The sequence below is a fragment of the Pinus tabuliformis genome, chromosome 4_1, assembly GCF_031772625.1.
Source record: "Pinus tabuliformis cultivar Carrire ecotype Pingquan chromosome 4_1, CPIR1, whole genome shotgun sequence".
Taxonomy (NCBI): domain Eukaryota; kingdom Viridiplantae; phylum Streptophyta; class Pinopsida; order Pinales; family Pinaceae; genus Pinus; species Pinus tabuliformis.
The window spans coordinates 187,265,277-187,553,634 of NC_142303.1; the positions used below are offsets into that span (position 1 = coordinate 187,265,277).

Consider the following 288,358-nt stretch of genomic DNA (forward strand, 5'->3'; position numbering starts at 1 on the left):
CCAAGGGGAAATCTTTGTGACAATGGGTTGTTCTCATCACATAGACATGTTTCACACTCATTTCACACACTCTTGTACAAGTGCCACCTTTATCCTCCCAAAGTCTATCATTGGAGCCACACTTGTCATAAGCTACCACAAAGGTTGTTGAATTAAGCAATGTATGTTTTTATATGTTCTATATGGTCTATGGTGTACCATTAAGTGTTTAAGTGTGTGACCGTAGTCAAGTTATATCACTATTCACATTGGTTCCACTAATCCCACACTTAACCAAATTTAAGAGTTTCCCTAGAAACCTAGCCTCATCCAACTTCTCTGAACTGCGCACTTTGCATCTGCAACCCTCAAACTTTTCCCTTTCCTATTGGAACTATGCAACATGTAGAAATACTAGCCTCCCTTGGCATCCAAAACTACACAGTGGTTTCCTCCAGTGTCCTTCACTTAGCCGGAACCCACTATCACTAGAAACTGTGCAGTTTTGTCTGTCAAGCATCTCAGCTACACAATTCACCTTGCCTCCTTAAATTGCACAAATGTGTCCTCCCAAGGCCTCATCTCACAACAGTCACTGACTACTTAAACTACGCAATTTTTGTCTCTCAATGGCCACAAATATGGATGACATGCTAGATGAATCTCAACGAGCTGAGGAGAAAAGATAAGGAGACCAAGGAACCTAGGGTATGATAGAATATCGAGACCACATGAAGACTCCATCTAATGCATTACCCTTTGGATGGTAGGTATGGAAAACAAAGTACATCTTTGGAAATACAGCTCTTAGTGTAGCTTGAAGGACCGCTTATCATTGTCATATCATTATGTCTTCAATGACATGCATGGTTGCAAGTGCTGAAAGTCATTCCATCTGTTTCCTCTAAATGTCTTGCTCCCTTTCACTTGTTGGATCAATTGTCATCTTTTGGGATGCTTGGTTGTCATGGAATGTTTTCGAGCCTTTCGGATGACCTTGAAGGTTGGTGTTTGTGAATACAAGTTTTCCTAGCCATGTAAAAACATGTCGCACTCTTACACAATGTTTAAAGCATTGTCATACAAGTGTCATCATGGTTGTCCTAAGTTTATCTCAAGTGTCGCACTTGTTGCTTTTGGTTTTAGGATAGTTTCACAGAGGGTAATTCTTTGTCTTGTTGTTTCGGTGGTCTGTGTTGTTGTTTCGTCAAAGTATGCTAAGTGTGTGACCACAATTTCCAGTTCCTCACAAGTTAAACTTCCTCTCACACTTAGCCATTTTTCTAAAAATCCTCCTGACTGGGCAACTCACTTTCACTAGACCCCGACTGAACTTCACACTGCGCAGTCTCAACCCTCACTAATGCAACCCTATTTCTTGGAATTTTGTAGTGCACAATCATTATCCCCCAGGGCAGTTGTACTGTGTAATTCCAGAGCTGAGCAGAATGCCTTCGTCCCCATAATTGTGAAGTAGCTTCTCCTAGCCTGACCTAAACTGTGCATTTCGCAACATCAATCATCAAGCTTGCTCCCTGCCTACTGGAACCCCACAATACATAGAGAACCAAGCCTTACTTGATTCCCAAAAATATTTTTATGTGTCTCTGAGTGTCCTCTCTCAGATGGGACTCATTGACCTCAAGAACTATGAAGATCTATCCTCCTAGGCCCCTCTATTATCCAGTCCTTCCTGCCTCTAAAAATTAGCAGACCTACCTCCCAGGGTCGCATCTTGTGGCAACCACTGATGATCCCAACTGCGCAATCTTGTCTCCTAGTGTCCTCTGCATAATTTTCCACGGTACGAAACACAATTCTCAAGAGTTCCTTGGCCAAGCTTGAGTTGTGCTCTGCGCAATCTCAGTGACCAGTCGCCATCCCTATCACCTGGAACTGTGCAATGTACAATTACTAGGCCTTCTTTACCAACATGTCACATGTCTTAGGCTTAGTCCATGGATAACAATGCATCATCTTAGACTAGGGAGATTTTGGATCTAATGTCATCTCATCATGAGTGAATTGTAGGAACAAGTACACTGCTAGATCATGATGAGATGATGAAGAAGGATGAGGAGGAGTGAACATGCCAGAAGACTCATTTACAGATGAATGGACAAAGAAGCTTTTCAGGGATAAGAAAAGGAAACTCATGCATAAAACCACCTCTCAAGACAAAAGATAATTAAAGACCCTGCATCATCAAGTTATTCGAAACACATCCATCACTCAGCAACAACAATGGCTTGACATTGCCACCTCAGCAAGCTAGTCCATGTCAGTAGTGTCATTTCAAGTCGTGTCATGAGTTTTCAAAGGCCACATCACTATTATTGGCCATGTCTAATGTAAATTGAATGTAATGTAAAGTCAAAGTCCAATGGATGCACATGAATACAAAAAGTCATAGGAAGTTGGTCAATCATGAGGGTAGTCAAAGAGTCACAAGGGTCAAGTATCACCCCTTGGTTATATATACCCCCTCATTGTATGATCAAGGGACTTTTCAGGTTGGCTCCTCCCACAAATCATAGAGAGGTTCAATCAGTTCTTTGAGGAGCAAGGAGTGGCTCCAATGTCCCACTACTGGTGCTAGTGATGTATGATGTAAATATGTGTCTTGGAATGTTTTCTTTATACAGAAGCATGTTCAAGCCAACATGTTTCCATACATGCCTTATGGATGTTTGTAAGACTATTATTTGATCATTTGTAATTCATGTTTGTTTCACATGTACTAGTATAGTTGAACTATTTCAATTGTTTTAGTGCTTACCTTGTTGGGAACGTGTTGTATTGGCTATCATTGTTGTCTCATCCTTGTGGACTACTACGCAGGATACTAGATGGACCTTTCTCACTCATTGGTTATAATGACCATCACATTCGTTATGGACTATTCTGATGGATGGTGGACGAATCTTTCCTGATACTTTTGTTTTAACCATTGCCCCACCCATTGTGGACTATTGTGTTGGATGTTGGACAAACCTTCCTGGTTCATGTGTGTCTCTTCCTAGGTGGTACTACTACCTCTCACTTAAAGGCTCACTTTTCTTCCCCTTTTTGCAGTAAGAGAACCTTGACATTAGTCCTGTTGCACACTCACCAGGCACACTTACCTTGTTGTTTGAATATCCCATTACGTCACTCTCCCGTGCTAACAGCTAGAGCCAAGGAAGATCTTTGAGGATTCAGCAATCGGGCCTTTATACTAAATGGGACTCCTACAACAAATGGTATTAGGTCTAGTTGGGACTTCATATTGGGGATATCCCCTTGATTTATGGATTTCCAGTACCATCAATAGAGCCACTATCAAACAATGTATCTATCTTGGTATGTTTTGAAATGACTCTAATGTGGAAAATCTCTATTTTTTCCTTTTCATGTTGAGTTTCAATAAGGTTACGGCTTTAAGAACTAGTACTTGCAATAGAGTCCTTGCCTTTGAATCCGATGGTTGTGATCTTTGTTTCATCCCCAAAGTAAAATCCTAAATCATGTTGTGTAGTTGAAATAGTCTTTTGTTTCCCTTTGTTGTTAAACTTTTTGGGTCTCATTTTAGGATGATGTTTCCAACATTTGCCTTCATCATGTCCTTCTTCTAAACAATGTTTACAGGTGAGATTTTCTCCCTCTTTCTTGAATAAAGAATTTTTCTTACCTTTTCCTTTGAATTTCCCCTTTCCTTTCTCACCAGTCTTAAATGGATTTTAGCTTCCCTCTTGAGGAACATTCTTCCCCCTTGCTTCTAAATGATTTTCTTGTACACAAACTTCATCTAGTTTTGTAGGGTTAAGCATGAGAATTGTGTCTTAAATAACTATGAAATCCTCCAATATATTGGAGAAAAGTATATTGTGAAGAGAAATCTATGCCCAAAATCAAATATCTTTTCCTAAATTCTTGAGTATAGATTTGAAAATTTTTCCCCTTAACTTGCCTAAAGTTTTTGCAATCCATAATAGCTTTTTGCACGTATGCTAATGGTTAAAGTTGCCTTCTTATTGCAACAACAAAATCATTCCAAGAGGATAAAACCTTACTGCGTTTCTTCATGTCCTCTTGAGTTTTGTCTTCCCACTAAATTAGTGATACACCTTCCAATCTAAGAGAAGCAAGCTAAATCTCAGTTTCATCATCTTTGATTCTTTGGATCCTACAATACACTTCAATATGATGAATCCAATTGTCTAATCTTTCTACATTTACCTTTCCATTGTACATAGGAATTCAAACTTAATATGAAGCTTAAGAAAAGGATTTTTATCATGAACCCTTGAGGAATTTGGAGGTGTTTGTGAAAGGGTAGAAGAAGTTGAAGATGAGGATGAAGATGAGGATGAGGATGGAGGTGAGGGTGGTGGCTTATCACCATTTTCTCCATTCCCTTTTGGAGGTTTGTAACCTTTTCCTCTCCTCATACAGAACCTTAACCATCTCAAACATCTCAAACAATTATTTTCTTAAAGTTCTCTCATCTTTAGACATCCAATTAGGACCTTCTTCATGTGCCATGACTACTGAAGCTTGAGGTGTGTTTGTTCTCCTTGAAAAAATTTGAGATCTTGGCTCCAAAATTTATCCTTCTCCTCTTTTAAGATTCAACCTTGTAAGCACCAGAAAAACACTTATAAACAATAAAATCTTCACAATAGCCTAGGATCTAATACCAAAATGATATGAATGTATAAACTTGAAGAGTTTTTTTAAACAATTTTGCAAGTGTAAATTTTATGTGTTTTGGGTAGAGGATCAATTTACTAAACACATAAAGATTTTTTTTATCTCAGTTTTGCATAAAATAAAGAAGACATCAGTACCATAACAACATACACAAGACATCAAATGATAAAGGAGTTCACCCCTCCTGGGCTACATCTCCTGGTTCAGCTTCAAATGTTGGGCCTCTTTCATTATGCTCAAAAATATGTGTTTACATCAAGTTAGAGTGATTAGAATGCTAAAACAATGTCTCCAATAGATTCAGAATAGTAAAACAACCCCATTTTGGTTCTTTATGCACCTCATTTGGCCAAAAACTCAGAAACTTATGCTTGTTTCCTCCTTTTTCCAAAATTTTCTAACTAGTGATCCTACAATTCACCCAAAACCTAGCTTGAGTGCCCCAAATGTGGAAACGGCACGCAAACCTGGCCTACATTCCCACTCAATGGGTGAAATTGTAGGATGCGTAACTTTTCCATTAAGCCCCCAGTTCCAAAAAATTAGACCTCATGGGGGCCACGTGCCCAGGGGTCAGGGCTAACTTCCCACCCCGGCTAGCTGGGCCCCCACCCGCTTGATACATGAACATATCGCTCTAGAAAACTTGGGGCTTAGCGCTTAAATTCCGCACTGAGGACTGTGCTCTCCATCCACTAGAGTGAGGTCATGTGGTGGCCATATGGCCCGAGGTTGGACCTCGCTGCAAGTTCCTAGAAGTTATCTCCTCCCACTCTTCCATCGGTGGTCATATGGCTTCGGTATGGCCTTGGGCTGGACCCCACCTAACATCTTCGCCCGTAGTTTCTAGGGTTTGCTGCCGTGTATGGTTTGTGGTGGGCATCATGACCATGGGGTTGGGGCTAAGCCCTCACCCATGGTCCCACCCCTTGGTCCTCCTGGGCATGATGACCAGGGTTGGGGCTTAGCCCTAGCCCTACCCCCAACCATGCCAACAATAAATATTAAATACATCCACACTTATTTATATGTCAAGTAACATTATAGCAGAGTTGGCGGAGGTCTTGCTTAGTCTATGTGAGGTCTGGTGTTTGATTCCCCATGGGGTTTTTTAGCCTCCATACAAATTTTGATCGGCCATGAGGAGGCCATGTAGAAGTTTTTGGTTGGCCCATGTGGCACTCCCTCATTAAGCCACCACAACAAACATTCAACCAATAAAAGTAAACCATGCCTCAACCAATCACCTCATGCCAAGTGTCGACCAACCATTGGCCTATAAAGGACCTAACCATCTTGCCAAGTCATGTCCTAGTTAACATATGGACTACTGACTGGGCATCCCTGTAAACCATTTTTCAAATTTTTAGTTGTTTCCCAAATCAATCAAAACACAATATTAGGAGCATCCGATATCGAATTTTAGTTAAATGAGTTGCATTGGATTAAGATCATTGAGATCTATACAATTGTATAGGTTTCAATCTTTGTCACACACTTTCAATTTTGAAAAAAAAAAATTATCACTTGGATCACAAAGAGACTCCCTTTGCTATGTGAAAGACACTCACTGAGCTATTTGAAAATGGTATTGATTCTAGGAAATTGGAATTGAGGTACAATTACCCACCATTTTGTAGGTGATAAACCTAGGAGAATTTTTTTCCGAGATGGTTCTCAACTGGAAACCATCAACCCCTTGTAGCCATCAACTATCTTGTTGTGCCATTTCTTCAGCAGCTAAGCCAGCCACGTGGTCCCTCAACCATCTGTCATGATCGTATGTTTGAAGGTGGGAATCATGAACTTAAAGGCATGCCTTGTCATTTGGTAATTGAGTATTGTAGTTTCCTTATCGTGTATACTTTTTGGCGTGGATTAATGGGGGAATTCGAGGGAACGAGTGGGCTCAATTTTTGCTCTTATCTCCTACACCTCTTTTGGATTTTAACCTTTGACCCTAGTCCCATGGGATCTCTTTTACTAACCTTTGGGCTTCAGGAATGGTACTACATGGGAAAACTTTATTTTTGTTGTGTGGTCTTGCTCCCTCATCCACATATATCACTCCCCTTTTGTTCATTATAACGCCATTCATAATTTCTCCCACTTGGGTCCACATTCCTCAACTAGGTCCACATAAGGTTAGCCTTCCCCCTCCCCTTGCCCACACCTTGGGTCGGGCTTGGAATGATGCCCCGAAGGTTGATGCAGCTAAAAATAAAAGCAAAAAAATAATTGGCCACATTCAACAAGAAAATGTCCCACAAAATGTAAAATATGGTCGGGAAAAACACATTTAGCATGTGGGAAAAATCCAATACATGAGATCTACCCCATTATGATGGCCATCGCCTTGATTCCTATAAGCCATAAATGAGCCTCCTTTATCAGGAACCCATGATTGTCCCAACCCCTGGTAGGCAATCAACCGTCCAACCTAAAAGGGGGTATCTACTGCTACACCTTACACATCATGCTATTATCCCTTGAGCCCTGAGTATTTAATCAAAGAAAAATCATAAGGCAAAAAGCATATAAAGAAGGGTGGAAAAATCACAGCTAGTGCAACTCATGTACCACGATTCCTCGCTCCTTTACCTTATATACCCAAGTGTGGGTTTCTCTTTTTACTAGCTACCATTGTACCCCAACATGTGGCACAGGGTTGCCCCTTTCACTCCCTACTCCATTCATCTCTTTGTCAAATGAAACCACCCTTTGAAGGATCTACCTTACACATAAGATCCCCTTTAAAGGTAGAAACCACCTAATAGGGTACTTGGTTAACCCCATTTGACACTTGGAGACATAAGCACATGCCAAAGCCCACTATAGAAGGGCATGCCATTATTACGTACCCACCTATTGTCTGTTGTTTGTAAGCTCTTTAACTATTGCCCATTGTTTGTAAGTTGTTTTCTATGATTTGAAAGAAATTTCTAGATAGTAATGCTTCATGTATGGGCCATGTATTATTAATGAATGTTCCTATAGATTCTTCTTCATTGAAATTAATCTTGATAAGTGATTAATCTTTCAAAATTAAGTGTTGTCACTCATTGCATTGTGGGTTTCAATTGGTCAAGTTTTCCCAAGAGAATTGAAGTTAATATCCTTTTTCCCAGGGTATAGAAGCTATCAGAGCCAAACCACACCCTCTCCATTCCATAATACTCAAAAAGAGCTTTCCAACGGTATATGGAAGTCTAAAAATGGATTACTCAGGAGCAGAAGTTAGGGCATTTTGAAGTTTACCCAGGAAAAGGCCTAGCAAACCAAGAAAATGACTAAGTGTGAAGGAAAAATGTAATCGAAGGATTGGGGGGCTGATCACAATCGTAAATTGGCCATTGGCGGTGGTCAGAGGGCAACGAACAATGGCGGAATGAAAAGCAGCGATCGCCGATAGCCAATATCACATATTGGTAGTTGGCGGGTCCAGGCACACCTTTTATCACATATCGGCACATCGCGTTCCCGAAATTCCCATAATCCCCCATCAAAGTGACCCTGTAGTTCCCGCAATCCCGCAGTTCCCATATTTCCATAGGTTCCCACTTGCAGATCAGTGGGTTCTAAAATTAAAATACCATGTGGGAGCTGATATTGTGATATTATGTTGCACCGTCGGGAAGGGGCTATGTCAACAAAGAAAATAATGGGAAAAAATGGGTCGGACCTCCCCTTTTCTCTCTCCTCTACATCGTGCAATCCTACATCCCAGCAACCCTGCATCATAGCATTCCTACAGTTCAGCATATTGGCAGGTTCTAAAACTTTAAAGCCCTGTAAACAGCTGATTTAATATTTTTTTGTAAAATTGTCGGGGGGGCGAGAAAATAGTTTACAGAGGAAATGCATGCAAAACAGGGTTGGGCATGCCTTTTTCTCTCTCCTCCAGGGGGAAACATGGCGGAATGTGATTGGTCTTTAGAGTTGATAGGGCAGCTGACATCATACAGTGACATGGTAGTATAGTGAATAGCGTGGCAGAGGACACATGTCACCCAGTTTGAGTGTTTTCGAGGGTGATATGGGACCATTTTTTAGTGCCACGTGTCACCACTCATAGGGTGACACGCGGAAAAAAATGACATCACCTCGCAGATTGGTGATCGTAGTAGTTGAGGAGAAAAGCTAAAGATGAGGGAGTGAGCGACTGTGATATGCAGGAAACCCCACAGATGTGATAAAATATTATGTTGTGGTTTATAAGGATCTCACGTCTGGACTATCGGCTCGCTCCAAAGAAAAAGGAAAAGAGTCCCCCCCTCTTCGTAGTTTCGATTGCAATATTGTTTGGTGGGCCCAATCCCGCATATTGGTGATCACAGTTGTCGAGGGCGGAAGCTTAACGAAAAGTGCATTCAACACCGATATGTGGGAGAAATCAATAACAAAGGAAAAGGCCTCTAGACACGAGTCCAAAGGCCTTAGCGCCTAAGGGCTCAGCCCCTGGTCCCAGCCCTCGGTCATATGAGGAAAGCCAAACAAAGGGCTATGATAAGGGGGCCTAAAGGGAAATTAAAAAAATTATTGTTTTCACCTATTTCAAGAAACAAACCCGCACCTGCGTGACTGTGTTGTTTCCATGGAATGCATCTCACCTACCACATCAATGCACTGAAAGCGCAGTATAGAGTTTTAATGGGCAGATAAGCCAGCAGTTAAGGACTTTAATGGAGCATGGCGAAGCAATAGAGAGGTACCCGAGACTCAGGAAGGTTAATGGCTTAGTATGGAGCCTCGTCCCTCTACACAAGATAGGACTGCAACAGCAAGCACTTGTTGGTGACCCAACCCCCCATTTCACAAAACAATGCACACTCGTAGTAAAAGTAGAAGTGATGGGAGCCAATCGAGCCGCATGAAAGGTTATATCGAAATCCAACTGCAATCTATAATAGTGGTTATGACTGGGATGGGTACAAAGGAAATTAATGTTCTCTTTGAGTGATATTCATTCTTTTGTCCTGCAAAATGCCTTCCTTCAAATGAGGCATTTATTTTGGTAATATCTTTTTGGACCAAGGAGCCATTCATGACTAATATATCTACTCTACCTGGCAGATTGGTCTAGAGGTAGATATTTTGTTGTAATGTATCTTCTTTCTCCCCTCTCTAGATAAATAGGGGAAAACAAGACTTAGTTGTGGTTCAGAAGTTCTAAGGAAAATATTGCATGTTATAATTTCAGACCACATTTCCTTTGCAATACAAATATTTTCAGATAATCAAGGAAATATTCATGATTCCATCTTCAAAGGATTACAATATTTGTTCCCCTTTGTCTAACTCATTTTATGTTCATGCTTCTTCCCCAAATTCATGTAATTATTGTTGCTAGATGTGTTTCAAGCTCCCTCACAGATTCATTAATATCTATATGTTAATGCAAATGCATGTAGTTGTTTCACAGATTCATTTGTCTGAACATTGTTTATGTATATGCCTGTGAGGACTATTGAGATTAGATCTTTAAATCTGCAGCACATGAATCATAGCTTTCAGTTCTCCCTTCATTCATTATTTCTGCTTGTAACCCAAATAAGCATAGAAATCCTTACTGCCCCAAGCTCTGTGTGTTGAATATAGAAGTCTTGAAGCATTATGCTCTATGTGATGGGTTACTCTTCTCCCTTATCCTCTCTCACCCACTCTGCAAAATATTATTAAGCTGTAAGACCTTGAAGCTCTTGGCCTCCACTATTTTTATGCTTATTTTTGAGATCTAAACTAGTGAAGAAGTATCACAAATCTATGTTTTGTTTCTTTGGATTAGTGAACCAACCTATTTCCTATGTACATATGTATCCATATATCATAAGTGTTGTCTCCAATTTCCTGTAAATCATTTGAGACACACCATTTTAGATGTACCCAAGCACTGGTCTTGAAGCAATCCAAGGCTATCTCTGGGAGATACAACACTAAGTATAAAGTTCTTGAAGCTAATTTTTTTGCTAGCCTAATGTTATGAAAAAATGTATTTGAGGCATCCTTGATATAGAATATTTAATGTCCATAGTCATAATTACTCTTGACTCCAAATATTCCCAAAGGATTAGATACTAGTCCACCATAAGGTGACCAACTTAAACCTATTTTCCTTCTCCCTTCTCCTCTTCTTTAGGTCTAGTCCTCTAGGTCACCTAGGGCATCAATTATCTCATAATCTAGCCATCCAAATACTTCGATTTTTGGTCCACAACTTCAATGGTGTGTCCTGAAGGAGCCCTCCAATTTTCATGAGATACCGACAGTGGGATATTGAGATATCACAAGCCCTAGCACGAAGACCAATTCTTTCCCTTGGTTTCCCTTTGGCTAGAAACCTCATTAAGATCCTTGAATTACTTTTTATTGAAAATTTATTCCTTGATACTTTTCCCCTCCCTAATTAGGTCAAGCATATCATTGATTGATAAATCATATTCCCTTGACCTAACCATGGGTCCACTTGGTCCTGTGTGGTCCCGTGCACTATGAATGTTAGTTCTTCAAAGATCACCTTGAACCCAAGTTTACAAAGAATTCTAGGGGTTAGAGATCTCCTTAATAAGACACATACTAAAAACATAACCTTTGAAATTCTCCCAAAACCCTTTCTTGAGAGCCTTCCATATTGTCTTCCAACCCAAGCAAACCACATATTTGAGCCTCTCTTTTGAACAGGCTTCTAGGATCACCCCTCGCCCTATCATTGGTCCATCCATTTCGTGATCCTTATCATAACGAGTCTCCTCCCGTAGGTGAAATTTTGTAAAGAGTAAGGAGACTTAGCCAAGGTGACAATGGGATATCAATCCATTGTTTCCCTTAGCCTAGTAGTATCCCTTCAAGGATCCCCTTTTAGGACCCCTATTAGTTTGAGCGATAACATTTTTGGCATCATTGTCAGGGACAAAAGACGTGTGTTTTGTTCCCCATACGACATATTGACATATCATTATTGGTGACTCCATTGGAAGAACAAAGCCCTATTTCTTCATTGAACTTCAAATTTAATGCTTGCAGTGTGAAGAAAACATCTATTAATGCATCTACGTTCACCCTCGCGACTCCATTTTAATCCTAATGTGTAAAATCATAATAAATGGACTATCTCGAGTAGCATGGTTTCCTTCCCTATCCCTATAATGTTCTTGGTCTTGAGGAAGTTCTAGAGCACCCAAAAATCAAGGCATGGATGAGAAGTGCGATATCTCAGTTCAAAGTAAGTCCTAAGCAAGATCCCAATGTCCATTTTAACAACTTCTTTTGGGCCTTAGCCCTAGTGATAATTAACAATGATGACGAAATTATGAGGTTGTTGGCTTTATCACTTGAGTATCAAGTTAAATATTGATATAATAACCTCCCTCATGATATGTCCATTGATTATGATAGTTTTGAAGGTATTTTCTTAGAAACATGGGGTGGCATCCCTCATGAAGAATGGGAGGTTCTCAGATACTCCTCTATACAGAAGCTAGTTAAAGAGGTGGGGGATAACCTTGCGAATTTGAGTGATAAGCAAAAAGATGAGTCATCATTGGTTCCACACAATGAAAACAATGACTCTAACAACATGTGTGTAGTGAAGAAGGAGCCTATAGAAAGGGAAGTTGAGACTAACCTTACCTTTCTCAAGGATAGTTCTCCCGATGATTCTCCTTTTGAGAACCTTGAGGAAGGTGATCTCATTAGCCCCTTGGAAGATGACATTGGAGATTATTTCAATATTGAAAAAGGGAAATGGGAAATTATCGTCCTCAATTTGATTTTTCTCCCATTTATGACACCAGCAAGGAGGATGAGGTTAAGAGTGGTCCTCCCTTTCTCTAGGGAATTTTTTATGATGACATATCCATCACTACCCTTGTGAAGGAGAATTGTCATTTTCCCTTGCATGAAAAGGAGAAATTGGAGACGATTGATTCTCCTTTTCGGGAATATCATTAGGGGATTTTTGAGGTCTAAAATTGGCCTCCTAAGAAAAATGTACAACCAAAATAAACTTTATAAGAACAAATAGGATTCAGGATGATGATGTCAACCATGGGGGACGGTTCGCCATTTTTGGAATAAAAAGTAAAAATATTAAAAAATAATAAAATAATAAAACAACTTTTTCAACTCATATTTTAAACCCTATGGTTTTACTTAAATTCTGAGTGGGGGTACTCTAAAATTTAATTCCTCATCCAAGGATTACCCATGTTGCATACTTTTGATGGACCCTTTTTTTGGAGAATTTGGTATCTATGGATAAATACTAATTCCCTAGATAAGTAGCCATATCTAGAACAACAGTTTAAAGTATTTTAGTCTTTCCCTATAAGCAATAGATAAGATGAGAAGATGAGAAGACCTACTTGTAGTTCCGCTTTCCTCTCGTCTCCTTTGTATTGATCCTGTCACTCCTTCCCATACTTAATATGCTTGAGAAGTACCTATAAACACAACAGAAAACAAAGAATCGATCAAAGAAAAATATCTATTGAATATAAGTGAATGGAATTAGATACATTTCACACATATAAGCATTATAAAACAATACAAACATATGGGAGAAAGGTTCAAACACTTTATTGAATAGAAGAAGGAATTACAACCATTTTTTTCTGATTCAAAGTCATTCCTCAAGCTTGGATCCCATCCACATCACATCAAAAGCATGATAAACTTGTAGCATTACAATACTTGATTCAAAGCCAAGTATCACACTAGCATTATCTCCTTACAATTCAACATAATCCGGCCCCTGATCACTTAGATGAGTGGTCAATTTATAGGGAGATGAAGGAGGTTTTGTCATAAATGGTGGCATTGAATGGCCGTCCATACTTAGAATTAGCTCCATGGAGGAAGGGAAGAGAGGATAGGATGCATCTTAACTCATTCCTCATCCATTTTCAAGCTCATAGGAGTTGATAAGTGAGGGAACCTTCTAGATGACTCCAAAAGATAAGAATATTCCCCAAACCCTATGTGAATTTTGCTCAAACGTGCCCAATGTAGGTGAAAGGAAGCCTAAGTGCTCTGCAAAGCACCTTGGCATGGACTTAACTACTCTACAGCGCACCCTTACATGGGCCTACCTGCATTGGTCCCTCTAGGGGCCATTTCTGGATGTCTTCAAGTCATGAAATTGTCTGGGAAGGAAGCATTCAAAGGGGTAAATTTTTTAGGGAATGTGGTAAATTAATTTAGGGTTTTATGAGCCCTAAAACACTAATATGGATGATGGGATTGATGTGCCCAAATGGATCTGTAACAACCTTGCTACACGAAAAATGAGAAATACATGAGAAAACGTGATTGTTTTTCATGTATTTCTCATTTTTCGTGTAGCTAGGTCCATCGAAAGTATGCAACATGGGTACTATTGGATGAGGAATCAAATTATGCATCCAATGATTGTTGTCTCTCGAAATTTGAGTAAACCAATAGGGAAATAAGTTGAAAATACGAGTTGAAAAAAAATAGTTTTTTCTTTTTTCCCTCTAAAATTTGATGATGTAATCAAATCTTATTTTATTATTTCCATTTTTATTTTATAATTTCCTTAGGATGCCCATTTTAGACCTCAAAATTCCCCTAATTCCTATATTTGATGCCAACAATGGTAAGATTGATAAGGCCCTTTCTCATATCTACCTTCCTTATGATTCTTGGAGTATATTCAAATCACTTGAGCCTCTAGAGTTGGATTTTTAGGAAAAGGATCTCATTGAGACTTCACCATACCCTTTGCCCTTTTCTATTGTTCATCATATTAAGTATTCATCAAGTGATTCCCTCATCCCTGGTCATAGGATCTCAAGTGACTGTGAGCCTTTTCCCACTTCCGAGTATAGTTTCAAGGAAAAGCCCTTCATTGATTATACTTTACTTGCTTGGATGCACCCTCAGGGTTTTGATCACTCCATGGATTCCCCTCTCCAATGTAACCATCACCTTGAGAAACCTATTTGTTGCACTCTTTCATTCCCTCACCCTTTGTCTCCCTCTCATCAGAACCTTGTGTCACCTACAAAGCACAATATTATGAGCAATAATTGTGATAAGAAGTTCTTAAGGACAATCATTCATTCCACCATTGTGTATTTAGAGGGAAGGCTCCATATTTCTATATTGACTCGTGTTCCTTATCTCAAGGGTTCCTCTTACCTCAGAGAGAAATCATGGTTTCCCACCCCCACCCATAGCATCCTCCATGTGTTTGGGTTTGCATTCGCTTTCAGATTTGTTGCATGAGTAATCATATAGGAAGGCATGTTTATATTTATTTGGTGATCTGTTGGTTGCATTGGCTTTATGATTACACTTAATATTAGCTTCATCGTATGGATGTTAGGATAGGATGCATTGCATGCTCATTTCGCATTAGAAATGATGTCATATGATATTTCTCATGATAGATTAGCTACATTTAGTTTAAAATTTACATATTTTATGTTGATTTTATGGCATAACATTAAGCATAGGCGATCATGAGACGTCTCGAAAGCATGTTTCCCTATGTTTTTCATCTATTATATGTATAGGTACTAGGTCTACAGTAACCAGGATATTATTGGAGTTCTCGTGAACTTCCATTTGAGTAGCTTCGTTCACTTTTTCGAGAGATCACGTCCCAATTGGAGCCAGATGTTACCCACCATTTTGTGGGTGATATCCCTAAGACCAAAAAAATTACAAGCTAGTCCTCAGTTAGCAACCAACAGCCACCAGCTAGCATATTGTGATATTTCTCTACCACATGAGCCAACCATGTGGTCCCTCACCCATCTTTCATGAATGTATGTTTTAGGGTGGGCCTCCCAAACCTACAAGTAACTATTGGAATTGACCCGTGGTATTGTAACTGAAAAATACTATAAGTAACAAGTCGCATTTTGTAAAAGGACAGATTGTCCACCACAATGTAGTCCTTGCAATTATTATTTGTTTTAATAAAAAAATTCTTTGTGGTTTTGTTTGTTTGGCATTCTACTATTTTTCTTCTGGCAATTTTTTAGATCTTAGGGGTTGCCCCCCCAAGATCCATTTCAATGTTTTAGATCTTGGGGGCCTCCCCCCAAGATCCAGATCAATGGTATCAGAGTAGGTTTTGAATCCATGGGAATGAGGGTTTTATGCATTTTTCAGTTTGAAATTTTCCATAAATATTCAACAAACTTTAGGCACACATTGCAACCTCCACATAGTGCTTTCTTGGGCCAAGCAGGAAGATTTTTTTTTTTTTTTTCATTTTTTTGCAGGAATTGTTTTTTGGGTGGCAAGTTTGCAGATCAAATATAAAAAATTTGGTGCAATATTTACAAAAACAAATAACATATCTGGATTCCTTGTGAAAAAATGCCAAAATTCAAAAAAAAAAAAATCAGCCGAATCAGAGTCTTAGTGAGGGAGATATCGCTGATTTAAAATCAGCTATGTTGTAGAATTTTTTTTCTGACGACAACTGGTGGATGGCGACTCTCCTATCATTTTTTTTAAGTTTTTGTATAGAATTTCAGAAAAATGATTGTAGATATGAGCTCCTCTTGAAAAATCACCCAATTTCAAAAAAAAGATGCATCGAATTGGAGTTCAAATGTGGGAGATATTGTTGATTTAAAATCAACCATTTTTTCAGAACTTTTGTGATGGTGGAAACATTGCAAGGCGAATCTGAGATTCTAGATTGTCTAGATAAGGATTTCCAACACATGGAAAGATGAAAAATGGTCATTCTACTTCCAAAAACAGGTTATAATAAATATTCTGAGTTATATTGACCGAGTTATGTCCATTTTAATTCTGGAACAGCATTTAGAGTGGGTTCCTGTTGGAGACATGCCCTCCCAGCCCACTTTAGTAGGCACCTGCTTCACATTCATCAGTTTTAGCATAACAGCATTCAACTTAGGTTATTTGGAGACATGCCCTCCCACCCCAGGCTATGTAGGCTCCTGCTACTTCATCAACAACCAACATCATGGTTATGCGTCTTCCACAAACCCACACTTCATCAAAGTCCATTTGCTAGGCCGCACACTGTCAATATCACAGTTGGTCACAAGCATTACAGGGTATCTATATCCTTGGATATTCATTTATCATGGTTATGGGTCTGTTGGCATTATGGCTAAAGTGTTGTCCTTGATGGCAACCCATTCAGGTGATAGATCACAGTACTTCAAGTCAGCAGCAGAAATTGATGATCAGTTATCAAATATTGAAGAAAATAAGGGGTACGCAGGTACACCTTACATAAGGTGCATACACGCAGGCCGGTGTTACATAAAGTGCGTACATACCCGCAGGTCAGCCGTTCAGGAGGTGCGTACCCCCAGTGCACACATTTCAAGGTAAAGAAATTCACACGTGGGGTTTCTTATGTTTAACCTTTGGTATTTAGCCGACGTTTTTGTGTTATTATGGTGTCGGCCCGTGGTATTAATCCATGATTTAAGGAAGAGCTTTCCTATATAAAGCAAAGGAGATCATTTGGCTTGAGTATGTTTTGTGTTGAATATCTTATGAGGGCTAGATCTGAAATATTATGATCTCTTGGAAGTAATGTCTAGATCGAAATAAGGCGAATCTATTGATGGATCGAGATCTCTTCGGCGCATGATCAGATCTGTAGATCTGACTGTCTGGGTTATTCTTGAAGTCTTGAAATCATCTATGCCCGATGGTACGCAGGTACAGTGAAAGAAAAGTGCGTACATACGCAGGAACGAAGCGTTTCAGGTGCGTACATACGCAGGCACAGAAGGGTTTCAGGTGCGTACATACGCAGGCACAGAAGGGTTTCAGGTGCGTACATACGCAGGCACAGAAGGGTTTCAGGTGCGTACATATGCAAGCACAGAAGGGTTGCAGGTGCGTACATACGCAGGCACAGAAGGGTTGCAGGTGCGGAGGTCCGCAGGCAGTGCAATGGACTCAGAGCGAGGTACGCAGGCGAGCAGTTGAGCAGGGTGCGTACGTAAGCAGGTGAGTAGTTGAGCAGGGTGCGTACTGTAAGCAGGCAAGCAGTTGAGCAGGGTGTGTACTGTAAGTAGGCAAGCAGTTGAGCAGGGTGCTTGCGTAAGCAGGCGAGCAGTTGAGCAGGGTGCTTACTTCTCTTAAAATCTTTGTTTATCATTGCTGTGTTCTGGGTTTGGTCCTATTATTGCTGATTTGGTTACTACAGTTGATTGGGTGATTCTCCTATACTTGATGAACATTTGATGCTTATGGATCCAGTTTGAAAATCTATGAAAAGTGGTCCTTGTAAGAAAAGAAGTAGGGGGTTGTAGCTCCCTTCCAGGAGAGACTGGAAAACGAGAGAGAGTTGTAGCTCTCTGCAGGTTGCAGCCTGCGTACTGGTAAAGGAATGCACCAGTACAAAATCATTGTAAAAGGAGTTTCTAATTTGAAAGAAGATAGAGACATATTGCAGCAGGTGGTTTTCACCCACATTGGGTTTCCACCTTACATCTTGTGTTCTTTGGTGTGACTATCTGTTTTCTTTGTTCATGCTCATTATTTTATGGTACTGACATGAAAAAATAATTCAAAGATCAAATAAGGAAGATTTATTAAAAGAATTAGATAATATTGATTCACCCCCCCTCTCAGTATTATTTCCAACAGGGTCATCCACAAACCCACACTTCATCGAAATCCATTTGCTAGGCCGCAAACTATCAGTATCATAGTTGGTCACAAGCATTACAAGGTATCTCTATCCTCGGATCTTCGTTCATCATGGTTATGGGTTAACCACATAAAACCCTTCTCTTCAGTGGCTCTTCATATTCAATGAAGGCTTTGCAAGAGGGAACTTCACGCAATGGGGACCATTGCTTCTTAAGGAGGGAGGAATGATCTGAATGGAAAATGGCTTCAACCCATGGTATTCATCCACCCAGGGAATTTACCATGGTATTGTAAGTGGTATCAACTCTTGGTATTTATCCACCCATGGTATTGTAAGTGGCATCCACTCATGGTATTTATCCACCCATGGTATTGTAAGTGACATCCACCCATGGTATTCATTCACCCATGGTATTTCCCCATGGTATTGTGACATCCACCCATGGTATTCATTCACCCATGGAATTGACCCGTGGTATTGTGACATCCACCCATGGTATTTTCCCATGGTATTGTGACATCCACCCATGGTATTCATTCACCCATGGAATTGACTCGTGGTATTGTGACATCCACCCATGGTATTCATACACCCATGGAATTGACCCGTGGTATTGTGACATCCACCCATGATATTCATTCACCCGTTGAATTGACCCGTGGTATTGTGACATGCACCCATGGTATTCATTCACCCATGGAATTGACCCATGGTATTGTAACTGAAAAATACTATAAGTAAGAAGTCGCATTTTCTAAAAGGATAGATTGTCCACCAAAATGTAGTCCTTACAATTATTATCTATTTTAATAAAAAAATTATTTGTGGTTTTGTTTATTGGGCATTTTACTCTTTTTCTTCTGGCAATTTTTTAGATCTTGGGGGCCTCCCTGCCCGAAGATCCATTTCAATGTTTTAGACCTTGGGGGCCTCCCCCCAATATCTGTATTAGAGGTATCTTCATTCATCATGGTTATGGGTCATCCACAAACCCACACTTCATCGAAGTCCATTTGCTAGGTCGCACACTGCCAGTATCACAGTTGGTCACAAGCATTACAGGGTATCTCTATCCTTGGATCTTCATCCATCATGGTTATGGGTTAACCACATAAAACCCTCCTCTTTAGTGGGTCTTCATATTCAACAAAGACTTCGTAGGAGGGAACTTCACACAATGGGGACCATTACTTCTTAAGGAGGGAGGAATGGTTCTAATGGAAAATGGAATCAACCCATGGTATTCATCCACCCATGTTATTCATCCATGCATGGAATTTATCGATGGTATTGTAAGTGGCATCCACCCATGGTATTGTAAGTGGCATCCACCCATGGTATTGTAAGTGACATCCACCCATGGTATTCATTCACCCATAGTATTTCCCCATGGTATTGTGACATCCACCCATGGTATTCATTCACCCATGGAATTGACCCATGGTATTGTGACATCCACCCATGGTATTGATTCACCCATGTAATTGACCCATGGTATTGTGACATCCACCTATGGTATTCATTCACCCATGCAATTAACCCATTGTATTGTGACATCCACCCATGGTATTCATTCACCCATGGAATTGACCCATGGTATTGTGGCATCCACCCATGGTATTCATTCACCCATGGAATTGACCCATGGTATTGTAACTGAAAAATACTATAAGTAACAAGTCGCATTTTGTAAAAGGACAGATTGTCCACCACAATGTAGTCCTTACAGTTATTATCTGTTTTAATCAAAAAAATCTTTGTGGTTTTGTTTATTGGGCATCTACACTTTTTCTTTTGGCAATTTTCCAGATCTTGGGGGCCTCCCCCCAAGATCCGGATCACTAAAGATATGCCTTGTCCTTTGGTAATTGAGTATTGTAGTTTTCTTATCGTGGATACTTATAGGCATGGATTAATGGGGGGATTCAAAGGAAGAATGGGATAGGTTTTTGTTCTTTTTCCCCTAGACATATTTTGGATGTTAACCTTGGACGCTAGTCCCGTGGGATCTCTTTTACCAACATTTGGGCTTTAGGGAAGGTACTATATGGGAGATTCGATTTTCGTTGCGTGGTCCAACTCCCTCATCCACATATATCACTCCCCTTCTACTCATTATAACCCCATTCATCATTTCTCCCACCTAGGTCCACATAGGGTTAGCCTTCTCCCTGCCCTTTCCTGCACCTTGGGTTGGCCTTGGAATGATGCCCTGGAGGATGATGTAGCTGAAAAGAAAAGTAGAATAATAATTGGCGACATTCAATAGGAAAATGTACCACAAAATTCAAAATATGGTCAATTCAAACACATTTAGCACGTAAGGAAAATCCAATACATGAGCTCTACCCCATTATCATGGTCATCACCCTGGTTCCTATAGGCCCTAGATGAGCCTCCTTTATTAGGAACCCATGATTGTCCAAACCTCTAGTGGGAAATGAACCACCCAACCTTAAAGTGGGTCTCCACTACTACAGCTTAGACATCATGCTCTTATCCCTTGAGTCATGAGTAGTTAATCAAATAAAAATCATGAAAGTCAAAAGGAATATAAATAAGGGTGTAATAATCAAGGTTGGGGCACCTTGTGTACCACAATTGCTCCCTCCTATACATTATATACCCAAGTGTGGGCTTCCATTTTTACTATATACCCTTTTACCCCAACATGTAGCCTAGGGCTGCCCCTTTCACTCCCTATGCATTCATCTCTTTATCACATGTCACCACTCTTTGAAGGATGTACCTTAGACATATTATCCCCATTAAATGTAGAAACCACCTAATATGGTAACTGGTTAACCCCATTTGGATATTCCAGACATTACCACATGCCAATTCCCACCTATTGTCCATGGTTTGTAAGCTCTTTAACTCGATTTTCTTAAAATGACTCGTTGTACTAGAATTCTAGGGGGCACATTGGACATTATGCAAATTTGCACATGGTCTCCATTTTGGGTTTGGTCACCCTATGCAGGGTCCTAACCCTCTAGAGTGCTACATTGGCACATGCAAGATGTGTGTCAAGAGAAATGGGCCTCCAAAGTGTTAGTTTATGTTAGTCCTACTAATCACCAGTGATCAAATGTACTCTTTCAAAGTTTTTGTTAGGCTCCAAGGTCAAATTTTTATAGTTTAAAATAAGTTTTCAAATAAAAATTTGATCATTGGTTGGTATGTCTAGGTATATTACTACTCCCATCATTTTCAAGGTAAGAAATGCCATCTTGGTCATGTCATCACTTAGGTGAGGGGTGAACATGAAGTGTCTTGGTCTTCATTATGGTCATGATTTCATGGTCATTCATACTGTGAAGGTCTAAAGGTCTAAATCATGGTCTTAGATGTCCATTTGGTGTCATTATTAGGTCAAGACATCAAAAAGTCATGAAGAGTCATGTCACCACCTAGGTCACCATCATGGGAGTTAGCAGTTAGGGAAAAATTGTTCTAAATTATGTCTAAGGTACATTCCACTCCTTATGAAGATCTAACTTGTGATAAAGTTATTGTACATTGTCATATCATTCAGTTTTCCAAAAGGACAAGTGATGCCACTTCATGACCCAAGAAAAAAAAATCATTTCAACCTATAAGAATACCAACAAAGCATATCAATTTCTCATTTCACATTTACGAAACCTCCTTCCATCATCAAGTCACATTCTATCCATCAGGGGATCAAAATTTTTCCTCCAAGTCAGCCATTTCACCTCCTCGCTGCACTTCTGGCAACCTTGTTGCGCCTCTGTAAGAGGCAAAAAATCATCCATTGCAGAGGTTTTCTTCATCAAATTACAGGTCCATCACATCATTAGCAAGTAAGTGAATTTCATTCACCCCTACTTCATCCTTCCTTCCATCCGTTTTCTCAACAAGAGTTCATGAATCACCCTCTCCTAGGGTTTTCTTGTGTTTTTGGTCTCTTAGTCATTTTTCTTCATTTGTTGTGGTAAAAACCTAATTTTTATGCTCAAAACCCCTCCCTTAGCCTCCATATACCTTCTTTGACCTTTCTACATGCCCATTCCCCTAATTTATGTTATGATATTGACCTACACAGAATAAAATGATAGAAACAACAAGTACTTTATTATTCAAAGATAAAAGCAATGTTCACTTGCCTGTCCGAGAGGGCAACCTCTAGCAGAGCAGAGCTCGATTACAAAATAAGACTCGATGATCTTTCCCTTCTAACTATGACTATTTATAGCTAAATGGCCTTCAACAACCTAACAACTAGGGGTCCTTTGTATAACAAGAGTTAACCACTTTATTTATTAATTATGGCCCGTTGCAACTAACTGTGGTCCCTTTCTTAAATGTGGGTCAACCACTTACAATTATTAATACGGCCTTTATTGACTCCTTAACTAACTATGACTATGACTCGACCCTATTGGGTTTATTACATAAATAAAGGGGTTAGGGTTGGACCTTAACATGCCCTCCCCCATCAAAAGAAGCCTTGTCCTCAAGGCTAAAGATGGATGAAATTGTTGACGAATAGTGGTTGGTTCCCAGGTCACATCTTCTAGAGAGGTGTCTTTCCACTTGACGAGGAATTTCTTGATCGTGCAGCCATGTTGATGTCATTCTCAAGTATCAAGGACCTGTTCAGATTGGAGACATAGTTAACCCTCTTCATCCAATTCAGGTAGACTGGTTTGAATTCTTCAATTGTTCCCCACCATTATCTTAAGGCATGATACATGGAAGACTAGATGGAATTTTGAAGTTGGTGGCAAGGCTAGCTTGTAGGCTACTGCTCCAATCCGCTGAAGTATTTGATAAGGTCCGTAGAATTTTGGAGTTAATTTTTGGCAGCCCTTTTCTTTGAACGATGCTTTCTTATATGGTTGCAGCCGCAGGAATACCTGATCCCCTTCTTGAAATGTGTGCTCTGAATGATGTTAGTCTGCCTGTTGATTCATTCGATTCTGAACTTGATGGAGATTATCTTTGAGATGAGCTAGCATGGATGAATAGTTCTATAGGAGTTCATCAACAACTTTCACCTTAGAGCATCCAGGGATATAACAAATAGGTGAAGGTGTGAGTTGGCCATATACTGCTTCATATGGAGTAATCTTGGTGGCTTCGTGATAGTTAGTATTATACCACCATTCAGCTAAAGGTAGCCACTATACCCATTGATGTTTCTTTTCTGAAGTGAAGCACCTTAGGTATGTCCCCAAACATTTGTCGAGTACTTCAGTTTGACCATCGGGTTGGGGATGATAGGAAGTACTTAGTTGGAGTTAGGTGCCTTGTAGCTTGAAAAGTTCTTGCCAAAAGTTACTGGTGAAAGTTGGGTCACGATCAGACACAATGGAAGTGGCCATGCCATGCAGTTTGAAGATCTGGTCCATGAAAGCTTGAGCCACCACAGTGGGGGTAAATGGGTGGGGTCGAGCACAAAAATGAGCATATTTAGAAAGTTTGTCCACAACCACCATAATGACTAATTTGTTTCCTGACTTAGAGAGACCAGTAATGAAATCCATAAACACATTTGTCCAGATGGAGGCATGGATTGGAAATGGTTGTAAGGTTCCTGGTAACTTGAATTTTTCTCCTTTGTGGTGTTGAAACACATCACATTCAACTAAAAAAGTAAGAATGTCAGTTTTCATGCCTGTCCAAAAGAAAGAATGACGAGTGCGAGCATAAGTCTTCTGAAAGCCTGCATGGCCTGCAGTGGGAGATGAGTGCAACTCTGCCAAAATGCACATTGTGAGGGTGGATGTCGGCGATATAACTACTCGATCCTTGTAGTGAAAAATCACATCCTTCCAAGAGTAGCCAACTGAGGAATTAGGATTTGTTCTCAAGTTATTAATGAGTTGGGAGAGAGAGGGATGTGAAAACCATTCCTTGTGGGTTTCTTCAATCCAATCTTGTATGGGAAGACAGATTGATAGGAGGGGGCTTTCATCCTCAAATTAGTGTGATAAAGCATCCGCTACTACATTTTCACACTCTTTCTTGTAAGTTATCTCATAATCATATCCCAACATTTTTGCCAGACAATTATTCTGTTGTGGCGAGGATAAACGTTGCTCCAAAAAATATTTGAGGCTTTCATGGTCTGTGTGGATTTGGAAAAATCGCCCCAATAAGTATGGTCATCAGGTATCTACTTCATGTAATATGGCCATCATCTCTTTCTCATAGGTAGATCATCCCAGATGTTTCCCAATCATTTGTTGGCTCGTGAAAGCCAAGGGTCGACCTTCCTGCATTAAGACAACGTCAATATGATTACCTGAAGCATCACATTCAATCACAAAAGATTTGGTGAAGCCGGGTAGTGCCAATACTGGAGTGGAACACATGGCCTGTTTGAGAGCCATAAATGCCTGTTGTGCTACATCAGTCTAGAGGAATCATTTTTTCTTGAGAAGGTTAGTGAGGGGTCTAGCAATTTGACCATAATTGTGTAGAAATTTGCGATAGTAGCCAGTGAGACCAAATAATCCCCTCAAACTCTTAAAGGTTTTTGGTTGGGACCAATATTGCATTTCCTGTATCTTTTTTGGATCAACCCTGACACCTTCATGGCCCACAATGTGTCCCAAATACTCCACTTCTTCCATGCCAAAAGAGCACTTGGACAATTTGACAAATAATTTGTGTTTCAGGAGCAGTTGCAAGATGAGGTCTACATGTTGAATATGTTTTCCCCAAGTTAGGTTGTAGATGAGAATGTCAACAAATAAAATGAGGACAAATTTTCAGAGATATGGTTTCAGCAAGTGATTCATGAGGCTTTGAAAAGTCGATGGGGCATTATAGATACCAAATGGCATGACCAAGAATTCATAATGGCCTTCATGAGTTCGGAAAGCGGTCTTGGGAATTTCTACTTCTTTCATGTGTATTTGGTGATAGCCATAGCAAAGATCTAGCTTAGTAAAGAATTGAGCACCATGTAGTTCATTGAGAATATCATCAACAACCGGGATAGGGAATTTGTCTTTGACAGTGAGCTTGTTGAGGGCTAGAAATTTTGGACACGTGCACCATTCCGCATCTTTCTTGAGCACCATGACCACTGGTGATGAATAAGGATTGATGCTAGGACAAATAAAACCGACTTCAAGGAGTTCCTTGATTATTTTTTCAATTTCATTCTTTTGGGAAAAAAGATATCAATATGGGTGCACAATCGATGGTTGTGCCCCTGCGACAAAAGTGATGCTATGATCATGTTCCCCTCTAGAGGGTGGAAGCTCTTTATGTTTGTCAAATACCTTGTTGGGCTAATTTATGTTCCAAAATTAACACAATATTTACTTATCAATCCGGGTTTGTAAAACTTGGAGGCAAATCACTATTTGTGAAGATCTAATATAATCAATTCTTGAAAGATAAATGATTAAAACTAAGAGGAAATATATCTTAAAACTCTTGATTCAATCAGCTTAAAAGAGGAAACATTGAAAGAGTTCTTGACTCAAGAAATCTACTTCCACCTCAAGTATTACTTCATGAATTAGAGATTATAATCAAAAACTCAAGATGCATAAATCATACATGAAAAAGGCTCTTAACTTAAGAGACACTTAAAGCTTTCCATAATAACTCATTCATCTCAAGATATAAATCTAAATGGAAACAAACCATTTGCATGTAAACAAAAGAGACTAATTCTAATTCACCATTTCATAGAGAGAATGCCCAACTTGAACATTTGTTTCCCAACTCAATTAGATGATGAATAAACCATTAACAAATGAAATCAATCACTATTCATAACCATGATACAATCTGAAATAAGACTTTGAAAAAACTAAAGCTATCATCAACCAGATCTGCAATGAAATAAAACTAGTCTAACTTGGAAGTGTACTTAGCTTGGAGTGGGGGCCCTCCACCCTTGCCTTGCACACTTATGAAAATGATATCAGAAGCTTTAAATCAGCAAAACATCCATATATTGATCAGCAAAATGAAAGTAACATGAGTCTCCAACTCAAGTCTTCAAACCAAAAATATTACAGCATAATAGTATCATATGTCAAGTGTGTTGAGCCATCAAAGTGTGGCTCTTAAATAAGGAATTCATGAAACCAAATGATCTAAAATCACTCTAACAAACATATCTACTCTAAGCCACCTATTCAAGTCGAATCCACCTTCCTCATCCCAAGAAATATGACTAATATCTTGGAATCCCAAAACAGCCCTATTTAGATGGGATTTCTGGATGACTAGTCATTATTGACTAGCTCCAAAAAGGCATAAGAAAACTCGTTCTGTTGGAACCAAGCATAGGTGGCTTGGTCCTAGTTCCCAAGCTTCCTATTCATGCATCCCATTCGTGCTGAAGTGGCCTGCATCCATATCCAACATGAAGTGATTACAGGAATTTCTGAAATTGCCAAAATTGCACTTAAAATCAAACTTTAATAAAAACTTTAGAAATTGATAAATTAAAGCTAAATACCTGATTAGACATCAAATATTCATTAAAATGAGATGGATGAAGTGAAAATGAGGGATAAATGGATAACTAGATAAGTTTATCAAAGCAAAATGAGATCAAAACTGAAGCCCAACATCTCTCCCATGCTTATGATCAAGCATGTCCCCATGCTTGCTTGCTCCTTTTGGAACTCCTGCCCTCTGAAGTTGATGTTGTACCTGTAGCTGCACCTCTGTTCACACAATCAAAATCTGTTCCCTTCTCAACCTTTAACATTGCTATTTTTACCTTCTGTTTTTCATATTTGGCTTTCCACATATTTTTGTCTTTCAACCAATTGAATGCCTGTTTAGAAAGTAATTCATTTCTTCTTTTCAACCTGCTTATTTCTTCTTGCAACTTTTCATTTGTTTTGACCAACTGAGCATGGTCCTTTTTATGTGCCTTATTCTTTGTTTAGATTCCCTGTGTAAGGCAAACAATCAGCTGAATATGCTTTACTAACACATTATCCTCTGTTTTGTTTTTGAAGAAAATATATATATCTTAAGTAATAATCATGTTTCCTTGAATCAATTAACATGTATTACAAAAAAAAAATTTGCTCTCTGCCTCTCAACAAATCTTCAAAAACATATCTCTGCTCTCTGCCTCTCAACAATTTTCCAAAAACATATGGACAAATGACTGTATATAATATACAAATTTCTCTCGGCCTCTCATGAAAATTTGATTATATCACAGCAAAGTGTTCTGGCCTCTCACTGATTCCTCAAAAAATAATGACTGTATGCAAGCAAATAGCTCTCGGCCTCACCAAATTCTCAAAATGATGACTGTATAAAAACAAACAAATAGCTCTCGGCCTTGTAAATTCTTCAAAAACGATGACTGTATACACAATATACTCTCGGCCTCAAACGAATTCTCAAAAGAATGATGACTCTATAAACAACTAATTGTTCTCGGCCTTGTGAATTTCCATCGTTTTTGTCAAACAAGATCACTGTGTAAACAAAAATGCTTGCGGCCTCAACAAATTCTCATTGTTTTTCAAACAAATTTACTGTGTAAATGCAGGGTTATAACCTAGAGGTCTCATCACAATCGCTCACCTCTTTTCCTCACTGTTTATACCACACAAATTCTCAAACAAATAAAACACAGAGTCCATAAATCCTCGGTCTCAAGTGACAAACAATGCAAAGTCGGCTTTTAACTAGGATTTGCAGTCAATACAACACGTTTGCAGACAATCCTGGCATTTCAATGGCACAAATATATGTATATATAGGTGCACAGTGAAGCATGAATGCGTTCGACTCTTTGACATCCACCCTACAGCATTCCTTTGTTTTGTTGACAGTCCTCACGGCATATCTTAATGCACTCTGTTTATAACTCACACATATAAACAATCAACACTTCGAAATCTAATGCAACCACAACACTCTGTTCTGTGCAACTATGTATTCGTGTGCGCATATATGACAACCATGACCTCAGCGTTTTCTGTGACTGCCACTATGATCTATGCATACCAAACAATTGCATTTATGCCGACGGCTAAAACCTAGCGCGCAGGTCGACAAGTGTAAATGCAACGAGTGCAAATGGCGGTTTCAACTAGCAACGGGTATGGCACTCTTTATTGCACTCGGCGTTCAACAACCTCCGCACTATATGCATCGAATCACTGGACTGCCACCGTGTTATGCATGCATATTAACCTTTTTAAATGCCGGTGATTTTTACCATAAATTCACACCATAATCTACGCATTACAAACTGGTCAATCCATCCATACACGCAGTAGACTTGGGGTTATCCCGGATTTAGAGTTACCTGGCTGTCACTGGCCGCGTGGGATGCAAACAAACACTCAAATCCCTCCTTCCTCGGTCAGTCGAACTGGTGTGATTCCAAAACTCGGCTTCCTCTGCTCATTTGACTCGGATTTCTTCTTTAAAATCGCCTCAATACACTCTTTTTCCTTTGGCTATGCTGCGGCTTCAAACACGATTTTCTGAGCTATGGCAATGAGGATTTGTGATTTGAACAGCGCATGGAAGGTTGATTTATGACCGTTTCACTACTGTACCCTGCGTTGCATTCATTAGTGTTGTTATGGGTTATCGTTTTGTTTATTGTTGCGTCCTTCGTTGATTATGGCCACCATCGTGCGTCTTCATTGCAATGACATTTGCATATAATCTCATTACTTGGCCGCAACACTGCTGTTTGATTATTATCATATGGCTGATTGCAATAATGTGCCAAATACATCCCTTGTATTCCATATGATATGCGCCCAAATTTGCACTTTGAATATCATAGGTTTGCATTGGAAATTTATATGCCATGATGTTTGTTTAAATACCATGTTTCTCCGCTATCATTCTCTAATGCATACGGCCTTCACCTTATATCATTCCTTTGCAACGCATATTCTTTGCTATGATAACCCTCGGCCCTTTGTAATGTTACATGAATTTTAATATGCGCATTTGATTTGTATATTCATACCTTATACCTCATGTTATATGCGCATTTGATTTATAATGTTATATGCACATTTGATTTGTACATATACCTTACACCGTGTAGCGTATGCGCATTTGATATATATATATATGTGATATTCCCTTTATAACATATATACCTTATACCATTAGTTCCTTTTTGATATGCGCATTTTATATTCCTTTTTTTTAACATATATGTTAATGATATATGCGTATGTTACATTCCCTTTTGTAACATATATTCCCTTTGTAACATTATTAGGTTATGTTCATTTGAAATAACTTTAGCACATTCTTTTTATAACATAGCTTTTATAATTTTAAAAATGACCATTGGGGTCATGTTTTAAAATTATAACCATTCTAATGCTCTGAGTTCATGTGCAGGTGAGAAAAATGGTCCCAGTTTGATCTTTTTGCATTTAAGGAAAATATCTAGGGAAATTTTTATGTGAATGAAATGAAATGGAATATGAATAGGGAATGTAGGGTATATACTGGGAATGAATATCAATGAATATTTGCAGATACTAACTTCAATTAAATCAAAACTAGAAGTTTCTAAAAAAAAAATTGAATTTCGAGCACAAAATGGCTATGAATATACTCCCTTGAATGCTGTTTGTACAGGTGGAATGTTGAATGTTGTTTGTTCAGGTGGAATGGAATCCAAAATGTTGTGGATAGTAGACTTTTATTACTGCTCCTTGTTCACTATGCTCTGCTTCTTGAATTGTTCAGGTCCCTTTGAATAATGTTTTCATTTCAGGTCCCTCTGCAATGCTTCTGGTATATTGTGTCGGTTCTGTTCTAGTTCTGCTGCAACAAGTTTGCTTCAGGTCCCACTGCAATATTATTTTATCTCAGGTCCCTCTGCAAATGCTTCTGGAATAATTTGATCTGCTGCAACTAAGTTTGCTTCAGGTCCCACTGAATAATGTTTCAACTCAGGTCCCTTCAGGTTCTGCTGCAACAAATTTGCTTCAGGTCCAAAGTGATCAACATAATACCTTAGCTGTGACAGCTAAAAGCTTGCTACAAGACTCTCCCTTGTTGAATGTTTGACTTGTCCTCAAGTCAATTGTGGAAAGGTCCTGCATTGAAATGATGTGAGAATAGTAAAACAAGAATAGTGAATTCATAGAGTCCAGGTTTCCCTGGTTTTCCCCTATGAATTCAAGTTTGCATGGTGCCAGTTGCCTGGTTTTCACCAGCAAACAATTTATTTATTTTTTTTGTTTTTGTTTTTTTTATTATTTTTTTTATTTTTTTGTTGTTTTTTTTTTTTTTTTCTATATATATTTTTTATTCTTTTTCTGAACTGGAAGATGGTTGAGCCATAACTTCCAGTCCTGATTCTTCTACCAGTTGTTTCATGAATGTCTCTTTACTAATAGGCTGATGATAAACTTTCAGCCTTTGACCATTTACAACAAATGAGGTGGGGTGTAATGGAGTTGGGAAGTATGAAAAGCTTATGGAAATAGGTTATATTGAAGTCATGATGTAGTAGTAAGGTTGGACTTCAACATGCTTGGTCATGGAGCTTAACATACAATATGGATGATGAACAAATCATGAACAATATGAATTCAATATGAAAGGCTTCTTTGGAGATTGATGTGACTTGACATGGTACTAAACTTGACTGCTTCTTCTAATGATTGTCTTCATGTCTTTTGCTTTGATCTCGATCATGTTGTAGGGTTTGTGAATGTTGTTGGTCAACATTGAAGAGCAAGCTTCAAGAGTTTGAGTTTCATTGAATGAAATCAACATCAGGTGTATCTTCACTTTTCTTTGACTTGAACATTTGTATTCATATTCTGGAATATGAATTTGACTTTGAAAATTACTTCATCCATGGAGTTCACTCCTTCATTCTTCCTATGACCTGCAAAACATAGCTCTTGCCTGCAATTCAACATTAGATGATGGAGGAAGAGAGGTGTACAGTCTCTCTTCTTCCAATAAACATGTAAATCATTACAAGCATTGCTTAGAAAACAAGTCCAAATATGATAGACAAACATAATGCATTTATTTACCCCTTTGAGGAATGGTGGCCAGCCTAGACCTCCTAGTGGTATTTTGTTTACAAAATATTCGTTTGATATCCTATTAGAGTGATTCCAAAGCCAAGCTAAAGTGAATTCAGATGGCTACCTCCTGTATAAACAGGTTTTCAAAATGATATCAAATGATATGGTAAAAATTATAAGGAGTGCCATGTTTGATAGAGCTTCTTGTTAATTTTTAACTAGACCAACAGTCACTATTTGAAGCGTAACTTCTTTGATAAAGATCAGATCAATGTGATTCCACTTGGAGATTAATTTAAATTCATTTTTGTATTTCCAGTAGAAACAGATTTTAAAAATTCTTAGGCTTGATATCACAAAATTGGTGATGAACAGGCCTAGGAGGCAGAGTTTTATTATGCTGGTTTGAAGACATACAGTCACTAAATGTGGCATAACTTTTTCATTTCACCTCCAAATGGGATGATTCAAATTGTGTCTTAAACTAGACTTGAAGATATATCTCCCATATAAATAGGTTTTGAAAAGAAGATGATTTGGTATGTCAAATATGCCAATGAACAGTCAAGACCTAGAATTGTCACCATGCAGATTTTTCGACAAGCAGTTAGTATTTCAAGAATAAATTTTTCATATGATACCTGATTGAAGTGAGTCAAATTGATTTGGAAACTAGATTCAAAGGGCTATCTTCCCTATGAATTTCAGATAAAAATGTTTCCATTAGACACTTCAAATATAGGCTGTACTAACTCTGTTTTCAACATTTCACTTGAGACCTAGTTTTGATTTTGATCACATTTTTATTTGTGATATGAATTGAGAACTTCAAAATGGATTTCAAAACTATATTTCAAGAGATATGTAAATAAACCATGATTTCAAAATGATCCTATATGGTTACCCAAAATAGGCTTGGTCTTACTGCATTTTACCATGTAGTCCTTTCAAATGAATATTGATCAATGATTTGAAGAAATTGTTTGAAACAAATTTATTATGGAAGTTTTATTGTGAATTCATTCTACTTGTTTATTTATTCTATTCTATCCTATTCTATTTTAGAAAAATAATTCATTCTCTCAAGTATAAGAGAATTTCCAGTGCATCCATTTTCGTAACAAGATCATAACTAAACTCATATCCAAATTTGAAAAGTATACTTTAATGAAATTTTGGACATGAAAATTTATTTGATCATAAAGATTTGATGAGAAAGAATGTTCAAGAATGGAGTAGTGTTGTAGCCTATTCTTTAACATCATCTTTTAGATCTTGTTGTTGAAAATGGATTTTGTAGTTTTTTTTTTTTTTTTTGATTTTATGTTTTTGTTGGGGGGTTTTGTTTTGGAAACCTAATTCTAGGATCTCTATTTCTAGGCATAAAGAAACATAATTAAAGAAATGAAATGTAACTAATGTTTTTGTTTATTTTGGATTTTATCTCTCTATTGACTATGCCGATATTTGCCTCCCCGGCAACGGCGCCAAAATGTTGGGCTAATTTATGTTCCAAAATTAACACAATATTTACTTATCAATCCGGGTTTGTAAAACTTGGAGGCAAATCACTATTTGTGAAGATCTAATATAATCAATTCTTGAAAGATAAATGATTAAAACTAAGAGGAAATATATCTTAAAACTCTTGATTCAATCAGCTTAAAAGAGGAAACATTGAAAGAGTTCTTGACTCAAGAAATCTACTTCCACCTCAAGTATTACTTCATGAATTAGAGATTATAATCAAAAACTCAAGATGCATAAATCATACATGAAAAAGGCTCTTAACTTAAGAGACACTTAAAGCTTTCCATAATAACTCATTCATCTCAAGATATAAATCTAAATGGAAACAAACCATTTGCATGTAAACAAAAGAGACTAATTCTAATTCACCATTTCATAGAGAGAATGCCCAACTTGAACATTTGTTTCCCAACTCAATTAGATGATGAATAAACCATTAACAAATGAAATCAATCACTATTCATAACCATGATACAATCTGAAATAAGACTTTGAAAAAACTAAAGCTATCATCAACCAGATCTGCAATGAAATAAAACTAGTCTAACTTGGAAGTGTACTTAGCTTGGAGTGGGGGCCCTCCACCCTTGCCTTGCACACTTATGAAAATGATATCAGAAGCTTTAAATCAGCAAAACATCCATATATTGATCAGCAAAATGAAAGTAACATGAGTCTCCAACTCAAGTCTTCAAACCAAAAATTTTACAGCATAATAGTATCATATGTCAAGTGTGTTGAGCCATCAAAGTGTGGCTCTTAAATAAGGAATTCATGAAACCAAATGATCTAAAATCACTCTAACAAACATATCTACTCTAAGCCACCTATTCAAGTCGAATCCACCTTCCTCATCCCAAGAAATATGACTAATATCTTGGAATCCCAAAATAGCCCTATTTAGATGGGATTTCTGGATGACTAGTCATTATTGACTAGCTCCAAAAAGGCATAAGAAAACTCGTTCTGTTGGAACCAAGCATAGGTGGCTTGGTCCTAGTTCCCAAGCTTCCTATTCATGCATCCCATTCGTGCTGAAGTGGCCTGCATCCATATCCAACATGAAGTGATTACAGGAATTTCTGAAATTGCCAAAATTGCACTTAAAATCAAACTTTAATAAAAACTTTAGAAATTGATAAATTAAAGCTAAATACCTGATTAGACATCAAATATTCATTAAAATGAGATGGATGAAGTGAAAATGAGGGATAAATGGATAACTAGATAAGTTTATCAAAGCAAAATGAGATCAAAACTGAAGCCCAACATACCTACTGATGGCAGTTTAAGACTTGTTTCATCTCGTAATGAATCTGAAGAGTAGTGGGTTCTATGGCCTAGATAACTCCATGATGGCCCTATTTCAACAACTTTTCCATTCAATGTGAGTTGTTGATAGGAGCACCTCCCTAGAGTCCATGGAGTGTATGCATGTGGCCATTTTGCTTAAAGTTCATATATAGCTCCTGGAAATCCATTGTGATTAGGCCTAGTGTGTGAAGCCATTCAGCACCCAAGAAAATGTCACAACCACCCATGTTAATCGCAAGCATGTGGGTCTTTAGGTGGTAGTATCCCATCTAAAGTTTAATATTTTCATAGCGGCCTTCACATTTCATTGTCACCCAATCAATAATAAGGACCTGGAAATTAGAGATCGCCCTTACAAAATAATGAATAGCTTCGGTGACTCATTGATGGATAAAGTTATGAATGTTGCCACTATCAATCAATATATACTACTACAGGGCGATGTTTAATAAAGCCTCTAACTTTCAGAGTTTGGGGCGCAGAAATGCCCGCCAAAGCATGTAGCGAGATAACGGGTTCCTCTAGTGTAGATGTAAGCTCATTTTCTTGCTAGGTTTCCTCAACTTCATCCTCTATTCCCCCAAGGGGTGGGGCTTCCTCTGATGAGCTGTGATCAGTAACATCAATTTGAAAGAATTTTTGTTCCTTACATTTATGACCTGGGGAGTATTTGTCATCACAGTAGTAGCACAATCCTTATTTTCTTCTTTCAACCATTTCTGCTGGGGACACCTTTTGAACCTTAAGTGTTTGGGTAGGGCCCTGAGCCTAGGTGGGCCATCCCTTGGCTATGAAATTTGGACGAGTAGACTGGGCAACTAAAGCACGTTCCACTTTCACAGCCATTGTGCAAGCGTCTACCCATGTAGGTGGGTGGTGCATCTAAACATGTGCCTGGATGGCTTCTTTTAGACCAATTATAAAACATTCCAAGTAGAATTCATCTCCTAGACCTTCTATTCAGATGGCCAATGTCTCAAAGGTTGTAATGTAGTTAGTGTGCGTGTCTATTGAAGATTAGTAAGATGACCCAAAAAATTAGATTCTCTGTCAAAGCAGTTACAAAGGGATTTTGAGAACACCTGCCAGGTTATGTTCCCGGGATAGCATTTCCGATGCCACTGCCACCATTTCCATCTCTCTTAGTCCAAGTAAAGGGCTCCCACATTTAGTTTAGTTGGATCATCGTGGATATCTTTCATAATGAAATATTATTCCATTTGTGCTACCCATATTGTCAGAATAGAGACATCAAATTTATATGTGTCCAACTTGGGTGGATGAGGGTGGGAATGTTGGTGATTTCTATGGAAGTGAATATGATGGCTAGATTCTCCTTCAAGGTGTTCATCAATACCATGTGCCTTCGGATGCAACCCCGACGTGCTCATATTGAATTGTTCATTGAATTGTGCAATTTTTTGCATCTCTTCCTGGAAAGAATCTAACTTTTTTTCAAGACGCTTGATCTTCTCGTTGGCCATGACTTGAACCATGGTTTTGACCATACATAGATCTCAGTCACTTGACGTCACTTTGAAAAATATTGGGACCGCCAGAAAATTGAAGCTGACCAGTGAATGGTACCACTGTGATCACCTCATCGTCTTGAATCTTATGGGCTAGGTCTCTCGAGAGACCCTAACGACTGAATGTGAGTTGGACTGCGGCAAAAGAACCCCAATTGGTGGATATGATTGGTGTGGTGGCAACATAATCCCAACTACTAGATCTAAATGGTACTGTAGCGGTAGAACCCCAACTAGTGGATCTAATTGTGGCAGCGGTGACAGAACCCCAACTGCTACATTTGAATCGTACTGCGGCGGTATAACCCCAACTCGTGGATCTCATCTTTCAAATCAGATAATGGGCGATCTTCAGATATTTGAGGGAACTATGGTCAAAAAGGAGTCAGGTGCTACAAATCGCAATATACATAAGTTTCCAACAATAGTACTCAATCCAATATTTCAGTTTGCTAACTAAGGAGGATCAACAGTACCCTTAGCCATACTACCCAACAACCCTATCGTACGCGTGAGTAATCTCCCTAAGTGCTATTCTCAGTGTACTGTAGCAACAAGATGGCCGACGGCTTATCTAAGATGAGGTTTCAGGTGAGCTTAGGGGGCTTCCAATATACCCAGAGGGTACGTGGAAGGAAATCCATGCATGGTTTTGTCTAATCTACTGCTACTCGAAGGGGCACCCACAGGGGCTACAAGGGAGTCCAACAAGAATGAACACCTCTTGTATTTCCTACATGCATGCCTCCCAAAATCTGTAGGTTTATTCATTGAACGATAGATCCTGTGGTTTAAAGATGCCAGAACACATCTCTAGCCTAAAAAAAACGTTATGCCAAAAATGGAGGTACCACTGGCCTAGAAAGTGCTCCGATACCAATTGCTATGCTCTTGACCTACAATGTTCACTTACCTCTTCGAGGGGGCAACCTCCTGCAAAGAAGAGCTTGATTACAAAATAATACTCAATGATATTTCCCTTCTAACTATGACTATTTATAGCTAAATGATCTTCAACAACCTAACGACTGGTGGTCTTTTGCATAACAAGGGTTAACCACTTTATTTATTAATTATGGCCCATTGCAACTAACTGTGGTCCCTTTCTTAAATGCAGGTCAACCACTTACAATTATTAATACGGGCTTTATTGACTCCTTAACTAACTATGACAATGACTCGACCCTACTAGGTTTATTACATAAATAAAGGGGATAGATTTGGAACCTAACAATTTCCCTCACTTCCCCACAAACCCTAGCATATTGCTACACTTTTGACACTTTTTTAGGTTAGGACTGTGTTTTGGTAATTTTCATATCTTCCCCTCACTTTTTCAATAATTTCCACTTCCCTACACTCCCTGACATCTATCCCTACCACCCAAAATTTCCCAATAATTTAGACACTTTCAAACCCCTTCATCTCCCTCCATTCACAAAACTGCACCAAATCCCCTACTTTCCTAACACTAAACCCTAATTCCCCTTCTAGTGAGCTAGGGTTTCACAATGGATCATGAGACCAAAACCACTGGTCAGAGGAATCATAAAGGATGTAATATTATCAGGTAAGAACCCACCAAAGTATAGGAAATCATTGCTTCACCATTTCTCAAGAAGTCATCCCAAGATGCGCATTACCTTGTTTTTTGTCAAAAGATTCAATAAATAGGTTTTAATAACAAATTGAAAAGCACCTTCTCCACCAGTCTTAGGAGGGATAAGGAAACAATAGCAGGGATAGACTTCATGGTATCAGCAGAGGTTATCAGGATCATTTTTAGAGTTTTGTGATCATTTGCTAGGGTTTACATTACACACATGGACAGTTCTACTTAAAAATTAATTTCTAGAGTAAGGAAGATGAATTTGACAAAAGTGAAAGAGGTTTTGGTCAATAATCGACCAAGGAAAAAAAACCATCTTCCGTTTATATGCATGTGTTATTATTTTGGAGAAATACCCAAAATACAATTTCTATAGCAGAGTTGCTGCACTTCTGGAGTAGTCTTGGGAGATTGAATTTTTAGGTGTCTTGGACAAGGTGTTTACAGTTCTTAATGACTCTATTTTGTATTATACATTATAACATTTCCAACCATACCTTTTCAAGATGCTAAATCATCCAGGAATGCCTACAAATCACTCTCCAAACCACAGGTTGCGCTTCTACAATTTTTCGTTGTGTTTTTAGGCACAAATGTCAAACTTCGATTCTGAACAAATGGGAAATTATTTTTGAAAAGTGGAGGAGGTTGTTTTTAATAACATAAAAAAGAACACAAAATTTTCTCATTTTTATAAAAAAAAAAAAAAATTTTTAGAGAGATATGGCTCCATATTTTATCCCTATTTTTGCAAAAAACCCAGAATGTTTGGAAATTTCATTGTGCCAAAAGCACAACGCCCTAGCTCTGCGCTTTTCCCTGAGGCCTCCAAATCACAAAATTTTTATATTCTTGGATATATTATGATATGCACGTATCTTCCATGTATTTTTTGTGCCATTTCATCCTTCTGGTTGGAAGAAAATGCCAAAAAACATGCCAAAACACCACTTTCTGCCACTGTTTTCACCTTGGCACTGCGCTTTTAGAGTGACCTTGGGAGAATCCATTTTTTCTCAGCCTTGGAGAGGAAATTTTGCATGATTAAGGAATATATGGAAAAATAGACGTCCTAATATTTCCAGTTATGACTTCAAATCATAATTTGGAGCACTAGAAGTCACTCAAAACTGTCCTCCAAGTCGTTGCGATTTTCCCACATGGCACTATGGTTTTCCCAGGAAGATATGAATTCAGATTTTCTCTAGTTAAAGTCAAAGATATTGGTCGAATTAATCCTCCAAGGTAATCATGTGATGTAATTAAATTTAAATGATGTGGAAAATGTAAATTTCATGTAGATTCATGCTTACTTATGTTTGTAAAGTCAAAATGAATCAGTTGGTCTAATTAGGGAGTTTGTTTTTAACTTCTCTAGGTTTAAATTTGGTTAGAGATAATCATGTAAACTATTCCTATCATGAGGGATTCGAACCCTAAGAGGGGGAAAGAGTTTTTTTGGTTTATATCTATCCAAATCAAAGTCAAGGGAAGGGTGGGACATCAGAGAGTGAAAGGCTTGGAGCTTGTAGTCATCATCTTTTTAGAGGAAATTAATAGGCTGGTTGCATCTATTAATTAGGAATTATTGTGGTATGATTTGGTGACATTGTTTTTCTTCTGTAAATCACTTAAATTAATGATTAGTTATCCTTGCTTCCATATATTTTCTTTCAGTGATCTTCCTATGAGTTTTTAAACAAAATTCTTAAGCTTAAGCTCTGTTTTGTTAGGAATTTCATGTTTATGTTATATATCTTCTGATAAATGAATTCATGATATTCATGATCATTTTGAACATTTTCCTTTTCAACCCTACACTACATTGACAAACCTTAAGTGCCACTAAAACATACCTACCCTGCTCCTTTATCTTCCTTGCAACTGAATCTTTTGAAACTTGACCTAGTTCCCTAACCTCTACCCCTGATCCACAAAACCCTAAATTTGAAAACCCTAGAGCTGAACATACCTAGCCTAAACTCTTTCCTCCTCCAATCATTCATTGGTTGTGACTTCATAAAGTGAGCCCTCTTTGGTTTGGTAGGGACAGCTACCAAATAAAAGGCTAGTTTGAGGTTACCTCCGTCGATCTCCTTTCTTAGCCTTGGTATTTTGTGGAGGCTAACACGCAGTAGTAGACAACACTCCACGGATCCCCATAGATGTTCAAATATTGTTATAGAGTCACCTATTGGATGTGGAAGATGCACCTGGTTCACGATACCCAGTCAGCCCCACAGTTGTACCATGCACTTTGCAGGTGACCTGGGACTTTGATGCTAATGTGGTATCACTTACACCATCATATGATCCCTTACAGATGGTCTACAGGCATCTTTGATCAATTTGGAGACCCATGAGGTTACTTGTATGCACTCACACCCATTAGGAGCACCACGGGATTATTATTTGGAGAACAAGGAGAAAACCCCTTATCCACTACTTTTCAGAATCCTATTCATCATTGTGGCACTTATGAACTTCATCGAACTTATTAGAAGGCCCAATGACCTTTATTATTGATCATTCGACCTCTCGATAGGATTTTTTTTCATGAGCTAGTTTAGTGGGCTTGTCACCAAAACATTAGTTGTTTTGCACATTATTTTATTTTAGGGGCTAACCTAGGCCCAAGTAGCTAAATTAGAATCATTATAAGTGTATAAATATAAGTGATGAGGATTTGTTTTAGCATCATCACTTGAATTGGACTTATATCTCTCTTGAGAATTCATTATCCTTCTTGGAGGAGGAATTTTGGAGCATGGAATGAATTTTTAAGTTTGGATTATTTTCTCTTCTCTTGGAGCTTCTTGATTGGAAAATCATTGATGGTTGGATATAATCTTAATACATGTATGTACAATTTAATGCTATTTTATTTTTTGTTCTTATCACATACATTGTTGGGATTTCGCTATACTAGGGCTAGTTTACTGCATCCATTTATGCAAAGTTGTGGAAATTAGGTTTCTAGATAGTGATGCTTCATGTATGGGCCATGTATTATGAATGAATTTTCCTAGAGACGCTTCTTCATTGAAATTCATATTGATAAGCCATAAATCTTGCAAAACGCAATATAAATTTCTTGAAGTTTATTTTGTTGTTTCCCTAATGTTATGCGAACTTGTCTTTGAGGCCTATTTGACATAGAAAATTCAATATCGATAGTCATAATTACTCTTGACTCCAAATCTCCCCAAAGGATTAGGCATTGGTCCTATTAGTGTCTATCAGTCCTTCCAGTCACCAGTGATGACATGTACTCTTTCAAAGTTTTTGATAGAGTTATTAGGTCAAATTATTATATTTTCAAATCAAATTTGATTATTGATCAGTTCTAGGTCATTGCTACTCACTCCATTCTCAAGGTCAATAAATTATGTCATGGTCTTATCATCACCCCTTGTCAGTAAAGAGTGTCTTGGTCATATCATCAATGATTCATAGGGGTCATGTCATCACCTTATGTCATCATCATAGGAGTAGTAATAGGGAAAAATGTTCAAGGATATTTCAACTTGTTTCAACATCCCCATTCATATTTCATATAACTCCCTCAACCTTCCCTCAGAAATCCCCTCATTCCATCCAAAACCCCTATTTCTTGAGAAAATTCTTAAATCCTAAGTCAAAACCCATTTTCCCTTGGAAAAACTCATACTCCATATTAAAATTCCCAAAACTCTAGCCTTATCCCAAAGTCCCTTTGTATATCCCTTTAGCCACATTTTCATTTGTCCATACATTGAAACTCTAGTCGAAGTCATCTCTTTAATAAAAGTCTGAACTCTAGCCATTTTTCCATTTTCCTTAAAAATATTTCAAAACATTTATAAATCATGTTATAGTCCCGACCCCTAGCCTCCAATTGCAATAACAGTCATGCATCCCCCAATAAGTCCTGCTCACCACTGAAGTTCCTGTCAGTTGTCCCTGCAATCAGCGATCACTCTAATGTTAAGTCCCTCCCCCCACATGGTCCTTCTCTTTGTTGTGATTATGGTACACAGCCCCCTATCCAGAACCGCTAGGATTATTAATTGGATTTTGAAAAGCTTTGGGTCCAAGTCTATGGTAAACACTTCGGCCGGATGTGATATATTATATAACGGATTTAAAGGGTTTTTCAAATCCATTTAATTGAAAATCACCATGTAATAAGGATTCTTCCCCTTTTGTGTTGCGATTGCGATATATAATAGGCCCGGATCAGCAACTCAGATCTAATTGGCCTAGATCAGACAACTTGGATTGACAACTCATATCTCTTCCTGATGGTCAATATTAGTTTAGTTTTTCACGCCCTCGACCGCAATTTCTCTTTGTATTTCATGTAATTTTTCAACTTAAAAACCACAGCGTCCATTCACAAAGCACCAAATCACTCATTTTGTCACCGCTCGAAGGACAATGAAGACATTTTTAGCATGTTTTAAGTAGCAAATGGAGCTAGCATTGCACATTCAATACAATAGTTTGCATAAAAGAATGCAGAAATATGGAACAACAACGCAATTCAGCAGTCAACAGGACTAACATAACTGTCTATTTGATGCCTTAGTTACACCAGAATGCCCAGAACAACACAAGAGCTCAACCAAATGATATTTTTAGTAGTTTTGATCTATTTTTATCAATTTTTGTAACAAATCTTGAATTCTATTTTAAGATATTTTTCTATAAATAATTGTATAAATACTTCAGATTTCAAAGTATTGTAAGGTTGGACATAAGAGAATGAAACGCTTGGAGCTTGTATTCAATTATCTTCTTACAATAAATCAAAGGATAGTTGCAGCTATTGTTCAGGAATTTTTTTTGTTGTGAGTTTGTGATATTTGTTTCTCTTTGTTATAGTTTTATATGAATGATATACAAGTCTCTTTTCCATATCTTCCTTCTTCAGTGATTTTCCTAAAAGATTTTAAGCAGAATTCTTTAAATTAAGATTTGTTTTGGTTAGGAATATCATTTTCTGTAATTAGTCTTCTGATAAATGAATTCATGCTTGCCATGCTAATTTTTATTCTGTGCTTTTCCACCCTACACTACATCGACCAACTCTTAAATTATCACAAAATCATACCTACCCTACTCCTTTTTATCCCTTGCAACTGAACCCTTGAAACTTGACCTAGTGTCCTAATTTTTAGTCCTGATCCAGCAAAACCATAAAATATTTAAACCCTAGAGCTGAACATACCTAGCCTAATATATTTTTACCACTCCAGTCATATTTGGATGTGAGCTTTATAGAGAGAGCCCTCTATGGTTTAGCGGGGCTAGTAGATGAGCCCTAAGTGGTTTGAGCTTACCTTTGTCGATCTCATTTCTCGGCAGTGGGACATTATGGAGGATACCAGGTCCCCAATAAGGTGATCACCTTAAACCCATTCTCCTTATCCCTTATTCTCTTATCTAGGTGTAGTCCTCTAAGTCATCTATGGCATAAATTATCTCACAATATATCCATCCAAATATGTTGTTTTTTGGTCCATACATGCACTAGTGTGTATTCAAGAAGGCCTCCAAATTTCATGAGATTCCGAGGTGGGATCTTGATATATCACAAGCCCTAAATCGAAGACCAATTCTTGCCCTCGGTTTCCCTTAGGCTAGAATCCTCACTGGGATCCTTGCATTACTTTTCATTTAAAATTCATTCCTTGATCCTTTCCCCTCCCTAATTAGGTTATGCATATCATTGGTTGCTAAATCTTATCCCCTTGACCTAACCTCAGGTCAGCTTGGTCCCATGTGGTCCCATGTACTATCAAGGTTAATTCTTCAAAGATCACCTAGAACCCCAATTTCCAAAGAAACTATAGGGTTTAGGGACCTCCTTAATAAGACATGCTCAAAACCTAACCCTTGAAATTCTCTGCAAGCCCTTCCTTGAGAGCCTTCCTTCTTGTCTTCAAAGATAAGAAAGCCACATATTTGAGCCTCTCTTGTGAATAGGCTTCTAGGATCACCCCTCGCCCTATCAATGGTACATCCATTTCTTGATCCTTATCATAATAGGTCTCCTCCCATCAGTGAAAGTCTATAGAGAATAGGGAGACTTAGTCGAGGTGATAGTGGGTTATCACTCCATTATTTCCCTTAGCTTAGTAGTAGCCCTTCAAGGATACCCTTTTAGGACCCCTAATAGTTTGAGTAGTAACAGGGAGAAGCTCATAAATATCTACATGCAGAAAGGAGAAACCAATCCACATTACCTCTCTATGTTCACTCAGTGTCGAGATGAGCTTGGAGGAGTTGGAGAAAATATTCCCTCTTTAGAATTAGAGAGCTTATCTCTCCTAGGCCTTCCAAAATCTTGGCACAACTACCAAGACTTTGTAAATGGAAGGGACAAATTACCAAATTGGGAGAGACTTTGGTCTGATCTAGTGTAGCAATAAATTCGGTGGAACACTACAGATGGAGTAACATCAAAATTTGAGGAGGAAGAGAATTTTTCTTTGGTTGGGAAGGGAAAGAAAGGGAAGGGAAGGAAGGCCGAAAGCTAGCCACATTCCAGCCAAAAAAATGGAAAGAAGAATGACCTAAGAAATTTAAAATGTTTTCACAACCATGAATTCGTGCACTATGCAACAAAGTGGTTGCACAAGAAGTATAACAAGAAGCCTTCAAGAGGACTGGGAAGTGAAGCACTTTCATCACAATTCAAAAATAGACTTCACCCTGATCACATGCATTATAACCTTTGTAATGGGGAGTTGTGGTATCTAGATTCAGGTGACTCATTCCATATGACAAGATGCAAAGAATTCTTCAGTAGCCTAGAGGTGAAGGATCTCCATATGCACATAGAACTTGCAGATGATGGGCAGTACAGTGCCAAATTAATTGGTATCATAACCTTTAGAGGGCATCGGGCTCCCACCTTCATCTAAAATATTTTATGTATGTACCTAAGTTGAAGAAGAACCTGATATCTATAGGTGTAATGGAGGACCGTGGCTATGATTTTGTTTTCAGTAAGGGGAAAGCCTTTCTTAGACATGTAGCTACCGGGAAGGTGAAAGAAATTGAAGTTCAAGTGAATAATCTCAAAAAACTTGAGGTGGAAGCTTGTACTGCACTGAGTAGTAGGGAAGGAGAAGTGCAAAGTCAAGATGTTGGATAAATTTAGCATAGGCACATGGGACACTACTTATGGGCTGAAATGTACCACCAAAAACTCAGGAGGTCTCCTTGGTGTGAAGTCCTAATTAGACCTCACACTATTTGGGATAGGAGTCCCATCGGGTATGTGGGCACGACTGCTACCATGAATGTTTCCTCTCTTGGTTATCAAATGAGAAAGTGTTAGAGTGGGGACAATAATGAAATGCTTAGGAAATGAAACAAAATCAGCCCAAGATTGACCAATTGTAGATAGAGATACAAACAAGTCTCAACAACAATAAGAATGAATATGCCACAAGAGGGATCAGTGAGCTAAAACCCAATGAGACATACACTAAACAGGAACATGCCAGAGATTAATTGAAAAGTAGTTCACAATAAGTCACTGACATGGCAAGGAACAAATAAACACAGATTCGAAAGTGGAGCATACATGCAACCACTATGTACTAGTCCATAACATATTGTGTGTATGAAAGCACACATAGAAATATAGTGAAGTATCAGACAACCTATACAAAAACCATAAGTATGGGAATCTGTTCCAAAGATAAAGACCATCTTATTAATGTCTTTGCAAATTCAAATACATATCATGTAATTAGTAAAAACCCAGTGGTGGAACATGGGCTTCTCATACCATTGCCGAATGCCAAAAACCTAACCCCTTTGCCAATCCACTCTACTAGCTGCCAAGAGATGAGTGGCTCTATCTCTCAAGCATAAATCAGCTATCTATTCCTAGCCTCGACTCAAGTGCTAAATTCCATTTATAATGAGGCCTAAAGGAACATTTATAGCGATGGGGTGATTGTTCACCTACCGTGACCCTTGGCCTTCCCTCATGCCCCTTTAGCTACCATCATGATTCTTGAGATTACCTGCTTCTTTCTCAAGCCAAAAAAATGATTGTTACATGCCCACATCAGTCCTAACATTGTGGATGATATAATGGTGGGCGATATTTACATTATGATGAAGGACATAGAGAGAAGGATGTAGAGGGTTATTGGAAACCCTAGAATTCTTGTTGCCCATATGTCGCAATGATGCAGATTCTTGGTCCTCGAACCAACCTTTTTTATTTCCACTATTCTTCTCTCACATTCATCCATATTAGGGTGATGCACCTTCGAGTTTACCAAAAAGTTCTTGGAAATTGGAAGGGACCAACTGGCTTGCTGAAGGAAACCCTAGTTATGCATGCTCCATGAGAAACCCTAATCCCTTTGGGTAGACCAACATCTTGCTACCTTCCTTCTACCTTGGAGCTAGCTTGACTTTAACATATGCTGTTGACCAGGAACATGCATTTCCAGAACATTGATCCATTGGGTCATTTTAGCAACCTATTTGGCTTAAGTGTCTACATAAATGGTTGGGATATGCCTTCGCAACTTCATTCCTACACATGTACACAATCATCCATTAAGCATCGAGACAAATGTGTTCTGATTAAATATAAGAAATAAATATCATAATTAATAATGAGAAAGAATACTTTTCCTTGAAATTGCTTGTAATTTCATGGTCACAAATTCGTGCATTGTTATGCTCCATTCCTTGGCATCAAGGTCACACCTATTGTTGCTTTCCCTGATTGGTCAGATTATTGTTGTTATACCATATTTCACGCTCCTTTCAATCCTCATCACACATGTTGGGTATTGTTGCATTGCGTGTTTTTAAAAATTTGCAAATGTTTTAAGTAAAATTCCTTGGCCATTGCCATTGAACAACACAACCCTTTACAACCTTTGAACCTTGCGTTACCTGAAAGGTATTTTTGGATGCACAACGTATCAATGAAACTCGGGGTTAGCACGCTTTCTTCTTGAGCCTACACCGATCATCAACACTCACAATTATGCTTCTCATGCCATGTTTTTGGAGGTGAGCATATTCTTTTATTTTCGTTGTAGTCATGAACCATCCCAAATTCCTCCTTCAATACACATCCTTTGTTCTTTTATCCAAACAATTATGGGCTTGGTGTTGTAGTGGAAAAAAGGACCTCTCAAAGAAATGTTTTTTTTACTAACGATATATGGTAGTATTTCGTGATTGTTCATGGGCACCGATGTTTCTTTGTCACTTGATGAATTATTTCATGCTCCTGCGGAAAAGGACGCTTGACAAAATGCTTTCAAAGCAGAGATTTCACCCGAATTGAGTCAGCATGTCCTTATACTCTTTTCATTCCATGTACTTCCATAAATTAATTAAGTATGTTGCATTAAGTTTTGGAGAATGTTTTAGTGCGTTGATCCCTCGTTATATTTTTCCTTCTGTAAGTGACATTGGCAAGGGGATATTGTGTGTCCACATAGTCACTGAAGGGGATGGGTCACACCAATTATTAGCTCCTTCAGGCACAGTTTACTTAAAACAAATACACAGACAAACACATGGACAGAAAACCAGCAAAAGTGAGACAAGGCTCACACACAACTTCATTAACGTATTTGCTCAGTTACATCACACTTATATAGGAAATATCTGCAACCAATTCCTAACCACACAAACTAATTCTGATCAACTGCTCATAACTAATTCTGTTCAACTGCTTCATAACTAAATCTATTTCTACATTATTTTCACATCCTCCCTTAATGGAGAAATGGATTCTCTACAATACCTAACTGACTTCTAAAAACTTCAAATTTGATTTTACCAAGGGGCTTAGTAAATATATCAGCCACATTATCCTTGGTATTACAAAATATCAACCCAATTTCTTTGGACTCAATTTTCTCACGTACAAAGTGGTACTGTAACTCAACGTGTTTTGTTCTAGCATGGTAAACTGGATTATGTGCTAATTTGATAGCACTCTGATTATCACAATTGATACATGTTGCACCACTTTGCGCTTCTTCAAGATCTGCAAGAACTCTTCGCAACCAAATGGCTTCACAGGTGGCATTGGTCAAAGCTTTGTACTCAGATTCTGTTGAAGATAAAGAAACAGTTGGCTGTTTCTTACTACTCCAAGATACGACCCCTGATCCAATATGAAATGCATAGCCAGAGGTAGATCGTCTGTCATCTGGATTTCCTGCCCAATCTGAATCAGAAAAACCTGTCAGTACAACATCAGATACATCAGTATACATAATACCAAGATTCACTGTTCCCTTTAGGTATCGGAGAACTTTCTTTGCAGCATTCCAGTGATTTCCTGAAGGCTTAGCCATGAACTGACTAAGGATACTGACTGAGTATGCAATGTCTGGTCTGGTAGTGGTGAGATAGTTCAAACTTCCCACTAACTGACGATATAATGTTCCATCTGCCTCTTTCGAACCATCTTCTTTGTACAACTTTGCATTCTGTTCTAAGGGAGTTGACATAGCTTTACAATCTGTCATATTGAACTTTTTAAGAATCTCCTTTGTATATTTGCTTTGAGTAATCAATGTTTTACCAGTTTCTCTCCATACCTCAATGCCTAAACAGTAATGCATTTCACCCAAATCTTTCATTTCAAAAACCTGTGACAACTGAACTTTAATTTCTTCAATTAACTTGTGAGCACTGCCTGTTATAATGAGATCATCCACATATAAAGATATTAAAGCAACATGTCCTTTTTCATCTTTCTTAACATACAAGTTAGGATCATTTTTGCTTTTCACAAACCCATTCTGAAGAAAGAAGGTATCAATCTTTACATACCATGATCTTGGTGCTTGTTTCAAACCATACAAGGCCTTTCTTAACCTGCAAACCAGATGCTCCTGTCCCTGTTTGACAAACCCTTCAGGTTGAACCAAATAAACTTCTTCCTGTAAATCACCATTTAGAAAAGCAGATTTGACATCCATTTGATGTATATTCCAATTATGTTTTGTGGCTAAGGCAATCAGTAATCTAATTGTATTCAACTTAGCTACTGGTGCAAAAGTGTCTTCATAATCAATGCCCTCCTGTTGAGCATATCCTTTTGCTACTAATCTTGCCTTAAATTTATCAATTGTACCATCTGCTTTAAATTTTGTTTTATACAACCATTTGCTTCCAATTGGAACTTTATTTTCAGGAAGTTCCACTAATTCCCATGTTTGATTTTCCATAATAAAAGCATACTCATCATTCATAGCATTAATCCATGGTTCATGTTGTTTAGCCTGCTCATAATCAATTGGTTCTTCAACATTCATTATATTAGACATTAAGGCATAGTCTTTATACCTTTCAGGAAGCCGAGTCTGTCGGGATGACCTTCTTGGTGTGGGTGTTCCATCCATGATTCGTTGGCTTTGAGGTGTATCACCTCCTTGTGATGACTCACTGCTGCTAGATGTGCTCATACTGTTGCGATCATCCTGATCCTGTACCTGTACCTGTTCCTGTTCCTGCTTAATCAAAGTATCAAGCTTGAGATGTGCATCATTAGAAATATGCCATGCATCATTCTTTGTGTTACTTTTATCAGACTGCTCATGAAACAATACATCACGACTTGCAAATAGTTTATGGGAACTTGGATCAAACAATTTATAGGCTTTCTGATCCATACAATATCCAATGAAAATACACTTGATGGACTTGGCATCAAGTTTTCTTCTGTTAGCTTCAGGAATATGAGCAAAAGCAGTACATCCAAAGACTTTGAAATGACTCACATCAGGTTAATAACCATAAAGAACCTCAAAAGGAGTTTGAAAAACTAATTGCTTAGTGGGACATCGATTCTTTAGATAAACAGCAGTGTTAATGGCTTCTGCCCAGAAACCATTAGAGATGTTCTTACCTTGCAGCATACTACGAGCAGATTCCACCAAGGTTCTATTCCATCGCTCAGCAACACCATTTTGCTGAGGGGTATCTGGCACTGTGAACTGTTGTTGAATTCCATTAGATTTACAATAGGTGTTAAATGCCTTTGATTTATATTCACCCCCTTGATCAGATCTAAGTATTTTAATGCACTTTCCTGTTTGTTTTTCAACCATATTTCGAAATTCTTTAAAATACTCAAATATATCACTTTTCCTTCTAACGAAATAGACCCAGGTATATCTAGATCTATCATCAATAAAAATAACAAAGTATGAAGCACCACCAAGAGACCTAGTTTGCATAGGTCCGCATACATCAGTGTGAATTAATTCAAGAATATCATACTTCCGTTTCTCAGTATGAACAGGAAACTCTTCTCTATGCTGCTTACCAAGTGCACAAGCTTCACATGGTAAATGTTCACACTTCATCTCAGGAATACCTTCAACCATTGTTTTCCTTTGTAACAACGATAAATCATTGTAATTGAGGTGCCCATACCTGTGATGCCATAATTCTGCTGTCGATGTCTCTTGAGATGTCAATGCAACATGGCGCTTGACTGTCACATCCAATCTGTACAATCCTCCAACCCTGGTACCTGTAGAAACAACCTTGTAGTGGTCCTGAACATCTTTCACTATACACCCCAATTTACCAAATTCTACTTTTAAATGATTATCAGTGATAGCGGAAACAGATAGCAAATTCTTTTTAAGAGCAGGTACATACATCACATTATGAATCTGTCTCATTTGTCCATTAGGTAAGTACACATTTACTATGCCATAGCCTTGAACTTTAAGTGACCTATCATCTCCTAAGTAAATGTGTGTACCATCAGATTTCTCAAAATATTTATCAAACCATTCTTTATTACAAGTCATGTGTGCCGATGCACCAGAATCTATAAACCAAGTATTCTCATCATCAGTTTTAGCAGACAATGCAGCATCAGAAAGAAATAACTTAAGATTTTTAAATCCATCATTCACTGAGGTGTCTTTGTTTATGTAGTTTCCATTATGCCTGCTATGTCTTTGATTTGATTCATTATTCTTTCTCCTATAGCAATCTTTTGCCAGATGTCCAGGTTTTCCACAATAATGACATACAATGTTTCTTTTAACATAAGAATCAGGAGGTGCCATACCTTTCTGCTTTGCTTGAAAACGACCTTTCTTTCTGTCCCATGGTCTCCCTCGGAATGGTTTTTGGCCTCTTGCAGTCAAAGCCAAATCAGAACCATTTGACTCCAGTTCAAAAGTTTTCATGCGCTCTTCTTCTTGAAGAAGAATTCCAGCCAATTCTTCAAATGTAGGAGGTGTCGGTCTAGCTGAGAGAGCTGAAATAAAGACTTTATAGTCTGGAACTAACCCCTTTAAAGCAACAGCTACCAAGTCTGTACTAGAAACCTTTTCACCAATATCACCAAGCTTATCACTGAAATCTTTAATTCGGGAAAGAAAGTTACTAATGCTTTCATTGGCATCCATTTTGATAGATAGCAGCTTTGTTTTTAAAAATAAAATACGGTTTGCATTAGAAGTCTCATACAAACCTTTGAGAGTGTCCCATGTCGCCTTCGAAGTTTCACAGTCCCGAATGTGAGGAATAATATTGTCCTTCACTGACATGCGTAGCATCACCCGTGCTTTCATTTCACACTTCTCCCAATCTTGAGTATTAGTAGGAGGTTGAGGCTTGGTCTCGTCACCTTTGACAATCGCCCAGAGATTGTATGCCTCCAATACCATTGTGATCTTAAATTTCCAATTGACATAATTTTCGCCATCAAGTCTTGAAGACTCATTTAAATATGAATCTGCAAGAGGATTAGCCATTTCTCCACCAATGACCAAATTCAAACAAAAAAAATCACAAGCTTCTTAAACAATAATACCGCAGGCCTCACTGCTTGAGAAATTTAATAACTAAAACTCTGTGTATACACTTCAATTGACAGGTTCAGCACTTTAATTCTTTTCTGACAGCAGGCTGTTCTTAAACAATTTAGTGCGAGTGGACATGGAAATTCTGTTACAATAGTTACAGATGAGGCAGAGTTTCAGCGGCACCAACTACTTGAAAAACTTTATATATATCTACTCGAACAGGAAAGCATTTTCAAAGAGACGTTGTGCGTGGAGTTGAAGGACTCATAGCTACTGGTTCTAAACAGATTGAAATAGGAACAAAGTTATCTAAAGATTGCCGTAAGTATGGGGCGGAGAATACTAGTTATAGTGGTGGGACTTTAGCAAAAGCTGCATCTGCTTATGGCACAGCCCGTGCTAACATTAATAAGGAACGCGACAAACAAAACGTAATTGGAATATTGCTGGTACTGTTACCGGATCTTCCACCAGCCAGGCGTCTCCTCACGCAGGCTCTGTATTCAGAAAACAGCGGCAGCCTAGTGGCTCCTTCACACGCACAGGCTCCTTCACACGCAGCAATTCCAGCCTCCTTTCACACGCAGCAATTCTGGCCTCACGCAGGTCTCAGGGAGCCGGATCTTCCACAAGCCAGGCGTCTGGCCTCACGCAACCACGCAGCAATGAAACAAACCGCGTCACGTAGGGTCTTTCACACAGCTAAGAGCCAACCGTAAGAGCCAACCGCTCGGATCTCCACGCTCACCGCACCAATCGCTCCCTCAAGGCTCTGATACCAACTTAAAACAAATACACAGACAAATACATGGACAGAAAACCAGCAAAAGTGAGACAAGGCTCACACACAACTTCATTAACTTATTTGCTCAGTTACATCACACTTATATAGGAAATATTTGCAACCAATTCCTAACCACACAAACTAATTCTGATCAACTGCTCATAACTAATTCTGTTCAACTGCTTCATAACTAAATCTATTTCTACATTATTTTCACAAGTTTTGCGTCCAAGCGACTTGGGAGAGGTCACATAGTCACATTGAAAGAAAGTTGCATTGATTATGGACTTTCTCGAGAACGATATTGCGACCCAACATCTTCATTGGAAGTTTGACCCACCAGGGGTCGCATGGTCGGATACATCAAGGTCGCATCTTTCTAGCATTTATTCGAGTCTCCAAAATTGTGATATTGCAACTCAGAGAGGTCGCATGGCCATAGAGTTTAATCTCTAAGCATCATCCCAAGTGAATTTGCGAGCTACCTAGTTATTGTGATGGTGCATTGATGCGAAAGAATATGAAACTTTAGCACAATTCTCTCAATTAATAAATATACTTTCCTTTGATTTCGTTTGAATAACTAGCGAAGACCTCATCATATTCATTGCACTTGACTTCCAAAGGGACAAAAAAGGATGCAATTCATCATCGGTTGCTGCCTGCACAAAATTGTGAATTATGCCCACTAACTCGTGGGTTTTTGCTTAGTGGACATACACAAGGTTTCAAAATTGACCATTTTCAACACTTTCATCTCTTTGAATCATGATGTTTACAAAATCGTCTACACGAGAACTTAATGATTTGAAGCCCATGTATTCTGCTTAGAATTTTGTTTGGAGTATAATATCTCCTTTGCACGCAGGAACACCAAGACATACGCAAGGTTTCAAAATTGACCATTTTCAACACTTTCATCTCTTTGAATCATGGTGTTTACAAAATCGTCTACACGAGAACTTAATGATTTGAAGCCCATGCACTCTACTTAGAATTTTGTTTGGAGCATAATATCTCCTTTGCACGTAGGAACACCAAAGGAAACTTTTTTTTCCATTCTTTATTTTGTCTTGTAGTTGGGCTATGATCCTCATCTGCAACTGTCTAGCATCAGAGCATCTTAGAAGTGTCATGTCAAGGGACTACTCATGCAACTGTAGAATAGTCCACTCTATCACCATGGCATCCTTAATTGATTTCATTAGAAAGATCGCAAAGTCATTAATGATGAAGGTCGCATTAGTCATAATTTAATGGAGGTCATGTTTGGAGGTTCGCCTGAGGTGCGACCTAGCAACGTGGGTGAAAATGAGACTCACTAGAGGTTGCAAGTCACAGCATAGAGATAGTCACATTTCAAGATCACCTCAGTGATCCTTAACCATGTGATTTTCCAACCTTGGTCAAACACCTCAATGATGCATGGGAAGTCCCTGAACTGGTGCGATGATGCGTTTCTTTGCTCGTCCTTCAAGATCGGTCCATTTCATCAGTTACACCCAAAGAATCAGGAGTGGGTATATCATCTTCTTCACATAGAAAAGTCTCTTTACTTATGGAATCTGCTCTTGAGATTGAATAGCCACGAGGACACTTGGGGTATCATTATCTGTGGCTGCCTCCTTTGATCCTGATGTCTGTATAATATCATACCATGATTTTCTTCTTCACTATCACCATCCCTCTTATGCATTCTGCATGCTTAGGCACTTGAATCCTGGTGTCTTTCCAAATATATGATTGCATATCTTCTTGAGTTCACACTTCCTAAGCAGGTCTATCCAGACTAGGTCAGCTTTAATGAGTTTGACCCGAGAAAAGAGCCAAGGCGGTGTAAATTTGTTGACATGAGGTACCCTATGCATTCACGTGCATCTATTGTCACCTGAACATGGGTAGCATCGCCATGCCTTCGAACAAATTTCTCCAAAACATGGTTTGTAATATGGTCCACTTAACTATATCAAGCAAGTAGCATATTAGAAAGTCCTTCCTCACAACCATTCAACATAGTTCTTTGGCAAGCCTTAGTATATATCTTTCACGCTGACTTGTTTTATTATGGTGGGTTCCCAACCAATGGCTTGCATAGATGTGCACATTTGGTGTCGTGTGCCCTGTAAAATGCATACCGTTCATAGAATTGTGACTTGTGACGTGTACTGTTAGTGTTAATTCATTCTGCGTTTCCTCATATAACCCTTTATCCCATGGCATGTTTTGACCTATCATGGCATGGTTGGACCTGCATGCCATATTTCAAGGCGATATGAGATCCACCACAAAATAATCCAAATAATAATGCAAAAAAATAAATCCCTTTATGACTTTAGCATATCGATGTCCAATGTCATTTTATATTTGCAATATCAGAGTGAGGTTATTAATCAAAATAAAATACTTCAGTGAGCGTGCTCAAATTATCCTTACCCCAAGTAAATCTCACAACGAATGCACTAGAGATTCTTGGGGTGGCTTTGTAAGCAATTATGACTCGAATGTTGAAACATTGATTCAAAGATTAACATGTGAAGAAAAATTCCAAGCTTAGAAGGCTAAATATCCCATGCATAAACAAACGTTACTTTGGGAAATAAATGTCTATGTTCATGAACATTAAAGGAATGATGGGTGCGGTTGATGCAACTGAGAACCGTTAAAACTTGGTGGAGAGCAAGCCGAGTAATGCGAGTCAAAGTGAAGCCCAAGGACATTTGGTTTAACCTATGATTCTAGCTATGATAACATAGGGTTTAATATTATATGGACAAGCCCACAATATTCCAAAACCTAAATCAATTGAAAGCACTAGGACACATGCGCAATATGGTCAATGGTGCACCATATGCATATGTTTTGTAATGACAAGAGGGGGAAACACTGACCCGGTTTATAGTGAGAGGTTCATGGGGAAACCGGCCAATTCCAAAACTTTATCATAACCCTGATGACCTGAGGCAAGCGTGGGGGACCCAAAATTTTGGAAGTACCCAAAAATTTTGGGTGGTGTTGTAGCAACTACAACAATTGGTGAACCGCTGGTAGAATCGAGTATCTTTGTCAACATCCCTGTAGTAGTCTAATTCTGAATAATGATGCAATGGAATATTGAACAACTACTATGGGGACCTGTTACCTTGACCTTTACAGATATGCCTTCCATTTGTGTCTCAGCTAGGCCTTGTGTGTTAGTAAACACCCAATTAGAAGTTCACACATGCCAGTCGTCAATGATGATGAAAAGAACTAGGCAGAGGGCTTATTATATTCAGAAATTTTAAAAATATGTTTATGGTGTTGCACCACTATCAGCCGGCTTGGACAACACCCCATTGGAGTCACTTCAAGAAATGACAAATGTTTCTCTGCTACTAGCGAGCCTGGTTAGTACCTCAATGGAGCTGTTTCATTACCTCTCAGCACAGGAAGCCTTTCTCGGTCCTTTACCCTTTATTTAACTTCATTTTATTTTATGTGTGCATTCACACTTATTATTGGGCATTCAATGTGCTAGGGAAAATGAGGGATCCTGAATTATTTTACGAGAAAGAAAGGTTGTTTCTTGTTTGACATAAACTCAGAGATATCTTGATTTAGGTTTTCCTTCATGCCTTGCTTCCACATCTCATCTCGAGTTAACAAGTGAACAACGAAAACAAGTTATTGAAATAGTTGAGACCATGCTTAGCACAAGGTTTAGGTAAAGGGTATAGGTCATTCAAATTAATTAGGGTTCCCCATGAGCGATTTTATCTGATCCTCCTTGTTAATAAATTAGACTCGTAGGAGAGATATCCAGGAGGCAACTTTGATGACTGGTTCCAAGAGAATCTACCCATTGACGTAACCATCACTACTTAACACAGCCATTAGGGCTAGGGTTTTTATTCTAGTGTTCGGTGACCAGGGAAACTCTCCTAGGGTTTTCAACATGTGCGAAGAGGTGGAAGCAATCACTTTATGGTTTGAACAAGTGAAAAAGGGTGCCAGAAATCTATTCACAGTACCCAAGGTTTGAAAGCTTCGGGCTTGTTATAAAATTATATATCACAAAGCAATGGAACACATAAAATATTGTAGAAATATAAACACAGAAAATGTATAAAAGAAGAGAGGCATAGATATACGCGGTTCACCCAATTTGGGCTACATCCACGGAGAAACAGCCAGTCCTTTCTTTTATATTATCCAGCAAAATGAAGAGATACAACCTACAACAAATCCAATGTAATTCCCTCTTCGCTCTCACACAATCTCCTCTCTCTTTCTCACTTAGAAATACAAATCTACATAGACACAATACAATTCCCTCATATATAGCAAGGGGTTTCCTTCTAGGGAAAAAACCCTAAATTAAACATAAATTCTACCGTCAAATTTTCACCTGATGAATGGCCCAGAATGACTACGAAATTCCAACATTTTACAAGGAAATTTTACATCTATTTTTAGCTTCGGGGGCGTTTCCCCCGATCCCCTTCTAGGGAGCTCCAAATAATCATCGTCACCACACCCTGTACCCCCCTAACAGCACACATAAATGGGCGGCGTTGCTTCCACATTATGAAATGGCGTCCAATGTGACAATACCTCTGAATAAAGATAATCATGTTCCACACCCAACAAGGCTCATAAAGCTTAAAGCAGGTGGTATGTAACATAGAGGGAATTGCCAGGCTAGGTCAAAGGCGAGTGTACGTTAAGCAAGAAGAAAGATGTATGTTGTAATGCAACAAATAGGGCTTATGATGAAATGTAATCTTATGTGTAGAGGAGATTAACTAATTGCAATTAAAAGACCAATGCAATGCATATGCAAATATTTCATGAATGTCATGTAAAAATAAACAAATACAAGGACATGACTGCAAAATAAACATGCAAGAAACTAAACTACATGTAGTAAGGAAAACGAAACATGACAAATTTAAATCATAAATAAAATTCTAACCAACAAAATAATAACCAAAAACTAAAATATAACTAGTTTAAACCCTAAATCCTAATTTAACCATAGAGGAGTTCGAGTCATGTGAAATCAAATTTGCAATGCAGCCACTGCAACAGTTCCAGACCCACAAAAACAAAGATAACAACAATCAGAATTTGTGAAAAGAGTTGTGCAAAAACTTAAATGCTTACCTGTGAAGCATGCACCATAGTGAGAAAGTCACGTCTACTTATAGAGAAACATGCTAGAAAATGTCATTCAAGGAAAACAACAATCCAATCCTAATAAACAAAGTTGAAAACTTGAAATTTATAGTCATCAAGCCATGACATACATCCATTCACTCTTAACCCTAAATCCAATGTAAGTGAGGTAGGAAGTTGCCTCCTAGTAGAGAAATCACCAGATAATTCCCTTCAATCCAATCAACAACCCTGTCATGATATAGAGGATGATCAACTTAGTGATTCTGAAAAGAGGGGCTTTTGTTGACTGTAACTGAGATACCTGAGCATCTAAGCAAACAAACCCTAATTTCAGAAACCCTAAGTTGTCCATATATTTTATCAAGGGCATGGGAACCTGACATAACCATCAACAAAAGTTGAAGTACCTCATCATTCTGAAAAATATCTAAACCTCCACACGAAAAGCCATCAAGTATCAAGATTTGTAGGTGAATGCATATGGTTATCATTAGTTGTGACAGGACAACTGTCAGTGAAAATATTGTGGATTGGACCAGATGTCTAAATATTGATAGATTGGAAACTCAATAGATCAGATAATTTAGATTCCCAAGAATGAATTGAATCAACCGAAAGAGTCTTAGGCAAGGGAGAGGTCAGGCGATTGGCACCCTTCCAAATAGGAGATTTTAAAACATCATTTGATTTCATACATTGACAAACAGTACTGGCTGGGAAAGATTCAAAAAGATTTGAGACAATGGCCAGAGTACTCCCTTTAGAAAAAAAAAATTAGGGTATAGAGGTTGATGCACATCAGCTGATAAGGGATGGAAAGATGTGCTCAGACAGTCATCACTCGAATTGGAGGCTTTCCAAGATGAACCTACATTTTTGGCAAGATGATGCCAAGAGGAGTGTGATGTGTAGAAACCCTAATTTGACTTGGTTCAGGGGTCTCATCAGGAATGTGAGAACCTGACACAACCATCAGTGGAAGTTTAAGTGTCTCAACTTTTTGATGAGTCCCCAAAAATTCAAAAGGTGAATCATCAAATTTTGGTGGCTTCGTAGGATCAATAGACAAATACGAATGTTAATCACTAGAGATGTGAGCGAATATATTTTTGGCATAATGGAAATCAACAAAGCCACCAATTTGATCAAGTTGGGTATCTAGCACATAAGGCTCTTCTTGGATTGAGAGTGAAGAGGAATTAATAAGAGAACTATCTTGAGCTGGTCGAGATGTTAAATATTGTCAGTGGAAGAGATTATGAACAAGAGATTCAATATCCTCATAATATGATTGTTAAACATCCCCCACGTGCACATGATTTCCATCAACACGAGCAAGATAGAGATGTGAATGATTTGTAGAAGTCGTCGGTGTGGTAGATGCATGGAACAAATCAGGGTACCCTAGATGAAAAGGATAATATGAATGGGCACCAACCAGGGCAGGACTCACATCCTGCACATCATTGTCAACTAGAGGGAGAAAATGATTTGCATGTATGTCATGGTCCTGGGATTTGATAGGAAAACCAACTTGATGTGAGATAAGACCCAAGCCATTGTTAATAGGTGAATGAAATACAGGATTAGAGTGATATATGTGTTCAATGGACTCGATCTGGGTTCCATCAGTAGGAAGAGATGTTGTATCAACATAATCTTCAGATTCAAGATCAAAAGGATGTACCAAAGCTTCGAAGTCAAAACCATTTGATTCAGTTCTCGGAAATCACTTTTCATCATCTGAACCATTTACGGCCAAAATATTATTATGTAACAAATCAGGAGGAACATGAGAAATCCTACAGGCAGTAATCTCCTCCTTGGAGGCTTGAGGTTGTTCATGATTCAAAGGGATAGGTGAAACAATATTAGGGGTAAAATATGGACACTTTCTAATCCACAAATCATCAAGATTCTTATGAGAATCAGGATAGGTTTCAAATTGAAGATGTTGCAAAGAAATAATAACCAACCATTGAAAATTTTCACTCAAATACACCTAGTTGACATCTCTTTGAGAAAATTCAAAACAAAGAAGTACAAATCTCAAAATAAAATCCTCTAAAGATTCTCCAAGTTTCATCCTAAGCTAATTTATCCTCATTAACACATTTTGAAATCATACATGTGAAATGCTCATCGGAGCTTACCGATGAGTTGCTCAAACGAATGAATGGAAGTTGCTAGCAACGTGTGACACCATTGCTTGATCTGACCTTCAAGGGTGAGGGAGAAGAGTACACAAGAAAATCCTTTATCATCGATCTCATAATATTCACAAAACTCAAGGAAATAAAAAATGTGCTTGCTTATGGATGTTCCATCCTCACCATCAAACTTTAATCGAGACAAGTGATAGAGCTACTCCTCGTGGATTGAACATACACAGAGCGATTTACAGATATGAGACTAAACTACAGGCTCCAAGAGCTCAACTTGTCATGAAGCCCTCCTTCTAGTGCCAATTTGTTGACGGGTTGAAATGTAATGCAAACAACTTAGGGGGTCTCCCCGGTGCGATGTCCCAATTAGACCTCACACCATTTGGGATAGGAGCCCCATCTGGTATGTGGGCCCGACTGCCACCATGAATGTTTCTGCGCTTGGTTATCAAATGAGAAAGTATTAGAGTGGGGACAAGAATGAAATACTCAGGGGGTGAAACAAAATCAGCCCAATATTGACCAATTGCAGGAAAAGATATAAATCAGTCTCAGCAACAACAAGAAGAAATACGCCACAAGAGGGATTAGTGAGCTAAAACCCAATCAGACATACACTGAACAGGAACATGCTAGAGGTTAATTGCAAAGTAGTTAACAATAGGTCACCGACATGGCGAGGAAAAAATAAACACGGATTTGAAAGAGGAACATACATGCAACCACTATGTACCATTCCATAATATATTGCGTGTATGAAAATGCACATAAAAATATAGTGAAGTATTAGACAACTAATACAACAACCACGAGTAAGCATGGGAATGTGTTCCAAAGATAAAGAACATATTATTAATGTCACTGCAAGTTCAAATAGATATCATGCAATTAGTCAAAATCCAGTAGAGGAACATGGGTTTCTCATACCATTGCCTAATTCCAAAACCCTAACCCCACTGCCAATCCACTCTACTAGCTGCCAAGAGATGAGTGGCTCTATATCTCAAGCATAATTCAACTATCTATTCCTAGCCTCAATTTATGTGCTAAAGTCCTTTGATAATGAGGCATGAGGGAACATTTATAGAGATGGGGTGGTTGTTCACCTACTATGACGCTTGGCCTTCCCTCATGCCCATTCGGCTACCATCATGAATCTTGAGATTACTCGCTTCTTTCTCAAGCCAAAAATAATTTTTACATGCCCACATTAGTCCTAGCATAGTGGCTAATGTAATGGTGGATAATATTTACATTACGACGAAGGAGAGAGAGAAGGATGTAGAGGGTTATTGGAAACCCTAGAATGCATGTTGCCCATATGTCACAATGATGTAGATGCTTGGTCCTAGAACCAACCTGTTTTCTTTCCACTATGCTTCACTCACATTCATCCATCTTAGGGTGATGCGGCTTCGAGTTTACTAAAAGGTTCTTGGAACTTGGAAGGGACTAACTCGCTTGCTGAAGGACACCCTAGTTATGTAGGCTCCATGAGAAACCCTAATCCCTTTGCATAGACCAACATAATTATACCTTCCTTATGCCTTAGAGCTAGCTTGATTTCAATACCTATCGTTGACTAGGATCATGCATTTCCACAACATCAATCCCTTGGGTCATTTTTTAGCAAACCATTTGACTTAAGTGTCTGCATAAATGGCTAGGATCTACCTTTGCAACTTCAATCCTACACATGTAAACAATCATCCATTAAGAATCAAGACAAATGTATTCTGATGAAATATAAGAAATAAATATCACAATTAATAATGATCAAGAATTCTTAGCTTTGAAATTGCTTGCAAATTCATGGTCACAAATTTGTGCATTGACATGCTCCATGTCTTGGCATCAAGGTGGCACCCATTGTTGCTTTCCCTGAGTGGTCAGATTATTGTTGTTATACCATATTCAATGCTCCATTTCAACCTCTTCACACATGTTGGGTATTGTTACATTGCGTTGTTTTAAAAATTTGTAAAGGTGTTAAGTAAAATTCTTTGGCCATTACCATTGAACAACACAACCATTTACAACCTTTGAACCTTGCGCTGTGTGAAAGGTATTTGTGGATGCACAACATAATTACCAAATTCAGGGTTAGCGTGATTGCTTCTTGAGCCTGCACCCATCATCAATAGTCACCATTATGCTTCTCATGCCATGTTTCTAGAGGTGAGCAGATGCTTTTATTTTTGTTGTAGTCATGAACCATCCCAAATTCCTCCTTAAATTCGTATCCTTTCTTCTCTTATCAAAAAAATGAGACAGAGTTGTAGTTGTAGTGGGAACAAGTAACTCTCAAAGCAATGATTTTTTTAATAACGATATATGGTAGTCTCTTGTGATTGTTCATGGGCACCAATGTTGCTTTGTCACTTGACGAATTACTTAATGCTCCTAGGGAAAACGACACTTCACAAAACGCTTCAAAAGTAGAGATTTCATGCAACTTAAGTCAACATGTCCTTTTACTCTCTTCATACCATGTACTTCCATACATCAATTACGTATGTTGCATTAAGGTTTTGAGAATTTCTCAGTTTGTTGATCCTGTAGGAATTTACAGGGTAAGTTCCTCAGAAAAAACACGAAAGGACACCACTCACAAACAAATCATAGAGAGAAACAATCCACGACCTGAGCCAACGTGGCCACTTCAGGAAATTTATTAATAAAATAATGAAAATTTACATAAGCTTGTCTCATGAACAATTACCCTACAAATGACCATCCATGATCTTTAAATAGAGATCACAGACCAATCGGGTGTTAATACATGGATCAAGTGTCGGTAATACCAAGGAGAGAATGAACCGTCAGATCACTACATATCTTGATCATCAGATTGTAAGTTACAAAAGTACATAGTGAAGAAACACACTTTACCTAACTCTACACTAGACCAAGTTATACTTAACTATTTCCTATGTGTCGGAATATCCTAACATTCCCCCTTAAGAAAAACCTGGGATGGGATTGAAGGATGTACAAATATGACACAATAGGAGAAGGAATGAGGCATTAGAGCCTATCCCCCCTTAGTGACAACTTCTTGAACTCCAACCATAAATCGAAGTTTAGTAAACTTCGCCTTTGTGAGAGCCTTTGTAAAGATGTTTGCAACTTGATCATCTATTGAACAATATTGCACTTCAAGAACATGGTCATGAATGAGCTTTCTAATGAAGTGCATGTGCATTTCAATGTGTTTTCTGCGTTGATGTTGGATTGTATCTTTGCATAGTTGAATGGAACTTTGATTATCACACCAAAGTGTAGTCGGATGCTGCTGCTGAAAGCCAAACTCTGACAGGATCTGACAAAGCCACAGGGCTTCCTTACTAGTTTCTACGGCACCACGATACTTTTCTTCTGTTGAAGAAAGAGAAATGACACTTTGTTTCTTGCAAGCCCATGTAATAGGTCCTAAACCAAGAGTGAACACATAACCTGCAGTAGACTTTCGATCATCAAGGTCACCAACCCAATCGAAATCAGTGAAACCAACCAATAGAGGAGATGCTTCTGCACTATAATGAATCCCAAACTGAACTATACCTCAAACATAAATAGGTATTCTTTTAGATTCTTTCCAATGACTTTCATGTGGGTTTTTCATAAACCGAGTAATGAGGCCAACAACAAAGGAAAGGTGAGGACGAGTATGGGTTAGATACAAAAGTTTTCCTACAAGTTGATGGTATAAGGTAGCATCAACTTTAGGGTAAGTACAAGTGACTGAAAGTTTGGCTCTAGACTGAAAGGGAGAAGGGGATGGCTTATAGTCTTCCATGTGAAAATGGCGTAGAAGATCATAGGCATACTTGGACTAGGAAAGGGATATACCATCTTTGGATTGCAAGACTTGAAGACTAAGAAAATAATGCAAGTGTCCTAAGTCTATCATTTCAAACTTCTTTGTAAGGTTGGACTTCACATTGTTTATAAGGATGAGATCACTACCAGTAAGGATAAGATCATCAACATAAAGAACAAGAATGATCAGAGACTTGCCCACTTTCTTGGTGTAGACTGTATTGTTAGAATGACACCTAGAAAAGCTAGTTTCTAAAAGAAAGCTATCCATTTTGGCATACCAAGCCCGAGGGGCTTGCTTGAGACCATAAAGGAATTTCTTAAGCCAACATACAAGGCTAAAGTCTGTCTGTATAAAGCCAGTAGGTTGTTCCATATAGATTTCTTCATGTAAGTCCCCATGCAAGAAGGCAGATTTAACATCCATCTGATGGACTTCCCATTTGAAAGAGGAAGCAAGGGAAAGAACAAGGAAGATAGAGTTCATTTTGGCAACAGGGGAGAAGGTTTCAGTATAGTCAATGCCTTCTACTTGTGAAAAACCCTTAGCAACAAGACAAGCTTTATGTTTATCAACTTTTCCATCTGGTCCATACTTGGTTCTGTAAACCCATTTGCATCTAACAAGTTTTCGTCTCTTTGGTAGAGGAACAAGATCCCATGTATCATTTGCTAATAATGAATGATATTCTTCATTCATAGTTGCATCCCAATCTAGATGGCCTGAAGCTTTTGCAAAGGTGTCAGGATCATAATTCGATGAAGCATGAGCCAGTAAAGAAGAGGCTCTATCGAACTGAGAACATGTACATCACTGATCTATAGGATCACCGGCAAGAGCACCTGCTGCATCTCGAGTAGCACAGACCCATTTTGGAAGCTGAGGAGATGAAGGAGGATCCTGAGAAGGTGGGGGAGGATTTTCATCCTCACTGTCATCATCTGAAGAATAAATATTTCCAAAAGTAGAAAGGATAGAGATAGGTGGCACATCCGCCGAACTAGGCCCGTAGGCCAATATAATTTTAGCAAAATTTACATCTCTTCTAATGATAAATTTTTTGGACTTAAGTGGAATAAGTCTATATGCTTTGACATCTTCAAAATAGCCAACAAAAATACATTTTTAACTCTTAGGTTCTAAAGCTTTATGTTTCTCATCTGGAATATGGGCCCATGCTTCACTTCCAAAAACACGAAAGTGACTTACATCTAGTTTAATTGAGCTCCATGCTTCTTCTGGAGTGATATTTTTTAAAACCTTAGTAGGAGTGTGATTTACTATGTAATTTGCACAGTTAATTGCTTCTGCCCAAAAATTAAGACTAATTCCTTTATATTGAAGCATACAATTAGCCATTTCCTTTAAGGTGCGATTCTTCCTTTCAACTACACCATTTTGTTGTGGAGTATATGGAACAGTATGTTGCATTTGAATTCCATTCTCAGTGCAAAAGTTGATGAATTTTTTGTTAACATATTCTCCACCATTATCAGATCTTAGCTTAAGAATATGATGTCCAGATTGTTTTTCAACAAAGGCCTTAAAGGCCAAGAACATGTTAAATACTTCACTCTTGAGTTTTAAGAAGTATACCCAAGTGCGTCTGGAGAAATCATCAATTAAAGTTAAGAAATACTTGTAGCCAGAGAATGAAACAACTAGAAGTGGACCACATAAATCACTATGCACAAGCTGTAAAGGGGTTAAGGCATGCTAAGAGGCATGTTTTTCAAAAATATCTCGATGATGTTTTCCGAGTACACATTCGAAACAAACACCATCTCTGCAAGATAACATTAGAAGACCTGTCACCATATTTTATTTACACAGATTCTGAAGTGAGTGATAGTTTAAGTGACCAAATCACTCATGCCAAAGTTTGCTCACTTCATCATTATGAGAAACAAATACCGAGGGAAGATTTGATGACCCAAAGTTGTTAAACTTATACAACCTTGTAGAATCATCAGCAATGCCAGTAGCTAAAATCTATCTAGGATCTCTTAGGTCCTCAATTACAACATCATGAGGTGAAAATTCAACGAGTTTACCTTCACCTGAATGAGTTATCTGATATACACATAGAAGGTTGTAGGATAAGGTTGGAACACATAATACATCATTAAATTGACCATTGTCTATATGAACAGTTCCAGTCCCTACAACATTAAGAGATCTATCATCACCAACATATATATTTTTGGTGTTACAATCATTTAAAGAAGAAAACATGGCTTTGTTTTTTGCCATGTGATAAGAAGTTCCAGAATCAATGAGCCACTCATGAGAATGAGAAGAAGAAGATACATTTAGTGCATATCCAGAACAAAATGCTTGACAACCACATGTAGGGAGTGCTATTCCTGAAGATGAAGTTGAAGTTGAAGAGTGCTACAAATGGATGTTATGCTTCTTCATTGTTGCTTCCAAGGCTTCCATATTTTTAAAGCATTTGGATTCTAAGTGGCCATATCGATTACAAAGTGGCAATGTCTATCAGTATTCTTCCCTTTGTTTTTATTTGCCTTATCATTTTGTTGAAATGATTTTTCATTTTGAGACTGAAATTGATTAGGACCCTTTTTTGGTTTAGGACCATTCTTTTTAGGATACGACTTCCAAGATTAAGAAGACCAAGATGTAAGAGTTTTTCTTGTTCTCTTATTAAAGAATCACAAAAGGCATCAAAGGAAGGAGACTTGTAGTCTTGTCCTTGAGAAATGAAGGCTTCTATTGTAGAATGGAAGGTGGAAACAAACACAGAGTAGGTTGGTCCCAACTTAGTAAGAATGGAATAGATAAGGCTACCATCTTCTTTCTTAACCTTAACACCTTCCAAGAGAAGTCTAAGGGCCTTGAACTTGGAAAAAAAATATTCAGTGGAAGAAAAATTATTGTGTTCCAACATAAGCAACTCATTTTCAAGTTTATGGGCTTTAATTTCATTTTTAATTCCAAAAACTTTAGTGAGTTGTTTCATTGCTTCATTTGGGGTATCAAGTTCTGTGATATAGAATCTAAGTTCTAGAGAAATAGACATCCCTATCAACCCATGTGATTGATCTTGCCTATTTTCCCATTTGGCTACCTTATCTTCGTCTTTAGGTTTGGTTTCTTAGCCTAACGCTATTTTGTAAAGACCTTTACTTCTAAGTAAATCCACAATGTAGGACCACCATTGGAAGTAGTTGGTGCTATCAAGAATAACTTGGCATGGACTTTCCATTTTAACAGAAACTAACGTTGTATATGCTAAAAATAAGTGTTCCAATGGAAAGATCTCGAAAAAATAGGTTGATTAAAAAAAACGGCTCTGAAAATGGCTTCCAGATGAAGAAGTTATGGCTTTTTGAATGAAAGTTGTTGAAGATGCTGACGAAGTGGATGAATGTGTGGAAATGAATGATAATGTTGTATTTAAAAAAAAAATCTCCCCCCTTTCCAAACATAAATCTGATTAGCTCAATTTAAAAAGATTATGTGACTCACTTTTATAAATAAGTGAAAGTCACTTTTACAATGGTACTTTATGAGCTACCCACTAAACTGTAACTTAAATAAAAGATAACGATACTTTAGAATTATAAGTGACTCACTTTTTATAATGAGTGAGAACACTTTTACATAAAGTAACTTTAAAACATAAGCTACATGTGCTTTTTGAAAAAGTAACTCAACAAAAAGAGAGACTTGAACCTAAGACCTCTATTCTCATAAAGTAACTTTGGACCAAATGAGCTAGTTTAAAAGGTTATTAGTTTTTAGAAAAGAGGAAGTGGGGTTTTTTTTTTAAGTCACTAAAGCTTTGGGGTGCATGCTTACTTGAGAAAGCTATTTTTGCCTACAAAAAAAAAAAAACAAAACCCAACACAGACATACAAAAAAAAAAAACAAACCTTATGGCTTGAATTTAGTTTTACCTGGAAACTAAATATTTTCCTCAATGTTTCTGATTTTCCGAGATCACACTAAGGCACGATGGAAAAGAGCATACACATGAGAAAAATGCTTCCTTTCTATTTCTAATTTTCCCAGATCGCACAGAGTCGTGGGGCAAAGACCATATGCATAAATGAAAGGTATAGAGCAGGTAATACAAAAACAGAGAGCTAAATAAACCGAAATAAACAGCGAGAAAATAACTAAAAATTGCAAATAAACACTGTATACCTCTAGATCTAAAAAATGACGTAGCTAGGGCTATCAGAAACCTTTTCGTGTCAAACGAAAGGGGTTTCTCACTAGAACAGATGCTCCTAACACAATAGAGTAGTCCTCCTGGCTCGAAAGCAGTCACAAACAGTAGATCTAGGAAATGACAGTCGGATGCAGTTCTGTTGACTTTAGATTTGGATCACCAATCGATGCGGCCCTCGAATAGCTCTGATACCATGTAGGAGTTTATAGGGTAAGTTCTTCAGACAGAACACCAAAGGACATCACTCAAAAACAAATCACAGATCAATACACCAGTATTCTTGACGTGGTTAAAACCCTCAAAGAGGGAAACAATCCACGGCATGAGCCAACATGGCCACTTCAGGCAATTTATTAATAAAATAATGAAAATTTACATAAGCTTCTCTCTTGAATGGTTACCCTACAAATGACCCTCCATGCTCTTTAAACAGAGATCATGGACTAATTGGGTGTTAAGCCACGGATCAAGTGTGGGTAATACCGAGGAGAGAATGAACCATTGGATCACTACACATCGTGACCATCGGATTGTAAGTTACAAAAGCACATAGTAAAGAAACACATTTTACCCAACTCTACACTAGACCAAGTTATACTTAACTATTTCCTATGTGTCAGAATATCCTAATGCTCATTATATTTTGCCTTCTTGAATAGACATCAGTGAGGGGATATTGTGTGGTCACATAGTCGCTATAGGGGATGTGTCACACCAGTTGTTAGCTCCTTTAGGCTCGGTTTTGCTACCAAGTGACTTGGGAGAGGTCGCATAGTCGCATTGAAGGAAAGTTGCATTCATTATGAACTTTCTCGTGTTCGATTTTGCGACCGAGTGACTTCAGTGGAAGTTCGACTCCCTAGGGGTCACATAGTCGCATACATCAAGGTCACATATTTTTGTTTGAGGCTCCAAAATTGTGATCTTGTGACTCATAGAGGTTGCATGGTCGCAAAGTTTCATCTCTGAGTGTCAGCCCAAGCAACTTTGTGACCTACCTAATTACTGTGATGGTCCATTGATTTGAAAGAAGATGCAACTCCAACACAATAATCTGAATTACTAAATCTAATTTCCTTTGAATTCGATTGAATAACCAATGAAGACCGCTTAATATTCATTGCACTTTCCTGCTAGAGGGACAAAAAAGGATGCAATTAGTTGTTGGTTTTTGCCTACACAAAATCGTGAATTATGCCTTTGGCTCCTAGGTGTTTTCCTTAGTGGAAATACACAAGGTTTCAATATTGACCATTTTCAACAGTTTCATCTCTTCGAATCATGGTGTTTACAACATCGTCTACACGGGAACTTAACACTTTCAAGCCCATTTACTCTACTTCGAATTTTCTTTAGAGTATAATATATCCCCTACAGGAAGGACCACCAAAGGCATCTTTTTTTTCCATTCTTTATTTTGCCTTGATGTTGGGCTACAATCCTCATCTGGGACCCTCTAGCATCAGAGCATCCTAGCGTGTCATGTTAAGGGACTACTCATGAAATTGTAGCATAGTTCATTTATCCCCAGAATCCTCAACTAATTTTCTTTGCAAGATCGCAAAGTCACAAATGATGGAGGTCGCATTAGTTGCAATTTAATGGAGGCCTTGTTCTGGAGGCTCACCTGAGGTACAACCGACTGACCTAGGTGAACATGTGACTCATTGGAGGTTGCTAGTCACAGCATAGAGCCAGTCGCATTTTAGGATCGCCTCAGTGAGCCTTAATCATGCAATTTTACAACCTTGTTCAAACAACTCAAGGATGCATGGGAAGTCCCTGAACTAGCGCGATGATGAATTTCTCTACTCATCATTTGGGATCAGTCCATTTCATCAACTACACCCAAACGATTAGGCATGGGTATAGCCTCTTCTTCACTCAGAAAATTCTCTTTACTTATGGAATCTTCTCTTGAGACTGAATAGCCACAAGGAAACTTGGGGTATCATTATGTGTGGTTGCCTCCTTTCATCCTGGTGTCTATAGAATATCGTTCCATGATTTTCTTCTTCATTGTCACCATCGCTCTCAAGAATTCTGCATCGTCAAGCACTTGAATCTTGGTGTCTTTCCAAATATATGCTTGCATATCTTCTTGAGCTCATGGTTCCTAATAAGATCTATCAAGACCAGGTCGAAATTTTCCTTTAATCAGTTTGACTGGGGACAAGAGCCAAGGCGGTGTAAATTTGTTAACATGAGGTACCCTATGCATTCTCATGCGTTTGTTGTCACCTGAACGTAGGTATCATCACCACAACCTCGAATGAATGTCTCCAACACATGGTTTGTAACATGGTGCACTTAAAGATATCAAGGAAGCCCCATATAAGAAAATCCTTCCTCACAACCATTGAACACGGTTCCTTGGTGAGCCTTAGTACATACCTTTCGCTCTGACTTGGTTTATTATGGGGGTTTGCAAACCCATGGCTTGTATAGATGTGCACATGTGGCATTGCGTGTCCAGTAAAATGCATAGTATTCATACAATCATGACTTGTGACATGCAGTGTTAGTGTTAATTCCTATTGTGCTTCCTCATATAACCCTTTATCCCATGATATATTCCAACTTGTCATGATATGGTTGGACCTGCATGCCATATTTCAAGGTGGTATGAGCTACACCACAAAACAATCCAAATAATAATACAAAAAAATAAATCCCTTTATGACTTTAGCATATCAATGTCCAATGTCGTTTTATATTTGAAATATCAGAGTGAGCTTATCAACCAAAATAAAATACTTCAGTGAGCATGCTCAAATTATCCTTAACCCAAGTAAATCTCGCAACGAATGCACTAGAGATTCTTGGGGTGGTTTTGTAAACAATTATGACTCAAATTTTGAAACATTGATTCAAATATTAATATGTGAATCAAAATTTCAAGCTTCGAAGGCTAAATATCCCATGAAAAAATAAACCTTACTCTGGGAAATAAACATGTATGTTCATGAGCATTAAAGGAATGATGGGTGTGGTTGATGTAGATGAGAACCATTAAGACTTGGTGGAGATCAAGCCAAGTAATGTGAGTCGAAGTGAAGCCCAAGGACATTTGGTTTAACCTCTAATTCTGGCTATGATAACATAGGGTTTAATAATATATGGAAAATCCCACAATCTTCTAAACCCTAAATCAATTGAAGGCACAAGGGCACATGTGTAGTATGGATGATGGTGCACCATATGACTATCTTTTGTAATGAAATGAGGGGAAACATTGACACGGTTTATAGCGAGAGGGTCATCGGGAAATTGACCAATTCCAAAACTTGATCATAACCTTGACGGCCTGAGGCAAGTGTGGGGGAATCGAAATTTTGGAAGTACCCAAAAATTTTGATTGGTGTTGTAGTGGCTACAATGGGCACTTACACCATGGAACCCTAAAAAATCATGCAGTAGATTACCACTGCTATCTCAAAAATTTACCCTTGAAAAGCATGATTTCTGTAAGGGATGCACATTAGGGAAATATATCAAATCCACCATCCAATGTCGAGATAGTAAGACTAGAGAAATCTTAGAGTAAGTCCACTATGATGTATGTGGATGATTTTCTATAGCCTCTACCGCAAAACATAGGTATTATGTAAATTTTGTTGATGACATTTCAAGAAAATGATGGATCTTCTTCATGTGGAAGAAGTATGAAGTTTTCTCAAACTTTGTTGCATTCAAAGAAATGGTCAAAAAGGATACTAGTCAGAAATTGAAAGCCCTGAGAAGTGAAAATGGAAGATAATATGTATCTAACACCTTCAATGAATTTTGTGCCAAAGAGGGTATTAGAAGAGAACTGATAGCACCCCATAACCCATAGCAAAATCGGGTGGCTGAAAGGAAGAACAAAAGCATAGTGGGAGAAGAAAGAACCATTTTTCATGATCAGGGGTTTTCATTGCATCTATGGGAAGAAACATGCAACACTCCAGTTTATTTGCATAACTAAAGTTTTGATAGAATTTTGGCATGACCACACCCAAAGAAGCTTTCTCTGGGAGGAATCTAGATGTATCTCATTTCGAATTTTTGGTGCTATTGTGTATTGTCATGTCTCCGAGGATAGCAAGAAGAAACTTAAGCCTACATGTGAGACGGGAGTCTTTGTAGGATACACAAAGACACTACATAACTATAGTGTGTATTTTCCCTCACCAAGGGTGTGTGTTATATTCTTTCCATGACTAGCCCCAGGCGTGAAGCCGGAGTTAGAGGGGGGGCGATGAGATCCCATTTTTCCCTACCAGGAACAACAAGGGGGTCATAGGGGGGGCAATAGCCCACCATATTGAGGGGTTTGTAGGGGGGCAGTAGCCCCCCTGCATAAGGTTTGGAGCAGCCCCCTAAGAATTTTTTTGGACCCTATATTAGGTGGGTGGACCTACCTATGGTTTGATGCATGGATTTCGCACATGGTTTTGAGCATGATGGTTTTTTGCCCGTGGTATTTTGTGGATCTAGTTAAGGGAACTAGGGTTATGTTCTAATCCGAGGTTAATGGATTGGGGTTTATGGATGCTTCGCCATGTATATATATGTATTGTAAAATTGAAAGGAATAAAATGAAAAATCAATCTGGTAGTCCCAGTTTTTGGATCCAATGGAAAATATCTATGTATTTGTTTTTTGCTTCTCGCCATTGTATATTTTCTATGTTTTTTAAGAATTCATTTACAAGGAATTTTTTGCTTAGCGTTAAAACCTACAGGGTGACAATAGTGAGAAGAGATGTCAAATTTGATGAGGAGAAGGCTATGAGATGCTCTCTAGAGTGAGAGTTGAGTATCCCACCAAAGGAGGAGCTTATTTCTCCAAAGGAGGAGCCTCATGAAGAGATTCAAGTTGTTGTGGAGAAGCCACATGTAGAGGAGCAGACAAGAGGTAGAGTCGAGGCACCCACTCAACTAGAATCTTCCAAAGAGGAGAAGAAGAGAACCAGAGAAGCTGACATATTGGTACAGGGTGCACAAGAGAATGTGGGGCTCCTACATCTCATCGCAGATAGAGGAGATCACCAAAAAGGTACACTGGGTATATGGCTCTCATGAAAGAACTAATTATGTCGAAGCCTTCTACATTTAAGGAAGCTTTTTCTCAACCAATGTGGTTTGATTCCTTAGTGGAGGAGTATGACTCCATCATGAAGAAAAATGTATAGGAGGAAGCACCGAGATCAGAGAAAAGGTCAGTGGTTGGTTCGAGATGGATTTATAAAGTGAAGCATGCAATTGATCGGAGAATTGAGAATTATAAGGCTAGATTTATGGCCAAAGGCTTCTCTCAGGTATAAGGAGTGGACTATGAGGAAAAATCTGCACCAATGGCAAGATATTCCTTGATCAAAACCATTCTAGCATCGGTTGTGAAGATGGGGTGGAATATCCAGGAGATGGATGTGAAGACCACCTTTATCAATAGTGTTGTTGAGGAAGAAATTTACATAGAGTGGCCAAAGGGATTTGAGAAATATGACAAGGAGCCACATGTGTATAGATTGAGGAGAACCTTGTATGGTCTCATACAAGCACCCCAAGCATGGTACACTTGGATCGACACATATCTTAGTGGATTTGGCTTCACAAAAGGTGAGGGAGATACCAATCTCTACCACATTGTGGTAGATGGTAAGTTTCTTATTTTGGTTTTGTATGTTGGTTACTTGATACTTACAGGGGATGAGTAGTTGATCCACTCTTGCAAGGTATACCTTGCAAGAGAATTTGAGATGAATGACATGGGCTTGGTGTATTACCTGGGATGGAATTATGGAAGGGCGATGGTGAGATATTTGTGAGTTAGGCGAAGTACACATCTGAAATACTTCAAAGATTTCACATGGAGAACTGTAAGCCTATGGACACATCTCTAGCTACCAACTAGAGGAAGGAGAGTGATTCTTCAGGAGAGCTAGTAGATGCCACCACCTATAGACAACTTATGGGATCCTTGATGTATCTACTTAACACAAGGCCCGACATATTCTATGCATTTAATCAATTGATTCAAGCCCTTATGAATCCTACCAAGTTGTGCTGGAAGGTAGCAAATCATGTGTTACAATACCTCAGAGGCATAATTGAGTATGGGTTATGGTACAAGAGTACAGAGGAAATGAAGCTCCAAGGATTCAATTATGCAGATTGGATAGGGATTCCATCAGACAGGAAAAGTAGTTCAAGTGCTATCTTTAGTTTTGGGTCTGCAGCTATTTCTTGGTATAGCTGGAAACAAAGGTCTATGGCAGTCAACTCAGTAGAGATTTAATACATAGCTACAAGTCAAGCATCTTGTGAGGCAATATGGATGAGTAAAGTACTTGTGGGTCTTTCCGGTCAAGATATGGATCCAACAGTGATTTATTGTGATAATCGGAGTTGTATCAAACTCTCTGAGAATCCATTATTTCATAACAAGTCCAAGCACATTTATATTAGGTACCATCAGTTATGGGATTGTGTGCAAAGGAGAATTATGATGCTACAATGCATTCCAACTCAGGAGCAAGATGCAGATATCTTGACAAAGGCTTTGTCAAGAGGAAAATTCGAATTCCATAGGTGCAGGATAGGGGTGGTGCAAAATCCATTTCTTGTTAGGAGGGAGTGTTGGAAATTTTAGCAATAAAGGCTAAATTTGACTTGTTCCTTGGTCAAATTTAGTAAATTGATTTTCCACATCAACAGGATTACTTAGATTGCAATTAACTTGTGTGACATGGATTTGTCTACTAGTTTACTCTGTAAATTTGATTTATAGGCTAGAAGTAGAGTTGTGCATGTAGTGATTACTAAAATTTAGTAATCTAGTTCAGTTATTTTTAGTTTGACTCGTTTAGCTAAGCTCAAGCAACTATTTTAGTCAGTTAAAGGTCAATTAAGTAGTAGAACTATTGTTAACTCAGTGATCTCTCAATTAAACTAGTCAATCAGCTGAAAATAGCCCAGACATGCATGGAACTCGAATTTCCTAGATGGAGTGGAGAAAAAGGAACATTGTAATTATCAATTGTATACTAGTTGAGTGTACAGACTTGGAAGTTAAGCAGGTGAATCAATCCTTGGGAATTGCATAAGCAAATAGGAGAAAATTCCTATATTTTTGGAGCTAATTTCCTACAGGATTGCACAACGAAATAGGAGCAATCTGGGGACTTGAACTGTATATGTGCTGGACAGAGAAGCACAATCAACAAGAGAATAGGTTTAGATTCCAGGGTGTGCTTCAGGATCGAAGCAAGATATTATAATAGTTTTTTACTCTCATCTAATAAAAGAAAAGCATTGGAGGTGTTTTTCTCAGTTGGGGTTCCCCTATAAAGCGTTGTATTCTTGTGGTGTTTTAATGGTTGCATGGCATTGCATGTGTTTCTAAATTGTGATTTCCATTCCGCAGAATAGCAGAGGAAATTTGTAATCTCTTGATTTCAGTTAGATTTCATCAGTAGTAGCAAATTTATATTAATTTCTACAACAAGGGTCCTCCCTCAATAGATAATCCATTAGAGATAGTGTTATTATCTTGAAAGGGTGTTCTCTATCACCCCTGGCCCAAATGCACACGTTTCTCACAAATATATCACTAAGGAGGACTTGGCCTAGGCATTGTGTTTCATGTCTATCTTGGAATTTTTAAGAAGCTACTCCTCATAGATAAAGGAAATATTAACTATGATAGGTGTATTGTATTGCTTAGATAGGATTCTTGTCACATTTGACATGAACACAATTCAACATCGACTTTCCCACTAGACTTCTTTCCAAATCCATGTTATGGTTCTTCATAAGGATTTTTTTCAAACACATATGGGTGAAAGGTGGTTATGCTTGCTTAATTTCCATGCCATACAATAATATTCCTAGTTCTCCAAAACTCATTCTATGAAGTGTCACAATCCAGGACTTCAATGTTCATACCTTACAATCGAAAGGAATTCTCACTAAATTATCCATAGAGCTAGGAGGTAAGACTATCTCAGTCAAGGTTAAGGTATTATATGTTCCTCACAATTATAAATTTTTCCTTGGTTGTAGTTGGTTATATGAAATGACAGTTATGGTCTCAATGGTTTTTCATATTATTCACTTTCCACATAATGGTAACGTGGCAACTATTAATCAACTTGTTTACTACACAGCTAATACCATGACAAGCATTGGTAAGCATGTGCTATTTATAAGTGAAAATACAGAATTATGGATTCATTGGGATGCATAAAGATTCATCACTCATGTGTTCATCTCCCATTCCCCTTGCACTCACCTTTGAAACCTTATATCCTATTAACGTGATCTCCTCTGTCACCATTGTATTTCGTAGGTCTCGTTATCCTTACTTGGTGCACATGGAAGATTAATTCCAAGGGACTATCATGTTGCTTCTAATAGAAGATACTACCTCTCTAGAGATCTTGTTAACACCTATTGACATTGATCATAACTCCACCATAATATGGAATATGATCAAGATATTTTTCCCACATGGGTCATCACTCTCCTTATTTTTCTTGACTTCTTTGACCTTAAGCTTCCTTCAAAAGAGACTATCTCAGAGGTAATGACTTCAAATGATAAGCCAAGGGATGATATGCCTTATGATGCATTTGTTTTTCCTAATTTAGAAATGGTGTATATTGATACACTAAATCTTAAATTGTGGCAAGGGTCCTTTCTTGGATCATGAAGTGAAGTGCCACCCTTGGACCAAGTCAAGTCTTGTATTTCTAATATTCAATTCCCCGTAAATTATAAAATCTAGATCCACACATCAACAAGTGTCTTGTACGTCCATTTTGTTATGATGGTCATCATCAAGGAGTTGTGCTAGGTCATAAGGCTACTTACCCTTCATGTCCTCAAGTGGTTCCCAATAATTACATGGTTCTTGGATCTCATTGAAATAAAAAAGCTTGAGTAACATGTCACTTTAGGTATATTTGGTTTATCCTTGGCATGGTGTGCCATATTTTTCCAAAAATATCCCATAACTTCATTAATGTCAATAAATATCCTTGAGTTATGCATAGTAGTGGACCTTACATTGTGTAACCTATCGAATTACATATTGTTTTTTATATTATGTATTTTAGCTTTTGGTGTGTGATGTGAGTGTTTTTTACTTTCTATGTGTTGGTTCTTTAAATTCAATGATTATCATGCTTGGTGCTTGATTTTCATTTGTTAGTAATATATGGTTCACCCTCATCAAAGGCACACCCATGGAGAGGCTAGTAAGTTACATACATCAGTCCTCTAGATATGTTGATATTTGTCACAATAATTGAGTGTTCGTGCAAGCATGCATGTCACAAGACATGGATTTCCACTCGTATATATGGAAGTTGGAACTAAGAATTGACCTATTCATAGCTAATTAATCATATCTAAAAATACAAAAAATAAATTATAAAATAAACTAAAAAACAAAAAGCATGCCCTTGTTCCTACGTAATCGATGCTTCATTTCTTTCATTATGTGATTTAACCTTGGGTCTAGTGTTTCTAGAATATTTTTATAAGACAAAGTAGTGTTTTTGTGATGACATCAAGTAAACATGATGTGTGCATTTTCAAAATTGGTATATAGGGATAGTTCCCTCCCTACATTGTTTCCTTACATTATTGACCATATTTGTTGCCATTGATGCGCCTTACGCTTGATCCCACCATATTACAACATTATCCCTTCCTTCATGCACATTGTAACTTGTCAAGTAGTGCATACCTTTCATGTGAGCCCTAGAGTAGCACTCTATTACCATTTTGTGCCCATGTTTTGAAAAAAATCATAGGCCCATGAATCCTCCTTTAGACCCTTCATGACTCAAATTTGTACCTCATTCTTCTCTATTCATCTTGATTTTGGCTATATCCTGAGGAGATTCCCAAACATATTTCTATTTCTTTATGGTTACCTTTTCATATTGTTGCTAATGTCTGAATTCCTATCACCACACTACTATTTTCTTTAACCCCATTCACCACTACTATGGTCACCCTTTAATTCTTGCCATTTTTGTTCATTTCTCTTCTATTTTTCAACCTCACCTATCTTGGAGAGACCACTATGTGAGTTGTTTTACCTTGCTAGACCCTTTTCTTCAGTTCACTTAGGTTTGTTCCAATAGTGTGGAAGTAAATGTTAACCGATGTGTGACTTACATTTAATATATAAAGTGGATAACAACAAGAAAAGCATGGGAATTTTTCATTACTATTTTCACTAAGAAGTGGCAACTATTAGTTATTTTTCCCTTAAACATGGAACCTATTTTCATCATCTTTTTATAGTTGAGCTTTCCCATGAGTCATACCATTAGTATGATTCATTTACTCCTCTTACTAGGTATACTTCCTAATCACCATGAAGAACGCTTCAATGCCTAATGTGTAGTTGGAATATATCATTGGTTCATTTGCATCAATGTTGCTAAGATATTCCTATGTCATGTAAACTATGTTCAAGGGAATTTTAAGCTTGAGTTGGCCATTTTTTGTTGTGTTGATGTTTTGTGTCATCCATCACTATGTCAATCATACTTCATGACTCTATGCCTTCACATCATATCTTAATGCTTATTGCACGTAAATTTATGGGGGATACACTTTGTTTCATCTCCACAAATGGGGCATACATTGAGTCCCTCCGTCGACAAATGTCTTCCTATGAACATCAACTCATTATCTAGGAGAGAGATCTAGAAACCAACTAGTATCTTAGAGCTTGCAAACATCAGTGGAATTTTTCCTAATGATCAATAGTGGGTTTACCTCATTGGAACCTAATATTTTATTTCTTGGAATGTTCAACTTCATCTCATCTATTCATGCGCACTGGATTATACTAAGTACTCTAGGGTCCACTTTTATCATTGGTGGGTCCCATTATATCCCTTAATGGTTTTCCTTATTGGTTGGTAATCAAACGGTTTCTTCTATGCTTTAATTGGATCACATATTCATATACTATATAATCATACCATCAATAGTTTTGGATTCAAGACAATGGACCCCAAGTGCGATTACTCCTTCATGGTACCTCTCCCAAGTTGTGATGGAGTATGTCACTATGGTATGAAAACCTTAAGGACTACATTGGCACTCTCATTAGTTCTAGATGTATTCTTCAATTATACTATGACATATATCCACATTATATATGCTCATGGCGATGATCTCTTTTATGATATGGATCCACCATGTACTTTTTCATGGCCATGGTATTGCATATTGTTACATGTACTTGCAGTGTATTTTGTTCTAGCCATGCTTTGTCCTCTATTGTACTTAGAATAGGTATGCCTACTTTAGGGATGATTTATATATATAATTAGTTTATGACCGGTTACATATATTTCTATTTCCTTGATCCAAGATATCCTTACATATACCACTCTACTCACCATCAATTTTGTAATGTACTTTATTGATTAGTTTCTCTTATGACTTCATATATTAGGGGGCATTTATTATTTTCTACTATTGTCCTCACAAGGAAGTTATTAGATGTTATGAGGGAAAAAATATATAATTGTGTAATTTCTCATAATTATTTCACAAGAAAAATAATTATTTTAACGCGATTTCATAATTGGGAAGAAGTCGTAATTTAAAATAATATTCATAGTGAACTATGAAAAGCTCATAATTTAGTGTGGAACTTGAGAGAAAAATGCATAATAGAGAAAAAATTCATTATAACCTAGAATTCAGCATGGAACTTATCTATGAATTATAATTGCTTAGTTCCAATGAAATGGAGTCTATCTATGGCTTGTATTTGTTATGAAACCAACTCAAAAAAAGATAGAAAAGATAGATCAACACCTTAGAAATAAGCCTCTTCGAGGGGGCAACCTCATTTACATTACACAAATGAATAATTCTTAGATGATACAAATGAAAAGACCTCCTTTCTATATATAGGAGTCTAAGGGGTCATAATATAATCAAAGCCGACATAACAATAATAATGTGAGGGAAAAATAATAACAATATGGGGACTACATGGGCACAATAATATAATAAGGGGGTTGTACTAATAACAATAAGGGTTTACATTAGTAGTATAGGGACCTAACTTGCCCCTCTCCTTCAAAAAGTGTTGTCCTCAACGCTTGAGTAATTCTTGATGCTTCTGTATAAAATTCTTGTTCTCCCATGTGGAATCTTGATCGGGTAAGTTCTTCCACTTGATGAGATGCTTTGAAATTGATCGATTTCGTAGTTGTTGGGTTCTTGTTTCTGTGACTTCTTCAGGTTCCAATATGATTTTTCCTTCCTCGTCAAATTCTGGAAATATTGTTTAAACTGGGATCCTCTGCAACTTTTGAATCAGTGGCCACACATCTTCGCCCTTCTTCCATTCATCCCTTACTTCATTTATCCAATCTTGTTCGATAATAGAAATAGCACAAAATAATGCTTCCACATCCTCATCCTTTCTTGAGAGTGCATCTGCAACAAAATTTTGCTTCCCTTTTCTGTAGATGATTTCAAAGTCATAACCCAACATATTTGTGACCCATTTTTTCTGTTCTTCTAAAGATAATCTTTGTTCTAAAAAGTATTTAAGACTATCATGATCTATTTTTACCTTGAAGTGTCTTCCCATTAGGTAAGGTCGCCATTTCTTAAGTGCATGTAGTATTACCAACATTTCCTTCTCATAAATAGCTTGCTTGAGCTGTAGCCGTAAAAATACCCAATCACCTACATCAAAACTTCTTTCACTACGATGTTCATCTACCCATTGTTTCATTTGATTCTGCACCAAAGTGGCATTATCCTTTAAAAGTTGGAGAACTTGTTGTTGATGCTCAATGTGATCTTTCACTGCTTGAATCTTTTTCTTCTTGATATGTCCTTCTATCTTGAGAGTTTTAGGAGTCGTAATTTCTTCCAATGCATTACAATATATGGTTGGATTCATTTATTGATGCTCGATGTGATCTTTCACTCTTGAACATTTTTCTTCTTGATATGTCCTTCTATCTTGATAGTTTGAAGAGTGGTAATTCCGTCCAATGCATTACAAGATATGGTCAGATTAATTTCTTCTTTCTCGATGTGATATTTCACTTATTGAGCCTTTTTCTTCTTGATATGTCATTCTATCTTGTAAGTTTGAGGAGTGGTAATTCTTTCTAATGCTTTACAAGATATGGTCGGATTCATTTCTTCTTTCTCTAGGGTTGGTTCCTGGTGTATATCCTCTTTTCTTGATGTTTCTTCATCATTTTCTTCCTCCTCTTCATAATCTATGTAAAATAATTTCTTCTCAGCACACTTATGACCTTTAATGTATTTGTTATCACAATTGCAACAAAGCCCTTTTGCTCTTTTTTCTTCCAATTGTTGTGGTGTCAAACTTGTAGGTTGTGGAAGGCTAAGAGAAACAACACTTCCATATTTATAGTTGTGAAGGTAGACATCCTTGTTGCCATAATTTTTATTTCCATTTTTATTTCCAACCTAAATGCCTTCTCCAATGAATCAGGTTCCCAAGGACAAACCTCATGTTGAATGTTATCCTTAAAGTCCATATGGAGACATCAATCCTCTGCTTCTCTCGAATATCATTTTCCCTTATATTCAATTTTTGAAAGTCGTCAATGTTCTTGGCCATTGACCACTTTTGTTTGAGATTTATAAATTGGTTAAAGAAGGTGTTTCTCTTTGTATCCTCATAATGTGCTATCATTTCCGTAAAAATTGACCACGTAACAGGTGGTTTACGAGAACAAAGCCCTCTATACCATAAAAAATGATCTGGTTCTAAATATGAAGATGCAATACGTACCTTTTGTAATAGTTGCACCTCATGTAGATAAAAATATTGTTCCATCTGTAGTATCCAATGTACCGGATCCTTGCCATCAAACTTCTTCATATCGACTTTTCTTGATTTTAGGAGCTCCAGCTTGCAACAACTGTTCCTATGAAATTTCATATCTCTAAGTTCTAAAATTGCATCCTGAAGTATCCCTTTGAGTGCTCTTTCTAACCCCACAAGTCTGATCAAGATTAGATTCTGCAAGGAAGATTTTTGTCAGTTCTCCCATGATGACCTGATTATAGACCGGTTCAGTAGAGTGCACTTGTACGAAGTGCCACGTGTCCCTATTTCAACCTTAGGACCTAAAACCAATACAAATAAAACTACAGTCTGTCTTCTTTTTGCAACATCTTACGAAATTTCAATTTGATGCTCAGAGAGAAAGTTATGACAATTTTCCCAAGGTCACCTATTTGGGATGTAGTTTGGGATCCTACAGAAACCGAAAATTCCTCAGATTATATATCCGCCAATATAGTGAGACAAGATTTGAAATTTGGACCTGAGCTGCACCACTATTTTGACTCAAATGGGTTTTAATTGCAGAGTCTAAACCTTTGTAGAAACAAAATTATAGGGAAAATTCCATGATGACCTTCTTGAGATGCAATTCTAGAGCTTGAACAAACCGTAACTTCCTCAGATCATATCTCCGAAAATATAGCGAAACAATATCTGAAATTTGGACTCGAGGTTCAGACATAGTTATTCTCAAATGGGTTTTTTTGTAGCATTTGAAACTTCGTAGCAAAAAATTTATAGCGCAAATTCCACGATGACCTTTTTGGAGTAGCGAAACCCTAGAATCCAAAGCTCTGATACCAAATGTTATGAAACCAACTCACAAAAAGATAGAAAAGATAGATCAACACCTTATAAATAAGCCTCTTTGAGGGGGAACCCTCATTTACATTACACAAATGAATAATTCTTAGATGATACAAATGAAAATACCTCCTTTCTATATAGAGGAGTCTAAGCGGTCATAATATCATTAGAGCCGACATAACAATAATAATTTGAGGGCACAATAATAAAAATATGGGGACTATAAGGACACAATAATCTAATAAGGGGGTTGTACTAATAACAATAATGTGTTACGCTAGTAGTATAGGGACCTAATAGTACCCACCTAATTCACATGCCATCAATCCTATCCCCAACTCTTCTAAATTCCTATAAGAAGATGCCAAATGGGAGGATAGGGGAACTTAGAATATGTGAGTGAAAATGTTGTTGGAATAGAGTTGTTAGCTATAGAAGATGTCTTATGGGGAAAATAGCAAGGAGGATTAGAAATAAGCAAATTATCAATCGATACTACAAGGCTTATCCTTCGTTTCCTAGAGTTGAGTAATAAAATAGCTTTGACCATAACATAATACGCCATTTTTGGAATAACAAATTATCAATAAAGTTAAATATATTTCATCCATATTTCATGGAACACAATTCAATATATCTTCTTTTATATGGAATATAAGGTCTCAATTTATATTTATGTAATTAAATATAAATTATCTCTTTATTGATTATTTTTTATTTCACTTTAATGAAAACAATATAATATTAATCTCTAAGCATTATATTTTTTGCATTATAGGAAAATTAAATAATAATTTTTTTATAATTACCAATGTCTCTAGTAGTTTAGTCCTTATTTTATCTAGTATTTTGAAAATTCCTCTTTTTTATTATTTCAATTTAATGAAAACAATATAATATTAATCTCTAAACATTATATTCTTTGCATTATAAGAAAATTAAATAATGATTTTTTTATAATTACCAATGTCTAGTTTAGTCCTTATTTTACCTAGTATTTTGAAAATTCTTTGAATTAAGGGTGAAAGTTTGTATAGTTTTTATTTCAAAAATTATACTTATAGAATCATTTACTTCCTCTAAAATCTATGTTAAATATTAATTAATTGATATTTATATTTATGCCTAATACAATGGTTAATTAAACTATTTTAAATGTTTTTTTAACATAAATATTTTATGGTTTATATTTTTTTAAATAATAAATATTATTATTTTTAATATTAATAAATTTAATTAAAATAAAATTTACAATAAAGTAAATTATATAGTATCAATTTTCTCAAATGAATTTTGGTAGAGAATATCAACATGCCATTTAGTCAATCTCAGTATCTCAAATGCACTTTTCTTGGTACAATTTATAATTGACTTATGTTTTAACAAACATAACTCTAATTGTGAAATTGCCCATATTTATATCTGCAAAGAACATACTCAATTATTTGCATGGAATAGCATTGATTCTCAACAAAAAAATTGCCCATACTTATATCTGCAAAGAACATACTCAATTATTTGCATGGAATAGCATTGATTCTCAACAAACAAACAAAATTTCTAAGTTAATAACTAGTTCAAGTACTTTTATTATTTTGCTTTCATGAAATCTATAATATATCCACTCTTACTAAATTTACAAAATACAGTGACTAATTCTTTTAATATAACAACAATGATAAGATAATTTTACTATTTTTTTAACTAAGCTACACAAAAAAAAACTACTATGTCAGACTTGTTATATACATTTTCATTCTTTTCACTCTAATATTCCATATATACAATTTCATTCTTTTAACTATAACATTCAATTTATAAATATAGTAGATCTTACTACTATAAATAACTACAAACATTTATGTCAATATAATGACAAACTCGATGAAAACATAAAAAGTTATATCTCCTGATTCTCATAAATCGATATAAATATAATAATATTGAAAACTTCAATTGATATATGTTTTGCCAAGAAACTTATGTAACGAAGCATCAGCCCAACTTAACTTCGAGTATCTGTCCCATTACTCGCTTCATTAAAAATGCTATATAATAGAGTTTAAACTAATGATGATGATGATGCTACGATAATAAACTAATGTTAAAGAGTTCACTGAAATCTCTGCCTTATTTGAACCGCAGATTTTGCATTACCTAGGTACCAACTCGCTAATGGAAACAGTGGCATTAGATGCAGGAGTCGAAGGCGTGTGACGGGATGATCCAGAACTGCTTATTTTGGTGGTTTGGGAAACGTACGAATTCACGAAAGCAGGCTTCGTGGGATCAGGTAATAACGTCACAGAATCAGTTGCAAGCATCAAATTGACAGTAGACATCAGTGGACGAAGATGGGATTCGGCTTGTGTGCACAAAAGTCCAACTTGAATGCATCTCAAGGCTTGCGCTTCATCGCACGTTTCAATTATGGCTGGATCAATCACTTGCACGATATTTCCTCCATCGTATGATCTCCATGCCTGCATTAACACAACGAGTTCGTCATTATGACAAGGTATATATACACTTCGGACATATCCAAACGGTTTGTAGATGAACAAAACAACACGGTACAGTTATGCTGAGTTCCATATACAACGGAAACAGTATCTGACCCATCCCAAAAGAATCTGCTTTTCAGTTGACAAATTGTAATCGGTGTTCTTTCTTCCTGCGATAATTTCCAGGAGAAGAATGCCAAAGCTATAGACATCAGCTTTTACAGATAATTGTCCCTGCATAGCATACTCTGGTGGCATATACCCGCTGCATATCCAATGTACAATGTCAAAGATTACATAATAGGGAAGAAAAAAAAAACACTTGAACTAGGTAATGATAAGTTACTGCATAGAAAACTGTGGTTGTACATGTTAGAAAGTAAAAGCTTAACTGAAAATGTAAGTCTCCAAAAACAATACAAAGATGACATAAACTTTAAAGTACAATTTCAGTATTCTCAATTCTCTAGAAACGAAATGAGCATAGAGTAAAACATATGCATTGACAATGTATGAGATATTGAAATCTTACTAAGTTCCAGCAACTCTTGTGCTGACGTGAGTTTCGTCTTCAGTGAAAAGTCTTGCTAAGCCAAAATCTGATATCTTTGGGTTCAGTTGTTCGTCCAACAACACGTTGCCTGCTTTAATGTCCCGATGAATAATCCGCAACGGAGAATCCTGGTGAAGATAGAGAAGCCCACGAGCTACTCCCATTATGATGTTGTAACGCTTCGGCCAATCAAGCCTTCTGCGTTTGTTTGGATCTGTATCCATGAATGGGCTTTCATTACATGCATTATTGGAACATTAATGTTATCTATCTACATCGATAATAAAATGGAAACCACTCACCGAATAGGATTTTATCAAGGCTCTTATTGGGTAAGTACTCGTAAACAAGCAACCTTTCTGATCCCTCTGCGCAACAACCTAGTAGATTCACAAGATTTCTATGTTGAATTTTGGCTACAAGTTTAACTTCATTCAGAAATTCTTTCCTTCCTTGCATAGATTTGAGAGACAGTTTTTTCACGGCTATTTCTTTTCCATCCGGAGTAGTTCCCTGAGAGATTCAAACCACAATTTCTGTATGAAACTTTTGTAAAATAATTAAACTTAATATTTTGCTTAATTTTCTTGCAAAAATATATTTGTTATCAATCTAATAATCTACATCCAACCGTCATGGGTGTAATTAGAGCACCTGCATATTTTCTATAATTTAAGATTGTAAAAATAACTGGTAGTAGCTTTCGAAATAGCCCATGTTACCTTGTATACAGGGCCAAAGCCTCCCTCTCCCAGCTTGTTATCATCATCAAAGTTATTCGTAGCAGCTACTAATGTTTCCATTGTAAATACCATTTGTCGATCATGACCGAGCAATGTGCTTTCCTCGTGACTATCTATACAATGAAAACACAGTTAAAAGCTATATTATAAAACATAAAAACAAAAATTTTGTTTTATAATTTTAACCAGGAATGGGGTCTGGCACGAGTATTACCGTGCTATGCGTATGAAAATATAATAATTTAGAACAATTATCAATTTTTTCTGTGTTAATATAAAATATAAACATACTATTAGGATATCCTCATAATAATAAGTTTTAAATTTATGGAATTTGAGAATTATATATTTATATATATATAATTTAAAAAATTTCATAATGATATTAACATCCATATTAACCATTGATTTATGATAGGTAGGAAAAAATTAATATTTATTTTTTATAATATTTTTAAATATTATTTTATATATTAGAAATTAAGTTGGAAACAATTAAAAAAAATTAGTCTCTATTTAAATTAAATTTAAGTAAAAAAATAATTATATTCTTTGTTTAATATATTTTAAAATATTGATGATGATGATGATTAACCTCCACTAAGAATCTAATTGTAATTCTTTAGAATATTATTTATGTGCTGAAAAAGAAGGGATTGGAAATGTGACAAATGTTAGAGTAAGGGTCACACAATCTAAAACAAAGTGTTCTTCATCCTCCTCTTTCTTAGTACTGCAAAACTGGCAAATTATATCGTCCTAGGGAATCTTGGGAGTAGACAACCACCGGTTTCACTCCGAAGTTCATTAGAGTTAGTTCTAATCTTAGCAATGTTCATCTTTTTCTTTGAGCTGGTCAAAATAGAAAGATAATTCTAGTTCTCAAGGATGGGGTTGATCACCTCCTTATAATACCTTAGTTTCCTTTTACCCTCCATCTCTTTATTGTCCCATAACTTATCCTTAAATTTGGAGGTGATAGTATCTTTGACACTATCCTTGCTTCCCATGATGATCTCCTCATGTATCCCCAAATGGTTGAGCCAATACTTGGCATCCTTATGTCACCCACACTTGAGGAAAAGTTGGAGGTTTTGACTAAAGTTAGAAGCAATTTTAGGAAGCCTCTTGGATTCCATGTTGTAAAGCTTCTTCTTATACATTAGATATTTAAATAAAGCCCTGCTTTCAATAGGGGAGAGGCCAAATTCGATCAGGAGGATAGGATAGGGGGTGTTTCCTTTGATCTTGAGGTTGTAGGTTATCAATTTTGAATCATATAAATCTTTCTCCAAGACTTTCTAGATATACTGCAACCCCAGATTTCACAACCATATAAGACAATAAGGGTGACGAGGGTCTCAAAGAGGAATTTTTTTTTACTCCAAATACAAAGATCAACAACCATACAATTATTTTCAAGCGCATAATAACCTTTCCAGCCTTTAATAATCCTTTTCTCAATGTTGTAGCTCTAGTTGAGGTGATATGGAATGTCAATACCCAAATATTTATAAGAAGATACATGTTCCAAGCAACTGTCATCATAGCCGAAATTTCCATGGGCGACATTTTTGGATTTAATTATCATGATTTTATTCTTGTCGGTATTAACTATCGTACCCATATTGGAGCAATAGTCATGAAGAGTCTTAAGTTGCTTGTCCAAGTCCTCATGGCTTCTAGCAAGAAGAATGATATCATTAGCATAGAGGAGAAGAGTGATGATAATACTAGCAAGCTCAGTTCCTTTGTAGCCCGCAATTTCCAAACTTATTGATGTAAATACCAAAAAGGGTATGGGAAAGGGGACACCCTTGCTTAACCCCGATATTGCATTTAATATCTTTAAACCACCTTTCTGTGGTTTTAATCTTGGAAACAGCCGTCTTATAGAGGTAAATCACAACAATCTTCAACTTAGGATGAATCATGATCTCATCAAGTCTTTTCCAAAGCTTATCTTGAGGAACAGTGTCAAAGGATTTTCTAAAGTCCACATAGAAACAAAATATATCAGCTTTACTATTGTGACATTCCTCGGCAATGATCCTGAGAGTGATGAGATGGTCAATAGTTGAGTGGTATCTCCTAAAACAAGCTTTCCCTTTAGCTCTTTTGCCATGGATTTCAAGCCAATGGCCAATCTTATTTTTCAAAATGAGACCATAAAGTTTAGTTAAGATGTGGCTAATCATAATGGTCCTGTAATTAGCGGGAACGGTTTTATCCCCATTTTTAAAGATTAGCACAATAAGACTTTGCGTCCAAGGCTAAGGGAAGCCATGCTTTACATCCAAATTGAGAAGCTTGTGGAGATGAGGAATGAGGATAAATTTTCCCAACTTTAAGATCTTGGCTTGGTATCCTTCAATGTCTTTAGCTTTCCCCTAGCAATCTTATTAATCCAAGACTCAATGTTCTCAAGAGAAAATATATATTCCTCAATAGGAATGCTAACGATGTTGTTCATGGTGTTCGGGGAGTCATAAGACTTCTTAAGATAGATGTCCCACTTTTCTAAGAGGATCAAATGATTACCTTTAGATTTACGAACAAGCACATTCCACCAAAATTTTCTCGGTGCAACTTTAGAAAGGTGAAGAAGATGCTATTTTCTATTATTAATATATGAATGCTTCTTCTCTTTAATGAGGGCTTTGTATATACTAATATTCGAAGCTTTACAGTTTTTTTAGGAGCGTTATGAATAGTTTTCCTAGCACTTTTACAGTCCTCATCATACCAAAGGTTGTAAGTTCTATTAATCTTCTTATATGAAACCTCAGTAGAGAACTTGTTAATGGTCGTGGAAAGGGTAGTAGTAAAATTGTGATAAATTTGATCAATATTTTTATTATAAGTCAAGGAACTTAAATCTCTGTTTAACTCCTTTAAGAAAAGGTCTATATTATTCTGATTAAAACGAGTGTGTCTTTGGATTTAACTAGTACCTGCATGTGACTGGTATGCATAACTAGATTGAGGGTTAAAGACAAAGGCATGTGGTTAGAGTCAAACTTGAAATCATTAAGAAGTTCAAAGCTGGTAATATGGCTAAGGACATGGGTGTTCAAAATCACATAGTCCACAACACCACTAACCAACCCATGCAAACAAGTCATCTGACCATAGGAAGGAAACTTGCTAATACCATTACAAAAAATCAGGTCATGGGAACTACAAAACTTGAGGAGGCCGGTGCCAAATAAGTTCTTGGTTCTGTCCTCAAAGGTTCTCTTGAGTCTAGTAACTATGACATCATATTCGTCAAGCCACAAGGGGTAAGGATTAGAGTTGTTACTTAACATAATACCTTGGTTGGTAGCAGTTCTAGCACTGAAATCCCCAAGAAAAATAATATTACCTTCATTCCTTAGGTTTTGAATGTCCTTTTCTAAGGTAGTAAAAGGAAAATTCTTATCTAATTTGCTTTTCTTATAGGAGGTAGAGTGATAGGAGTGAAATAGAAGATTGCAAGAAAAATCCTATTGGAGGAAAATGAGAGCTTTTGATATAAATATATTGATTAAAGGGGTCGATAGTATGAAGCTGGATGTGAGAAGAAACAATATTCTTAATATAATAGACTATACCACCAAGCCCCCTTCGAGAGGATTTCTTATTCCAAGAAGACCAAAGAATGAAACCGTCAAGGTGAGGAACCCTAGATTCATCATGCTCCCAACATTCAACTAGAAAAATAAGGTCAATATCACTGGGGATCCAACTTAACATAGGATGTTTACGCCATGGAAAACCACAACAGTTCCAGAAGAGGATCCTGGTGATCCTAATCCCTATTTAGCGTTCGTAGTTTGGACTCTATCTCGAATACTAGCTTTCCTATTCCTAGTGGTAGCCCATTTCCCTTATTTTCTTGCCTCCTTGACCTTTTGGACTTCTTTCCTGAGTTTAGCTTGGTCTTCTAGAATCGGATCTTCATTTATTAAGATTCCAGTTCCGTTTAGGCTCACGGATTTCTTGAGTATATCTAATTTGTGGTCATTGCAGCTTACCTTAATACGGATTAGTCTATGTGTATTCTCAAGTAACTTTCCTACCTTGATTGCGTATGATATAAGTTGTTTGAATTTGAGGTTTTGTTTTCAATTGTTTTTTTACTATTTCTAATGTGTCCTCATTGTTTTGTTCTTCTATACCAGCAATTATAAGGTGTAAGGCTCTTGTAAGGCTCTTTTATGACGCTCATGGTTGAGTTCAATCAATTTGTTAATTTCCTCTTTTATGAGTTATTATTTAGTTGTTCTTTTAGATTTTTAATATGACTTTCGTCATTTTCTTCAATAGTTGATTGTTTACTATGTTCTATTTTTGAATTCTACCTTTTATTAGTTGGAGTTCATTCTCAAATGAGATTATTATATATTATATATTCTAGGCATTTGTGAATGTTTTCCAACAATATTGTTAATTGTATTTTATATTAGTTTTCTCTTTCTTCTCTTCATTTATCTAAAGATTCAATATATTCATAAAAACTCTCTAGAATCATTTCACTTGGTCTATCTTTACTAGAAAAAGGCTTAGATATGTGAGGGGAAGTACTCATAGTATAAACAATCAAAATTTAACAATAAAAAGAAACGTATTCCCCTGCGAGAAGTGTCAGAGTTAGAGAATGCTTCAATTTTAAAGCTTTCCTGCATTGCTGGACCCCTCGCTTCTGCACCTGTACTCTCATTGCCCCTCTCAAAACACATCTGAAAATTAAACGCTCGGAAATTTTGAATACCATTGCTTGAACTTCAGAGTAGTAGGAACTCGGACTCCATCGCAGCTTAAAATTGACCACATATAATAATTATATGACCGTGGAATAAACTCTAGACAAACTCCACCATAGATATTCACTGTTAAACTTTGACTCTTGCTGTAGAAATTAATGAGATCTTCAAAGTCTTCTTGTTCAGCACTTCAACAACATATAATTTTAAAATATTAAATTTAAATTATTTTATTTTATTTTATTTTCAAATTATTTTTAATATTATATAAAATCTAATATGAAAATAAATCTATATTCACATAAAAGTGCGAAGGATATGGCTCTCGCAATTCATTTACTGTAACTGTTACGGACACCTATAAATAAAAGATACTTGCTATTAAAATAATAATTGTGGCTGATAATTTAATTTGGCAAACTGTGCGATTCTGCATATTACTATATCTATATTATTTTAGATAATTATATATATAATTTAAAAATACATAAAAAAAATTATATATAGTTTATAAAAAATTCTTGAAATCTTGTTATCTTTTTCTTAAAAAATCTAATAATAGTGATTGAATCATATTTTTATAATTGAAATAGATTAAACATTATCAAAAAATTTTGAGCAACCCAATCTTGAAACTTCATAAACTTGTATTTCCAAAAAGTTCCACCAAAATTTATCAATTCTTACCTAAATGAAACTTCATAAACTTGTATTTCCCAAAAGTTCCACCAAAATTTATCAATTCTTACCTAAATTCCATTGTGTGAGCAAATTTGAAATCTTTTTACAGTAACCTTATATATAATTATTAAAATATGTAAATTTAAACCAACACGGCTAATCTACATATTATTATTTGGAAATAATGGAAAAATAAGTTATTTTTTAGATTATGTTTTTATTTAGCATTTAGATTTAAATTTCTAGGATTCTGTTTTAATCTCGGTAAATAATATAATTTTATAAATATTTATATCTCTACTTGATTTAATTAGTAAACACATGACAAAATTATTTGGAAAACTTCGAGGAGCTGGTCTTACCTGTGAACTGTGTGAGCTATCTGATTCATTCTCTTATATATATAAAACAAAATTTTTATAAAATTTATATCACCCAATTTTTAAAAATAACTGTAATAACCCTGGTAACTTGTAATTTCCGGTAATTGTTGTGGTAAAAACAATATGGTTGACAACTTGTTATTAAGACATTATTATTTGTTAAAAGAAAATATAATGAATTATTATACACATGTGTTGAAAGAATGATGGCAGCCTCAACAAAGGGGCCTTTTCTATTAAAAGAAAAGAATCAGTTAAGAAACTGAAGAGGAGACAACTGCCTCTCACCCAGAAAGGGGTGGAAAGGAAAAACCTCTGGGCTGTTAGGGAACAGGCAGAGGAGACTCCAGAGGAGAGAGCAGAGTGTGAATACTGGGTTAAGTCTGGTTGTGACCAGATAACCCTGCACCGTGGTGCTTGAATCTTGAAAAAGGCTGTGGCCTACAAGATAGCTCGGAGGGGAGATCCAGTGCAGTGGATTCTCGAGGTTGGGAGGATAAGAGCTAGATTGCTGCAGGTGAACCTTACAGTAAGAGCGACAGTAGCAGATTATCAGGTATGTCTCATTAAATAGGTTTTCTTAAGAATCAGGTAATGATAATTTGCAGAATATAGCAGTCTGGATTCTTATTTATAAAATAGGAAACAGAGTTTAAGCAAATACAAGTATTTATATTTTTCGTTATTAAGGAGATACCGATATATCTACAGTATGGTATTTATTTACAGTCAACCGTATGATTCCTCAATGGCAACAAAAGCCGTGGTTAAAGATATATTTGTATTAGCTGATAATTCCTTTTACCGAGATTTAAAAGATACGGTTATACAACTAATATTCTTGAGACAGCGAATGAACAAATAAATATACGTTTACAGAGTAAACCTCAACCCTGTCGACCATACAGATCTGGTTATGACATACAAGTTATAACAGAGATGAAACATGACGCGGCAGGAACCAAATAAAGAGAGAGAGCATTCTAAAATCAGCAAGAAATAGTATATATACAAGTGAATGCGAAACAGTAAAATATTTTCAACGCTTATGAACTTGCAAAACGAGACCATATTCAATACTGACGTTAACCAGTGATAAGAAGACGGTTACGAGCACTGTATTAAGAGTCAGGTCTTCAGTAAAACAACGAAGCCGTGAAACTGAAAAGAACATCATGGTTACAGCAGTGATGAGTAAACTCTTAGATAAGCCTTAAACTAGCATTAGACCGCAAATGTCACGGCATGCCGAGCAAGCGAGGTGGAAATACTGTACGCATAAATAACTGGATATGATGCAAATCTTAATATCAAATTCGGGTAAAAACCCTCATGCAACCCATTGAATATAGGCGGAGAGGAAAGGACTTGCTTCCATTACTCCAGAAGCAAGCCGTAACCATATGACCGCAGCAATTGAACCAGGATAAAATAACCATGAATATCAAATAAATAAATACAGTATCACAGGAATGGAAACATACGCATATATATTAACTCCAATCAAGAAATCGATGAGTGCCTGAACTGAACCATAGATATGCATGAGTTAATAGAAAGGTTACAACCCGAATCAACACAACCAATGCTATTATAAACTGTGAGTAAGGCAAGCTTAACAATGTTTAACTGTAACAAAGCCCGAGCGAGCGGGTCGGTAAACCCCAGTTCATGATAACGGCAAGCCATCAAAGAGTATAGAACTGTACAACGATTAAATACAAAACTTATTCTATAAACGTCTGTGATTATCAAGACCAGTAACCAAACCCTCGGTTGGCCTGTGGCCGTAACCGATAAACCTTAACCTCAGGGTTCTGTGGAATACAGAGCCGGCTAAGAGTGCCACCCGTGAACCACATCAAAACTTGAAGCCAAAACAACAGACCTGAGCACAAGAACATCGTGCATCAGTTCCGTGTCGGGTCACTGAAGACCGTCAAACCTCCATTATAAGCTGACTCAAACGATTAAGTAGACAGTTGCGGATGACTTACCTGAAGTGTGTGCAAATCGATTCAGAAAACTGCTTGAATGGTCGAGGCCATGGAGTCCGAACCCTCCTGCACAGCATCGCACGGTTATCAACTGTATCAAATGAGGGAGCACATACTTAGGATCTGATAAAACGATGTTAAGAACCAAATGTAAACCTTAAGCAATTGCCATAGTGGGGGGGGTTACCTGTACAAGCAGCGGAGCTGAAAGGTGGAGGAGACTGTCGGAAGAACTGCTGAAACATAGAGTGCAAATGAACCAGAACCGAAGAACTCGGTAAACTTATATGTCAACCAAACCCTAAGGCCATTTTTCACCGTCCGATCTGGAGACACAATCTTCGTCGTTCGTTTGGGCGGGAGTGTGGCACGTTTACCGAATGCACAAACCGTAGAATGGTCACATGGCTCCACATGGCCTACAGCCACCTGGCCATGACCGTTCACCATGTGGCGCTGGAGTTTAATGCCATCCGGACGATGGGAAATCCAATGCACCAACATGTGTTGAGCTATTAAAAAGGTTAATGCATAGTGAGACCATACGAGGATAACATATGTCAAATATCGAATAAGGTGTGTGAGCCATAAATCATAATTCACGTGGATACAATTCTTATATTCGTGTGAAACAAAAGTATCCTAATCATGGTAAATGGGAGGTAGAACATAATAAATTTTTTTTTTATGGTGAAAGTAGCAGGGTCGTGACAATGTGGTATCAGAGCGAGGTTTCAAAACTGAGACCTCTGGAACAGCAACAAGAACAGAAAGAACAATTATCTTATATATGTATACAATACAATGTCATTAATCATGTCTTTTTGTGTATATCAGGAACATATTGAGACATTCCACAGCTGACAGTTATACAATAAGATGGAGGAAATGCCGGGAGCTGGTGGCATTCCACCAGACAACACAGGACTGTGGGTTCAGCTTGGTGCTGAGACACGCAGTGCTAATCAGGCAATACTTCAAACCGTTCAAGAACTGAAGGGTGAAATGGCACGCTTGCGAGAAGACAATGCACGATTAACTATGGAACAGGAAAGAATATTGAAGAGCTTGTCGGTAAAACAAAATCCACCCTTACCCAGTCCTAGTGCAGAACAACAAAGGGGCACTGAGGGGCGGAATTATGCTCCTGAAATTTCAGAAGAGCGTGAAGATCATTCAGATAACGTGCAAGAGCAGCAGGCTACCAAGAGACAGAAAACAGAATTACAGGGGGAATTTCGAAAAATCAAGCCCCCACTTTTCGATGGTGAACAGGAGGAAGCAGCAGAAGCATGGCTGATTAATATTAATAAATATTTTCAGCTGTATGAATACGATCAAAATCTGAAAGCACGATTGGCTATATTCCAGTTGCAAGGCAAAGCCACCTTGTGGTGGGAAGAAATTAAAATTGTGAAAGGGGTAAGTGAGCAAAGCATAACCTGGGAAAAATTTCAGAAATATTTTAAGGAGAGGTACTTAACTGAGCGCTTTTATGATGAGAAGGCGCGAGAATTTCATGATTTACGACTAGGACAACAATCCATGGATGAATTCATAAATCGCTTTACCTCTCTACTGCGTTATGTGCCTTACATAAAAGAGGAGAAGGCCAAGGTGCAGAGGTTTGTGAGTAGTTTGCCAGCCTATATCAGAGAGCGAATTGAGTTTGACAACCCCCGAACTATGGATGAGGCAATTAGGAAGGCCAGAATTTGCTACCAGCAGCACAAACAAAAGGGAGAAATTCCCAGCAGAAAATGGAATGAGAGAAAAGGTAGCAGAAATGCTAGAAACAACAAAGGCAGCCACGGAAATGGTGGCAAAGGGGCTGGAAAAGGACAGTTTAACAGAAGCACGAGTAAGGGAACTTTCCGGCCTAAGCCAAACGAGAACAGGATTAGTGAACCCCCTGCTAAATCAGAGGTTGAAGGAACCAAACCACCAGTTCAATGCTGGGTATGTGAGGGACCGCACTATGCTAGGAACTGTCCGCAGCGTAAAAGGACTGATCAGATATCTCAAGTCCATGAAGCTTCCACTGTGGGGGACGTGGCACGTAGCGTACAAAGGATCAATGCAGCACTGGAGGACCGACAAGCGGAATATCAACCCTCCATGGTGGAATTCGAAGGTAAGATCTCAAACCTTTCTGTAGCTGTACTTATTGATCCAGGGGCTACGTTAAGTTACGTTAGTCCAAAAGTAGTGGAACACTGTAAGCTACCATCAGAAAAGTTTAAAAACCCATGGTTGGTACAGTTAGCTACGGGAGCCAAAAGGCGGGTTTTAGCTAAAGTGAATAACTGTTCTTTTAGTATAGCTGGACAGCCTGTAAAGGCAGATTTGAATATACTTCCGTTAGGTTCCTATGACATACTTATTGGTATGGACTGGCTGGAGAAGCACTGGTCGTTGGTGAATTGTAAAACCAAGACCATATACTACAAGGATGATTTGGAACAGCAGCAGGAATTGCAGGGAATTAAACGTCCTGTTCAGGTTCGACCTATAACTGCAACACAACTAGCTAAGTGTATTAGAAAGAAATGTCAAATCTATGCCATACAGGTTGGCTATGCGAATCAAAAAGATAAGATGTCTGCATTAAGTGACATACCAGTAGTGCAGGAATTTACAGACGTCTTTCCTGAAGAGATTCCGGGTCTGCCTCCAAGAAGGGACATAGATTTCACTATAGAGTTGGTACCAGGGGCAGCTCCAGTATCGAGGGCACCATACCGGATGAGCATACCAGAGTTGACGGAATTGAAGTTGCAGCTCCAGGAATTGCTAGATAAGCAGTACATTCGACCTAGTGTATCACCTTGGGGAGCTCCAGTATTGTTCGTGAAGAAGAAGGATGGGACCTTTCGCATGTGCATAGATTACCGACAGCTGAATAAGCTCACGGTCAAAAACAAGTATCCTCTACCCAGAATAGATGAACTTTTTGATCAGGTGAAAGGAGCAAAGGTGTTTTCCAAAATTGATCTGCGATCTGGTTATCATCAGATCAGGATCAAGGATGAGGACATTGCCAAAACTGCTTTCCGAACACGCTACGGGCACTACGAATTCGTAGTGCTACCTTTTGGTTTAACCAATGCGCCAGCCACCTTTATGTGCATGATGAATAGCGTGTTTCACCAGTTTTTGGACAAGTTTGTACTGATATTCATTGATGACATTTTGATATATTCTCGTTCCCAGCAGGAACATGAGGAGCACCTTAGATTGGTGTTGCAAACTCTTCGGGAGCATCAGCTTTATGCTAAATTTAGCAAATGTGATTTCTTTAAGGAAGAAATTCAATATTTGGGTCATGTGATTACAAATGAGGGAATTGCGGTTGATCCCGAGAAGATAAAATCTATTATGGAGTGGCCTACACCCAAGGATGTTTCGGACATCAGGTCCTTCATGGGATTAGCTGGTTATTACAGGAGATTTGTGGAAGGCTTTTCGAGAATAGCCTATCCTATTACCTCATTACAAAAGAAAGGAAGGGCGTTTAAGTGGACAGCAGAATGTCAGCAGAGTTTTGATCGTTTGAAACACCTACTCACCACCGCACCCATCTTAAGAATTGCAGATCCTAATAAGGATTACGTGGTGTGCACTGATGCAAGCAAAGAGGGCGTGGGGGGAGTATTGATGCAGGAAGGGCGGGTAATAGCCTATGAATCTAGGAAATTAAAAGAACATGAACAGAAATACTCTGCATACGATTTAGAATTAACCGCTGTAATTCATGCCCTTAAAATGTGGCGACATTATCTTCTCGGAAAGAAATTTCTGCTGTTAACCGACCATCATAGCCTAACGCATTATTTCAATCAGCCCACTTTGAACGCGAGACAAGGTCGTTGGGCAGATTTTCTAAGTGGGTTTGACTTCGAAATAAAACATTTAAAGGGCAAAGAAAATCGGGTAGCAGATGCCTTAAGTCGAAAAGTTCATAATTTATGTGAGCTTTCAGCCAGCCGGTGGCAGAGTTCGCTGGTTGAACAAATAAGAACAGCAGCGCACCACGACTCAGAATATCAGCATTTGAAAGTGCAGGTACAGCAAGCTGATCATGACAAGTTACAGCAAGGGTATACATTGGATAGCACTGGGATGCTGTATCTCAATGGAAAAATGTATGTACCCAACTCCGGTGACCTTAAGAAGCTGATCTTAGATGAATTCCACATCAGCCATTATGCCGGTCATCCAGGATATCAAAAGTTGGTTATGGCACTCAAAAAAGAGTATTACTGGCCTGGAATGAAAAGGCAAGTGGTGGAATATTTGGCAAAATGTTTGGAGTGCCAGCAAATTAAGGCTGAACACCAACACCCAGCGGGACTGTTACAGCCCCTACCTATTCCGGAATGGAAATGGGAAACCATCTCCATGGATTTTATAACTAGTTTACCACGAACGAAGAAGGGTAATGATTCTATTATGGTTGTAGTTGATAAACTAAGTAAAGCAGCACACTTTATACCCGTACAGTCTACTTACAAGGCGGTACAAATTGCGCATCTCTTTATGCAGAATGTGTTCCGCCTGCATGGAATGCCAAAGGTAATCATATCGGACCGTGATGTGAAGTTCACCTCCACTTTCTGGAAAACATTGTTTGCTGAGTTGGGCACCCAGCTGAATTTTAGTACAGCATATCATCCACAAACCGATGGACAAACTGAGCGTGTCAATCAGGTATTAGAAGATATGCTGAGGGCAAATGTGATGCTCAAGCCTACTCAGTGGGAAGAATATTTGCATTTGATTGAATTTGCCTACAATAATGGGTATCACACCTCCACCCAGCTAAGTCCCTTTGAGGTTTTGTATGGGCGAAAATGCCGCACACCCTCGGGTTGGAGTGGGGTAGAGGATAAATTGAATTTGGGTCCAGAAATGTTAAAGGACATGGAAGATATGGTAAAGAAAGTACGAGCAAACCTAAAGGCTGCACAAGACAGACAGAAAAGTTTCGCAGATAAGAAAAGAAGATTTGCAGAATATAAAGTGGGTGATCATGTATTTGTAAGGATTCAAACTAGAAGGAGCGCACTGCAGTGGAGCAGGTGCGCTAAACTAGCTCCCCGATATTTCGGACCATTTCAGATTCTCGCTAGAGTAGGACCGGTGGCCTACCAACTTGCTTTACCCAGCCACATTAGGATTCACAATGTGTTTCATGTTTCTGTCCTAAAGAAATATGTGTATGACCCTAGACATGTTATACAATGGCAAGATGTACGGGTAAGAATTGATCCGATTAGGTTTAATTATACCACTACACTTAATGAGGAATTGATTAAGTGCTGGTTGTTTGCAGGTCGAACCGGAAGGCGGGGTCCTAGTCGAACCACAGAGCATTCTCGACCGGAGAGAAGTGCAGCTGCGGAAACGGGCTATTACCCAAATTAAGGTGCTGTGGCAGCATTATGGCCCTGAGGAGGCTACGTGGGAAGACGAGGAACTTTTCAGAAAAGCCTATCCAAATTTATTTGATAAGAATGGACATCGGGACGATGTCCAATCCTAGGGGGGGAAGATGTAATAACCCTGGTAACTTGTAATTTCCGGTAATTGTTGTGGTAAAAACAATATGGTTGACAACTTGTTATTAAGACATTATTATTTGTTAAAAGAAAATATAATGAATTATTATACACATGTGTTGAAAGAATGATGGCAGCCTCAACAAAGGGGCCTTTTCTATTAAAAGAAAAGAATCAGTTAAGAAACTGAAGAGGAGACAACTGCCTCTCACCCAGAAAGGGGTGGAAAGGAAAAACCTCTGGGCTGTTAGGGAACAGGCAGAGGAGACTCCAGAGGAGAGAGCAGAGTGTGAATACTGGGTTAAGTCTGGTTGTGACCAGATAACCCTGCACCGTGGTGCTTGAATCTTGAAAAAGGCTGTGGCCTACAAGATAGCTCGGAGGGGAGATCCAGTGCAGTGGATTCTCGAGGTTGGGAGGATAAGAGCTAGATTGCTGCAGGTGAACCTTACAGTAAGAGCGACAGTAGCAGATTATCAGGTATGTCTCATTAAATAGGTTTTCTTAAGAATCAGGTAATGATAATTTGCAGAATATAGCAGTCTGGATTCTTATTTATAAAATAGGAAACAGAGTTTAAGCAAATACAAGTATTTATATTTTTCGTTATTAAGGAGATACCGATATATCTACAGTATGGTATTTATTTACAGTCAACCGTATGATTCCTCAATGGCAACAAAAGCCGTGGTTAAAGATATATTTGTATTAGCTGATAATTCCTTTTACCGAGATTTAAAAGATACGGTTATACAACTAATATTCTTGAGACAGCGAATGAACAAATAAATATACGTTTACAGAGTAAACCTCAACCCTGTCGACCATACAGATCTGGTTATGACATACAAGTTATAACAGAGATGAAACATGACGCGGCAGGAACCAAATAAAGAGAGAGAGCATTCTAAAATCAGCAAGAAATAGTATATATACAAGTGAATGCGAAACAGTAAAATATTTTCAACGCTTATGAACTTGCAAAACGAGACCATATTCAATACTGACGTTAACCAGTGATAAGAAGACGGTTACGAGCACTGTATTAAGAGTCAGGTCTTCAGTAAAACAACGAAGCCGTGAAACTGAAAAGAACATCATGGTTACAGCAGTGATGAGTAAACTCTTAGATAAGCCTTAAACTAGCATTAGACCGCAAATGTCACGGCATGCCGAGCAAGCGAGGTGGAAATACTGTACGCATAAATAACTGGATATGATGCAAATCTTAATATCAAATTCGGGTAAAAACCCTCATGCAACCCATTGAATATAGGCGGAGAGGAAAGGACTTGCTTCCATTACTCCAGAAGCAAGCCGTAACCATATGACCGCAGCAATTGAACCAGGATAAAATAACCATGAATATCAAATAAATAAATACAGTATCACAGGAATGGAAACATACGCATATATATTAACTCCAATCAAGAAATCGATGAGTGCCTGAACTGAACCATAGATATGCATGAGTTAATAGAAAGGTTACAACCCGAATCAACACAACCAATGCTATTATAAACTGTGAGTAAGGCAAGCTTAACAATGTTTAACTGTAACAAAGCCCGAGCGAGCGGGTCGGGTAAACCCCAGTTCATGATAACGGCAAGCCATCAAAGAGTATAGAACTGTACAACGATTAAATACAAAACTTATTCTATAAACGTCTGTGATTATCAAGACCAGCAACCAAACCCTCGGTTGGCCTGTGGCCGTAACCGATAAACCTTAACCTCAGGGTTCTGTGGAATACAGAGCCGGCTAAGAGTGCCGCCCGTGAACCACATCAAAACTTGAAGCCAAAACAACAGACCTGAGCACAAGAACATCGTGCATCAGTTCCGTGTCGGGTCACTGAAGACCGTCAAACCTCCATTATAAGCTGACTCAAACGATTAAGTATACAGTTGCGGATGACTTACCTGAAGTGTGTGCAAATCGATTCAGAAAACTGCTTGAATGGTCGAGGCCATGGAGTCCGAACCCTCCTGCACAGCATCGCACGGTTATCAACTGTATCAAATGAGGGAGCACATACTTAGGATCTGATAAAACGATGTTAAGAACCAAATGTAAACCTTAAGCAATTGCCATAGTGGGGGGGGTTACCTGTACAAGCAGCGGAGCTGAAAGGTGGAGGAGACTGTCGGAAGAACTGCTGAAACATAGAGTGCAAATGAACCAGAACCGAAGAACTCGGTAAACTTATATGTCAACCAAACCCTAAGGCCATTTTTCACCGTCCGATCTGGAGACACAATCTTCGTCGTTCGTTTGGGCGGGAGTGTGGCACGTTTACCGAATGCACAAACCGTAGAATGGTCACATGGCTCCACATGGCCTACAGCCACCTGGCCATGACCGTTCACCATGTGGCGCTGGAGTTTAATGCCATCCGGACGATGGGAAATCCAATGCACCAACATGTGTTGAGCTATTAAAAAGGTTAATGCATAGTGAGACCATACGAGGATAACATATGTCAAATATCGAATAAGGTGTGTGAGCCATAAATCATAATTCACGTGGATACAATTCTTATATTCGTGTGAAACAAAAGTATCCTAATCATGGTAAATGGGAGGTAGAACATAATAAATTTTTTTTTTATGGTGAAAGTAGCAGGGTCGTGACAATAACTAAAATTTAAAATAATTAAGCTGAACTTCTCCCAATATATCCTTACAATTATGATAGATAAGGGCTTCGTGAGTTATTAACTCTCTGTTTGTAAACTGCTTGATAACCGTGTCATTATACATTCAAAAACACACATATATATATATATATATATTCTATAAAAAAATATAACACCTCATTTCATAAAAAGCTGAAACTTAAAATAATTAAACTGAACTCTATCCTAAGGCCTCTATGACTTATACTCTCTGTGTTTTGGGGGTTGCTTCCCTCTGTGTTTTTGGGGGGTTGCTTTTCGACTGGTCAACTGTATGTTTGTGGGCCTCTGTGTAACGGTGTAGTAAATCTAAAAGTGTATTGAAGATGGTCGCTCACACCCATATCTGGCTGTGTATAAGCTAAAGGTTCGAAAAGCCCTTGCTTTAAACGGTCGTGTGAGTTGACAAGAATATGCAATATGTATTCGCGCGCCGACGATGGAGATGAGGGTTATGGTGGTATCCTGAACAGTAGCTAAACACCAGACTTTCACTGGAGGCAGGCCGGGGTCCAGTCTTAGCTGGAGGGATGGGATTAAGGTGTGCCCATATAACTGTAGGCAGGTCGGGATCCATTCTTAGCTGGACGGATGGGATTAAGGGATGCATCAACCCTATAGAATCCATGAAAACTGACCGGAAGAAGCCAGAGACGCATCAACAGAGAAAGTATCATTTCATCAGGCTTCCAAAAAACGAGAAAACTGAGAGAAAGAAGCAAGTCCCGCTAAAGCTAGGTGAAAGTGAAAATTTTAAAATCATTTCCAATAACATGCAATACCTACGAGTTCATACAATGATGTGGCAGTAATACCTTGGTATCCCCTTGGAGCTACGGCAGACTTCAGTCTTCTCGCCGTTGCGAACGCGCCTATGATCAACCGAGAACCAACCCACCCACAACACCTAAAATTATGTATGTTCTTTTGTCTGAAGATTTGCTCTCTGGACTATTGGCTGCGTTCCCTGGAGGGGCTTGCGGAAGCTGCATAGACGAATTATAGAAAGGATATATTTCATAACGAAGGATGCAACTTCTACTCCAATACTGAACTCCTGCAGTCGTATCAGTTGTGAATATTGTATTGATTGAGTATGAGAGGCATGCGTTGCATTGGTCAGTACTTAGATCTCTTGTGCACTGGACCAGACCGTAAATAGTTTGTGACAAGGAATCCAGAGCTATATCGTAAGCAGAGCGTCTCGTTTCAGTTGTTGCTTTAGCTGACAAGTTATTTAGGAGATTCTTAGCAGCAACTTGAAAGTCATCGGGGACGAAGACCCCCGCATCCCCTCCGAAGGGCTCCTGAAAATTAGACCCTAAACTTCTGTCCAGTATTCCAACGAGACTATAGTTTTCATAACGTAAGAAGCAGTGGAAAGGCCAACAAGTAGCGCCAACGCTACTCCCACATTGTTGTTGTATGTTATACGTTGCCAATTGCCAACAAGTGTAGCATTGGTCGATTGTCATGTCTGCCCTGCACTGGAAGAGGCCATATATTTTGTTAGGAGTTTCGCCATACACAGAGCTGTTAAACCCAGAATGGTTTGTCCCTTGAACAAGACGATCAAAGAGAGCATTCAGATTGCTCTCAAACTTACTGCCCGCTGTATAATTCCCGTCACGGCACTGAGTTGTAGGCACCTCTATCACAGCGTTGCAAATCTGTCCATAAAGACTAATATTGATCAAGGCAGGAAGAACAATAAAAAAGTAGAAGAGCGTGATAATCTGGGGGCTCAGGAGAGAAGTTGCAGAATCCCCTGCATAAAAGTTCATATTCGATGGGATTCTGATTGCCATCGAACACTGGAACTTGAAACTGTGAATAGACATAGCAGTGACGCTACAAAATTTTGTGCCTTCTGCGAATGTGGTTAATCCATAAGAACCACATACTGCGCGGTCCATCAATAATATCTTCGTCTGACGTCACCTGACTAACTCAACTGGGAACCTTAGTCGCCGAAAACCATTCGTGAATTATGTAAGAATGCGTGAAAGATGCGCAGTGAAATTATTATTGAAATCTCAATATTTATGTAAGGATAAGTGAATTATACGCAGTCAAATTGCTTTTAATCGTGATTTTCTTTAATTTTTTTTTAATATAAAACTATTTAAAAATTTTCATACTTCGTTATTTAGGCAAGGATGTATGAATTAAACGCAGTCAAATTGATTTTTATAGTGATTTTCTCAATTTTATTGAATTTTTATTTTTATTTTTTTGGGGAAAAGTTATAGAATTTTAATTTAATTATTAATAATTATATTTATATTTTATAGAAATGTTTATTTTAAAATATAATTTTTTATAAATTTAATTAAATTATTTTTTTTGTAAGCTAACATGGAACTATTCATATTAATCCAAGTTAAAGTCTGTACATACATACATACAGTGGCTTCAACCCGGCCCAAAGGGAAACCGGGTGTGTTAGCCATCTTAAGTTTTTAACTGCCATCCAAAAACAAAATGTATTGAGTCTATTTGTCCATGCTAAATATACTAAACATTCAAAGATGCTATCACTGTTTCCTATCTGCATTCTAAAAATAACAAAAGGAGAGCAAGTTCTCTTCATCCTAACTATGGAGACTTTATACATAACTTGAAAAATCAGTCTGCCATGGCGCCCGGCTGGTAATCTTCCTCCTTTACTCCAGGAATGAGCTTCTTTAGCTGTTGCTGTATCTCGTCAAGCTTGCTATCCTGCATAAGAAGGGTTATCTGGAGGTTTTTCATCTCTTTCTTCAGATTTGGGATGCCTTGGGCCAATTTTGCCATCTCCATAACTACCTGTTCCTAGCTTTTGCTAGCAGCCTCTTCATTACGCAATACACATGGAGAGCCTGCTTGTACAGGGACATGCATCCTCTGGTGTTTCCTGGGTCGGGCAGCAGATACTCCCAGTCTTCCATTTCAGGATCCGACTACTCCTAAGTAGCCTCTTCCTCCATCTGCTGGATGATCTTCCTAATGTCTGCTTTCATTTCTTCACCACACGCCTTCTCCGCATACTGGACCTGTCTCTTCAACGTCTTCCTGCCACGTATTTTTCCTGCCGATGGAGGGGAGCTCCGCTGCTGGTTTCTGGCCTGACGTCCTCTCCCTCTACCTCTACGACCCCTTCCACGTCCTGCACCAGCTCTGTTGCTCTCCTTTACCTTACTTCCTTGACCCACTATGCCTGAGGAGGCTCCAAGGCATCCTTCCTCTCCTCTCCCTCTAGCTTTCTTTTCTCCAATTCCTGCCTCTTCTGGTTGCCTGTCCTCCGGAGGTCTCGCTTTCCCTCTTTCGCTTCTCATTTTCTGCCTTTGACTGCCTTGTTCTGGGTTATGCATCTCCTCCATGCCCACCTGGTTCTGTTCCATATCTTCCCCGGAGTCTGCTGAATTTACTTCAGTCCCCGTAGTGCTCCCTCCCCTGCTCATAACATTCACTGCCTTCCTCATTCTTCTCTCGGCTACCTTACACTTAGTTTTTCCAGGGACGAGAGGTCGACCCCGCAATTGTCTCCTCTTTGCTTTATATCGTGCTCTGGTTTCCAACTCCTTACCCTTGTTCTCGTTCTCTCCTAGGGCATTATCTGCATACCTATCCTTATGACTCTTCCCATATCCAATTCCTCTCTCTCGTCACCCTTTCTTGTGCTGCTGCACCGCCTTCCTCTGTCGCCTGCATTTGCCATAATCACCCACTCCTCCTCGACTTGCCTCTGTTCGATCTGACCCTTGTCCCATCACTGTATCATTGTCTCTTGCACCACCTCTGGCCTTCATAGTTCCCTCTCCGCTGCTCTTTATAATTATGCCCAGTCTATCACTCGTCCTGTCCACCTGCAGTAATCTCCAAGTGCAAGGTGGCTTATCATAGCCCCTCCCTGCCATCACACTAATTACTCTCTTCGCCGCGGTTCAAATTATTTATTTTGAAATAATCTTTTATAAATTTAATTAAATTATTAATAACTATTAAGTGAATGGTAAAGATTTAATGTTTATTTAATATTTTAGGATGTTTTTAATAATATTTACAAATAAAAAATTTGAGATTTATATTAAAAGTAGGTATATCTTTTTGCTATTTTAATTATATTGATTAATTAAAAAAATGGTATATGAACATGAGTTATGATTTGTTGAGCATGTATTATTATTAAACTATGATATTGTAACAATGCTTATTTGTAAGTTAGGAATCTCTATGTTAAAGTGGGATGAATCTCCATGATAAAAAAATCTTGTTACATATTCTAAATGTGTATATGCTTATCTCATATAATAATTATTTTAATAATAATAGTAGTAATAAAATAATGGTAACCATAATCTAAAAATAAAGTAATAATGTAGTTAGTTTTTATGAATTTTGCCAAATGTATATTGAAATAAGTGTTTTGATAGTTATTAATATTATTAGTCCTTTAATTTATATGATTGCTATAGTTGATATATAGATCAAGTAAGGGTAGAATGAGGGTTAAAGAGGGTTGTTAACTCTCTCACCATCCATATAAGTGTCTAATTCTCCAAAATAACATGCTTATTAATTTAGTTAATTTTTGTGATTTTTCTTTTTCTTTTTCTTGACTATATAAGATGTAATATAAAGTAAATTTGTATATTCCTGTCTAATTCTCCAAAGTAACATGCTTATTAATTTAGTTAATTTTTGTGATTTTTTCTTTTCTTTTTCTTAACTATATGAGATGTACTATAAAGTAAATTTGTATATTCTTATTATAGACTCGTATCTATCGATATTTACTATCATTTTAATTTATATGGCTATATTAATTTATGATAAAGTTCACCAAAAATGATATAACCCTCAACACTAATACAATTCTTCACATAGATAAAACATATTTAATAAGAAAAATAGAATATAAATACTCTTTATCCTAGGAAAAGTAACTTTCAAATAATTTGTGAAAATATTTTTTAAAAAGTCATTTGTATAAATATTAAATAAAAAATAAAAATAAAAGAAAGAATTGACTAATTCCCAACCTTTCCAAATAATAAATATAGGTTTAGAATTTCAAATCCCACTACTTGTCACATAAAAACTTAATGATAATGATTATATATATATATATATATATATATATATATATATATAATTATAATCATAATTTTTATGTTAAATTATTTAAGTTTAAATGTTATGCTCTTAACCTGCAAAGTAATACAGAACATAGAATATGTGAATAAAAGATACCCAGAACACAGAATATGCGAAGAAATTATACCCAGAACACAGAATAGCAATGATTTTATTACTCAGAGAGAAATGTTCACAGGCCTCTTCGAGGGGGCAACCTCCAATAGAGCAGAGCTCGATTACAAAACAAGACACGATACTCCTCGCAGGGAGTCTCTATCCTTTATATATGACTCATACATGCAATACCACGGGCCAATATCGTGGGTTTTATTAATACCATATATCTAATACTACCACCCATTTACCATCTATCTAATACTACCGCCCATTTGCAACTAACTGTGGTCCCGTCATTAATTGCAGGTTAACCACTTACAAATATTAATATGGGCTTTATTGACTCTTGACTATGATGTGATCCCATGACATAAATAAGGGGTTAGGGTGGGACCCTAACATGCCCTCCCCCTTAACACTAGCCTTGTCCTCAAGGCTGAAGCTGCGGAAACTGCTGAAGAATAGTGGCTGGTTCCCAAGTTGCATCTTCCGGAGAGGTGTCTTTCCATTTGAAGAGGACCTCCTTAATCATGTGGCCGCGCAGGTGCTTGTCTCGTGTGTCTAGAACCTGTTCAGGTTGAAGCCAGATTGACCCTTCTTCGTCCAATTCAGGTAAACTGGTTTGAACTCGGCAATTGTTCCCAATCACTTTCTTGAGGCACGATACATGGAAAACTGGGTGGATTTTTGTTGTAGGTGGCAAAGCCAACTTGTAAGCCACTTCTCCAATGCGTTGAAGTACTTGGTATGGTCCGTAGAATTTTGGAGAGAGCTTTTGACAACCCTTGTCTTTGAGTGATGTTTTCTTATATGGTTGCAGCCTCAAAAAGACCTGATCCCCTTCCTGAAATTGGCGCTCTGAGCGATGTTGGTCAGCCTGTTGCTTCATACAGTTCTGAGCTTGATGAAGATTCTCGCGCAGATGGGCAAGCATGGTTGCGCAGTGTTGTAGGAGTTGATCCACGGCTTGTACTTTGGAGCACCCCGTGAGATAAGAAGTAGGGGAAGGCGGAAGTTGTCCATAGACTGCTTCATAGGGAGTCATTTTGGTGGTGGCATGATAGTTGGTGTTATACCACCACTCCGCCAGAGGTAACCACTATACCCAAAGGTGTTGCTTTTCTGAAGTGAAACACCTAAGGTAGGTTTCTAGACATTTGTTGACGGCTTCGGTTTGACCATCTGTTTGCGGATGATATGAAGTACTGAGTTTGAGTTGAGTGCCTTGTATTCTGAAGAGCTCGTGCCAAAAATTACTGGTGAAGATTGGGTCGCGGTCGGATACAATAGAAGTGGGCATGCCATGCAATTTGAAGATCTGATCCATGAAAGTTTGAGCAACCAAAGTTGGTGTAAATGGTTGGGGTAGGGCGCAGAAATGAGCATACTTCGACAGTCGGTCCACAACCACCATGATGACTAACTTGTTCCCAGACTTTGGAAGACCTGTAATGAAATCCATGGAGACCTCCGTCCAAATTGACGCCGGAATGGGCAATGGTTGTAATGTGCCTGGTGTGTTGACGGTTTCCCCTTTGTGGCATTGACAGACGTCACATTCTGCTACGAAAGTAAGGATGTCCTGTTTCATGCCGACCCAAAAAAATGATCTTCTGGTGCGATCATACGTCTTCTGAAAGCCTGAATGTCCTGCAATGGGAGATGAGTGCAATTCTGCCAAAATGTGACTTTTGAGGGTGGATGTTGGCGATATTACGACTCTGTCCTTGTAGTGAAGAATATCATTCTGCCACGAGCAGCCCTTGTTGGAATTAGGATCTACCTGCAATTGAGAAATGAGTTGGGAGAGCCCGGGATGTGAAAACCATTCCCTGCGAGCCTCTTCAATCCAGTCGGGAATGGGGAGGGAAATTGCGAGCAGAGTACTTTCCTCCTCAAATTGGCGCGACAATGCATCTGCTACCCTGTTGTCTTTCCCTTTCTTGTAAATGATCTCATAATCATATCCCAGCATTTTGGCTAACCATTTATTTTGTTGTGGGGAAGATAGGCGTTGCTCCAAAAAATATTTAAGACTGTGATGATCTATGCGGATTTGGAAACATCGCCCCAACAAGTAAGGTCGCCAGGTCTCGACTGCATGTAAGATGGCCATCATTTCCTTCTCGTAGGTAGATTGGCCCAGATTCCTCCCACTTAGTTGTTGGCTGGTGAAGGCCAATGGTTGCCCTTCCTGCATTAAGACCGCTCCAATACCTGTTCCCGAAGCATCACATTCAATGACAAATGATTTGGTGAACTCCAGTAGTGCTAAGACAGGAGTGGAACACATGGCGGTTTTGAGAGCGGTAAATGCCTGTTGTGCTTCCTCGTTCCAGAAGAAGGAATTTTTCTTTAGGAGTTGCGTTAGGGGCTTCGCTATGCGGCCATAGTTGCGGACAAATTTACGATAATAGCCTGTGAGACCCAAAAATCCTCTCAAGCTTTTCAAGGTCTTAGGTTGAGGCCATTCTTGCATTGCCTGGATCTTTTTGGGGTCCACCTTGACACCTTCACGCCCCACAATGTGGCCCAAATACTCAACTTCTTCCATGCCAAATGAACACTTAGATATCTTGACAAATAATTTATGCATGCGGAGCAGTTGCAAGAGTAGATCTACATGCTGAAGATGTGCCGCCCAAGTGCCACTATAGATGAGGATGTCATCGAAGAAGACAAGGACAAATTTTCTGAGATATGGTTTGAGGAGGTGATTCATAAGGCTCTGAAAAGTAGAGGGGGAATTACAGAGACCAAATGGCATGACCAGGAACTCATAATGGCCTTCATGAGTTCTGAAAGCTGTCTTGGGAATGTCGACTTCCTTCATGCGAATTTGGTGGTAGCCTGAGCGAAGATCCAACTTAGTGAAGAATTGAGCCCCATTGAGTTCGTCCAGCAAATCGTCAACCACTGGGATGGGAAATTTATCTTTGACTGTTAACTTATTGAGGGCCCTGAAGTCAGTACACATCTGCCACTCCCCATCTTTCTTGAGGACCATGACCATTGGGGATGAATAAGGACTAATGCTGGGACAAATGACACCTGCTTCCAACAATTCCTTGATGATTTTTTCTATTTCATTCTTTTGGGTGAACGGATATCTGTATGGCCGCACATTTGGGGGTTGGGCCCCTGGAACCAATGTGATGCTATGATCATGTTCCCCTCGCGAGGGTGGAAGCTCATGAGGCTTGTCAAAGACCGTTCGATGTTTATTTAAAATCTGTTGCATCTCAGGATGAATTGGCGGAGACATGGTGTCTACTACCTGGATGGCATTAAATTGAGCTACCACTCCATGATGGCCCTTTTTTAACAATTTTTCCATCCTATGCGAGCTGATGATAGAGGGGGCTCCCGCCTGTAGTCCACGGAGGGTATGTGTGGAGTTGTTCTGCTTAAAACTCATATATAACTCCTGGAAATCCATTGTGATTGGCCCAAGAGTGCAGAGCCATTCCGCGCCTAGGACAATGTCGCAACCCCCCATGTGTATTGCAAACATGTGGGTTTTCAATTGATAATCCCCCATTTGAATTTTGACATTTTCATAGCGACCTTCACATTTCATTGTGCCCCCATCTGCAATCTGGAATTGGAAGTTAGAAACTGCCCGGACGAAACAATGTGCTGCTTCAGCGATCTTTTGATGGATGAAATTATGGGTACTTCCACTATCAATCAAGACTACTACTGGGCGATGTTTAAGAAAACCCCTGATTTTGAGAGTTTGAGGGGAAGAAATTCCTGCCAATGCATTTAGCGAAATAATTGGTTCATCAGATACAATCTCCTTTTGGTTATCTTCTTCGATCTCCTCCGGTTCCTCAAGTGGTGGATCTTCCTCGGTGGAGCTGTAGTCAGTGGCATCTATTTGAAAAAACTTGTGCTCTTTGCATTTATGACCCGGGGAATATTTTTCATCACAGTAGTAACATAGTCCTTGCTTCCTTCTTTCGGCCATTTCCGCAGGTGACACCTTTTGAATCTTAAGTGTCTGAGTCGTATTGGGAGCCTGTGCGGGACGACCTTTAGCGGGGAAGTTGGGGCGGCTAGATTGGGCTGTTAATGCACGTTCCACCTTACGGGCTACCTGGCAAGCCTTTGTCCATGTGGGAGGGTGGTGGAGTAGAACCTGAGCTTTGATGGCTTCTTTAAGACCGCTGATAAAGCATTCCATGTAGAACTCATCTGTGAGACCCCTAGTGCGGAAGGCTAAGGCTTCAAAAGCAGTAATATATTCCTCCACTGTACCCGTCTGTCGGAGCTTAGTGAGACGCCCCAAAAAAGAGTCTTCCTGTTCAAAGCGACTGCGAAGAGTTTTGGCAAATTGGGCCCAATTCTGAAAATGTCCATTGCAACGCTGATGCCATTCCTTCCATTGCCATCGTTCATTGTCCAAGTACATGGTGCCCACCATAAGCTTAGTCCCCTCATCTACGATCTGATTCAATTGGAAATACTGCTCCATTTGTGCTAGCCATGCGGACGTGTGAGAACCGTCAAATTTATGCATATCCAACTTGGGAGGTCGCTGACTAGGTGGTGGATGGGTGTGCCAGACATGATGAGAGTGGCTAGACTCACCCTCATGGTATTCATGGCCATTATACGCCTCCTCGTGGGCTGGCTCCTTGCCCTTTGGGAGTGCATCATGTATCTGGTTACTTATTCCTTTAAGCTCAAGTTCGATATTCTTCACCGCAGTTTGGAGGGAGTGCACATGGTCTTCAATTTTGTCGATCCTTTCATTGGCCATCGCTTGAGCGCGAGTTTCTACCATACACCAACCTGAGGAAAAAAATTGGGACCGCCTAAAATTTTTTTACTAAGAAATTGAATGGTACCACCTTGCTCAGCTCGTCGTCCTGATTCTGATGGGCTAGGTCACCAATAAGCGCCCCGAAAAATCTCAGACTTTTTTTTTTTGTTTAGGAAAACTCCTAACGGAGTTTTACTCCTTCCTGATCAATACTGCAGTCGCCAAATCCTCAGAATGTCAATGCTGCCAAAAGTCCTGCGAAAATTATATCCAGGGACAGGAACCCTTCACAACTACTCCGATCTGGTGGATCTGAGAGGTGGAACAACTGCTGCTGCTGATCTGATGGAGCTGCGGGACTGATGTCGGCTGCTGCTGCACTTGCTGATCTGGAATAGGTGATGTGTGATCCTCCGATAGAAAGGGAACTATGGTCTTGAGGAGTGTCAGGTGCTACAGATCGCAATATACATAAGGGTCTGACAGTAGTACTTGGCCCAATGTTTCAGGGCTCTAACTAAGGAGGATCGACCGTACCCTTAGCCGTACAACCCGACTACCCTATCGTACGAGCGAGTAATCTCTCCGAGTGCTGTTCTCGGTGTACTGTAGCCACAAGACGACCGAAGGTTTATCTATGGCGAGGTTTCAAGGGAGCTAGGGGGCTTCCTATATACCCAGAGGGTACGTGGAAGACAGTCCGTGTGCGGTTCTGTCTAATGCGCTACTACTCGAAGGGGTACCCACAGGGGTTACAAGGGAGTCCAACAGACGTGACCACCTCTTGTATTTCCTGCGTGCATGCCTCCCCAAATCCGCAGGTTTATGCACTTAATGACAGATCCCATGGTTTAAAGACGCCGGAACACGTCTCTAGCCAAAAAAAAAAAAATTGCTAAAATTTGGAGATCCCACCGAGCCCTGGAAAGTGCTCTGATACCACTTGTTATGCTCTTAACCTGCAAAGTAATACAGAACATAGAATATGTGAATAAAAGATACCCAGAACACAGAATATGTGAAGAAATTATACCCAGAACACAGAATAGCAATGATTTTATTACTCAGAGAGAAATGTTCACAGGCCTCTTCGAGGGGGCAACCTCCAATAGAGCAGAGCTCGATTACAAAACAAGACACGATACTCCTCGCAGGGAGTCTCTATCATTTATATATGACTCATACATGCAATACCACGGGCCAATATCGTGGGTTTTATTAATACCATCTATCTAATACTACCGCCCATTTACCATCTATCTAATACTACCGCCCATTTGCAACTAACTGTGGTCCCGTCATTAATTGCGGGTTAACCACTTACAAATATTAATATGGGCTTTATTGACTCTTGACTATGACGTGATCCCATGACATAAATAAGGGGTTAGGGTGGGACCCTAACATTAAACAATTGAATTTGTTAATGATATTGATCACATTATGAAGATTTGTTCTATGATTTGAACCATGTAATGTGGTTTATATTCAGGTTAAAGATAAAAAAAAATAAAATCAATCTATCCAAATGCTTAAATAGTAGAGATATATATGGTTCCAAAATTAACCGCTGGGAATTAGTCATTATAAATTAATTATTAAAGATTAGCTATTAAAAAATTAATTGTTGAATTAATTAATTAATTTTTAATTTTATTGTTTTAAAAAATATTGAATTAGATTATATAATTATAAAATAAAGAATAACTATTTATATAAATGAATAATAATAATAAATTGAATTTTTTTAAATAATTAGTTTTAAAAGTAAGATTAATATCAAGCAAAGTCTTTTTGTAAAAATCACATAAGAGAATTTTTTATTGGATGTGTTGTTGTTTATCATCAGGACCACATGAAGAGGTAGACCATGGCAAAGGCTTAAATAGAGAGCAATGTAGAGACATAATTGTTGTTCATCATCAAGACTAGATGAAGAGGCAGACCATGGCAAAGGATTAAATAGAGAGCAATGTAGAGACATATGTCTCTACATTTCTATCTATTTAATCCTTTGCCATGGTCTACCTCTTCATTTGGCCGTAATGATGAACAAAACTTGTTGGTTTGCAACGCCTCAAATAAAAAATTCTCTTATATGATTTCTACCGAAAAGCTTTATTTAATTCATTATAAATCACGGAAGCTTGAATACAAAAAAATTAATATTTTTGAATTTAAACCCCCGAAAAAACAAATAAGAACATGTTAGATAATGTTATTGCTTCAACAACACTATAAAATTAATCAAGATAAAACTTTTCCCTCATGCAAAATAATCGCTAAATGGAAAGGCTTCTTTGCAAACTTGGTGGCTGAGTTAATAATTAACCAACTTTAATTATGAATTATATACATTTTAATGAGGGTAATATCTTTTAATATTATATTTACTTTATTATAATAGTAATGTTGTTTTTTTTTTAAGGTAAATATTGAATTAAAAATTTAATAATTGATTTAATATTTTCAAATTATTAATTATATACATTTTAATGAGGGTAATATTTTTTAATATTTAATTTAATTTATTATAACGGTAAAGTTTTTTTTAAATATCGAATTAAAAGTTTAATAATTGATTTAATATTTTCAAATTATTAATTATATATAAAATTTAAATATTGAATTAAAAGTTTAATAATTGATTTAATATTTTCAAATTATTAATTATATATAAAGTTTAATGAGGGTAGTATTTTTTAATATTTGATTTAATTTATTATAAAGGTAATATTTTTCGTAAATATTGAATTAAAAAGTTAATAATTGATTTAATATTTTTCAATTATATAATATTTAATAAAGATAAAAATAAAATAATTGTATGGTATTTATTATTATTCATTACATATTTAACAAGCGTTATAATATATAGTAACTAGTACTTGCGGCTAAATATAGTTTAATTAAACTAAAAAATAATAAAGGAAAAATCTAATTACAAAATAAAACAACTAATAAAATACTATATTGTTAAATGACATCACCAAAAATTAAAAAAATGATTAATTAATATTGTGTATACAAAAATATATACACTTTAATATATATATATATATATATATATATATATATATATATATATGATGATGATGATGATGATGATGGTTGTTAACGTCCACTGAGACCAAATAATGATCTATCGGACCTAAAAAGACAAATTATTTATTTTGATTTAAGATTTTATTCCGATGCTCAAAAAGCTTGGAGAGAAGCCTCCCGAGTTCACTATAATTTTGGCATTGTAAAAGGCTAGAAAGGTCAGTATTGTAACAAAAGTTGTGAAATTGAGATCTAATGTGGTTGTATGCGGGGCACTCTAAGAGGAAGTGGTTTTCATCCTCGATGCTCTTATTCTCACAAATATGGCAGATCCTTTCCATCCATGGCGTTTTAGGAACTACCCAGCGGCCAGTCTCACTATGGAGCTCATGAGAATTCGTTCTAATCTTTGCTATATTAATTTTCTTTTTTGAGCTAGTTAGAATAGAGAGATACTTTTGATCTTCAAGGGTGGGGTTGATAACCTTCTGATAACCTTCTTTATATATATATATATATATATATATATATATATATATATTAAATTGGAAATATAGACAAAAAACTATAATTCATAAAAATGGAAATATTATTATTATTATTATTATCTTTATCCAATTTCAAGGGAAAGACACTAATTTGGTGTATAAGATCCTCTTGTTTGTATGACTAATAGAAAATAAAAATTACTAAACAACCCATAATAAATTATCAACTAATCACCTTACAAATAAATAAATTTAAATAAATTAAAAAATACAAAAATTAAATTCTTAATTTTAAACTCTAAAATAAATGACCAGTAAAAAACAAACTAATATATAATCAAACAAAACTAAATAAATAATACTATACACTAGGCAGATATAACCATAAAATTCCATTTACCATACGTCCCATAACTTCTAATTTTTTCTAATTTTATCTCACCTTCATCCTTTTCATGTGAATCACAACCTGTGTTGACTACGATTCTAACTTTGGAATCCTTTAGTTTTTTCTGTGATTAGCCGCCTGCCATGACTCGGATTTTTTATTTTGCATGACTTGTAACCTACGTTTACCTTATTTTTTTCATGTGAGTCACAGGATTTTGATTTTGATTGACGCGAGATGCATGCTCGCATTATACATTTTTTACCGTGTGATTCACAACGTGCGTTGATTCGGACCTTCATTTTCTGAAAATGTATCTATTACTTCGGACATCTATCTTTCTATGTGAATCTTAAGCTAATATGTATATTTCTTATCCTGATTGTGTATGTATATTCTTATTCCACGTCTATTTTTTTTAATCTGAATCACAGCCATTCGTGTTGAGAGGACTTAATTTTGGGAAGATGCATATTTTTATTTTGTTGAGAAGATTTAACTTCGGGAAGATATCTTGATTGTAAATTTCTAGATATTTTTGAAATATATAATAAAGATAAATGGTAGAATTTTTTTTTTTTCCATTTTATCTAATTTTGATTTAGAAGAAATAATATAGTTTATAATTTTTCTGGGAATTTTTAGATATTTCTGGTTTATAATTTTTCGGGGGGAATTTTTAGATATTTCTGGAATATCTAATAGAAATTTGAATTGTGATTTTGAATAGTAAGGTAGTCTATTTCTTTTTTAGAAATTTGAATTGTGACTTTGAATAGGTAAGGTAGTCTATCTCTTTTTCAGAAATTTCTACATATTTCTAGAATATTCAAGAAAAATAATTTGGGGATATTTTTCCATTGCATTGAAGTGTGACATTGAATAGTTAATAGAAAGATGGCCAATTTCATTATATTTTTTTGAAATGACAAAACATGTTTGTCTCATTTGATAGGGTTAAAAGAGTCAATAGTGGGGTGGGCATGTCTAGAATCTTCAATTATTGGTATATCTTCATTATTAAATCTTGTATATATTTCTTGGAGACTTGGTGCTGATGTTGAAGACTTTCTTTGGGGGATTGATATTTTCCTAATATTTTTCGGTCCACTTGAACGCGAAGGTTTTCCAACCTATTTCTTTTAAAGAAATCCTAGACATCCTTAAATCTTTTTCTAAGAATAAGTGTCTTAGTCCAGACAGATGGACAGTAGAACTACTCTTACATTTCTTCAATATCATGGGCTAGGACCTTTTCAATATGGTGGAAGAATATCGATTAACTAACTTACGGTGTTAGGTGCCATAAACTAGACTTTCATTGGTCTTATTCCCAAGTCATCTCATCTGTCAACTTTCATTGATTTTCAGCCTATCTCCCTCTGTAATATCACATACAAGCTTATCTCCAAGATCATTTCCCGTCAAATTCGGGCCATACCATCTTCACATATTTCTCTTGAACAATTTTGTTTCTTGCCCAAGCAATAGATACGTGATATGGTTGCCATTGCATAGGAGTGTATTCATTCTATACATACCAGGAAAAATTGGGCTTTGGTCATGAAGATAGATCTTCATAAAGTATACAACTGCGTGGACTGGTCATTTCTAAGAATGATCATTGTCAAGATCAACCTGTTAAGGGAGAATGTCCGCTAGGATATGCCTTGTGTGGTTTATGTAAATTATTCAATCCTCATAAATGGATTCCCATCTGATTTTTTCCAGATAGAAAGAGGTTTGTGTCAAGATTGTTCCCTGTCTCCCTTATTGTTTATCCTGGTAATGGTTGGTTTGAGAAGAAATATTTGAGAGGTTTGTGTCAAGATTGTTCCCTGTCTCCCTTATTGTTTATCCTGGTAATGGTTGGTTTGAGAAGAAATATTTGAGAAGCTAGCATGCAGGGTATATTTCATGGAATTCAAGTCACTCAATTTGTATCTATTTCTCACTCCTTCTTCGTGGATGATATTCTCATGTTTGGGAAAGTAGATTGGGAACAATGGTATGCCCTTCATCACATATTCACTATATTTGGAGCGAATTTTGGTTTATATTTAAATGGTTCCAAGTCTTTATTAATTCACTCTTCTGGAGATTTGGAGATGATACAAAACATTGCAACCTTATTTGGGGTACCAGTCTCACATGTGGAGGATGGTTTCACTTATCTAGGTTTCAAATGAAAACCTTTCAATTACAAGAACGTGGATTACTTTTGGCTCTTGGAGAAATTTCAGAGGAAACTCTCACTTTGGTCCCACCACTGGCTTTCGCTGGGGGGTAGAATAACTCTCATTCATTTAGTTTTACAACAACTATCAATGTATTGGATGCACCTTTTTTTCATCTCTACGAATATAGCTCAAAGGGCCAAGGCTATTATGCAACACTTTCTATCATCGGGGGCCAGGGGGGACCCAATTTTCATTTGGTGAGATTTGATGCCATAACCAAGAGTAAGGACTCAAGCGGATGGGGAATTTTGTATATCAAGATATTCCATCGTGCCCTTCTGATTAAGAGTGTGTGGCGAAAAGACTTTCAATGTGGGATATGGCAGTACATCATGAACGATAAGTAACTAAGACAGAGAAATATTATGGAATGCTACAAAAAGGGCGAACTTGGTGGAAGAAATGGGTTGGACATCTGGCTCAGCCTCCAAAAATTTAATTCATGGTTCATGGACAACTTCATATGGTGATTTGGCAATGGAAGAAAGATACTATTAGGTATTGACTGTACAAATTCCTTGTAGATTCAAATTGTTAATTGTAATTTACTAAAACAATAGACTTGGATCTACTCTACTCATCAGTAGAAATAATTAAAAGATCACGAAATCACAAAGGATACAAGATAAATAATTCAACCAACACATTACATAATGATTTCCTGGGGAAATCCTCAGCCAAAAACACCTTTTGTCTGTATATTGCATTAGTCAGAAATTATGAGAAGATTACAATGCTTTGCTCAAGTTCGAGCAACCTTTGCAATATCTCTATTTGTCTTAACACTTCCTAGACAAACCTAGGCCAATACTTAACCAATTTATCACTTTCCCAAGTCCCTATTTCCTTTTGTTGTTTCCTTGGGAGTTGGCCCCCTATTAATTAGGGAAATTCCTCAAAATGAATTGTGCAATCCTCATATGCCTTCCTCTCACTGCATGCACCACCTATACAATTTGTATTATTATACAACTTATAATGCATTGTCCCTGAACTCCAATCTCAACTGGGTAACCCTCAAATCTAACATTCATGAGTTATTTATGAGTGAATCATCAGTTAACTGGTTGATCTCGGTAGGCAGCACCACACTACTAGACCTCCCACTAGTTCTTCCAACAATTGGAACTAGTTTAACTAGATTTAACTCAGTTAAACTGAATTAATTAATTACAACTCAAAATAAACTAAACTAGGGATCCTATAAAGTAGGATGCACTCTACATGACTCAAGTTAGACCCTCAACTGGAATTAACTGAGCCAACTAAGTCAAATTAACTTAGTTAACTAATAAAAGTTGTCATGAGATGGGGAATTACAATTTTATTCACAATTTAATTCAAGGAAAAAATTAAATTAGGATTTTCTTGTTCCATTTTCAACACTCCCTCTCAACAAGAAATGGATTATCTGCTACCCCGATCCTACCTCTATGAAACTTGAATTTTCATCTTCACAATGGCTTTTTCAAAATAACTACATCCTATTCTTCTGCAGGAATTTACTCCAGCAACATGATTCTCTTCTACACACAATCTCATAGATGGTGATACCGAATGTCGATATGCTTGGACCGATCATGAAAATTTGGATTCTCAGAGAGTTTGATACAACTCCGATTACCACAGTAAATCATTGTAGGATCCATCTGCTTACCAAATAACCTAACAAGGATCTTCCTCATCCTAATAGCCTCACAAGTTTCTTAACTACTAGCCATGTACACTGGTTCTACCAAACTAAGTGAAACTAATAAATGCTTCCTATTGTACAAAGAAATTATTATTGACCCAATACTGAAGATTCCCTTGATGTGATCTTCTTGTCGGATGGAATCCCTTCCCAATCTGCATCTATGAAGCCTTGCAGCTTCACTCTCTCTGTTCTTTTGTACCAAATACCAAACTGAGTGGTGCCTCTGAGGTATCTCAACACACGTTTAGATGCCTTCCAATATCATTTGGTTGGCTTAACCATTGCTTGACTAAGTTGATTGAGTGCAAAATATATGTCCAGTCATGTGTTCACCAAATACATAAGTGAACCCACAAGATGCCTGTAAATAGTAGCCTCCACTACTTCATCTGATGTAGCATCTTCCTTCCTCCAATTACCTGCTAGAGGAGCCTCCATGGGTTTGCTGCTCTCCATGTGGAACTTCTTCAGTATCTCGTTGGCATAATTATCATGAGAGACAAATAGTTCCTCATCTCCTTTCCATACTTCGATACCAAGGAAATAATGCATGAGCCCCAGGCCCTTCATCTCAAATTCTCTTGAAAGATCCTCTTTGAAAGGTTTTACCAGCTTCTCATCACCTGTTAGAATTAAATCATCAACATATAATACTATAATCAACAATTTACCTTCAACCACAATATGGTAAAGGTTCGCATCTACTTCACTTTTGGTGAAGCCCAACCTAGTAAAATAACTGCAAATCCTAGTGTACAAAGCACAAGGTGCTTGTTTCAATCTATACAATGCTTTCTTGATTCTACACACATGTGACTCTCTCTTGAAGGTATAAAATCCTTTCGGTTGCTCAATGTACAACTATTCCTCAATCACACCATTGAGGAATGTTGTCTTCACATCCATCTAATGTATCTTCAATCCAATCTACGCTAATAGTGCTAGAATAGATTTGATTGAAGAGTACCCTCCTACTAGAGAAAAGGTATCCTCGTAGTCAATTCCCTCCACCTAAGAGAACCCTCTAGCCATAAATATAGCCTTCTTTTTCTCCACACTCCCATCTGCTACTTTCTTTACCTTGTAAATCCATCTAGAACTCACCACTGACTTGTCTGCTGGTCTTGGGACCAGTTCCCAAACATTGCTTCTGATAATGGAGTCATACTCCTCAACCATGGCATCAACCCACATTGGTTGTTTCACTGCTTCCTCGAATTAGGATGACTCAATCTTTACACTCTCGCTCATCAAATCCATGTAGCCAATGTACCAATCTAGTGACATCCTCTACCTGCACTATGAAGTGGGTGATCACACATTCTCTCTAGCATCATGAATTAATATGTCAGCCTCTCTAATGCACTTCCTTCCATCTCTAGAAGTCTCTGGATGAGTGGGTGCTTCCACTTTGTGCTCCTTTGCATGTGGTTTCTCCACATCATCTCAAGGTTCTTCCTTTGGAGCTAAAATCTGCTCATCCCCATGTAACTGAAGCTCCCTCTCATGGGAACATCACATGGCCTTTTCTTCATCAAATTTCACATCTCTACGAACTAATGTAATCCTGTGAGATGGCAGGTACACCAAAGAGTTGTGAGGTGCATCAATGTACCCCAAAAATATGCCCAACTTAGTTGTTGGATCTAGCCTTTTCCTTGCATCCTTGGTAACATGATAGTAAGCAAATGAACCAAAGATCCTGAAGTGTGTCACATCTGGTTTCTTACCTAAAAAAAGCTTCTTCTGGTGTACTCATCCCAAGAATCCGATGAGGACTCATGTTCTGCACATATATAGTTGTGTTGCATGCTTTAGCCCAAAAGTGCAACAGTAAGTCCCGATCATTTAACATACCTATGCATTTCCCACAATACTTTTGTTCTTCCTTTCAGCCACCCCATTCTACTATGGGTTATGGCATACTATTAACTCTCGTTGAATTCCTTCTAATGCACATAAGTTATTGAATTCATTCGACACATTCTCCACTGTTATCACTCTTGAGCGAATTCACTTTCCTGCCAGTGTCTTTCTCAAGAAGTGCTTTAAATTCACAAAATTTAGAGAACATCTGATCTTTCTTCTGCATGAAGAAAATACAACACTTACATGAGAAATCATCTACAAATATTACATAATATCTGTGCTTGGTTGTCAAGGTCGTTGAGAACCATTAGGGGAATTTTGAGGTCTAAAATGGGCCTCCTAAGGAAATTAAAATATTAAATTATGGAAATAATAAAATAAGATTAGATGACATCATCAAATTTTAGAGGGAAAAAGGAAAAACTCATTTTTTCAACTCGCATTTTCAATTTAGCTCCCTATGGGTTTACTCAAATTTCAAGCAACAACACTCGTTGGATGCATAATTTGATTACTCATCCAAGGAGTACCCATGTTTCATACTTTCAGTGGATCCTGCTACAGGAAAAATGAGAAATAAATGAAAAACGAGATTGCAATCACGCTTTTCCATGTATTTCTCATTTTTCATGTCACAAGGTCTATCCAAAGTATGCAACATGGGTACTCCTTGGATGAGGAATTAAATTTTGCATCTAATGAGTACTCCCACTCGAAATTTGAGTAAAACCTTAGGGAGATAAGATGACAATACGAGTTGAAAAGTAGTTTTATTATTTTATTATCTTTTAATCCTTTTACATTTTTACTCCAAAAATAGAAAATCATCCCCATGGTTGACATCATCATCTTGAATCCTATTGCGTGTTATAAAGTTTATTTTGGTTGTACATTTTTCTTAGGAGACCCATTATTAAAATTGGCAATTAGGGCAAAAAACTTCATGTGGGTCATCTTATTCATGGCTGATAATATTTTTATTAGATTCCTCTTGTCGAGAGGTGTAGGATTGATATAAATATCATCCGATTCCGATAAGTATTCATGGAGATATGAATTTATTTTGATTATGGAATTATTATCAAGCCGACCTACAACTCGTGTAGGCTCAGAAGCCCAACAGTCGCATCTATTCAAACACCAACGTTGTGTATAAATATAAGAGGACCTTTCCTCATTTGTACTCATTCATCTCATCACATCTCTCTCTCTCTACTACACAGAAATGAGTCTCTTCTCTACTACGCAAAAAAGGGCCTCTCTCTCACACATGTGAAGCCGGAAGCTATTGAACCTGAAGCTGCAACTGCAGAAGTAAAGATTGACCTGCTTGGACTAGAAGATCTCCTCTTTATAACTGTGTTGTAGGTCCATCTGGATCTCCTCTGAAAGCCACAACTTTTGGTGGTGGAATGAAGTCAATCCGACGAATGGTTTGCAAGATATCGACTGCCCTAGTTTGAAGCCGGAAACTACTGAAACTGAAGCTGCAACTGCAGAAGTAAAGATAGACCTATGTGGACTAGAATATCTCCTCTTTAGAACTATGTTGTAGGTCCATCTGTATCTCCTTTGAAATCTGCAACTTTTGGTGGTGGAATGAAGTCAATCCGACGAACGGTTTGTGAGATATCATCTACCCTAGTTTGATAATGAAGCCGCTAGTGCTGATGCTGCTGATATAGGGTTTGTTACTGTTGATATGAATCAGATTTATTGTACTATTTCTCTCTGCTGAATTATTGAAGATAAAAGCAGATTTCATCAAAGGGTTTCCCCAGACATTGTGGGGTTTGTCCCCGGCTAGCCGCCACATGTTGTGTCTCTTGCCTTGGTTTGTTTTTTGTAAATCGTTTAATGTTCTATCTACACTTTAATTTATGTACATGTGATTGCTAATATGTGGAATATAATAAGAAAAATAAGTAAACTATTATAAGCATAGAACATACCATAACTTAACATGGTATCGGAGCTGAGGTGAAGACAAAGCCCAAGTAAGAGCAAGAAAAATTAGCAAAGAGAAGATTGGCAAAGCTATCCTAAAAGAACAATGGGGTCCTCAACACTCTTTCCTGCCGAAGACAAGCTCTATGAGAAAACTGACTATCACGAATGGAAGATGTCTATCAATCTAACCCTGGAGGATCAAGGAGTTTTTGGTCACGTGAGAGGCAATATTGTTGAGCCTCCATCAAATGCACCTCCTGTTGCTAGGAACAAATGGAAGAATGGAGAAATTAAAGTAGAGAAGATCATCCGGGACTCTATCAACAAGCGCTTGGTGGCCTACATCTGTGATCTAGACACCTCCAAGGAAATCTACGATAGACTGGTGAGTTTATTTAAAGTTAATGATGCAAATCAAGTTTTGTTTCTTAGAAATAAGCTGAGGGAAATCAAGAAGGGTAAAGATGAGAGTATGTAAGAATACTTCTTAAGAATCACTGAGATCAAGAACGATCTCCTATCTATTGGCGAAACTATTACTGACAGAGAAATGGCACTCACAACTCTCGGAGGATTACCATCTGAATGGTATGTGTTCAGGACTACTCTTCTGAACAATAATGTAATTCCTAGTTTCGAGGAATTAATGGCTAGATGCATTCAAGAAGAAACAAGGGTAGAAGAGTAGGAAATGCCCTTGCCTAAAGGTCCTCCTGCTGCTTTTTGTTCTCATGCTAAGAAAAGAAATAATTATGGGTCTAAATCGAAAAGAAAAGCTGGATCTAAGGGTGGAAGAAAAGGACGATGTTTCGTTTGCAATAAATCAGGTCACTATGTAAGGGAATGCCCTGATAGAAAGGACTCTCACCATGACGATGATCAAAATCCCTCTCATGGTAATCGAAGGAATGGAAAATTCAATAGCAAAGGTAAAAGGAATGCTGGAAATCAAGGAAGAGGGCAACCATTCAAGAAGGCTAGAAATTCCAGGTATGAATCTAACACTGTTGACAATAAGCAGGCTGAATATTATCTACCAGCTGCTCTATCTACCTCCACTCCTTCAGACTCAATGGGAATTTGGCTCATTGATAGTGGTGCCTCAAGACACTTCACTGGTTACAAAGAAGTACTCCATAATCTGGTAGAGAAAGAAACTAACCTGGAAATTGTCCTTGGAGATGACATGAAATACCTAGTGAAAGGTGTAGGCAATGTTTCTCTCAAATTGAATCAAGGTAATATGATTCGCTTACAAGATGTATTATATGTACATGATCTCCAAAAGAACTTGGTATCCATCTCGACAATGGAAGACAAAGGCTACAAGGTAACCTTCAGCGATGGTAAGGTACGTATATGGAAAAATAATGTTAAAGATGCTTTCACTCTTGGGTTTCAAGTTGATTCTTTATATCAGGCTGGTGGAAGTCCGCTACGTGTCATGTCTTGTGACACAATGCTTCAGTCCGAACTTTGGCATCGAAGGTTTGCCCATCTTCATTATAAAGCTCTACCTGATGTAAGACAGATGGTAACAAGGATGCTTGAATTCCAAGTAGAGAAAGAAGGTGTATGTCTGGGATATGCCGAAGGAAAGCTCAAAAGGGGACCATTCCCTTCAAGTCAAAGCAAGACCTCTGATATATTACAACTAGTTCACTCAGACATATCAGGTATGATGCCTATGAACTCCTTGGGAGGATATTCATATTATCTCACTTTTACAGATGACTATTCTCGAAAGACCTGGATATACTTCTTGAGAAAGAAGGATGAAGTGTTCCATTAGTTTCGACACTTCAAAGCCCTAATCGAGAATCAAACTGAAAAGAAGATCAAGATCTTAAGAACTGATAATGGGACTGAATATGAATCTAATGAGTTCCATGATTTTTGTAAAGAGGCTGGCATCAAGACGGAGACTACTACACCATATACTCCTGAATAGAATGGTGTGGCAGAAAGGAAGAACCACACAATTATGGAAGCTGTCCGGGCCATGCTACATGATCAAAGACTTCCAAAGTTTCTATGGGTTGAAGCTGCAAACACTGTCGTATATGTACAAAATTGATGCCCTCATCAAGCATTGGGTTCCAAGACTCCTGAAGAAAAGTTCATCGGTAAGAAACTTGATGTTTCTCATTTTAGAATTTTTGGAAACCCTGTATATTTTCATGTGCCGAAAGAGAAAAGAAATAAATTGGGTGCTTCTGGAAAGAAGGGAATTTTCGTGGGCTATGGTGAAAATACTAAAGGCTATAGAATCTATGTAGCCGGTCAAAGGTAAGTCGTAATTAGTCATGATGTCACCTTTGACAAAGATATGGCTCTCACCAAGGTGAATAATCTTCCAACTTTGAGGAGCTCTCAAGAAGCCGAAACCAGGGAACTGAAAGAAAATGATGATGAATCAATGCCTAATGTAGAAGAACCCATGGATTCAATTTATCCTCCTCCACATGAGCCTTCCTCTTTCAGGAAGAGGCCTTCATGGCTTAGGGGGCTACTTGATGATGCTGAAGGACATGCTGCACCTCAAGGAACCTTTCGTGAAAGTAAGAAACCTAATAGGTATTAGGGATACCTGACCATCATGAGCACGATCATACAAAATGAGCCTTCATCATTCTTAGACGCTGTCAAGCATCAAGTATGGAAGGATGCTATGACCGAAGAATATGAGTCTATCATGAAGAATGATGTCTGGGAAGTAGTTCCCAGACCCCAAGACAAGACAGTTGTTACTTCCAAATGGCTTTACAAGATAAAGCATGCAGCAGATGGAAGTACGGAAAAGTATAAGGCTCGTTTTGTTGCTCATGGTTTCTCCCAGAAGGAAGGTATAGACTATGATGACATTTTTGCACCTTTTGCCAAAGATACTACCATCCACTCGATCGTAGCCCTTGCCGCTTCACAAGGATGGAACCTACATCAGATGGATGTCAAGACTGCGTTCTTACACGACTCGATCAAAGAAGAGGTCTACGTGGAGCAACCCGAAGGATTTGAAATTTATGATCGAAAATCTCATGTATGCAGGTTGAAGAAGGCTCTCTATGGGCTGAAGCAAGCACCCCGAGCATGGTATGGGAGGATCGACAACTACTTGATGATGTTGGGATTCACTAAGAGTGAAGCCGATCCTAACCTTTACTTTAACGTTGAAGATGATAAACCTCTCATACTAGTGTTGTATGTGGATGACCTCTTTCTAACAGGTGCAGACCCTCTCACTGAGTGAGGAACAAACTTAGAAAATGTATATAGATGAGATTAATCATTTACCTTTCCAGATGGAATCTTCATATTGGTTTGCATATCATAAATTCTCACAAAATCCAAGGTAAATTCCATTTTTCTTCTGGTGTCGGTGTGGGTCATCTGATATATTAAAATAATATTCATAGAAAGCCTTGGAATATGCAAGACATTCTCAAAACTTCCAGCTTTGAATTGCACTCTCCCTTATCCAGTTGCTTCAATTGTAGAATTGTCCCCCATGAGAATAAGAGGTCTCGAGTGTGCATGTAGAGAAGAAAAAGATTCCTTTAATGAATCTGTATGACGTGAAGCTCCTAAATCGATGATCCATTGTTACAGTGTATAATTAAGGTCAATAAAACCATGACCATTGCCCCTTGTTTCTAATGGTTTTTCCTCTGTCTTCTTCCTTTCACTTTTTGGAATGTGATGACCAATATTATTTTGTTGAAGAGTCTTTTCCATTAGATCTATTGTCTTTTGCATGCAAGAGGATTCAGGATGATAGCCTCTATTACAATAAGGACACTTGGATTTTCCTTTCTTTCCCTCCTTACCCTTGGAGATGGAATGTTGGGTGTGTGTTATATAATTTCCACGACTACCCCACACGCGAGGGGTGGCAATCAGCCCTGTACGTTGCGTTGGATGTAGTAGGGGGGTCACATGGGCGGTGGATGTCCCCCCTATTGGGGGGTATGCAGGGGGGTAGTAGCCCTCCTACACGTGCTCCAGGGCAGCGCCCTGGGAATTTTTTTTTGAATCCTATATTAGGTTGGCAGACCTACCTATGGTTTTGTGCATGGATTTCGCACATGGTTTTTGGAATGATTCTTTTCTGTCCATGGTATTTTGTAGATCGAGTCAAGGTAACTATGGTTATGTTCTAATCGAAGGTTAATAGATTGGGGTTTATGGATGCTTCGGCATGTATATACATGTATTGTAACATTGAAAGGAATATAATGAAAAAACAATCTGGTAGTCTCAGTTTTGGCATCCAGGGGAAAATATCTGTGTATATGTGTTTTATATTTTATGATCTCACCATTGTTTATTTTCTATTTTTTAGAATTCGTATGCAGGTAATTTCTGTATGGGGTTAAAACCTACATTTGGTATCATAGTTGTTTCGGCTTCAAGGGGATGCTTTTGTTGCTGAGTGGTTTTGCTCAGTTTAGTGGGAGATATGTGGGATCAATTCTTGTGGTGAAAGAAGATGGCGAGCAGTGGAAAGATAGAGATCGAGAAATTTAATGGTCAAAGTTTTGATTTGTGGAAAGTCAAGATGGAGGATCTACTAGCGGATAAAGATCAGTGGATCACAGTAGAACCAAGTACTAAACCAACGAAAATGCCAACTGAAGGCTGGGGGAAGTTGGATTGGAAGGTAAAGAGCACAATACGATTATGTGTCTTGGATTTAGCATTGTTGAATGTATTAGGGGAAGCTTCGGTGAAGGCTTTGTGGGATAAGTTAGGGACTTTGTACCAATCTAAGTCTTCGATGAATAAACTGTTCCTACGGAAAAAGTTGTATAACCTGAGGATGAAAGATGGAGACCCGGTGATAGAGCATCTGAATGTCTTTAATACTATGATAAGCCAATTATTATCTGTTGATATTAAAATTTCAAATGAACATAAGTGCATTAGTTTTTTGTGTTCTCTACCAGATTTGTGGGATAGTCTAGTTGTTGCAATAGGTAGCAATGCAATTGCCTTGCAGTTTGATGAAATAGTATCATCCTTGTTGTCAGAGGAGATGAGATGGAAAAATATGGAGGGCCAGAATGGTGATGCCTTGTCTGTACGAGGACAGTCCCAGAACATAAACAAAAATAAGTCCTCGAGTGGGAGATCTAAATGTAGAGGGAGATCTAAATCTCTAGGAAAACTTGTAAAGGTGTGCTGGAAATGTGGAGAGGAAGGGCACTTCAAAAGGGACTGTAAATCTAAAACTCTTGATAAAGGAAAGCGATCTGATGATGCTCCTTCTCTAGAGGTGAAAAACACCTCAAATGAAGGTGGGGATGTGTACTTGGCTGTTAGGCCCCTATAATACTAGTGATTCCCCCATTACTATTGTCATTGTATCCCTTATTGTTATTTTTGTGCCCCTATTATCCCCATATTGTTATTAGTATGCCCCCTAGAAACCCACTATTGTTATTTTTGTTCCCTTATGTTATTATTGTTATGTTGGCTTGATTATATTGTGACCACTTAGACTCCTATATATAGAAGGGAGGTTTAGTCATTTGTATCATCAAGAATTATTCATTTGTATAATGTAAAGGAGGTTTCCCCCTCGAAGAGGCTGAATCCTAAGGCATTGATCTATCTTTTCTATCTTTTTGTGAGCTAGTTTCCTAACATTTGGTATCAGAGCCTTGGATTTTAGGCTTTCGCTGCTCCAAACAAGTCATCATGGAATTTTCGCTATACCTTTTTTTTTGCGACATTTCAGAAGCACAAAAACAAACCCATTTGAGCAAAAATGATTATAAACTTTGGATCCAAATTTCAGAGCTTTTGTGGTATATTTGCGGAGATATGATCTGAGGAAGGTAGGATTTTTGCAAACTCCCGAATTACATTCCAAACAGGTGACCTGGGAAAATCGTCATAATGTTTGTTTTGGACATCATATTGAAATTGCGTAAAAAGTTTCAGAAAGAGGATGGCCTATAGTTTTCTGTGTATCAGCTTCAGATACTAAGATTGAAACCATGACCTGTGGCATGTCATAGAAGTTTGCTCTACTGAACTAGTCTATAATTAGGTCACCATGGGAGATTTGGCATAACTCTTCCTTGGGGAATCCAATCTTGATCATACTTGTGGGGTTAGAAAGAGAACTCAAAGGGCTACCAGAGGACATGATTTTAGATATTAGAGGTCTGCATTTACAGAGATACAATAGATTCAATGTCAAACTCTTACAAAGTGGAAAAAAGGTGTGTAGATTTTTTTAAATTTTGCAAAAGATTGGTTTGAAAAATTAGTTTGACGGAATTAAAAGGGAATAGTGGAGAATTATTAGCATTAATTAATGCCCCGAAGAAAGAAAATGGAAACACCTAGTAAGCAACCTGAAAGCTCTAGCATGACTCGTGAAGAAGAGGAAGAAATGCAACATGATATATCAAAATTACAAGACCAAGTACAGCACATTTCACTTTCACTAAAGGTAAATGAAGCCAAGATGAATGGCGTGGAAGCTAATATGAATGGCATGCAAGATACGATGGATGGCATGGATGCTAATATGAATGGCATGGACGATAAGATGGAAGAATTAAAGATAAATTTGAATAAGTTGCTACAAGAAATGGTCACTAATGGTGAAAGGGTAGTAAAGGAAACTCATGATGAGAACAAAAGAAATGTTAATCATGATTTCATAGACTCTAATGTTGGATTGAAGACCCATCATGTTCCAAAAATCGATATGAGTAAGTTTGATGGTAAGGATCCCAGAACATGGATACCATAGATGGAGCAATTTTTCGATCTCCATAATGTGCAAAACACACAAAAGGTACGTATTGCAACTTTATGTTTGGAACCAAATTAGTTTGTATGGTATCGATGGCTTTGCTCTCGTAAAAAAATTGTCACTTAGGCAGTTTTTATAGAAGAAATGATAGCACATTATGAGGATACAAAAAGAAACACTTTTTTTAGCCAATTGATAGATCTCAAACAAAATGGTTCAATGATGGAGCACATTGAGGACTTCGAAAAATTGAACATAAGGGTAAAAGATATTCTAGACGAGCATGGGATTGATGTGTTCATAGGGACTTTAAAGGATAATATCCGACATGAGGTTCGCCTTTGGGAACCTGATTCATTGGAGAAGGCATTTAGGTTAGCAAGAAAAATGGAAAGCAAAATTATGGTAGCCAGGAAGCCTACCACTCACAACCATAAAGATGGAACTGTTGTTGCCCCTAGCCTTCCACAACCTAAAAGGTTGACACAACAACAATTGGAAGAAAAAGAGCAAAATGGCTTTGTTACAAATGTGATAACAAATACAGTAAAGGTCATAAATGTGATGAGAAGAAATTATTCTACATGGATTGTGAAGAGGAGGAAGAAACAGAACAAGAAATGTCAAAAGAAGAGGATATACTCTAGGAAAAAACCCTAGATAAATAAGAAATGAATCTGATCATATCTTGTAATGCATTGGCTAGAATTACCACTCCTCAAACTATCAAGATAGAAGGACATATCAAGAAGAAAAAGGTAATAGTGTTGATTGATTCAGGAAGTACCCATAATTTTATTCTTTGTAAGATAGCAAAGGAATTGAATTGCTTCTTATATATAGCACCAAAGTGTCAAGTGATGATTGCAAGTGGAGGAACCACAAATTGCTCTGGAAAGTGCCATAATATCAAGCTATCCATGGGAGAATATGTATTGAATAGCCCAATTCTTTCCATTCCAATGGGTGGTGTTGATGTTGTACTGGGAGTCCAATGGCTACAATCCTTGGGTACAATAGCTTTTTAATTTCAAGAACTTTTCATGAAATTCTCTTCAGAAGGAAAGGAAGTTGAATTAAGGGGTATTGCAGGGAAACTGGGAAAGATAATCAGCACTAACGGTGTGACAGCTTCTAAAGAAGGAAAAACAGGGTGTAATTTCACAATTATGTTTGCTAGAGGTTCCCACATCGAAATCATCTATTTCTCTAGATCTCCAAAAATTCTTGGACAATCATTCCAAGGTATTTGAGACTCCCAAAGGTCTCCCACCAATTCGTGATCATGATCATGCTATTCATTTGATTCCAGGAAGTGTTCCTCCAAACATCAGGCCGTACAAATATCCCTATGCCCAAAAGAGTGAAATTGAACATATGGTTGCAGAAATGCTAGAGGCTGGTATAATTCAACCTAGTCAAAGTTATTTCTCTACTCCAGTTGTATTGGTGCACAAGAAGGATGGGTCATGGCGCATGTGTTTGGATTATAGGGAGCTCAACAAGCTCACTACTAAAGATAAATTTCCCATTCCTATCATTAATGAATTATTGGATGAATTGCATGGATCAATTTACTTCACCAAGTTGGATCTTCATTCAGGATATCATCAAATTAGAATTAAGGCTGAAGACATTCCGAAAATAGCATTTAGAACTCATGAGAGTCATTATGAATTTTTGGTGATGCCTTTTGGCCTTACCAATTCACCTTCTACATTTCAAGGTTTGATGAATTCCATTTTCAAACCCTTCCTTAGAAAATTTGTGTTAGTATATTTTGATGATATACTAATCTATAGCAAGTCTTGGAAGGATCATGTTGAACATGTTGACAGGGTGCTCAAAATATTGGAGGAGAAACAATTATATGCAAAAAGCTCCAAATGTTTCTTTGGAGTACAAGAGGTGGAATATCTGGGTCATATTGCATCTCATGAAGGTGTTAAGGTAGACCCTAGAAAATTTAAAGCCATTAAGTAATGGAAAATCCCCACATATATAAAGCATCTACGAGGATTTCTCGGGTTGACAGGGTATTATCACAAGTTTGTTAAGAATTATGGGAGAATAGCAACACCTCTAACAACATTATTGAAGAAAGATCCATTTTCATGGACTCCAGAAGCAACAAAGGCCTTCGAACATCTTAAAGAAGCAATGTTCCAAGCACCGGTCTTAGCTACGCTAGACTTCACAAAACCTTTATTGTGGAATGTGATGCTTTAGGAAATGGAATTGGCGTTGTTTTAATGCAAGATGAAAGATCCATTTCTTTCGAAAGTCGTCCAATCAAGGGAAAGTATTTACACAAGGCTATTTATGAGAAGGAAATGTTGGCAGTACTACATGCACTTAAGAAATGGTGACCCTACCTAATGGGAAGACACTTCAGGGTAAAAACAGATCATGATAGTCTTAAATACTTTTTAGAACAAATATTATCCTCTGAAGAGCAACAAAAATGGGTCACAAAGATGTTGGGATATGACTTTGAAATCATCTACAAAAAAGGGAAGCAAGTTGTTGTGGCATATGCACTCTCAAGAAAGCATGAGGATGTGGAAGCATTGTTGTGCGCCATTTCTATTATCCAACCAGATTGGATAAACAAAGCAAGGGAGGAATGAAATAATGACGAAGAAGTGTGGGAACTCATTCGAAAGTTACAACAATATCCCAGTACATCTGATACATTTAGCTGGAAAAATGAGTCATTATGGTAAAAAGATCGCTTATACCTATTTAAGAATTTCCAACTCAAACAAAAGATTCTTATGGAATTGCACACTTCTCCCTTAGGAGGGCACTCAGGATTTTTAAAAACTTACCACAGGGTTAAGAAGGATTTTTTTTGGGATGGCCTTAAATTGGATATTCAAAAGTTTGTGGCAAAATTTTTGGTTTTCCAACAAAATAAAGTTGAAAAAATTAAGACCCCAGGTCTATTACAACCTTTATCCATTCCAAGCCAACATTGGGAGGAGGTTTCAATGGATTTTATCACAGGTTTACCCAAGTCTGAAGGAAAGAGTGTCATCATGGTTGTAGTTGACAAACTTACCAAGTATGCACACTTCTGTGCATTATCACATCCATTTAAAGCCAGTACAGTTTCTAATGCATTTATGGAAACAATTCAAAAGCTACATGGAAACCCAAAGATTATTGTAAGCAACAGAGATCCCATTTTCACTGGAAATTTTTGGGAAGAATTATTTTATTGTCTCGGTACTCAGTTAGCTCATAGTTCATCTTATCATCTTCAATCTGATGGGAAAACTGATATAGTAAACAAATGTTTGGAAGGATATCTTCATTGCTTTGTATCTGATAAATAGACACAATGGGTCAAATGGTTGCCTCAAGCTGAATGGTGGTATAACACTTCCTTCCATACTGCAACAAAAATGGCCCCATTTATGACACTTTATGGATATCATCCACCATCCATCACATAATATTTAAGAGAAAATTCTAAGGTTCAAGCAGTGGAACATCACATCGAGCATCAACAACAAGTTCTCCAACTCTTAAAGGATAACCTCATGTTGGCACAGAATAGAATGAAACAACAAGAAGATCAACATAGAAGTGAAAGAAATTTTGATGTAGGTGACTGGGTATTCCTACGTCTACAACCATATAAACAAATTTCCCTCAAGCAAGCTAAGAAGGATAATAAATTATCACCAAAGTATTATGGTCCGTACAAGGTGTTGCAAAATATTGGTACTATGGCATACAAATTGGAGCTTCCTACAGCTTCCCGAGTGCACCCAGTTTTCCATGTTTCATGTTTAAAGAAGGTTATAGGTGACAAGCTCCTAGTTCAAACAATATTACCAAAACATGACGAGGAAGGAAAAATCATATTGGAACCGGAAGTAGTCATAGAAACAAGAACTCGATAGCTACGAAATTGATCAATTTCGGAGTATCTCATCAAGTGGAAGAACTTATCCGTTGAAGATTCCACATGGGAGGATGAGAATTTTATACGGAAGCATCTAGAACTACTGAAGCGTTGAGGACAACACTTTTTAGAAGGAGAGGGGCATGTTAGACCCCTATAATACTAGTGATCCCCCATTACTATTGTCATTGTATCCCTTATTGTTATTATTGTGCCGCTATTTTCCCCATATTGTTATTAGTATGCCCCCTAGAAACTCACTATTGTTATTTTTGTGCCCTTATGTTATTACTGTTATGTCGGCTTGATTATATTGTGACCCCTTAGACTCCTGTGTACAGAAGGGAGGATTATTCATTTGTATCATCAAGAATTGTTCATTTGTGTAATGTAAAGGAGGTTGCCCCCTCGAAGAGGCTGAATTCTAAGTCGTTGATCTATCTTTTCTATCATTTTGTGAGCTAGTTTCCTAACACTGGCTTCTTCTTCAAGTATACACGTAGATCATGAGGCATGCTTTATTAACTCAGGTGCATCCTTTCACTTCAATCCCCATATAGAGTGGTTCTATGAGTATGAGAAATATGATGGTGGTGATGTCTTCTTAGGGGATGACAGGAAGGCTAGAATCATTGGTCAAGGAAAAGTCAAATTGAAGTTGCAAGGTGGAAGGATTAGAACACTTCCGTATGTTCTACCTATTCCTACATTGGCCAAAAATTTGATTTCTGTAAGAAACTTGGATGATGCAGGTGTAAAAACAGTGTTCGCGAAAGATAACTGCAAGATGGTTTGGGAAGCACTAGGATTGATGGGGGGAGTTCAGATTGGAACTCTGTACAAGCTTTAGGGTAGCATTGTTATTGATGGGTGCAACAGTTCTATGGTTCCTAATTGTGGAGTAGAAAATCTAGTTCTTTGGAGAAAAGACCATGCTATGGCATCAAAGGCTTGGACATATTGCAGAGAAGGGCCTTTGAATATTTCATGGTAATGGTATGGTAGAAGGTATGTGTAATTTCTCTCTGGATTTTGATTTCTGTGAAAATTATGTATATGGGAAGCAGAACTGGGTGAGTTTCCCCTCTGGTGCTAAGAGGGTGAAATAGATATTAGAGCTTGTTCATAGTGATGTGTTTGGACCTGTGTCGGTTCCATCACTAGGTAAGTCTGTGTACTATGTATCATTTATAGATGACTTCTCAAGGAATACATGGATATATTTCCTCAGGAAGAAATATGAAGTCTTTCACAGGTTTAAAGAATTTAAGCCTCTGGTGGAAAACCAGACAGAGAAGAAGATAAAGGTGTTGAGGAAAAATAACGGTGGAGAGTTTTGCAAGACGGAATTTGAAGGGTTATGTAAGAAGTGTGGTATAGGACGACATAATACTACTCCATACACACCTCAACAAAACAGAGTTGCACAAAGAATGAACAAGATGTTGATGGAAAAGTAAAGAAGCATTCTTAGTGGTGCTGGGTTAGGACATGAATTCTGGGTAGAGGCGTTGGAGACTACATGTTACCTGGTCAACAAATAACCTTCATCAGTGTTGGAGGATAAGACTCCATAAGAGGTATGGACTAGTAAGAAATCTTCTCTTTTACATCTGAGGGTATTTGAATGTGAATCATATGTACATGTTCCAAAGGAGAAAAGAACAAAGTTGGAAAGTAAATCTGAAAGGTGCATCTTTGTTGGGTATAAGGATGGTTTAAAAGGTTATAAGCTTTGGAACCCGGAAATAAAGAAGGTTGTATACAACTGAAATGTAGTGTTTAGAGAGGTGAAGGATGTTATTAAACATGAAGCCTGACCAAAGGAACATGAAAAGATAGAGTTTGAGTTAAAGGAGGAAGAATCTGACTCTACAACAGAAGAGGAATCAGAAGATGACGAGCCACAAACTCCAGCTATGAGAAGACCAATTCGAGAAAGAAGGCAGCCAGAAAAGTATACTCCATCTGATTTTTGTTCAAATTTTGCTTTATCTATTACTGATGATGATCTTAGAACTATCATGGGGGAAATAGATTCATAGGATGGAAAACTCCAGAAAGACGACATGGTTGATGAAATGGCATCTTTGCTAAAAAATGAGGCTTGGGATCTGGTGGATTTGTCAGCTGGAAGGAAACCCATTGGAAGAAAATGGTTGTTTAAGAATAATATGAATGTTGAAGGTAGGGTGAATAAATACAAAGCTCGATTGGTAGAAAAAGGTTATTCCCAGATGCCAAGAATTGATTTTGGTGATATTTTTTCTCCTGTTGCGAAGGTAGCTTCTATTAGATTACTTTTATCTGTTATTGCTGCTTTTGATTTTGAGGTAGAAGAGATGGATGTGAAGACAAAATTTCTTCACGTGGATCTAGAAGAAGAGATCTACATGAAGAAACATGAAGGCTTTGCGGTGAAGGGGAAGAAAGACCTGATATGCAGGTTTAAAAAGTCCCTGTATGGGTTAAAACAATCATCAAGGATGTGGTATAAAAAATTTGGTACATTTATATGGGGACTTGGCTTCACCAGAAGCAAAGAAGATCAATGTGTGTATTTTAAATTAATTGGTGACTGTTTTATTATCTGGTCTTGTATGTCGATCATATGTTGCTAGTTGGAAATGACAAAGAAATTATTCAGGATTTGAAGACCCAATTTTCCTCCAAATTTGACATGAAAGATATTGGTGCTGCAAACTATACTTTGGGCATGGAAATTAAATGAGATTGGGAAAAGAGGAAGCTTTGGTTAAACCAGAGGAAGTATGTCAAGACAATAGTGCAGAGGTTTAATATGCAATATAGTAAACTGGTGAAGGTTCCTATTCCTGTAGGTGTAAAGTTATCTATTGAACAATGTCCCAAGACACAAGAAGAGGAAGAGTAAATGTCCCATGTTCCATATGCAAGTGCAGTTAGTAGCCTAATGTATGAAATGGTCTGTAATAGACCAGACATTGCACATGCAATGGGAGTATTGAGCAGGTTTATGTCAAAACGAGGGAAGGAGTATTACACAGTTGTGAAGTGGGTTTTCAGGTATTTGCGTGGCACTAGTGATTATGGTTTGTGCTACCAAGTGAGACTAGGATTGGACAAATTTTTGGACATTTGTGGCTTTCTTGATGTAGACTGGGCTGGAGATCTGGATCAGAGAAGATCTACAAGTGGGCATGTGTTTAACCTATTTGGAGGTACAGTTATTTAGATGAGTAAGAGATAGTCTGTAGTGGCACTTTCAACTATAGAGGCAGAATACATGGTAGCCACTCATGCAAGCAAGAAGCAATTTGGTTGGAAATATTGTGTTCAAGTATGGGGTTAGTACAACGAGCTATACAGATAGACTATGACAGCGAAAGTGAAATTTTCTTGGCAAAGAACCCTGCTTATCATACAAAGACAAAGCACATTGATGTTCAGTATCACTTTGTGAGGGATATGGTTGAGGAAAAAAAGGTGTTGCTGGTAAAGGTGGACACTTTGAAGAATACTGCAGATGGATTGACTAATTATGTGAGCACTGAGAAGTTCTCTTGGTGTAGAGAAACAATGGGCGTTGCAGGGCTTGATCAATGACTAAGCTCTACTATGGAAAGAAAGCAACAAGGGGGAGAATGTTCGGTGTGTGTTATATTCTTTCCACGACTATCCCATGAGAGGGGGGGTGACAAGGGGGGCGGCTGCCCCCCCCTATCAGGGGGTATGTAGGGGGCCAGTAGCCCCCCTACACGAGGTCTGCGGTAGTGCCCCAGGAATTTTTTTTTTTGGACCCTATATTAGGTGGGCGGACCTACCTATGGTTTTGTGCATGGAATTCACACATGGTTTTGGGGATGATAGTTTTCTGTCCATGGTAATTTTTTAGATCCAGCCAAGGGAACTATGGTTATGTTCTAATACATGGTTAATGGATTGGGGGTTATGTATGCTTTCAAAATCTATATACATGTATTGTAACATTGAAAGGAATATAATGAAAAATAAATCTGGTAGTCCCGGTTTTGGGATCCAGGGGAAAATCTCTGTGTATATCTATTTTATGTTTTATGCTCTCGCCATTGTTTATTTTTTGTTTTTTAGAATTCGTATGCAGGTAATTTTTGTATAGGGTTAAAACCTACATGGACGAATCACCTAGAGGTTTTGTCTTTCCTCTCTTTCTTGGATTTGGATCTCTTTCCTTTCCTTTGAGTTTGGATTGTTGATTTGGTTTCGAGTTGGACTTTCCTCTTTCATGCATGGCAAGTGCATGTGCATCTGAAGACTTTAGTGAACCCATATTGATGAACTTATCCTACTCATGAATGAGAGACTCGATAAATGCATCAAGTTTGGGTATTTTCCATTTATCTGTGGTTACAAGCTTAACTATATGAAAGGTAGAAAAAAAAACATATTCCAGACATAATGTAGACAAAACAGAAAATATCAATTGACCTTACTATTTGGATTTATTGATCCCATAGTCCTGTAATTGAAGAAGCAATGATTTTAATTTTTTAAAGAAATCATGAATGTTCTCAAAGTTATTTGGATCTAAGGAATTTAACTCATTTTCGATAATATGAGCCCACATCTCATCTTGTTTTCCAAATAAATTCTCCAAGGTTGTCGAAACCTCATTCATAGTGGTGCATGTGTCCACATGGAAATGCAATGTTGGACATATGGTCAATCAATAGAAGACTGAAAGCTTCATCCATCTTGTTGAAGTATTTAAATTTTTCAATGGTAGGATTGGGTTCAACTTTTGTATTCATAACTATCTGACACAAGCCTTTGCCTCCAAGGCGAAGAAAAATATTTGGCTTCCATTAGAAGTAATTATATGAAGTGAGAATAGCTGAATATGGGAACTTCATTCTTTCACCTTGAAGTTGTAGGAGAAAATGTAATAATTCTCTAAAATTTTGATTAGAAAAACAAATCTCCCAACAATTTCCAATTCTTGATCTTAAAACCTACGAAAGATTATTTGTGCACCTTCTCAAGGCCCCTATAACTCTGATACCATGTAAAATTATTAGAGCATAGATATGGATGTAGCCAAAGAATAATGACACAATGTAATAACCCTGGGATAAAAGTTCATGTAATAAAGTTAATAAAGGAAAAATAAGACCAAGCTCATAGGACATGTATTCCAAGTTGAATGTTGGGAAAATCATCCTTGTGGGCATCACTTGTTGTTTATTATGGCTAAGGGGAAATTAGACAAGGAAAAGAAAAAACATTGTTGGCATTTATTCTATGAAAATAATGGAAAATAGGAGCAAAGGGAGGTGAAAGGTCGCATGTTACATGTCAGGAGGAAATTGAAGGAAAAAAGAGGAAAATTTAAGAAATTAGAGGCATCGATAATAAAAAGAAATCAAAGCATCATTTTCAGGCCTTTTGTCAATTGAGTTTTGGAATTGATTTCAGAGAGGAGAAGAGAACCAAGAGGAGAAGGAAAGAAATCAAGCAAAGGAAATACAACGATATCAAAGGAAAGACAAAGAACACAAAGGAAGGACAAGGAAAGCAAGAATCAAGCAAGGAAGAGTTGGATTAAGAAACTTCATTCGGAATATTTGTAGGTAACACGTTGCATGTATGATTTTCTAGCTGATTTTGGCATGCATGGTATATGCATGTGCGTATTTCATTTGTTGTCATTGCCATGGGTTTTTCTTGGCTTGACAGTGGTTTTAGCCATGCTTTGCCATATCTGGATAACCATGGTGTGATGGGATCCATCCTTGATTGAGCTTTGGATTGCCAAAAGGTTTTGGATCTAGGTGATGTGGTCTCATGAAAATCCCAAGGGTTGGGGGTGGAGATAGTTTTCTCCAGGAAGCCCTCGATAGGTGGGGGGAGACAGGAAAATTCCTCAAGGGATGGTGAAAGAATAATGATGCATCTAAGCTTGGTTTGGTTTTGTGAGCTTAGGACTGGTTTAGGTGTGATCACGATAAGGTGAGGGTGGAGGTGGTTTAACCTCTGGTTTCCCTTGGTTTTTCATGCATTAGTTTATCCCATGATATCCCACATTCATGCTTGGAATATGGCATTGGGGTGATTGGCTGAAATAAATATTTGGTTCAGCCATATCTATGGTCGAGTGGTATGTGGAAGTCCCTGACTTGATTGGATTTTGCATATGTTATTAAGAGCTAAGTTGCTCTTGTATTTTATGATTAAATGTAATTGTTATTATGTTTCTTTGATGGTTGTTCTATCATTGCTATTATTCTGGTTATATGTTGGTTATAAGCATGGTTTTATTACAGATTCTAGTCATGGATATCATTATGTGTTGATTGAAAATGAATGGTTATTGAATGCATGACCTAATAGATGTTATTGTAGTTGTTGTGAGAGGGCATTAGTCATTCTTTGTAAATCTCAGATAAGTTTCAGATCTCTATGTTTAGATATGCATTCATGAACTGTAGATTACATGTTCTCAATGTGTTTGAGAGAATGATTTTTATGGTTAGAATGGGATAGGTTAAGTCCCTGATCAAGTTTTTTGTTAAAGGATTTTCCTTTGTGTTATTTATCATTTCTAAGAGTTTCATTAATTTCTTAGTAGAGGGCTTGATCCTAGCCCTAAACAAAGTGGCTCGGATCTGAGGGTCACTGACACATAACTAAGTATATTAGGTCGCAGTCACTAGGAAGCATGCTCATGGGAGCGACTGGAGGGTTACATTCACTAGCTTTCCTTGTCATTGAAGTTATTGAGGCTCTAGTTCAGTAAAAAGGAAAGTTAACTCAAGGGTTGGGCACCTGGAGTGGTTGGTTAGCTCTTGGGGGTCCTATAACACCTGAGGGAAGTCAGTAAAGTGTCAATTTGTCGATTCCACTTCCTTAACCACATTTAGGAGGTTGATTCATGTCATAGTAGCCCTTCGCTCATGTTTACCCTGGAAGGATAATGAAAGTGGGTAAATGTGGGAGGTGGCATTATAGAGTGCTATTGAAGTAGGTTGCATTCTCTTTGGGTAGTATCTGATACCACAGGGTGGTATCAGAGCATGGTTCAAACACTTGGACTAGATGGGCTAGATGCATGAGGCTATGCGCGCATTGGCATGGTTATTGTTTTCATACATGAGGTCATAGTATGCAGTTGGTATAGTAATGCATGATGTTTTCATATTGATGTAATTATGATTATACATGTATCGTGCTAATGTGGACTCATTTTGCAGATGAGAGAAGACTCCCTTGAACGTCATTTAGGTATCATTTTGGTTGTGGTATCTATATGGTTTCTTTGACATGGTACACTTCTAGGTCAAATCTGACGAGCAAAATGGTGGACTACAGTTCACATGACTCTCCTTACATATCAGTTGGGATGCAAGGAGACAAGTATTCTCCTGATATAGAATATATGTTGAGGAGCTTGAGGGAAGAGATCAGAAGTTTCAAAGCAAACAATGATAAATTGGTTGAGGTTTAGGAAATAATTGCAAGGGCTCAAGAAAAGAAGGCAGAGGCTAATGCAGTCATCATTCATAGTTTGTCAGACTTGCCGAGACAGGTAAAATTGAGGATTAGTCAAGAATTGGAAGAGAAGACTAATGGGGCATATGGTAGTAGGTCTCGGTCATAATACAGGTTTGATAGAAGGGATATACTCAAAGGTGGCACATCATTGGTTACCCCTGATAGGAGGACTGGTATGTATGAGTTTCATTCTATTTCCTCATCCATGAGACATCAGTCTCACCACCATCATCCTTATAGGAGGAATGAGTACATGCCTAATGAGTTCAAGAAAGTTAAGTCCCTACATTTGATGGAGAGATGAAGAAGTCAGAAGATGCAGAGGCATGTTTTCTTGGGATGAAGAAATTATTCAGATTCCATAAGTTCTTAGAGAACATGAAAGCCAAAATAACCACCTTTAGTCTTAAAGGGAAAGAAGATATCTGGTGGGAATATGTGAAGAATGTAAGAGGTATTTTAGAAGAAGAGTTGAGTTGGGATGAGTTCGAAGAATCTTCAAGAAGAAGTACCTATCTGAGAGGTATTATGATGATAGAGCTAAGGAGTTTTATGAGCTACAAATGGGTTCTATGATAGATGATGTTAGGCCCCTATACTACTAGTGTAACCCCTTAACCCCTTATTGTTATTAGTACAATCCCCTTATTATATTGATGTACCCATGTAGTTCCCATATTGTTACTATTGTGCCCCATAGAAACCCACTATTGTTATTATTATGCCCTTACATTATTATTGTTATGTCTGCTCTGATTATATTATGACCCCTTAGACTCCTATATATAGAAAGGATGTCTTTTCATTTGTATCATCAAAGAATCATTCATTTGTGCAATGTAAAGGAGGTTTCCCCCTCAAAGAGGCTGAATTCTAAGGTGTTGATCTATCTTTTCTATCTTTTTGTGAGTTGGTTTCATAACATTTGGTATCAGAGCTTTGGATTCTAGGGTTTTGCTGCTCCAAATAGGTCATCGCGGCATTTTTGCTATAAATTTTTTTCTGCGACGTTTTAGAAGCTAAAAAAAAAAACCCATTTGAGACGAAATCACACTGAACCTTGGGTCCAAATTTCAGAGCTTTTAGCACTATATTTGTGGAGATATGATCTGAGGAAGTTGGTATTTTTGCAGACTCCTGAATTACATTCCAAACAGGTGACCTGGGGAAAATCATCATAACTTTCTCTATGAGCATTGGATTGAAATTTTGTAAGAAGGTACAGAGAGAGGAAAAACTGTAGTTTCTTGTATATATTCTTCCTTGGTGAATCCAATTTGGATCAAACTGGTGGCATTGGAAAGAGGACATAGAGGGCTACTACAGGTCGCAATTTCAGAACTGGAAGAATCGAAATTACAGATTTATAGTCATTTAAAGATCGAGCTCCTAAAAACAAGAAAAGACGATATAAGGAAGTTTGATGGTAAGGATCTGGTAAATTGGATATTTTAGATGGAGCAATATTTTGATCTACATGGTGTACCATTGTTACAAAAGGTATGTATTGCATCTTCGTATTTAGAACCGGATCAATTTTTATGGTATAAAGGGCTTTGTTCTCGTAAACAACTAGTTACGTGGTCAATTTTCACGGAGGAAATGATAGCACATTATGAGGCAAAGAGCAACACCTTCTTTAGAGCAACACCACAACAATTGGAAAGAGTAAAAGGGCTTTTTACATAGTGGAAAGTAAAATTATGGCAACAAGGAAGTCTACCCCTCACAACTATAAAGATGGAAGTGTTGTTTCTCCTAGCCTTCCACAACCTACAAGGGTTACACCACAACAATTGGAAGAAAAAGGAGAAAAAGGGCTTTGTTACAATTGTGATAGCAAATGCACTAAAGGTCATAAGTGTGCTGAGAAGAAATTATTTTATACAGAGTATGAAGAGGAGGAATAAAAGGATAAAAAAAATTCAAAAGAAGAGGATATACACCGAGACCCAACCATAGAGAAAGAAGAAATGAATCAGACCATATCTTGTAAAGCATTGGCAAGAATTACCACTCCTCAAACTCTCAAGATAGAAGGAAATATCAAGAAGAAAAAGGTGCAAGAAGTGAAAGATCACATCGAGAAAGAAGCAATGAATCCAACCATATCTTGTAATTCATTAGTTGGAATTACCACTCCTCAAACTATCAGGATAGAAGGACATATCAAGAAGAAAAATGTTCAAGAAGTGAAAGATCACATCGAGCATCAAGAAATGAATCCGACCATATCTTGTAAAGGAGTGGAAGAAATTACCACTCCTCAAACTCTAAAGATAGAACGACATATCAAGAAGAAAAAGGTTCAAGCAGTGAAAGATCACATAGAGCATCAACAAGAAGTTCTCCAAATTTTAAAGGATAACGCCACTTTGTTGCAAAATCGAATGAAACAACAGGTAGCTCAACATCATAGTGTAAAATGTTTTGATGCAGGTGATTGGGTATTTTTACTGCTACATCTCAAGCAAGCTATTTATGAGAAGGAAATGTTGGCAATACTACATGCACTTAAGAAATGGCAACCTTACCAAATGGGAATACACGTCAAGGTAAAAATGGATCATGATAGTCTTAAATACTTTTTAAAACAACTATTATCTTTAGAAGAAAAGAAAAAATGTGTCACAAATATGTTGGGTTATGACTTTCACATCATCTATAGAAAATGGAAGCAAAATTTTGTTGCAGATGCACTCTCAAGAAAGGATGAGGATGTGGAAGCATTGCTTTGTGCTATTTCTATTATCCAACCAAATTGGATAAACGAAGCAAGGGATGAATGGAAGAAGGACGAAGAAGTATGGCCACTTATTCAAAAGTTGCAAAAGATCCCAATTCAAACAATATTGCCAGAAATTGAAGAGGAAGGAAAAATCATATTGGAACCTAGAGCAGTCACAGAAACAAGAACCCGACAGCTATGAAATCGATCAATTTCAGAGTATCTCATCAAGTGGAAGAACTTACCCATTGAAGATTCCACATGGGAGGACAAGAATTTTATATAGAAGCATCAAGAACTACTCAAGCATTGAGGACAACACTTTTTGAAGGAGAGGAGCATGTTAGGCCCCTATACTACTAGTGTAACCCCTTATTGTTATTAGTACAACCCCCTTATTATATTGATGTACCCATGTAGTGCCCATATTGTTACTATTGTGCCCCATAGAAGCCCACTATTGTTATTATTGTGCCCTTACATTATTATTGTTATGTCGGCTCTGATTATATTATGACCCCTTAGACTCCTATATATAGAAAGGAGGTCTTTTCATTTGTATCATCAAAGAATCATTCATTTGTGCAGTGTAAAGGAGGTTTCCCCCTCAAAGAGGCTGAATTCTAAGGCATTGATCTATCTTTTCTATCTTTTTGTGAGCTAGTTTCATAACAAATGATGAGTATACTAGCAAGTTCCTGGAGCTATTGAGGCATGTTCCTTACCACAATGATAAGAAAGCAAAGATTTAGAGATTCATCAGTGGGTTTCCAGTAACATATATAGACCATATTGAATTCAATGAGCCACGGTCATTGGAGGAAGCCATCAAGAAACTAAAGCATTGTTATGAGAAATCAAAGCATAAAGCTGAGCCTAAGCATGAATTGAAGGGAATGATAAAGTTAAAGGGATGTGATCACCGAAGTGGGGAATACCTTAGGATGCAGGTGAGAAAGAGAATGTGGTTCCTTATAAGAAGTTTAATGCAGTTGAGAAGGGAAATGGGTTGCAGCCTGGAGAGCATCAAAGCAGAGGTGGTGGTAGGTGACTATTGCAGTGTTGGATTTGTGGAAAAGATCATCGCAGAAGGATTGCCCATTGTACTAGGGTGGAAATATTCATATCTATAATGCTCAGGAGGTGCAAATAGCTGGGGATATTGTCATAGCACTCCTCGGATTTATGCAATTGTGGAAAACAAGCAGGCAGATCACCATGCATCCATTATTGATATGGAAGGTAAGCTTTATGATTGAGTTGTTTCTATTTTGATTGACCCTAGATCGGGTAAGGGCTTGGGAATTTGATTTGAATGGTATCCCTACATTAGCACATCTAAATGTGCTTCTATTTGGATCATAAATTATGCTTCTGGTTATGGATTGGTTGTACCTCCATAGGACCAAAATAGATTGATATGACATGGCTATTGAGTGCATGGATGATGATTGGGAAAATAGAAACTTGCAGGGAAATAAGAAGCCTACATCAATGAGGATGGTTACAACTATGTAGGAAAAGCGTAGTTGTAGGAAGGGGTGTGTACTATTTGTAGTTAATATTTCTAGTGATAAGGGTAAGGATGTTGACTATGTGGAAGTCCTACAGAGGTAACCTATTTCCCAGAAATATCAAGATGTGTTTCTAGTATATATTTCATAGTTTCCTCCCCATAGGGAAGTGGAATTTTCTATTGAATTGATACCAGGGATAGCACCAGCATGAAAGGCACCATACCAAATGAGCACTCCAGAATTGGTGAATTGAATTTACAGTTGAAGGAAATGCTTGACAAGGGATACATTAGGCCAAGTGTATCGCCTCAGGGTGCACTAGTGCTACTTATGAAGAAGAAGGATGGTACTCCTAGATTGTATATTGATTATAGGCAACTAAACAAGGTGACCATAAAGAATAGGTATCCGTTGTCGAGGATTGATGACTTGTTTGAATAGTTGAAGGGAGAAATGTTGTTCTCAAAGATTGATTTGAGATCAGGATACCATTAGGTACACATCAAAGAAGAAGACATCTACAAGACTTCTTTCTCGACCAGGTATGGGCATTATGAGTTTTTTTTTTGTTCCTTTAGGTTTGAATAATGCTCCAACTACTTTCATCTGCTTGATGAATAATGTGTTGTGCCCTTATCTAGACAAGTTTTTTATTTTATTCATTGATGATATATTGATATATTCTAAGAATGAGGAAGAGCAATCGGAACACTTAGCAGCAGTATTGAGATCGCTAAGAGAGCATCAGTTGTATGCCAAACTTAGCAAGTGCAATTTCTTTCAGATAAAGGTACACTACTTGGGTCATGTTGTTTCCAAGGAATGCATAACAATGGATCTAAAAAAGATAAGAGATATCATGCAGTGATCAACTCCTAAGAATGTGGATGAGGTCAGATCATTCATGGGGCTAGTAGGTTACTATAGGTATTTCATCGGGAACTTCTCACAGATTTCATGACCTATTACATCATTATAGAGGAAAGGAAAGATGAATGTGTAGCAAGTTTTGAGTAGTTGAAATTGTTTCTTACAAATGCTTCAGTTCTAAATATTTCAGATTCGGATAAAGAGTTCGTAGTGTACATAGATTCTTGCAAGAGAGTACTTCATGGAGTCCTGATTCGGGAGGGATGGATGGTGTGATATGAATCAAGGAAATTGAATGATCATGAGTAGAATTATGTGACACATGATCTTGAGTTGGCAGTTATTATTCATGCCTTCAAGATGTGGAGGCACTATCTTCTTGGTGTGAAGTTTGTATTGATGAGTGACCATAATGGAATGAGATATCTATTTGACCAACCTAATCTGAATGCTAGGAAAGCCAGATGGTTGGATACACTTAGTGAGTTTTCATTTTAGATTGGATACATTAAAGGAAATGAGAACATGGTTGCAGATGCTTTAAGTATGAGACTGAAGGTAAACCATTTTGTAGTTGTGAACTCTTATGGGATATATTTACAAGATCGAATCTTACAGGAAATACAACAAGATGACAAGTATCAACAACTTAAGCATAGGTTACAATAGAGTACAAGTGAACATGATGTGGACTATCATCTCATGACAGATGGCTTTGTGAGATTTGGCGACAATATCTATGTGTCGGATGATAATGAGATCAAGAAGCTTATCATGAGGGAATTTCATGTCAAGCCATATTCAGGTCACCTAGGATATCAAAAGACTTTGACAGCTATGAAGAATTTCTACACTGGCCAAATTTGAAGAAGGAAGTGGTGGAGTTTGTTGCTAGATGCTGGGATTATCAGCAAGTGAAAGCTGAGTGTAAGAACCCAACTAGTTTGTTACAACCTATTCTGATTCCAGAGTGGAAATGGGAGGTCATTTCCATGGATTTCATTACATGTTTTTTGAGGACATCAAGTAAGCATTATTCCATCATGGTTGTGGTTGATAGGTTGAGCAAGGTAGCTCACTTCATTCCAGTGAAGACTACTTATTCAGCTAGTGAGGTAGAAAAAGTCTTTATCAAGGAGATAATGAGGTTGTACAGTGTTCCAAAGAGATATGCTAAGTTCACTTCCAGGTTTTTACACAGGTTTGGGTATTGGCCTTTAGTACAACTTATAATCCACAAACAGCCGAATATATAGAGAGGGTCGATAGGATACTGGAGGATATGTTGAGGATGTATGTTATGCATCCATAATAAAGGTGGGAGGAGTATCTTCAACTAGTGGATTTTTCTTACAAAAATGGTTATCAGGAGTCACCAAGGATGAATCCATTTGAGGCACTCTATGGGTAGAGTTGTAATACTCCCATCAACTGGAGTGATCTAGAGAACAAGGTACTTATAGGACTGGACATGTTAGCAGAGATGGAAAATGGAATGCAATTTAAAAAGAAGAATCTAAAGGAAACACAGAACAAACATAAGAGTTAGGTAGACCAGAATAGGGCATTTAAGGAGTTTCAAGTTGGGGAGCATGTGTACTTGCGCATCAATCGCAAGAAGAGCTCCTTGAGGACCGGATCATGTGTCAAGTTGACACACTGGTATTGCAGGCCTTTTGAGATCCTTGAGAGGATTGGATTAGTGGCCTACATAATTGCACTACTTTCGACAGTGAAAGTCGATGATTTTTTCCATGTTTCATTACTTAAAAGATATGTGAAAGATGTTGATCATAGGTTGGTCCCTTTTTTTTCTTTTTCTTTTTACTTTTATTCTTTATAACTTCTATTTTTAATTTTTTTTGTTTTATGTTTATTATATTGTTATTTATTAATAAATATTTTTTCTTTGTTCAAAATTAGTCATTAGATTCTAGCCATTAGAAGTAATTATCTCTACATCGCCCTACTTATTTAATCTGATGCCATGATTTGATTCTCTCTCTTGTCAATGAACCACACTGGATGGTTCAAAACACATCAAAAAATTGTCTCTAATGTGATTATCACCAAAAAAATCCTTAACACAGATATTGATCATGTTATTGATTGGTATGTATTACAAGTGGATCCAAAAGGAAAATTCCAGCCAAAACCTCATTGCATATTGCAGTGGAAACAACTCATGCTCTAGAACAGAGAAATTGAGCAAGTTAAAGTGAAGTGGAAGCACTTTGGGCCTGAAGAAGTTAAATGGGAGATGGTTGATACATATTTATGTATGGATGATATTGTAAATATAGTAAAGAGTTGTGTTATAAATCTCTAATAAGTGGTATGGTTGTCATGTTTGTCATAATGGTTTTTCTTTTGAGGAGGTTGTTCATTGTAAATACTGCAACGAACTAAGTTATAAAGCTCCATGGGTAGTATGTTTTTGTTTTCAACAGTCTTGTTGGGTATAGGTGTCATTGGACACCGAAGAGAGTGTTCCCCTAGGGGGGGGGGGGTATGTAACATCCTCGGGTTAAAAGTTCATGTAATAAAGTTAATAAAGGCAAAATAAGACCGAGGTCATCAAACACATATTCCAAGTTGAATGTTGGGAAGAGCATCCTAGTGGGCATCACTTGTTGTTGATTGTGGCTAAGGGGAAGTTTGCAAAGACATTGATAAAGATATTGAAAAGACAAAAAGACATTATTGGCATTTATTTTATGAAAATAATGGAAAATAGGAGAAAAGGGAGGCGAAAGGTCACAGGTTGCATGTGAGGAAGAAATTCAAGGAAAATTAAGGGAAAATTAAGAAATTAGATGCATCACTAATAAAAAGACACCAAAGCATCAATTTGGGGCATTTTTTCAGTTGAGTTTTGGAATCAGTTTCAAAGAGGAAACGAGCACCAAGAGGAGAAGGAAAGCAAGCAAGCAAAGGAAAGAAAAGGAAAGCAATAGAAAGACAAGGAAAACAAAGGAAGGATAAGGAAAGCAAGGATCAAGCAAGGAAGAGTTGGATCAAGTAGCTTCAACAAGAATATTTGTAGTAAACCGATTGCATGTATTATTTCCTAGATGGTTTTGGAAGGAATGGTATATGCATGTGTGTAATTGGCTCATTTGTTGTCATTGACATGTGATTTTCCTAATTTCACAGTGCTTTCAGTCTTGCCTCACCATTTTCAGATAGCCATGGTGTGATGGGATTCATTCTTAGTTGAGCTTTGAATTGCTAGAAGGTTTTGGATTCAGGTGAGGTGGTATCAAGAAAATCCCAAGGGTTGGGGGTGGAGATGGTTTTCTCCCGAAATTCCTCGACAGGTGGGTGGATAGCAGCAATTCCTCAAGGGATGGTGAAGGAATACTGAGGAATCTAAGCTCGGTTTCGTTTTGTGATCTCGGGGCTGGTTTAGGTGAGATCACGATAAAGTGAGGGTGGAGGTGGTTTAACCTTTGGATTCCCTTGGTTGTCTATGAATTGGTTTATCCCATGAGATCCCACATTAGTTCTTGGAATATGGCACGAGGGTGATTCATTGAAAGAAATATTTGGCTCAACCTAAGCTATGGCTGGGTGGTACGTGGAAGTCCCTGGCTTGGTTGGATTTTACATATGTTAATAAGAGATAAGTTCCTCTTGTATTTTATGAGTACATGTACTTTTTATTATGTGGCTTTGATGGTTGTTCTATCATTGTTATTATTCTGGTGATATGCTAGTTATAAGCATGGTTTTATGACAAATTCTAGTCACGACTCTCATCATGTGTTGATTGAAAAATGAATGGTTATTGAATGCATAACCTAATAGATGTTATTGTATCTGTTATGAGAGGGCATTAGTCCTTCTTGGTAAACCTCACATAACTTTTAGATATTTATGTTCACATATGCATTCAGGATGTATAGATTAAATGTTATCAATGTGTTTGACGTAATGATTTTCATGGTTAGAATGGGCCAGGCTAAGTACCTGATCAAGTTTTGTGTTAAAGCATTTGTCCTTGTTTTATTTATTATTTCTTGGAATTTCATTAATTTCTAGGCAAAGGTCTGGATCCTAGCCCTGAAAAAGTGGCTCAGATCTTGGGGTTGCTGGCACAAAACTACGTAAATTATGTTGCAGTCACTGGGAAGCAGGCTCATGGGAGCAATTGCAATATTACACATGCTTTTTTTTCCTTGTCATGGGAGTGACTGAGGCTCCATTTCACTCAAAAGGAAAGCTAACTCAGGGGTTGGGTACTTAGAGTGGTTGGTTAACTCCTGGGGGTCCTGTAGCAGCTGAGGGAAGTTAGTAAAGTTTCAAGTTATCGATTCCAGTTCCTTAACTACATTTAGGATTTTGATTCATGTTATAGTAGGCCTCCGCTCATGTTTACCCCGACAAGCTGGTGAAAGTTGGTAAATGTGGGAGGTGGCATTACACACAAACTTGCAAGAATTGAAAAATAACATTTGAATAGAGAATGAATTTGATTTATGAATATTGATTTGAGCATCAATAAATTAAAAAATAAGCTTAGTTGTACATGCAAGAACTAAGGCTAATTAAAGCTAACTAAAACTAAGAGTGTTTTATGTTATGTTAATGTGCACATGCACCACATGCAAGCACTAGAGTTAAATAACTTAAACCAAGTGCACACGACATGTAAGCACTAGATTTAACTAAAGCTAACTAAGTGTGCATCACATGAAAGAACTAGAGTTATATGAAGCTAATTAAGCCTAACTAAGTGTATTTACACTAACAAATATAACTGAAATAAACAATGGAAGCTCCGTTGAAAATGCCTCTAACTCCAAATGGGGAAAATCCACCTCGGTGTGAAAGATTTGCAAGATTCGTGAGATTTTTGGCATCCTTGTTAGTGAACCCAACAAAGATGATTAATGTGAAAAAAAGGAGGTGAAAGGACATCACAACTATGTTTAGTATTGAGTTTGCTTTTGTGTTGCAAGAAATTAATAAGTTCCATTATTCTACTCAAAGGAAGAGACAAACCAATAACTCACACAAGGAAGAAAATTCAAATTCACGACACTTGTCACAAAGGCATATGGTGTGAAAGATCAGAAAAGCTAGGGCATGAAAGTCAAGCATGTTGTGCTCATGTGCTAGGCCATTCGCTTCTACCTGCCACGCATCCTTATGAATAATCCTAAATATGCTTGGAAAATATGAAGTATAACTACGAGCCACAACAACATTTGAGAGGACATGCTTGATGAGAAAATTGGATCCAACAAAATATCCTGCAAATTCACCTAATCCCCATAATTTCCCATGTCAGGCCAACACTCAAGTGCCACCACATTACTTTTAAGGCACCCTAAAAATATCAACCCCTTTCAAAGCACTAACATGTCTTCTAGTGTCCTATATACAACACATGTATAATAAACAATAAATAAATAACCATTATTAAGTAACCATGGTACCAAAAGTGATACGAAGATAACTGAAGGGGCTTCTTGCTAATGGTATCAAACTATGTGTAACAAAAAGCTAAGAGCAGTGCAGAAACACCAGCTACGACATATGCCAAGACTACGATGGAGTCTGGCCTCCATGCACTTCTATTCAGTACCATCATATATATATATATATATATAATTTGAAACTTATATAAAATTTAAAACTTTTGATCACACTTGTGTCATTTGGTCACATGGCAAGGAAGAGTTGGACCTTTTTTTCCTTCATCTTAATAATCAGTCTAATTCTATAAAGTTCACCATGGAATTTGAAAGTAATAATAGTCTGCCCTTCCTTGACGTCCTCCTCTCAAGGAATGAAGATGGATCTTTTTCTCATTAGGGCTTTCGGAAGAAAACTCACACAGAGCAATATCTTCATGTTAATTCTCATCATTTCCCAACTCAAAATCTTGGTGTTCTTGATACTTTAACGATTAGATATTTAAGGGTTTTTGATGATAACCATCTCAATGAGGAGAAAGCACACCTCCTAGGTGTTTTCTTTAATAATGGGTATAGTAGACACCAATGTACTAAGGCTTTCCTCAAAGTTGAAAAAGGTCCTAAGGCTAAGAAAGAAACCAGAGCTAAAAAAGATCCTAAGGCTAAGAAAGAAACCAGGGATCGTTTTTCTGGGGTTGATCTCCCTTTTATCCATGGAACTACGGGCATGATTGTGAGGATCCTATAGAAGCATGAGGTTCCTTCAAAAATATGAAAGGTGTTTACAGTATCCCTTGCTCTTGTGGGACTCCCTACATTGGTGAGACTGGTCGCTCGATTAATCAAAAGATTCGTGAGCATGCAACTAACATCAAGCATGACAGGACCCAATCCTCTGCTTTGGCATAACATGTAGAAAAATCTAGGCATCACATCTACATTGAGGAAGCCCATGTCATTGCCAACGTTAGCCATTTCCATCGTCGTAAATTCAGGGAGGCCTTGGAAATCGAAAAAAGACCCAATAATTTAAATAGAGACGTTGGTTGGAATATGAACAGAAGATGGGTCCCTATTCTATCCTCCTAGTTTGTTTCTGTTTGCAGATTTTTTTTTTTAGGGTTTGACGTTTCTATTTATGAATCTTTTTTGTTTTATTTTATTTTAATGTTAATATTCTTTTGATCCGTTTCTTTAAAGAAAATAAAAAAAGTTACCTTCCCTTTTGATTGCTTTGTTTTAATTTTAGTCTCTTTTAATTATTATTATTATTAATGTTTACGCGTTTTTAGATCTTCCATAAGATATATATATATAAACTAGTCATTATAGGAATATTATTTGATCTTAATAATCATTATTAAAATATTATTTTTCATAAACTATCGGTTATAAAAAAAATAAAATAAAAAATTTACCTTTTTTTATTGTTTTATTTTAATTTTAATTTCCTTTAATTATTATTTTTGTTATACGATTTTGACTCATTAATGAGGTTTTGACTCCTCTTTTATATATAGATATATATTATTTTTATTTTTATTTATTTATTTTTATTTTGTTGATTGATTTGGATTTTATTTTTTATAAACTAGTGGTTTTGTTCTCTACATTGCTCTTTATTTAACCTTGTGCCATCATCTACATCTTCATCTGGCCTTATGAAAAACCACACTAACTGATTCAAAACTGGTGACAAAATCTCTGCAAAATATAGATATTTAAATCACAGCTATGAGTGTTAAAAGTCTTCGGCGACAAACTGGAGGAAATGACTAGAGTCGAGAATTATTAAGATATTCCTGTGGAATTGTTGTGCTCCTCGTATGTTATCTGCACAGCCAAAACTTTCGGGCACCCTTCCCTTGCATGTCTCTATCTATATCTGTTTTAATTTAATGTTATAGCAGATCGAGCGTCATAGTTTTGGATATCTGGTCCCCTCTGCTCGGCTACTTTGCAGTCGTTGGTGTCTCTTCATAGTCATCCATCTTGACAACTCTATCCTTCCACTATGAACAATAATGGTTCATTTCCCTGGTTTTGTAGATTTCTTTTTCCTAAAATTAATAAATGAGTAAAGAAAATCCTCGCCTCGCTTATTTCGTGGTTGTTATATGTATCATGTCGGTTGATGAGAAAGACGTAGAACGAAGTTGAGGCTGAGCTTTTGAGGACACCGTCACGCACAAACAACGCAATGCAGTTTGTTAAGTATTTAGTGTGTGTGAGTTTAATACTTCTAAAATATTTTGCAGATTTCCTTTATCAGCCCTTTAGATTTAATCGAAAATCAAAGTCAAAACTACGGCTACGTTACCAGAGATTAAATAAAAATGCATTCTTTATTAGGTTTAATTCTTTATTATGTATAATGTAAAAAAGATCGTCTAAACTCTTTGGTTACTGATCTGCAACAAAAAGCGCTTTATGCCACAAGGCTTTATAAATTTTGGACGTCAAACAAGATGCCCAAAATTATAAAATCTAATAAGGCAAGCGTTTAAGATTTAAATAAAAGAAATTTATATTTAAGATTTAAAATAATTTCATGGTAGAAATTAAAATTTAACTACAAATATTTATGATAGATGATTTAAAAATTTATCTCTTAATAAAAAAAAAAGAACTGAAATAAAATCAATTTGAAGATACTTTGGTTTATCGGACCTAAAGAAACGAATTATTTAGTTTGATTTAAGATTTTATTCCTATGCTCAAAAAGCTTGGAGAAAAGCCTCCCAAGTTCACTGTAATTTTGACAATGTAAAAGACTAGGAACATCAGTGTTGCAACAAAGATTTTGAAACTGAGATCTAAGCGGAGCACTCTAAGAGGAAGTGATTTTCATCTTCGATGGTCATATTCTCAGAGAGATGGCAAAACCTTTCCATCCATGGTGTTTTAGGAACTGCCCAATGACCCGTTTCACTATGGAACTCATGAGAGTTCATTCTAATCTTGGCTATATTAATTTTCTTCTTTGACCTAGATAAAACAGAGAGTGGTTGTACGCGGGGCACTCTAAGAAGAAGTGATTTTCATCATCAATGTTCGTATTCTCACAGAGATGGCAGAACCTTTCCATCCATGGTGTTTTAGGAACTACCCAATGACCCGTTTCACTATGGAGCTCATGAGAGTTCGTTCTAATCTTGGCTATATTAATTTTCTTATTTGAGCTAGATAAAACATAGAGATACTTTTGATCTTCTAGGGTGGGGGTTGATGACCTCATAATATCTTAATTTTCTTTTAGCTGTTAAATCTTTCTCACGCCACATTTTTTCTTTGAACTTAGAAGTAACAATATTTTTAATGTTATTAATGTTTTGCAATGCAACATTCTCGTCGATCTCCCAATGGTTTGACCAAAGCCTTGGTGTCTTTATACCAACCTCGTTTGAGCCTTAGGCGGTTTTGGCTAGAATTTAAAGCTAGCTTAGGAGGTCTATGGTCTCCTATGTTACTGAGTTTGTGCTTGTACAACAAAAGTCTAGTCATAGCTAGGCTCTCGATAGGGGAAAGACCCAATTCTATAAGGAGAATAGAATAGGGTGTGTTGCTTTCAATTTTGAGGTTATACGTTATAAAATGCTTCTAGATCTGCTCAATCTTTCTCTAGGATTCTCTAGAGATGCTACAACCCCAAACCTCACATCCATATAAGATAACCGGAGTGACTAAAGTTTCAAAGAGGAACTTCTTTCTATCCCACATTACGAGGTTTGTCGTTTTACAATTATTTTCAATACCAAAATAAGCTTTCCATTCCCCATTAATCATTTTCTGAATGCTATAGTTCCAATTGAACTTGTGATGAATATCAATTCCTAGGTACTTGTAGGAAAACACTTCCTCCAAGTTACTATTGTCATACATAAAATTAGTGTAAGTGTCCTTCTTGGATTTGATAATCATAACTTTTGTTTTGTCAGTTTTAACAATCATACCCATGGTAGAGCAGAAATCCTTAAGAAGTATAAGTTGCTTATCAAGATCAAATGGGCACCTTGCGAGAAGAACAATATCGTTAGCGTAGAGAAGAAGGATGATGACTATCCCAGCTAAGATCGTGCCAGCACATCATGCTTCCTCTAAACAACCTTCTAGCTTGTCGATGTAAATGCCAAATAGGGTAGGGGAGAGGGGGCAACCTTGTTTAAATCCAATATTACACTTAATATCTTTCGACCACCCCTCATTGGTCTTTAACTTGGCAATTACATTCCCGTATAACCTTATAGCAGCAGCTCTCAACTCAAAAGGAACCTTTAGCTCTTCTAGTCTGTTCCAAAAGTTGTTTCTAGGAACCATATCGAGAGCCTTTATAAAGTCCACAAAGCAACAAAAGAGATTGGATTTATCATTGCGACATTCCTCCACAATGATCCTAAGCGTAACAAGGTGGTTTGTTGTTGAGTGCTACTTTCTAATACCTGCTTGGCCTTTAGCCCGCTTACCTTCACTTTCAAGCCATATGCTCAACTTCCTTTCCAAAATAATACCATATAACCTGGCTAGAAGAGGGCTGATCATAATTGTCCGATAATTAGAGGGGTTATTTGTATCCCCACTTTTAAAAATAGGGATAATGAGGCTTTGTGCCCATGGTTTAGGGAACCCTTGCTTGACCACTTGATTGAAAAGCTTATGAATGTGAGGGATGAGGACAGGACCTCCAATTTTTAAGATTTCCGCCTGGTAACCTTCAATGTCCTTAGCTTCCCATTAGTCAAGTGATTAACCCCAAAATCAATGTCTTCTAATGAGAAAACTTCTTTCGTTGTGAGCAGGGTTTCAAAGTTATCCATGACATTTGGAGATTCATAAAGCTTTTTAAGATAGGAATTCCAATCGTGTAAAGCAATTTTATTATTATCTTTAGTTTTCCTAGTTAGAATCTACCTCCATAATTTCTTAGGAGCTACCTTAGAGAGGTGTAAGAGATTCTCTTGTCTTTTACGAATATACTGCCTTTTTTTCCTTTTAGTTAGGGCTTTGTATATTTTTATCTTGCCAATTTTAAGAGATTCATCACCAACTTCCTTAATTTCTCTCCTCGCACTTTTATAATCTTTGTCATACCATGCGTTGGTTTTGCTATTTCTTTTATTACTTGAAACTTCAATTGAGAACTTGTTAATAGAATATGAGAGGGTTGTAGTAAAATTATGATAGAGATCTTCTATGCTGTCTATACTAGATAAAGGAAGCAAATTAGTTTTTAATTCATTTAGAAAGAGATCTTTTTTTATTTCTATCAAAGATTAACTTCTTTTGGCTATAATGATTATCTCCTATGGGATCTCTATGCATGACAAAATTGAGAGTTATAAGTAGAGGCCTATGATCAGAGTCATGCTCGTGGTCGTTCAAGATGTCAAAATTTGTTATTTCATTGTATAAAGGGAGATCAGAGATAACATAGTCTACCACGCCGCTACCAAGCCCATGGATGCAGGTCATATGACTAGAATTGGGCCACTTCTCTAGATCGTTGCAAATTATGAGATCCTGAGCACTACAGAGCTTGACTAGCTCCTATCCAAACAAATTCTTCCCGAGGTTTTCAGAGCTCCTTTTGTACCGACTAGCCAGAGGAAGGTCTTTCTCTAACCAAAGATGATTGGTGTTTGAATGATTGCTTACAAGAATAGCTTGGTTGCTTGAAGTTCAAGCATTAAAGTCACCCATTAAAAGGATATTGCATTCATTCCTTAGGCTAGAAATATCATTCTCTAAATCATTGTAAGGATTATTTTAATCTAGATTCTTTTTCTTATAGAAGTTAGAATTGATGGGGGGAAATAACATATTGCTATGTAGGTATTTTTATCAGAAATGTCAATAATTTCTATCCAACTATATTGGTTGTAAGGGTTGCTTTTATAAATCCTAGCATAGGGAGAGATGTTCTTCTTAATGTAACAAGTTATACCCCCAATGCCTCTACGGGAGGATTGCTTATTCCAAGTAGACCATAATGTAAAGCCATCTATGTTAGGGACCTTAGATTCTTCGTGCTCCCAAGTTTCAATAAGCAAAATAATATCAACATCATTCGAGATCCAACTTAGCTTGGGGCCTTTGTTCCATGGAAAGCCCCGACAATTCCAAGAAAGAATCCGGAGCATGTTGAATTGCTATTTATTATTATCTTTTTGGTTTCTATCTCGAATAACAGCTTTTCTATTTCTGATTATTGCCCATTTCCTTCCTTCCTAGCTTCCTTTACCTTTTGAACCTCCTTTCTCAATTCTTCTTGATCCTTTCTCAACTCTGCTTGATCTTCGGGAATGAGATCTTCATTTATAAATATTCCCGTTCCTTTTAGACTTGAGGTTTTACTAAGTATGTCATACTTATGGTCAGTAGAGCTCACCTTTATTCGGATCAGCCTTCCTTTATTCTCAGTTAGTTTCCTCAACCTTGCTGCTTCTGTGAGACACGTTGTTTCAATTTGTAATCTGTTATGTAATTCTGTCTAGGCTATGGCTAAAGTATCCTCATCTACCTTCTCTTTCAAACCGAAAATTATAAGGTTCAAGGCCCTTTTGTTACAATTATGGTCTAATTCTATCAATTTTTTCATTTCATCTTTAATTGGTTTGATATCTAATTTCCCTACCACACTATTTAGAGTGAGGCGGCTATTAACTTTTTCTTCTAGCTCTTTAATTATTTCTCTCATTTTAAGACTCTCTAAAGTATTAGCATTTACTTGTTGGGATGTTTGGTTCATATCTTGGTTTTGTTTTTCTATAACCTGCAACCTAGTCTCCATTGCCTCCATCTTATTCTCCAATAATTCTATTTATTTTTCTATTTGTTTTTGGATCTTGTCTTCAAGAGATGTGAACTTATTTTTCAGCATGGCTACTAACTCTGTTTGTAGCTTGACTTTTCTTTCTTCTCTACATTTCTGTAAAGACTCTATATACTCCTAGAAGCTCTATAGAGTAACTGTGCTAAGTCTACCTTTGGTAATCTTTGGTAATTGTGGTGAATTATTCATACTTGAAAATATATGAGTAGATATGTATTAGAAAAATATAAGCAATGTGTGCACCTAATATCAGTATCAGTAAGCCAAACCGCAAACGCACGTGCCCTAGATTGTTTTTCTTTTACCACAGAGAGATCATGAATTATTACCGCAGATTGTTTTTCTATTACCGCAGAGAGATCGTGAATTATTACTACAGAGATCGTAAATACATCACCCTAAATTATTACTGCAAAGAGATGGTAAATATATAAATTATTACCACAGAGAGATGGTAAATAATATAAGAATTAAAATTTAATTGGGCATAATTTTTTTTTCTAGTTAAGACTAACCTAAGTACCCACGAGGGATTTGAACCCGTGACCTATCACAAGGAGTGCCTTAACAGTGCACCCATTCACCATCAATCCAAAGCCCCGTGGGCATAATTACATTGTATTATAATTACAATTAATAAAATACATTGATTTACTAATAGTAAAACTTATATTGACGATATTCTTAAACTTAACACTAATTTGAATTCCATATTTTTACTTTAGTTTAACTAATTTAAATTGAGGAGCAAGAACTAGTTATTATGTAACACTTATTCAACAATTGAATTTGTTACCTAAATTTTAAATTTATTAACAAAATTAAATATAAATTTTAATTTTAATTTAATTATCATATTAATGTGTTATTTAAACTGGTTTTTTTATTGTATATATGGATTCACCACCATAAAACAAACATTTTTAAAGCACTTCCATTGTGCAAGAGTTACCCTTCAAACTTGTGATTTCAATAAATTCTTATAAAATTTTAGAGAAATTAGACAGAAAATACTTTGAAAATATTTCAATTAAAACAACTCATTAATTATTTATAAATATTTTAAAACCAATTTTAATAAACTACTTAAACCGGTATTATTAAAACTTTATGTAAAACGTCAACTTCCAAACCTAGTGGTGCTGCGGAGAAATTAAATGTGATAGTTTGGTCGAAAGTATGGATGCATTGCATTTAATGGTCAATTTCAAGTGAGGTACCAGGTATTTCCAAAAATGATGGAATATGAAGCTGTTGGGTCCACAAAGTATGGATGCATTACATCTAATTTCCAAATTCCAAACCACGAGGTACTTTAAAAAATATTTGGTCAAGAACATGTTTGGTCCAGAGAGTATCTTTAATTATCAATTTCCACCTACCAAGTCCTTTCAAAGATGCTTTTTCATAAAGTTTCATTTAATTGCCAGCTAGGAAGTTACTTTGAAAATGATTGATTATGAATTTTATCTATCAATCTAATGGATGGATAGATTAAGCTTGGAATATAAGATAAAAGAATAATTTGAATTTAAAAATATAATTATATATATTTATTAATTATTTTAGTGTTAGTAAATAAATTGAATTATTGATAAATATTAATAGGTATTAATATATAATAAAAATTAAAATTGAAAAAATATTATAAAAATTAATTAAATTATAATTTTATTCTAAATTATTGATATTATTAATTATAAAAATAATGGAATATAAAAAAATAAATAGGTATATATTTAAAAAATATAGAATAAGATTTTTAATTATAAAGGTTTAGTTTCATTACTTTGAAGATTTTTAATTTATAATAGGTTTTGTTATAATATCATGGGCTAATACAATGGTTTCTTATGTCTAAAAAAACATAACTCATTTTATATGATATTAGTTTATATGAAATTTCTTTATATCAATCAATTTAATTAAAAGGTCATAACTACTTTGTAGATAAATCTCAATCTTTGAATTGTGTATATTACTCTAATTATTCTAGAATATTTGGTGGAGATTAAATCTCTACCATCCACTTGATACGAATAGGCATGTCTATCTTGGAATGAGATTCTAGAATTTTCATTTAATTATCAATAATTGGTAGGTGGATGGTAGGAATTATTAAGAGAATGGTAGGGATTTAATCTCCATAGAATATTCTAGACTATTCTTAATAGTATACAAAAATCAAAGATTGAGATTTATTTACTAAGTAGTTATGCATCTTTTCCCCTTTCAATTAAATTCATTAATCGAAGAAGACAAAAAAAGTCATATGAACAATTGTCATGAGAAACAAATTATAGTTTGCATGGGTATGTGGTATTGATAAGTCATGATATGGACCCATGGTATTGTAACAAAGCCTATTTATATATTAAGAATCTTCATGATAAAGTGATAATAAATCTCCATATTTAAGAATCATATTACATGATTTTTAAAAATGTAGATATGTTTAACTTCTATATTAATTCTTTTTATCAAGAATAATATTAGTAATAATAATTTTAAATAAAATTATAATTTAGTTAAATTTTATGGTTTTTTTAATTTTAATGACTCCAGATGTATGAAGTGAGTGTCTTAATTTATTTAGTTGCCCTAAATTAAAATTGTGGAAGATCTATTTCAAAATAAATTTAACTTTAACTTATATTTAGTTACTTATTAACCATCATTATAAAATTAATGTGCACCATGAGCATTTTTAATTAAAAAATTAGATTATAAATTTATGTGTTCAGGGTTGATCCATAATGAATTAAACAAAGTCTTTTGGTAGAAATCACAGAGAAATTAACCAACAAGTGTGGTTCATTATAATCAATAAATAATTAATTATTATTTAAATTTAAACGTTACATTCAATTTTTAAAAGTCACATTTATTTTATAACAACATATTAAATTTAATAGAAAGTGAAAGTTAAAACATGTGATGAGATCACATTGTGATGGTACAACATGCAATGAACAATGTTAAAATAAGTTGTCTATATGTGAGACTTTTTGGAATCTCGTGAAAATTTTTATGGTGAAATATGAATTTGTGTTGTTTAAACTACTTTTTTAATTGCATATATAGTTTCAACATCCTCAAAAACCCCTGCGACACTTCGATCGTGAAGAGTTCACCAGTCAAAACTTGTGATTTTAATGAATCTTTGTTGGATTCTAGACAAATTAGATCTGAAAATAAATAGACAAATTAGATCTCAAAAGGGAAAACTTTTCAAAAAGTCTCACATATAGATAGCCCCTTAAAAACCTTATTCCAAAAAATAACTCTACAATTCAAATAAGAGCATGTTAGATATTGCTTTTGGTCAACAACATTCTACAACATTAATCAAGATAAAATCCTTCCATAATGCAAAATAATGACTATTCGAAAATAAATAAACCTATCAGCATAATAAATTTAACTCTAACTTATATTTAGTTACTTATTAACCATCCCTTTAAAATTAATATACACCCTGAGCATTTTTAAAATTAATATCCCTTAACGTATGTTTTCATTTATATTTCTTTTTTCATAGTTGGAAATTTACCATATAAATTAGTGGTCTGTTGATCTTGCTCCTCATCCTTGTCCTGATGATGAACTTAGATAAAGGTTCCAAACGCCTCGACAATATATTTTCTATGTGATTTCTCTGGGCGATCTTAGCTTAAATCATGAATCACATAAGCATCCAATCTAAAAAATAATTAATTATTACTTTAATTAAAATGTTACATTCAATTTTAAAAAGTCACAATTTATTTTTACGTTGTAAGGCGTTTCCCTTTGAAATCAATTCCCCTCTTGCCCACCTGTCATCATTGTGAACCCCATGATTATGTGTTAGACGATTCAAAATGGCACAATCGTCCGATCATGAGACGGTAGTTACAAAATCGTTGTAAATTCGTTGTAGACTGCAGGCCCTTAATCTCTCTCATGAAGGAGGAGAACAAAGATGGTAATGGGCCCTTGGGGTCACATTAATCTTCGCCCTCAGAGAGATTTGCAGCAGACTTAGGGATTAGGGCTTTTTGTTTTTTCAGATTAGTTGAGCTGTGTATTTATAACAATCAAGTGGTGGTGGATGGATTTGATCCCGCGCCAAAGGATCATCATCATGAGGACCAGGCAGCTCAGATTTAATTCAAGGCAGCAGCAGCAGTTCCTGAGCCGTTTCAAAGTTCTCTACTGCTTTGCTATACTAGTTTTCTCTGCATTGCTTCTGCTGGCTTGTGCCATCGTTGGTGTATCATCCTACGTTGGTAAGTTTTTTCACTAATTCACTTGTCTTTACATAACAAGATAATCAATCGATCCAGAGTATGCTTTGAATGTCCAGTAGACTGTATTTTGCAGGCATGGTACTTGCATTTCTCCTTTGCCCATTTGCATATATTGTCCCTCTGTGACCTATTCATAATAACATAATATCATATTTTTCTTTACATCCAATGAAAACCATGGAGACCATGTAAGATTTATGAGACTAAGAATTCTCAAAACAGAATTGCATTATAGTCTTGATGTACTTTATCTCAAAAAGAATGTCTCAACCTACAATATGTTTCAACAACCTAGCATTTATATTGCGAGGACCTGTTGGCCCTGGTCAGAACCCACCAGACCTTTATGAGAACAATTTTTCTGGCAAAATTCCCATTGCATCTTACTGTTCCCAAATGTGTTTTTCATCCACAAAACCTAATTACCATGATCAAATGCTTTGTAATGCTGATTAATGAATAGTTTTCTTTGCTCTGTGGCAATGGATCTCCCCATTTAATTCCCACTTCAATTTTTCATGTGAAAAGTTTTGATAGTCAGAAACATTTATTTTTGTACCCAAAACTTTCATTAATTCATTTTCAATCTGGGTTAAGATGAATTTATGATAATCCATACACAAAACTTTCATCATTTCATTTTAAATCTGGGTTAAGATGAATTTATGATTATCCATGAATCTGTAAAGCACTTTAAATCTCTAACAATGCATCAATGTTACTTTTCCAGTTGCCTTTTTCTTCTTTTGAAAGTCTTTTCTACTGACTTAAAAATCATGACTGAGCCAAAGATCATTAATTTTAGAGACTACAAATGACTAATCATGATTTTGCTAACGTTGATATCATGGTCATTAACAGAGTTGTCAATCACAAACCCTTGCAGTTTGAAACAAAAAGGACTGGTGAACTTTTCAACTCTTCTATCTACCACTACATTATTGTTTATTTATGATTTGATCCAATAACATAATTTTTCATTTTTCATGGGTTACAAGAAACAACATTAGATTTGCAGCAGCAATGCCATGAAAATGGAGCCTTGGATTACAGAATTGGAGGAAGGAGGTATCTGAGTGGGCCAGGCTCCTCCCCACCTCATTGCATCTCTAAATGTGGAAAATGCACACCATGCAAGCCTGTTCATCTGCCTATACCCCCAGGAACTCCTGTAACCCTTGCAGTATGAAACAAAAAGGATTGGTGAACTTTTCAAAAGATATTAAGGTATAACCTAACTTCTTATTCTCTTCAACTCTTCTATCTACCACTACATTACTGTTTATTTATGATTTGATCCAATAACATAATTTTTCATTTTTCATGGGTTACAGGAAACAACATTAGATTTGCAGCAGCAACACAATGAAAATGGAGCCTTGGATTACATAATTGGAGGAAGGAGGTATCTGAGTGGGCCAGGCTCCTCCCCACCTCGTTGCACCTCTAAATGTGGAAAATGCACACCATGCAAGCCTGTTCATGTGCCTGTACCCCCAAGAACTCCTGTAACAGCTAAATACTACCCTAAGGCTTGGAGATGCAAATGTGGTAACAAATTATACATGCCCTGATCTTCAGTACCCAACTGATCTTCAAGCACATGCAGCTACAGTACATATCATTCATGATCACATCAATATCTCTCTCTATATATATCTAAATCATTTATATACTCACTTGTAGGGTTATTCAGGCCCTAAGCAACTCTCCATGATCTGGTACTAACAACTTCTCTTGTAACATGCTCATGTCTTAATTTTAATTATGAGTATAGATCTTTTTGTCTGCGAATACAGAATTGCATTTATAGTCTTGATGTACTTTATCTCAAAAAGAATGTCTCAACTTGTAATATGTCTCAACAACCTGCCATGTCTCAACCTGTAATATGTCTCAAAGACCTAGCATTTATATTGCCAGGACCTGTTGGCCCTAGTCAGAACCCACTAGACCTTTATCAGAACAATTTTTCTTGCAAAATTCCCATTGCATCTTACTGTTCCCAAACGTGTTTTTCATCCACAGAACCTAATTACCATGATCAAATGCTTAACGTTGATTAATGAATAGTTTTCTCAACTCTGTGGCAATGGATCTCCCCATTTAATTCCCACTTCAATTTTTCATGTGAAAAGTTTTGATAGTCAGAAACATTTATTTTTGTACCCAAAACTTTAATTAATTCATTTTCAATCTGGGTTAAGATGAATTTATGATAATCCATACACAAAACTTTCATTGTTTCATTTTAAATTTGGGTTAAGATGAATTTATGATTATCCATGAATCTGTAAAGCACTTTAAATTTCTAACAATGCATCAATGGTAGTTTGCGAGTTGCCTTTTTCTTGTTTTGAAAGTCTTTTCTATTGACTTAAAAATCATGACTGAGCTAGAGATCATTAATGTCAGAGACTACAGATGACTAATCATGATTTTGCTAACGTTGATATCATGGTCATTAATAGAGTTGTCAATCACAAACCCTTGCAGTCTGAAACAAAAAGGACTGGTGAACTTTTCAAAAGATATTAAGGTATAACCTAACTTCGTATTCTCTTCAACTCTTCTATCTACCACTACATTACTGTTTATTTATGATTTGATCCAATAACATAATTTTTCATTTTTCATGGGTTACAGGAAACAACATTAGATTTGCAGCAGTAACACCATGAAAATGGAACCTTGGATTACAAAATTGGAGGAAGGAGGTATCTGAGTGGGCCATGCTCCTCCCCACCTCGTTGCACCTCTAAATGTGGAAAATGCACACCATGCAAACTCGTTCATGTGCCTGTACCCCCAACAACTCCTGTAACAGCTGAATACTACCCTGAGGCTTGGAGATGCAAATGTGGTAACAAATTATACATGCCCTGATCTTCAGCACCCAACTGATCTTCATGCACATGCAGCTACAGTACATATCATTCATGATCACAGCAATATCTCTCTCTATATATATCTAAATCGTTTATATACTCACTTGTAGGGTTTTTCAGGCCCTAAGCAGCTCTCCATGATCTGGTACTAACAGCTTCTCTTGTAACGTGCTCGTGTCTTAATTTTAATTATGAGTATAGATCTTTTTGTCTGCGAATTTTATTTCGTGAAGACACAGAGTTATTGTATTATATTTTATTTCCAAACCCAACAAGTTTCCAATGCTTATAATGGCTGATGATCAGGAACATACTGACTGTGTAATCAATGCAGAGGACTTGGGTTATAATGTTCAATATTTAATATTTCTGAAATCGACTTATCGTTTTTCTTAGCCTCTGTATCTCGAGATTCGAAAACGAGGCTGGCGATTTTGGCAGGATTGTTGGATGTCTGCAAGAATACCATTGCCAGTGATGGTATTGTAGGCCTATACAGGGGCTTTAGTGTTTCAATTATAGGCATCACTGTATATAGAGGGCTATATTTTGGAATTTATGACACAATGAAACCTGTGATTCTTGTTGGATCCCTCAAGGGAAATTTTCTTGTTAGTTTCATGCTAGGGTGGAGTGTGACAACAATTTCTGGTATTATTGCATATCCTTTTGATACACTTAGACGCAGAATGATGATGACTTCAGCTGAAGCTACTAAATATAGCAACACCATCCATGCTTTTCAACAGCTTGTATGCCAGGAGGACATTTGTGCCCTCTTCAGAGGAGTAACAACTAATATTATGTTAGGAGTAGCAGGGGCTGGAGTTCTTGCATTATATGATCAGCTTCAGCTACTAGTTCTGAGTAAGTTGAACAAGTCAATATTGATATGTAACGGATGCATGGACAGTGTTTGAAAAAATTCCTGAACGGGATGTGGTGTCATGGAACATTATGATTGTTGGATATACAAAAAATGGGTATTGTTAGGAGGCATTAAGGCTTTATAGCCAGATGCAATGGACAACTATAGAGGCATATCATGTTACCTTTGCCAATGTACTTGGTGCGTGTGCTAGCCTAGAAGCTCTGCAGCAGGGAAACACAGTGGCTTATAAGATGTTGAGACGAAGCATATCCAATTTGCTTCAGAAGATAGGTGCAACAATGAATGATGTGCATGCATCAAATGACCAAAGTTCTACATTTTAGTTTGTGAAAATCACAATAGGAAAATATTTCAGTCTTGCCATTATTCTTATAGTGGCAAGATTTTGAATTTTAGTTGTTCAAGAAAACTATTTTTAGTATGTAGTATGTAGTATCTATTTGTGATGATTGTTAATATGAAAAATAATTTATTTTGCAACGCCATATCATGTGAATTGAAGATTCACATTTGGTTTCATACATTTGATGAAAATGGGGGTTTCATGCTAAGTCAGTCCCTCTATCTTCAGGTAGACAGAGTATTTGTTCAATAATGTGTAAAGCTTCTCTTGTTTCAAAATTAGAAGTCAACATGAAGGCATTGTCCATTTCAATAATGTTGAGACAAAGCATATCCAATTTGCTTCAAAAGATAGGTGCAACAATGAATGATGTGCATGCATCAAATGAACACCATCCATGCTTTTCAACAGCTTGTATGCTAGGAGGACATCCATGCCCTCTTCAGAGGAGTAACAGATAATATTATGTTAGGAGTAGCAGGGGCTAGAGTTCTTGCACTATATGATCAACTTCAACTACTAGTTCTGAGTAAGTCAAACAAGTCAATATTGATATGTAGTGGATGCATGGACAATGTTTGAAAAAATGCCTAAATGGGATGTGGTGTCATGGAATATTATGATTGTTGGATATACAAAAAATGGGTCTTGTCAGGAGGCATTAAGGCTTTATGGCTGGATGCAATGGACAGCTATAGAGGTGGATCATGTTACCTTTGCTAGTGTACTTGGTGCGTGTGCTAGCCCAGAAGCTCTACAGTAGGGAAACACAGTGGCTTATAAGATGTTGAGACAAAGCATATCCAATTTTCTTCAGAAGACAGGTGCAACAATGAATGATGTGCATGCATCAAATGACCAAAGTTCTACATTTTAGTTTGTAAAAATCACAATAGGAAAATATTTCATTCTTGCCATTATTCTTACAGTGGCAAGATCTTGAATTTTAGTTGTTCAAGAAAACTATTTTTAGTATGGAGTATGTACTATCTATTTGTGATGATTGTCAATATGAAAAATAATTTGTTTTGCAACGCCATATCATGTGAATTGAAGATTCACATTTGGTTTCATACATTTGATGAAAATGGGGATTTCATGCTAAGTTAGTCCCTCTATCTTCAGGTAGACAGAGTATTTGCTCAATAATGTGTAAAGCTTCCCTTGTTTCAAAATCAGAAGTCAACATGAAGGCATTGTCCATTTCAATAATGTTGAGACAAAGCATATCCAATTTGCTTCAGAAGACAGGTGCAAAAATGAAAGATGTGAATGCATCAAATGACCAAAGTTCTACATTTTAGTTTGTGAAAATCATAATAGGAAAATATTTCAGTCTTGTCATTATTCTTACAATGGAAAGATTTTGAATTTTAGTTGTTCAAGAAAACTATTTTTAGTATGTAGTATGTACTACCTATTTGTGATGATTGTCAATATGAAAAACAATTTGGTTTGCAATGCCATATCATGTGAATTGAAGATTCACATTTGGTTTCATACGTTTGATGAAAATGGGGGTTTCATGCTAAGTCAGTCCATCTATCTTCAGGTAGATAGAGTATTTGCTCAATAATGTGTAAAGCTTCCCTTGTTTCAAAATCAGAAGTCAACATGAAGGCATTGTCCATTTCTTTAATTTTTGAGTGGCATCTTTATTTCCCAAGTTAATGAAGCTGCTATATTACTTTGCAAATTGTTTTAGCAGATATGGATAATTTAGGCCTTATGATTTGTAAGTCAAAGTTATTTTCACATAAAAAAATCATTGTTGATATGGCACTGGTTGTCTTCCTTCCCTTTTGTTCTAATGTCTTCTCTCTCAATTTGACAGTCTTCCTTGATTGAAAGAGTTGTGGGTACATCTAATCCCTGACAATCATTTAGTTCAATATTTGATGGCCTTGAAGCTCCTAAACCCAATTTCATGTTGTTCTTGCCTATACAATAAAAATGGTCCCATACCAGTCACTATTTCTTTGACAACGACAGTGTAAACACAAGAAGTAGCATAGCAAAAATGTCTTAAATTCAAAATATTAAAAGGAAAGAATTCAAGGTTTTAGAGACAATTCAGATCGATCCAAAGAAAGATGCAGGAAAATGTAATATTTTCAAAGGAAAATGGTTCATGGCCCAAAAGGGCCTCTATACAGAGACAAGACCTATCATATATTCAATGGATAGCTGCTCTGACATGGAATACTTGTAACAGAGATGGAAACCAAATGGTTGCACCCTTCCTTGTTTCAATTTTAACATCATTCTTAGAATCCGTAAGAAGCCGTGCACTTTTGTTTTGCAACGCCATATCATGTGAATTGAAGATTCACATTTGGTTTCATATATTGATCTATGAGGTAAACTCCCCTACAAATGCTTGCAAGAAATTTATAGCATTTCGTTTGCAGGTATACATGAAAGGATAATTGCACAAATGTAGCCATAATTATATATATGAATTTTAGTTTGATGATTTAATTCCATGTACCATGTTTAAGTCTAATTAGATTGTTCATGTTGTTGGAAAAATGACTTTTGAGTTTTCATAGAAATTGGATTGATCAGACATTGATGTCTAATCCTCAAGTATACTAGTTTCGTCTCTGGCTCACGGTGAGACATGTGAAAATTAATATTATGAAGCTACCACCTACTATACAATTTCTAATGATTTTTGCCTCCTAGGATTCTGCAGCTCAATATCAGATGCAATATCATAAAAGCACAGGGGAAGAGAAATGGAGTTTGATTTAGATGTTTACAAGTAAGAAATATGACATAAAATCTACATTCTTGCTCATGTTCTGAGCTTGTGATGCTACTTCTAGCAACTATGATGGATCTCACATAAATTTTTTTGTCAAGTTGTTTTTCTAGAAACAAGTTATAGCAACACCGTCCATGCTTTTCAACAGATTTTGCGCCAGGAGGGCATCTGTGCCCACTTCAGAGGAGTAACAGCTAATACTATGTCAGGAGTAGCAGGGGCTGGATTTCTTGCACTATATGATCAGCTTCGGCTACTAGTTTTGAGTAAGTCGAACAAGTCAATATTGATATGTAGCGGATGCATGGACAGTGTTTGACGAAATGCCTGAACGGGATGTGGTGTCATGGAATACTATAATTGTTGGATATACTAAAAATGGGTATTGTCAGGAGGCATTAAGGCTTTATGGCCAGATGCAATGGATAGCTATAGAGGCGGATCATGTTACCTTTGCCAGTGTACTTGGTGCGTGTGCTGGCCTAGAAGCTCCGCAGCAGGGAAACAAGGTGCATGTCCATGTAATTAGAAATGGGTTTGACCTAGAGGATCCTATAGGGAATGCTCTTCTTACTATGTTATGAATGTCCTAGCTTTTACGCATGTTTATTATGCCCTACGTTAGTGTTCCTTGGCCTTGATTTATAGTATATTGGAAAAGGTTATGAGATATTTTACAATCTTAAGCCCAATGCACACCTTCTCATATAACAATCACATTGTCCAAGATAAATCAGTTTGTCAGATAAATTTTGTATCTTTTGGGTGAATTATGTTAGGGTAGGTAGAATCTGCCATGCATAGCTTCTCTTCAAATCTTCTACACGTAACCTTAAATAACTATGCTCGAAATACCATCTATATCAATGAAATATGATCACATGATGTGTCACCATTGGCATACCACCCAACAACATTGCATTATGCAAATTGCTAGCAATACTATACTCACCCTATTCGACATTTTTTGTAAAATTATGGCCAATATGAAGGAATGAATCAGGTATAAATTCTATCTGTCTTATGAAAATGTCACTAACTATCCAGGTATGTTTTTGCTATGTATGCAACCTAGATTACACCAAACAGAAACTGATACACATCAAATATTTTACTAATCCCCTCTGCTTTTGCATTTTTCCATTTTTCTCTATCAAACATATGCTTGTCACAAAAGGCAAGTAATTGCTTATGCTTGCAGTCACACTATTTTGTATGAGACGATATGCAATTAGCGTTACAATAATCGGTGCAAGAACAGAGTCCATTCGAGAAACAATGGAAACAATTTGCATCTCTCACAACAATTCCCTTCTCGGTGATCATTGGAATGAGCTTTGTGGCATTGTGGCAACGCCCTCAAACGCGAAGGTTCTTGGTAATCTGGATAGTTGATCTAGGCATTTGTTGATGATAAAAAATAAACACTAGCAAAGAAACTAAATTGCATAAAATTTGGACTTCTTTCTTCTATGCTATTGTTTCTTATATCATTGCCTTACGGTGTTTCCTTTGCAACATGTGGTGCAAATGCTAGTATAACAACATATTAAATTTAATAAAAAGTGGAAGTAAAGTGGAAATAGTTAAAAACACGTTGCCATGAGATCATATTGTCATTGTACAACATGCAATGAAGAATGTTAAATAAGGAGTTGTTTATATGTGAGATTTTTATTCTTTCCCCTTTAAAAAATTTTGATTTATGTTGTTTGAACTGGTTTTTTAACTACATATATAGATTCAACACTCTTAAAAAAATTTGGGCACTTTGATTATAAAAATTTCACCAATAAAACTTGTGATTTCAATAAAACTCTATAAAATTCTAATCAACCCCTTAAAATGAAATAAACCTTATTCCAAAAAACAATTAAAATGACTCTACCATACAAATAAAAACATATTAGATATTACTCTTGGTTAGCAACACTTTGCAGCGTTAATCAAGATAAAATCCTTCCCTAATGAAATATAATCACTGAGTGGAAAATAACTCTACCATACAAATAAAGGCATGTTAGATATTGCTCTCGGTTACTCTAATCAAGATAAAATCCTTCTATAATGAAAAATAATCACGGAGTGGAAAGGCTTCTTTGCAAATTTGGTGGCTGAGGTAGTCTAATATTTTTAAAGCTGTTTCACAATTATTTTTTTAATTATGAATTAATTATAAATATTATTGAGGGTAAATATTGAACGCATAAATTAATAATTGATTTAATACTTTTATCGGCCTGGAGTATGCCGTAAAACTGCTTCTGCTTGGCTAAGAGCTCGTCTTCCTCGGACGTAAGGAAACAGGTTAACGGCCCAAGACCCAGAGGCATCTGGCAAGAGTGAGAGCCTGCTCCCGATTACGGACCACCAGCAGGGTTATGCCAGGTGGCGTGGTTTTCCTATTTAACAGTGATGAGTCAAACCCAGCATTCGCGGATAGCAGCCAGAGATGGCTGTCCTCACTGTTGGTTTGACACCTGAGTTGATAGGTTTTACCACCTTCGGAAAAAAAAATTTGATTTAATACTTTTCTATTATAAAATAATATAATATTCCATAGACAACCTGAGAAGACAGTAACTGCATAACATTAAATATTTTCCCTTCCATATTTAACCATGGATCCATTTCAAAGCGTGGCACCAACTGGGATTCCATTTGCCAAACTTTCCGATTATATTTCTTGTAACTCCTAGTTTGACCATTTATAGCCATTTTCACCTTAATCACAGCTTAAATTGAAATAAATTTAAGCTTTTGTTGCATTAGTGAAATAAATTTCCCCTTCTCTGCTTGCATTCACTCCATCTGCAATTCTTCAGTGATATAACCGTGGAATGTAGATATGATTAATTGAAGCATTCGTCGAGCCTGCGGGTCTATGTTTATTGATTTATACCTAAAGTGATTCATATATATATAAAACCATAGCTAGGATTTTAGAGTAAATTTTCCAAAAAATTTAATAATCATGACGCTCAAAAACATTACTTGAACTTCAATCCATCTGCTTTGTTTGTCAGAATCTCCACATGGCCTTCTGTCACATTTAGCCAACCCTGCGAAACATAATGAAAATTGGTACAATGTTGAGAAAAGGAAATGGTGATGGGAAACTTCCTTTGTCTCAAAGCTATAAGGCATTCTAGTATTCAAATTTTAGCGTAATGACTTAATGTGGATCTCGACATCACGTTGATATGATATATTATCAATAAACATGGAATTATGTTTCAACATCAATCATCTCCACAAGAAATTAACTATTGATACTATTTTTTTCAGCAAATTTTCTAGCTATAAGGCCAATCAAAACTTTGTTGATATTGGATTCCATTGCTAATGAAATGGAGATGAGCACATTAACAGTGGATACTGTTTTTTTGGGAAAATTGTCCAGCCTTCAAACAGTTCTTAAGTTACAAGGCAAATCAAAACTTTGTTGATGTTGGATTCCATTACTAATGAAATGGAGATGAGCAAATTAACAGTTGATATTATTTTTTCCAGCAAATTGTTTAGCCTTTAAATAATTCTTTAAGTTACAAGGCAAATCAAAATTTTGTTGATATAAGGTTCAATTAAATGTGTTGCAAAAATTGCTCTCGGCAATAACTTAGGCAAGATTCTGAAAAACAAAATTCACAAAGATAAAAAAAGAATAGCCATAAATTGACAAACACACTCATTTACAATATGTCTCTGGAGAAATGAATTTGGGAAATGAATTGTTCACTAAACCACTAGAGCTAAGGTCCTTTGACTTTTATAAAGAGGACATGGGTGGGCTTTGATACACATGTGTGTATGGTTCACAAAACTATTTAATATGATCTCTCTCCATGCAACCACACTTTCAATTTTATATAAAATTATTAATTAAATTAAATACCTAATCATGTTTTGTGTTAAAGCCTTTGTCCTTGTTTTATTTATCAGTTCTTGGAGTTTCATTAAGTTCTGGACAGAGGTCTGGATCCTAGCCGTAAAAAAGTGGCTTGGATCTTGGGGTCATTGGCACAGAACTAAGTAAATTAGACTGCAGTCATTGGGAAGCCGGCTCATGGGAGCGACTGGAGGATTACAACTGATTTTTACCCTTGTCATGGGAGCAATTGAGGCTCTAGTTCACTAAAAAGGAAATCTAACTCAAGGGTTGGGCACTTGGAGTGGTTGGTTAGCTCCTAGGGGTCCTGTAGTAGTTGAGGGAAGTCAATAAAGTTTCAAGTTACCGATTCCACTTCCTTAACTGCATTTAGGAGTTTGAGTCATGTTATAGTAGCCCTCTGCTCATGTTTACTTTGACAGGCTGGTGAAAGTGGGTAAATGTGGGAGGCAACGTTACACACAAACTTGCAAGAATTGAAAAAGAAAATTGGAATAGAGAATGAATTCGATTCATGAATATTGATTTGAGAACCAATACATAAAGTTCAACTAAGTTAATCTTAGTTGTACATGCAAGAACTAAGGTTAATTAAAGCTAACTAAAGCTAAGTGTGTTTTATGTTATGTTAATGTGCACATGCACCACATACAAGCACTAAAGTTAACTAGCTAAAGCTAAGTGCACACCAAATATAAGCACTAGATTTAGCTAACTCTAACTAAGTGCACATCACACGCAAGGACTAGAGTTATATGAAGCTAATTAAGGTTAACTAAGTGTATTTGCAACAAAAAATAAAATTGAAATAAACAATGGAAGCTCCATTGAAATTGCCTCTAATTCCAAAAGGGAAAAATCCACCTCGGTGTGAAACATTTGCGAGCTTCGTGACATTTTTGGCATCCTTGTTAGTGAACCCAACAACAATGATAAATGTGAAAAAGAGGAGGTGAAAGGACGTCACAACTATGTTTAGTATTGAGCCCACTTTTGTGATGCAAGAAATTAATAAGTTCCATTATTCTGCTCAAAGGAAGAGACAAACCAGTAACTCACACAAGGAAGAAAATTGAAATTCATGACACTTGTGACAAAGGCATATGATGAGAAATATCACAAGAGCCAGGGCAGGAAAGTCAAGCATGTTGTGCCCATCTGCTAGGTCATTCTCTTCTACCCGCCACACCTCTTTATGAACAATCCTAAATATGCTTAGAAAATATGAAGTATAACTGCGAGCCATAACATCATTTGAGAGGACATGCTTGATGAGCAGATTGGATCCAGCGAAATATCTTGGAAATTCACCTACTCCCCATAATTTCCCATGTCAGGCCAACACTTAGGTGCCACCACATTACTTTTAAGGCACCTTAAAAATATCAGCCCCTTTCAAAGCACTAACATGTCTTCGAGTGTCCTATCTACAACACATGTATATTAAAAAAAAAAAATTAACCATTAATGAGTAACCATGATACCAAAAATGATACGAAGATCACTGAAAGAGGCTCTTGCTAATGGCATCTCTACTACAAACTGTGTGACAAAAAGCTGAGAGCAGTGCAAACACACCAGCTACGATGTACGCCAAGACTACGACAAAGTATGTCCTCCATGCACTTCTATTAAGTACCATTATATATATATATAATTTGAAACTTATATAAAATTTAAAACTTTTGATGACACTTGTGTCATTTGGTCCCATGGCAATGAAGAGTTGGACCTTTTTTCCCTTCATCTTAATAATCAGTCTAATTCCATAAAGTTCACCATGAAATTTTAAAGTAATAATAGTTTGCCTTTCCTTGATGTCCTCCTCTCAAGGAATGAAGATGGATCTTTTTCTCATCGAGTCCTTTAGAAGAAAACTGATAAAGACCAATATCTTCATGTTAATTATCATCATTTTCCAACTCAGAAGCTTGGTGTTCTCAATATTTTAGCGACTAGAAATTTAAGGGTTTATGATGATAACCAACTCAATGAAGAGAAAGCACACCTCCTAAGTGTTTTCTTTAATAATGGGTACAGTAGACACCAATGTACGAAGGCTTTCCTTAAATCTGAAAAAGATCCTAAGGCTAAGAAAGAAACCAGGGATCGTTTTTCTGGGGTTCATCTCATTTTTATTCAAGTAACTACAGACGTGATTGCGAGGATCCTAAAGAAGCATAAGGTTCCTTCAACCTTAAGGCCTCTAAATACCACCCGAAGCTCCCTAAGATCTATTAAAGGCCATGTGGACCCCAAAAATATGAAAGGTGTTTACGTTATCCCTTGCCCTTGTGGGACTCCCTACATTGGTGAGACTGGTCGCTCGATTAATCAAAAGATTCGTGTGCATGCAGCTGACATCAAGCATGGCAGGCCCTAATCCTCTACTTTGGCAGAACATGATGAAAAATCTAGGCATCACATTTGCATTAAGGAAGCCCATGCCATTGCCAAGGTTAGTCATTTCCATCATCATAAATTCAGGGAGGCCTTGGAAATTGAAAAAAGGCTCAATAATTTAAATAGAGACAATGGTTGGAATATTAGCAGAAGATGGTCCTTGTTTTGTCCTCCTAGTTTGCTTCCGTTTATGGATTATTTAGTTTTGTAGGATTTGACGTTTCTATTTATGAATTGTTTTGTTTCTATATAAGCATTTTCTTTTAATGTTAATATTCTTTTGATCCATTTCTTAAAAAAAAAAAAAAATTACCTTCCGTTTTGATTGCTTTGTTTTTATTTTAGTCTCATTAATTATTATTTTTGGCATAAGATCTTGATTCACTAATCAGGTCTTGACTCATATATATATATATATATATATATATATATATATATATATATATCTATATATATATATATATCTATATATATATATATATATATATATATATATATATATATATATATATATATATATATATATATCTATATATATATATATATATCTATATATATATATATATATATATATATATATATATATATATATATATATCATTTTGAGATTCAACTATGTTAAGTAAGTCATTCATCTATGACCATTTCCATGAGAGGTAGTCGTAACTGACCAATTTCTCATGATTTTTGAATAGTTCACTTAGCACTCAATGTATCGGGTGATGCTCACAAGGGTGAAGAAGTGGGATTGAAACTAGTGAAATGAATCACTAGCATCAATCATCACTTCCTGGATACCGGGTGCAAGCCTCGGAAGTGATGATTGATGCTATGTGATTCATTTCACTAGTTGCAATCCCACTTCTTCACCCCTGTGAGCATCACCCGATGCAATGAGTGCTAAGTGAACTATTCAAAAATCATGAGAAATTAGTCAATTACAACTACCTCTCATGGAAATGGTCATAGATGAATGACTTACTTAACGAAGTTGAATCCCAAAATGGTCTTGACTCATATATATATATATATATATATATATATATATATATAGAGAGAGAGAGAGAGAGAGAGAGAGAGAGATATGAGTCAAGACCATTTTGAGATTCAACTTCGTTAAGGAAGTCATTCATCTATGACCATTTCGATGAGAGGTAGTTGTAACTAACCAATTTCTCATGATTTTTGAATAGTTCACTTAGCACTCAATGTATCGGGTGATGCTCACAACGGTGAAGAAGTGGGATTGAAACTAGTGAAATGAATCACATAGCATCAATCATCACTTCCTGGATACCGGGTGTAAGCCCCGGAAGTGATGATTGATGCTATGTGATTCATTTCAGTAGTTGCAATCCCACTTCTTCACCCCTGTGAGCATCACCCGATGCAATGAGTGCTAAGTGAACTATTCAAAAATCATGAGAAATTAGTCAATTATGACTACCTCTCATGGAAATGGTCATAGATGAATGACTTACTTAACGAAGTTGAATCCCAAAATGATATCTAATATAATTCACTACGAAAACCCCTTAATACTTAAATTCAAAAAGAGTGAGGGGAACTCTATTTGAATGGTTCATGAGGCACAATAATTGCTAAGGTTTTGCAAATGGGGTAGCAAGCTAAGTGGGCTTGATTTGGGGAAAACTCCACAGTTAAGCACGCTTTCGCAAGAGGCAATATGGGATGGGTGACCTCCCGGGAAGTCTTGGTTACCGGGTGCAAGCCTCGAAAGTGATGATTGATGCTATGTGATTCATTTCACTAGTTTCAATCCCACTTCTTCACCCCTGTGAGCATCACCCGATGCAATGCGTGTTAAGTGAACTATTCAAAAATCATGATAATTAGAAACTAGTCAGTTACAACTAACTCTCATGGAAATGTTCACCTGATGTTGATGCAATGAGTTCTATGTGAACTATTCAAAAATCATGAGAATGAGAAATTAGTCAGTTACGAATACCTCTCAAGGAAATGTTCACCGGATGCCGATGCAATGAGTGCTAAGTGAACTATTCAAAAATCATGAGAATGAGAAATTAGTCAGTTATGACTACCTCTCATGGAAATGGTCACCCGATGCAATATGACTACCTCTCATTGAAATGGTCACCCGATGCAATACAACTACCTCTCATGGAAATGGTCACCCAATGCAATGAGTCCTAAGTGAACTATTCAAAAATCATGAGAATGAGAAGATGCAATGAGTGCTAAGTGAAGTATTAAAAAATCACAAGAATGAGAAATCAGTCAGTTACTACTACCTCTCATGGAAATGGTCACTCGATGCAATGAGTGCTAAGTGAACTATTCAAAAATCATTAGAATGAGAAATTAGTCAGTTACAACTACCTCTCATGGAAATGGTCACCCGATGCAATGAGTGCTAAGTGAAGTATTCAAAAATCATGAGAATGAGAAATTAGTCAGTTACAACTACCTCTCATGGAACCCGATGCAATGAGTGTTAAGTGAACTATTCAAAAATCATGAGAATGAGAAATTAGTTAGTGACGACTACCTCTCATGGAAATGGTCACCTGATGCAATGAGTGCTAAGTGAACTATTCAAAAATCATGAGAATGAGAAATTAGTCAGTTACGATTACCTCTCATGGAAATGGTCATAGATGAATGACTTACTTAACGCAATTGAATCCCAAAATGACATCTAATATAATGCACTGCGAAAACCAGTTAATACTTCAATTATAATATTATTATTCTTAAACTAGCCATTATAGGAATATTATTTGATCTTAATAATCATTATTAAAATATTATTTTTCATAAACTATTGGTTATAAAAAATAAAAAATTTACCTTCCTTTTTTATTGTTTTATTTTAATTTTAGTCTCCTTTAATTATTATTTTTGTTATAGGATTTTGACTCATTAATCAAGTCTTGACTTATATATATATATATATATATATATATATATATATATATATATATATATATATAGATATATATCTTTTATTTATTTATTTATTTTTCCTCCTTGGATTTTATTTCTTATAAACTAGTCGTTTTGTTCTCTACATCGCTCTTTATTTAATATGTGCCATGATCTACATCTTCATCTAACCCTGATGAGGAACCACATTAGCTGATTCGAAACTAGTGGCAAAATCTCTTCAAGATATAGACATTTAAATTACAACAATGAGTGTTAAAAATCTCAAGTGACACAAACTGGAGGAAATGACTAGAGATGAGAATTATTAAGATATTCATGTGGATTTGTTGTGCTCCTCGTGTCTTATCTACACAATCAAAACTTGTGGGCACCCTTCCCTTGCCTATCTCTATCTATATCTGTTTTAATTTAATGTTATGGCAGATTGAGCGTCATATTTTTGGATATCTGGTCCCCTTTACTCGACTAGTTTATAGTCATTGGTGTCACTTCAAAGTCATCCATGTTGACAACTCTATCCTTCCACTATGAACAACAATGGTTCATTTCCCTGGATTTGGAGATTTTTTTTTCCTGGAATTAATAAATGAGTAAAGAAAATCCTCGCCTCGCTTATTTCATGGTTGTTATATGTATCATGTCAATAATTATTGCAAAGTCCTGCTGAAACAATAGTTGCAAGCTGGGAATTTATGGTTCAACTCTGTCCGTTGATGAGAAAGACGTAGAACAAAGTTGAGGCTGAGATTTTGAGGACACCGTCACACAAACAATGCAATGCAGTTGGTTAAGCATTTCATGTGCGCGAGTTTAAATACTTATAATATAGGAATTTATAGGGTAAGTTCCTCAGACAGAACACTAAAGGACACCGCTCACAAACAGATCACAGATCAATACACCAGTATTCTTGACGTGGTTAAAACCCTCAAAGAGGGAAACAGTCCACGGCCTGATCCAACGTGGCCACTTCAGGAAATTTATTAATAAAAGAATGAAAATTTACATAAGCTTCTCTCATGAATGGTTACCCTACAAATGACCCTCCATGCTCTTTAAATAGAGATCATGGACCAACTAGGTGTTAAGCCACAGATCAAGTGTCGGTAATACCAAGGAGAGAATGAACCGTCGGATCACTACATATTGCGACTGTCGGATTGTAAGTTACAAAAGTACATAGTAAAGAAACACACTTTACCTAACTCTACACTAGACCAATTTATACTTAACTATTTCCTATGTGTCAGAATATCCTAACATCCCCCCTTAAGAACAACTTTGGATAGGATTGAAGGATGTACAAATATGACACAATACGAGAAGGAAGGAGGCATTAGAGCCTATCCCCCCTTAGTGACAACTTCCTGAACTCCAACGATAAATCGAAGTTTCGTAAACTTTGCCTCTGTGAGAGCCTTTGTAAAGATGTCTGCAACTTGATCATCTGTTGAACAATATTGCACTTCAAGAACATGGTCATGAATGTGTTGACACGGTGAATTTTCGTTGTGCCAACAAGGGGAACCAACCCAATCGCAGACCCCAATTAGATCTGCTTTCATTTGGAATGGCTAGTTTCGACGAGTTTTAAAGGACCCCGTAAACTGTTATAGGTGTTGAAAGATTTCTCCTTGGAGGAAGACTTCCATGAGGGTGGATGGAGACAACTTCAACTTATGGTCAACAGAGGTATAATCATAGGTTCTGCAGATGAAAAAAAACTCAAACAAGAAGGCATTAGGGTCCTCTGAGGTTAGGCCATGGAAGTCAGGAAAGGCAGAGGGACATATGTTTCTCATCCTAGTATCTCCATTACTATTTATGATGGGAAAATCATCCTCATTCTTGTTTTCAGCCATGGTGTAACTATGTGGAATGGTCTCTTCTTCTTCTTCCCTAATAGTCTATTCAAATATTTTGGTTTGTTCTCCTAAGGGGTCTTCTAACTCTCTCGTAGTCAGAGATGGAAGCTGACAATCACCGAAGAAGAGGGAAGGTTGACTATTTGATGGTGTGGGGGTATTTGGCAAGAAGTTCCCTAAAGTGTCTTTACTCCTACGAGGCATGAAAGAAATACATTTTTTCTTTTTTATGAGATTTTTCAAAACTAAATGAAACACAAAAAGGAATGGAAGAGTAACATATATCTAGAAAATGAAAAATAGAAAGAAAAAGAAAAAATTACATCTACCTAGGCACCTCCCTGGCAACGGTGCCAAAAAGTGGTGAGCCTCAGTATTGTAGCAAGAATGTTTCAAATCCTAGGACTCCAAACTTTACTTTATCAACTCTGGATTTTGTAAAAACTTGGAGGTAATAGTGCTATATACGCAACAGATGCATCATTCTACTCATATCACTTCTTAACTAGGGCACTTGACCCAATGACCATAGGATTCCAGATCATTCCTCTATTAGACTAAAGGGATTCTGGCTACTGAGAGTGGAATGTAAAGCTAGTTGTAGTGCAGGAAAAGTAAATGCTTGTCAATGCTAGAAATGAAAGATGTTAACTTGCAGCCTATTGGTTTGGTTCCCAATGGAGGATCAACCAGCTTACAGGTGTCATTGTTTATCAAGGCATCATAACCCTTTTGCATCACTTATTTCCATTCGTCATGGGAAGTGACTTATTTGAAGGAAGTTGGTTCAAAATATGAAGAGAAATTCAATTCACAATGATAAGAAACATCCATATCAATAGGTGAATCAAAATAATCTACATCACCTCCATTTTGCTTGGTTGAATGTTCATGTCTCTCCAACCTCATTAGGATGAACGATTTCAAGTGTCTTCGTCATCCATTTTAGAAGAGATTTCTGAGATGGCCCAGGCTTCTCAATTGACTGAGTTGGAGCTGAATCAAGATTAAGTCCCCCAATTATGTCAATCACATCACACAAAGTGTCATTAGTGGCTAGAGCTTCATGTGGGGTGGAGAGTGCTTCAAAAGAAGATTTTGCAGATTGATCCAGTATAGGAACCGCCCCTTCAAGATGTGGAATCTCATTATCAAATTCTTGAAAGGACTTGGAATGTCCAAATCTATCCAAGCGATCAAGCTATCGCTCAACAACATCGTCATCCTTGAAAGATTAAAGAAAGGTGACATCTCTAGACACTAAAAACTTGTTATTAACTTCATTGTAGAGATGGTATGTTTTAGAGGAATTTGAATACCCCAAGAAGATCCACTTATGACTCCTTGCACCATGTTTTTTAATTTGTTCCTTAGGTATCAAGGCATAACAGGTGGAACCAAAAACTGTGAGATGCTTTATGAAGGAATGTGGCCATACCACATTTCATAAGGAGTCTTGTTTCTAATAACATTATATGGAGACCTATTATTTATATACATAGCACATAGAACTGCATCAACCCAAAACATCAGTTTTACATTCTTGAAAAACATCATGTAATGTACTATATTTAATATTGTCATGTTCATTCTTTTAGTTTCTCCATTCTGTTTGGGATTATAAGTCACAATTTTTTTATGTTTGATCCCATGTTGGCGAAGATAGTTTCCAAATTCATTTGAAGTTTATTATATTTCATTATCAGTCTGAATAGATCCGATATGATATTGTGCATCATTTCCAATCCATGCATGAAAGTTCTTGAATGTTTGAAAAGAATCATATTTGTTCTTCAATAAATAAACCCAACACATTTTGGTGTAGTCATCAATAAATGTCATCATATATTAATTTCCATTGGAAGAAGTAACATGCACTGGGCCACATAAGTTTGAATGAATAAGTTCAATTTTTCCATGTGCTCTAGAATGTGGCTCATGAAAAGATTATTTCTTGTGCTTTCCTAAAATACAAGCATCACATTGCTTAAGTTTCTTAGGAATTGTAGGCAAACAAGTAAAACCACTTTTGTTCAACATATGGAGGCTATCATAATTCAAGTGTCCAAATCTAGTATGCCATAAAATACTTGACGAAAATGTACCTTCATCATAATGAGAAGTATGTGAGAAGCTTTGTGCACAAGCAGAGGTATCTTATAGCTTCAGAAGTCTTCTTCGTCTATCTTCATCATGCCAAGTGAGCGATCTAATGCTTTTATGACCTCAACATTTCCATCAAACGTATGAATGGAGTGTCCTTGTTTTCAGAGGTGGACCAAATACAACAAGTTTCTCCTCAACTCCGGAAGATATAAAACATCATGCAGAAGAAAGTCTAGAAGACCAGGTAGTTTGAGCTTGATTATTCCAAGCCCTGATGGCTTGAGTTTTGACTTATCTACAAATTTTACTACTCCATCAACATTGTCAGTAAATTCTTCAAACAAATATCTTCTAAAAGTCATGTGGCAAGTTTCTGCTGAATCAAGCAACTAATCATTTTTCCAAGAGGCAAGTGAAGCATTAAATAAGTCTTTCGTTACTCCAAATTCAATGTGCCACAATATAGTGAGTGGATTCAGGTGCTTTACCTTTCGCCTTTTCATTGGTTTTAACTTTGGCTTCATTTCTTTCCTGCTCAATTATGTCCCAAGGAAACTTACATGTGGATGCATCATGTCTATCTCTATAATGAAGATCAAACTTTTCTCCTTGGAATTGTCTACCTTCCCTGCATCTAAAATTCCTTATTCCTCTAATTCTTCAGTCACCTCTTCCTCTAGTCCAAGAATCTTGTGCATGCTTCTTCTCTTTATGTGCAAGACACACGAATTCTTCAGAATATTGACGAGTTGTCTTATTTCCAAAATACTTCTCTCTCTCAACAAACTTCTTCTCAAGGGAGTCAAAGATAATCTCCTTGAGGTTTCCACTTGCTTGCAATGACTCAATATAATTTTAATAAGTGGGATATAGTACCTTGAAATAAGATATGAGAGGAATGAATATTTCAACACCAATGGTTTTCATATCATTCAAAATAGATCTTATGTATGATGCTAAAGCAAGAGGGTCATCATTTTTAAATTCAAGACTGGATAGTTTAATCATCAATTGGACAACTTCGAGTTCAAAGTGTGAGTCATAGAGTTCCTTCAACTTCTATGAGTCTTCAAAAGCATTTGAAAATGGTGAAATATGGTGACTCACATCTTCATTTATAGATGTTGCAATAAATGCGTGGACTTTATTGTTCGTGTTTTCCCAAACAGAAATCTCCTTACCTGAGGTGGGCTTTGTAGATTCATCATCTCCTTCTCCTACACAAACTCCTTTCGACAACTCATTGAAAATGAGAGTGTGTTTTATCTTCCTTTACCATTCAGGATAGTTCTCTTTTCCTAAGAGAACTACTCCAACAATAGATATCAAAGAATGCATTTTAAATATGTGTACTCTGTTGCTAATATAAAATAAAAATTGCTTGTTGTTGTAAAAACTACAATTATGATATATATAGTAGAGGTATTTATGGGGGAGGGCTTATATGGGGGGAGGTAATTTGTTACAAACGAGACATAAATGGACTTATGAGCATTCAACGTATATAGTAATATATGGGGAAGAGTACATAGTCAACATAATACATAATATATGGTTCGGGCCATAGCATGATATGGAGGCAGTGTGACAGGGGGAGTTGGATTTGGGCCCCACGGTGGAATATTTATTATGCAACAGCACTGGTCATGTAAGATATAATACAACATTCATATAATGTATATAATGTATTAACTGGAGTGGTGATATGATCCAGGCGGGTCAGGCATTGGAGTGATATTATGGATACACGTATTATGGAGTCAAATAACGTAACAACAGAGATATGGAGTGTTCAAGGATATGACAACATTCAACAAAGGTGAGGTGGAAGGTGTTATTGCAGTGGCACCATAGTGGTATTGGAAACGTGGAGTAAACACGGGCGGTACATTCTGTTGCGTAGTTGGGAGAGCAGTGTGGACATGATATGGAGGCATATGGTATGGATGCGTTGACCAACTTATTGTGGTAGGCCATTGTTGTACTAAACATTATATGAATGTATATCATAGAAGGTGGTATGGTATAATAGTTTATGGAGGAGGCAACCAAGCGGGAGGACTGAAGTCATGAGGAATGGTTAAGTGGAGTTGTATTAACAACCACAATTATTTTAACACTATAACTGTATTAACACCGGAACTGTGTTAACCACAACTTCATTAACAACCACAGATAATATGCGAAGCCATGACTATTAAAAACATGAGTGGGAGCAGAGTTTGGTAGTATGGGCAATGTAATAGTACACATAACCATGAACCAACACATAGTCATGCTAATAACATAGTGTCACCAACGACACAGTGCACAATTTAAAAAAAGGAGTTGGCATACCATTCACTTTGATATATCTAAGAGATCGACAAAATACCATAAGATATACTAGAAAACGCCTTAACCTTTAATGCACCAATTTTTAATCCTGCACAACTTTCACACAAGTATTTGGGACACCAGGGTTATGCATAGCAAGATAATTTTTTTGTCAAAAGATAGGGGTAGAGGATAAACTGCAAAAGAAATGGAAGAAGGGAGTTACAATGGAAAAAAGGGCTGCCAAAAATGGAGTTGGCTCTGATAGCATGTCAGGCTAGGGGGTAACTCCTCAAATTGAATTGTGTTTCTACATTAAGGTTGATCATAGATATATACATGGAGGGAGAGACTCTTGGGCTTCATCTCCCAGTGTCTCTTCATATTCTAGATCTCCTTATTTTCTATTTACACTATTTTACATATTCACCCAATCCCCATGATTAGTGTCAACATAGGGCTTGGGATGGGGATGTCTATGGTTTTGTTGATCTGAAATACTTTTCATAATCCTTTCTTGTTCTTGTATCAAACTTTCATTATCAGCCCTCAATATTTCCATTTCATTTTTTTAATTTATGAACTGTTTTGAATAATGCAACTGGTATTTCCATATTCCTCTCCTAGTTGAATCCACATCTCTAGGTTACCTTCTGCAAATGGAACTGGCCCTGCTCTTATAAATGGTCTAACGGTTGGTGTATTTCCAACTCCTCTCCTCATTGTGCTTCCTCTTTGTAAACATGAACAAATTTCACTACTCTCCTATTTCCCCAAACATACCACAATGTTGGAACCGTGGCTCTCATACCACTTGTCACATCCCTATTGTAAAACACAACTTTTTTATTTATTTATACACATTTATTTCTATAAGCATCACCTAGTATAGAATTAAATTCTAGCATGCAAGAATTAATTTATTCTTTGTGATGAGGGTTCCCAATCACCGTGCTGAGGGGTTTCTTTTGAAAATTCACTTATTAATATTAATCCTCTTGTTCAATACAATTCAAGTTTAGATATGTCATTCTTTTGAGTAGAACATATTAAACAATTCTTATATATTAATTCCTTATAATGGTTCTACTTATGGTCATATTATTGGGCAGAGTGCTAAGGGCTAAGCCCCTAGCTCTAGAAGACTCCCGAGAGGCACTCTACAACCCAATATGGGGGTAGATTGGACGTAAACACACAAACATGTAAACACGTAAAGATGTTATGTTTAACATTTAACTTGGGATTACATCTCAAGTGTAAACATGGTAACATTTAACATGTCATGTTTAACATTTAACATTTAACATTTTTAATCTAATGTTGGTCTTATTTAAAAATAAATATGATTATTGTTATGTATAAACATAATATAAATTAAAAAAATCAATATAATTTTTATTATGTATAAACACAATATAAATTTAAAATATAAAGAGGTTTACGAACACTCAAAAAAGAGGTATGGTAAATAAATAAAAATATAAATAAACGAGAGATATGGTAAATAAATAAAAATATAAATAAACTAGAGGTATGGAAAATAAATAAAACCACTTTTATACTTACTCCAGAGGTATGGTAAATAAATAAAAATATAAATAAAAAATAGATATGGTAAATAAATAAAACATATTTTTATATTTACTCCAAAAACCTCTTTATATTTACGAAAACTCAAAAAAGAGGTTTTATTTAGCTGAAGCCTATGGAATAAATACCATGGGATAAATTATTATTAATACCATGGGCCAAATACCATATTTATAATAGAGGTATGGTCAATAAATATATATAAATGAGGTAACATCTAATTATATACCAAGCTTATGGGCCAAATACCATGGTAAATAAAAGAGATATGATAAATAAATAAAATCTCTTTTTATATTGACTTTGTAAACCTCTTTATACTTAATAACACTAAAAAAAGAGGTTTTATTTAGGTGAAGCCTATGGGCCAAATTATTGTTAATACCATGCAAAAAAACATTATTAACCCTAATATTAATATTAAAATATTATTATTAATATTAAATATAATATTCATATTAATATTATTAAATTTAATAACTTTGGATTAATACAATATTAAATTTGTTATATTATAATATATTAATATATCATGATATATATTAACTCAAGATATATATGGGAGGGAAGAACAAAGATATAGAGTGAAAGAGGTGGAGAGATAGGGGGAGTGACAAGAGAGATGGAGATAAATTGAAGGAGAGGGAGGGAGATAGTGAGAGAATTGGAGGGCAGAGAGAGAGAGAGAGTGAGAGTGAGAGTGAGGGAGAGAAACATAGCTAGGGAAAGAGAGAGGGAGGTAGGAGAGAAGGGAGAGAGAGCAAGGATGGGAGAGAGGAGGAGAGAGGGAGGGATAGAGTGATGGATTTGCAGGAGGAAAGAGGGAGGGAAGAACAAATACATAGAGAGTGAGAAGTGGAGAGAGAGAGGAAGTGACAAGGGAGATATGGAGAGAGAGTTTGTATTTTTAGGGATGAGATAAAGAACCAAAGAAGGGGGGAAAGACAGATAAACAAGGAGAGAGGGAGGGATATATTAACATAGTTGGAGAGAGAGAGAGAGAGTGATGCTGGAAGAGAGAGGATTGGAAGGCAAAGAGGGAGAGAGAGAGAGGATTGGAGAGAAAACAGAGAGAGAGAGAGAGAGAGAGAGTGATGGCAAAGAGATAGGGAGGTATGAGAGAAAGGGAGAGAGCAGGATTACGAGATACAGGACATGAGAGAGAGGAGAGTGATGGAGGAAGAGAGAGGGAGGTAGGAGGGAAAGGGGGGAGAGGAAGGATGAGAGAGATGAGGAAAGAGAGAGGAGGAGAGAGAGAGGGAGAGAGGAGGAGAGAGGGAGGGAAGAAGAAATACATAGAGAGTGAGAAATGGAGAGAGAGACGGAGGGATAAGGGAGAGATGGAGAGAGAGTGTGTATGTTTGGGGATGAGATAAAGAGACAAGAAGGAGAGATGGAGAGAATGGGGGATAGAAGGAGAGAGAAGGATAGATGGAGGGATATAGTAACAGAGTTGGGGGGAGAGAGGGAGAGAGGGGTAGAGAGAGGGAGGTAAGAAGAAATAAATAGAGAGAGAGAGAGAGGGAGTGATAAGGAAGAGGGAGAGAAAGGGAGAGAGGACAATAGGAGGGAATAGATATACAAGTTGGAGAGAGGAATGGAAGGGGATGAGAGAGTAGGGGAGGAGGAGGGAGGGATCGAAAGATAGATTGGACAAAGGGAGTGCATGTTTGGGGGTGATATAGAGAGACAAAGGGAGATAGAGATATAGATGGAAGGTTAAGAGAGGAAATAAGAGAGACATGGAGAGAGGGAGCGGGACAAAGAGATTGATAGATAGGGAATGAGAGAGAATGTTTGTTTGGACAAAGGAGAGATTGAGGGAGATATATATATAGATGGAGGGCAGAGAGATGAAAGAATATTTCTTGCACTAGATGCATTGAATTTAATGTAGATGATGATTTCTAATCCTATTTGATTGCTTGCACTAGATTCATTGATTTTAGTGTAGATGTTGATTTCTAATGATATTTGATTGCTTGCACTAGATGCATTGATTTCAATGTAGTTGATTTCTAATCCTATTTGATTGTTTGCACTAAATGCATTTATTTCAGTGTAGATGGTTATTTCTATTCCTATTTGATTGCTTGTAGTAGATGAATTAATTTTAGTGTAGATGTTGGTTTCTAATCCTATCTGCCTACTTGCACTATATGCATTGATTTGAGTGTAGATGTTGATTTCTAATCCTATTTGATTGCTTGCATTACATGCATTGATTTCAGTGTCAATGTAAATGATGTTTTTTAATATTATTTGATTGCTTGCATTAGATGCATTGATTTCAGTGTAGATGTTGATTTCTTATTTATTTAACATTAATTCGATCTATGATAGTACATTAATTTTTAAAGTGATTGATTTAACATTGTGCATTTATTTCTGTGTAAGGACAAAAAATTCATTTCATATAATCAATATGAAACGATGACAAAAGTAACAAGGGTGACAATAAGAATAGTAGAAAAAAAAAGTTTAATATTAATTACAATGAAGACTATTTTTAATTGACTACATTCTTATTATTCACATTTTCTATCTTTCAACACTATTACATTGTCACTTTGCATTTCATAATTTTTCATCATTAAAGTTATTAACAATATTTATCATCTCAACGAATTGAGGTAACTAAGAAAATTTAAAATTAAAATGACTAGATTTATCTCTGAAATATTTAGCATATTTAAAATTATTATATTAATATTATATGTATTTACATATTATTGACAAAATCAGTCATATCTTCGATAGATTTTCCTTGGCCACACATGATAGAAACTGACCTAAATCCATCTTAACTCTAGATCTATCAAGAGCCGAGAGGAATCAAATCTCTCGAGGTGCAAACCTTTCCTAAATTTTTTCACTCAAAAAAAGAGGTTTGCACCTCAAGAGATTTGATCCCTCTCGGAGCTTAATAGATCTAAAGTTAAGATGGATATAGGATGAAATATACTATTCGTAAGGCAAGCAAAGGTTGTTGGGGCATTAGTGAGTTTGAATGGTAAAACTAAGAACTCATAATGCTCACAGTGAGTTATAAAAGTTGTCTTACATATATCCTCCTCCTTTATTATGATTTGATGATATCAAGAGTGCAGGGAAATTTTTGAGAATGCGATAACACCCTTTACTTGATGAAATAGACATCAATTATAAGCAGTTGGTATTTATTCTTAACAGTTAGTTTATTTAACTAACTTTGATCAATTCACAATCATAATATACCTTCCTTCTACCTAACAAAAAGTATAGGAGCTCCCCAAGGAAACACACTTGGGCAGATATATTTTTTATCTAGTAGTTACCGCAACTGCATTTTTAATTCATTTAACTGTTGGATACTCATGCAGTACAGTGCCCTAGATACTAGAGTAGCTCTCAAAACTAATTCAGTATTAAAATATGTGTCTCACTTAGGAGGAAATAGAAGGATTTCTTCACGGAAAGCATCTATAAGTCTTGGACAATGGGTAAGTTTTCTAATGCCATAGTCTTTTCATTAGAATTAGTGTACCCCACCTAGACAACATATATTTTACACCCTTTTCTAAGGAAAATTTCCAATGAGGATATAATGGGATTTAATTTTAAAGGTCTCTTAATTCTCTTAACTTCTTGTCTAACTCCTCCTTCATTAAGGAAACTAACTATTTTATCTCTAAAATTTATGACAGACTGTTGTTTCTCCATCCACTCAATGCCAATTAAAATGTCATATGACCCTAAGGGTAACAAATTGAAGTTGCTTGTTATTGGGTGAACTACCAATGCAACATGGTAGTTATCCGCTTTAGTTGTCACCCTCTTCTTGACCTTTGTGGCTAACTGCACTAGCCATGGGTTTTTGAGCTTTGTTGCTTGTAAATCAAAATTTTCTATTATTTTAGGACTTAGATAACTTAGACTAGCTCCAAGGTCAATTAGAATACACACGGGTTGGTTAAAGACCTTACCTTCAAACTCCACCATAGTTGGTCGATATTCTCCCTCATTTTCTTCTAATGTCGCATTGATCATCAACAAACTTCTTTATACTTCTCCCACTATGGAAAATTCTTGAATGTGTGCTACCTGATATATTCCCTTCTGATAACAAAATTTTTTGACATAATGAGGTCCTCCACATCCTCAACACTGTAGCGGGCGTTTTTTTACTGCTTGGTCAAATTCAAGTTTATTGAGCTATTATGTAGGATTTGATTCACTTTGCAGCTTAGTTTTTTGTTGCAATATTCTTGAACGTTTATTCTATTGGTTTTTGTGTGAACCCTTGAAATTTGTGGAATTTGTACCATTAGCAATCTGCAAATGTTTCTACCCTTTCTTATCTATCCACCTTATTTTATTATCCACCTTATGCTTCATCTATTGGTAGCATAATCAAGCCTTTTGAATAACTTCATCCATTGTTTTGGGGTTGTTAAATTCAAACCGTTCCTTCATGAGTGTAGGCAGACTATTGATAAATCGTTGTACTTTCTCTTTTTCCTGTTGTATGTAGTGAATGTATCTTAGTAAGGATGTAAACTTTGTTATAAACTCATCCATGGAAAGTTGTCCAAGTTTAAGATCACAAAATTCCTTTGTTTTTTCATCATTAAATCGTTATGTTAAGTATTTTTCCTCGAAATTCCCCTGGAAGTTTTCCCATGTTGCTTCATGTTCATTAATACCTTGTACTATTTTAACATCTTCCCACCATAAGGTGGCTTTTCCTTGTAACTAATAAATCATTAACCGATCTTTCAAAGTGTTGTCATACTCGTAAATCTGAAAATATTTGTTCATATGAATCAACCAGGCTTAAATGACTTCTTCTACCTCACCATCGAACGTAGGGGATATAATTTTCTTAAATTCTCCCGGTAATTCAGTTTTTTGTCTCATAATAGCTTTGTAACCAGACACGTTTCCATATTCCACCTCACTATCTTCTTCGTCACCTTCAGATTTTGTATTGTCATCTCTTGGCCTGTGTGCCCCAACCCCATTTCCATGGTTAGGGATTAGGATGGGATGTCTATGGTTTTGTTGGTCTGAAAGACTTTTCATAAACCTTTATTGTTCTTGCATCAACCTTTCATTATCAGCCCTCAATATTGCAATTCAATTTTTAATTGAGGAATTGTTTCAAATAATGAAACTTGTATTTTCACATTCCTCTCCTAGTTAAACCCACATCTCTAGGTTACCTTCTGCAAATGGCAATGGCCCCTCTCCTATTGATGTTATGACATTTGGTGTATTTTCAACTCCTCTCCTCATCATGCCTCCTCTCTGTAAACATGAGCAAATTTCCCTACTCTCCTATTTCCCCAAACATACTGCAATGTTGGAACCGTGGCTCTGATACCCCGTGAAACATCCCCATTGTAAAACACAACTCTTTTATGTATTTATACATATTTATTGATACAAGCGCCACATAATATAGAATTAAATTCTAGCATGCAAGAATTAATTCATCCTCTATAATGATGGATTCCCAATGACCGTGCAGAGGGGTTTCTTTGAAAATTCACTTATTAATATTAATAATCATTTTCAATACAATTCAAGTTTAGATATGTCATTCTTTTGAGTGACACATTATCAATTCTTACCTATTGTTATGTTCATTCATTATAATGGTTGTAATTAAGGTCATTTTATTGGGTTGGGTGATAAGGGCTAAGCCCCTAGCTTTAGAAGTCTCTCAAGAATTCTCACTTGTCTACTAAGCTAGGCCAACGTGCAACACTTGTAAACAAGCTTAGCCCTTGATATGACTTGGGTCAATTAGATAGTGGTAAATCTTTAGGGTTGGTTATGGGGTAACTACCAACCCTCTTCCACGACGTTACTATTACTCATTTGCTTCTTGCAGTTCACTGTGAGTTTTCTGCAATCAACCCTAGATGTCCCTATTTCTCTGTCGTTACGGGTAATTTGTTCTGCACTTCAGTTAGATTCTTCTTCTAATATGGTTTACATTCTTCTTTTTTTGTTCACAAAGGTAATTTACCTGGTTTTCCTTACTACAGGTTGCTCCCTTTTCGTTGTCATTAGCGATTGGCTTTGATTTCTTATAACTGGTTTACAGGGGTTCTCTCACAACTAATACCTACATGGATTTTTCTCTTCTCTTATACCTAAGTTTCCCTACAAATTGGGCATGACTAACCCTTGCTCTAATGACATAATGGCTACTACGTGACCAGTAAGGAGCCCTTCCAAGCTAAAAATGATCTTGCTGACCTTTCTATTGTCATTTTTTTTTGTTTTTCTTACCTATCTACCTACAATACTAGTCTCAAATAATTTTTGACTAGCACATGTTAGTATTCTCTTGTTCTTACCAATCTGTTAACCAAATATTTGTTCTTTTCTAGGAGCTCTGATGCATGGCCATTCAACGTTATTCTTACTTCGAAATTATTTTGTTTACCAGGTTCTTATGACTAGATCACACCACCTTGGAAACCTTGTCGATGTTAATTCAGGTGGGTAGCAAAGCCATGATTTTCTTAGGGTTTTATTGTCTTTTGTCTAATGCTAAAGCCATAACTAGTTTGTTGTGTAGTTGAAACCAGGATTATAGATGTCCCTATGGAATAATTTAGTTACTAATACACATCTAGTTTTTTGTAAAATAATTACCCTACTAGTAGGGTTTGGTTGACAACATTTCTAACTTTGACAAGCTGTTCTACTCATATTGGTGTCATTCATCTTCAAGTGTATGATGTATAAAATTGTTGGATAGCATTTGTATGCACTTACAATTATTATTGTTTCTATTATCTCGAAATTGGCAAGTCGTGGAAGCCAACCTTGTGTTTTGTAACAGATTCTTTGTTGTTTTTTTTTTAAGGAAGGGATAACATTTCATTATAATGACTGGAAATGGGCAGGTCCCTTACAAAATTTAGACTTGTTCTATCTGCATCTTCCCTCTCCTTACATTGAGTATGGACCTTCTTGCAACCCCCATTATTTACATATATTCTATTGGGAAAACTATAGCTATATATTCTCCAAAAAATTCCTGCATATTCTATACAATAATATTGCATAAATGGAGATTAAAGAAAACAAAATCAACTACTGGCAGTCTCGACATCATCACCCATAGGCTCACCCACAGACTTGTTCAGTTCCTCCATTTCAATCTCTTCTTCTTCCTGGACCTTCGCAATAGCAACAACAACATCCTTGTCTTCTTCCAGAGCCCTCACAGTAGCCTCCTTGACATTATCAGCATTATGGCCGATGAATTTCCAACCACGGACACTTCCTTTAAAACTCCAAACATGGTTGTCTCCACCTTGATTTCAATATTATCAACCTTTAGTTGGACACTCAAAACATCCATGCAGAGGACTTCGATGGTTTTCTGCATTAGTTCCCAGTCTTTACCCAACCCAGATAATTGGGTATAAATGACCGCCATGTTTTTGTTCAATTCTTTGACAATTTCCTTAACCACTTGCTTGCAATAGCCCTCCACCAGGCTCTCAACTCTTACATGCCACACGCCATGGCCAAACCCCGAGCTTCCAAGACCAAATCCTCCCCCACTGACATTTTTCATAGATAACAATTTTGCAGCAAGACACTTCTGTGCCATGAAGATCCTGCGGTTAATTGACCGGAGCCAGTTGAGGTATATAACGACCTGATCCAACCCGACATTCCTCCCGAACCTGTCTTTCATAAATGAAGAATAGTGCAGAGTCTTGTCAATTCCTATTCCTTCCATGTTTTCCATCGTCCAAAACCAAAATCAAGAAGCGATGGTTCCTTCATCCCCAAGGGAATCAGTTATATTGCAAATTCCAGCGAGAAAATGATGCCTCATCACCCACCTGTCCACATACATGAATTGTCGTTCGACGATGCCACAACTGTGAATTAACTCACCACCTACTGACCCTGTATCCAAGATACAACGAAGGTACCTCAGGGGACTATCCTTCTTAACTACCATCGCACTGAGACGCCTTAGAGAGTTAGCATTCTTAACTACTTCCTTAATGCTCTGACGACCCGTACCCCAACTATATAGTGTTGTCCAAAAGCCTTCGATCAGGGGATGTGACATGATGTAATATGATGGTTTATGCAAATTCCACCGATTCCTACTATAACTCCCGCATTAGCCTCACTGTCCGCTTGGTGGTTGTTGGCACACAACACAGGGAACAAGTGAACTTTCTCAAAAAAATTTAACATGTATATGATCCTTACCATGATTGAGAAAGTTTTTTCTTCCATGTAAGTGGCATTCTAGAGAATCTTAATACATTTTTGGATGATTAGCTTGGAATCATCCACTATATTCAAAGTTTTGAAAGCTTTATCCAAGCATATTTTCATTCCTTTCCAAAGTGCAAGAGCCTCCTCTGATTGTTGGTTGTAACACCTGGTCCTATGCATATTTTACTTCTGTATTTTCTTAAAATTTGATTATTAGCCAGCCTACCCAAGAAATTTACTGTTGTTACGAAGTAATATATATATATATATAGATCCTCTTGACTGTTTCCAGTATGGTTATTCTTTGAAAACCTTTGTGGAAAACTTCTGGTTTTCTCGACCCCTTCTATAGCTAGTATTAAACCTTGCTTATGTGCGATTCCATGTAAAATTGTAATTCTCTACTTGTCCGAAATAATCTAGTTTGCTTGGAGTTCGTATTCTACATCCTCACGTTCACCTATTTGCCAACATAATACGTTATTTTTTTTGGGCAGGAATGGATGGCTCGGAAATGGTTCATAAGAATTCTAGGAGTTATTTCATGGTTAATTTAATGCTCCTTGTGGTTACACGAAAATTTCATGGTTAGTTTGTGTTTAATGGTGCTTATGGTTACATGAAACTCTCGTGACTTTTGTAATCATATTATCTTTTTTGTAGGGTTTAAGAACTCTCCAGGGATGCTGGTGGCTTGCTTGGCCTGGAGCTAATCTTCTAACAAGAAATAGGAAAAAAAAAATATTGTTTTGTTTCTCCTAATCTTAGATTTAACTGTCACTGCAATTCACAGCTATTTTTAATTAATTTTGAGAACACCATAATTATTCTTATTTACATTTGAGAGAACAGGGAGCTATTTTTAATTAATTTTGAGCACACCATAATTATTCTTATTTACATTTGAGAGAACAGGGATTGTTTCTAGGTTGTTGACTTAGGAACATTAACTGCCACTGCAATTCACAGCTATTTTTAATTAATTTTGAGCACACCATAATTATTCTTATTTACATTTGAGAGAACAGGGATTGTTTCTAGGTTGTTGACTTAGGAACTAACAGTTTCCCATGGGAAGGTGTTTTTTTTTCTTTTTATAAAGAGACTTAGTCATTCTACTAATGACTCACTACCATATATGTTTAGTAAATGAGTAACCAAACAGACTGTATTTTTTTTAATGAATCAGAAAATCACTAGGAAAACAGTGCTTCTCTCAATCAATGAGACCAATGCTTCTCTTAATCAATGAGACCAGACATTGTGTCTTCCCATAGCTTGCTTCACACCGATAATAGTTTCAAAACAGTGATTAATACAAGTTATATCTCGCACAAGTTGATCTCTCAATGCCCATCGAATCCCAACCAGACTTGGTGAAGGGTTGAGAGGGTTTATCATCTGAGCATTCAAGCTTCGGACGGATTCTACTGGCCAATTAACTCTGCAATCTTTTGTGATAGTAATTTTTTAAATTTTCATAGTCTTTTGGCCAACTAACTTTAGAATCCTTTAGTCATAGTAATTTTTTAAACTTTTATAGTCTACTTTCCTCCAGTTCAACCTCAAGGTTCATGATTACCCTATTAACTTTTTTTTCCCAAAAAAATAAATCTATACAAGTAACGGCCTAGCCCTTAATTGTCCAACTACCTAAAATTTAAATTCTTTAAAAATTGTTTTACAATCGGATTATATATATAACAATCTTATGTTATTATTTTTATATATTATAAAATTTATTACTTTTGTATATTATAAAATTAATAAATTATATATATATGTATAAAATTTATCAATTACATGATACAAAACAAAACAAAGAGAAGATTATTGTATATATGGCCCTGCTTCATGGCCCCAAATAAAACAATGTTTTTTAAACTGCAGTTTACTAACTTACCATGACAATCTTATATTAAAATTAATTTAAATTAACATATAATTTGTATTTAAAGCTTAATCGAAACAATATTTGAAAAGTTTGAACAAGGAAGCGACCTAAACGCAGAAAAGTGGGAAGATAGATTTAATAAGAAAATGGCATAATTCACTCATTTCATTTACGGCAACTAGTAACTATTAAATACACGGATCAACAAATACATGGATCAACAAAAAGACTTGCTATTAAAATAATAATTGTCGCCAGAAAACTTAATCTGGCAAACTGCGATATTGTGCATCTTATTATGCTTGCCGTATGTTATCAGTTCTCGTTCTCATTTTATATTTTTTTTGAAAAATCTATCACAATTGAGATTTCAAATTAATTTTTATTATTTTTATTTTATATTTTATATTATAAAGATTTGTTTTTCAAAAATTTAATTATAAAAAATGTTTAAATTATTATTTTTATATCAAAAAATAGATTTAGCACTATTAAAAATTTAAAAGTATTTAAAATGGTTGTAATTTGGATTTTCAAATAAATTTACCAAATTTTCTTAAAATCTTGTCAAAAATCTTACTGTTTTTAAAACAAAATTGTAACTTCTTTAATATATATATATAAAATAAAATTTAAAAAATAATTAAAATTTAATATATATACAAAATAGAATTTAAAAAACAAATAAAATTTAAAATAATTATACTGAGCTTCTCCAAATATATCCTACAATTTCGTGATTTATGAACTCTCTGTTTGTGAGCTGCTTGATAACCGTGTAATTATACATTCGAACCTATAATTTAAATAAGGGAAAAATATTATTTTATAAAAAATTATAGGCTTCCTGATTTGTCAACACTCTGTTTGTGAGCTTCTTGATAAGCGTGTAATATACCTTCCAACATATAATTTAAATTTCAAAAAAATTACTTAAAAAAATTATTTTACCTCAAACTGAAAATTTCAAGATATATCATACAGCTATGATACATATCACTTATCAACTCTCTGTTGTGACTTATTAATTGTCAGTATGTGGACCTCTGTATAAGGGTGTAGTAAATTTTAAAAAGTATTTAATATGATCACTCACACTTTTTTTAAGTTGATTTCTCTGAATATTTGGGAATCAGAAGAATATAAAGGCGATTACTAAAACTCAGGGATATCCGGCTGGGTGTAATCTAATTCACACATGATATTCCGCTCAAGGTTCATCAAAGCCCTTGATTTAAATTCTCATGCGTTAGTTGTCAACAATATGCAATATCTATTCTTTCCACCCCTCACCGGCGCCGACGCTGGAGATTAGGGTTATGGTGGTATCCTGGACAATAGCTAAACGCCAGTGTTTGAGTTGAGGAAGATCGGGGTTCAATCTTAGCTGGTAGGATGCATGAAGCCAATAGAATCCAAGAAAACTGACGGGAAGAAGCAAGAGACGCATCAACAGAGAATGTCTCAGTTCATCATGCCAACAGGCTTACAGAAACCGAGAAAACTGAGAGATAAGCATGTCCGGAACTAGTTGATCTACTATCCTGGTTTATGTTTTGCAAATTTAAATTTTTAATTAAATCAGTTTATTAGAATCTACAGTGCTAAAAATAGTACTGGGAGAAAGTGGGTAGCCAGGTTGCCTGGCTGATAATATAATATTAAGGAAATATCTATAATTTATATTAAGAGAAGTAATATCTAAATAATGTATTTAGCTTTTTCTTGTTTGGTAAGTATTTGTAAATCTTTTTAAAAGGCTATCAAACCCTACGATAATACAATGAATGTTAAAGTTTTATCTTATTTTGAGTGATTGTGTTTGATTCATTAATTCTGATCAGAGTTTTTGGAGGATCCAGCTGAGAGGTGAGGCTCTCTAAGCCTCACCTAAGATCAATTGGTATCAGAGAAAGTTACTCCTTAAGGCCTAATATAAATGTTTTTTTTTATGCTCTAAATTTTTGCTATTAACATGCTCCCTATTTTCCAGCAGCTATATCTTCTTATTTTCTAGCCATTCTACCTTCACTTTTTTTTGTTAATATTTATATTTTTCTTCACACATCTTAGTTTCTTTGCCTCATCCCAACATCTACAACATCCATGACCACTTATGTTGCAAAGTGTGCAACACATTTATAGTGTCTCCATACCCCACCTAGAATCCATGAGTTTTTATACCACGATCATCCCTTTGAAGAAGTGCCCTCCCACCCTGATTTAGTAGGCACCTGCTTTACATTCATCAGTTTTAGCATAGTAACATCTAGAGTTAGGGTTCATTTAGAGATGTGCCCTACCACCCCAGACTATGTAAGCACCACCTACTTCATCAACAATCAACATCACATCACCTCAACTCCAACAACATCTAAAAATATTTAAGCCATGGCTTCACACTTAAACCCCAACGTAGCCTGGTAGCCAGGTTACCTAGCACATAATGATAACATCTAATGAGAAGGAAACATCTAATGATAGGCATCTTATATCAAGAAAAGCAATATTTAAATAACTTATTTAACTTTTTCCACCACCTACTTCATCAACAATCAACATCACATCACCTCAACTCCAACAACATCTAAAAATATTTAAGCCATGGCTTCACACTTAAACCCCGACGTAGCCTGGTAGCCAGGTTACCTAGCACATAATGATAACATCTAATGAGAAGGAAACATCTAATGGTAGGCATCTTATATCAAGAAAAGCAATATTTAAATAACTTATTTAACTTTTTCCTATTTGACAACTCACTACAAAAAAACAAGTTCTAAATATACATTTGTAAATCTCTTTAAAAAAATATCAAACTTTATTATGGTAGCCAGGTTACCTAGCACATAATGATAACATCTAATGAAAAGGAAACATCTAGTGGTAGGCATCTTATATCAAGAAAAAAATATCTAAATAACTTATTTAACTTTTTCCTATATGACAATTCACAACAAAAAAAACAAGTTCTAAATATATATTTGTAAATCTCTTTAAAAAAATTATCAAACTTTATCATAATACAAATGAATGTTAAAATCTTATCTTATTTTGTGTGATTGTGTTTAATTCATTATTTCTGAACATAGTTTTCGAAAGATGCAGCTCAAAAGTGAGACTGTCTAAGCCTCACTTTCGATCAATTGCAGATCAGAAAGGCTGTACTTTGCCATTCTTGAACATTAAAGGTTCGAAATTATAAAATTCTAATGCTATTATTCACTGCCGGATTCGACGGCAGCTTCACTTTAATATAATCTCTACTCGTTTTGGTTAAAAATATATATATTGAACACCTACGAACACATAATATGTGGCAGACATACCTTTCTTCTCTTTCATAATTAGCGGATTGATTAAAGTTTCAAGGGATAATCATTCTTCGATCCGATTGTGAGAACTTTGAATATAACTTATAATTATGGATTTTTGAAAACCTATAAACTTCAATAAACTTAAACCTTTTGATCTTTTGTCTCGCTAAAGCTAGGTAAAAGTGAAGATTTTAAAATCATTGGCAATAATCCTGATTCTATATTATTTAGGAAAACATCTTTATATAAAACCATCCAAACCTGTGTATCTAAAGGTTTGATAAATCTAAAAATGCATTGAACATTCAATCAAACCGCGGGTTTAGATTAGTATTTGCTAGATAACATGCAATACCTAACGAGTTCATAGAATGAATGATGTGGCAGTAATACCTTGGTATCCCCTTGGAGCTATGGCAGACTTCAGTCTTCTCGCCGTTGCGAACGCGCCTATGATTAACCCGAGAACCAACGCACCCACAACACCTAAAATTATGTATGTTCTTTTGTCTGAAGACTTGTTCTGTGGACTATAATTAGCTGCCCCTGCTGGAGGGACTGCTGGAAGCTGCAGACTCGAATTATAGAATGGATATATTTCATAGCGAAGTATGCAGCTTCGGCCCCAATACTGAACTCCTGCAGTCGGATTAGATGTGAATATGCCATTGATCGAGAAGGCTAGACATGTGTTGCAGTCGTCTGTGTTTAGATCTCTGGTGCACTGGACCAGACCGTAAATCGTTTGAGAAAACGAGTCTAGGGCAGTACCGTAAGCAGATCGTTTCGGGTCATTTTCTGCTTCCCCTGACAATTTGTTTAAGAGATTCTTAGCAGACGCTTGAAAGTCAGTTGGGATAAAGACACCCGTGTCCCCGCCAAATGGCTCCTTGTAATTATCCGCAACATATGTCTGCATTATTCCGAAGAAACTGTAGTTTTGATAACGTAAGAAGCAGTGAAAAGGCCAAGTACGAGCGCCAACGGTTCTCCCACATTTTTGTCGGATGGTAGTCGTTGCCAATTCCAAGCAAGTATAGCATTGGTCGACTGTCATGTCTGCCCTGCACTGGAAGAGGCCATATGCTCCACCAGAAACGGAGGTGTTAAACCCAGTTTGGTTCGCCCCTTGAGCAAGACTATCAAAGAGAGTATTCAGATTGCGCTCAAACGTACTGTCTTCTGTATAGTTGCCGATATCGCATTTAGTTGTGGGCGTCTCTGTCACTGCGTTGCAAATCTGTACACGAAGAGTAATATTGATGAAGGCCAGAAGAAGAATAATAAAGTAGAGTAGGTTAATTGTTTGGCCGATCAAGAGAGAGGCTGCAGAATCCCTTGCAGGAAAGTTCATATTCGTTACGATTCTGATTGTCGTCGAACAGTGGAGACCGTGCATAGACGTAGCAGTGCTGCTACAAAAATTCATGCTATTCTGCGAATGTTGTTAATCAATAAGAACCTCATACTGCGCGACCCATCAATACTTATATAATTGAAATATCTTGGTCTGACGTCACCTTACTCACTCAAAAGAGGGAATCCCAGTGACTGGAAACCAAGAGGTCGATTGTGTCAGGACGTGTGAATTATGCGCAGTCAAATTGATGTATATCCTTGATTTTCTTTATTTACTTTTTCTTTTTTAATTATAATCTCGATATTTATATTGGTAATTAATTTTTGGAGGAGTTTTATAGAATTGGATAAGTTTGTTTAATTAGTCAGGAGTGTGTTATTAAGTGTATATATATTCCATTCTATTATTATAAAATTTTAATTTAATTAATTTTTATGAATATTTTAATTTTGGTTATGTGAGATGTATTAATAGATAAGTGCATATTATAAATTTATGTTTTATTAATATTTATCATTTATTTAATTTAAATGACTATATTATAATAAAATTGATAAATACTAATATCACATTGATTAAAATATATATAAAATAAAAAAATAAAATTTTAGTCACTCCTGTTATCTTATATGGCTGTGAGGTTTGGAGTTGCAGCATCTCCAAAGAATCATGGAGAAAGATTGAGCAAATCTAGAAGTGTTTTATAACTTATAACCTGAAAATTAAAAGTAATACACCCTATCATGTTCTCCTTATAGAAGCAGGTCTTTTCCCTATTGAGAGCCTAGCTATGATTAGCTTTCTACTATACAAACACAAACTCAATAACATAGACAATCATAGACTTCCTAAGCTAGCTTTAAATTCCAACCAAAACCACTTAAGGCTCAATCAGGGGTGGCATAAAGAGACAAGGGCCTGGTTAAACTATTGGGAGATTAATGAGAATGATGCATTGCAAAACATTAATAACATTAAAGATATTGTTACTTCTAAGTTCAAAGAAAAAAATGTGGTGTGAGAAAGATTTAGCGGCTAAAAGAAAAATAAGTTATTATAAGAAGGTCATCAACCCCACCGTAAAAGATCAAAAGTATCTCTCTATTTTAACTAGCTCAAAGAAGAAAATTAATATAGCAAAGATTAGAATGAATTTTCATGAGCTCATAGTGAAACAGGTCATTGGGTAGTTCCTAAAACACCATGGATGGAAAGGATCTGTCATATATGTGACAATAGGAACATCGAGGATGAAAACCACTTCCTCTTAGAGTGCCCCACGTACAACCACATTAGATCTCAGTTTCACAATCTTTGTTGCAATATTGACCTTCCTAGCTTTTTACAATGTCAAAATTATAGTGAGCTCGGGAGGCTTCTCTCCAAGCTTTTTGAGCATAGGAAAAAAATCTTAAATCAAAATAAATAATTTGTTTCTTTAGGTCTGAAAGACCAATGTTTGGTCTCAGCAGACGTTAACCACCACCATCATCATCATCAATTTGTAAAAATATTTATGAAAAATTAAAAATTACAAAAAAGACCATTGACTAATTTCCAATATTTCCTAATAATAAAAATAAATTTCAAATTTCAAATCCCGTCTTTTTATTAAACCATTAAAGTTATTATCTACCTTTCAAATTTATCTAATTTATTAAAATAAATATTAAATTTAAGTTTTATATTAAAATCACAATTCAATTACCAAAACAGAGTTTTATATACTAATTATTTAAAATAAATCATAAATATTAAAACCAATTATAATAAACTTAAACTGGCATTTCGAAAACTTTCGGTAAAACGTAAGTTCCGAACCCAGAGGGCCTTCCTTAAATGCAATACTTTGGTCCACAGTGTATATGTATGGTATTTAATAGTCAAATTCCAACTAAGTAGGTACTTCAAAAATGTTCGATCCTGAACCCGTTTGCTCCAGACTGTATTTTAATTTTCAATTTCCACCAAACAAGGTCATTTCAAAAATGTTTTTTCATGAACCTCTACTTAATTTTCCACTAAGAAATTACTTTGAAAATGATTGATTATGAATTATATTTATCAGTTTATTAATATTTAAGTGTTTTTTAAATGTAAAATAAGTAATAATTTGAATTATAAATATATTTATGCTTATCTAAAAAAAATAGTTGAATTATTTACCAAAAAATTATATCAATTATATCAATTAAATCATTGGTAAATGTAAATAATTATTAATCTACAACAAGCATCAAATGATACTTCATAATATATAGCTAAAATTAAAAAACATTATAAAAACTAATTAAATTATTATTTTATTTTAAATTATTATTATTATTAATTATAGAAATAATTAATATATAAGTTACACAAAGTTAAAAAATATGGAACAATATTCTTAACCATGGAAATTTACACCCACTTTACTTTGAAAATTCTTAATCTACAAATATGTTTTAATACAATATGATGGACCAATACTATGGCATATCAATACCACATGCCTAAAAAACCATAGTTCAATTTATATGACATTTGTTCATATGGCATTTCTTTAAATTAATCAATTTAATTAAAAGAGTATAACTATTTTAGAGATAAATCTCAACCTTTGAATTGTGTATACTATTATGAATATTCTAGAATATTTTGTCAACGTCAAATCTCTACCATCCACCTAATAAATATTTTTATTCATAATAATGTCTATTTTAGAATAGAGTTTCTAGAATTTTAATTTAATTGTCAATAATTATTACATTGATGGTAGAGATTTTATCTCCATAGAATATTCTTAGTAGTATACACAAATCAAATCCTAAGATTTATTTTCAAAGTAGTTATGCATTTTTTTGACCTTTTAATAAAATTCATTAATTGAGAAAAAATGTCATATGAACAAGTGTGGTGTTAAATGTGTTATGATTTTTTTGGGTATGTAGTATTGATAATACATGGTGTTGGCCCATGATATTGTAACAAATCCTATTTATAGATTAACAGTCTCCATGATCAAGTGAGGGTGAATCTACATAGTAAAGAATCATGTTGCATGGTTTTTAAAAATATATATATGTTTAACTTATATATTAATTCTTTTTATCATCAATAATAATAATAATAATAATAATAATAATAATAAAATAGAATTTAGTTAATTAATATAAATTTAATTAAATATTATTTAACTTTAAATGTTACATTTGAATAAAAAATATTACACTTTGTTTTAAAGTAATATATTAAATTTAATAAAAAGTGATGATGATGTTAATTATGATTAACTTCCATTAAGTTGAATATGGTATATCATATTTTAAGAATGTAAGAGATTAATTGAGATTCTTTAACATTTTAGTTCTATAATTAAAAAGAAAGGAGAGAAATGTTCCTAGATCATCGTTGTAAGTCAAGTTGGTTGGTAGTGTGGAAAATATTTTGAAAATTAGAGTAGATGTGAATAAGAGTTACCCATGGAAGAGAGTGATTTTCTTCTTTGACCTCCTTAGTATCACAAAGATGACAAGCTCTTTAGTTGCAAGCTCAATTTCACTATGAAGCTCACGAGAATTAGTTCTTATCTTAGCAATGTTGATTTTCTTGTTAGAACTAAGTCAAGGTAGCAATATAATTCAAGTTTTGCAGAGTAAAGTTGATCACCTCCTTATAATATCTTAATTTCCTTTTTCCCTCTAATCTTCCCTCAATTTATCTTTGAAAATAATAATCCTTTTAATGTTATCATTATTCTTCACTATAGTCTCCTCTTTTACTTTCCAATAATCTATAATATAACTATAGAACATGAACAATATTAAAACAAACCCTGTTTCACATCAAATAACTATTCAATAACAATGTTAAAATAAACATGGTTCCACTGAATAACTTCACAATACAAATGAGAACATGTTCGATAATTTGGTTGGTTCAACAACGCTCTACAACATTAATGAGGATAAAATCCCTCCAAAATGCAAAACAAGCACTGAATCGAAAGGCTTATCTGCAAATCTGGTTGCTGAGGTAGTCTAGTACTTTGAAACTTTATTAACCATTTTAAATTTTAAACTATCAATTAATAATAAAGTTTAGTATCTAATCAATCTATCATAATGATAATATAGATGATAAATTTTAAACAAATAAATTAATAATGGATTTACTGATTTTCTATTATAAAGCTACTATAATATTTAATAAAGAAAACCAATCATGGTTTACTTAATAATATTAATATTTTCCATTCCTTATTTAGCAATGAATTCATTTCGAGGTATGCCAACAACTGCGATTCCATGTGCCATACGGCAAGGGGAACTTTCCGATTCTCTTTCTTGTAACTTCTACTTTGTCCATTTATGGCCATTTTCATATGTATCGCAGCCTGTGTTGACTACGATTTTAACTTTGTGAATCCTCTATTTTTTTTCTATGATTCACAGCCTGCCATGACTCGGATTTTGAGCTTGCAATACTTGTGACATACGTTTATCTTATCTTTATTTCCTCGACATCGCTTTTGATTTTGATTTTGATTGCCGTGGGATGCATGTCCACATTATCCTCTTTTTTTTCTGTGATTCACAACGTCCGTTGACGCGGACTTTTCTTTCCTGGGATTCACAACGTCCGTTGACTCTGACTTTGATTTTGGCATGTCCACACTATCCTCCCTTTTTCTGTGATTCACAATGTCCGTTGACTCGGACTTTGATTTTGCCAAACTGTATCTGTTCACCATGTCCTTTTCTCTGTGAATCACAGCCACCGGCGTTGAGAGGATATAATTTTGCCAACATATATATTTGAAAAGTATTTTTATCTTTATTGTAAATTTCAGAATTATTTTGGATTATGCAATATAGATAAATTGGGATATCTCTTTCCCATTTCATTGAATTATGACTTTGCTTATATATTTTTGTAATATACGATAAAGATAAGTTCACGGTATCCCTTTTTCTTTTTCATTGAATTTTGAGAATATGTACTATAGTTTATTTTTTTTTTAATAGAATTTATAGAATATGCTATAGAAATAAGTTTTAAGTTTTAGATGACTTTTTCTCACTTCATTAAATTGTGATTTTGAAGAGGTAATATAGTTTATATTTTTTTATACTTAGAAAGACGGCTAATTTCATGATTTGTTTTCTAAATGAAAAGAATATGTTTGGTTCATTTGATAATGTTAGAAGAGTTAATAATAAGTCAAGATGTCTCTATTATTACTAAGTTATAAATTATTGATATATCTTGATTGTTAGTTTTTAGACATACTATATTATACTTTCGATATTGTAATGACAGGGAAAAAACTTAAACCTGAACTTTACCTAAATTATTTAAACAATTTACAAATTTTCCATGATATGAAAATTAATTATTTTATATTTAACAGGGTGGAAGCATATTAATAAAAGAATATTAATATCTCTCTAGATTAAAAATATTGGTTATAACAAATTAAATTAAGAAATATATTTTCATATTTTAATAGAGGTGCACATGAAGATCGTACTCAAAATCTTACTCAAAATGGTTTTTGTAAATTAAATGTTTTATATTGTTATAGGTAAGAAATGTTAAAAGCAATTTAAATTTTTTAATTTTATATACTTTACAAATTAATTTATTTTAAAATGTTTTATAAGTTAAATGTTTTAGATTATTATATGTGAGAAATCTTAAAAGCAATTTTTAATTTTTAATTTTATATACTTTACAAATTAATTTATTTTAAAATGTTTTTGGTTAAATAGATAGTACTTTTGGTTAAATATGGGTTTTCCTAATTAAAGTTGTAGTTCCTAGGTAGAGATTGTTAACTTTTCAATTTTATATGTTAATGGAATCAATTATTACAATTATTCTTGAATTAGCAATCAATTATCTAATATGATTTCACTTTTCCAACAATAATAAGTAATAGTAGATAGAAAAATAAACTAAATCCACAATAGAAGACAACCAAGAACAATAAAGACACAATGATTTGGTCAAATACTAGGGAAAACCCAAGGGGGAAGCCCTTTCCAATTTTTTTCCCTATTATATTGTCATCAAATGTTCAACAGAGAGTTACATAGTCCAAGTACATCAATAACATGTCAAAGGTCAAAGCCTTGACTATCCAAACCAATCATACAATACCCAATCAAATATGATCCCAAAAGACAAATTTGGTCAAAAGTTAAATCTGCAATTTCTGGTTAAAGTCAACAACAGTCAACTCTACCCTAACCAGTCAATATTCAACGATCAAAGTGCTCTAAAAATTTTGGTCTTAGCCTCTTCTCTTAGTCAAACTTGGTCAAAACAGTTCTCAAAGTAGCCTTCAAATTCGGTCAAAGTCAAAGAGTTGACCCACAAAAGCCATAGTTTAATAAATATAGTCAAGGGTAGTCAACACAACCCAAAATTTTGGTCAACATCCTCCTCAAAATCGAAATCAAAGAAATTCAAAGGATTTGGTCAAACACAGTCAAAATGTCCAAGTCAAAGTTGGTCAAAACAGTCCCAAACAGAAAGTCAATTATGGTCACCAAAAACACCCTCTCTCCTTTGCATGTGTGAGCTTGGACATACAAATTTCAGAAGTAGTCGAACCAGTGAAGAGAAAAAATGATTGTGTAATGATGCCTCCAAGTGATGTGAAGTGATGTCTATTTATACGTGGTTGATGAGGTCAATCTTCCTTGCCTAGGCCAACTTGTACTTTTTGTGAAGATGCAGTTCTAGACTAAAAACAATATTTTCCCTTGTGAAAATTAAATTCTTCCAAGGGCTATAACGGTCTCTAGAGGGTGAGGAAGACTTTCCAAAGGAGGGAATTTTGTTGGATTTTCACACTCGCTTCGTTGGGAATCATTTACATGGACTAACTGCCACTCTTGAACCCACCCTGGGACCACTAAAAAAGGTGATGATAATGATTTGGAATTTTACTAATTCCTACAAGTTTTGGTGTAATGGAAAACCTAACTTGGCATCGAAGCCTTGGCCTAGGTTCGATTCCCCAATTTGCGTTTGAAGGGGGGTGTTGGATTTTCACACTACATCATTGGGAATCATTCATGTGGACTAACCACCATTATGGGTTCCTCGCTAGGACCACTAAAAAAGGTAATGATAATGGTTTGGAAGTTTAATGATGCCTACGGGTTTTGGTGTAATGGAAAACCTAACAAATTTCTCCCTGAGCTGTCAAATTTCAACAGTCCCTCTCAACTAGGGAGGAATTTCCATTTCCATCATAAATATCATCTAGAATGTCTTGTCATCGTAATCATTGTATCATATTGCATCTCAACTCTACTCATATCTACTCATTTCTACTCATCTGTTGAACACTCTTGAATCTAAAGAAGAAGAATCATTATAGAGGAGATCAATTTACCATGAATGTAAAGATTTACCTACTCTATATCAAACAAAATAAGGGAGATGAATTTTTCGTAAATGAAAAAGATTTGTCGACCCCGTGTCCAACTGGTTAATAAAAAAAATTCCATCGAGATAGTAGGGGAGATTAATTTACCAAAAGGTTAAAGATCTTTAGACCCTATGTCACCCAACTTGATCTTTGAAGACTAAGTGGTCAAACACAATGCATCCTAGACTTAGAGAGATCTCTCTACCATATGTTTCTACCATAGGTAAAGATCTTTCAACCTAAGAATATCCTCATTCATTGGCCAAATGAGTGGCAATCTCAACAAGACCAGTTTGTATGTAGGATGCATATTATGGTATACTCTAACGAGTCTCAGATGATAGGGAGATCAACTTATCAAAATGAAAAGGATCTGTTGACCCTATAGTGCAGAGTTCCATCAACCCTAAGAGTTCTTTGGCTTCATTCCCTCTTTAGGATCTTAGACAAGGGGGAATATCATAACTTAGTATTCATGATCAGTTGCGGGTCGGAAGGGTCACATCCGCCAATCCAAGCTTATTTTTGAAGTCCAAGAATTTCCCTTTTCACAAAGGCTTGGTGAGTATGTTTTTTATCTGCTCATCTATCGAAATGTGATGGAGTGTTCTGACTCTTTTGTACATCATATCTCATATATAGTGATATCTAATCTCTATGTGCTTGGAATTATTGTGGAACACAAGATTCTCTACTAGATGGATCCCACTCATGTTGTAGCAATATATCATTGTCGTATTGAGAAATTGCTCAAACAAGTCTTCAAAGACATTCCTCAACGATACTACCTCACAACTATTCATGATAGCAGAAATATACTCAGCCTCAACCGTGCTCAGAGCAACAAACTTGTGTTTCCTTCTCATCCAAGATATGATGGTAGATTTGCATAGAGAATTTCTCACAAGAACCACCTTTTTGATGAGAAAATCCAACTCCTTAATGTTTTCAATAATAATGTATATATTAGGCACCAAGGTCTTAAAACTTTCCTTAAATCTAGCAAAGGTCCTAAGGTTAAACAAGACTCCAAATATCATATTTCACGGGTCCATCTTCCTTTCATCCAAGGGACCATAGGTAAAATTGTGAGAATCCCGAAGAAGCATAAGGTTCCCTCAACCTTTAGACCCCTTAACACCATTCGAAGCTCCTTGATATATGTAAAAGACCCAGTGGACCCCAAGCATATGAAAGGTGTTTATGTTATCCCTTGTTCTTGTGGAACCCCCTACATTGGTGAAATTGGTCGCTCAATAAATCAGAGTATTCATGACTATGTAGCCGACATCAAGAATGAGAGGGCCTGCTCTTCAGCTTTGGTAGAACAAGCAGAAAAGACAAAGCATCACATACACATTGAAGAGGCTTGGGTTATTGCAAGGTTTGATCAATTTCATTATCGTTTATGGAGGCCATAGAAATTGAAAAGAGGCCAAGTAATCTTAGCATGGACAATGGCTGGAAAATTAGCAATTGTTGGATCCATGTCCTTTCCTCTTAGAACTTTTATTTCATTTCTTTATTCATTTATGGTGGTATCAATTTTTATTCTGTTATTTTTATTGATTTATTCACATGAACCCTGAATTTTTAAATTTCAATTTTCTCCTCTTGATTTCTCCCCCTTGTATTAATCGTTAATTCCCTCCTCATATGTTCCCATAACTATTTGTTAGTTAATTTTGACCCTTTGGTTAATTCCCTTTTATTTTTAGTTTATTTATTTCAACTTATTCTATTTTTTGTGTTTTTAATATTTAACCATTTGAATTTGGCTATCTATATATATATATCTATCTATCTATCTATATATATATATATATATATATATATATATATATATATATATATATATATATATATATATATATATATATATATATATATATATATCTATATATATATATATATATATCTTAATTTTTGGTCGAGTCAAAAGTAACCATTACATTATAGTTGTTGGAATGATCTGTCTCTTCATCCAATCTCTCTATTTAACTTGATTCCACAATCCAATTGTCCATATTGTCCTGACAGCGAACCACAGTGGTTGGTTCAAAATGTGTCGACAAATGAATTTTAATGTGATTATCACGAAAAAATTTCTCATAAATCATGATGGTAGATATCAGCGTAAAACAAGACCCTCATGTTGTCTTCCTTTCAACAACATTTCTAGCCCATTGATCATCAGTGTACCCATGTAGCCTCAGATATCGAGTAGTATATCTCAATCCAAGATTAATAGTCCCATGTAAGTATCTCAAGACATGTTTAACAATGACCTAGTGTGCATATAGAGGCTCAGTCATAAAATGAATCAAAGTGTTAACTACAAAACATATGTTCAATCGAGTTTTCATAAGGATCATTAGTTCCCCAATCAACAGTTGGTATTTAGTGGGATTCATTAGATCATGTCCCGTAGCTTCTCCACATAACTTCTTGAAGTTCATCTCCATAAGTGTGGCCATGGAATTTCACTCCACTATTCCAAAACTATCTAATATCTTGACAACATATTTCCCTTGAGAAAGGGAAATATCACTAGGTCTCTTCCACACCTCTAAGCCCAACAAGTAGTGCATGAATCCAAGGTCCTTCATTTCAAACTCAAAGGGAAACTCTCTCTTACACTCAAGAATAAGAGGCTATCCACCTATCAAGAATAAATTGTCAAAATATAATACCAAAATTTGGGGCACACCTTGGACTAATTTTAAGTAGAGATTTAGTTCAACATTATTTCTTGTAAATCAAAGCTTCTTTATGTAACTATCAATGTGGGCATACCAAGCTCTAGGGCTTGTTTCAATCCATAGAGCACTTTCTTCAACCTTAACACATGATTCTTCCTGTCTTGCTGCTCAAATCCCTACGGATACTCAACATATACTTCTTCCTTGAGTATGCCATGTAAGAATGCAGGCTCACATCCATTTGGTGAAGTTTCCATCCCTAGATATCAACTAAAGAAATGATAAATTGAGTGGTAGTATAGTAGGCAAATGGTGCAAAAATATCATCATAGCCATCTCCCTCCTTTTGAGAGAAACCTCAAGCCACTAACCTCGCCTTATATTTCTTGATACTTTCATCTACACCATGCTTAATATTTTACAACCATTTTGAAGTCATAATAGAATTTCCTTCGGGTCTCAAAACCACTTCCCACGTATTGTTCTTCATAATAGATTCATATTATTCATCCAAAACATCTTTCCATGCTATTATTTTGCTGCTTCTTTAAAGGTCTAAGGTTCAACCTGTATAATGTTTCTCATTACTACAACAAATCCTGATATTGACATGGCTTCTCACTTTCCCTAAATGTTCCTTTTGTAGAAACACATCTCTTGGAATCTTATAAAGTATCCCAAAGCCATATGGTCTCTTCCTGGAAAGATGATCACATGGAGGAGGATTCAAGGGGTCCATAGGTTCCATGGGATAATTAGAAATATGAAAATCAGGCCCACGCATAAAAGGGCCATCTAGAATAGCCATGGCATCATCATTCCTCTCAACATTGGCAGGGGGAGGAGTGTCCCGTGCTTTCCCAAGGCAAACATCTTCATCAAATGTCACATCCTTGCTAAACTATATATTCCTTTAAATAAGTACATATATTCTATAAGATTTAGAATTTTCACAATAACTAATAGACATACATTTCTTTCTTGAAGCTTCCATCTTGTATGTCTTGTCCTTTGGCACATGAAAGTAGAAGGGGCAACCAAAGATCCTCAAATTTCCAGCATCAAGCTTTACATCTATGAAAAATTATTTAGGAGTCCTATCACCCAAGGCTTGATGAGGAGTCATGTTTTGAACATAGACCACTATGTTAGTAGCGTCACCCCATAAAAATGTTAACAACTTCTGATCATGCAACATGGCTTGGGTAGCTTCCATGATTATCCTATTATTTCTTTCAACTACTCCATTTTTCTCAGGGTTGTAAGGTACGATGATATCCTTCTTGATTTCTTCTTTCTTACAAAAGTCAATGAACTCATTTGAAATGAGTTCTCCTCCATTACTATACCTAAATACTTTTATCCTCTTTCCATTTTGATTCTCTATCAGAGCCTTGAGGTCTTTGAACATATGAAATGCTCGGTATTTGTGCTTCAAGAATAATATCCATGTCTTACGAGAAAACTTGTCCACAAAGATTATATAGTATATGTTATAGATCCGATATGAAAATATAAGACAATGAAAATAAACCCAAGAAATATCAAGATCTGAATATAGATAGAAATGATTCACTTTATTGATCAAACCCTTAAGGTAGGGCAACACCATATATTCACTCCTTAAGGAAGGAGAACACTCCACAAGCCATATGCCTGTTCATACAATAAATCTTCACATCCCTCAATGTGGAGTTTCTAGCCTCTTTATAGGCCTCCTACATACAATACCATGGGTCATTACCATGGTTCCCTCAATACCATCTATCTAATACCATGGGCCCATTACATTATTACTAACTACCTGTGGTCCCTTACATGATATGGGTTAACTACCATATTTATTACTATGGCCCATCCCATTATTACATTATTCCATTGGATACCTCCCTTTGTACCCCATCTTATCCCCCTAGGTATATAACATTCCACCCCCCTTAACATGTTTCGTCCCCGAAACATGAGAAGAACACAAATAATAAGATCTACTCAAAAGAGTAGTCCACTGGTACCATGCACGTGCATCTAGCCATCCAAGAGAAAGGTGAACCCTCGATCTTGCTGGTGCCTCGCTCGCTTGAGATGGAAGTTGACCGTGGTAGCTCTTCTGTGTGGATGCGTAGTAGGTGGATCTTCGCTCCTCTCTATCTGTCATGCAGGGGTTGTCGTCCTTGTGGCTAATTGGTTGCCATTTTGTTGGTTGTTTTCTTGCAAGGTGATGTGGGTGATGATATGTTGAAGTTTTAACCCACGGTGTCTTTTTATTTAATTCACCCTGCTGTGGTGCCTGCTGTGGTGCCTGTTGTGGTGTCTTATCTTCCAATATTACTTCAACCACTGAGCCCTCATCTGATGTATCAACACCTGTATCCTTTTCTGCTTCAGCCTCTGTTTGTGTTTGATTGTCGATCATCAATGGCTCATCATCTGATATGTCAGTCCCTGGAACATCTTCTGCGTCAACCTTCATGGACTCTATTTGTTTATTGATGGAAATATCCTGTAATGTAATTTTCTTCTTTTTATACCAGAGCTTCAGAAATTTCTTCTGCACATTAATATTGATAGTACCCATGGATTCCATCAAAGGATATCCTAAAACAACATCCATATTATCCATCTCTGACGTATAAAAATCACCATGCCACACATACTTATCCATAGAAATCTTCAAATCCTTATACACTTGAACATCCTCATCATCCACTTGTGTGTTTTCAATGTGTTTTGCTGGAACTTGCAATTTTTTTACCAAATTAACATTCATAAAATTGTGCTTGCAACTAGGATTTATAGATACAACGATTTTCTCCTTCTGAATCAATCCATGAACCTGCAATAAGGAGACACCCGTAGAAAATAACCCTTTATGTGTCTCATTCTACTTTTTTCTAGTTTGAGACCATTTGTTTAAAAGGACACTTTCAAATTCTGTATCTGAAAGTTTGGACAACTGCTTGTCGTCAAGTGAGAAATACCATTTGTAAGCCTCATCTTTGAAATTAAGCCACACTGAATCCTTCCAATTTTTTGCCCATACTTACTTAGTTTGTTTTATGTATTCTTCAATAGTAGGGCTATCATCTTTTCCAGTAAAATTTTCCATGAAGAGGGTTTGAGAAAAATTCACTTACTTGGCAAAAATTTGAAATGGCCACAATTTCGTCAATATTGCTCAGAATCCCTATTATGACCTATTTTTGGAAATGGAACAACCATTCTGCATCTACCCATGTGTTAGAAATCCTGATCCAGGCACTAGAATTTCAAATCTGCACTACAACTCTCCCGTCGTCACCAAAATTTCTGCAAAAAAGAGCTAATTTTAAATCAGCGATATCTCCCTCATCCGGACTCCGATTCGACTGATTTTTTTTGAAATTGGGTAATTTTCCCCAAAAAATTCAGATCTGCAATTAGATTCTGTAGATCTTGCACTAGGATGTCCAGATCTGCGCCGCAAACTCGCTGCCCTAAAAAATTGTCTGCAACACCACTGATTTTTAAATCAGCGATATCTCCTTCATCCGGACTCCGATTCGACCGACACTTTTTTTTTAAATCGAGTTTTTTTTCACAAAGAATTCAGATCTACAATTAGATTTTGTAGATCTTGCACTAGGATATCTAGATCTGTGCCGCAAACTCGCTGCCCCGAAAAATTGTCTGCAACCCCACTGATATTTAAATCAGCGATATCTCCTTCATCCAAACTCCGATTCGACCATTTTTTTTTTGAAATCGGGTATTTTTTCACATAGAATCCAGATCTGCAATTAGATTTTGTAGATCTTGCACCAAAACATACAGATCTAATCTGCAAACTCGCCGCCCCAAAAATTTCCTGCAAAACATAAGAAAAATTCTCCACTTTTTTGCCCAGGAAAGTGCTCTGATACCACTTGTTATAGATCTGATATGAAAATATAAGACAATGAAAATAAACCCAAGAAATAACAAGATCTGAATATAGATAGAAATGATTCACTTTATTGATCAAACCCTTAAGGTAGGGCAACACCATATATTCACTCCTTAAGGAAGGAGAACACTCCACAAGCCATATGCTTGTTCATACAATAAATCTTCACATCCCTCAATGTGGAGTTTCTAGCCTCTTTATAGGCCTCATACACACAATACCATGGGTCATTACCATGGTTCCCTCAATACCATCTATCTAATACCATGGGCCCATTACATTATTACTAACTACTTGTGGTCCCTTACATGATATGGGTTAACCACCATATTCATTACTATGGCCCATCCCATTATTACATTATTCCCTTGGATACCTCCCTTTGTACCCCATGTTATCCCCCTAGGTATATAACATTCTTGTTATAGATATGACCCAGAAAATATATGACAAATAGAAACAAACCCAAGAATAAAAAGATCTGAATAGATAGAAATGATTCACTTTATTGATCAAACCCTTAAGGTAGGGCAACACCATATATTCACTCCTTAAGGAAGGAGAACACTCCACAAGCCATATGCTTGTTCATACAATAATTCTTCATATCCCTCAATGTGGAGTCTCTAGCCTCTTTATAGGCCTCATACATACAATACCATGGGTCATTACCATGGTTCCCTCAATACAATCTATCTAATACCATGGGCCCATTACATTATTACTAACTACTTGTGGTCCCTTACATGATATGGGTTAACGACCTTATTTATTACTATGGCCCATCCCATTATTACCTTATTTCCTTGGATACCTCCCTTTGTACCCCATGTTATCCCCTTAGGTATATAACAGTATAGGTAGCCACCATGAGATGACACCCACATGACTCCACATAGATCAGAATGTAAGAGTTGAAGTATCCCATTTGTCCTTCTTCTACTAGAAGGAAATGATCCCCTTGTCTTCTTTCCACTTTCAAATCCCAGACAAACTCCATCATTATTTTCTTGAACCTCATGCATACCAGAAATCATATTCCTTACCTTATGCAAGGAATCATAGTGAAGGTGAGAAAATATTTGTTGCCACAAGTCACATTGATGATTACTCTCATTGAACAATGCTCAAATTGGTCTTCCATTGAATTTATAAAGGCCTTCAATCCTTGATCCCAAAGTGAAGGAATCACTCAAGAGAGCTTCCATAGGCCAATTAAGAACCTTTCCATTTATAAACATAACCTTGATTTCTTTGTCCTCCAGGGCAGATATAAACACAAGATTATTTTTCAATCTCATTACATATATAAAATCACGTAGATGTATAGTTTGACCATAATACAAATGAAATGAAACAGATCCAAACCCCTTCATAGGATAAGTCGAATTGTACCCAAGAATGATCTTCAAGTTTGTCTCCCTCTGAGCCAGGTTTGAAAGGAATTCATGATAACCAATGAAGTGCCTTGAAGCCCGACTATCTACTAACCAGCTATAAAATGAATATGGAGTAAAGGAACTAGAAAGAGAAGAAATAAGATAGTATTCAAAATTAGTAACAATTGCATTATTATCATACCATAAATTTCTTGATCTCTTTTGAGAGGATGGTGTCCTTCTTTGTGAGCTAGAGGGTCTCCTCTTTTTCCTCTTCACTTGTTCCTCCTTCCTTTTGGACAATCTCGAGCATAGTGACCATACATATAACAATTCTAGCATTTGATGTTGGATGCGTCCTTCCCAAATCTTGTATTTTTATTCCTTAATCATTGATTGCTTTTCTTGAATCCATGACCTTGCTTTCTTGATTTTGATTTTCCTCCTTTTAATTTCTTGCGCCTATATTGAACAACAAATGCAAAGGGTTCTCCTTCTTCACGATTTTGAATTTTTAGTCTAAAAATCGTCCTAGTTTCCTATTGAGTGTACTTTCCAATGAGCTCATCAAATGAAGGAAACTTATCATTTTTTCTAATGGTTGTAGTAAATGTCTCCCAAATCAAAGGAAGACCTCCAAGTGAAATTAGTACCAACTCTCTATCTCAAGTAAATTCTATGATAGGAAATAATTAATCCTTGATTTGGGATATCCTCATGAAGTATGACTTAATAGTCTACCCCTTGTTCATATTGAACTTTGTAACTTTTTAAAGAATTTGTGTAAAATATTGATGAGCAGAAGGCCATGTGAGTTTCCCTTGAGAGGGAGCTCCAACTACAGGCTGTGGAGGAACTATTGGTTCCCAAGGAGGAGGGGCCTCAGATTGATGCGGAGCAGCTACATGCAGAGGTTCCAGGAGTGGAGACATCCACTCAAGAAGATTCTTCCAAAGATAGATAGAAGCGCACAAGAGAGGTTGACAGATTGTTGGAGGATATGAGAGAGAATGTGGGAGAACCGTCTTCTCAGTGCAAACAGAGGAGGTCACCTGAGAGGTACACTGGATACATGGCCCTTACTGGGGAATGTGTTGAGATCGAGCCATTTTACTTTGAGAAAGCAGTGCAGTAGCCAATTTGGGTTGATGCAATGGTGGAGGAGTATGACTCCATAGTTCGTAACAGTGTTTGGGACTTGGTTTTGAGACCGGAGAACAAGTTAGTTGTGAGTTCCCGTTGGTTTTACAAGGTAAATCAAGTTATTGATGGTAGTGTGGAGAAGCATAAGGCAAGATTTGTTTCCCATGGCTTTTCACAGGTTTGGAGGATCATGTTGCTGCAGTATATTTTGACAGAGGAGTAAGATGCTGATATTTGACAAAGGCATTGTCAAAGTGTAAATTCAAGTTCCATGGAGACAGGATCGGGGTGGCAGATAATCCCTTTCTTGTTGAGAGGGAGTGTTGAAATATGGCAACAAGAATATTCCAATTTAATTTGTCCTCGAGTTAAATTGTGAATTAAAATCGAAATTAGTCTTAACAACTACTTGGAAATAATTAATTAATTTATTTTGAATTAATTAGCTGGAGAAATTCAAGTTAAAAGTCTTTCTGAAGTCATGCAAGAGTTATCCTTTAGATTAAGGAGATAAGATTTAGTTATATTTGAGTTGTAATTAGTTAACTCAATTTACTGAGTTAAGTCCAGTTAAATTAGTTCCAAACTGGTTGAGGAACTAATAAAGAGTTAACAATCAGTTAATCCTTGAGGATTTGCGAAATTTTGGAAGGACATCATCCACTTGGTAACAGGGAATCATCCACAAGGAACAACGCAAGGAAATAGGAGTTTGGAGGGCAAAGAGGAAGGCCAGAGATAAGCTAAGGTTTCCTGTGAGCATCTGTGAGGATTGCACTGAGAACTGGCTAGCTGTCAGAGCTAAGGCTTTGTATAATTCCTATGTATTTCCACCTTGTATGATAATACAATAGTCTGGGGTTTTTAGCTGAGGCTTTCCCCAAAGTATTTTCATATGTATTGTGTCATTGATTCTTCTTCCTCTGGTTATATTGTTTAGCTCGATCTTTAAGCTTCTGCAAATTGATAGTAGAAGTAGGTTATAGTATTCTACTTTGATTTATATTGCATTATCTGGTTAACCTACCAACAGATTTTCTACATGGTATCAGAGCTAGATTTGTAGAAATTTTCTACACTATCTGCAAATATTTGTATGTCAGAGGGCCCATGGTCCTATAATCATGTCTTCGAGGTTTCCAATTTCAGGCTTCATGTCACTCCAATTCCATCACTTGTTGCGAATCTGGATTCTTCATCTACTATGATGGAGGCTCTTCTGAGGCAGTCTAAAAGACTTAAGAGACCCATTGATCTTATGCGGACAATCCATGAAAGGAAAATGAAGGATGTCTTGCACCATACATCCTTCCATCTGATCTGAGGCCAATTTGTCCTCTTCAAGTCCAACACTCTTTTCCCGTCATCGACCTAGCAGGCCTCAAAGACATCGACCAATGGTTCAACACTGTGAACCAATTAGCTCGAGTATCCTAGGAATAGGGTTTCTTTCAGGATTGTATGGGATCACAATTTTGGCATTTTCTTTTCTCCCTTGCCTCTATCAATCATCCAACCAATTTCGATATTGTTTGGCCTTCTAATTTCATTAATTTTCAATTGCTTTGAAGATTATAAATCATGTCATACCTTTGTCATTAATAGAGACTGTGAAACAAGTTTCACAGGACATTTTTTATCTTTCTCCTAAAGAGAAACGAGAAATATCCCTTCTGAGACCTGGAACTCATATTCTTGAAGGTTATGGTTGCTTATTTGACGTTTCTAATGACATGGTCCTGGATTGCATCGATGACCTTGTTCATTATATTTGTCCAAAGTGGGCCAAAGTCATTAAGAAATGGCCCAAAATAACCTCCACATATAGGTACAACTCTATACACATATACATTGTGTGATAATTCAAACCCTGATATGAGATTACATCCATTATGATACACTATTTTACACACCATGAAGGGAAGCACATGAAAAATATGGGGAAGAGATCATGAGGCTTATAGAGAAGTTGTCGAGTCTTCTATCAAAGGGTTTAGGGCTAGACCCAAATTATATCCAAACCCTAATCAAAGAACCCTGGCTCCAACTCAGAATCAATTATTACTTTCCTTGCCCTCAATTAAATATGGTGAATGGCCTTAGACCGCATTCAGATGGAGATATCCTGAGCAATGGTTTACTATGGCCCCTATTCCTGGAGCTCTTATTGTCAACATTAGGGATTTGTTACAAGTAAGTGACATTCTTTGATCTCCTTTAGTGAGTTCAATTATTTGTCTACTTTAGATTAATTACATCAGTTAAACCTTCACATTTTGTTTGTAGAATGGTAGAAGGATTACCTAATGGTAGATAGTAAGAAATGGGAAATACAAGAGTGTCGAGCACCAGGTAGTGACAAATACAAATTAGAGTCGCATGTCAATCATCATGTTTTTTATGCCATATTCTAATGTGTTGATTGTTGTCACCCATGAATTGATCGATGAAGCCCATCCTAGGTGGTACAAGGCTATTAAAGCTAACAAGTATGTAATTGGCTATACGAGCCAAGATTTTCAAGGAAAAGGCCCTCTTGATGCTCTTCTTATAGACCAAGCAAAGCAACACAATGTTTAGTCCTTCAATTGCATTTCCATAAGATGTGTATACTATGTTGTAATTTTTGAATGGAAAGTATAATTATAAAATAGTTTGGGTTGGCCATTATCGCTTGGTAAATTATATGGAAAAAAAAGGAAATAAATTTACTCATATATTCAAGTTTATTTCCATATATATATACATTGAAAATTTACATAATAATTTTTAGTATGAACAATATATCAATAAAATGTACTATTTTAATGTGTATGGTGAAATATTTTTTTTATGACTTAAATTGAAATATTCTATATATATATATATATATATATATATATATATATATATATATATATATATATATATATATATATATATATATATATATATATCTATATATATCTATATATATATATATATATATATATATATATATATATATATATATATATATATAATTTAACTTATAGAGAAAATAGTATTTTCATCCAAATCTGGTCATACAATTTCAATTTCAATTTCAAGCATACATCTCCAATAGTAACTAAAATAATAAGGTTTTTTTGAGTTTATTCGCGAGTACATGAGGAATATGTGACCATGAAAAAAAATAACAAATAACATTTGAGCCTAAGTAGGATGGACAACAACATAATTTTATGGTAACCCGGATTTATGATGGAAAACAAATGTATGAACATCTATTAACCTAAGAAGGAAATGGGTGGTGAGGGAATTGGACAGAAGAGGTGATCTTTTGGACAGTTGGGTTGCTTATCTCTTACATAGTTAATATATTGGTGAACAACTGTGGAAGAATATCAGCAAAACCGAGTGCAAAAGTTCTTAGGGAAATGAGAGGATTCAAAAGTGTTAAATATGGTTATTAAGCATAATAATTCAATGGTGGAAGGCAAGATTACCAATAATGAAAGGAAAATGGGGATAACAAGTTTATGTATATATAATATTTGTTTATTAGATTTAAGAGAAAATATATTATTTTATTATTATCCTTACTTTGGATAGAATGTCCTCTCTTGATCTCATGTTCTTCAATCCATAAAAGATGTTGGATTTTGTTTTAGTGGCCTTATATTTGGGCTTTTGGAAAAATTTCCATATGAAGCATTTGTAAAGTACCCGTGCGATTCAAACCAAAATTTCTATATGAATCGTTTGTAAAGTATTTAAGCTTAACTTTATTGCATAATATTTGCTATCAAGCTAATAATCTTCACTCCCACTACCATTTCTTAAATCAAAGTAAAAAGGTTAATTCAACATAGAATCCAAAATCTTGTTGTAAAATCTTTTAATTAATTATTTGTAAAATGAATCTTTAAAAGAAAACGATATCCTATGGATATGTTAAAATATCCATACACATAAATATTTTCATGTCGAAGTTGAAATATCCCAAAATATTCATTTGATGTAGTTTTATTATAAATTTGTTATCATGCCATGTAAAAAATATTATTAAATCTAATATTAGTATAAATGTTAATATATTATTATATTAATATTATTCAACTTAATAACTTTAAATTAATACAATATTAAATTTTTTATATTATAATGAGATATATTAACTATATATATATATATATATATATATATATATATATATATATATATATATATAGATGGGAGGAAAGAACAAAGACATGGATTGATAGAGGTGGAGAGATAGAGGGAGTGAGAGAAATGAGAAGAGAGGGAGAGATAGAGAGATGGAGTTGGAAGAGAAAAGGAGAGAAGAAGAAATGCATAGAAAGAGAAGTGGAGAGAGAGAGGGAGTGACAAGGAAGAGATGGAGAGAGAATGTTTATGCTTGGGGGTAATATAGAGAGACAAAGGAGAGATGGGGAAAATATGATAGAGTTAGAAAGAGGGAGGGGAGATAGTGACGAAGTTGGAGGGAAAAGATAGAGAGAGTGTTGGGTCCCTATAATACTAGTGATTACCCCATTACTATTGTAGTTATACCCCCTATTTATATTGTTGTGCCCCTATTACCCCCATATTGTTATTTTTGTGCCCCATAGAATCCCTCTATTGTTATTTTTGTGGCTTTATATTATTATTGTTAGGTCCCCTGGATTATATTGTGACTCCTTAGACTCCTATATATAGAAAGGAGGTTTTGTCATTTGTATCATCCAAGAATTGTTCATTTATGTAATGTAAAGGAGGTTGCCCCCTCGAAGAGGCTAAATTCTAAGGCGTGGATCTCTCTTTTCTATCTTTTTGTGAGCTAGTTTCATAACATTTGGTATCAGAGCTTTGGATTCTAGGGTTTCGCTGCTCCAAACAGGTCATCGTGGGATTTTCGCTATAACTTTTTTTTCTGTGACGTTTCAGAAGTCGCAAAAAAAACCCATTTGAGACGAAATCACGCTAAAACTTGGGTCCGAATTTCATAGCTTTTAGCGTGATATTTGCGGAGATATGATCTGAGGAAGTTGGTCTTTTTGCAGACTCCTGAATTACATTCAAAACAGGTGACTTGGGGAAAATCATCATAACTTTCTCTCTGGGGATCGGATTGAAATTTTGTAAGAGGTACAGAAAGAGGACAGACTTTAGTTTCTTGTATGTGTGTTTCAGATTCAAAGGTTGAAACAGGGACTCGTGGCACATCGTACAAGTTCGCTCTACTGAACCAGTCTAAAAGCAAGTCACTGTGGGATATTTCACATAACTCTTCCTTGGAGAATCCAATTTGGCTCAGACTCGTGGCATTAGAAAGAGGACGCAGAAGGCTACTACAGGTAGCAATTTCATAATTGGATGATCCGAAATTACAGAGATACATCAAATTCAATATCAGGCTTCTATAAAGTGAAAAAAGGTGTGTAGTTTTTTTTAAATTTTTGTGTAAGCTTGGTTTAACGGAATTCAAAGGGCATAGTAAAGCATTATTATCGGTAACTGATGCCCCGAGGAAAGAAAATGCAAACACCTAGTAAGGAACCTGAAAGCTCTAGCATGACTCATGAAGAAGAGGAAGAAATGCTACATGATATATCAAAATTACAAGAACAAGTGCAACAAATGTCACGCTCACAAAAGCTAACAGAAGCTAAGGTAAATGGCGTGGAATCTAAGATAAAGGGCATGGAAGATGAGATGGAGGATTTGATGGCAAATTTGAAGACAGACATGGAAGAAGTGAAGAAGTTGCTACAAGAAAGGGTCACTAATGGTGAAAAGGTAGTAAAGGAAACTCATGATGAGAACAAAAGAAATGTTAATCATGATTCCATAGACTCTAATGTTGGATCGAAGACTCACCATGTTCCAAAAATCGATATGAGGAAGTTTGATGGCAAGGATCCCGCCACATGGATATTACAGATGGAGCAATTCTTCGATCTCAATAATGTGCAAAACACACAAAAGGTACGTATGGCAACTTTATATTTGGAACCAAATCAGTTTGTATGGTATCAATGGCTTTGTTCTCGTAAACAATTTATCACTTGGGCAATTTTTACGAAAGAATTGATAGCACATTATGAGGATACAAAAAGCAACACTTTTTTTAGCCAATTGATAAGTCTCAAACAAAAGGGTTCAATAATGGAGCACATTGAGGAGTTCCAAAAATTGAACATAAGGGTAAAAGATATTCCAGAGGAGCATAGGATTGATGTGTTCATAGGGTCTTTAAAGGATAATATCCAACATGATGTGCGCCTTTGGGAACCTGATTCATTAGAGAAGGCATTCAAGTTAGCAAGAAAAATGGAAAGCAAAATTATGGCAACTAGGAAGCATACCATTCACAACTATAAAGACGGAAGTGTTGTTGCCCATAGTCTTCCACAACCTACAAGGTTGACACCACAACAATTGGAAGAAAAAAGAGCAAAAGGGCTTTGTTACAATTGTGATAGCAAATACACAAAAGGTCATAAGTGTGCTGAGAAGAAATTATTCTACATAGATTGTGAAGAGGAAGAAGAAAAGGAGCAAGAAAGGTCAAAAGAAGAGGATATATTCTAGGAACAAAGCCTAGATGAAGAACAAATAAATCCGACCATATCTTGTAATGCATTGGCGGGAATTACCACTCCTCAAACCATCAAGATAGAAGGACAAATCAAGAAGAAAAAGGTAATAGTGTTGATTGATTCAGGAAGCACCCACAATTTTATTCATTGTAGGGTAGCAAAAGAATTGAATTGCTTCCTATATCCAGCACCAGAGTGTCAAGTGATGATTGCAAATGGAGGAACAATAAATTGTTCTGGAAAGTGCCATAATATCAAGCTATCCATGGGAGAATATGTATTGACTAGCCCAATGCTTTCCATTCCAATGGGAGGTGCTGATGTTGTACTAGGAGTCCAATGGCTACAATCCTTGGGTACAATAGCTTTTAATTTTCAAGAACTTTTCATGAAATTTTCTGTGGAAGGAAAGGAAGTTGAATTAAGGGGTATTGCAGGGAAACCAGGAAAGATAATCAGCTCTAATGGCATGACAAAGCTTCTAAAAAAGGAGCAAAGAGGTGTAATTGCACAATTATGTTCGCTAGATGTTTCCACATTGGAATCATCTATTTCTCCAGATCTCCAAAAAGTCCTGGACAATCATTCCAAGGTATTTGAGACTCCCAAAGGTCTCCCACCTATGCGTGATCATGATCATGCTATTCATCTGATTCCAGGAAGTGTTCCTCCAAACATCAGGCCGTACAGATATCCATATGTCCAAAAAAGTGAAATTGAACGTATGGTTGCAGAAATGCTAGAGGCTGGTATAATTCAACCGAGTCAAAGTTCTTTCTCAGCTCCAGTAGTATTGGTGCACAAGAAGGATGGATCATGGCGCATGTGTCCAGATTATAGGGAGCTCAACAAGCTCACTATTAAAGATAAGTTCCCCATTCCTGTTATTGATGAATTACTGGATGAATTGCATGGATCAATTTACTTCACCAAGTTGGATCTTCGTTCGGGATATCATCAAATTAGAATGAAGATTGAAGACATTCCGAAAACGGCATTTAGAACTCATGAGGGTCATTATGAATTTTTGGTCATGCCTTTTGGCCTTACCAATGCACCTTCAACATTTCAAGGTTTGATGAATTCAATTTTCAAACCATTCCTTAGAAAATTTGTGTTAGTATTTTTTGATGATATACTAATCTACAGCAAGTCTTGGAAGGATCATGTTGAACATGTTGACAGGGTGCTACAACTATTGGAGGAGAAACAATTATATGCAAAAAGATCCAAATGTTTCTTTGGAGTCCAGGAGGTGGAATATTTGGGTCATATTGTATCTCATGAAGGAGTTAAGGTAGACCCTAGCAAAATTAAAGCCATTAAGGAATGGAAAATCCCCACATCCATAAAGCATCTGCGAGGATTTCTTGGGTTGACAGGGTATTATCGCAAGTTTGTTAAGAATTATGGGAGAATAGCAGCACCTCTAACAACATTATTGAAGAAAGATTCATTTTCATGGACTTCGGAAGCAACAAAGGCCTTTGAACATCTTAAAGAGGCAATGTGCCAAGCACCGGTCTTAGCTACACCGAACTTCACAAAAACCTTTATTGTGGAATGTGATGCTTCAGGAAATGGAATTGGTGCTGTTCTAATGCAAGATGAAAGACCCATTGCTTTTGAAAGTCGTCCAATCAAGGGAAAGTTTTTAAGCAAAGCTATTTATGAGAAGGAAATGTTGGCAATACTCCATGCACTTAAGAAATGGCGACCCTACCTAATGGGAAGACACTTCAAGGTAAAAACGGATCATGATAGCCTTAAATACTTTTTAGAACAAAGATTATCCTCTGAAGAGCAACAAAAGTGGGTCACAAAGATGTTGGGTTATGACTTTGAAATCATCTACAAAAAAGGGAAGCAAAATGTGGTGGCAGATGCACTCTCAAGAAAGGATGAGGATGTGGAAGCATTGTTGTGTGCCATTTCTATTATCCAACCAGATTGGATAAACGAAGCAAGGGAGGAATGGAAGAATGACGAAGAAGTGTGGGCACTTATTCAAAAGCTACAACAAGATTCCAGTACTTCTGATACATTTAGCTGGCAAAATGATTCGTTATGGTACAAAGATCGCTTATACCTCTGTAAGAATTCCCAGCTAAAACAAAAGATTCTTATGGAATTGCACACTTCTCCCTTAGGAGGGCACTCAGGATTTTTAAAAACTTACCACAGGGTTAAGAAGGAATTTTTTTGGGATGGCCTTAAATCAGATATTCAAAAGTTTGTGGCAGAATGTTTGGTTTGCCAGCAAAATAAAGTTGAAACAATTAAGACACCAGGTCTATTACAACCTTTATCCATTCCAAGCCAACGTTGGGAGGAGGTTTCAATGGATTTTATCACAGGTTTACCCAAGTCTGAGGGAAAGAGTGTCATCATGGTGGTAGTTGACAGACTTACCAAGTATGCACACTTTTGTGCATTATCACATCCATTTAAAGCCAGTACAGTTTCTACTGCATTTATGGAAACAGTTCAAAAGCTACATGGAAACCCAAAGATTATTGTAAGTGACAGAGATCCCATTTTCACTGGAAATTTTTGGACAGAATTATTTTCTTGTCTTGGTACTCAGTTAGCTCATAGCTCATCTTATCATCCTCAATCTGATGGGCAAACTGAGATAGTAAACAAATGTTTGGAAGGATATCTTCGTTGCTTTGTATCTGATAAACAGACACAATGGGTCAAATGGTTGCCTCTGGCTGAATGGTGGTATAACACTTCCTTCCATACAGCAACAAAAATGACCCCATTTATGGCACTTTATGGGTATCAACCACCATCCATCACATCATATTTAAGAGAAAATTCTAAGGTTCAGGCAGTGGAACATCACATCGAACATCAACAACAAGTCCTCCAACTCTTAAAGGATAACCTCGTGTTGGCACAAAATAGAATGAAACAACAAGCAGATCAACATCGCAGTGAAAGAAGTTTTGATGTAGGTGATTGGGTATTCCTACGGCTACAACCATATAAGCAAATGTCCCTAAAGCAAGCTAAGAAGGATAATAAATTATCACCAAAGTATTATGGTCCGTACAAGGTGTTGGAAAAGATTGGTACTATGGCATACAAATTGGAGCTTCCTGCAGCTTCTCGATTGCACCCAGTTTTCCATGTTTCATGTTTAAAGAAGGTTATAGGTGACAAGCTCCCAATTCAAACAATATTGCCAGAACTTGACGAGGAAGGAAAAATTATATTGGAACCGGAAGCAATCACAGAAACAAGAACTCAACAGCTACGAAATCGATCAATTTCAGAGTATCTTATCAAGTGGAAGAACTTATCCGCTAAAGATTCCACATGGGAGGATGAGAATTTTATGCAGAAGTATCCAGAACTGCTCAAGCGTTGAGGACAACACCTTTTTGAAGGAGAGGGGCATGTTGGGTCCCTATAATACTAGTGATTACCCCATTACTATTGTAGTTATACCCCCTCTTTATATTGTTGTGCCCCTATTACCCCCATATTGTTATTTCTGTGCCCCATAGAATCCCTCTATTGTTATTTTTGTGGCTTTATATTATTATTGTTAGGTCGGCTAGACTATAATGTGACTCCTTAGACTCCTATATATAGAAAGGAGGTTTTGTCATTTGTATCATCCAAGAATTGTTCATTTATGTAATGTAAAGGAGGTTTCCCCCTCGAAGAGGCTGAATTCTAAGGTGTGGATCTCTCTTTTCTATCTTTTTGTGAGCTGGTTTCATAACAGAGAGTTGAGGGGGAAAGATAGAGGGAGGTGGGAGAGAAAAACAAAAATAGGAAGAAAGAGAGGGAGGATGTGAGAGAGAAGGAGAGAGGAAGGGAGAGAGAGAGGAAGGTAAGAATAAAGACACATAGAGAGAGGGGTGTAGAGAGTGAGAGGGAGTGATAACAGAGATGGAGAGAGAGGAAGAGATGAGAGAAAGAGGGAAGAGAGATAGAAGGGGAGAGAGAGAGAGAGAGAGAGAGAGAGAGAGAGAGAGAGAGAGAGAGAGAGAGAAGGGGAATATAGAGAGTTAGGGAGAGGAAGACAGAGGGAGAGATAGATAGATATGGAGAAAGAGTGTGTATGTTTTGCGGGTGATATAGAAACACAAGAGAGATAGAGGGAGATAGAGATATAGATGAAATGTCAAGAGAGGGAAGAGGAGACAGATAGAGAGAGGGAGAGATAGATATATATATATATATATATATATATATATATAGAGAGAGAGAGAGAGAGAGAGAGAGAGAGAGAGAGAGAGAGCATGTGTGTTTTGGGGGGTGAGATAGAGAGACAAAGAAGGAGAGATGGAGGGAGATATAGATATAGATGGAGGGGGGAGAGAGGGAAGAATATTTCTTGTACTAGATGCATTTATTTCAGTGTAGATGGTGATTTCTAATCCTATTTGATTGCTTGCACTGAAGGAGATAAAATAAATTAAAGGGGAGAGGAGGAATGAAAAGAGAGAGAAGGAGAGGAGTGAGAGAGGGAGAGAAGGCTAAGAGAGAGAGAGAGGGAGACATAAATATGGAGGGGGGGAGAGGAGGATAGAGAGAAGGAGATAGGGAGGGAGAAAGTAAAAGGGTTAAAGAGAGAGAGAGAGAGAGATATGGAGTGGGAGAGAGGAGGAGAGAGATCAGGAGAGAGGGAGGGAGAATGTGATAGGGTGAGAGGGAAAAGAGAGAGAGAGAGTGATGGGGGGAGAGAAATGGATAGAGAGGATATAAAAGAGAGAGGAGAAGAGAGGGAGGGAGAGAGAGGAGGATAGAGGGAGGGACAAAGAGATGGAGTTGGAAGGGGAGAGTGCGAGGGAAGAAGAAACACATACAGAGAGAGAAGTGGAGAGAGAGAGAGAGGGAGTGACAAGGGAGAGATGTAGAGAGAGAGGGAGTTACAAGAGAGAGATGTAGAGAGTGTGTGTGTGTTTGGGGGTGAGATAGAGAGACAAAGAAGGAGAGACAGGGAGAGATATAGATATGGATGGAAGGGGGAGAGAGGGAAGAATATTTGTTACACTAGATGCATTTATTTTAACATACATGGTGATTTCTATTACTATTTGATTGATTGCACTAGATGCATTTATTTCAATTTGGATGTTGATTACGTCAAGAGGTGCATTCTACAACCATGTATGGCCCCGATGTGTAAGTATGTCCGTGCTCAAAGTTAAATTTTAGCTAATGCCAACCAACATAAAAATAAAAAAATAGAAATCTAAATAATGTTTATGTTTGTTTCTGCAATAAATAATAATAATGAAAATAGAAAAAATTAACCATATAAATAAAAAAAAAACTACAATACAATTATCTCATATGTTTACATAAAAAAAAACAATACAATTATCTCATGGGTTTAGATAAAAAAATTACAACACACTTATCTCATGCATTTAACAGTTGTTTTATCATATATGTTGATTTTGAATTTGAATTCTGATTCCAAATTAGGAAAAATTTTAAACATCTTCATTCCCACTACCATTTCCTAAATCAAAATCAAAAGTTTAATTCAACACAAAGGATCCAAATCTTGTTGTAAAATATTATAATATTTTTTTTAATTAATTAGTTGTAAAATGAATCTTTAAGAAAAAGCCATACCCTATGGATATACTAAAATCTCTATACACATAAATATTTCCATGTCAAAGTTGTAATATTTGAAAAAACTCATTTGATGTAATTTTATTATAAATTTTGTTATCATGCCATGTAAAAAATATCATTAAATCTAATATTAATATTATTCAACTTAATAGCTTTTAATTAATACAATAATAAATTTAATATAATATTATTATTTTTATATTATAATGATATATATTAACTATACATATATATGGGAGGGAAAAAAGAAGGCATAGAGTGATAGAGGTGGAGAGATACAGGGAGTGAGAGAAAGGAGAAGAGAGGGAAAGATAGAGAGATGGAGTTCGAAGGAGAGAAAGGGCGGGAAGAAGAAATACATAGAGAGATAAAAGTGGAGAGAGAGAGGGAGTGACAAGGAAGAGATGGAGAGAGAATTTTTATGCTTGGGGGTAAGATAGATAGACAAAGGAGAGATGGAGAGAAAGGGGAGGAAGAAGGAGAGAAATGGGAGAGAGAAGGAGAGAGGGAGGGAGATAGTGACAGAGTTGGAGGGAAGAGAGAGAGAGAGAGAGAGAGAGAGAGAGTTGAGGTGGGGAGATAGAGGGAGGTGGGAGAGAAAGAGAGAGAGAGGAAGGAAGAGAGCAAGGATGTGAGAGTGAAGGAGAGAGGAAGGGAGAGAGACAGGAAGTTAAAAATAAAGACACATAGAGATAAAGGTGGAGAGAGGGTTAGGGAGAGAGTGATGGGGGGAGAGAAATGGATAGAGAGGAAGGATGAGAGAGAGGAGGAGAGAGGGAGGGAGAGAGGAGGAGAGAGGGAGGGACAAACAAATGGAGTTGGAAGGGGAGAGAGATAGAGTGAGTGACAAGGGAGAGATGTAGAGACAGAGAGAGAGAGGGAGTGGCAAGGGAGAGATGTAGTGTGCGTGTGTGTGTTTAGGGGTGAGATAGAGAGACAAAGAAGGAGAGATGGAGGAAGACATAGATATGGATGGAGGGGGGAGAGAGAGAAGAATATTTCTTACACTAGGTTGATTTATTTTAGTGTAGATGTTGATTTTTAATGATATTTGATTGCTTGTACTATAGGCATTGGTTTTACTGTACATGTTTATTTCTAATCCTATTTGTTTTCTTGTACTATATACATTTATTTTAGTGTAGATTTTTTCTAATTCTATTTGATTTCTTACACTAGATGCCTTGATTTCATTGTAGATGGGGATTTATAATCCTATTTGATTGTTTGCACTAGATTTACTGATTTCAAAGTAGATGTTGATTTCTATTGATATTTTATTTCTTGCACCAGATGCATTGATTTCATTGTATATGGTGATTTATAATCCTATTTGATTGTTTTCAATAGATGCAATAATTTCAATGTAGCTGTTCATTTCTATTGATATTTGATTGCTTGCACTAGATGCATTGAGTTCCGTGTAAATGCAATCTTTAATCCTATTTGATTGCTTGCACTAGATGCATTAAATTTCAGTGTAGCTGCTACTTTCTAATTATATTTGATTTCTTGCACTAGATGTATTATTTCATTGTAGTTGATTTTTTATTATATTTAATTGCTTGCTCTAGATTCATTGATTTTATGTAGATGTTGATTGTTAATCCAATTTGATTGCTTGCATTAGATGCATTGATTTCAGTGTAGATGTTTTTCTCTAATCATATTTGATTTCTTGCATTAGATGCATTGAACTAAGTGTAGATGTTGATTTCTGATTTGATGTAACTAGATGTATTATGCTACATTAATTTTAAAGTGATTGGATTAACAGTGTGACTGGTTTTAGTGTAAGCAACAAAATAATATTGACAATGTGCATTGATTTTTTGTTATAGTAAGTCAGCCTATTAATATTGGAGAGAAAGATAGAAAAGGTAACATGTTTACTACAATAGCTCGAGTTAAAGATTTGAATCATTTATAATAAGAATAGTATAAGAAAATAGTTGAGATTGATCAAGGAAAGAAACATAGACTAAACTAAAGAACATAATTATATGTTCATTTTAGGCAAAGAAAATGATGTAACTTTCAAAGTATGAAATTTATCTTAAACATATACATAATAATGATAATCTAAAAATATGATATTGTTTCCCTCAGCTGGAACTAGCCTAGATCCATCTAACTCTGGATCTATCATGCACCTAGAGGGATCAAGGTGCAAACCTTTCCTCAAATTCTACACTCCAAAAAGAAGGTTTGCACCTCAAGGGATTTGATCCATCTCGCAACTGATAGATCCAGAGTTAGATGGATCTAGGCTAGTTTAAATTATTTTGAATTATACACATCACTTTGGAGAAAATTATTTTACCCAATCACTAAAATTAAATTCAACTAACAATTTATTTTTTTTAAACCTAGTGGATAATTTTTCATGCTCTTCCATACATTATCCCAAAAGGTTTCCTCAACATGGTTAATGGGAAACCAAATAATTATGAACATGTGTGTAGAGAGTAAAAAATCCAATATTGAAATAGAACCATCCTCAAAATTTCTACAAAAGAATATACTGAAATATCATAACAAAAAATACTAGACACTAACATCAATCCACATAAGTCATAATAGTTGATTGGTTTTGGATTTCCATGCACTGGAAGCAGTGGTGTCAGTGATGATGTGAGGCATGGGATATGCCTCTCAATCCTCACCAAACAAGAGCTGATTTTCTCAATATGAAAGCACATGTTGCATCATTCCCAATCACATGTACCAGGTGGAAAAATATGTGATATTGATCAACCCATCACTCCATGAGGATCCTTCTCATTAACATCTTGATTTTCCAATATAGGAACAAATCCTAGAGTATTGCTTGCATTGGCCTCTAGTGTGACCTTGATCAATAACTAATTGGCCAAATTCTTCCAACAACTCAGAGTCGTTATTCCCAAGAAACCATGTTTCCTAGATGATGTAGCTCGATCTTGGTATCCTTTAGAATATTCGACTAGAAAGAGATAGCAATGTCATTAACATTGTGTTGGTTATGATTTTCTCCTTGTGGACTGCAACCTCACCCCCACCTCTATGACACCTCATGCTCTATCGCTACATAATTCTTGGGAAACAAAGGTGAACTACTAAACTGAAGAAAACTCCATTACTTTCACAAACCCGGGTGATGTCTCCCACTTGAGAACAACCACTTCATTGCTAACTAGTCTTGTCTCTGCCAACCCACACCTTGAAAACTTATGTAACCCCTACTGCAACAAAATCACAACTTGATTAGATACCCAGATAATACACCATTGTAATAATTATATCAATTGTCTTTGAGTTAGGAAGGAAAGGGAAGATAACTTTGCAACACCCACTTATAATCACCCCGACACTAAAATGATCCCGATGACGAATTGTGTCCTGGACAATACACCTAGAGAATAATGGATAGTATAGAAACATAGTTTGCAATAACATTAAACTTAACATTCACAATATAACTACAACAATTAATAATGGGAGCAATAAATATGGTGGAAGCCCAATTTACTCCAGTTTAAACCCTAGACTGAAACCCAATTAATAACTATAGTGACAAGCTTAATCCATTGGCCAAGTATCTTGGTGGAGGTCGTTTCAGCACATGTAATAGGCACAATATAAATAAATACAGTCACCCATCAAACTATCACAACTAGACTCCAGATCAACACCTAGGTTCTCACGACTAGACTCTAGACTAACCCCTAGATGGAAGACAGAGAAAAACAAAGCACCCTCACTAAAAATTGTCCCAATTCACAGGAAACACAATATTGATTAAACCAAGAAAAAAATCCATGTGATACCCAGAAGAGCTCGACCTTTGGCAGAAAATAAAATTCAAATAATACGATAAGTAAGAGTCCATAGAGAGAATGACCACCAAATGAGTATTAGGGTTACCCAGAGAAGCAATGAATGTCGATTCCAAAATATTTGCGTGTCAATTTGCATCCATTCCATGACTACAGATCCCCATTACAGTCTATTAATGGCAAAGGAGTGATGATAACCCAAGAGAGGTTCTCCAAATATACAACAATATCTTAGTTAACTTCAACCGTTTTACTCTCAAAATATCGCTTCCTCATCTCCCTCCCTCCCTCCCTCGTTAACTGCATCTAGTTTCTCATAATAGCTCTATTGAACTCCTTGATAGGGAGAGGAACAAATTGACCCCCTCAAAATTTGAGATGAACATTACCTCCAAAATTTTCTGACAAGATAAGAAATAAACATGAAATTTCCAGAATCTCACCCTTTGCATGTATGAATCTGCATGGGGTGGCCACACCACCCTAATACCTTTAATGTACTTCATTATGACTATCTTAAGGGTGGAGGGCACGAAGGCTTAATCCATTCCATTTTCCCTCTCTCACCTTGATTAGTTAACTAACGATTTAATTATATTGATTGTTTAATATTTTTTAACAATATAAATAATAATAAAAATTAATAACAAAATAAATTTTAAAAAATTGTATTTTATGTTATTTTCAAATTATTTCTAATAGTTTATAAATCTTTGTCACATCCCCATTGTAAAACACTTTTTTTTTTTAGTTATTTATACAGAGTTATTGTTATAAGCATCACATAGTATAGAATTTAATTCTAGCATGCAAGACTTAAGTCATTCTTTGTGATGATGAGTTCTCGATGACCGTGTTGAGGGGCCCTCTTTGAACATTCAAGTATTAATATCAATAATATTGTTCAATACAATTCAGTTTTGGATATGTCATTGTTTCAAGTGACACATTAAACAATTCTTATATATTACTATGGTTGTTCATTATAATGGTTCTACTTATGGTCATCTTATTGGGTGGGGCACTAAGGGTCAAGCCCTTGGTGCTGGAAGTTTCTAAAAAATTCCTGCATGTCTATTGAGTCGGGCCAATGTGAAACACCTATATAAAAGCGTAGCTCTTGATCTATTTTAGGTTAATCGTATGGTTGTAAATCTTTAGGGTTGGTTATGACATAACTACCCCACCCCTTCTACACCATCACTGCCTCTCATTTGCTTACAGTGATTCACTATGTGTTTTGTTCAAACAACCCTGGTTTTTCATATTTTTGTTCCATTATGGGTAATTATTTCTCCACTTTAGTTATATTTTTCTTCTAATATGGTTTATATCCTTTTTTTTGTTCGTAGTGGTAATTTACCAGGTGATTCTTGTTGCAGATTGCCTCCTTTCACCACCATCAACGATTGCCTTTTCATTTCTTATAAATTGTTTAAAAGGGTTCCCCCATAGGTAATACCTACATGGAATTTCCTCTTCTCTTATAACTAAGTTTCCCTTCAGATTGGGCATGGCCAACCCTTACTCTAATGATAGAATGTCAATTGCACGTTTGGTAAGGAGCCTTTCCAAGGTGACGATGATCTTGTTGACCTTTCTACTGTCATTTTTCCTATTTTTCTCACGTATCCGCCTACATTACTAATATTAGATAATTTTTTACTAGCACAGGTTAATAATTTTTTGTTCTTACCAATTTGTTAGCCAAATCTTTCTTCTTTTCTAGGAGCTCTAGCGCATAGCCATTCAACCTTGTCCTTACTTCAAATTTATTATGTTTAACAAGTTCTTATGACTACATCACACCTCCTTGGGAACCATGTGGATGTTAATTTGGATGAGTAACAAAGTTTTGGTTTTATTAGGGTTTTATTATCTTTTATTTGAGGTTGAAGCCATGACTAGCTTGCTAGGTATTTGAAACAAGGATTATAGATGTCCACAAGGCATAATATAGTTTGTTATATACATCTAGTTTTTTTGTAAAATAATAAACGTACTTGTAGGGTTTGGTAGGCAACATTTCTAAATTTAACAAGTTGTGCTACTCACACTAGGATGTTGGTCGCTCGCTTGTTCTAGGAGCTAATATTCTACAAGAAATAAAAAAAATAAAAGTTATTGTTTTCTTTTTCCTAATCACAAACTAAACTTTCTCTACAATTGACATTTATCTATAATTAATTATGAGCCCACCATAATTATTCTTAATTACATTCTAAGAGAACATGGATTGTTCCTAGGTTGTTGACTCATCTGACTTGCTTGGGAACTTACCCCAGTTCCTTGCTGGAAATATAGAAAAGAAATATGAGTTTTGTTTTGTTTTTGGATTTTTTTTACAGACAGAAAACGAAAAGAATTATCCATTCTATATGACTATCATAACTTTTTAGTAAATGATTGCAAACTTGTTGCATAACCAAAAGTGAAATAAGACAATACTTATATATTTACTCTTCTTGTTTGAATATTTAATGAACCATAAAATTATTGGGACAACAATGCTCCTCCCAACCAACTATACCAGTCTTGACACTTCGTCTCCCCCCGAGTCTGCTTCACACCCAGAATAGTTTCATAGCAATGATTAGTACAATATAATCTCCCAATGACCATATAATCCCAACCAAACTTTGTCAAGGAATTATAATCTGAGAATTTAAGCTTCAGATGGACTCCATTGGCTAACCAATGCTTGAATCCTTTTGTGATAGTAATTTTCTAGACTTTTGCAGTCTCCTTCCTTCTCGTTCTACCTCGAGTTCATCATTACCCTATTGGATTTAGTTTTTGGAAGTTTTATTTTGAAGAAGGAACTTGGGCAAGTAACTGCCTAACCTATAATTGTCCAACTACCTAGGATGTGAGCTTCTCTAACATTGTTTCCAAATCTAATTTTTTTATGTCCATCGCATAAGCATTATGCAATTAATAAATGAAGTGTGTGTGTGTGTATTTCTTGTCCTTCCTGATGGCCCACAAGTAAAACGATGTCTTTTAAACTATAGTAAATAAATATTTACAAAGTTACGAGGGGGCATCACATTCCCCCCCCCTAAGTGAAACATTGTCCCAGTGTTTTCCAAGCTCTCAGAACAGGCTTGGACCAACTTCCTTCATAAATTTTCTATCTTCCCAGGTAGCCTCTTTTGGGCTAAAGTGCCCCCACTGAACTTTAACCTAGGTGATAAATCTCTTCTGTAACATTACTTCTCCCTGATCGAGTATATGTAGGTGTTCGATCAAGAACTTGCGGTTTGGTTCGACTTATAACCATAGTCATTTGAGTTATCATTATTTTCGTATTAATTAACAAATTTGTAACATTCCTATATACATTTTCCCCATTAGTTGTTTCGCCTACATATCTTTCCAATAAATGATATGTCTAGGGTCATAAATATACTTTTCAACAATGAAACATGAAAGACATTATGTACACGTATGTGGCTCGGAAAAGCTAGTTAATATTCCATAGGCCCAATTTGGGCCAAGATCTGGAAAGGACCACAAAAGCAAGGAGCGAACTTGGCACAAACCCCCCCAGTGTAAAGTGTTGGAAGTGGTACAAGATTTCTTAATTTGAACCATCGGCCCACTATTGGTCATCATTCACTTACTCCTCATAATCATCACCTACTCCCTATTAACTAGTTTGACCACTTTTCTAATTAATTCCCTCTGATGTGACATCCTTACGTGGCATGTTGACTGAAATATCATTTTTTGATCATGAGCTGAGGGTGTCCAAGTTAACTGGCCACCTCAAACTTATAAAAAAAGGCATTTCTTCGACATTTACACATTTTTCATCATATCGCACCTAGGGAAGAGTTGAGTAAGTTACCATAATTGAACCTAACTTTTGTTGATTAATGCATGCTGGAGTAGTTGACTTATGTGTTGATGCTCAAGGATATGCTTCCTTTCTCTCTTTCTTTGTTTTCTTTTTGGCTCCTGTATAGTTGACTGCTTGTCATGTTCATGTGTGCAAGTGCTCAATATCCTTTTGTTGTTGTTGATGTTGTGGAGTCTTGCTAGGAAGAACAAGGTTCCCATGGATGATGGTAGTCTTCCTTACTCTGGTTCGGCAGACAAAATGAGATTCAAGTTGTTTGTAGCAATGGAATAAGCTGCTACAGGAGATCCTGTAGCTACTACAAGAAATCTTGTAACAGCCCCTTTTTCTTCCTTTCCAAGGTTTTTTTCTTCAGAAGGATGGTGAAAAGTGGCGTAGGGGTTGGAGGATGATAGTAGAGGTCTAATGGAGTGGTGAAGGGTTGTGGAAATGGAGGACATGTCTACTCTTTCTTTATTGTAATTCTTTTACATTTTCCTGTATTTCTTTTAATGAGACAAAGCTAGATATGGTTTTTTTTTTTTGAATCAGGGGTACATGGGTGATAGGTAAGAGGTTTGATGATTTGTAGGGTTCCTATTCAACCTAGAATAGGCATGAAAGATGAATTTATTATTGGGTCCCCCTTTCCTGCAGCATTTCAGGACATCCTGTAGTGCTATAGGATCTTCCTATAACAGCTATAGGACATATTGTAGCACACCAGAAAATGCTAAAAAAATTGAATTTTTGAGGCTCAATAATGGATATGAGTAATAGGGACATGGTTGGCATATATGAGATGGAGTGGATGGAGGCATAAATGGAGCGAACCTGAGCATGTTGTCCTTGTAACTTACAATTTCCACTGTCTTCAAAAACCTGCAAAATGACATAATTTATTAATGGATAGGTTGGAGTTCTCTGTCATAGTATTTTGTTTTTCTTTTGTTTTTTTTTTTTTTTTTTGTGGGACAAAAAGATTGCCTTAGGAGAGGCTTTCAACCTGCCTGCCTACCCTAGGTGCCTCAAGGAAGGTTTTCATCTAGGGATTATTTTTTCCTTTTTTTTTTCACTCTTGGGTTGCCCCAAGGAGGTTTTCAACCCAAGAGCTGGCCTCAAATGCCTCAAGGAGGTTTTCATCCAGTCCTCTTATTGTATTTTTCCTTTTTCCTTTTTCAAAAATAAAAACAATTTTCAAAATTTCTGTGACTTGGAAGCTATGAACTCTTCCCTGGACAGAGGTATTTTGTAAGCCTTCAACCTGTATCCACTAATAATCAAGGGAATTCATTCCTCATTAATGGCCTTGATTTGAACAGCTTCATTATCATGGCACTTCTCTATTAGGTATGGGCCTAACCACCTTGTCCTCAATTTGACATTGATGTCCTTGAACCTGGAGTCATATAGCAGATCCCTATCCCCTTCTTGGAAGACCTTCTCCTTGATGTTCTTGTCATGTCAAACCCTCCTATGTACTTGGATATCTTCAGTGTGTAGGAGGACCTACATCCTGAATCCATCTAGGAAATTTAGCTTGGGAATCCTCTCTTGTTATGACTTTGTAAAATCCAACTCCAGCTATAATTCCATTCTGAACATGTTGTACTCAAACTCAATGGAGAGAAGGGTCTTCTTTCCATAAACCAAGTCATAAGGATTGAAACCAGTAGTTGTATTCCAAGTTGTATTATAGGCCCAAGTGGCCTCAACTAGTTTCTCTGACGAATCCTTTCTTCTGATGTTCACAACCTTGGTGAGGATGCCTTCCAATGCCCTCTTGGCGACCTCTACTTGTACATTGGGTTGAGGATGATAGGAAATAGATGTTTTGTGCTTTATCCCATGTTGTATTAACATATTTTTGATAAGATGTGATGTGAATTCAGTGCCTTGATTAGTAACTAGCTCTCTAGGGTACCAAAATTTGTAAAAAACATTTTCTCTCAAGAACTCAAAAACTTTCTCCTCTGTTGCTACATTGACAACCTTGGTCTTAGCCCACTTTGTCAAATAATCAGTGCATACAATTATGTAATTTTCCTGCCTTGATGGTGGATCAACTGGACCAATGAAAGCCATGCCCCACTTGTCAAATGGCTCTAATTCCACCTGAGGTTGCAAGGGAATTTCACCCTTGGGAGTAGGTTTCCCCATCCTCTAGCACTGATCACATCGACTAGTTTACCTTCTTACATATTTGTGGAGAGTGGGCCAATAGTAGACAGCTTGCAATACCTTGAAAGTTGTCCTCTTGGCAGCAAAGTGACCTCCACAAGGCCCATCATGACAGGCTAAGAGGATTTCAAAGACTTCCTCTTCCCTGACACATCTCCTCAAGACTTGATCTAGGCCCAATTTGAAGAGATTCCCCCCAATCCAAGTGAATGGGGCACTCTTCCTTACAATCTTGCTCTTCTCCCTGGATGATAGATTTGGAGGGAACTTTGCAACAACTAGGTAGTTGGCTATGTCAGCAAACCATGGAGAGAGAACTGAAATAGAAAATAGGTGTTCATATGGTAGCTAGTCATCAACCATCCCTTCTTCACATGTAGGAAAAGCAAGCCTAGACAAAAAAGTTGCAACTACATTTTCTTTACCTCGCTTACCAATGGTGGTTAAATCAAATTGTTGCAATAAAAGAAACCATCTAATAATTCTAGCATGGTCAATATGCACAACGGTTTTATAACCAGTGATGTAGTGCGTAAATTTATTCAAGGAATGGACAACAACTAGGAGTTCCTTCTCAGTCACAGTGTAGTTCAGTTCAGCCATAGATAAATTTTGGCTAATGAAGTAAATGGCATAAGGCAACTTTTCATCTATCTGTCATAGAGCTACTCCTACAAGTTTTTCAAATGCATCAACATGGATGTGGAAAGGAAGAGCCCAATTTGGGCCTCCAAGTATTTCCACAGTAGTAAAATTTTCCTTCAAGATTTTTCAAGCCTCTTGGCATCTATCTGACCGACAAAATTCAAAGTCCTTGGCTAGTAGTCCAAACAATGGTGAGGCTACTTTAATGAAGTCTTTGATAAATCTATTAGTGTACCTAGAAAAGCCCAAGAAACTCCTAATATCCCTATGATTTTGAGGAGTGGGGACCCTTTTTATGATGGAAATTTTAATTAGGTGCACTTGTATTCCTTCTTGGGATATTGAATGACTAGCTTAGCAAAGATGCTCAGAACTTCCCTTTGAAAGGTGGTAGGGGCATTACATAATCCAAAAGGAATAACCCTATAAGAAAAGGTACCCCAAGGACAAGTGAAGGTGGTTTTATCTTGGTCCTTTGGGTTGTTTTGGATCTGATTATAACCACTCAATCCATCCATGAAAGAGAAGAACTTCTTCCCTACAAGGCCATCCAAGAATTTATCAATGAAAGGTAGAGGAAAATTGTATTTCTTAGTGGCTTTATTTAGCAATTTGTATTCCACACAGATCCTCCACTCTCCATTCTTCTTTGGGACCAAAACTAGTGGGGACACCCACTCATTATCTGAGATGGGTTAAATGAACCTTGCATCCAACAATTTCTACAACTCTTCCTTCACTATGTCTTTGAGGGTTGGGTTGATTCTCCTTTGTGGTTGGCGCACTATTTTTCATCCTTTATTAATGTAAATTTGGTGAGTAAACACCAAAATATGCACTCCCTTCATTTCTTTATAGCTCTAAGTAAAAGAATCCAAGTGCTCTCTCAACATCTTGCACAACTTCTCTTTTTGGTTGGTTGAGAGAGAGGGGTTGATTTTCAATGTTTTAAATGTACCAAATTCCTACCATTTTGACATGCGTAGGACTATGGTCAACTAGGCATAAATCATTCCAAGGGTTGTGTCTTTATTCCTTCACCATCTCAACGAGAGGCATGGTGTTGGGGGGATGGGTCTGGACGATTTGATCAATCAGTTCATCTTCATCAAGTCACCCCCCTCCTGTAATAGCATCTAGGGTACATATTGGATAGGATGTGGTAAGATATACTTCATATTCATCTTCCTCTTCCAACTATAAGGGTAGGTCATGCTATAGGGATGGTTGAGCAGGAGGGTACAAGACCAACTATTTAGACAAATGCCCATTCTTAATGGTCATGTTCTAAACTCTGTAACTTATGTAAGCATCAGCAGTGGCTATCCATGGTCTTCCAAGTATGAAAGGATAACCATTTAATTTTTTGTTGGGTTACAGAACTAAGAACTTAGCAAGATACTCCCAGGAATCAATAGAGACCATTACATCCTCAACAAATCCCTTAGGAGCTACTATGGACATGTCTGCAAGTTTTAGTATTGTTGTGGTCTTTCTTAAGGATTGGAGATTTAGTTTGAGCATGATCTCCCTAGCCATCACATTGATGGCAACATCAAGATCAATCAAGGTGTGAGCTATGATGCCATCAATGTGCACATCTACCACAAGACTTCCAGGGTCTAGATACTTTAGGCAAATTATTGTTCCCAGCATTAGCTCAGAAAATTGACCAGTTACATTGATAGTAGGGGTGTCTCTCTTTCTCCTCCCATGATGTTTGAAGCATTTATCCATGATTAGCTTGTTATAGATGGGGACATCCTTGATGGCTTGGAGTGGGATTTTCACACACAATTTTTTCAATTCTCCCAGAAGTTTAGTCTCTTCTGGGGTGTACTTGTTAGGATGGATCAATATTTCGAGAAAAGGAGGTGGATTGGATTTCAGAAAAATCTCTTCCTTTTCCTCTTCAAGCTCCTCAAGTGGATATGGAGATCGGTTATCTGGTAGCACTCTTCTAGACCTGAGGTGAATTTGTTGAATCTCCAAATCATAGGTAGGGTAAGATATGTTCCCACTATAGACATGATGTGCCTACTTGTTGTTTGGGTTAGTATTTGGTTGGGAAAGCATCTAAGGATGCTTGGGTGGAGCATGATGAATTATTTGGGGTTGAGATGGGGGTGGAGGCATTAAAGCAAGAGGTTTGTTGAATTGAGGCCTCCTAACTTATGATGGGGTATTCCACTGAGGATGTGGAGAAGCATATGGCTGAAACAATTGATTGAAAAGTTGGGAAGGATGGTGAGGTGCATAATACCAAGGCAAAGGTGTGGACCATGAAGGGTGAGTAGGAGAACACCAACGGGGTAGGGATGCATTCTGATTGGGATGGTAGTAGGAATAGGATGCATCGTGCATGCCCTACTAGTATGGCTTAGGTCCTTGAGGCCACCTTTGGTTGATATAACAAAGTTGTTTAGCTCCAAATTTAGTCCCTTGGTATACAGCCTTCAATCTAGACAGAGAAGGGCACTTATATATGGAATTTTCTTTCTCACATAAAGACCAGACCTTTATAACATCTAGTAGACATTCATTTCTAGGGCGCCTCCTATTATATTTAGGGGAGAATATAGATAAAGCTCTCTTCGCTTCCTCTCATCTCCTTTTGATCTACATAATATCCATATGTAGAGCAAAGGTCTGCAACATTTCACTTTTAAAGTCCTCTAACATGTTTCCAATTTCACTCTTCATAGTTGTTAGAGGAAGAGGAACTCACTAAAGCTTGACTATCCCTACCCATCTTTCTAGCAACCCTAGAATGGTTTTTGAACACTTTCTTGTGATAAATTTCCCCTCTAGACAACATGTTTAGGGTTTCCAAAATGTCCTACTTGATTCCTCTAAGAAGGAACAACTTGAGTGATTCAGGATCAAGGGTGCATATGGCCCTTTTGTAACTCATTTGGAACCTTTCCTCATAATCCTCCAGGGATTCATCAGGTCCTATGGTCATTATAAATAGTTAATATTTGGTGTCTTTGGACCTAAAATAGTCCCTGCACTTGTTGTTAAAGGATTGTTGCATTTGAGCCCAAGTAGTGATGTTATTCCTAGGTAGAGGCATGAACCAACGCAAAGCTGCATCCCTATGGGTGGATGGGAAAAACTTCAACTTATGGTCATTAGAGGTATAATCATAAGGTTTGTAGATGAAAGAAAACTCAAACAAGAAGGTATCAAGGTCCTCTGAGGTTAGGCCATGGAAGTGAGTGTAGGTTTTAACCCCGTACAAAAATTACCTGCATGTGAATTTTAAAAACAGAAAATAACAATGGTGAGAGCATAAAACATAAAACAGATATACATAGACATTTTCTCCCAGATCCCAAAACCGGGACTACTAGATTGATTTTTCATTATATTCCTTTCAATGTTACAATACATAAACCCCAATCCATTAACCTTGGATTAGAACATAACCATAGTTTCCTTGACCGAATCTACAAAATACCATGGAAGCAGAACTATAATGCCCAAAACCATGTGACAAATCCATGCACAAAACCATAGGTAGGTTCACCTACCTAACATAAGGTCCAAAAAAATTTCTCAGGGCGATGTCCCAAACCTAGTGCAGGGGGGCTACCGCCCCCCTATGCATGGGGTAGTCATGGAAAGAATATAACACACACCCAACATTCTCCTACTTGTTTTTTTTATTTCCATAGGGGGCCACAGGAGAGCTTAGTCATTGTTCCAACCTTGCAGTGCCCATTATTTCTCTACACCAAGAGAACGTCTCAATGCTCACAGACTTTTCCAATGCATCTTGAGTATTCTTCAAACTGTCCACGTTTACCAGCAACACCTTTTTATCCTCAACCATATCCCTCACAAAGTGATACTGAACATCAATGTGCTTTGTATTTGAATGATAAGAAAGGTTCTTTGCCAAGAAAATTTCACTTTGGATGTCACATGGTCTTTCCTTATAGTTCACTATACTAACCCGATACTTGAACACAATATATGCAACCAAATTGCTTCCTTTCTTGCATAAGTGGTTGCCATGTATTTTTCCTCTGTAGTTGAAGTGCTGATATAGATTGTCTCTTACTCATCCAATTTTGCACCTCCAAATAGGTTAAACACATACCCACTTGTAGATCTTCTATGATCCAGATCTCTAGCCCAGTCGGCATCAACAAAACCACGAATGTCCAAAACTTTGTCCGATCCTTGTCTTCTTTGGTAGCACAAACCATAATCACTAGTGCCACACAAATACCTAAAACCTGCTTCACTGTTGTCCAATGCTCCTTCCCTATTTTTGACATAAACCTTCTCAATACTCCCATTGCATGTGCAATGTCTGTTCTAGTACAGACCATTGCATACATCAAGCTACTAACTGCACTTGCATATGGAACATGGAACATGTCCTCTTCCTCTTCTTACTTCTTAGGACATTGTTCAACAGATAACTTAACACCTACAGAAATAGGAACCTTCACCAATTTACTATCATGCATATTAAACCTATGCAATATTGTCTCAACACACTTCCTCTGGTTTAACCAGAGCTTCCTCTTTTCCCGATGTCATTTAATTTCTATGCCCAAAATATAGTTTACAGCACCAAGATATTTCATGTTGAATTTCGATTCCAACCAACAACATATCATCCACATACAAGACCGGATAAATAAGACGGTCGCCAATTAATTTTAAATACACACAATGATTTGTTTTACTTCTAGTGAAGCCAAGTCCTTGTTTTACTTCTAGTGAAGCCAAGTCCACATATAAATGTATCAAATTTCTGAGACCACATCCTTGGTGATTGTTTTAATCCATACAGAGACTTTTTTAACTTGTATACCAGTTATTTCTTACCCTTCACCAAAAATCCTTCAGGTTGCTTCATGTAGATCTCTTCTTCCAGATTCCCATGAAGAAATGTTTTCTTCACATCCATCCATTCTACCTCAAAATAAAAAGCAGCAACAACAGATAAAAGTAATCTAATAGAAGCTACCTTGGCAACATGTGAGAAATATCACCAAAATCAATTCCTAACACCTAGTAATAACCTTTTTCTACCAACCGAGCTTTGTATTTCTCCTCCTTGCCTTCTGCATTCATCTTCTTATGAAACACCCATTTACTTCAAATGGGTTTCCTTCCAGCCGGCAACTCCACCAAATCCCAAGCCTCAGTTTTGTGCAAAGATGCCATTTCATCAACCGTGGCCTCTTTCCAGAGTTTTCCATCCTATGAATCTACTGCTTCCCTCACCATTCTAGGATCATCATCAGTAATAGATAAAGAAAAATTTGAAAAAAAAAATAGATGGACTTGTAAGCTCTGCTATAAGATTAAGCTTTTGATGGGTAAAAAATAGGTTTGGCAGTGTTGGTTGTGCTTTCAAGAGGTTCGCAGCAGTTGGTTTCATCTCCCCCTTCATTCTCCTTATTCTCCTTTAAACCCCTTTATCTCTGTTTTTCTCTTAAAACCTTGTTTAAGCCACCCTCCACCTCGTTCATCCTCATTTCTCCTTTTCCCGGGGGTCCTTTGTTTAAAATCACATATAAGGGTTTTTGTTTTTAGCCCGAGTGCAGAGTTAAAATGGCCATATGACCATTTCCTCATAACCTTAAGCTTTAACAAAATCTTGGGCCCGCGGCTTTTCCTGTCACATCACATCTACCAAACATGTGTGTTTGTCCTCTTCCGTCTGATTGTCCGTTGCCACCATCCAATGACATACGTAGCCCCACTCTTGTATCTTGCATGCTTGTTAGTCAGCGGGGAAAGCAGTTTCTTGTCGGACCCTCTAGCCACGTGTCACAATCTAATTGCATCGCGCCCCACGGTACGATTACCGCCCATTCCCGTAAAGCGGTGCAATAAAACCACTTACCACCGTCGTACCCTCCTCCCACTCGTTAACGCTCATGCAGCTCCCGCTCTCGATAGCTGTCCGATCGTCCATCCCACGATCTGATGGCCCACATCCCTCCATTCGCATTCCCTCCCGATAGCCTCTGTACGCTGTTCTCCACCATTCAATTACATGATCCGACAGTTTGTAGTCGTTTTGCCTCATGCCTTCTCATCACCTCCCGCCATCAGATCTCGGCCGTTCGTCTGAGCCATCCAATGGCTAGCATTCGTTCTCAGGTCCTTGTTCGTTTTCCACGCAATTTTTGTGTTTTTGGCTGTCCTGTGCACCCGAAGGAGGAAGGCGGCCAGTGTTTCAGCTCCCAGCTTAATAAATCCTCAGCAACCACATTCAACACAGTGTACCTCCAAAGGATGAGAAGGACAACCTTGAGTAGATAAACACGGCATTTCACCTATTCGTGAAGTACAACAGAGCAGTAGAAAGGTCATTTTGTCCATTAAAACAATCAAATTGTATCAAAGACCATATCTGATTGTAAATGCGGTTGGTGGTCAGTTATGACCCCTCCATGCATAGGTTATTTGTAATCAAACTCCATATATACCCACAAACAAGATGTGATGAGGGTTGATGAATGTTATCTTGATGTAAAGTTCAACTTCTGGACACTGTAACTACTATGATACCTGCAGCTTCTGGTCTTCATTTTCAGCTAATGCAAGCTTCTTTTGTTGTTAATTACTCACTTTCCACTTATTCTTTGTTCTAGGCTATGCCTACTATGCAATTATTCATGTGTTGTTAATGTTTAGCATTAGAGGGGCTATCATCCCACCTCTATGTTAGAATATAGATTGTATCATTTAATTTGCATGCAGGTTTCTGTTATTTTGATGCCAGAGAGCTGTCATCCTATCTGTGCATTAGGAAATAGATTTGTAGACCTTTTAACTGGTTGCAGCTGGCCATCACAGGCTCCTATGCATCTGTTGGTGTGATCAGTATTCTCCATCATCACATTTTCCTTAAAACTGTGAGTAATTGGTGGTCTAAAGCCTTGTAGTCTGGGGGTGTTCACGCATGTCTAGGGTTAAGCATAGTAGAAGTGGTTATCTGGCTTGAATATGCATCATTTCTCTCATTCATCCACCATTTTCCAACATTTTTGTTGAGTTTGTAATGTTCCCGCGCATCTCTATTATACAAACTAGGAGAGTTTCTTGGGGTGATAACATTAATTGGTACCGTTGTCGGGGAGAGGAGAATTAAAGCTTAGCTTCCCTGGGAGAATGACATAGTTCCAAGCTTTGATGATAGACAAGGTTTGGGCATAGTTTCTAGTTGTAATCATCTATCTAGCGACTCCATTGGAGGAAGACCATCCTTTGGTGACTCCAGATTGAATTTCTGGCTTAGTTTGTGAGACATACTCGAAGAAATCCTCAGAAATCACCAGCTGAACTAGTGCCTGACCCTGTTAGGATTGTCAAATCGAAGAAGGTATAACAGAAAGGGGCATCAGGATTAGGTAAGCCTAAGAAATCTCATTCATCTTTGAAAGATAAAGGTATAGCTGAAAATATACAGATTGAGGATTTAGAACTCAGCACTATTAATCAGGAAATTTCTTCAGATATTAAAACAACCCCTTGTGCAATTAGTTCCCCTTTGAATCTCAGTCCAAAGAAAACTTCCCATTTAGTCCAAAACATCCCTTTGTCTCTGCCATCTAGCACATTACTTCCTACTGCTCAATCTGCTAGTATCCTTCCACATATCCCAATTATGGCAGGCCAGCAAGCACCTACGAAGATAGAAAGAATTGTAGCTGTCAGGTATGGACCTTTAGTATTGCCTGTTCCTTTGAATCCTATGCCTGTGGGAGAATATCAAAAATATATGCCTAAATTCACTGGTACAGAGGGAGTAACAGCAGAAGAACACCTTGAAGATTTTTACAGTTATGCTGATAATTTAGATATAAGTGAAAATGATGTGTGGATGAGAGTTTTTGTCCAGAGCCTTGATGGAGAGGCCAGGAAATGGTTCAGAGAATTGCCCCAGAGATCTATAACAGATATTGAATCCAAATATGATGCATTTTTGAAGCACTGGGGAGTTAAAAAAGACTTGTTGTATTACCATACAGAGTTTGGTAATCAGAAGAGGGAAAATGGTGAATCTTTGCCTGATTTCAATAAAAGATTCAATCGTATGTATAGTAAGATACCAGCTGAGGTAAAGCCTACTCCCACCTCTGCCAAACTCACTTATGCCAATGCTTTTGACTCTGATTTCTGCCTGTTGTTGAGAGAAAGGAGATGTGCCACTCTAGCTGATATGTAGGATGTAGCACTAGAGGTGGAATCCAATATTATGGCTGCAGAAAAGCTTAAAAGTAAGGCTGACATAAGGAGGCAGAGAGGTCAAACTTCTACTTCTTCTGCATCATCTTCGAAGCCTAAATTGGACAAAATGACTAAGATGATAGAGTCATTGGCTGCTGAAATATCTAAGCTAAAGGTTGAACAAAATTCAGGAAAAACAAGGCAGCAGAACACATTTTCTCCAGGAAATCCGAATCCATTCAAAGGAGCAAATGAGTAGCTACAAATAATGCAGAGGGGTGAAGAATCAAAAGAAGAACAGAAAGTTAAAGCTACTTTCCAAAATGTAGTCATGGACGAGGAACAATTTGAAGATGAGGATGAAATTCACTGCATGGAAGATAAAGGCAGTGCTGCATTTTTTACATTGGCTACTTATGAAGAATATTTGTTGCAGGAATAAAACAGTCAAGAATGGGATAGAGAAGTTCTCCTACAAATTGGTGAACAACAAAGATACAATTTGAGGTCCAATGCAAAAAATGTCAAAGAGAATCCTGCCCAAAGAGCTGTTGTCCAAACAGAATCACAGAATATCAGGCAGAGAAGACCAGCAGCTGATCCAGTCATCCTCAAAGCTCCAGTTCAAGAGGTAAAAGGTTCTGATAAGTTTTATCCTTCTTTCAGCTTTGAGTCAGAAGTTTAGAAATTAAAAATATCTATGCCTCTGGTAGAGTTGGTGAAGAGTGAAGTATTTAGAAGGCCTATCCTTGAAGCTCTTGAGCTAGAAACCACACAGACCTCCACTGACTCTATCAATTTGCAAGATGACAAGACTGCCATTATGCTTAGTCCCATGATTGAACTTGCTGATAATAATTCCCCATCTTTTTATGTCTCCTTGACCATTCATGACAAAGTCCTCCACAATTTCCTGCCAGACACAAGGGCCAGCCATAATTTAATGCCTAAAGTTGTCATGGAAGAGTTAGGCCTTGAAATCACTAGACCCTATCATGATTTATTTTCTTTTGATTCAAGGAAGGTGAAATGTCTTGGATTGATTAAAGATCTGGCCATTACCTTAACTCAGCTGCCTATGAAGAGTATGATGATGGATATTGTGGTAGCAGATGTCCCTCCTAAGTTTGGCATGCTACTGTTCAGAGGATGGATTAAGAGACTAGGTGGGACATTAGAGAATGATCTATCTTATGCCACTGTCTCGGTGTTTGGAGGAGAAAGCAAGAGATTGTATAGAGAAGTACAACTGGCATATATCATTAGTGATGAGAAGAATCCTACAAATCATCCAATATATGTAGTGGACACTGATTTTGGAGTATGTATTCTCCAAATAGAAGAATATCATAAGGCCTCTATGCAACTCAGTAAACCAGTTCAGGCCGAAGAAGAGCAAGGAAATCAGGTTTGGGAGATGTTCTTTGATGGAGCATGTTCCAAGGAGATTGCAGGAGCAAGGGTGGTGCTAGTATCTGCAAAACAAGAAATCATTCAATTGTATTTTAAGCTGGTTTTTCAAGTCACAAACAACATAGAAAAATATGAGGCTCCGCTGTTGGGCCTTAATGCAGCAAAAGACAGAGGAATCAAGAATCTGAAGGTATTTGGAGATGCTGATTTGATCATTCAGGAGGTAAATAAAACATTTCAAGCAAAGCACCCAAGGCTGAAAGCATACAGAGATGAGGTATGGAGAATCAAAGATTCTTTTGATTATTTATGTATTTCATATATTCCTAGAGCTCAAAATCAGCTTGCTGATTCCCTTGTTGTGTCTGCTAGCCTATTTGTCCCTCCCATACCTCCCAGACTAGTGTATAAAGTACAAATGAAGTATAGACCATCCTTGCCTGATAATGTCCACCACTAGAAATTTTTTGAAGATGATGATGAATTGAATAGGTTCCTTCAAGTCATTGATGAGTTTGTTGAAATGCAAATTGACCAAGAGAATGATGCCTTGGAAGAAAACTCCCACTCCCAGCTTAGAAATAAAATTGGCAAAAATAGTATTGTCTAGCTTCCTAGTAACCATATTCCTAAGGGATTAATTCCTCTTGAAAGACTGTTTGACCAGAATGATGTGCCTTACAAGGCTGCCCAAAAAGAAGACCAATCTGCAGTCTCTAAGCATAACATACGAAGTCCAGGTCAGCCTAGATACATAAACCTGTCCACTCATATGTCTGCTGGGCAAAGTGCTGAATACTGCAAATTAATGAGGCAATTTGCTGATGTGATTGCCTGGGAGTATAGTGACCTGAAAACATATGATAAGAACATAATCCAGCATAAAATCCCTCTGGAGAGAGACACCATTCCTTTCAAACAGAAGCTAAGACCAATAAATCCTATCCTTCTTCCACTGATTGAAAAAGAAATTAAAAAATTGTTGGATACCAAGATCATAGTTCCTCTTAGATATTTTAAATGGGTAGCCAATCTGGTGGTGGTGAGGAAGAAGAGTGGAGAAATTAGACTGTGTGTTGATTTCAGAAATTTAAACAAGTGCTCAAAGAAAGACAACTATCCCCTACCAAAGATGGAGCATTTGTTGCAGAAACTCTCAGGAGCTAAAGTAATGTCTTTCTTGGATGGTTTTTCAGGCTTTAATCAGATTTCTATGCATCCAGATGATTAGGAGAAGATAGCACTTACCACTCCTTGGGGCACTTTTGTGTATGCCAAGATTCCTTTTGGATTGATGAATGCTGGAGCAACTTTTCAGAGAGATATGGATATAGAATTTGTGGGAGAGAAGGATAAATTCATCCTTATCTACCTTGATGACATAACAGTTTACTCCAGCAGCCATCAAAATCATTTGCAGCATTTGAAAAAAGTGTTCTTGAAGTGCAGGAGGTTTGGAATTTCAGTCAATCCTAAAAAATCACAATTTGATTTAGAAGAAGGAAAGTTATTGGGACATATTGTGTCTACTGCAGGTGTCTGGATTGACCCGGAAAGAGTAAATTCAATACAGACTTTTTTTGTACCTAGAGCAAAGAAGGATATCCAATCCTTTTTGGGCAAGATTAATTTCATAAGGAGGTTTATTCCAAATTCTGCAGAACTGGTGAAGCATATTACCTCCGTGTTGAAGAAAGGATTAGAGGTCAGGTGGACTGATGCAGCAAGAAAATCAATTGAGTCTATTAAAAAGGATATTATGGAGGCTCCCACTTTAATAAGTCCAAATTACAGCAAGGAGTTCCATGTATTCTCATTTGCCTCTGAAGACACCATTGCAGCAATTTTATTAGAGGCGGATGAAGAAGGTTCAGAACATCCAATAGCATTATTTAGCAAAATCTTGAGGGATGCTGAGCTGAGGTATGATATTATTGAAAAACAGGCATATGCTCTTATCAAATCTTTGAAACCTTTCAGAGTTTATATCCTACATTCCAAGATAATTGCATATGTACCTTCTGCTGCAATAAAGGATGTCTTGACACAACCTGATGCTGATGGAAGAAGGGTTAAATGGATTGCAAAAATGATAGAATTTAATATAGAACTGAAGCCCACCAAGCTGGTCAGAGGTCAGGGTCTTGCCAAGTTATTGGCTGAAGAAAATTGCAGATCTTTAGATATTGATTTCCTGTGCACAATTATAGAAAATGGTCAAGCAGAAAAGGAAGCAGTTGAACTGGACAGAAAGCAGTCAGTGGCCGATAATCTAGCTTCTTGTAATTGGTATTCTGCAATAATTAATTTCTTCTTGAAGCTAGAAATCCCTTCAAGCTTTACTCAAAGTCAAGCCAGAACTATAAAGCTTAGGGCAGCTAAATATTGCATCAATGAAATTCTGCTCTACTAGAGGGATCCATCTATAGTGCTTTTGAGATGTCTGGACAAAGAAAAATCAATTGAAGTCATGTAGCAGTTTCATTCCAGCATGTGTGGAAGGCACCATTATTGGAAGACTACAGCCCACAAAATTCTCAGCGCTGGGTACTTTTGGCCCACTTTATTTTCTGATGTATTTTCTTTTGTTAAATCTTGTGACAGGTGCCAAAGATTTGAAGGAAAACAACAATTGAAGTCCCTACCTTTGAAACCAATACTTGCAAAAGGACCTTTTCAACAGTGGAGCTTGGATTTCATTGGAGAAATCAATCCACATTCCAGTGGCCAGCAGAGGTGGATATTAGTAGCTACTGATTATTTCACTAAGTGGATTGAAGTAGTCCCTACCAGGAAGGCTAATCACAATGTGGTCAGGAAGTTTTTGACAGAAAATATCTTCAGCAGATTTGGTTGTCCACATAAACTAGTCACAGATAATGCAACAGCCTTCAGGGCAAAATAATTGGTGGAAATGTGTGAATCAATGGGGATTAAACTTGTTCATTCAACCTCATATTATCCTCAAGGAAATGGTCTGGCAGAATCCTCTAATAAAAGTCTGATAAGGATAATTAAGAAGTTGTTAGAGGAAAATAAAAAGAATTGGGATTCAGAGCTCAAGCATGCACTGTGGGCTGACAGAGTGACCATTAAGAAATCCACAGGAAATTCTCCTTTCAAGCTGGTATATGGCACTGAGGCTATATTTCCAATTTAGCTAACTCTCCCTGTGGTAAAATTCCTTCAAACAGAGCAGAATGAGGAAGAAGAAATGGCAAAGAGGATCACTGATTTAGCAGAAGTACATCAGATTAGAGAACAACTGGCTGAAAAGGCTGTAGCACATCAGAAAAAGATCAAGGATACCTTTGACAAGAAGGCAAAAATATATAATTTTCAGGTTGGTGACTTGGTTTTGAAATGGGATGCATTGAAGGAAAATAAAGGCAATCATGGGAAATTTGATAATTTATGGATAGGGCCTTTCATCATTTCACAGATTCAAGGGAACAACACCTTCATACTGGAAAGTATGGGAGGAGAAGCAGTTTTTGATGGCCCGGTTAATGGGTGTTTTCTGAAAAATTATGTTGTTTAAGGTCTTTGGGACTTAAAAGTTATAAATATTGTGTTTTTATCAGTTTTAGTATAGATACAGTAGACTCCATGCCCAATGGAACACTAGGAATTTTGGCTAATTTGTTTTCAATTGGTAAAGCATTGATCTGCAGGTTCTTGAGACCTCGCAGGGAGGATCTCATCCCCAGAAGGAACCAATGTTAGCTCTGTTATAAGATTAAGCTTTTGATGGGTAAAAAATAGGTTTGGAAGTGTTGGTTGTGCTTTCAAGAGGTTCGCAGTAGTTGGTTTCATCTCCCCCTTCATTCTCCTTATTCTCCTTTAAACCCCTTTATCTCTGTTTTTCTCTTAAAACCCTATTTAAGCCACCCCCACCTCGTTCATTATCATTTCTCCTTTTCCTGGGGGTCCTTTGCTTAAAATCACATATAAGGGTTTTTGTTTTTAGCTCGAGCGCAGAGTTAAAACGGCCATATGAATATTTCCTCATAACCTTAAGCCTTAACAAAACCCCAGGCCCGCAGCTTTCCCTGTCACATCACATCTACCAAACGTGTGTGTTTGTCCTTCGCCATCTGATTGTCCGTTGCCACAATCCAACAACATACGCAGCCCTGCTCCCATAACTTGCATGCCTATTAGTTAGCGGGGAAAGAGGTTTCCCACAGGACCCTCCAGCCACGTGTCACAATCTAATTACATCGGGCCCCACGGTACGATTACCACCCATTCCCATAAAGCGGTGCGATAAAACCTCTTACCACCGTCGTAGCCTCCTCCCACTCGTTAATGCTTGTGCAGCTCTCGCTCTCGATAACCATCCGATCGTCCATCCCGCGATTCAACGGCCCACATCCCTCCATTCGCATTCCCTCCCGATAGCCTCCGTATGTTGTTCTCCACCATTCGATTACATGATCTGACAGTTTGTAGTTGTTTTGCCTCGCACCTTATCATCACCTCCCGCCATCAGATCTTGGCCATCCGTCTAAGCCATCCAACAGCTAGCATTCGTTCTCAGCTCCTCATTCGTTTTCCACACAATTTTTGTGTTTTTGGCAGTCTTTTGCAGCCAAAGGAGGAAGGCAGCCAGTGTTTCAGCTCCCAGCTTAATAAATCCTCAGCAGCCGCATTCAACACAGTGTACCTCCAAAGTATGAGAAGGACAACCTTGAGCAGATAAACATGGCATTTCACCTATTCGTGAAGTACAGCAGAGTAGCAGAAAGGTCATTTTGTCCATTAAAACAATCAAATTGTATCAAAGACAATATCTGATTGTAAATGTGATTGGTGGTTAGTTATGACCCCTCCACGCATAGGTTAGCAGAGATTTTTTGTAATCAAACTCCATATATACCCACAAATAAGATGTGATGAGGGTTGATGAATGTTATCTTGATGTAATGTTCAACTTCTGGAGACTGTAACTACTGTGATACCTGCAGCTTCTAGTCTTCATTTTCAGCTAATGCAAGCTTCTTTTTTTGTTAATTGCTCACTTTCCACTTCTTCTTTGTTCCAGGTTGTCCCTGTTATGCAATTATTCATTTGTTGTTTATGTATAGCATTAGAGGGGTTGTCATCCCACCTCTATGTTAGAATCTAGATTGTATCATTGAATTTGCATGCAAGTTTCTCTTATTTTGATGCCAGAGAGTTGTCATCCTATATGTGCATTAGGAAATAGATTTGCAGACCTTTTAACTGGTTGCAGTTGGCCATCACAGGCTCCTGTGCATCTATTGGTGTGTTCAATATTCTCCATCATCACATTTTCCTTAAAACTGTGAGTAATTGGTGGTCTAAAGCCTTGTAGTCTGGGGGTGTTCACCCATGTCTAGGGTTAAGCATAGTAGAAGTGGTTATCTGGCATGAATATGCATCATTTATCTCATTCATCCACCATTTTCCAATAGTTTTTTTGAGTTTGTAATGTTCCCGAGCATCTCTGATATACAACCTAGGAGATTCTCTTGGGGTGATAATAGGACTATACCTTTCTGGTTGCCTTCTTTCTTGAACTGATCTTCTCATAGTTGGAGTTTTTGGCTCTTCATCTTCTGATTACCCTTCTATTGTAGAGTCTGATTCTTCCTCCTTTAGCTCAAACTCTATCGTCTCAAGCTCCTTTGGTAGGACTTCATGTTTAATAACATATTTCACCTCTCTAAACATCACATCTCGGCTTTACACAACTTTCCTTTTTTCTAGGTTCGAAAGAATATAAGCTTTTAAACCATCCTTATACCCAACTAAGATGCACCTTTCATATTTACTATCTAACTTTGTTATTTCTCCTTTGGAACATGTATATATGCATCACATCCAAATACCCTCAGATGTGAAAGAGAAGGTTTCTTACCAGTCCATACCTCTTGTGGAGTCTTATCATCCAATGCTAATGAAAGTGATTTGTTGACCAGGTAACATGCAGTCTCCATCGCCTCTTCCCAAAATTCTTGTCCTAACCTAGCACCACTGAGCATGCTTCTTGTCTTTTCCATGAACATCCTATTCATTCCTTCTGAAACTCCATTTTTTTGAGGTGTGTATGGAGTAGTATTTTGTTGTGCTATACCACACTTCTTATAGAACTCTTTAAATTCCTTATTGTAAAACTCTCTAGCATTATCTATCCTCAACACCTTTATCTTCTTCTTTGTCTGGTTTTCCACTAGAGCCTTAAATTCTTTAAACCTGTCAAAGACTTTAGATTTCTTCCTGAGGAAATATATCCATGTATTCCTTGAGAATTCATCTAGAAATGATACATAGTACACAAAATTACCAAGTGATGGAACCAACACAAGTCCAAACACATCACTATGCACAACCTCTAATATTTATTTTACCTTCTTAGCACTAGATGAGAAACTCACCCAATTATGCTTCCCATATACAAAATTTTCACAGAAATTGAAATCCAAAGAGAAATTAAACATACCCTCTACCATACCATTACCATGAAGTATTAAAAGGCCCTTCTCTCCAATATGTCCAAGCCTTTAATGCCAAAGCATGGTATTTTCTCTAGAGACCACTCTATTTTATGCTCCACTTTCAGGAACCACACAACTGTTGCACCCATCAATAATAGTGCTACCTTGAAGCTTGTACAAAGTTCCAATCTGAACTCCCTGCATCAATACGAGTGCTACCTAAGCTATCTTGTAGGTATCTTTCTCGAACACTGCTTTTACACCTACATCATCCAACTTGAATTTTCCACGACTGATGATTCTAGCCTTGCTATCATCCCCTAAGAAGACATCACCATTATCATATTTACCATACTCGCAGAGCGACTTACTGTGGGGAGTGAAGTGAAATGATGCACCTAAGTCAATCAACCATGCCTCATGATCTACATATCTACTTGAAGAAAAAGCCAAGTGCACATCCCCACCTTCATCTAAGGTGGTTTTCGCCTTTGTGGAAGGAGCATCATTACATCCCTTTCCTTTTTCAAGAGATTTAGTTTTACAATCCCTTTTGGAGTGCCCTTCCTTTCCGCAATTCTAACACTCCTTTACAAGTTTTCCTGGATATTTAAATCTCCCTCTAGATTTAGATGTCCCACTAGAGGAATTATTTTTGTTTTTGTTCGGGGAACTTCCTTGTACATACAAGGAATCACCATTCTGGCCCTCCATATTTTTCCATCTCATCTCCTCCAATAGCAAGGATGATACTATTTCATCAAACTTCAAGGCAATCACATTGCTACCTATAGCAACAACTAGACTATCCCACAAATCTGGCAGAGAACACAAAAAAATAATGCACTTATGTTCATCTAAAATTTTTATATCAATAGATAACAACCAGCTTACCACAATATTAAAGGCATTCATATGCTCTGTCACCAAGTTTCCATCATTCATCCTAAGGTTATACTACTCTTTCCATAGGAACAGTTTATTCACTAGAGACTTAGATTAGTACAAAGTCTCTAACTTGTCCCACAAAGCCTTCGTCGAAGCTTCCCTAATACATTCAGTAATACTGAATATGAGACACACAATCATAGTTTCCTCTTTTCCTTTCGATCGAACTTCTCCCAGTCTTTAGCTGACATTGTTGTTGGATTAGTATCCCGATCTACTATGATCCACTAATATTTATTCACCAACAGAATCTCCATATTGATTTTCCACAACTCAAAACTTTGACCATTAAACTTCTTGATCTCTATCTCTTCACTGCTCGCCATCTTCTTTCACCACAAGAATCGATCCAACAGATCTCCCACTAAACAGGGTCTACCATAGTCCCGAGAAAAACCATTCAGTAGCAAAGGCATCCCCTTGAAGCCGAAACAACTCTGATACCAAATGTAGGTTTTAACCTTGTATAGAAATTTGCCTGCATAAGAATTCTAAAAATAGAAAATAATAATGGTGAGAGCGTAAAACATAAAACAGATATACATAAGGATTTTCCCCTGGATCCCAAAACCGATACTACCACATTGATTTTTGATTATATTCATTTCAATGTTACAATACATATATATACGTTTCGAAGCATCCATAAACCCCAATCCATTAACCCTAGATTAGAACAAAGCCACAATTTCCTTGACCAAATCTACAAATACCATGGACAAAAAGCCATCATGCCCAAAACCATGTGTGAAATCCATGTACAAAACCATAAATTTGTCGGCCTATATAGGGTCCAAAAAAAAAATTCACGGGGCACCACCCAAGACCTCGTGTAAGGGGACTACAGACCTCCCCCGCCCCCCACCTACGTGGGGTACTCGTGGAAATAATATAACACACACCCAGTAGTGAGGAAGCGCAAAGGGACTTATGTCTCTTATCCTAGTATCTCCATTAGTCTCTCTGATGGGAAAAACACCCTTATTCTTGTTTTCAGCCTCATTTATGTTTTTATACATGGTGGAAGTGTGTGGAATGGTCTCTTCTTCTTCGTCTTCCCCAATAGGCTCTTCAAATATTTTAGGTTGTTCTCCTAAGGGATCTTCTAACTCTTCTGCAATCATAGAGGGAAGTTTTATTGTTTGATAGTGTGGGAGTATTTGGCAAGAATTTCCCTAAAGTGTCTCTTCTCCTACAAGGCATGAAAGAAATATATTTGTTCTTTTTCATGAGTTTTTTCAAAACTAAATGAAAGATAGAAAGAAAAGAAAGAGTAACATCTATCTAGGAGATGAAAAATAGAAAGAAAAAGTAGAAATTACATCTACCTACACACCTCCCTGGCAATGACACCAAAAAGTGGTGAGCCTCTATATTGCAGCAAGAATGCTACAACTCCTACGACTACCAAATTTAATTTATCAACCTGGGGTTTTGTACAAACTTTGAGGTGACAGTGCTATAAACACATAAGATGCATCATTCTACTCATGTCACTTCTCAACTGGGGCACATGACCATTAGGGTTCCAGACCATTTCTCTATTGGAGTAAAGGGAGTCTAACTACTAATAGTGGAATGTAAGCCTAGTTCTAGAGCACGAAAATTAAATTCTTTTCAATTTAGGAAATGAAAGTTGGTAACTTGTAGATTTTATGATATGACATAAATCAGCTAGCTATGAAATGACACAAATCACTTGTAGGAAGGAAACTATGTTAACCTTGCACTTGATCATCTAGCTACCAAAACTACTTGAAAATAGGAATTTATTATATCATTTCAAAATCCAAACATGTATGCATGTAATTATCTCCTTCACATTTGTAAAATAGATAAAAGCCGTAATTGCTAAATTCAGAAATATAAAAGCTAATGCTATCTAATCTTGCAGGAGGCAAAGGAATGAAAATGCTAGTCTAGGTGGCACTTCTGGTAATGGAGTCCAAGTTGAGGGGTTAACATACTCCTACACTAGGCTATGCTACCATTTTAGGTTAATACAGGGTCAAAATAGGCAAGTATGGGTTTGGTACAGGAAACTGCTACAAGATGTCCTACACTGACACAGGATGTCCTGTACTACTATAGGAGGTTGGATGGGAGGTTTTTATAGACAATAATGGTGAGATGAGGTGTTGTAAAGGTGCATGATAGTTGTGTAAGGTGTAGGAGAGGTGAACATTAGCCAAGGCCAAGCTGAGCACTTCACGAAGGCCGAATATGCTAAAGACATCTTTCCCACGGTGGTTGGAAAGGAGAGGTTCTGATTATGGGCTAGTATGCTTCAACAGAAGGTGGAGTTGGTTGGAGGTGTCACTTCTTGCAGATCAAAAATCCTTGTAATAAAACCTATTTATATTTTCATTTAAAAATTATTTCACGTCAACATGGAAAATATGAGTTGAATTTAGAAAGTTTGACCTAACTATTGTTAGAGACTATATCTATGGACTGGACTACCTTCTAAGCTACAATAATCTTAAGAAGAAATCTAACAAATGGAAATATTTCCAAGGAATCATAAATACTTATCTAGTTAACAATGAAACTGAACCTAAGCAATGGGCAAAAGACAAGCTATCCTTTTGGGCTGTGAGAGTGGGGTCCCCTAATCATGATCCCATATGGGAGATGGGATAGGGGTCATTGTCAAAAGATTTTTTAGTATATTTTTCTTCACTATACTGCAACACTAGTCTGCTGTTTAAGCTAATGAAAGCATGGATAAGAAACAACTTTGATCAACTTTCTAAGCTACACATATAATATAAATAAACTTCAGCAGTAAATCAACATTCTAAGTTAAGAATATAGATACAAAGGAGAGGAAATTATGTTGCTATGGTTGGGTCCTAACCCAAGAGCTTCAACACTTTACGTAAACTCAGTGTTGGATCAAAACATAATTTCTTATTCTCATAAAAATTTCAAGTACATTATAACAATAACCGTCAAATGTACTTCAACTTAATGGCCTCTTAGCTACAATAAAACTTTGGATCCTAATGTGTCCCTTAACTTTCTTATTTATATAAAATTGGAGCTACCAATATATCCCTAGAAAATAGGGATACTAGGCTCCCTAACTCATGAATAACTCTTCCTTGATTGGAACTGGCTTGGCTGCCAATGGACTCGGCTTGCTTGGTTGATAGTGACACTGAGCTGATGAGATAGAGTGGGAGAATATTCGAATGATATGAGGAGTTAAGGAGGGAAACCACTTCCTATAATCTCTCTTTCTTGTCTACTCTTAGTCCCTACACTCAAATCAACTAAAAGATTCTCCAATTTCCCGCATTTAACACACATTAGGCCATCAGACATAGTGAATCACTTTTACTCTTCTCACTAAGAAAAATATAATAAAATATATAAATAAATGTGAGAAAAGACAATTTAATAAGTTGGAGAGTGGCATTGTGACCCATATAGTTTACCTATTGATGAGCCTCATCATCAATGCCCTACTGAAAATGTTCCTCATCCTCTTAGCAGCCTAGTCATCTATATACATATACTTCATAGCATTGGTGGCCTCCTTGACCTCCCAAGCTTATGCGGTTGGTGTCTCTTCCTAAGGATAGAAATCTGCATTTTTCTCTATCTCTTCCCATTGATTTCTTTCCTCTTCTTCCTTCCTACCTTCCTGCAAACCCAACAACAAAGGAAGAATGAGCTTAAGTCCAATCCAACTGATCTCCAATCTTTGGGTGGCCTTTTTATATAGTGGTGTTCACTCTAATACATTCCTCAATCTCTTAGGAGAGTGATACTCCCTAATCTTGATATTGTGTGGCAAGTTATTCCATCTACTCTGACATGCTTGTTGGCTCTCATTCCCTAATAGTCTTAGAATGTACTCAAAATGGGAGATGACATGTTCTTGGGTAGTGTTGAAGCCCCGAAAATCGGGTCGACAACAAAGGGGATACCCACCTGGTCCAGACCTTGGTTGGCAGCTCCTTATCCATTTGGTATAGCGGGTTCGACTGGGGATAGTGGGACCAGTTTCCCAATTTAAGGGTGTGTGTGTGTGCAGAGTTGGATGATGCTGATCTAAGAGTACTTAAAGCTAATTTAATTCAAACTTTTAAACTAACTCTATGCTATTGTAATCTAATGAGAAACAACATATCTAATCTACGCTAACCGGGGTGTATTTCTTCTATTATGCGATCTAAAGAGATTTCAAACAATAACTGGTAATAAAGATCATTCAGCTATCATAAGAATAGAAATCAATTAAGATAAACCACTTTGCATAAAAAGTTAGGAAAAACAGTTGTGAACAACATATCGCATAATAAGTTATTCATATATCAAACATAAATAAATGACTCCACCATACAAAAGTGCCAAATGGTAACTCACACATTCATGCAGTAACATATAAACAACTAAAAACTGTATATCACTTTAAGAATATAAACAGAAACGGTCAAGAGATAAAAGTACCATTTATGACTGGTTCCACTCATAAGCTTCAAGCAACAATGATTTATCTCTGCTTGCTCTAACATCTACTAAGAGTACAGAAGTGCAACATCAGTAGAAGATATCAAATGCAAACATTAATAAACCTTGATCCATCCATTCATCAAAACCCCCTCCGAGGGTGCAAAAGTGCATATTCTGAGGACAAGTTTTTTGACAAATTTTTGGACCCTTCTCCAAATGCCTGAGAAGGGTTTAAATACTGCTAACTAATTAACTTAATTACATAAATTTAGGATACAGTTTTAAATGACCGCCCTTCTGCTAAAGCAAAACTATTTCTAAAAATTGAATCTAATTCCTAACCATTTCTGTATTTGCTCCTTAGTGCTGCAAGCATGCAACATTCGCCTGGGAAGAGTCAGTTGGTCGCCTTCTACTTTTGTTTGAGCTATGAAAATAGAAATAACAAGTGTTGGCACCACTTTCTGGTAAACTAGAAGATATTTTCGAGAATCTTCCTTTGGCTCGGTGTATTCACTGCGTGTATACTTGGTAATAACCCAAATTTCTCTCAAACTAATTCTGCTTTTGCTATTTTGGTTTCCGGCCTTGCGAATGACTGAACAAGTTAGGGACTTTGCTCTCTGAACAATTTTCTTAGTGAAACTGCCTCCGTTCTTTGTTCCGGGCTTTTTTGGTGCGTTTTCCTTCTTTAGCGCCTTTTTTTTTTCTTTACCGGGCATAAGCTTCAGGATCTTTTGTAAACATGCTGTTTTTGTGTGCTTTTGACTCTGAGCGTTGGATGGCCTATTGACATCAGCATCTGTTGAGTGATACTCTAGAATCTGTGGTCTTGTTGCATGCGGCATCCGTTTATGAAGGCTTCTCTTCTCTGTTCTCCGAGCATTGACGCTTTCCCCTTTTCCTTAGATGTTTCCTGCACATTGCTTCATGTTATTTCCTGTCTTACAGTTTACACAAAGGAAAAGAGTAATGATAATAAAGATTGACATGAAAGCTTTAAGCTCTTATGAATGTATAAAATCATGACACCCATAGCGAACTGACTTTTCGAAAAACACAAAACTATCCTTCTTGAATACTTTGGCGTACATTCATTAATTTCTTTTAAGGCGCGTGCCCAATTTTGGTTTACGGACAACTTTCCTTGAATACTGCGCCGAGGAAAATTTGCGATGGGTGATTTCTGCGACTCGCATCATAGCATTGTGGATCGCGTCGTCAAGATGTGTCATTGCAAAAATTCATGATCGTATTTATCGCAAATCGCATTTATCGCATATCGGATTCATCGTAGATCGCAACATCGCAGCATCGCAGATCGCAGCATCGCGGCATCGCAGATCGCGCTTAGTCATTCAATCATTGTGTGCTGCTTATGCGATGTTGCGATATGCGACGTCGCATATCGGCCGTCGGAGATTTCTTAAGATTTTACATTTAAGAGCGCTTCATAATGTATGTGATGCGATGAATTTCGCGTCGCTTCTTCGCAGTTTATTATGCTCATAAGAAAATGTTTTATTCTCTTCTCGCGATGCGATACAGTTTTCAGGAGTTGAATACAAAAATTTTCATAAAATGTTTTTTGGATTTTTTATTAAGGGTCCCCATTTGCTTGGTGTTATTGCTAATACCAAACAAAGAGGGGGGTTGTTGGTGGCCACAACAATGGCAATTCACTGGGAAGAACCAGTTATCTCTGCTTTTGTATTGAATTTTATCTTCCAAAGCAGAAAAATTTTCATATGTCTAAATTTTGTTATGGACAAATAGAGTACATTATGCCTTATCCTATCAATGATATTTTGTTTCAACCTTTTTCTATTCCAATTGTTTGCTTCCTCAGGGTTTGTCCTTGTATTTACATCAACCATTACTTGGTCTTTTAAAGATAAAATAAGGTCTTCTCTGTGTGCTAGCTTTTAAAATATGCTCATGTGTCGTAGGTAGAGCCTCTGCTGCCAGCAGGCATCCATAGCCTCGACAGGGTTACCTATTACCCAGCAATGATACTTTATCCTGCTTAAGGCTATTTACAACTTTTCAGAGAAAAACCCATCTTGACACTTTTTTCCTTTTTTATTCTCTAAAGAACAATGTCTTGGTTTGGTGGCCAAATTATGACACAGTCATTCACTTGATTTACACTTTTGCTGAACAAGCTGGCTCGTGATGAGAACCCTTGTCTTTTGATTGCACCAATCTTGAGTCGTTGCCCTGTTTTGGTGGACAGTATTGGCAAAGTCAGCAAGTTATAATATCTGTGATCATGATAAGTCGGCTCGTGATGAGACCTCTTATTCTTTGAGATATAGTGTTTTCTTGGATTTTTCCTCTGAATGCTGCGATTTTCTTTAGCAGTGAGGAAATCATTGTTTTTCCTTAAGAAAGCTCTGGACGACAATAATAGAGTTTGAAAACAGCAGTTTTACAGAGAATTTTTATTTTATTATTGATACCTTTCATTGTGCTGATATAAAACAATTTTTTGCCAAAGGTTGCTTTCATCAAATTTTTTGAAGTTGAAACCAGTATCATATCTAGGCTAATTTTTTTTTTAACTCTATCTGTCAATAATAAAGATCAGATTTTTCGAAAATTTTTACTATTTGTACAAGCGAAAAAAAATCAAAATCTGATAGAGAATTGGTGTCTTTTTCGTGAACCCCTGTAGTAACCATCTACAACTGGTTTTATTTATAAGGAAGAAAAGAAAAACTAAAACTATCATACAAAATAGAAGAATAATCTTCTATGGAAAATATATTTTAAGGATCTGTCCATTAACAGGCAAAGAATCCCTTCTACCTGCTAAATCCTGCAACACAAATGTTGATGGGCCTATGACTTCTACAATCTGAAAAGGACCAAGCCACATCTTCTGAAATTTTGTATGTTTGCCCTTTTCTTCATGAGCCTTATCCCATTTCAAAACTAGATCTCCCATCTGAAAAAAAATTCTGGTCATTATGCTTGAATCAAAAGAGGATTTTATTAGCGCTTGGTGATGAGCATGGGTTTTCTTAGCTTTTTCTCGTCGTTCTTCTAATTTAATTATTTCCATTTGTCTTAATTGTGGGGAGGAAGTAGATACTTCATCAATGTATTGTACTAAAGACAAGAAGGGGATCACTAAGTGAGTTGGGAGCACCACTTCCTTCCCATAAACTAAATTAAAGGGAGAAGCGCCGATTGAAGCTTTCTTCGTTATTCTATCTGCCCATAAAGAATTTACCAAAGTTTTGTCCCAATTCTTTTGGTTCTGGTCAACTATTCTTTTAATAATCCTGATTAGGTTTTTATTTGTTGACTCAGCCAATCCATTACCTTGCGGATAGTAGTTGGCCGAATATTTCAGTTTGAACCCTCTTTTAAGTGCAAACTCATTCATTGCATTCCCAGAAAAGTATGAGGCATTATCAAACATTAAAGCCGTTGGAAATCCAAACCTAGTGATTATAAATTGATCTATGGATTCAATGATGTTTTCAGAATTAGCTGTCTTGAGAGGAACTGCTTCTACCCATTTAGTAAAATAATCTGTTGTTGTGAGGATGTATCTATGCTGCTTAGAAGAGTGAGGAACAATCTCACCTATTATGTCCAAGCCCCACTGACTGAATGGTTGCTCGATGTTCACCGGCTGTAGTGGCATGGACGGTTTCTTTTGTCTCCCTACAGTAGTTTGGCAGACTTGGCATTTCCTCACGTAACTGTGTGAGTCTTTAAACAGTGTGGGCCAATAATATCTTGCACGTAAGATTTTATGTGTAGTAGCATCTCCAGCATAGTGTCCGCCTGCTGGTCCATTGTGGAGTTCCTGCAAAACCTTTTCGGCTTCAGTTTTCTCAAGACACCTAAGAAGAACAGAATCATAATTCCTTTTAAACAGAACATCATTTATGAGCTGATATTGTTTAGCTTTCAATCTCAGAGCTCTTTTCTTAGTGTGATCCAGGTGTGATGGAGCATACCCGTTCTTAAGATAATAATTGGTGTCAGCATATAATGATTCTGCATCGTTTAGGCTTACCTCATACATTTGTACCTCTTCAGATGAATTTTCAAGAATTTGCGATGCTCCAGCCAACATTTTGCAGAAGCCTTGACCTCTTACAATGCTTGCTGGTTTGATCTCAAGGTCGTATTCTTGTAAAGCAGTGATCCAATTTTCTCTTTTTTCACCCACATCCTTCTGTACTAGAAGATTTCTTACTGCTGGAAACGGTACTATGACCTTAGTATGGGTTTTAAGTAAGAAAGGTCTGAAATATTTGACCGCTTTGAAAACAGCATATGCCTGTTTCTCCACGTCTGAATAGTTGAGTTCAGCACCTTGTAAATTCGAGCTAAAAAATGCGATTGGAGCCTCTGCTTTCTCTTGATTTGGTTGAGTTAGAATCGCAGCATATGATTTCTCTGAGGCAATTGTGTATAAGATAAAAGATTCTGAAAAACTCGGGGTTGCTAAAGATGGAGCGTTAATGATAGATTGTTTGATCAGATTGAATGCTTCATGCTCATCTTGACCCCATTTAAAATTTGAATTCTTTTTAATCATGGTTTGTAAAGGAGAAACAATTCGTGAAAAATCTGGGACAAATCTCTTCATAAAATTGATTTGACCAAGGAAAGATTGCATGGCTTTTTTATTATGAGGTAGGGATATTTCCGAAATTTCTTTGATTCTGTCAGGCTCAATGTGAATACCAGATTTTGACACTATGAATCCTAGAAGTTTTCCTTCACTTAATGCGAAGAAAGAATTCTTTGGGTTAAGTGAAATCCCATACCTTAAACATCGTTGAAAGATTTGTTTCAAGTCTCTGAGATGGTCGCTTCGCTTCTTGGAGTACACTGTTATATCATCCAAATAAATTACTACAGATTTATTGACTAAACCCTTGAATGCGATGTCCATGGCTCTCTGAAATGTAGTGCCGACATTGATCAAACCAAATGGCATCTTCCGATATGCGTATGTGCCCCATTTAGTTCGGAATGTGGTTTTGAACTGATCATCGGGATGTACCAGCACTTGATTGTATCCTGAAAATCCATCCAAAAAAGGCATTAGTTCTGAGCCTGCTACTACCTGTAATATCTGCTCCATAGGTGGGAGGGGAAAATTGGTTTTTTTGACAGGCTTTATTGAGATTCCGAAAATCGATGCAGATTCTAATATCTCCGTTTTTCTTTCTAACGGGTACCATATTGGAGACCCATTTGGAATGTCTGACGGGGAAAATTATTCTGGCTTTTAATAACTTATTTAGCTCAGTTTTTATCTGATTTTCTAAATTGGGGTGGATTTTTCTGAGTTTCTGTTGGACAGGTTTTTCGTTGTCAATCATAGGGATAGTATGTTGAATGATAGAAGTGTCGTATGTCTTCAGCTCATCGTAATTCCAGGCAAAAACATTTTTGTATTGTCTCAAAAGACGAATATACGCTAGTTTTTCTTCAGGGGCTAGGCCGTGGCCTAGATTAACGTTTTGTGGTTTATCATCGGTTCCTAGGTTTACTAATTCGTAGTTCAGAGTTGAACTGTAGAGCTTAGAATTGGTAGTCCTTTTAAACTGACTTTTCAAATCGTATAAGTCTTCCAACTTAACCACCGATTTAGGTATAGCATTATCAGTGCTATCTTGTTGTATTTGTCGATCGTGATGGTCTTCGTCAATTATTTGATTGGAGTAGGATCCTTCAGAAGTGAGGAAATTTACAATATCAGGGTCGTCATTGAATACTCTCCAATTTGTAATGTTGTCAGGGATGGATGGCCTAAATATTAATTCTATTGAGAATCTATCTGGACTAAAATCTTCGGAGGGAATAAGTCTAGAGGCTACGTTAGCTAAAAGGTCTGCACTCGCATTTTGGAGTCTTGGGATTGACGAAATATTGAATGCTATGAAATGCTCAGTCAGATCTTGTACTAAAGATTGATAGTGTTTCAAATGACCTGATAGGCAATGTATGGTGTTACGTACCTGTTTGACGACAATCTCAGAGTCTCCGGAGACTTGAAGATACTTGACGTTCAACCCGATTGCTTTGTATAGGCCTTGCATGAGGGCCTCATATTCCACTGTATTGTTTGTGCAATCGAATTCAAGTCTGCATGTAAGCATGGTCTTATTTCCTTCTGGACTAATCAGAACGCATCCTACTCCTGCTCCTTCGTTAGATTTAGAGCCATCAAAATATAATTTCCAAAACAAAGATGTATTTACAGGTTTATCTACAAAATTAGCACACTTTGAATTATCAGTTTGGGAAAAAATTTCGACTTGGGACATAACTGAATTTTCTAAGTAAGGTGATGTATGAGCATTGAAATTTCGGAGGAAAGAATCTACCGAGTAATTGCCTATGATACTGCTGTTATATGCTATTGCTTCATTTTCTCCATCCAATTCCGTTACTATGTACTTCTGGTGTAACTCTCGTTCAACCTTTATTTGATTCGGTTAACCATTGTAGGGTAACCACATGTGCGACCAGTCGGTTGAGAAGTATCCATGGAGTTTTTCGGACCAATCCCTGCTAAGAATCAAGCCATAGAATTATGGGATATCAGCTACTAGAATGTCAATAACCTGACATACCTTCGGGTTGGACGACAATTTTATGGTTACTTGATTAAGTTCACCAATCACTTCGACTTGAGATCGATCAAGCTGAACTATGTGCACTGCGGATTTTTGTGGTTGAACATTCAACTTGGCACATATTGATCTGGGTAAAATATTCGTTGAAGCACCAGAATCTACCAAACAATTGTGCACATTTTTATTGAAAATTTCATAAGTGAGAAGAAAAGGGGGAGTGTGAGACCTTGATCTTCCTCCAATCAAGGCGATGTCATTTGGATCAATCTTATTGATCGTGTTGGTTGGAGGTCTTCCCATGTTGTGTGAAGCTACAACTGTAGGCAAAGATGTAGTAGGCACGGCATGTAATTCTTTCATCATTATCTTCTATTGATGTTTCAATTTGCTCAATTCATAAAGAGTGATATTAGCCCTAGTCTTTTTCATGTCGTCAATAATATTGTATTCCATTTCATCCGACACTATCAGTGTTCTTGATGGAGGTGTTTGATCTGGTTGGACTGGGCTAGATTGAGTCGCTTTAGCGGTCGTTTTCTTTGTTGCGACTTTATCTTTTGCTGCAGGGCTTGCGCCCTTCTGCTTAGGGGTAGTTTGGGGAGGATCAAGTTGATTTTTGTTTCGTGTGCTAACCGGAAATGCTTCTTGATCTTCTTCTTGTGGGAGGATGAAATCCCACATTCCTTGTAGTTCCACAACTTCTTCGTCATCGGTCTGCCCTTCAGTGGTACTCTCTTCTTCTTCCTCTTCTTCGGATTCGAAATTTGAGATAGCGTTGGGTGGTTTCACATCCATTGAAGGGCCTCTTTTAAAAGCTCTGTAGGGCTTTTTTGAAGAAGTTTCTGCTACTTGTTTTTCTTAGTCAATCATCTCATTGGACATGGTCTTTAATACTTTTTGCAATCCTTCCAAATCGAAAGGGTTTTTTGTTTGTTTCTTCTTGGAGTCTTCCTTGAAGGTGACTTTTTTAGATTTACGTTCCTCTATCGCAGATCTCTTTTCCAGGGCTATTACGCGTTTCTCTACTTCTATCGCCTCTGTCAGGTTTTCAACTAAGGTTGTTTTATTTGCCCTATCCACGAAGATTGCTAAGTTTGATGGTAAGGCCGTAATATACCATTCACATCGTACTTCTTCGCTGGGTTGGGAAGTAGTGGGAATTTTGTTGAGGATCTTATTGAACCATAAATTGAAATCTTTGATGGGTTCTCTAGCCTCGGCTTTAAGATTGGATAGGTCATTGATTAACGTTGTCGTTGATCTATCATCACCAAAATTGGTAAGGAATTGACTTTGAAAAATGTCCCAACTTGCGATAGACGCAGAGGGTAATGAAAAGTACCATGACCCGGCTGTTCCTTGCATTGTATAGGGAAAAAGCCTGACAACAGCATCCTCGTTGGTAACTCTGTTGAGATTGACAGAAAGCATGAAATTGTTAATGTGCTCTTCAGCTAGCATGCCTGCTTCTGGATTGAATTTGGGTAGCCATTTCTCAGGATGGGCCGGTATTTGGCTCAGGGGTGGAGGCATTAAAACTACCCCAGGATTTTTCCATGGAGACTGGGCCATCGTTGAGCTGCTAGTAAATGAAAGTGCAGAGGATGATCCCTGAGGCTGGGAAGATGAAGATATTATGATCTTAGATGATGGAAGAAGAGGGGTTGTGGAAGATGGATGTGTCGTTTGGAATGAAGATGTGGGTGGCTAACTTCGCGGTGAGGGAGTTGAAATGGATGATGTCGATGAAAGAGTCTCACTGTCAGACTCTTGTGGTGTTTTCCTTACTCTTTTCCTGGTAGGGAGAGGGAATTCATTTGGTTGGATGCCAAATTTTTCACTCTTTAATCTGGTCAGGGGATGAGCAGGATTGTACTGTGAAGTCACGCTGCTTTGAGATTTATCAGACCTCTGTGTAGAAATAGAAAATCCCTGGAGTTTGCGAATCAAAGTTTGAACTTCAGGGGGTTCAATGGTAGATTGGTCTGAAATATTAGGGTATGTAGCAGTGGTTAATACTCGAGCGACTTCTGACTCTGGATTTAAACGTACTGGGGAAGTCGGGGGAGTTGATGAGGGCGGTTTACTCTCAGAATGGTATTTAGATTTTGATTTAGGTGCCATTCATAGTTCGGGCCCTCCTTCTAGCACCAAATATGTTGAAGCCCCGAAAATCGGATCGACAACAAGGGGGATACCCACCCGGTCCAGACCTTGGTTGGCAACTCCTTATCCGTTTCGTATAGCGGGTTCGACTGGGGATAATGGGACCAGCTTCCCAATTTAAGGGTGTGTGTGTGTGTGCAGAGTTGGATGATGCTAATCTAAGAGTACTTAAAGCTAATTTAATTCAAACTTTTAAACTAACTCTATGCTATTGTAATCTAATGAGAAACAACAGATCTAATCTACGCTAACCCGGGGTGTATTTCTTCTATTATGCGATCTAAAGAGATTTCAAACAATAACTGGTAATAAAGATCATTCAGCTATCATAAGAATAGAAATCAATTAAGATAAACCACTTTGCATAAAAAGTTAGGCAAAACAGTTGTGAACAGCATATCGCATAATAAGTTATTCATATATCAAACATAAATAAATGACTCCACCGTACAAAAGTGCCAAATGGTAACTCACACATTCATGCAGTAACATATAAACAACTAAAAACTGTATATCACTTTAAGAATATAAACAGAAACGGTCAAGAGATAAAAGTACCATTTATGACTGGTTCCACTCATAAGCTTCAAGCAACAATGATTTATCTCTCCTTGCTCTAACATCTACTAAGAGTACAGAAGTGCAACATCAGTAGCAGATATCAAATGTAAACATTAATAAACCTTGATCCATCCATTCATCAAAACCCCCTCCGAGGGTGCAAAAGTGCATGTTCTGAGGACAAGTTTTTTGACAAATTTCTAGACCCTTCTCCAAATGCCTGAGAAGGGTTTAAATACTGCTAACTAATTAACTTAATTACATAAATTTAGGATACGGTTTTAAATGACCGCCCTTCTGCTAAAGCAAAACTATTTCTAAAAATTGAATCTAATTCCTATCCATTTCTATATTTGCTCCTTAGTGCTGCAAGCATGCAACATTCGCTTGGGAAGAGTCGACTAGTCGCCTTCTACTTTCGTTTGAGCTATGAAAATATAAATAACAAGCGTTGGCACCACTTTCTGGTAAACTAGAAGATATTTTCGAGAATCTTCCTCTGGCTAGGTGTATTCACTGCGTGTATACTTGGTAATAACCCAACATTCTCTCAAACTGATTCTGCTTTTGCTATTTCGGTTTTCGGCCTTGCGAATGACTGAACAAGTTAGGGACTTTTCTCTCTGAACACTTTTCTTAGTGAAACTGCCTTCGTTCTTTGTTTCAGGCTTTTCTGGTGCGTTTTCCTTCTTTAGCGCCTTTTTTTTTTCTTTACCAGGCATAAGCTTCAGGGTCTTTTGTAAACATGTTGCTTTTGTGCGCTTTTGACTCTGAGCGTTGGATGGCCTATTGACATCAACATCTGTTGAGTGATACTCTGGAATCTGTGGTCCTGTTGCATGCGGCATCCGTTTATGAAGGCATCTCTTCTCTGTTCTCCGAGCATTGACACTTACCCCTTTTCCTTAGATGTTTCCTACACATTGCTTCATGTTATTTCCTGTCTTACAGTTTACGCAAAGGAAAAGAGTAATGATAATAAAGATTGACATGAAAGCTTTAAGCTCTTATGAATGTATAAAATCATGACACCCATAGCGAACTGACTTTTCGAAAAACACAAAACTGTCCTTCTTGAATACTTTGGCGTACATTCATTAATTTCTTTTAAGGCGTGCGCCCAATTTTGGTTTACGGACAGATTTCCTTGAATACTGCGCCGAGGAAAATTTGCGATGGGTGATTTCTACGACTCGCATCACAGCATCGTGGATCGCGTCGTCAAGATGTGTCATCGCAGAAATCCATGATCGTATTTATCGAAAATCGCATTTATCGCATATCGGATTCATCGCAGATCGCAGCATCGCGGCATCGCAGATCGCAGCATCGCGGCATCGCAGATCGCGCTTAGTCATTCAATCATTGTGTGCTGCTTACGCGATGTTGCGATATGCGACGTCGCATATCGGCCGTCGGAGATTTCTTAAGATTTTTCATTTAAGAGTGCTTCATAATGTATGCGATGCGATGAATTTCGCGTCGCTTCTTCGCAGTTTATTATGCTCATAAGAAAATGTTTTATTCTCTTCTCGCGATGCGATACAGTTTTAAGGAGTTGAATACAAAAATTTTCGTAAAATGTTTTTTGGATTTTTTATTAAGGGTCCCCATTTGCTTGGTGTTATTGCTAATACCAAACAAAGAGGGGGGTTGTTGGTGGCCACAACAGGTAGCCAGTTATCTTTGTGTGAGTTTAGCATTATCGGAAATGATGTTGTAGTTACTGATTATGGCACTTGAATTTATTTTCTCTGCCTTGATGTACAGGGGTTCCTTTTCCTCTTTTTCTACTATTTTCTTCACCTCATGAGCCTGGGATTCCTCATGACTCATCCATGATGCAAGAGCCATCAGTTGCAAGCCTTTGAACTTTGCATTGGGGTCCCAATTGTTCAGGTCTATTAAGGCAAGGTTGTGCAGGTAGAATTCAGATACCTTCATTAGGGGAATTTTGAGGTCTATAATGGGCCTCCTAGGAAAAATGTACATCCAAAATAAACTTTATAAGAACCAATAGGATTCAAGATGGTGATGTCAACCATGGGGGATGATTCACTATCTTTGGAGTTAAAAACTAAAAAGATTAAAAAATAATAAAATAATAAAACTACTTTTTCAACTCGTATTTTTAACTTATCTCCCTAATGTTTTACTCAAATTTCGAGTGAGACTACTTGTTGGGAGCAGAATTTAATTCCTCATCCAAGGAGTACCCATGTTGCATACTTTCGATGGACCTTGCTACACAAAAATGAGAAAGACATGAAAAAACATCATTACAGTCACTTTTTTCATGTATTTCTCATTTTTCATGTATTAGGTTCCACCAAAAGTATGCAACATGGGTATTCCTTGGATAAGGAATCAAATTCTACATCCAATGAGTGTTTCCACTTAAAATTTGAGTAAACCCATAGGGAGATAAGTTGAAAATATGAGTTGAAAAAATAGGGTTTTTCTTTTCTCCCTCTAAAATTTGATGATTAACCTAATCTTATTTCATTATTTCCACTATTATTTTATAATTTACATAGGATGCCCATTTTAGACATCAAAAATCCCCTAATGGACCTTTTCCTCAAGGGTGCTCTTGTCACACCAATCAATGAACTGCATGTCATTTATTGGTGCTCTTGTCCCCTATTGTGCTAATGTCTTAATTTGGAATTGCATCCATTGGTCCTTGAGTTAAAGTGCATAAATTTGGATGGCACTCTGCATTGAAGTGCCTCCATGGAGAGACTTGCCATGGTAGCCAATTGGGTCTCCTTTTCTTGCAATTTCCTCCTCAACCATGTTTTTTCTACCTACAACTATGCTTTCGTGGTGTATTCTTTATCTCTCAATTCACTCAACTCCTTGCCCATCTCTAGGATTTTTTCTTCCATAAGGCCCACATCTTCTAATTTCTTTGATTTATAATTTTTCGTCCATTGATGTGTCCTTCCTCTTTCATTTTAAAATTCAAAGAAGAGAGCGATTGTAAATTTCTGTGGGATCACTCTTCCTCCTTCAATGAATTTGTAATAGGAGCTCAAGCTGGGTTGTGGAATAGGATCTTGTCACTATAATATCTTTGTCAATTGTCTTTGGAGAATTTTTCCCCTCCTATGCTTGTGGTGTTACTTCTTTGCCTTGTTGGTGCCTACCCGCTGCTCTTCCTGTAACACTTTCTGCCTTTCTTGTAGCATTTCCAGTGTTTCTTGTAGCACTGTTTTAGAATCCTACAATAGGCCTTTTCCTTTGTGTTGGAGTGCTATAGGTGCCTTGGGCTGCTTGGTTGGGGTTGACCTGGTGACAGGTGTTGGGCATGGAATCCCCCCCCAAGGCATGTTTTGGGGCTCAAAGACTAAGTTTTGACCCAATATTGTTGTAAAGACTCCGCGAATTATGGGCGTGAAGTGCGAAATGTATGATAGAGTCACAGGGTCATCCGCCCTAGTTTTGTAATCTAATGTCGGTTGGATAGATCTACCCATGGTCCATGAACCATGGGATTGTATAAATAGAGCGAGGCTTTAAGTGTAAAGGTACATGGAATAATAGAACAAGTCTAAGGGATTGAGTGGCAAGGGAAAAGTGTGTTTCTGGGTCGTAGAGCAGGAGAAGGCTCTGCAACTGAGTGGGTAGAGGCCTAGTAGTCTGCAGCTGAGTGTATGGACCCCTGCAGCTGAGTACGTAGGGCAGATTCGAGTCTGTAACTGAGGAAGGAATTAATAAAGAGAAGTTTGTTATCAATTTGTGTATTGTTCTTGGGTTAATGCATGTTTGATATAAATTACAATTATATTTTTTAGTTACTACACGCACCTCTATGGATGATTTATGTTGTTAAGTATAACTTAAAGCATGCAAGTAAGTTAAATAATCAACTAACATTGGAATACTAGTAAAGACATGGGTAATAACAATGTTCGGCCCTCGAGTAGTGCTACGCGAAGGCAGTATCTCAGGCTACGAGGTACGGGAAAGTACATGTAAGGTCGAACCATGGACCACTTGGACTCATCAAACATCTCCAGGGTGTGGAAACTTGGTTCTAGCACCCTCCCATACTACTTCAAGTGAGACCTCTGTGTGTGCTCTGTGGATTGTTGCTGAAAGGGCTAGTAGTACCAGGATTTGTTTGGTTAAATTTATCTAAACCTAGGTCAGGCCCCTATAAACCAACAAATGGTTCCATTTTTGGGACTAGGATCTGCATAAGAGATATCCGATGTTGTGTCACTGGAATCCGACAAAGAAAGAAATTGAAGAGTGGTTGGACAAAAAGATTCACAAGTTCGCGCCGTAGGAAAATAGGAATCCATGTTTATCAAAGGAAGAGTTGTTATATTGCTACTTATATACCGAAATCCATGAAATTTTGTTTGCATCCTTCCCGTCTGAGTTGTGTGAGTGGATCGCGAAGATGACAGACAGTCAAGGAAGGTGTAGGCTCAACAAACCTATTGTGTGGACTCCAGAGTTGGTGTGCAGACTAGAAGAATCAGAAGATGATATCGCACGTGCTGTGTACCATTGGCTCGATCGAATTATAGGAGGGTTTATCATCGAGTTCGCGGTAGATATTTTAGTTAGTTATAGTGAGGTGGAATGACGCTTCCTCAAAGGACCACGAGGTAAGTACGTTATATCTTTGAACACTTGGATTAAAATGCTACTATGTGAAAAGCGGGTTATGTGAATAATTTGATATTTGGCGCTTGCGAAGTGCGAATATCTATAGAAATGGAGGTAGTGCAGAATTAGAGACTAGTCCATTGATTTCACCTCCACAGGAGAGCGAGGAAGAGCTCATGAAAGTTTTTCCAAGAAGTGCAATCAGTCTGATAAGGCAATGAATTCTGTGCATACCACCCCCACCTACACTGCCACCAGTTTCACCATCTTCACCCCCATCTTCGTCCACACCACCTCCGCCACCACCATTGTTCAATATGGCGAGCGCGATAAAGTTTTCGGTGTTCAAAGGATTAGGGAATGAAGATTCAGACCAATTTTGGTTCGTGGTAAAGGCTGTATGGGAAGCACAGGGAGTCACGGAAGACAATATAAAGAAAGAAATGCTAGTCAGTGCCTTGCAGGATCGTGCACTAATGCGGTACATTAAGCATTCCAATGAAAATCAAAACGCAGGGATCGTGGATATCCAAGCTACACAAAATAGGAAATTTAGTAAACCAAAATCAGAGACATGGTCGATTATCAGATTTAAGGTGATCGCAATGCTTCCAAGTGAGACCCCCTGGGAGCTAGATTAGAGACTGAAGTGTATGATTCGTGAAGCCAATATGACCTTGACAGATGGACAACACCATGCCTGGTTTTTAACGTCACTAATGCCGCATCTAAGGAATGCGCTATCACAACAGAAGCTATCCACTCAGGCTAAGGCCTTGGAAATCGCAATGAGACTGTACGAGACCCCGATACAAGATCCTAACCTGGGAGTCCAGCAGATCCACGCACAGTTGAAAAACTTGTGCCTTGAAATGTAGAGTTTGAAACAAGACAGGACAGTTCACCCAGAAGTGCGCGAGGAGGTATGGTGTGTAAAGTGAAAAGGTCAGGGATATGACAAGGACCATTGTCCTGTATTTGTGAACTACGTGGTGGCAGGAGGACCAATGCCATTGAGACCTGAGGCCTAAGCAGGACCGAGAGTGGCACCTGCATTATGGTGAGCGATTTGTCAGATAGGAGGGAAGCATGCTACAAATAACTGCCATCTATTACAAAAGTATACGCAGAGCTCCCAGTAGTTGTTCTGTAATTTTTATAGGTTAGTAGGCCACGATGAGTGCACCTGTAGAAGCTATGAAATGATGAGGGATCAGACTCCTACCTACAAAGTTGAGACCGAAACACATGACCTCGATCAAAATACAGGGATGGCGCACACTAGATTTCAGGGGCGCAGAAGAGGTCGAGGTGGAATGGGACCAGGAAGAGATCGTGGATAGCTAATTTGTTACAATTGCGGAGGACCGGGGCATTATGCCTGCAATTGTAAAAATCTAATGAGACCATCATACTTAAATTGTACCCATTTTGATCATGAGATGGAGGACCGTCCCATGTTGATAGCGAGGTTGCGCAATAAAGGAGTGCTCCAACCTCTCCTGACTCAGAACCTGCAAATGATGAGGTCTGAGCCACACAAGGAATACCTGAATGTACATATCGTGCTCTGAAGTGGTATTATGACAGGAGATGACAAAGGCAAGCAGCCCAAAGAGAGTGCCTAGGTTTGTAAGGCTCCAACAAAGGAACCAAAATTTGATTTGGAGTGTGCTAAGGAGACATTCATGGAAGCTAAAAAGAGCTTCACGGAGGCCTCCAATTTGGGTAGTCATGACAAACTAGAACCAGAAATGGACCCATCAATGCTCACTACCTTTTTGGAGACATGCATGAAGTTGTTGTGCGATAACAATGATGTAAAGGGATTGCAAGAACACATCACTAGATGTGCTGGGACCGCGCAAGCAGAATCGCACATACTCTGGAAGTTCAGGAAGCACACAACGTGAATAGGAAGGGAGATGAGATTGACCGTGCAGATAAGGGAATATGAAATGGATCAAGTGATTTTGGATCTAGGATCAGACGTGAATGTCCTGCCAAAGCAGACATGGAGCGCATGGGTAGGCTCGCGTTGTAATGGTCTCTGATTCAATTGTGAATGGAAAACCAGCAAAAGATCCTACCCATGGGAAGATTGTAGGGAATAATGGTGGATATCAAAGGTGAAAATGCGCTTGTAGATTTTGATGTGATAGAGATTATTGATGACAAAAATCCCTATCCCACATTACTGGGAATAGATTGGGCCACTAACATGAATGGAGTAATAAATCTAAAGAAGCGCAAGGTGATTTTCGAGAAAAATTCACTATGCATAGTGGTACCTTTAGACCTTGCGGAAGGATCGTGCTACACAGAGCCAATGCACAACTACGAGAGCGATGATGATATAAACTATATCTACAAGATAACCACTAGGGAGCAGCACTGGGTGAATCCAACAGTGGATGGCAGGATTTTGTGGGAGCACGAAAGCTCCTACACCTCATATTCGGATGAGGAGATAGAACGATGGCAGAATCGGTTACACGAGGTAATCACTCTCAACTGCAACATGATGACAAGGTCATCACATTGGGTGACAATAGAGGTAAGAGATCTACCGATGTATGACAAATTGACTGAGGTGGATGATTTCCTGAACAAATTTGAAAGAGAAGTACTGGAACAACAGCGTTTCGATGCTTTGAAATGGGCACTATGCGCTACGCCCACAAGATGGTTGGGAATGCATCAAAGAAGTTTTGAGGATTGGTGCGGATGTAGAAGGATGATTCTCAACAAGTTTGGAAAGCCTCAGATATGGTTGAAAGCCAGGTATGATGGATGAAATGGCCTACACACCCACCTCTCTAGATGGGTACAGGTGTGTGGTGCGCAACTTGCACAAACGCACACTGTCCTTGTGATAGGAAACGCGACCAATAAGTAGGAGCGGGCAGGATGATGGTGTGAATGATGACCAGTGAGTCTAATAAGACCAAGCACAAAGAAGCTTATCCGCATTGAAGCCTTTCACAAAGTATTCGAAGTACTAGACGCAGTCCACCATGTGAAACGCACTAACTGGTACTTGCGCGTACTAGCAATCTAGTATGGGCTTATAGGACCATGTGAAAAACCCTGACCACATGGACACTTCAAAAGCTAAAGTATGAAGCAGATGCTGTAATCCCTATGGAATATGCGAAGCCTAGACCGTGCACAATAGAACCCATAGATACAATGGTTCATGAAGCCTGGAAAGGAGGGATCACACAGCCGCAAGGAATAGAACGCGTGGGACTGGAGGAAGAAATCTAATAGGGAAACCTTAGACTCCATGAACTTGAAAAATAAAGGGTATGGTTAAAGAAGAAAAGTGCTTTGATGGATGCAAATGTCAAGAAGTTGGAGGACAAAATAAAGAAAGATTTTCTTACAAAAATACCTGAATGGTAAGATATGATGCGTGTGATCAGGATGACAGGGTTAGGTCTGATTGTCAGGAATTGATCAGTCTAATACCTTGGCTTGAACCACATATTTCTAAGCATAGTGACTAGGGTAGCGCATTGCAAATGGTGAAGTGCCTGATGCCGACCGTCATGATAAAAGGTGGGGATTCTCTAAGAACCATGACAAAGGGCAGGATGGAATTCCACACAGGTGGTGTGACCACCTGAATAGCCAAGGGAAGGATAGTCTTAGTGCTCCAGGTAGTTGGAAGGGAGTGCGGGACCATAAACTATTCTTCTTGGAAGCTGCACGATATTGGAGATGTGCACAGAAGTAGAGAGTCACAAGGTCCGCAACCACGCACGGGGGGCTGCACTGCAACACGAGTTGGCCAGAAAGTGGTTGTTGAGGTCACTATTCACGATGGGATGCTCGACTTGAGGCCAAATGGGGCAGGCAACAGGCATTTAAGATGTGATTTATGGGCAAGATTTGGGACAATCTGCCGCTAAGAAAGCATTAATGAACCAGAATTGGGGGAAACGATAGAATTGAAATTCAAAAAGCACTATAAAGAATAAAGGGTTGCCCAACAAACAACACTTGGTCATTTTTGAATTGAGCGATTGAGTAGAGCCCTGCGAATTGTGAGTAGAGCGTTGATTGAGCCCCGAAATTCGCGAGTGACAAATTACAGCCCAGATACAATGACAATAACTAAGGATGGTCTGGGAATAGAAGAGGTGACCACCGGCGAGGCCGCGCAGGCCCTAACTGTGGAGGATGTTCCAGAAGGTGCCAGGGTTGTGGCAAAGATCCCAAAATCACCGCATACACCAAGACCCAAGAAGGATAAACAAGTAATGGCTCCCGTACGCGTGTCCCCGAGGAACCCGCTGCGCAACAAACTATCGATGGAAGAGAAGGGGAAAGCTGTCATGATAGAAACAGATGAGGAAGAAGAAGATTTGCAAGCCCTTATCATCACAGAGGAAGAAGATGAAGGCATGGAGGTGGATATTCAACCTACGCACTCTGCGACAAAATTGCCTGCCTATGTCCCCCCATGGAAAGGGAAGGCCAGAGTGCCCAAAGACCTGGACAAGACTTGAAGGCATGCATTATGTTTGAAGGAATGCATCTTGTTCGTGTGTTGACCATGAAATTTGAATATTGGGACCTCAATGACTGCAAGAAGTTCCCTCACCTTGAGACCAGAAATCTCATGAAGCAAAACACCATGGGGGTGGTGAGGACATTAGAGCCACAAAAGTGGTTGCGCGGTGTGGAAAAATTCGGTCTGCTAAACTTACTATGGGTGCTGCATTTCCACCGCGTGCCAATAACCATTTTCATCATCAGGCAACTGCTCTTCCTAGTGCATGATGGGTATTTATGGCTGAAGGAGCCCATCCCCATCACAGCAGACCTGATCCATCATGTTTCCTGGCTCCCATACAAAGGAAAGTACCCTGTGACCATATTGGAAGGAAAGGGCAGTGATTTGGCCATCGTAGAGGCCATGAAAACAAAGTACAAGCTGGAAAAGAAGAAGAGGGGCTACGCCATCTCCAACATCAAGGACAAAGCAGTCCATGTAGCTACCAAATCCTTGCAGGAAAGGTTATGCAGAAGTGTCACACTGATGAGGTACCTGCACAAGTAGTCTCATTGGCCGAGTAGTGCACAGAGGGGTCCAATTTAACTAGTCTGAATTCCTCTACACAGAATTCTTAGAGAATTGTCGCAAAGCCTAGGAGTAGGGTGAAACCTTCCACTATGTGTGGTTGTTGCTATCCATTGTGCTCGTAGCAAGGGAATTTCTGGAGGACAGTCAATTCCCCATAATTGACAGAAAATTACAGGAGGCCGCGAAGTACACTTTGCTTTAGGCCACGAAGGATGCTACCAAGATATGCGACAATAAGATCTTCTGGGTGCTCATGGAGATGAACATCCAAATGTGGATCAATTGGAAGCCACGCATGTCGCCCACAGTGTACAATGGTCTACAGAGTTTTACAGAATTTAAGGTAGACAGGCACAACGTATATATCAGGGCGTGAAAGGGTTCGACAAAGTAGTGAACAAAGCTACCCTTTGTAGACACTGACGATGCCATCTTCACTGTCTTGGAGGCATGGCCACTGGAATGTCGCGCCCAGATCTTGCGTAACTTGAGAAGGTGGCAGCACAGAAGAAGAAATACGATGCCAAGTTGTGCATCACAGTTGGCCGGGAAATGGCAGAAGGAAACAGCAGCAGCCGAGGTGCGAGTAGTGCAGGAAGTGGCACAAAAGGTAGCTGAGCAGGAAAAGGCCACCACAGTAGAAGCAACACAGGAAGCAGCTGCGAAGGTGGGTGAGGGCCAAGCAACGCCTTCGCAAGGGTAGGAAGAAGAAATAGAAGAAGGAAGCACAAACCCACGGACCACGTCCACACAGTTGAAGCGCCAACACTCAATAGAGCGATCAGGATTGAGGAAGAAGGTCAAAGCGTCAAAATTGTCCGTTGACCCGATCACCCTAACCGAGGTGATCTACATGACATCGGCGAGATAGTGCACAATGTCACCAATGATGCTCTTCAAGATTTTATGCAGGAGAACCAAACTGTGTTGGGGGCCCTCAAAGCGTAGTTGCAGGAGTTACAGGTGTGCCCCCCTTAGGTTGGTACCCTTTCAACCAACCTCGCAGTAGGATCCTCGGTAGCGGAGCAGATGTTGCGCGTGAAGATGGTGAACACAATAGTGTTGTCAGAAGGGGCTCTAGTGACATCAAATGAGATCGATAGGTTTTCGGTTAGCACGATGAAAGGTCTCATTGTTAATCTAGTAGCCCTTCTGCGCGAGACACTATATCTATTATGGGATGTGATAACGGTAGAGCTATGCACTAGGGAGAGCCACAAGATCCTAGTCCTCAGTGAGCAAAAGATAAATATGCAACAACTTAGTTTGCAGCGTGAAGAATTAGTGTCGCAAAATCAACAGTTGGTGCAAGTGGTAGATGACGCTTGCCGAAGCATTTTGGAGCTGGCCATCCTCGTAGATCTACTGGTGGAGGTGTGGATCCACAGGTTAGCAACAGGAGTCCGCGAGGCCAGGGAAGAAACTAAAAATGTTCAGTTAGATCTGAATCTTCAGATCGCAGAGCTACGGTTAAAGGCATAGCCATCCAATCCCATGGAAGTCACAGAACAACGCGTTATTACTATCACAGCGAGATTGGAGGAAATCATAGGTGCAGTGCAAGACTGCACCAACATGTTGGAAGAAGCACTTGAGGTCCTCACAACTCTGCAGGAGGACCCCAACATCGAGCCCTTAGAGACAGAGGTGTGACAACTCCAACAACAGTACAACAATGTCCAAGGAACTGCGCAGACAGTGGTCCTCACCCAGTGGCTTACAAGGATGCAACAAGCTAAGACACTAAAGGAGCAGGTGGATGCAACATGACATAAGGAGGCAGTTATAAAAGCACGCATCCATCCTTGGATTGATGAGGCCTTCACTATCACGGTAGACATCAAAGTAAAGCTCATGCACATACAGGGGATGCACACATTAATGCAGAGAAGCACCCCAGACATAGAGGTCTCAGAACAACGCATGCAACATATCCAAGAAACAGTAGCTCAGTGCGCTGCTAACCTCCATGCAGTTTGAGAATAGTTGAAGGGACACCGTACAAAGATCAGCGTGTTGACAGAGTGACTCGGGGGCAAGTCATGATGTTTGTGTTGGGGGCTTGTTGGGGATGGAATCACCCCAAGGCATGTTTTGGGGCTCAAAGCCTAAGTTTTGATCCAATATTGTTGTAAAGAGTCTGCAAATTATGGGCACGGAGCGCGAAATGTATGATAGAGTCACAAGGTGTTCCACCCTAGTTTTGTAATGTAATGCTGGCTAGATAGACCCACCCATGGTACATGAACCATGGGATTATATAAATAGAGTGAGGCTCTAAGTGTAAATGGAAATGGAATAATAGAACAAGTCTAAGGGATTGAGTGGCAAGGGAAATGTGTGTTTTTGGGTCGTAGAGTAGGAGAAGGCTCTGCAGCTGACTGTGCAGAGGCCTAGTAGTCCGCAACTAAGTGCGTGGACCCCTTTAGTTGAGTGCGTAGGGTGGAGTCGAGTCTGTAACCGAGGAAAAAATTAATAAAGAGAAATTTGTTATCAATTTGTGTATTTTTCTTGGGTTAATACATGTTTGATATAAATTACAAATATAATATTTATTTACTATGCGCACCTTTATGAATGATTTATGTTGTTAAGTATAACTTAAAGCATGCAAGTAGGCTAAAATAATCAACTAACATTGGAATACTAGTAAGGACATGGGTAATAACAGTGTTCAGCCCTCGAGTAGGGCTACGCGAAGGTAGTATCTTAGGCTGCGAGGTATGGGAAAGTGTGTGTAGCGACGTGCACATAGTGTCGAACCGCAGACCACTTGAACTTATCAAACATCTCCATGGTGTGGAAACCTGGTTCTAGGACCCTCCCATAGTACTTCAGGTGAGACCTTAGTCCACGTTCCGCTGATTGTTGCCGAAAGGGCCAGTAGTACCAGGATTTGTTTGGCTAACTTAACTCTGAACCTGGGTCAGGCCCCTATAAGCCAACAACAGGCTTCCTGACATAGGTAATGGGGGCCTCTGAGGTTGCTCCTAGTGATGTGACTTTCTCAACCTTCATTCCCATGGATTCTAGCTCCTTCTGTTTACTTGGTGATTCTTCAATTACAATAGGGTTTTTTTGGGGGGTTTGTGGCTTCCCTTGATTAATCCTAGTGCTTCTTCTTGTTTTAAAATAGAGGTGAGTTTGTCTCTACCTTTTCTTTGTGGATTTGATGGGTGTTCTCAAAGTAGTTAAGGCAACAACTTCCTCCCTTTCATTGGTTTCAAGAGACAACCTTACATGATCTCGGGATATCTCCTCCTCTTCAAGTGGAATGTTCCTATCAAGGTTGGTCTCTTTCTACTCGTCCTCCTCTTCTTATCTCTTTTATTTTTCCTTTTCTTCTACCTCTATTTATCTATTTTTGCCTCTTCTTCTTATTTTTCTCCTTCTTCTTCTCCTTCTTCTCCCTCTTCTTCTTCTCCTTCCCCTTCTTCTTCCCTTAAAGATGGATTCTCACCAAGTGCAAGGACTTGGGTCTCTAGAAATGCTTCTTTGTCCATATCTCTGAATGTGGAACAAAGGATAAGGACCCTTGATCTACTCAAAGAATCCTCTACTATCATCTTGATGAGACCATGGTGTGCTAACTTTTGTTGCTTTCTGTCTTTCACCTTCTAGCTCATGTCTATGATTGATTGCAGGACAAAATAGGGCATACTTAATATTTGGGCTATGTGCAACTTGGTTCAAAATCTCAATTCATGGAATAACCTAAACTAGTAGCCATAGACTACACTCAGTCTCCCTTCACAAGAAATTTATTTAAGGATGTGGTAGGCTACCTCATCCCAAGGATAAGAAAGACTCTCCCTCCTGACCCCATTTTTGTCTTCAATTGTTGTCTCATCATTAGTGAAGAAATGTTTTTAACAAAGTTTTTGTTGGCCTTGTCTTCCCTTCTCCAATCGACCCCTAGAGGAATTGTTGTCACTCTGTTGATCAACTCAGGATTGATAGTAATGGACAACCCTCTTACCATAATGGTAGCATTTTTTATTGCTTGAGGGTTTAGTGCAATGGAAAACTCATAAGTTATATCATCATCATATCCCTTGAGAAACTCAAAGAATCCTAACTAGTGATGCCCCTTGAAGGTGTCTACCACAGGGGGAGGAAGGTGAATTCTTGATGTATCGGTGAGATCTCTTCTATTGAATCCCCCTCCCATTTTCTTCTTTGGTTTCATCGAAGTGCAGTATTTGTTGTAATATAGCTTCAATGTGAATTTCAAGGTAGCTGAGAGCTAAACTTCTTAGTGGATGACTGCAACTACTACAAATCCTTATAGTCACAATTTTTTTTTTTTACTTTTATAGGCCCAAACCATTTTTTAATTCCCAAGCTTATTGTAATTACGAAGATAGTGTAGAGTGTATAAGTTATGAAAACCATGAACAAAGGAGAGATATCCTACTTATTTCTCACTGTAATGCCTACGATTATGGCAATTGACAACAAAGTTGACCCTGGGCACACCCTTGCAGACTTCCTGTGGAATTTCACTATTTCTTATAGCTTCATGTAGTCTTCTGTGATTCCTGTAGCTATTTCCTATAGGATGGCTAGAGCAGGGTTCAAATTTTTCGATCACTTTCCAAGATGGTCCCTATATTCCCGATTTCAAACTAAGTGAAAAAATGCATGAAATTTTGGGGTTTTATGCTATTTATGATGAGGACTCGGTGTGCTATGCTCGTTGGCAGTGGTACGATATTTCCCAATTTGAACCGTTGATCATTCACTTACTCCTCATAATCATCACCCAATCCCTCTTAACTAATTCAACCACTTTTCTAACCGGTTCCCTCTAATGTTATGTGGCATGCTGACTCAAATATCATTTTTTGATCATGAGCTAAGGGTGGCCAAGTTAACTAGCCACCTCAAACTTATAAAAAAGGCATTTCCTCGACATTTACACATTTTTCAACATATTGTACCTAGGGAAGAGATGAGTAAGTTACCATACTTGAGCCAACCTTTTGCTAATTGGTGCATGCTAGAGTAGTTGAATTTTGTGTTGCTTCTTAGGGAAGTTCTTCCTTGCTCTCTTTCTATGTTTTCTTTTTGGCTCCTGTATAGTTGACTACTTGTCTTGTTCATGTGTGCAGGTGCCTGCTATTATTTTGTTGTTGCTATTGTTGTGGAGTATTTATAGGAAGAATAAGGTTGCCATGGATGATGGTTCTCTTCCTTACTCTGGTTGGGCAGACAAACTGAGCTTCAAGTTATTTGCAGCAATGGCATAAGCTGCTACAAGAGATCCTATAGCTGCTACAGGAAATCCTTTAGCAACCCCTTTTTCTTCCTTTTCAAGATTTTTTTCTTCAGAGGGATGGTGAAAAGTGGTGTAGGGGTTGGAGAATGATAGTAGAGCTCTGATGGAGTGGTGAAGGGTTGTGGAAATGGAGGACATGTCTCCCCTTTTTTATTATAATTTTTTGACATTTTCTTGTGTTTTGTTTTTAATGAGACAGAGCTCGATATAGGTTTTTTTTTTTTGAATCAGGGGTGCATGGGTGATATGTGAGTGGTTTGATGAATTGTAGGGTTCCTAATCAACCTAGAATAGGCATGAAAGATTATTTTCTTATTGGTTCCCCCTTTCCTGTAGCATTTCAAGACATCATGTAATTCTACAGGATCTTCCGATAGCAGCTACATGACATCCTGTAGCACACAAGAAAATGCTAAAAAGAACAAATTTTTGAGGCCTGATAATGGATATGCATGGTAGGGACATGGTTCAAATGGATGAGATGGAGTGGATGGAGGGGGAAATGGAGTGAAACTGAGCATTTTGTCCATGTAGCTTTGCAATTTCCATTGTCTTCAAAAACCTGCAAAATGACAGAATTTATTAATGGACAGGTTGGAGTTCCCTGTCATGGTATTTTTTTGTTTTTTCTTTTCTTTTCTTTTCTTTCTTTTATGAGGGACACACAAGCTACCTCAAGAGAGGTTTTCAACTTGCCTCCCTACCCTGGCCGCCTCAAGGAAGGTTTTGACTTAGGGATCTTTTATTTGGTCTCTCTTTTTTTCACTTTTGGGATGCCTCAAGGAGGTTTCAACCCAAGAGATGGCCTCAGATGCCTCAAGGAGGTTTTCATCCAAGCCTCTTACTATATTATTCATTTTTCTTTTTCCACAATTAAAAACAATTTTCAAAAATTCTGTGACTTGGAATCTATGACACTTGAAATCACATTTACCTCCTTGCTAATGGTGTTGATGAACTCTTCCCTGGACAAAGGTATTTTGTAAGCCTTCAACCTATATCCATTGACAAGTAACGGAATGCCTTCCTCCTAAATGGTCATGATTTGAACAAATCCATTATCTAGTATGGGCCTCACAAACTTGTCATGAATTTGCCTTTGAAGTCATTGAACTTCATATAACAGAGCCCAATCCCCTTCTT

The 288,358-nt window shown here is 37.1% G+C and overlaps 3 protein-coding genes across 5 annotated transcripts; all 3 read right to left on the bottom strand.

The window, feature by feature from the left end:
• Positions 1-83,845: 83,845 nt before the first annotated feature.
• On the bottom strand, positions 83,846-202,242 carry LOC149174835 (cysteine-rich receptor-like protein kinase 8). Its single transcript, XM_089419424.1, has 6 exons — positions 201,167-202,242; positions 85,702-85,835; positions 85,282-85,492; positions 84,959-85,193; positions 84,541-84,691; positions 83,846-84,405 (listed from the first exon to the last, which is right to left on the bottom strand). Exons 1-6 carry the CDS (start codon positions 202,200-202,202, stop codon positions 84,076-84,078), a joined length of 2,097 nt encoding a protein of 698 aa, XP_089275550.1. The 5' UTR covers positions 202,203-202,242; the 3' UTR covers positions 83,846-84,075.
• LOC149174836 (uncharacterized) lies at positions 93,515-94,039 on the bottom strand. 2 transcript variants are annotated; one of them, XM_089422698.1, is made up of 2 exons: positions 93,719-94,039; positions 93,515-93,597 (listed from the first exon to the last, which is right to left on the bottom strand). In XM_089422698.1, the coding sequence occupies exons 1-2, from the start codon at positions 94,033-94,035 to the stop codon at positions 93,528-93,530; spliced, it is 387 nt and encodes a 128-aa protein (XP_089278824.1). In that variant the 5' UTR covers positions 94,036-94,039; the 3' UTR covers positions 93,515-93,527. The 2 variants fall into 2 exon arrangements, 1 of the variants encoding a protein (XP_089278824.1); XR_016258519.1 differs by having other exon boundaries at positions 93,530-93,622.
• Positions 100,543-101,522, bottom strand: LOC149174837 (uncharacterized). Of its 2 annotated transcripts, none has more exons than XM_089422699.1 (3): positions 101,202-101,522; positions 101,015-101,080; positions 100,543-100,905 (listed from the first exon to the last, which is right to left on the bottom strand). In XM_089422699.1, exons 1-3 carry the CDS (start codon positions 101,516-101,518, stop codon positions 100,854-100,856), a joined length of 435 nt encoding a protein of 144 aa, XP_089278825.1. In that variant the 5' UTR covers positions 101,519-101,522; the 3' UTR covers positions 100,543-100,853. The 2 variants fall into 2 exon arrangements, with proteins under 2 accessions (XP_089278825.1, XP_089278826.1); XM_089422700.1 differs by having other exon boundaries at positions 101,015-101,105.
• Positions 202,243-288,358: the final 86,116 nt, after the last annotated feature.

Coding starts and splice junctions, on each gene's coding strand:
- LOC149174836 (XM_089422698.1), bottom strand. CDS start 94,035: ATGTTGGTGCATTGGATTTCCCATCGTCCGGATGGCATTAAACTCCAG. Junction 93,598..93,718: donor CAGCTCCGCTGCTTGTACAG/GTAACCCCCCCC, acceptor GATGCTGTGCAG/GAGGGTTCGGACTCCATGGC.
- LOC149174837 (XM_089422699.1), bottom strand. CDS start 101,518: ATGTTGGTGCATTGGATTTCCCATCGTCCGGATGGCATTAAACTCCAG. Junction 101,081..101,201: donor CAGCTCCGCTGCTTGTACAG/GTAACCCCCCCC, acceptor GATGCTGTGCAG/GAGGGTTCGGACTCCATGGC. Junction 100,906..101,014: donor TCGATTTGCACACACTTCAG/GTAAGTCATCCG, acceptor TCTTGTGCTCAG/GTCTGTTGTTTTGGCTTCAA.
- LOC149174835 (XM_089419424.1), bottom strand. CDS start 202,202: ATGAATTTTTGTAGCAGCACTGCTACGTCTATGCACGGTCTCCACTGT. Junction 85,493..85,701: donor GCTTTGGCCCTGTATACAAG/GTAACATGGGCT, acceptor TGAATCTCTCAG/GGAACTACTCCGGATGGAAA. Junction 85,194..85,281: donor CCTTGATAAAATCCTATTCG/GTGAGTGGTTTC, acceptor TCATGGATACAG/ATCCAAACAAACGCAGAAGG.